The 288358-nt window shown below is 41.5% G+C and overlaps 9 protein-coding genes, 1 long non-coding RNA gene and 1 pseudogene across 12 annotated transcripts; 10 read left to right on the top strand and 1 right to left on the bottom strand.

The window, feature by feature from the left end:
- The first annotated feature begins 20175 nt into the window (after window positions 1-20175).
- On the top strand, window positions 20176-29264 carry LOC120891812 (uncharacterized). Its single transcript, XR_013435463.1, has 3 exons — window positions 20176-20371; window positions 21079-22421; window positions 28281-29264. It is a non-coding gene; the product is annotated as an uncharacterized LOC120891812 (long non-coding RNA).
- A 32216-nt stretch (window positions 29265-61480) lies between these two features.
- On the top strand, window positions 61481-84654 carry LOC101968889 (cationic trypsin-3-like; annotated as a pseudogene).
- A 15452-nt stretch (window positions 84655-100106) lies between these two features.
- LOC101966592 (cationic trypsin-3) lies at window positions 100107-106018 on the top strand. The gene is made up of 6 exons (XM_078027897.1): window positions 100107-100220; window positions 101490-101499; window positions 103426-103588; window positions 104287-104540; window positions 105010-105146; window positions 105775-106018. The coding sequence occupies exons 1-6, from the start codon at window positions 100107-100109 to the stop codon at window positions 105922-105924; spliced, it is 828 nt and encodes a 275-aa protein (XP_077884023.1). The 3' UTR covers window positions 105925-106018.
- A 10300-nt stretch (window positions 106019-116318) lies between these two features.
- LOC144370375 (trypsin-like) lies at window positions 116319-120309 on the top strand. Of its 3 annotated transcripts, XM_078031118.1 has the most exons (6): window positions 116319-116358; window positions 117785-117944; window positions 118401-118413; window positions 118657-118954; window positions 119498-119634; window positions 120160-120309. In XM_078031118.1, the coding sequence occupies exons 1-6, from the start codon at window positions 116319-116321 to the stop codon at window positions 120307-120309; spliced, it is 798 nt and encodes a 265-aa protein (XP_077887244.1). The 3 variants fall into 3 exon arrangements, with proteins under 3 accessions (XP_077887244.1, XP_077887259.1, XP_077887255.1); XM_078031133.1 differs by lacking the exon at window positions 118401-118413 and having other exon boundaries at window positions 117785-117941; window positions 118701-118954; XM_078031129.1 differs by lacking the exon at window positions 118401-118413 and having other exon boundaries at window positions 118701-118954.
- Window positions 120310-127099: 6790 nt separating this feature from the next.
- Window positions 127100-130538, top strand: LOC101968603 (cationic trypsin-3). Its single transcript, XM_078040679.1, has 5 exons — window positions 127100-127284; window positions 127936-128095; window positions 128812-129065; window positions 129591-129727; window positions 130260-130538. Exons 1-5 carry the CDS (start codon window positions 127245-127247, stop codon window positions 130407-130409), a joined length of 741 nt encoding a protein of 246 aa, XP_077896805.1. The 5' UTR covers window positions 127100-127244; the 3' UTR covers window positions 130410-130538.
- Window positions 130539-138890: 8352 nt separating this feature from the next.
- Window positions 138891-142130, top strand: LOC101966300 (cationic trypsin-3). Its single transcript, XM_005342157.4, has 5 exons — window positions 138891-138930; window positions 139594-139753; window positions 140468-140721; window positions 141250-141386; window positions 141933-142130. Exons 1-5 carry the CDS (start codon window positions 138891-138893, stop codon window positions 142080-142082), a joined length of 741 nt encoding a protein of 246 aa, XP_005342214.2. The 3' UTR covers window positions 142083-142130.
- Window positions 142131-150064: 7934 nt separating this feature from the next.
- Window positions 150065-152966, top strand: LOC101966003 (cationic trypsin-3). The gene is made up of 4 exons (XM_005342156.4): window positions 150065-150267; window positions 151129-151382; window positions 151899-152035; window positions 152581-152966. The coding sequence occupies exons 1-4, from the start codon at window positions 150065-150067 to the stop codon at window positions 152728-152730; spliced, it is 744 nt and encodes a 247-aa protein (XP_005342213.2). The 3' UTR covers window positions 152731-152966.
- Window positions 152967-162489: 9523 nt separating this feature from the next.
- On the top strand, window positions 162490-168501 carry LOC101968019 (putative inactive serine protease 58). The gene is made up of 5 exons (XM_078027886.1): window positions 162490-162748; window positions 163409-163562; window positions 165059-165309; window positions 167844-167992; window positions 168290-168501. The coding sequence occupies exons 1-5, from the start codon at window positions 162490-162492 to the stop codon at window positions 168437-168439; spliced, it is 963 nt and encodes a 320-aa protein (XP_077884012.1). The 3' UTR covers window positions 168440-168501.
- Window positions 168502-172188: 3687 nt separating this feature from the next.
- LOC101965707 (serine protease 58) lies at window positions 172189-174903 on the top strand. The gene is made up of 5 exons (XM_040291143.2): window positions 172189-172297; window positions 173011-173149; window positions 173345-173601; window positions 174460-174599; window positions 174685-174903. Exons 1-5 carry the CDS (start codon window positions 172222-172224, stop codon window positions 174832-174834), a joined length of 762 nt encoding a protein of 253 aa, XP_040147077.2. The 5' UTR covers window positions 172189-172221; the 3' UTR covers window positions 174835-174903.
- Window positions 174904-188172: 13269 nt separating this feature from the next.
- Window positions 188173-196117, top strand: LOC101967457 (putative DBH-like monooxygenase protein 2). Its single transcript, XM_005342160.3, has 13 exons — window positions 188173-188460; window positions 188945-189091; window positions 189587-189748; window positions 189975-190058; window positions 191263-191430; window positions 191615-191717; window positions 191881-192047; window positions 192329-192420; window positions 192676-192772; window positions 192912-192971; window positions 194323-194453; window positions 195186-195300; window positions 195588-196117. Exons 1-13 carry the CDS (start codon window positions 188173-188175, stop codon window positions 195828-195830), a joined length of 1857 nt encoding a protein of 618 aa, XP_005342217.1. The 3' UTR covers window positions 195831-196117.
- Window positions 196118-207866: 11749 nt separating this feature from the next.
- Window positions 207867-287830, bottom strand: Mgam2 (maltase-glucoamylase 2 (putative)). The gene is made up of 50 exons (XM_078027885.1): window positions 287725-287830; window positions 284631-284710; window positions 278650-278773; window positions 278433-278542; window positions 277950-278104; window positions 276936-277107; window positions 274068-274167; window positions 273207-273319; window positions 271687-271812; window positions 270608-270739; window positions 270417-270515; window positions 268644-268760; window positions 267645-267729; window positions 264766-264883; window positions 260641-260812; window positions 259981-260097; window positions 254561-254715; window positions 254332-254416; window positions 253459-253515; window positions 252231-252355; window positions 251278-251366; window positions 250471-250520; window positions 247266-247433; window positions 246692-246847; window positions 245306-245554; window positions 243560-243714; window positions 242363-242531; window positions 241505-241601; window positions 240944-241056; window positions 240274-240399; window positions 238618-238746; window positions 237055-237162; window positions 235432-235494; window positions 234455-234589; window positions 232887-232971; window positions 231080-231218; window positions 227602-227735; window positions 227312-227346; window positions 227087-227203; window positions 226359-226507; window positions 226166-226250; window positions 225694-225750; window positions 224800-224924; window positions 223594-223682; window positions 220597-220646; window positions 217013-217186; window positions 215486-215690; window positions 210294-214624; window positions 210032-210089; window positions 207867-209898 (listed from the first exon to the last, which is right to left on the bottom strand). Exons 1-50 carry the CDS (start codon window positions 287828-287830, stop codon window positions 208718-208720), a joined length of 11169 nt encoding a protein of 3722 aa, XP_077884011.1. The 3' UTR covers window positions 207867-208717.
- Window positions 287831-288358: the final 528 nt, after the last annotated feature.

Here is a 288358-nt window from a genome sequence, read left to right as displayed (position 1 = left end):
TTTCTAATCTGCTGCTCCTTATGTCCAAGGTATTATTTTTTTTCATCACACACTCTGTGATTTGTACTTCTAGAAGTTTGATTTGGATCTTCTTCTATCTCCCCATCTCGGAAAATCTTGCACTATTGGCTACAGATACAGTAATAATTTTGGTTTTTATTCTGAAGATCGTCACTGCTGAATTGGTTTACATTGATTGATTTTTCTCCCCACTAGAGTTTATATTTTCCTCCTGTGTATGGTTGGAATTTTTCATGAGATATCAAATGGTGCATATTTTATACTCTTTGGTGCTAGATATATTAATATGGTTAATGGTCTTGTTAATATTCTTAGAGTTATTCTATGATGCACTCTAGGCACTTAAGAAAACAAAGATAATTGTCAGCAGGCATATTGTTCTTGAAGACTTTTGTGAGACATTATAAAATATGTATGAAAAATAAAAGGAATCAATAGTCATCACGAGTCCTTAGCAAAAAGGAACAAAACATCAGGAAATAAGACAGTGTGTCATTAGTGCAAGAACTCATGAAGCAGATGAATTAAACAGAGACCCAGAAAAGAGACCAGAGCTTTTCCAGGGCAGTGAGGAAAGATAAGACCAGTGGACTCTAGTGTTCTAGGCCTGAGGTGAGTCAGACAAAAGGGTTGAAGTATAATAAAACATAATCATTTGAAAGTAGACAGCAATTTTCTAATCTGAATATCAAAACACAAAGTGATAACTACACAGAGTCCTGAGGTGTGTTGGATAGAAGGCGTCACATAGAAGAGTCCGGGGTTCATGCAGGTCCCCATGGAAAGGAGCTCTCCCAGCTGATGCTGTGACCACAGGATGACAGCTGGGGCTCTGAGGCTGCTCTCCAGGCACCTGAGAGGTGGGGCCCTCATGCTGCTCCTCCACACCCTGTGGGCTCTCCCTGGCCCAGGGGCCTCCCCACTGGCTCAGGCAAGTCAACCACTCCACTCATGGCTGCTGCTGCTTAGCAAGAACCCGGGGACGGTGGGTGTGGCAGCAGTGCATGAGTTGGGGCTCCCCCACCTGTGGTTTCCCTTTTCCCCCAGGGCAGCTTGTGCTCCATCTGTAGCTGCCCTGACTCCTGCAGCTGTCCTGCCCACATTCTTCAACTGTGCATCTCAGCTTAGAGGGACCTCCTACCCCTCCCAGCGATTAGGTAGCCGAATAATAACTGAAAACGTCTCTCACCAGCCTGATGTGGGACCCAAGTCCAGGCTGTTCTTAACCCTTCTCTTCCTGGGCTGCGCTCTCAGACTCTCCCTGGAGATCACTGGAGCCCAATGGCCTCACAGTGCCATCTTGTGGCCAGGCAGTGATAAAGCCTCCACTCCAAAATTAGGATAGAATTCCAGATGTAGTAATGAAAGTTTTAGGGCCAACTTCCTTAAACCCTAATCCCAACACTAATACTAATTCTGACTATTTCTTTCAGTTGCCATGCTTCATAAAACACCATCAGTCTTCACTCACAGGCATGGAAGTTTTGATCTGAGATCTTCACCCTTCAAATTGTCTTCTAAATGCAGAGAAATAAAATGAGAGGAATGACAGGAAATAATATATAGTGTAAAACGTAAAACTATTAGTAAGAAAACACAGGAATTGAATTGGAAGTTTCTGTACTCTATTACTCAAGATAAGTAAAAAATGCCAATAAATCCAAACCACCACAACCAAAAGACTATCATTGTTAATTCAAAAATATATAGGAGCAAAGACCTGGGCATGTAATGAGGTCATCTTCAAGACAAAGTTAAATGGGTGAATGAAAAGTAGAATTATAATGTAAGAAAATGTGGGCTAACCTTAAGGCAACAATCATGTATGGAGCAGTATCTCATGGGGAAGGCAGAGGTGGGCAGAGGGAAGGGGGACCAAGGGCATCCTACACCAAGAAGGACTTGGACAATGCACACCTGCTGATGTGAGCAGCTGGGAGGGAGAGATGGTTCTGAAAGAAGAAGAGGAAGGGAGGGAGATAAAGGCATGTTGGTGCAGTGCCAGGAGCCTCTGTGCTGGATTATAGAGCTCATTCCAGGTCTTATATGTCACCCAAAGGACTGTCTCCAGTTCCAAGCATCTGCTCCTGCAACCCTGGCTCCACCCTGAGTTAGAATCCCTCCAAGTCCTTGGTTGTCCTGGGGTTTCCCTGACACACTCCTGTTCCACTCGTGTTGAGAACCATCCTGAGGAGAATGATTTTCCCCATCTTTGAAATCAGCTCATAATGACAGAGACCTCTCATATGCGACATCACGTGATCTTTGATCATGCAGCTTTTAAACTGGACTAAAAGAGTTAGGTGTGGACAACTGCCCTTCGATGACACCTCATTCTACGATGCCTAACGTGATGCTCTGAAAGCTGCACAAGCTCTGCTGTGTCTCACTGTCCTGGGCGGCCTGTGGGCAGGAGAGCTGAGCAATTGAAATGACTGACTTCTGGATCCAAGGGAACCACAGAAACCTCCCCAAGAGCCGTAAGCAACACAAATCCAGAGGCATTGCCCTCCAGATGGATGAGAACGCAGGATGAGACAGAAGGCAAAGCAAATGCTACAAAATGAAAGGAATCTCAGAAACCCACATCCTGCCCAATCTTTGGAAGTCCTTCTGTGATCTCTTTCTACTCAAAGGCAGCTGACGCCCTAGTCCACCACCTTCCCTTGAAGGTTGAAGAGCAAAAAAAGAACACTAGGTGTCTCAGAGCTGCAAAGAGAGAGAAGGATGAGGTTTGTGAGCAGGAAGGAGGAGCTTGTGCTACACTGCAGCTGAGCTGCTGGCACAGAGGTACACAGCAGAGTCCCCAGGCTCTGTGAGCTTGATTTTCAGAGTGGATAAGGATCCCTGTGGCCTCTCAGCAGAGAACCGCTCACTGGGAATCCCTGACTTATTTGCTGCTCATTCATACTGGAAAGACATCCAGGGTCTGTTGGTACCAGTAAAGGCCACTGTGTCCAGAAATTGGATCACACCTGAGAACTACATTCTTTCCTCTCTTTGTGACCCTGTGCCTGGGGGACTGGGAGACTCCAGCAGGGGCGTGCTCTGTGGAGAAAGGAGATGGGAAGAGAATGAGGCATGCATCATAGTCAACACACCCACACCCACACATGCACATACACCCACATCAAGGCCCACATGAGCACCCTCATGTATACAGTCAAACTGCTTGGTGTCCTAAGGACTCACCTGCTCCCAGGAGCCAGAAGCCCACATAAAAAAGGAACCTGGTGCCCATGGGAGTCCAGGATGGATGGAGACTCACCAAAGCGGGTATTATAAGCAGCTACAGAGGAGGAGGGCAGTCCCTTGTTATCACAGTGACATCATTTCCTCTATCTATCACCACAACCTGAAAACACGTGATGTACATTAGAGCATACTTGGATGACATGTTTAAATATTGATATACGCCTAGTTAACAAAACCAAAGCATGGGTCAGGGCTTTCTGCCTCAGTGCTACAGGCTACCGAGGTCTCATATTGTGTGACCTCTCCGAAAGTCAAGAACAGGGGCTTTCTATTCATTTGTCTTTTAATATGTCTTTCATATTTTAATATAAAAACTTAAATATGAAAATTTCTATATCTGTAGATATTCACAGTGACAGAATTATATATGTAGACTGTACACTCATTACAGATAAAGATAATCTATATTTTAGAATGGAAAATCCTGTGCCAAAGAATAAATTGTCTGCACAAATAAAAGTTAGGCTTTTGCTTGTTCTACAAGTTGCACTATTCCTAAACCCACAGCAGACAACTTCGCACACCCAGACTCACTAACTCTCATGTATTCTGAGCCCTGGGAACTGAAATGTGAAAACCACTAGGACCCCAAGTCTTAATATCAAAGATTTGTTCTACCATTTGGGCAATTTAAGACAATTAAGCAGCGTAAGTACTCATTCCGTTATTGGTCCATCCATCCATTAGTTCCAACTAATTCAGAGACATGGCAGTTGAGTCCACAGTCCACGTGGAGCAGGTATATTCAGAAGAGGAGGAGCTTGGAGACCACCGCAGGAGTGAGATGGGTGTGCCACCAGAGAAGCTTTCCTCATCTGGAAACATCTTTCCAGAATGGTCTGGGTGAGAGCTGGTCAAGGAGGCCTTTATGTAGAATTTAGAAGACAGAAACAAAACACCCACCACCACATGTGGAAGGTTGATGTGGTTAGGGAGACAAGGTGACAGTTACAAAAGTGTGCACAGACCACAAGGTCCCCTTACTTCTGTACTCTGTGTCTAGCTTTCCTCCCAGTGTCCACTCAGTCAGGCTATGGAGCCCCACACAGAGGCACTGCTTCCCCAGAAGCAGGTTTCCATGCACTTCCGCTCCTGGGTGAGTCCCACCAGGCGCCTGGGTGTGCTCTGAGCCCTCTTCCCTGCAACCCCAGGCCCAGCTCCTATACCAGAATTCCAAGAGCACTGACTGCTGGCCATCCCTTGACCTTTGACTTCTCCCTTCCAGACCTGCTCTGCCTCAGCTCTGCCCACATGTGTGTTAGGCCTAATTTCTCTGATAAACCTCTTCCCACAGTGCTTTTCGCAAGTCTGTTGCACTGAAGGAAACTTGTTGGTACCAGAAGTGGTTCAAGGAAAGCAGACTTTAAGGGCAGAATTCTGAAAATGTCTTTTAGATCTGATTAAATTGTTTGTGGACAAAGATGTTGAAGAAGAGAACAAGGATCTGGAGGAATCTGTCACTGAAGCCACACAAGGAAACCTTGAGCCAGGAGGGGTGTCTAGGGGCAGAGACTGCTCATCAGCTGCATGCCCTCTGTGACTCAGCCTCAAAGGGTGTGACTTCTCACAGTTAACACTGGACCTCTGCCAGGACAGAGTGTGACCCAGGGTGCCTCCGTTATTGGTCCATCCATCCATTCAGTGGATCATTCACTCATCTCTTCTCAAGGAAATGGGAGTTCACTGTGGACAGGGCACCTCGGGATAAATGGAGCAGCCCCTAACACTATTCTCGTGGAGGTTAAAAATGGAATTGTGGAATGAAATAATTAATCAGGGATCTAGAAAATTCCAATTGCACTAAATTCTACGGATTGGCACATTATTTCTTGAAAATTTACACAAGGGGAATTGTGCTAAAGAGGGTGATGAGGACGTCGTGCCCTCAGGAAGGTGATGGTGATATCTTGAGCCCAGGTAGGGCTACTCCTCTGCCCAAGGCTGAGGAGGCCCCTTGAAGTGTCTTCAGGGGGAAGAACCAGGCCTGGATGAGGACTGGCAGCCTGGGTGGAGCAAAGAACAGGGAGGTGGGAACACCAAGACCTGATGGCACAGAGGGGATTAACAGTCCTTATGGGAAAGATGGGCTGGTGCAGAGGGAACAGGAGGGATGGGATTGTGGGAGATCCCTAGAGAGAGAGGCAGTGGGTGCCAGGGACCCGGGAGTCTAGGTGGATCTACATTACAAACCACACTCCATCCTGCAAGGCTCACACTCCAGCCTGAGGGTAAAATGTCCCTGTGATGCAGAGAGCAGAACAGGAACCTCCAGGGTGTCACTCTGAGTCCTCACTCTCCCTGCCTGGGCCCAGAGCCTCCCTGTCACGAGGGGCCATACGCCTTCCCCAGAAGGTCAGATCCAAAATGAGTGGCCAAGTGAGTGGCTTAGAATGGAACCCGTTTTTCTGAAATGCCACCTTCTCTTGAGCATTTTGTGAGACAGTCTGTAACCCCGTGGATACTATGTTCCAGTGACACTGTCACTCCTTCTTACTACTTTGGCTCAGTCATCTAACACTTCTGGAGCCCAGAATCTTAGGGTAAGTCCTTATGGCTGCCTGGTGACTCTTGATCCGTGTGTCCCAAATTGTCCTTCAAGTATGATTTTCAAATTTGCTCAACTGCTCACTGTGCTGATCAAGCCCTTGGCCTGCAATGAATGATGCTCCTGGGGATCCATATTCAAATCCCAGGAGGGGCTTATGAGCATCTGAGGAAGGTTTTGGTCTGTTTTTTGTAGATTTCTTGGCAGGTGGGACACCTGGCTAAGGTTCCTAAGGCCCCTTCTCATCCACTCGGAGCATTTGTTCCTGCGCCCAGGTGAGGCCTCACTGCAGAAGTGACTCCCCTTCCCTTGTGGAGATTGGGGACCATTCAGCCCTGTAGGTGGCCTGTTGGCACAGAGAGGAAGTATGTGGGGGACTTGGGGAAAGGTGGTCCCAAAGGTGAGAAAAAATGCTATTCTTCTTTGGGATGTTATAACACATAGGGAACAGCCCCTTGTTCATGTGCCTGTCATTATTAAGTGCTAAAAACAGGGAGCTAAGAAACTGTATCCAGTTACACAGAGCTCCTAAGGGAGAAGGTCCTCATCCTTGGTTTAATAATCTTTTGTTATGATCTAAAATATTCCCAACAATATTTGAGCAAAGATCCAGCAACAAGTGTGAAGCTGGTTTATAGCACATGATTTTGTGTTTCAGATTCTTCCTGCTCTCCCTGGTGATTTTTTTCTCTTTGGCACAAGCTCTTTCTGGGGTCAAGGTCACTCAGAATCTGTGGGGCTCAGAAGAGAAGGACACAGAAATCAAATCCAGAGACACTGCCAGGAGAGTTAAGTTAGACGTTCATCTAGATCTCTCTTTGATGGTAGTTTGGATGAGATTCATATTTAAGTTAGGAGAGTTTCACATGGGAGTGAATTGACATTTTCATCAGGAGAGGAAATTACGGGGAGATGGGTGTTGTGCCCCTAACTGAGAATGTAAGGTGGCAAACTCACCAGAAGGCTCAGTGTCTGTGCCCAGGAGTTGTCTGTGAGGAGACAGAGGGACACACTGCATAGCAGCCTGGTCTCCAGGTCACAGCCAGAAGTAGCTCAACGTTCCTGTTCAATTGGTGAAATACTCAAGGTCAACACAAAGAGAGCTCTCTCCTGGTGTGGTACCATCCCTCAGTGCAGTCACCACTGCCTGGTGTGCTCAGCTCCAGAACATTCAGTGTGTATAAAGGGAGTCCAGGCACAAGCTCTCTGATGAAATCTCAAATAACATCCTGGGAAATGATTCATTTGTCAAAGTATAAATATAAGAGAATTTGAGTGAGTGAAGAGATGAGAAATGAATGTAAGTGAGTAGAATCTGCCTGTGCAGGCTGGGAAGACCTTCTGAAAATCATTTACCTCGTCCTCTATCTGGAGATGGGCTCGTCCCAATTGTGGGTCAGGTATTCACTTGGTTTCAAACATACTGAATACACAGGACTTTCCAGGAGCACCTTCATCTCTTGTCTGTTTAATGAGGTATTGAAGAGGAAGTGCTTTAATGAGTAGAGATTTTAAATTTCTGTTAAAAAGATGCATGAGGAAAGACTATTCTATGGTGATAGAAGTCACATTATGGATTAACAAAGATGAAGAGATGCATTGGAAAGGGGCATGAGGGAATTTACCTGGTGTGGAAATATCCTATGCCTTTATGTGGAAGGTTACATGGCTGCATATATATTGCTCAAAAATCATGGACTAATTTATTTAAAATGTGTAATGTTTATTACCTGTGGCTTATATATCAATAAGGTTGATTTTTCCAATGTCTGCCTTGGAATGTAGTTCCAATGTTAGTTAATTTCATGTAGTGAAAAGGCATATATATTTGCATTTTTGTGGTTTTTGAGTTTTTCAACTCTAAGACAATTAGGCAAAATGTGTGGTTATTTGCATTTTCACAGAAGGAGTGATGGAGGAGACTCTAATATAAGCCAAGGAAATCAAGATATCTGCATTCTACTATGTGCAGTGGACTTTATATTTATTACCTTTGCATACATCCCTGAGGATGGCCAGTTGTCAACTTCACTGGGCCAATTCCAGGAAAGTTAAGTTAGACATTAATCTAGATCTCTCTTTGATGGTAGTTTGGATGAGATTAATATTTAATTCAGGAGAGTTTCACATGCCAGTAAATTAACATTTTTATCAGGAGAGGAAATTATATTGTCCTCCATAATGTGAGGGGGCTTCATTGAATCAGTTGAAGATGTGACTAGAATGAATAGACAGTCCATTTTCCAGATCACAGAATTGTCATTGACTGCCTTTGAACCACAGCATCTGCTCTCCCTGAATCTCCAGCCCACTGTGCAGATTTCAGATTTAATTGCATTAGCCAATAACCTATAATGAACATAGGTAGATGATAGATAGATCAATCGATCTTAGTAGTCTGTTTCTCTGGAGAACTCTGAGCCTTATAGATAGAGATTCTTAGAGGAATACACTCAGCCAAACATGTCAAGAGACTGGCCCCAATCTTGGGGAGCTCATGTTGGAGCAGCAGGTGTATGTGGCGCTCCCTGGATCTTTGTGTCTACTCTCTCCCAAAGAATGGATTTCTATTAATGAAATTCAACAGGTCTGAGAGGACAAAGAGGATGACACAGTGATTGTGAACGTAGGGATCTCCCTCATTGAATGTTCATTGCTGCAAAGAGTCACAAACATAGGACTTAAACCAGAGGTTGAGTTCCAGGTCTGCATCCTAATAGCTATTGGATTTGGTCAAGTTGTTTTATTTATAGGTCAATGACTGCAAATGAAAATGAGGATAATCATAGCATTTTTTTCTTAAGTTTTTCATATGATAACTGCATTTGTGATTCAATGAAACGTTCCAAATGCTGGCTTTTATTTGCTATATAGCAAATTGTTAATAACTGATGCCATTGTTATTTTTTCTGAATCTTCAATACATAGTAGAATTGAGTGGTGAGTGTGCAATTGAGTGTGGGCTTATGGCTCTGCCACTGACCCTTATGCTAGGGTGACATGTGGTTTCCATAGGAAAGCCAGTGTACAATGTGAAAAATGTCCACTTAAATATGGTATGCACACATGATGGAGTAGTACGAAGCCTTCAGAATGAAGCAAGTCCTGCCCTATTATACAACAGCCACACCCAGGGAGGACATGTATATTGAAGTAAGCCAGTCACAGCTAGACAAGTACTGCATGATTCACCTTATAGGAGGCGTCTAAAATAGACTCCTGGAAGCAGAGACCTGAATAGTGGTTACCAATACTGGCAGGTGGGGATGAGGAGTCCTTGTCAAAGTGTAAGACGTTTCAGTTATGCAAGATGCACAAGTTCTGGAGACCTGCTCTACAACACTGTGCCCTAATAAATCAATACTTCTCAAAACTAGATAAGGAATTAGATCTCATTTAAAAGTTCTTGGCACAATTAAGTATCTTTTTAAGCTTGTAAAATGGGCATTTAGGTAATGAGAAAATTTGCCTAATTCAGAAATTGAGTAAACTATACAGTAAATGTGTATTCAAAGGCACAGAACACAGGTTGTTTTAAAATTTTCTTTCTGTTTTCCTAATTCCCCCCATTTTCACTTTCCCCTCGTGTTTTGTCTTCAGTAAACAAAGTGTGTACCCTAACATGTTTGTTGAATAAAACATAAAGGAAATGAGTGAGTAACATTAATCCTCTTCCTTTCCCTTAGGTCTAACTGTGTCACCCTCAGGAGATGGGAGTTCTCTTGATAATGCCCCTGCTCTTGAACCCCAGCAGGGGATGCTCACTATTCTCATGGCCCCATGAAAGAGACAAAGATGACCTGGCCTGGTCCATACCAGAGCAAGAGGACCACAGTGCAGAAAATGGCACCTTTTATTTTTCTTCACAGAGGAGGACCCATTGGGATATGCTTTTCCTTGAAGTCACCTGTTCCTTGGACAAGTCACACAGGAGGTCAAGATGCATGTTGCATGACCTTCTCAACTTGCTAGTGGGGACCTGGGAGAGGGAAGCCAGTGGAGGGGGCAGATTTGCAGAGTGAGGGGTGGGGAACACCTGGGTTGAGCAGCTGACTTCTGCAAATAACCACATGAGACCAGGAAGCTGCGTCCCCTCGGGGATGGGAACAGGTGAATGACACTGCCCTGCACCAATGTTGTGGCACTAGAGCAGCTGAATGCACTCCACAACAGGTGTCTGGGACAGGTTGGCATCTTCCCAGGCCTGAACCAGCCTGGCTGAGGCTCCACCCTCCGGGCCACTTCCTGACACAGGCAGGAATGATTTTGTACTGAAGGCTGATGCTCATGGGCGGCTGTGCCAGGCTGCTGGCACAGAGGAACAGAGCCGAGTCGCCCAGCGCCAAGGAGCTCAGGTTGAGTTCAGAGCTGGAGTCAGGGAACTGCTGCGCTGAGAATCGACTGGGGATGTTCTTCCCTTTCTCTCTCTTCCCCATTGTAATACTGAAAGAGAAACTGAGGCCCCTGGCCCGGGGTCTGCTGGTACCAGTACACAGAGAGGTGTTCAGGGAGAGGGGAGCATCTCAGTGTCACTTACTGTCCTTTTGCTTTGATGAGATGTTTTGGGGTTTGCTTGACTCCAGAGTCCACTGGGCCTGTGGGAGGAGATGGACCTCAGAGCAGAGCCCAGGAGCAAGGGTCCCACTGAGCCATCCTGGGCTGACATGTGCAACAGGAACGATGAACACAGAGGAGAAGCTGTACCCAGGACTCACCTGCTCCCAGCAGAGAAAGGGCCACCCAGCAGAGGAGCCTGGAGCCCATGGCAGCATCGGGAACCCAAGGTCTCCTGGCTGAGGGGTGGGCCTCCTGGGCTCAGCATTTAAACCTCTGAAGCTCTAGTCTCCCCAAGAGTGTCATATGCCATGCTCTCCCATGACCCTCCGTGCAGGCCACCTGGCCCACTGCACCCAGTGACAAGACCCAGGCTGTACCCCTGCTCTCCTCCTGCCTTGCACAGCCCCTGGTCTGAAGGTGGCTCCTCCTGGGCCAGTTCCATGTCCCACCTCCTTCCATGCTGGTTCCTCCCAGCTGTTCCCACTGCTGCCTTAACTAATCCCCCGCTCTCCTCTCTCCACTCTCTTCCCCTCCCCAGGCCATAGAGGAACACAGAAACTCTCTCAATCCCATGCTCTCTTCTCTGCACTGAACAGTGACGACTCTGTGTTTATATCCAAGTGTTCAGGACCCACTCAGAGAATTCAATCTGCCTCTCTGTTCCAAACAAGCAGCCAGCATCCCCTCAGCCTGCACTCCTGGGCCACTTTGGAAGGCCTCTCAAGTGCCCTGCAGCTCTATGAAACCACAGTGCCCCCAAGTGGTCCATGGCCCACAGTGTCACAGAGTCACCACTCACCATTAACTGAACCATTTTTTAGCAGTTTTTGTTCCATCCTTGGGTTAACTCCTCTGATGCCTATGGGCATTCCCTAGTGCCCTAGACCTGACACCCCCATTGGTATTAAGCTTCTGTTACAGTGACTTTAACCTCCACTGGACCCCTGCTGTCCCACCCAGTGCCCACCCTCCTGAGGCAGCAAGGGCTGCTGAGAGCTGGGGCAGAAGCCCTGGAGTTTCTGCAAGGGCAGGGAGTGTCTCTGAGGGGCTGCTGCAGAGATAGGTGGCCGAGTCCCCCAGCTGTGTGGGCTGGATCTTCAGGGTGGACAAGGGTCCCTCAGGCCTCTCAGCTGAGAATCGATCCCTGAAAAAGTTGGCCTTCCCTGAAGGCTGCTTGTTATAGAAAGAAACCAGGAACTCCAGTCCCTTTCCTGGAGTCTGTCGGTACCAATAGAGAGAAGCCTGACCAGCAACAGGGTCACAACTCAGAGCCACATCCTGTCCTGCCTCTGTGACAGCGTGCCTGGGGGCTTGTCTGACTCCAGGCTCCAGATGTGCTGTGGAGGGGGCAGAGGGCAAGGAGAGAATGAAGGGCAAGTTTGGGATTGCCCTCAGGTCAAGGTAAGAGGGGAATTGCCCAAGCCCTCCCAGGACTCACCTGTGCCCAGGAGACCAAACATCACCCAGCAGAGGAGGCTGCTGTCCATGGCAGGGTTGGGCAGGTTGAGGCCTCAACCAGCTGGGGCTGTGGGGCTCAGCAGTCCCAGGAGGAAATTCAGTGACATCTCAGCCTGTGTTGCACCCACTGACTCAAGGACGCCCCCAAGAGAGCAGAAACTTGAGTAGCATTGTGACCTGAGATGCCCCATGTCACACCTGAGCATCCTGAATTGTGCATTAAGTAGCGTGGCTGACAGGGGCCCTTTGGTACGCTGGGTCAGGACAGTGAGGTAGAGCATAAGATCCGAATACAACAGCAGGACCCACTTTCCTCCCCACGGGTCTATGCAAAGTCCACTGACCCTGAGGGCTTCCATTGGTGGAAAAATAAAAAAGGATAAAGGATGGAGAAGGTGATGCTCTAAATGTCTTTGAAGGGAGGCAATCTAGAGAGAAACTGACAAGGACACTTCAGAGCGAGGGAAGAGGAATGGGGGAACAGCAAGCTCCAAGCTGAGTGGGTCATGGGCCATGTTTCCTGCTAGGAGCCACTGCAAAGTATTACATTCATATGGAAATTGGGCTCCTACTGTTCACTTAGGCCCATTTGGGGACTCAAGTTACAAGACTCCTGGAGAGTTCCCATTGGTTGGGGAAGGATGGTAGGAGGGGGTTCCGGGGGAAGTGGAGCCCCCCGTGTCCGGTAGGGACACACGTGTGTGGGTGTGTGTGGACCGGCTTGTTAGGGGGACGCACACGGCCTCTCACAAAATAAAACTTTGTTTCAGTTCCATCTGGCTTGTGTTTTTGTGCTCAGCCGGATTGCAGCATCGCAAGCCGGCGTGCACTGACAGCGACCCGCGAAAGCGCCCAGCAGGAAGGCAGCAGGTGAAAACAGCAGCGGGCAGAAGCGGAGCCAAGGCTCACGCGGCCCCCGCCGTCCAGCCTGCAGCATTTTGGTGGCCCGTACGGGGATCGAACCCGCGACCTTGGCGTTATCAGCACCAAGCTCTTAAACTTAAAATAACCCTTTTTACTCTAAACTTTCTAAATTTGGATTCATCAGGACTTAGTGCTGCGGAAAGACATATGTATCCGAAAAATGTACATAAGCCTAAGGTACTTTGGAAAGATATTCTAACAGGACAATGGAAAGGTCCGGACCCAGTAATAGTCTGGAGTCGGGGCTCCGTCTGTGTTTTTCCACAGGAGGAACAGCAACCAATTTGGATTCCAGAGAGATTAACTAAAACAATTTCTACAGAAAAAGAAGATGATTTGACTCAAATCCATAACAGCTGATATCCAGAGCTCCAGCTTGGCTATTCTTACATCTACAACAGTGATTTACCACGGTGCCTTTTTCAATATCTATTTTATTATTACATTTTTCCCACATCATAAGGTTCTATTTTATTTATTTATTTATTTTCTCTTTCTTTTTGAGCTCATACAAACCTAGGTTAATGTTTTTCTGATCAGTTTTATTTTTTGACTGTGTTTTATTTTTTTTTTAACTGTAAAGTTTTTAAACATTGCAATGGAGATTTCACCTAGGTATAGCTACAAGGCCTTTATTTACTATTGTCTTATATGTTCTATGTTATGTATGCACTGTTTTGTGTTGTATGTCTGTATGTGTGTATGTCCATATTTCATTTATAAGGAGCGCTCATGTATAAATAGATATAAATGGATCCAAAAAAAAAAAAAAAAAAAAAAAAAAAAAAAAAAAAATCACGTGACTTATATGGTTTAATTTAAATTAGGTAAACAGCTGTTATAAATTTTGCTTTTAAAGGTGGTTAACAGATCTGTTTGTTTACTTTCACCTTTCCTTTTCATTATATTTAACAATTCTGTTCAAGATAATGTCTCTTTAGCACCATGGCCAGAATTCCCATCTCCATCCCAATGCCGGTGAAGACTAAGATAAAACCAAACTACAACTTCTATGATAGCTATCACAGTAAACTATATAAACTGATACATCAATCAATATAACTCAATAAGTATCCTCAATCAAGGACTTAATTTACTTTGGGAGAAAATGGACATATTGACAGACTCCTCCACTTTGAACTGCTTACACAACTTGCCTGGACTATGTATCACCTGTATGCATTGTGCTCTATTTGTTGATACAGTGAATTATGGTAGTGCTGAAATATCTTAGCTGCTGTGTCACCAGTGTTACTGTTCTTCCTAAGGAGCCGTCAATTGGCTTGGTGTCGTGGCATTTCTGTATCTTCCTCCCTTCTACTAGTGATGGTCTAAAACTTGGGGGCCAACAGAGGTGAGGCAAGAACCTCACCCCCCCACTGGCACCAAGGTTAAATTTGGGGGCCAACAGAGGTGAGGCAAGAACCTCACCCCCCCACTGGTGCTTAGGCCTATCCACAAGCATGGCTATGCTAGACCGGTAGTCAGTGACGGGTTGATCTGATTACAGTGGATTCAACCTAAGACAGGAAACTGACGTGTAAAAGTCAGTTCTCCCATGACGGGTAAGAACCACATGTTAAATTGGACAACCTACCAGGCACGGTCCCTAGCCACATTGCCATTGCTTAATTAAACAGAAGGGGGCAGATGCTAGGAGCCACTGCAAAGTATTACATTCATATGGAAATTGGGCTCCTACTGTTCACTTAGGCCCATTTGGGGACTCAAGTTACAAGACTCCTGGAGAGTTCCCATTGGTTGGGGAAGGATGGTAGGAGGGGGTTCCGGGGGAAGTGGAGCCCCCCGTGTCCGGTAGGGACACACGTGTGTGGGTGTGTGTGGACCGGCTTGTTAGGGGGACGCACACGGCCTCTCACAAAATAAAACTTTGTTTCAGTTCCATCTGGCTTGTGTTTTTGTGCTCAGCCGGATTGCAGCATCGCAAGCCGGCGTGCACTGACAGCGACCCGCGAAAGCGCCCAGCAGGAAGGCAGCAGGTGAAAACAGCAGCGGGCAGAAGCGGAGCCAAGGCTCACGCGGCCCCCGCCGTCCAGCCTGCAGCAGTTTCCTGCCTGAGGTTTCAGAGAAAGGGAGCATGCAGATGTGGAGCATCCATCAGGGGAAGAATTCAGAGTGCAGCTTGAAAGTGAAGTAGAAATTCAATTAGAGACAAGGTGAAACAAAGGAGAATAGAATTGGAAAAGACTGTGTGTGTGTGTGTGTGTGTGTATACACACAAACACATATGTATGTATTTGTGTATCTCTATTAATACATACATTTATACATATTTTTTGAAAAGATAATTCCCAAAGGTGGTATCTCCTATTCTCCTTTGGAGCTGGCTCTATCTTGGGACCCATTTTGGAAAACCCACCTCCTTTTCCCTGATCTTGATGATGCTAACCCTGGGTGGCAGCAATCCTGAGGGTAGGGAATTCTTGGTGGTGAGAAGAAGCTTGGAAGTGGTAGATCTGAACCTTAGAGAGCAGGACACCTGGGCAGATAGCTTGTTCCCTCTGGCCCTGTACAATAGGTGACTGAGGCAGCACAGGTACTTGTTTGGAGGACCTAAGTGAACTCAATAAAAAGATCCACTGTACAGCAGTATTGTTTATTTCATGCTAGAAAATGAATACAAAAAGCTGGACTAGATTGATCATGATTATAATCCCAGTGATTCTAGAGGATGAGGCAGGAGGACTGGGAGTTCAAAGCCAACATCAGCAACTAAGCAAGGCCCTAAGCAATTCAAGCAAGACTGTCTCTCTAAATAAAGTTATTTTTAAAAGGGGCTGGTGATGTGGCTCAGTGGTTAACTGACCCTGCGTTCAAACACCAGTACCAGAAAGTAAAACTGAAATATAACAATCTAGACCCAACATGTTCATCTTTTCATCAGTTGACAGAGCAGAGTCACAGCAGTGCAAGAAACCCCCTGATATAGATGTCATCAAATATAGGGCTGCCAGTGGGCAGAGATGGCAGGGACTTTTATGGTTTGCAGCTTCTGTCTGGGGTCCTACGGGGAATGATCTAATCCCTCAGCTTCCCCAGCTTCCAAGATGTCGCCACAGGTTTCTGTACAGGGGGTGGGTGACTCTGGAGCTGTGTCTCAGCTGCTGGCACAGAGGGACACAGCTGAGTGCTGGGACTCCAGGGATAGCGAGAGTGTCAGGCACTCAGGTGAGACGCACCTGGGCACAGTCTGGTTTTCAACCAGTCCCTGTGATTGCAGAGGACATGAGCTCAGGGGCTTGTGCCAACACATGGCATTATGTCCCAGAGGTTGCTCACGTTCTAGGGACTTCTTATGTGTTGTCTCCATGATGAGGTGTCCTGGTCTCTGGCTAATACTGGTGTCCATGGAGACTATGGGGAGAAAAGGACAAAATTCAGACTGAGCCCAGGAGGAAGGTTCTTACTGTAGCCCCAAGAAACAGGCTTGAAGTCCCAGGACGGCCCCTGGGAGCCCCTCCACCCTTCGTCCCAGGACACCTCTCAAGGCAGAACACTTTCCCCTTCTCCTTTGCTCAGTTACAGCTCAGGGACAGCACTTTGGAAAGATTTCTCCTTCTATGTCTAACTCTGATGCCCTGGCATTGAGGAGGGAGGATGATTAGATGACTCTGGAGCCCTTCTCGACCACTTAAGGAGCATTTAAGGTGCATGACTGTGACTCCATCCAGGAGCCAGGCCCCGAGGATGTGCTGAGAGTAGTAACCTCTGTCTCTGTCCCTGTCTTTGAGACTGTGGGGTTTGGCAGTGCTTATTACAGACATATCTGGCACACAAGATTCAGAAAGAGAATGCCATAGCAAAAGTGCTACAAGTCAAGGGGAGTCACTTTGGAATTGACTCGATGACTTGTGCAAAGAAAAGCTCCCAGCAGAGAGAATGCAGTCAGATGGACTTGCCCTCCTCTCCACTCTCCCCTCCCTCTACTCCCCTCAGCCCTGCCCCTCATGCTTCCACACAGCACAGCGCCACCCTGTGGCCAAAGCTAAGTTTCTCCAGACCTCAGGCCTCTACCCCTCCAGCCAGCACTCCCTAGGAGGGCTGGAACTGCCAGGGGAGAAAGAGAAAGAGAAAAGCATCTAAAACAACAGAAAGAGTTGGCCCAGCACCAGGCGCCACACACCCAGGACACTGCCCGTTTTACAATCCAGAGACTGACATGTCAGGACTCCTAGCAGTGAGCTGAGCAGATACTGACTACCCAGCCCTGATTTTTGACCAGCGTGCCTTGCTCAACAGATGTGCACAGAACAAAAGCTAGGAACAAGCAGAAGAAACACAGATTTTTTTTCCCATGGAGTTCCATTTTAGTGAAGCAAGATAATGATAATAAATAAAAATAAGAGTACAAAGTAGAATAATAAAATAAACTAAAATAAGCATAACTATATAAATGGAAAACAATATAATACTTGATGATAAATAGAAAAATTCTTATATGACTGCAAAACAGAGGAAGTTAGGGCATAGATAATTGAAAAGGAGCTCAAGAACATGTATAATGATATCTCTCTCTCTCTCTCTCTCTCTCTCTCTCTCTCTCTCTCTTCCTTGGAAAATTCTTAAGTTCCATGGGCAGAAGGTGAGACAACAGAAGGGTAAACAGAAAAGAAGTTCTGGAAGGAAGGATGGAGACCTAAGGAGATATTTCAGAAGATACACAACTTGGAGGACTTTGTCATTCTGATTCAGAGTGAGAGTCCTTTGTGAAACTGCTGTGAATTGCTCTGAGACCCCAAAAGTTCATGTTTAAGGAATGATGACCCCATGCCAAGACAGCCCAATGGAAGGGCAAAGTTGAAGATCTTATGTCCAATCTACTAGAATAAACTTAACACAGTTTAGAAGGATATAACATGATACAGAGCCTGTACCCTCTGTTTTCCCCAGCACACTACACAAACTGCTTTATAATCTTTCACATGAAATATTTTAGAAGATTCTTAGTTGTCCTTTCTCCCTAAAATCTGTCAGCCTTCTATACCACACTGCTGCCCATGTTCTTCACACAAAGGCAAATCTGATCATGCCTTCTCCATCAGGTGGGACCAACAGTAGAGATTTGCCTAGAGATTTGTGTCCCAGTCCTTCCCAAGCTCCCAGCATGGCGCATCATCTAGCTGCTTCCTGCTTGTGAGGAAGGTTCCAAGACCACAGTCAGTGGGAATGGGGACAGGATCCTGCTGCACATTTCCTGAGGGCTGCAGTGTCCAAAGCATAAGCAGCTTGGATTCACTTCTCTGCCACCCTTGATTTCAGGTTCACCTGGAGCCAATGATGGACATGTTTCTTCAAAGAAAATGTATGTAATTATTATTATTGTCATCATTATTATTTATAGATATGATTATAGATAAAATAATATTTAGATTACATTGTAATGTATATTTATATATATTATTGAATATTTATATATTTATTTATCACATACATATTCATATTATATATTAAATTTTTTTGGGGGGGTGATGAAGCCATTGATAATCTGAATTCCTTTTGATCATAGAAAGATTCACCCTGGCCTCTCTTCAGGCTTGTGCTTCTCAAACATTGTTAACAACTGTGTCTTTACTGATAATATAATGGGCAAGGTGTGGCCATATGCACAGCAGAAGAGGACAAGGAACAGCTGCTCCATGTCAAGATCTTCAGTCCCCCATTATTGGTGGATTTGGATGGCCGGTTGAGGATAGTGGAGTCCCTGCTCAGCTGACTAGAGGAATTCTGCAGGGCTCTGTGCATAGAGAACTCAGCTGCCCACCATTCACCCTGGAGGCTGCTGCACACTGACACTCCAGGGGGCCCACAGGAATGGAGAGCAGAGCCTCAGGCACAGGGAACTCATTGTCACCACAGCTTCCTGGCTGCCTGGCAGGTTTGTGCACAGGCAGCTGGTGACTCTGCAGGGCTGTGTCTCGGCTGCTGGCACAGAGATACAAGGCAGAATCCTCTGGCTCCAGGGACTTGACATGAAGATTTAAATGAGCGTTGTCTGGAGATTCAGGTGAGAAGTGACTTGGAACCGTTTCATTTACAGTCATTTCCTTATTATAGTAGCTAAACATCATCTTCAGTGATTGCTTGGAGTCCTGCTTATACCAGTACATAGCATTGTGACCCAGATTTTGCTCACATTTAAGGAAGTACTTCTTTCCTGTCTGTGCAAGGAGATATTTTGGACTCTGGGAAACATCAGAGTACAAGGAACCTGTGAAAAAAAGAAGCAAAATTCAGGAAAATCCCAGGAGCTAGTCCTGAATCTAGGCAAGGTCAACAGTACCATGTCCCATCGGCCCAGGACTCACCTGATCCCAGGAGACAGAGGGCCACACAGCAGAGCAACCTGGAGCCCATGGTAAGTCAGCCAGGTCAGGACAGACTCCAGCTCAGGATTCCAATCTGCAGAGTTAGAGCAGCTGCAGCCTCCACAGCTCTGCCAGGGGCCTTGCTGGTGACATCACAGCTGTGACACTTTCCTTGTTCTCAAGATCTCCATGAACTCAGTCTCCTCCTGTTCCTGTCTTGAGCTTGCTCCTGTCCCAGGTGAGTATGGAACTTCTGGAGGAGGTGTAGTGGGCTGGGCCTGCTGCCTCCAGGCTGGTGTGACAGCCATTCCTGCACCAGCAGCTCCCTCCCTCCCTCAGAGCCTCAGGAGGAGCCCCCTCTGCCCCTCGCCTCCTTTTCAGGGCAGTGTGAGAATGAGCCTGGTTTCCCTGCTCTGGACCCTTCCTTTGCCTTTCCAGTAATGCTGGACGACCCCACTCGCATCATGGCTCCCTTCAATGTCTGCTGATACTCAGTGGCCCCTGGACCACTTTAGGCGTGGGCAGGAGATTGCCCTGAGTTCACACCCAACCACCAGCTGCAGCCATTTACGTTGTGTGCATGTGATGACTGTCTCTGTTGATGTGACTTGAGGGGACTAAGCTGCAATCTTGCTGCCTGCAATGTTCTCTTTAGAGAGGCAGAGCTGAGTGGTGCTCTGCTTGAAGAGAAGACACTCAAATGCAAATTATGAACATTGGTCATGATTTTGCTGTCCAATATTTAAACCTCTTTCTACATCTGTGCTGAAGTTTCCGTCTCTGGGGGATAGGTGTGTGCCAACTCTTCATTCTAGAAATGGAACGGAAGAGGCGCATGACTGCCTCTGCTCTGGTGACTTCTAGGAGACCAAGGCTGCAGCTAGCACAGCAGTTTCCTTCCACTGGCTCCCTAGGAACTCAGGAGGCTGCTGTGCTGGGTTGACTGGCAGAACAGGTGGAGGGAGGATCTCGCCTTCCCAGTCACATCAAGTGTGGTCACCATGGTACAGAATCCCAGGAAGAGCCTGGCGTCACAAGATTCTGTCTCTCCTCACTGGGGCTCAAAGTGAGCTTCTAGGTCTGCAGGGGGCCAAAGGCCAGGCATCCTGTCCATTCTGCCCAGATGTCTGATGAGTCCTCTGCCTCTGACCCTGAAAACAATCTGTTTTCTTGCAGTCAACATATGAAAATCAATATACACAGCAATTCATGCAATCATTTGTCTGCAGTTGGACCTGCAGCTACAGAAATTCAGATCTAAGCCCAAAGGAGCATCCTGTTACAGGTTTGTACTTCACCTTTATAAATATTCAGGTTAAGTTATTGACCTATTGAAAATACATCTAGCCACATAAAATCTTTACATTTATCATTTCTACTGTCTTATGGATCATAAATGTTTAATCTACAGTTCACTGAAAACAACACCACAAATTCAATACTCTAATACGATGCATAGCCATTATTTATTAAGTTTGAAAATAACTATAAGTTATTTTTTTTTGTTATTGGGATTGAGGTATAGATGATTGGTAGAGGAGGGAGTAAGAAAAATCCAGGAGAACTCTGAATTCCCAAACCTTGAGTTAAAGTTACTCAATTTTAATATTTAATTGCCTGATGTTCCTGCTGGGAACAGTGATGCACATCTGTAGGCCCAGAGACTTGGAAGGCTGGAGAGGAAGGATGGCAAGTTTGAGGCTAGTCTCAGCAATGTAATGAGACCCTGTCAAAAATATCTTTAAAAAGTATATATTTATAAAAGGCTGGGGACATAGTCATGTAGTCGGTGGTAAAGCTCTTCTGGGTTCAATCCCCAGAACTAAAAAAAAAAAAAAAATAAAAAAATAAAAGTTTTTTTTCTGCATTTTCTGGTGTTTAATAACTTCTAACAGATTTTGAAAATGTCACAAAAACACAAAAAAGTTAGTAAAATTTGATTTTGGTGTACAAACATGAGCCTTCTTAATGGATTCCTCTGCTCATTTCAAGGTGACCTGCAAGATCAACCTTCACAAGTGGGATCTGTTTTCCTGTTCAACAGTTTTCCTGGACTTTTATTTCAGGCTTGTGGTTGAATAAACAGGGGAGCTAGAGAAACATTTGGAAGCTCCCTTCTCCTGCAGGACCATTAGAGCCATCATAGAATATAACTTTGTTGCATTCTTAGATTACAAAGAAGAGAGGGAAGTTCCAGAATTTTTTTAAAATGAAACACCTGCCTTGAGACAAAGTGAAAAGTCCCAGCTCTGATCTTCATGGTGGATGGAGCTTAGAACCAACTTGTTCTATCTTTAGATGACTTGGAATTATCTGGTGTTTTGTCAGTTGGACAATTCTAGATTTCATGGGTCTTTCGAGGTGGAGACAGGGGTGAGATGTAGGGTTCAGAGGGGAGAGATTGCTGCTATTTTAAGGAACCCTTTCTTATCCAGAAAGGAACTGACCTGCCATTACTAGAACAGCCTGTTCTAGATCACAAAGGACCACCCAGTAAGTGAAGAAGAGGAACACCATTTCTAGTTCAATTTCCTGGTATCTGGAGTAAGGGGACACTGGCCTTTCAAGATCACTGCCACAGGGCTGGGTTGGATAGGGCTGAACTGAGCTGAGACTGCTCCCCACAGCCTCTCTAACTTCCCTCAGGCACAGGTCCCCCATCTGCACCTGCCTGAGTCTCCAGACCTCCTCAGCTCAAACCCTCCTCCTTCAGGTCCCAGGCTGCTCCCTTGCAACCATCTGACAGTCCAGGCTGCTGGCTGACACAGCAACACCTGCTCTTCACTGCACAGGGCAGAGCTGGGCCCTTAACAGCCCACACCACAGCACTGAGCTCAGCTCCTCTTAACCCTCTCCCATCCAGGGCCCTCTCTCAGGCCCTGCTCAGAGTTTGCTAGATCTCTACAGGGTCACACCTCCCCCTTGTGGCTGCAGGGTCAGGAGTGCAAGGACTTGGTCTGCAGCACACCAAGAGCAGCATGGTGGTAAGGGTCTTAGAAATAGAGACCACATGGGAGGGGAGAGGATGGTAATAAGTCCCTGCCCTTCTCAACCCAGACATATTTCTCAAAATGCCCCCTTTTGAAGAATCCCGTGTCCCTGTGTGAGCAAAGCAGGCAGGGAGTTCCCCAAGGTCAGCTTCAGGCCATCAGATAGAAAAGGGCCACTGCAGGCTACTGGAACAGTGATAGCATTGTCTTTGAGGCACCTCAGCCTTAGAAGTAACTTCCACAGGAAGAGAAGGAGCCTCCACCCCAGGAGGACACCAGTCTGACCAGGACTCCCTCTGCCTCTCAGAGAGAGGCCAAGCATATGGTCCAGGCCCACACCAGAAGGTAAGCCATGTGGCAGAGGCACCTCCAAGGGACTTCAGAACCTGGGAAGATAAGCCCAGAGATGGGGACTGGGAGAGGACTGTGGAATAGCTTCTCAGTGGTGATAATTTGGTGATTTGGGGGGAAATATCAGAACCCAAGATTCTACATAGAATAGCATGTTCTAACTGTTGTCTATTGGAGACTGTATGCTTTGTGTCTCTTGGGGACGTTTGTAAATGTGTAAGGGCATCTTGATTCCCAAAATTATCAGATAGTTTTCTTTTTTTATTAGTTAAACATGACAGTACAATGATCTTGACATATCATACATTTGCATCAGATGGGGTATAATTTTTAATTTTTCTGAGTGTACAGGTTGCAGAATCATATTGGTCATGCAGTCATATATATATATATATATATATATATATATATATATATATATAGCAGTAATAATGTCTATTTTATTCTGCTGCCATTCCTACCCCACTTCCCCTCCCCTCCCCTTCCATCACTTCTCTCTACCCAATCTAATGTGACACACTTCTTTTTTTTTTCCACTCACACTGTCATATATGTATTCTGTATAATGATGAGGGTCTCCTTCCATCTTCTGTGCAATTCCCCTTCTCCCTCCCTTTCCCTCCCACCTCTCTGCCCTATTTAGTGGTAATCTTCCTCTCATGCTCTTCCTCCCTACTCCATTTTGAGGCACCCCCCTTATATCAGAGAAGACATTCGGCATTTGTTTTTTAGGGATTGGCTAACTTCATTTAGCATAATCTGCTCTAATGCCAATCATTTGCCTGCAAATGCCATGATCTTGTTATTTTCTAGTGTGAGTAATATTCCATTGTGTATAAATGCCACATTTTTTTATCCATTCATCCACTGAAGGGCATCTAGTTTGGTTCCACAGTCTAGCTATTGTGAATTGTGCTGCTCTAAAAATTGATGTGGCTGTGCCCGTGTAGTATGCTGTTTTTAGGCCTTTTGGGTATAGTCCGAGAAGAGGAATAGCTGGGTCAAATGGTGGTTCCATTCCCAGCTTTCCAAGGAATCTCCATACTACTTTCCTAATTGGCTGTACCAATTTGCAGTCCCACCAGCAATATATGAGTGTACCTATTTCCCCGAGTCCTCGCCTGCACTTGTTTTTCTTTGACTTTATAATGGCTGACATTCTTACCAGATAATTTTCAATCAAAATGGAAGTGTTCCATCCCAAATATCAGCTGAACCCTTTGATAAACATTGACAGAGTGAAGACATAAAATAACAGAAATTTGTGGTAGTAGAAGCAAATATGACTCCATTTTGTTTTATGACTTCATCCTGTAAAACAACCATGCCAAGTAGAAGAGTCATGACTAGGGCAAAATGTTCTTTTCCTTTTGCTATAGAAACTTTTAAGAACAAAAAACTACCTAACGGGGCATTGTTTCTGTAACTAGGGTAACGGGGCTCTCTTTCTGTAATTGGGGTGACTGGGCTAACTGTGATTGGTTAGGCTTCCCTCCACTTGACTGCACTGTCCTGCTTCTGAACCTGGCTTGCTTGCATTGGCTAGACCCCCTGAACATCCCTTTTGCGGTTTTCAGGCTTATAAGGAGTGCCCTTGCAATTGTTCAGGGGTCATCAGGGGAACAGCTTTATGTTCTGGTCAGCCTCCAGCGGTGTGCTTCAATAAAGGCTTGATTCGATTATACGTGAGTGGTCTGGAAGTCAGTTTATGAAACCCTGGGATGAAGCTTTAACTATAACAAATTAACAAGCCCCATATTTTTAAAGAATCTGGAGAGGCCTGTTTTCTAGGAGTTATTTTCTAGTAAGATATTTCACAGATGGGTAACACCAATATTTAGAGATAATAGATGAAGTGATGATATTTAACATGAGGTTTCTAGAACAAGTGATAGGCTCCTTCCCTCTTTCCTCTCTTCAGGCTACTTCCACCCCAAATGCAAACAGACTCAAATGCACCCCAACTTTAAAGCACATAAAACTGGGTTTTAGTGGTAGTACATTAGGTTGTTTCAGAAAAATACTCCTAGTCATTTAGAAAATATAATATTTTATATTTAAAATATAAAAGGTTCACATTGGACAGCATTTAGTGCTAATGGAGGTACTAAGGACACGATAGACTAATGTTTCAAGGAGAAAAGATAAATCTGATGAACCATTTTGTCCTTTTAAGCCATTTTCCAATTTAATATCCTCAGACAAACAGCTGATGCAGGAGGATACTGAGGGCATGTGAGGCTGAGAGGAGTGTCCATCAACTTTCTGGTTCATAGCATAACCATTATGTTCAGTGTCTGCAGGAGAACACCCTGGTAAAGATCCCAGGTCTTGGCCTGGGTTCAGGAGCACGGGTTCACCTAAAAGGAGCACAAATATAATTTGAAGGTGTGGGGTTAAAAATGGTTTCAAACTGGGTCCTGGTGATAGTTTACAACTCCCCAAATGTATTAAAACATATTCAGTTGCAAACTTGAAATGGGTCAATATTAAGTTTTGTGAGTTTCACTGCAGTGAAGCTGTTAAAAATCTCCCAGACATTATGTTTGGAACTTAAATAGGTACACCCTTGGAGCAAGAATGGAAAGTCACCACAAAGGCAGAAACCAGCTTCAATCCATTTCAAACATGAACTAAATTAAGGTGACCTGTGCCCCCTACATGTCCTTGCTATAATTTCTGAACAAAAGCGAAAAATATATCTTTTCTGAAGATGAAATAATTTGGAGTCTCACTGCATCTACAGTTTTCAAATGCAATATATTGCATTCCAATAAATTACCTGGTGTAGGAGGAAATATGATCATGTGATCAAAAAAACCCAAGAAAACAGACAAAAGGAATGGACTATGGGAATTCCCCTTCACAGTTTGATACTCCTGAAAGAACATTCATAAATGGGTTTTTTTTAAACTACCTCTTAACTTCTTTGAGCATAAGAAGTGAAGCACAGGCACACATCAATGAGAATAGATTATCCCATTTGTATGCACAATTTTAATGTTTTTATTATTGTCAAAAATTTAAACATAGCCAGGAATGGTGGTGTACCCCTGCAATCCTTGTTGCTTTAGATGTTGAGTCAGGAGGATTTAAAGTTCATATCCAGCCTTAGCACACTTGTGAGACCCTATGCAATTGAGGGAGACCCTGTGTCTAACTGAAATAATAATCCTAATAAAAAAAATGGCTTGCCATGTGTCACAGTGATTAAGCAACCCTGGGTTCAATCGCTGATAACCATTCTCCCACCAAGAAAAAAGCTTGAATAAGCTTGAAGGATTCAAACAATCCAAAATAGCAAGCTCATGAAATTCCAATGCATAGACAGATGATCTTACAGACCTAAGGACACTCACCCCTCTTAGAATATGCTTTATGAGCATAAGGATCTTTATGGTTCATTGCACCATGCAAAAGGGCACAGAAAGGGTGCCATTTTCTTTCCAGGTAGAAAACAGAAAAGGAATGCAATTTAAAAATATATAAAAGATTTCATCATTTTATTATGGACTCTAGTAGAATAAGGAAGGAAGTGAGTACATAAGCAGGTGAAACCCAGTGCCATTTGCAGAAGATGCATATTAACGGTCCTAATGGGGTGTGGCACTGCTGCTCAGGTAGCATTAGAGAGGAGATGAGAAGACTCTGGAAGGCAAATATGAGATTTAAGAGGGCTGTTTTGCAGGCTGTCCAAATCATGTCTCCATTCTAAGTTTAAAATATGAGAATGGAAGTGAATAACTGAGATGGGTTGGAGGAAGTGATCATTGGAATTGAACAAGCAAAGAAACTGAGAAGACAAAGCATCAACTAGATATTGGAAGCTGTCAAGGAAGCTGGGAGCTGTAAGGTAGAAGAGTCAAGAAACAGTACAGAAGACATAATGAAAAGCAAAAATGGGTGATAAGGACTGCGTTCTCTGGCTGCAGAATGTTAGGTTTACCTAACCACACAGAAGCATCGTCTTTGACAATGTATTGGACACAGTGGCTCTTGTGAAAAAGTTTTGAAGCATCAGGAGCCAACTCCCAGTGTCCAAAAGCTTCCTGATGTGATGCATGAATGTCATCTCCCTTACTTGCCCAGGTCGGATACACCACCAAACCCTACTCTTCTGGAGATAGGATAGCAGCTTAGGACGACTGCTGAGAGGCTGGGAGACACAGAAGGGAAGCACCACGGTTTCTGCATCTGTCCAGGGTGATTCTGCAGCACTGTGGCTAAGCTGGTGGCACAGAGGTACACAGTTGAGTCCCCACGTGCTGTGGGCTGGATCTTGAGGGTGGAAAAGGTCTCTGGCATGGCAGCTGAGAATCGATCCTTGGGCATTCCACCATTATCATTAAGACATCTGCTATGGAAGTAAGTCAGCAACTCCAGCTTCTGCCCCACGGTCTGTCTGTACCGGAAAAGGTTGTCATGGTCTGAAATTGGGTCATATCTCAGAGTTACTGCTTATCTTTTTTGTGCCACTCATGCCTGGGTGTCTGGGTAACTCCAGGATCCATAGATTCTGAAGAGACACAGAAGTGGGAAACAGATTACAGATCCAAACTGCAGTCATATCTAAAAATGTCCAGAAATTCAGGTTCATTATATCTGGGGTCTCACCTGCTCTTAGGAAACAATGAACCACAGAGTAAAGAATCCTGGTGACCATGACAAGGTGTGGAAGGAGGAGGCTTCACCCACAGAAAACCTTGTGAGCATGAAGAGTGCAGTCGAGGATTCTAGGACCTCTTTGCTCACCAGCATAGAATGTGGCCTGGCAGTGACTCTGTCAGGACTGTGAGGACTTCCCTCCAAAGATGAGCATTGATCCTCTACAGAAGATTGACCAAAATAAATTATAGTCACTCTGGGATGTGGTGGGCTCTTTCAAACTCCAAGCATCTCCACCAGATGCTACCTCTCCTAGCCCTGTGCTGCAGTGACTATCACATGTCACATCTTCCACTCTACCTGATGGGTCCTCTTGGATACCTCCACCTGCATGTGCCTGTAGCAGCTCATGATCAGGACATCAATAAATTACCTTTTGAATTTCAAGAACTTGATTTTTCCTCTTCCTCGAAAATGCTATCTCTCACACAATATCAAAATGATAAACTTTTTTACGTAGGAACTTCCCAAGACTTGCCCTTAAGCCTTTGGCTTTAGTCATCATGAAGAAGACAGAGCAGATACCCTGGGAGCTGGGACTATGCAGGTTTTATTCTTAGTGAAGGCTAAAGACTGGTACTCGTGTGCTGCAGGGCCTACTACAGCCCAGAGCACAGGGCAGACTATAAATACTGTTAATACTTTAGGCCCTATTGTGAATTGAACAGAATAATTGGGCTTTTAACTTTTCCTAAAGCACCTCAATAAAGCACTCTGCAGTTGTGTCTAATCTTCTTACAACTAGCAAAGGTTTTCAATGATTAACATCTGACATTGAACAGTGAGATACCAAAATTAACTCTTTCAGGTGGGGAGAAGGAAATATGAGAGATGGCCAGGTGTTTACATTACGGATTATACAGTTTCTGTTCATAGAGGTGACAGAGCATACTAGGCCTGTGTCTTTGATGTTGGCACAGAGATACAGCCATCCTATGCCCCAAACTGGGCCATATGTCCTACAAAAGAGAAGACATGTGATCAACTCTCTTAGGAGTCAGACAGTGAAACTGTCAAGATGTAGAGAATCAGCTGTGTTCATGTCTTCTTGGCCTAGAGGATATTTGTGCCAATGTGTGTGAGAGTGTGTGTGTGTGTGTGTGTGTGTGTGTGTGTGTGCGTGAGCGCGCGCCCAAGATCCTGCACATGTATACATTCTGTTCTCTCTTGTCCTGTCTCCCTGGCCAGGTGTCTTGAGGCTCTGCAGTATCCAGGGACCCTGGGATGAAGAAGGCAGAAGCTGGATCCAGGGCTTGGGGAGAAGATGGTTCCCCTAACACATAGACATCACTTAGCATCAGGACCCAGTATTCCAGGATGGGTAAACTCTACCTGCACCCAGGGCTGATGTCTAGGGTATGAGGAGCACGAAAGAGGAACGGTGAGCAAATAAGAAGTTCAGCCCATGACTGGGGCATTTCTTTTCTTGGTACTTTGATCCGTATTAGGGGAAAGCAGACTATGGCCAACCTGGGCCCTTAATTTTTTTTTTCTGGGGATTCAGTAGACTTAGTTTTCTGAATTTGAAGTCCCCTCTGACTCAGAACAACTGCAGTGCCTGTCTCTGGGCCCTGACTTGAAATCTCAGAGCATCACAGCAGGATGGACCCGGCCTGTGTTACAGGAAAGCCCTTTCCATCAGCTCTGATGAGAACCCTCTGCGGGCTGCTTTTCCTACACTGGGGCACACAGCTGTCCCACCAGCTCCTTTTCCCTGGTGTCCTATGCAAGCCTGGAGGTGGCCTGTGAAGCATGCACAGAGGGCCCTGGAGGTGCCTTTCCACACCTCATTCAGTCACCAGCTCACAGCTGCCTCAGTGGTCCCCCTTCAATTACAGAACAAGGTCCTCCTTGTCATCAGGGCACTCCTACAGCAGGAGGAGACTTTTGTGGTTACAGAGTCACAGAGATGTGTGCTGCCCTCCTGTCTCCATGGCTATGTGGAGGGGTTCAGGACAGGGTCCTTGTCTACTACAGCTCTGCCCCTCAGCAAACACCTCTGTGGGTTCATGAGACTGCGGCAGGAGGTCAGGAGAGATGGGAATCATTGCTCCTCCCCTTTTCCATATGTGTGCATCTCCACCAAAGAAAGACCTCTGTTAATCTTACTTTATTGTGCTGCTGCAATACTACTGGCTGCTTTGTCTGACAACCATTCCAAATTGCCTAAAAATCCCAGGTTCACTATTAGTTTTAATTAATTTGCACAAGAATAGAAGGCTTTGTGTCCCACCTTTCTTTTTCCAGTGTTTGCCTGGCAGCCACAAATATGGTTTATGGTGCAGTAACCAGGCCTGAGCCTTCCATTAACTCCCCCTGCCAGACACTTCTCAGCTTCTCTGAAGTCACTGAGTGATGGAAGAACCAGTGTCCCGTAGTGGCCAACGGGCAGGCTTCCTGGAGTAGCCCTTGGCTAAGACCATGGATGAATGATGCTGTGTTCCCCTGGTTCAGGGGTAATGGTGGTAGAGTCGCTGGTGTTTTAGGGCACAAGAGCACCGCCATTCTTTCTTGTCCAAAATCAAAAACACTTGAGAGAGGAATGCTGAGCTCAGAGAAAATGAAGTCCAAACATCTGCCTTGGTGCTGGGATGGGAGGGGCTCACCTATGCAGCTGTGGCTGGCCAGTGTCCCTCTGAATTGAGCGGGCCAACCCTTGATCCTCCTGTCCTAGAGTGGCCAACTCTCCTCCTGAGTGAAGAGTCTGCTGCTAGTTGTGCTGTCATTCTGTGCAGGAGACTGGAAAGCATCTTCCTCACAGGTGGTAAAACAGGGCCTGAGCTGAGCATGCCCAGTTCCTTCCTTCAACATCCCAATCAGATCACTGGGTTTTCCCACTAGAGAGAGGAGGGAGGGGAAGAAACACTGCTCCAGAGGATCCCACCCCTCCCATCCAGGGCAGCTCTCCAGGAAATTATCATTTCCCTAAGATGCTCAAGGCTTGCATGGCCCTCACACCTTGGACTCAGCCATTACAGGGTGGGCCAGGAGAGGGGCAGGCTGTGAGGAAGACGCTGCTACCACCTCCTGGAGGTGTCTCCTTCAGAATCAACTGCTGCTCCCCTGAATACAGCTCTGGCCGCAGAACAGGTGAAATGGATCATGACAGTGTGGCAATTCAGTAACTCCAAGGCCATCTGGTTGAAAGGCTCAGAATTAATTTTCTAGTCACCTTTTCTTCCCTAATCTGCCTTGCTATATTTCTCATTTTGATGAAACAAAGATCCTTTGAGAAGCTTAAAGGACGCCTACTGAATCACCAATGATCAAAACCCAACACCAGAGCTGCCTGGAATTGGACTATGTACCCCTTCTCCCAAAAATTCCTTTCAAAGACCAAAGGGAGGCCAATCTAATCCTCGACTCTATCTCTTCTCAATCTCATTTTTCCAGGCATTGAACAGTGTTTGTTTGCATTGCAGTTCTTTTTAAAATTTCTACTAGAATGATACACTTTAATCAGCTCTCCCTCTACTATAAAAAAGATTGAGCTGAATTTCTTAATTTTTAAAATGTTTTTAAAATTTCTTTTTTTTTTCCTGCTCAGACAAATAGTGTTAGCAATCTTCAGAGGCATTGAGCAGCTTCTTTGATTTTATGTTTTCTTTCTGATCCACATCATTAGCTTCCTAATATATTCTGTAGGCTTGAACTCGGTGTTATTATCTGAGATGTGAAATTATCGAGGTCTGGGTCTTCATAAACAAGCACTGTAGGAAAAGGGCACAGTGAGACTGGACAGGTGTGTGTGTGATCTGGGAATTTCCAGTGTGGCTCCACTTGGATTGTTCCAGAGTAGGCTGTTCCCATCAGAGAATGTTCCTCAGCATTCTATGTGCAAGGGACCCTTCAGCTGGCATTGGCTCTGCTCATGCAGGACAAAGAGACCCTCAGACACAGGGGTGGCATCTCCCAGATCAAATGTTAAAATGCCTGCTTTACCTGGATTGGAGATACTCTCTAAGTTTCTTGAAATATCCCCAAGGAAATGTTAATTCAAAATTTAAAATAAGAAAGTAATGTTCAAAATCACAGTAAAGAACCTTCTTTTAAAGTCATTTGACTCAGGGGAGAGGAGACCTGTTACACTTGGGATGTGAAGGAATGAAGAGGAGGAGAAAGGTAGCAGGCTCAGCCCTTTCTAGCGCCTCCCACAGTCCCACAGGATTCAAATGCAGGAATGAGTTGGTCCACCCTGTGAGTACTTAAAGTTTCTCTGATAATGAGCTCTGAGCCCACAGATAATTTGTAAGGAATCCTTTCAACCAGTCCCAAATTTATTTCCTGCTCCAGATTTCCTGCCTTGATACTTTATCATTTTCAGTCTTTGTGATACCCCAAGCTGATTTAATTCTGCAGTGAGGGAGGATCAGGGAGACTTCACTTAGGACTGACAGGGCTGGAGGGCCAAGAGGAAGCACTAGGGTTTCTGCACCTGCACAGGGGATTCTGCAGGGTTGAGGCTAAGCTGCTGGCACAGAGATACACAGCTGTGTCCCTGGGCTCTGTGGGATGGATCTTCAAGGTAGAGAAGGAGGCCTTAGGCATGGCAGCTGAGAAGCAATCCTTGGGTATTCCTCCATCACCAATAAGAGATCAGCTACAGACATCAGTTAGCAACAACAGACCCTGTACCACACGATGTTTATATCAGAAAAGGTACTGTGGCCTGGTATGGGCTGTGTCACCTCATGCCTGGGTGTCTGGGTGACCCAATAACAATGAGCTCTGTAAAGAAAAGGAGGATTGGGACCCAGAATAAGGAAAATATAGGGATTGATCATTAGGGAAGTCCATCATGATGATTTAAAATATTCTGAGGTCTCACTTGCTACAAGGACACACAGGAAAGACCACGCAGCACAGCTTCTGGCTGCCCACAGCAGGGTGAGAGCTGATGTAGAAGATCTGGAGGGTCTTTCTGAACAGGAACAAGAAAGGAATCTTAGGACATTTTATTCTCACAAGATGCATCTGTCAGTGACATCATCAAGTGAGCCCCCTGCCCCACCTTGAACATATGCATCTGTTAGTGACATCATCCAGTGAGCCACTGTCCCCAACTTGAAAGCTCCCTTCAGAGGCAGGACAGCTGGGTGATGAATTGGTCAGGACTGGACTCAGTTTTAAAAGACCTGAGGTACAGATCTACACTTAGGCCCTCTGCTGTTTGTTTAACATTATCATCTCTCAATGACTCCTCTCCAGATCCCCTCCCCTCAGAGCCTGCCCATTCCTTCTGTCCGCACCTCAAACTCCAAGCACTGAAAAACAAATCCCCTATCTCATTGCAACCGGCTTCTGCCCTCACTGATGGCACAAGACCCCATCACACACCCACAACCACATCACCCTCTGCTAGGTACCAGCTGATCTGTGGCTCCCCAGGAGGAGGAAGAGGTCAACTCACTGTGAATCTATGGGGACTGCACTGATGTCATGAGCTCCTGCCTCTTCCCTATAGAAAGGACCTGTCTCCAGCACACCTCCTCTCAGGGTGGCGTTATGGAGAGCTGAAGCCTGCTCTGTTTCTTGGGGTGGTCAATTATGTTATCTGCTTACAAAGAAGGAACAGAGTCCACATGTGCTGGGGACACCCAGACAGCCTTCTGAGTCCCCTGCACCTGAGAGAACCTGACAACTTTAGATAACCCACAGTGACAGGCAGGCTGGAGGCCTCTGACGTGCCTGTTCCCTTGAAGGCACTGTCCTCTTGCAGGGTGTCTCGAAGCCAGAGTGTAAGACCATGCTCCTCACTGCTTTCTAACCACCAGCATTGTTTGTTCCTTCTATTTCCAGGTGCCTACATGTGGCAGGCCAAATTATGTTCCTCCGCAGATAGGTGTGACTAGTCCCTGGAGCCTGGGAATGTGTTACACTGCATGGCCAGGGGGACTTAAAGTTTCTAATGGGGTTAGGGTGGCTCATCAGGGGACACTGATAACAAGGAGGTTACCCTGGAATGTCCCCCCACCCAAGGCTGTTGTAATCATAAAGGTCTTAAGATGTGGAAGGAAAAGGAGGAAGAGCCAGAGTAACACAGCCCAAGGGAAGGCTCAAGTGGTCACTGTTGGCTTTGAAGGTGAAAAGGGCCAAGAGGCAAGGTGCTGGCGGCCTCTAGTGACTGAAAAGACAAGGGAACAGGTCCCCTTCTGGACCCCTAAAAGGTGTGATTTAATATTGGTTTAATTTCATACAACTGCCATGATGACAAAATTGTTTTTATAGCATGTTTTCTTCTGTGTCTCAAATAAAATAAAATCCTCCCTCAAGGAAATGAGAAAAGTATTTCCTTCATCTTTTCTAATAAATTTAAAGTTTTGCATGTCACAATTAAGGATCAGTGTACCTGAAATACACTGTCATGTAGGAATAAAGTACTCCCAGGAATGAGAGGAGGGACATATGTTTAGAAACACCCTGTGAGGACAAGTCCTCATGGGGAAATAGCACACAGAGGGGAGTGTGGCAGGAGCTGACAGCCAGGGGCCAGGTGCAGGGAGGATGGAGAGACAGGAAGGCACATGACACAGACCCCTAGGGCTTCCCCCAGGATGGAGGCAGCCAGGAGCAGAGGTCATGGGGGAGGAGACTCAGGGCTGAGGTTGAAGAGCCTCTAGGAGGATGAGGAAGACACTGGAGCCCTGGGGGGAGAAGGTGGTGGCCCTGAGACTGGCAAGGCCTTCCACAGGAGCCTCCACTGAGATGCACTTTCCCTGTGCAGGTAGAAGGAGAGGGCTGCTGGAGGGAGCAGCAGCAAGCTAAGGGGGCAGGGAGGTCAGAGGTCAGGCTGAGACTGGCAGGGGAGGACCTCAGCACTGAGGGCATGTTGTCCAGGCTGTGAGGGCCCCAGGCTGGCAAGGGCTCTGCTTCCTGGGGTGGCCAGGGCTCCTGAGCACAGGCAGCCACAGTCTTCCTATTTATGTGCAGCCAGGAGGCGGCCCTGGAGCACTGTGTAGTCACTGGTGGCACAGAAGTACACAGATGTCTGGGAGCGGGTGGCCGACTCCAGAGTGAGGGGGAAGTCCTCTGTGTTTGATCTGGAGACACTGTACCCGTCAGACACGTCTCCTTTTTCAGTGTTGTCCACACCGTATGAGTAATGGATCAGCTGCAGCCCTTGCCCTGGGTCTTGGCGATACCAGTACATATTGTCATAGTTGTAGGTCTGATGGCATCTCAAAGTCACCTTTTCTCCTGTCTCTGTGATGACGTGTCTTGGGCTCTGGGTGATTCTAGCCTCCATGGGTCCTGCAGTAGAGAAGGACACAAGTTTATGTCACCTCAAGGGAAAGACTTGGATTGAGGCCTTGGAATTCCCCAGAAGGAAGCCCCCATGGCCAGCACTCACCTGCCCACAGGAGACAGCAGGCCACACAGAGGAAGAGCTTGGGGCCCATTTTCGGGCCAAGGGGAATTCTGTGTTTTCTAACCCTGTTTGGGGGAAATAGAACTTCCATGAGTGGCTGAGTAATGACAGGCTTCTCTACAAATGCATGAGCTGTACAAACAACCTTCCACACCTCTTGCCTATGGAATAAGTCAACTTCCAATTACATATATATGTTTATATAGTATTAGGAAATATGATAATTTATAGTGTATATATACAATTCAACAGCTCTGAGTGGAAAGAATTTGTAGTCTGTTTCAAATTATTAGGGTGGATACTCTTTTTTTTTCTGATTTTAGGAAGGATGTTTGTTTCTCTAGGCATTTTTTATTCTCTGAACTATACACTTTCTTATTTGTGTACTGTTTTAACTTTTCCCCATATTTCTTCAATTTAAGAATACACTAATGGCAGTCATAGTGCCTTCTATAACTTTGCTGCTCCAAAGTCATTTCAGATTCCTTGTACTAGTTCTTTTGTTTGCCCAAATTCTCGGAATTGGATGTCGGTCTGCAATGCTCTTCATGACTACATGAGTCATCTGACTGACCCCCCAAAAGGTTTAAGAGCAGGAAGATCAAGGTCATTTCTACTTGAAAAAAAATTTTAATCTAGTCTCACAAAAAGTCAGGAATCCCTTCCAAACAGTCTCACGCCTCAGTGTGTCTTTATATGTGGATTCTCCCTCAGCTTCAGGTGAGGCCAGGATTCCTGGCTTCCTAGATCTCTATGAAAATACTCCCAATCAAAACAAGAGATGGATCCTTAGTGTTGTGGATGAGATATTGGCATATGACTTGTGCCTCCACTGTCACAGGGAAATGCTCTGTCCTCGTTCATATGATCTTGTATCCACCAAATAGGAGAAGATTCATTGAATCATGTTGGCGGTCATGCAATAGCACTGAGTGCTGTTCTTTCCCGTACAGCCCATAACTCACTGTGAGGCCTCTTTTGGTGTCTCCACACCTCAGTGGAGTCTTGATAGGCACTCTTTACAAGATGTCTAGTGAGAAAGTCCACAAAATCAGACAGAGATCAGGAGGAGGTAAGAGCAGCATCCACAGCAGAGGGTGTGGCAGGACCTGGCCAACCTAGGAAGGGCTCTCCCATCTGTGGTCACAGCTCAGCTGGTTCCAAGGTCACTAAAAGAGGACTTCTGGAATTCCCTGGCTCTGAGGATCATTTCCAAAATATAGTCTGATTTATCAATAATACTCAAACTTCTTTGGGGAAATCTACATCCCCCAGGAATATCGTCTTTTCATTGAATTTGTAATTACTTATCAAGTCACACATTTTCTGTTGTTGGAAAGGTACACTTGACTTGGATCTATGACAGACAAACATGCCCTTAATTGCATGTGTGTTTGAAGTTGAAAGGCAATAAACTATGTAACCCTGTCCCATAATGTGACATCCCCTGCTGACCAGCTTGTTTTGAATGGAAGAGACTCTGCTCTGAAACACATTCTTGACAAAGACCAGGGCGAAATAATGGATTCCAGTAGAACTCTTGATTTTGGAAATGTAGGTTTCCATTCTGCTATTGATACTTGTAAATGTGAAATACTAGGAGAGTCTGTGGGCTTTGTGCAACTTCCTCTAAATAAAGTGATATGCGGTGATGATCTATAAAGTGGATACAAGTGTTGATCCTTACATCAAAATTCATCATGAATACCCACACTCTCCACCAAGTAGTGTTCCTGCCACTTGGAAGGTGCCTTGTTAGATGTAAGAACACCTAGAAGGTCTGGGCCCTGAATGACCAGGAGCACTCTGGCTGAGCTCAGCAGGGCAGACCGAGGGTTAACAAAGAGCTAGAAGCATCCATGGGCCTTTGATAAGTCTGGGTAGCAACCCACAGCTCCTCTGCCTAAAACACCGTCAGCTGGGACAGGAAGGTTAGGGTACAGAGAGCCAGGGGCTCTGCAGGGCTGTGCAAGCTGCTGGCACACAGATACGTGGCTGAGTCTCCCAGCTCCAAGGAGCTCATGTTCAGCTCAGAGTGATAGTCATCAAACTGCTGAGCTGAGAATCGATCAGGGAGGTTTCCTTTGTCTCTCTGCATCTTTTCATAATACTCAACAAGGAACTGAGGCCCCTGACCAGGAGCCTGCTGGTACCAGGACACGCTGGTGTGTCCAGACATGGGATAGCACTTCAGAGTGCCCCTTCCTCCCTTTGCTCTGATTAGGTGTCTCGGGGACAGGATGACTTCAGCATCCACTGAACCTGGGGAGGAAGGAGACAGGAGTGAACACCTCACCCAAGGAGGAGTTTGTTCCAAAGCAACAAGAAAGGGCTGTGGCTCCAGGGGCTGTCCCCTGTGCTCAGGACTCACCTGCTCCCAGGAGACAAAGGGTGAAGCAGCAGAGGAGCCTGGGTCCCCAGGCAGGGTCAGGAAGGACAGGTCTAAGCATCTTTGCACTCAGGGTGCTGGTCTCCTGGGCTGAGAGCAGGCTCTTGGCTCCTCCCTTTTCTCTGTTTGGAGGATTTGTGGTGACATCAGTGATGTCGCTTGTCTGATGCCAGTGTGCCTGTGGGCTCAGCAGGTCTCCTGTAGCCCCTGGACATGCTCAGTTGATGCAGTCCTTCCCCATTCTGTGGAGCTTCTGTGGGACAGGGGCAGCTGGCTGTGCTGAGCAAGGCAGGCCAGGGTGTGGGGTGGAAGTCCATGCCCACACTCTCCAGCTTTCCTGGGAGCCAGGGGCTTCTCTCTCTCCACCTGGATTGTGGTGTGGGCTGCCCCCTGGAGTCCAACCATATCCCCTGTCAAAGGGGCTCCCAGAGAGTCTTGATTCACCAAGGTGCAGTTCATGGTTCCCTACCCTGAGTCATTCACAAGCACATCATGGGAGTGTGGAGAACAGGATTCACCTGTGCTGGCTCATCAGATGTTATCTCTAATGCAGTCTCCCAGCAAAGACCCCTGAGCCATCCCTCTCCCAGAAGCACTGGCTGCAGCTCAGTCAGTGGACCCACAGTGCCCTCTAGTGGCCACTGTGCAGTGTTTCAGATGCAGCTGTAGGCATGCTAAGTAGGCTGTGGCTTTTTAATGAAGCCTCAGGAACTGCAGGACCCAGCAGAGCAATCACAGATTTGAGATTAACCTGCTATGGTCTCTGCCGTCATCTAGGAGTGAGAGAGAATAAAGCAAATTCCTTTATTTTTCTGAGAAATTGAATAAAATTCTAAATCTTACCAATCAGTGTTGTAAGAAGGGAGAACCCTCCACTCATTAGATGCCAATTTCTCTGGGAGTGGAAGGGACTTGGGCAAACCCAGGCAGTTCCTGGAGGGTGACAGTGGACTTCTATGCCCAGTGAGCCCCTAAGCAGCTGGGACATAAGCCAACCAGCCCCAGGAACAAGTTTGAATATTCTGTTCCAATCTCTTTAACTTTGTTTTTCTTAAGATTGAGTTGATATTTTTCTTTATGATTGATGTGTAGGAATTCTTTATATTACCTCTATAATTTGTCCATTTTGTGTAGATATAGATGTGCAAATAACTCATAACTATTAAGTATACACAGATATGTACTAAATGATCTCTTTTGAAGAATATCATTTTGATTTTGGTAAAGAATAAAGTAATCCTGAGGGCTAGCCCATTTTCTGCCTCTGTTAGGAATTTTGGCCGACCCATGATCAGTAGGAAAACAAGAGAAACTTTCTTCCAGAACCTTTAGGCCCGAGTTCTCTCATCACTGAGGACTTTGAAACACCTGATATTAACTTTTATTTATGGTGAGGATCAGCAACCTTCTGTGGAGGCTCATATTTTATGTGTTGTGCACCATGGAGTCTTGGCTACTGACTACTCAATTTTCATTATAGTGCAAAAGCAAACGCACAATATAAAGGAATAATTGTGGCCTTTTTCCAGTAAACCTTTATTGGTATTGAAATTGGTATTTTGCATAATTTTCATAGGTCACACCATATTACTTTTAAAATGTTTTCAACAATTTAAATTGTAAAACAATCACTGTGTGCCTGTGGGCCATGTGAAAGCAAGCACAGGTCATATTTTGTCCCGAGTCATAGTTTGCCTGTGTCTGTCCTCCAGAATGAGATAAGAGCTGAGGTTCATTATATCTGCATGTCAAGATGCAGTCTGTCCAGTACTGTTTGTTGGAAAGACTGTTTTTTTTAATCTTCTTTTTGGGTACTTTTAGTGATTAATTAGGGACTAACATATGCATCTGTGACTTACTACAGTCTACCTGTAAAACTATTCTCTTTAACCATACATTTTACATAAATTTCCTTTATTTAGTGAAGGAAGTTTTGTATTATGGAGAGTTTGTTATAGTTTTTGTTTTTTCAGAATAGATATTGAATTTAAATGAATGCTTCCTGAACATCTATAGATGGGATTATATGGCTATCTTTCTTTATTTTTTTTCTTCTTTAGTTGAATGTAAATCAGTGCATTATTAAAGTCATGCCACTTGGCGGTGACATTTTATCCTTTTTATATATTGTTGTACTCAACACACTGTCACTTTGAATGAATAATTGAAACTGTGTTGAATATGGCTATTTCACATTTTTTTTTACTTGTTTAGTACCTCTGACTTTGATGTCAGAGGAATGCTCATCTCAGAGGGATAAGAAATTATTACCTCTTCCTCAGTTTCCCTTATTTCTGCTTTTGTGGCACCCTACCATCTTCAAGACATTTTCATTTTTATCCAGTATAACACACTTTCTACTTTTGATTTATTTTTGCCCTAGGAACATTTTTTTTAAATGTTGTTTAATTTTGAAATATTTGGGATTTTTCCAGACACAGTTATTTGTGTAATTGAGTTCTAATGTAGTCCCACTGGAGTCAAAGAATGCTTTACCTTCCTGGTAGGAGACATAGTTTGACAGTTTTTTTTTTTTTGTTGTTGTTGTTGTTGTTTTGCTGTTTTGTTCAAAGTGACAGTTGATGCTTTTATTTAGAGCATTGAGACTATTTAGATTTGATGGGATTGTTTATTTGGTTAAATTCCTGTCTGCCATCTTGTATTTGTTTCCTATCCCTTCTTTGTTCTTTTTATTTTATATTGTGTATTAATTGAGCATTTACATAATTTACTTCTTGTTTTCTGGCTCATTAGCTCTAACTCTGGGCGTTGTCATTAATGTCATTAATGACCATGTTAGTGCTCATTCCTGAGTTTGCAGTGTACATCTCTGTCTCAACAGTCTGTCCTCCAGTGACTGCACATGGGTTAGGAAAACCTTACAATGGAATGGCATATAGTCATTAGCCCTCTTCCTTTCTTTATATCATTGATTTAAATTTCAACATATATTGCAAGACTTGTGCTGTGTTAGAATTGTTTTGGTAGATAGGAAATCATCCATTCACACATTTCAAATTAAACTATGGACATTTGGGATCTCCTATTGCATACTAGGCTACTTCAAGTTATTCCCAGCTCACTTCTTATACCCTTATTTATTTTGTCTTTCATTTTGAATTTCTTATTGTTGTATCTCCTAATCCATTCTCTGTCCTTCTGTGATGTCTAATCTGCTGTTCATTCCTCCAAGGTATTTTTCATCACTGACATTTATTTTTACTGCTTGATTTGGATCTTTTTTTTTCTCCATTACCACAAAGCCTTGAGCCTTGTTGGAAAGACTGTTTTTTTTAATCTTCTTTTTGGGTACTTTTAGTGATTAATTATTTATTCTGCCAGTTTGTCACTGTTGGGTTGGTTTCTATTGATTGATTTTTCTCCCCATTAAAGATCATATTTGCTCCTTCTTTGTGTGACTAGAATCTCTTTTTTTCCATATTTGGGATTGAATCCAGGGCACTTAACCAAATCCTAGCTTTTAAAATATTTTATTTAGAGACAGGGTCTTGCTAAGTTTTTTAAGGCCTCTTCAAGTTGGTGAAGCTGGATTTGAACTCACCATCCTCCGGCCTCAGCCTCCTGAGCCATTGTGATTACAGACATGTCACCACAAGGTGCTCCAGAATCTTTGATTAGATGCCAAATGTTGTATATTTTATACATTTGGGTAATAGGTATCTCAGTATTGTTGTTAATATATTAGCTTTGTTCTATGAGGTTATTTATTCACTTAGAAAAATATTTTAAAAGAAAAAAAATAATCAGTGAACATGTTTTTCTTGAAGACTTTAGTACGCCAATTCTAGAATATATATGAAAAATTTAAAAAGTAATAGTCATCTAGAACCACTGAGAATAAATGAACAAATAAATGCAACATTGTGCTATTAGTGCAATAACTAAATAGGCAGACAAATATAACAGATACCCAGAAAGCAGACCAGCACATACATAATGACTGATTTGTGACAAAAGTATTATTACAGGAAAGTGAGCAAAGTATTATCCTTTAATAAGCCACATTGCTGAACAAGGGACTAACCACTGGATAACTATGTGGAAAAATATAACCTGATCCCTTCTTCACATATGAAGAATTAATTGAAGCTGGATTACAGATTTCAATTAAAGGACTGACAATTTAAAGACTTTAGGATGAAAAATAAGACAATATCATTTGAAAGTAGGCAACAATTTCCTAATCTTAATACGAAGTGATGACCAAAATACAAAGTGATTATAAGAAATAGGTAAATATGAAAAGATTATGGCTTAAGACCTTATACTTATCAAAATATACACCATAAATAGACATATACACCAGCCCAGTTATCTTTTGGATGTGAGATAGCTCCAAAATACCCTTGTGTTAGGCAATGAAGGAATGTTCAGAGGTGAAATGATTAGACTGTGTCACTAGATCACTCTATTTGAAGGATTAATAATTTGAATGGATTACTGGGTGGTAACCACAAGCAGGTGGGGCATGCCTGGAGGAAGTAAGTCAGTGGGAGTTTGCTTTGGGGTATTATATTCTGTCCCTGGATCTTCTGTAACTCTCTGCTTCCCATCTTCCATGAGCTGAGCAGCTCTCCTCTACCACACACTTCTGCCATAATATTCTGACTCACTCAGGTCCAGAGAAACGTAATCAGTTGACCATGGACTGAACCTCTAAACTGCAAGTCCAAGATAAGTTCTCCTCCTCTACGATGTTTGTGCCATGCATTTTGATCATAGCAATGAAAAGCGAATTAACACAATCCCATGAACATATACAGTTAGCATAGTAACACAGAGTTAAAATTTTAAAATGTGGGGCTGGAGTTGTAACTCAGTGATCCAGCACTTGCCTAACATGTGCGAGGCACTGGGTTCAATTCTCAGCACTGCATGTAAATAAATAAAATAAAGGTTCACTGACAACTAAAAAAATTTTTTAAAATAATTATAAAATGTTTAATGAGATATAAATGCCAACTCTTGTGATCACTATACGATGTATTTGAATTATTTAACTGCACCCTGTTAGTATTTACAACTAAACTACTAAGAAAAATCAGGTGAGTAACACAGAGTCAAAAGACTGGAAAAATAATCTACAGAAAGGGAGGGAGAAAGCCCCAGAGCAACAACTGAAACTCTTGTGCCCCTGCTGGGAGTGTAAATTGTTATAACCACTTTGAAAACCTCCAGGAGTCCCCCTTGGTGGATGCTACTGCTGATTGTGTCTTTGAATCACTTCCCTTTGACACCTTCTCAACTGGGGTTATGTTTTATGAAATACAGCTGAATTTTGGTTCTATTTTGAAAGAAAGTTAGACTGAAGAAGAAGAGAATTAAACTGAAAGAAATAGAATGGCACTGAATGGGCATGGGTTAGTGGGCATGCCTGTGGGGACAGTGCCTTCTGGGTAATTGAGGATGACAATTCTTACTGAGGATTCAAGTTCCTCTTTTTAAGGCTGGTGTTGCCAATGGCTTAACATGGCTTTGTTCTGTTGGCTCACTCCTGGGTTTAGAGAGGTCTGAGTTAGACACTCAGCATAGGAATTTATCAATAATGTACTGAAATTGTGTAGTTGTCACTGTCCCTGAGACTAAGCTCTGGTGTTCAAAGTCAGTTGTTGAACCTTGACTGAAGCTGAGAAACACCAGAAAGCAATTAGCCACAATTTTCTCTCCCCAACATTATCCATCCTAGTGATTCAAGGTCATTTCCTGACCTCCTCCTGTTGGAAGAACCCCTGAAGGTACAGATGCCTTCCTTCCCTTCCATGGGGAAGAGACTGGCCCCTGCCTCCTGCAGGGCTTCTGAGAACTTGAGGAGGGCTGAGTACAGGGGTATGTGATCAGGAAGGAGGAGCCTGTGCCACACTGTGGCTGAGCTGCTGGCACAGAGGTACACAGCTGAGTCCCCCGCACTGTGAGCTGATCTCCAGAGTGGAGAAGGATCCCTGTGGCCTCTCAGCAGAGAACCGCTCCCTGGGCATCCCTGACTTGTCTGCTGCACGTTCATTCAGGAAAGACATCAGGAACGCTGGGCCTTGCCCCGGGGTCTGCCTGTACCAGTAAAGGCCACTGTGTCCAGAAATTGGGTCACACCTGAGAACTACATTCTGTCCTCTCCTTGTGACTCTGTGCCTAGGGCACTAGGGAATCCAGAATGGGCGTGGTCTGTGGAGACAGAAGATGGGAAAAGAATCAGGAAAATATTAGTCAACACACACCCGCCCCCCCACACACACACACTGAATTTTAGTTCTCTTTTGAATACACACATGTGCACACACACACACATGTGCACACACACACACACACACAGAAACTGCTTGGTGTTCTGAGGACTCACCTGTTCCTAGGAGACAGAAGCCCACCCAGAGTCTCCAGAGTGACTCCAGAGTCCACTGGGCCTGTGGGAGGAGATGGAGCTAAGAGCAGAGCCCAGGAGCAAGGGTCCCACTGAGCCATCCTGGACTGACATGTGCTCCAGGAATGATGAACACAGAGCAGAAGTTGTACCTAGCACTCACCTGCCGTACCCGGGACTCACCTGTTCCCAGCAGAGTTAGGGCCACCCAGCAGAGAAGCCTGGAGCCCATGGCAGCATCAGGAACCCAGGGTCTCCTAGTTGAGTGGTGGGCCTTCCAGGCTGAGCATTCAAAGCTTCTGAAGTTCTAGTCTCCCATCAGCATCATGTGTCATGCTCTGACATGTCCCTCCCTGCAGGCCACCTGGCCCACTGCACCCAATGACAAGACTCAGGCTGTACCCAAAGCACCCTTCCTGCCATGCACAGCCCCTGATCTGAAGGAGGGTCAGTTTGAGCACCCCCCTCCTGGGCCAGGTCCACGTCCTACTTCCTCCCATGCTAGTTCCATCTCTGCAGTGAGCTCTTGGCCTGACTCTGATTCCCTGTCCTGGCGTCTCTAGCCTTCTCTGTCCACTGCCCCAGTGCGAGCAGAGAAAACCCTTTCTTTGTGTCTGCAGAGTCTCAAGGCAGCCCTTCCTCCCCTGGACAGTTACAAGACTGTGTTTAGCTGTGTGTCCAGGACCCACTCCAGGAGTTCCAACTACCTCCCTGTTATGAGCAGCAGCCAGCATCCCTTCAGCTCTGCTCTCCTGGGCCATCTTCCAAGGCCTCCCAGGGACCCTGCAGCACTGTGGAGCCACAGTGCCCCCACGTGGCCCTTGGCCCACAGTATCATGGACTCCACCTTCTGAGCTCATGTCATGATTGACTAAATCAGCAGAACAGATCCCACCCGGTGTCCCCTCTCATCCACACCCCTTCTGCTGCTTTCCCATATGGACAATTTGGTGTTGATCTTCAAGTCCAAGTGGAGGATTTCAAAGCCTGTGGGGGCAAATAAATTGTATGAACCCACTTTATGGTTAAAAAGGAACTAATATTATACCAGTGCAGTCAGTATGCTAAAATGAAAGAGGCAAGCAGAGTAACACCACCTCAAGAAGATCCATGTGGGAAGCCTGTATTCCATGGCTCACTTCATTAATCAGACAGGTGACTTTTTACATTTGATTTTTTATTTAATCATAACCTAGTTAAATAGTGTAATTTATAAAGATGATTTCTATATATTAAACATATATTCCCAGGCTTATATAATATTGAAATAGGCAACTTTATCAGCTATATTTAAGGCTGACTTGGTTGGGTATGAATTTGCTGTCACTACTTTGAAGAGCTATGAGCTCTTGCCAGTGACCTGGCACCTCTTAGTAAATGCCACCAGAGATAAACTGTGTGAGGGTGGAAGAATCCCCACAAGAAAACACACATGTGTACCCACAGAGACACACAAGGCAAACTCACATTCGTGCATAGCACTCACACACAGTGTCCTAGATGTCAAGAGAGATAGATTTCCTTCCTGAGTACACCCAGCTTTCTCTGTCACTGTAGAGTTAACTTCTGAGAAGTCTGATGTTTCAAGCTGCACTAAGTCCCTAAGGCGGGGCTGGAGAGAAGGGTATTGTAGTGGGAATTCCTTTGTTATAGGGTCATGATACTGGGAGAAATATCATATGATTTTCTCTTTTGCAGAAAAACACTTGCAAATTTTCTTTTAGACATAGTTTGGGACTTCACAGGATGGGCTTCAGTGTTGACTGTGACAACATAATTGCTCAGGACCTTTCAGATGTTGTTTAGAAAATCAAGGTAACCGTAAAAGACAGTTCATTGCATTCATTGATGGGAAAATCATAATAAATAAACCTTCAAGGTAATGATGGAGTGGCATTTTTTTAATTTAATAAACATAAACAGGGCCAGCTATAAAATGTGGCTTTTCCTTGGAAAGGAAAGTCAAGACAGCAACACTACAGCCTAGTGCTGGGGACATCAGAGTGGGAAGGAAGAGAATCAGGTGAGCGGCACCCATGGGTGGGAGAAGGGGTCCTCCCAGACATGGAAAGATGGAGCAGAGACATAGGATGCTAAAGCCTGCTGAGTGTTCACAGTGTGGAGAAGAGACTTTTGGACACAGAAGGTACCTGGGCAGCCTGGAGGCAGAGCACCATCCCTGGGGAGCAGAATAGATCTGGGGAAACTGGACAATCCTTGTCCTCGATGACCCCAGTGGACATGACCTCTGCTGTGTTTGGGAAGCACATGACTGTGTGCTGAGGGGGCAAGGGGGGCAGAGGTGAAGAAGGAAGACAGTGTCATCAGCTGCAGGATCCTCACAATTAGCTACTTGGCCAAGTCCCCAACTGGGACGGCCTGCCAGGTGACACTAGTAGCTACAAGGCTTGCTTTATATTTCCCATGTATGGAGGACTTCCGGAGAGTGACAAGAGAGCTCATGCTGCAGAGGACACCACTTTAAGTCACTTTGCAGATCTTCGTATGTCAACCATTTTTATCACTTTCCTTCTCCTGGACTTTCCTCACACTCACTTTCTTCCTCAGTTACATGAAGCAGACCTCCGTGATTTTGCTCTGTACACCACAATACTGCCAAACAAAGCAGATTGCAAGATGAAATGTATTGCTATGAAAGTGAGAGCCAGCAATTCGATCACAGATTCCTCCTCTGCCCTAAGCTATGCAGCATCCAGTCAAGAGGGACATTACAGTGAACTTACTGAACTTGCCCTCTGGAAAGCATCTCTTGGCCTTGATCGGCTCCCCCAAATGGCAGGAAAGCCCCATGCTACACTATCCAGAGGCCTAAAACCACATTTTTCCCCGTGCACTCCCTGGGATCTCACAGATGCATACTGTAGGTGCTCCTGTCTGGGCAGGAGGTTTGTGCACAGAATGCTGGTGACTCTGTAGGCCTGGACCATGCTGCTGGCACAGAGATAGAGCACTGAGTCTCCAAGATCCAAGGCAGCCAAGCTCATCTCTGAGCCACAGTCACAGAACTGCTGAGTGGAGAACTGGTCAGCGACATTTTCTTTTGATGTCTGTAAATGCTTTCAAACAAGAACTGGGGGCCCTGGCCCAGCATCTGTAGGTACTAGTACACACTGGTGTGCCCAGAGACAGGGAACACTTCAGTGTCACTTGCTGTCCTCATGTTTTGATTAGGTATTTTGGAATCTGGGTGACTCTGGACTCCACTGGGCGTGTGGAAAAGTGGATGGAGAATGAGCCCAGGAGACAGCCTGGGCCACATCCGCAGGGGAAAGTGGAGGACTCCAGGTCGGCAAGTTCAGAGTGAGGATGTTCTCCTTGTCTGTAGGACTCTCCTGTTCCCAGGAAGGAAATGGCCACACAGCAGAGGAGCCTGCAGCCCATGGCAGGGTGGGACAGAGCTGAGCACATGCTCCTCCTGCTCAGGGCTCTTGTCCTTTGAACGCTGGAGTTCTAGACACCACTTCTCTGGATGTCACTGCTCCCATGTCATGGTCTCTGCAGATTGCCATTCACCTCGACTCCCTTGACATAAACGGGGCTCAGCTGATCCAGGAGGCTGGCTTCCATCTTGCGAAGGCTCTCACCTGGCTTCAAGGCTACTGGGCTGCTCTAGCGTGGGCCAGGCACAGGCCATGTGACAATCCCACAGCTCCTTCCTTCTCCTTGGAGGCTGTTGTTCTTCTGCCTGTCCTTATGCAGGGCTTTCAGGCTGTCCCAGTGCAGCACCAAACCCTCCAACCTCTCCTTCAACCTCAGAGAGACTCTCTAAGTAATGCTGGGCCCACATTCATGGCTCCCAGCTGGGGCAGCTCATCTGCAAATTCATAGATATGGCACCAAACATTCTAAGAGATGACAGCATCAAACAAGACTGCTCCCTAAGCCCCCATGTCCCTAGTGGCTGCTCTGTGGACTTCCATCCACCTGAAGTCCTGAAGCCCCAGGGTGCCGTAGTCCCCCATGCACAGGGAAAAACATATGGTTCATTGCACAGCAACCAAGATTTTCCTTAGTTAGGGTTGGAATGTATCAAGTTCCCCCAAAATTCATATGTTGAAGTTCAACCACAAGGTGGCTACTTTTGAAGCGAGGGCCTTTATGAAGGTAAAAATGTCAAATGTACTCACCAGGGTGGAGCCTCAGTACAATAAGAATAATGTCCTTGAAAGAAAAGACTGGAAGCTCTTGCTGTCTGTCCTGTGAGGACACAGCAAGAAAGTGGCTGTTGGGAACCCAGGAAGAGTGTCCTTTCCATACCCCAACCATGGTGGCACCTGACCTCAGACTTCAGCCTCCAGAATTATGAGAACTAAATGTGTTGCTTCAGGCAATTGGTGGTTGGTATTTTGCTGTCAGTCCATGTTGACATACAGCCTTTCCAGACATGGCTCATGGATGTAAATGCATTTAAATAAGGAACTATTTTACCATCTTGCCCAGTGCAAAGTTTTCCTACACACACACACACACACACACACCACACACCAAACCACACACAAATCCTAACAAATTTGGGATTTATCTTTGTTAAGGTGAATTTTTGCTTTGTAACAATTAAAAGGGTAATGGAGAATTTTTTTTCTTAATTTGAGAAAATCTGATTGAGCTGAGGTAGAGGTGATATTGGGAGAGATATACAGAGACAGCCTGTCTCCCTCCCTAGAAGAGCCTCTGAGGATTTTTGGATGATTAAAACTAACTTAAGCTTTTTTTTTTTAATATGATCACATTTTATTCAAGAGATAAAATCTTTTCTTTTTAACTCAGATATTAATTTTATTAAAATACTTTCAGTCTTAGGTTTGTTTACATGACTGCATAGAATACATTACAAACTTTTTTTAAAAATTTTGTTTTTAAAGAGAGAGGAGAGAGAGAGAGAGAGAGAGAGAGAGAGAGAGAGAGAGAGAGAGAGAGAGAGAATTTTTAATATTTATTTTTTAGTTCTCGGCGGACACAACATCTTTGTTTGTATGTGGTGCTGAGGATCGCACGCATGCCAGGCGAGCACGCTACCGCTTGAGCCATGCCCAGCCCTGTTTGTTTTTTCATTCCACCATCATTAATAACCCCATGCCACCTCCCTTCCCCTCCAACCCCTCTGCCCTGACTAGAGTTCGTCTTCCTCCTATGTTCCCGCTCCCTATCCCACTATGAATCAGCCTCCTTATATCAAAGAAAACATTCGGCATTTGGTTTTGGGGGGATTGGCTAACTTCACTTATAAGTTTTTCTTTTTCCTTTGCTGACCCTATCCAGCTTTCTAGAGACCTCTCAGTGTATCAAGTACCTCCTAATCAACTCACCTGATAATGAAAAAAATGATTAATCACCTTTCCCTCATTGCTGGGTGATTAGTTTATTTGCCCTCTCTCTCTCTCTCTCTCTCTCTCTCTCTCTCTCTCTCTCTCTCTCTCTCTCTCTTTTAGAAATCTGCTTCTGGCTTCAATTAGATGACACTATCCAATTCCCATTTCCCCATGTGTGACTAATATGTTTGCAGATCAACTATTAAATTACCCCATGGTTTCATTTCATGCACAAGAACCAAAAGAACAATTCTAATCCTCTAAGCATAGTATAATAGGAAGGACAGCCCTGCTCAGATCAATGTGGTTAAAGAGTGAAACGGGGAACTGGGAAAACAGAAGTTTAGAAGGATTTAATTTTTAATTCATTATCTTACACATATTATTTTTTAATTAGCTCAATTCCAACCCAAATTTCTGGAAATACTCTTGACTTGCTCCCTACTCAAATTTAAACAATGACTTATAAGGAAAGGATATAGCTGTCCAGATACAGTCTATTTCTCAACTTTCTATATATATAATTGAAAAATCCCAAGAGTTACAACTGAAATCATTTCCCTGAGTGAGCTCGCCCAGCCAGGTGTGGTCACTACAGCAGTGGTTAGGAACCAACCCCTCTTACCAGATGCCACCTGGATTAGTTAAGCTCCACCCCAAGTGAGACTCTATGACTACAAACCACATACAATTCTCTCAAGCCCAGATTACCTTAATGATTTTTTATAAGCTTTGTGCACAAAGAACTCATTAAATTCTCTCATAATAGAATCTGATATGTCTGATAGAATTTATGATGGTGGCTAAGTGAACATTCTTACGCAAAATCAAGAAGTATAACTTACCAGTTTAAATCACATCAACATTTTTTTTCGTTTTAATATCTAGCAAATTTTGGATTCAATTAGGTAGAATTTATAGAATATAAATCAGGTTTCCACTGGCCTCTTAAACATAGCAGTCTTTAAATTTCCTTTAGAGATTCATCATACCCAAAGGTAAATAAAAATCATAATATTTGAGATGAGAGAAGGAGCCGATAATATCCCAAAGATGTGAAATAAAAGCCTTTTTCTGACTCATTATAAATTTGCAAATTAGCATCATTTTCTGGCAATTTCCCCAGATGCAGCTGAGGAGGCCAGAAGAAAACATATGAAAACCAGATACAAACAAAACCATGGGATTCTTGGGAACTGAAGCTAGTTGGGCCGGAGCATGAGGGGATGAGGGGTGAGCTTAGAATGGCACCCAGAAACCCAAATGGTGGAGGTCATTTAAGTCCTGCTCTTGCCTGAGAACCTCCTTGCATGAAGACAATCTGGCATTTTCATTCCAGAAATCAGTAGTAGAGGAGTTGATACCCCTAAGCAAGGACTTGAGAAGACAAGTAACTGCGGTGGCTGAATATCTGTGCCCCCAGACACATGCTGGCCATGGTCCCTGCGTTGGCCTTTGGGAGGTGATGAGCTCATGAAGGCAGAACTCTCCTGATTGGGATGGTCTCCCTTATAAAGACAGAGCCAGGTATTCCTCCTACCATGGGAGGACACAGTCACAAACTGTCATCTGTGAACCAGAGGTCAGGCTCTCATGACATATTGAATCAGCAGTGCCTTGGCCATGGGCTTCCAGGCTCCAGACTATGAGAAATAAATGTGAGTTGCTCATAACCTGCCTGGTTGTGGTATTTTGTTGTGGTCGCCCAAATGGAACAAGACAATGGCCAACTGCTCAATATAGGTGGCTACGACATGCAAATTATTGAACTAGAAGAACTAAAAATTTTCAAAAACATGATAAATATACTTTATGAAGATACTCAATGTAAATGAGAGTGAAAAAGATGTCCCACACCTAGACTATGTAAGGTTAATTCATAGCAGATCAGACTTAGCACACCTCACATATAGGGCATTATAACATCTAGGGGTTTTGTTATGGAGAAAATGTTATTGGATTCACTAAGAGAAGGCAATGCTTGGTGTAAACACTGAGAGTTTTGTTCCAGAATAAACAAATATGTATTATTAATTTCACAAAATAATGGCTCCTATCATCAGTTTCTCTCTTAGCTTTTTTCATTTGTGTCAAAAATAAGTTTTTGATCCAGAAAATACTTGTGAAGTTCTCTCTCTTTTTTTAAGGTCTACAGGAGATATCCTAGACCACAAACAATACAATCCCACAGCCTTTCCCAAGATTTCTGGTCATTCCTATGGATGTTTATGTTCCCCTGGTCTCCTCCAACCCAGTCATGACCTGGCTAGAAAGCTAAGACTGTCCTTGATTAGCTCAGAAAACCCAACACACCAAATATGGTGAATTTAGCACTTTGGTGAAGACTTTGGGAATCCTGCCTGGGACTCATATGATGCAGAGCATAGCTTTTCCCCATTTCCCTCTTACCCCTTCCCCTTACATCTTCAAGTCTTCCCAGTATCTCCAGTCTATCCCATCTTCCTTTTTCTTACAGTATTTACTTTAGAAGTCTTGTATTTCTAAATTCTTTGTGACTTTGAAATGTGTGAGTCCTTTTAAAATTTAAATAACCCTAAACTAAACTGCCACATTTAATACCCAGGTTTGTCTTTATCAAAGACATGCAAACCAACTCTTTGAAATGTAATCATGAAAGGGGGGCATACTATCCGGTGTCTATGGAAAGGTCAGCTCCTAACATAAGGAGTCCACCTTAACTCAGATAAGGATCTTCTTCAACTCAATTTGGAGTCTACCCAAATTCAGGTTTCTTTCCCCTCCACTTTCTTGAGAACTTGTTGATGTTCATCTTAAGAACATTTATGCAAACTTAGCATGGATTTGGCATTATGAATATCTATCTGTTTTTCTATATATCCAAATTCTTACAACAATACTCTAAGATAGGACCTGTCATCTGTATAGGACCAATAATAGAATCAAGGCAACAGTTATCCAATCCCTGAGGCCAAACACGAGAAGGCAGCATAACAGGGGATGGGCATGGTCAGTGGTATGAGGTGAGGTTGCAATCAGAACCCAGAAGAAAGAAGAGCATGGGGCAAGGGAAGGAGCAGAGAAAAACTACTGAGGTACAATGAGAGCTGTACTCAGTGACACCCTGCCTCTTCATAGAGAAAAGGGAGAACAGTTCTCCCCAAAGGGCAGAATCAAGGGAACCTTGAAGAAAGCTGGATGGGAAACCGGGGGTTGAGGAGGAGATGCTGGGGATGGATCACAGCCTGGTGGTTTCTGCAGAGAGATCCCTGTGCTGTGTGGCTGAGGCTGGCATAGGTGAACGTGCCAGTCTCCAATTAGTGGAGAACTAATTGGGCTGTTCTGTAAGGGAAGGACACAGAGCCCTGCAAGGAGCTGCCTCTGACTATCTCTAGCAGCTGGTGCCATCCAATCAGCTAAGAGAGGTGGAAGGCCATTCACTAAGAGCATTAGCCAGAATGAACTAGTAGATAAAAAAAAAAAAACAATATGAAGCATCAACTGGCCTAGAGCACCATGTCCCCCACACACACAGGTAGCCCTGGTCCCCAAAGAAACCTCCCTGACCTGGGTACAGGGTGCTTAGGGGCCGGAACATTCCTCCTTACCAGAACTTAGACTTTATTGTTCAGATCCTCCATCTTCTAGAAAGTTTCCAGTGAGGCTCGACATAAAAATCCATCTCCTCTCTGGAAGGCTTGTTTCTACTCAAATATAGAAAGTATATTTTGCAAACTATGAAAAAAAATACCCAAGACTCAAGAGGATGCAGAGCTCCCTGGAGAGGTTCACAGACTCCCTCCTGTGGCTGTATCTGTTCCACTCTTGGGTCCTCAGTCAACTTCTCTGATGTCCAGAAGCATCCCCAAATACCCTAGACCTAACGCCCCCATTTCTATCTACTCTCCTCTTAGAACTGAGTTTGACTTATACTGGACCCCTGCAGTCCCACCCAGTGCCCACCCTCCTGAGGCAGGAAGGGCTGCTGAGAGCTGGGGCAGAAGCCCTGGAGTTTCTGCAAGGGCAGGGAGTGTCTCTGAGGGGCTGCTGCAGAGATAGGTGGCCAAGTCCCCCAGCTGTTTGGGCTGGATCTTCAGGGTGGACAAGGATCCCTCAGGCCTCTCAGCTGAGAATCGATCCTTGAAAAAGTCGGCCTTCCCTGCAGGCAGCTTGTTATAGAAAGAACCCAGGAACTCCAGTCCCTTTCCTGGAGTCTGTCGGAACCAATAGAGAGAAGCCTGACCAGCAACAGGGTCACAACTCAGAGCCACATCCTGTCCTGCCTCTGTGACAGCGTGCCTGGGGGCTTGTCTGACTCCAGGCTCCATATGTGCTGTGGAGGAGGCAGAGGACAAGGAGAGAATGAAGGGCGAGTTTGGGATTGCCCTCAGGTAAAGGTAAGAGGGGAATTGCCCACGCCCTCCCAGGACTCACCTGTGCCCAGGAGACCAAACATCACCCAGCAGAGGAGGCTGCTGTCCATGGCAGGGTTGGGCAGACTGAGGCCTCAACCAGCTGGGGCTGTGGGGCTCAGCAGTCCCAGGAGGAAATTCAGTGGCATCTCAGCCTGTGGTACACCCACTGACTCAAGGACACCCCAGAAGAGCAGAGACTTGAGTAGCATTGTGGAAACAGATGCTCCAAGGCAGCGCCTGAGCATCCTGAAGTGTGTGGCTGGGGTTAAATAGCATGGCTGAAGTCAAGCGTGGTGGCACATGCCTGTAATCTGGAAGCCCAGGCAGGAGGATTGTGAGTTCAAAGCCAGACTGAGCAAAATTAAGGTGTTAAGCAACTCAGTGAGACCCTGTCTCTAAAATAAAAATAAAATTAATTTGGAAAAAAAAAAAAGAGACTCAGATGGGGCAATCCCTGAGTGTAGAAAGCAGAACATCTGGAAAGACAGGACCTTGCCCTCTGGTTCTGTGTAGGGCATGATTGAGGTGGCCCAGTCTGAATTTTGTCTGAATTTTTTTTTATTATTTTGTTTATTTACAGGACCCCTGTGAACTCTTAAGTCAAATGAACCACTTTATGGCAGGCTTCTTTTATTTCATGTTAGAAAATGCATTGGACACTAGACCTAAAAGTGTTCATCTTTGCATAAGTTGATAGAGCCTCAGGAGTGCAAGAAACCTCCCTGCTCCAGATGCTGTAGAATATAGAGCTGCCAAATTGGTGGAATTGCCAGAGGCTTTTATGGTTTGCAGTTTCTGTTTGGGTTCCAACAGGAAATATTCAAAGCCTTTAGTTGCCCCCACAGCTTCTAGTCTATCCCCACAGGTTTGGGTACAGTGACAGGGTGACTCTGCAGGGCTGTGTCTCAGCTACTGGCACTCATGGCTGAGTCCCGGGGTCCAGGGAGGCCAAGGGAATGAATAAGCAAGAGCTGTCAGGCACTCAGGTGACAAGTGCCTGGGCACAGTCTAGTTTCCACCAGTTCCTTATAATCATGGGGAAATCTGAGCTCAGGGGTTTCTTATCATCTGCTTGTAAAAATTCTTGGCGTTATATCCCAGAGGTGTTTACATTCCAGGGACATCTATGCATTGTTCCCATGTTGAGGTGTCTTGGTATCTGGCTAATGCTGGTATCCAAAGGGGAAAAGACAAAATTCAGCCTAAGCCCAGGAGGAAGGTTCTTACTATAGCCTTAAGGAATAAGCTTGGAGTCCATGGACAGTCCCTTGGAACCCAGAACTCATAATTTAGAGTACAGAGAATTGAAAAGGAGCCCAAGAATATGTATAAGGAAATCTCATTTTTTTTGGTGCCATTCACATATTGTGTATTCAGAGAGCAAGATCCCAGAAGGCTAGGCAAAGAACAAGTTCTGGAAGGCAGGAGAGCTGAGTAGAGATTTCAGGAGACATAACCTTGGCACTGGACTGAATTGCACTGGACTCCAAAAAGACCATGCTTGAGAAGTAATGACCCCAAGCTAGGGCTGTCCAATGAGAGGGCAAATCTGAAAACCCTACAATCAATCTAGTAGAATAAAATTGTTTAGGAGAATATAACATAATCCAGAGTCCCTATCATCCATCTTCCACAGTGCCTCACATAACATGTGTTATAATCTTTCAGGTAGAATATTTGAGAAGTTTCCTAGATGTTCAGTTCCCCTAAAATCTATCAGCCATCTATTCCACACTGCTGCCCCTGTTCTTCACCCAAATGCAAATCTGATCATGCCTTTTCCTGTCAGATGGGACCAGTGGTAACTGCTGCCAAGAGATTTGTGCCCCAGTCCTTCCCAAGTTCCCAGGATCCTATCATCCTCTTGCTGCTTAATGGGAATAGGGTGCTATGACACATTTTCCAGAAGGGCTGCAGTGTCCAAAGCACAAGCAGCTTGGATTCACTTCTCTGCCACCCTTAATTTCTAGTTCACCTATTGCTAAGGTTGGACATGTTCCTCCCTACCCCACAAAATACAAATATATATTTATATAAATTTAAACATATAAAACATATATATATTCATCTATTTATTTATTTATTATGTATCATATTACATATTTTATATTTATCTATAGATATTTACATATGTATGGTTTTTTTTTTTTTTGCTAAATGAGGAACTCATTAAATTTCTGTTGATCATGGGAAGATTAACCTTGGCCTCTTTTCAGTCTTGTGCTCATCAAACATTTTTAAAATTTGTGTCTCCATGGACAACATAATGGACAAGATGTGGCCATATGCACAGCAGAAGAGGACAAGGAACAGCTGCTCCATGTCAAGATCTTCAGTCGCCAATCTTTGGTGGATTTGGATGGGCAGGTGATGCTAGTGGAGTCCTTGCTCAGCTGACCAGAGGGATTCTGCAGGGCTCTGTATGTGGAGAAGTCAGCTGCCCACCATTCACCCTGGAGGCTGCTGCACACTGACACTCCACGGGGCCCACAGGAATGGAGAGCAGAGCCTCAGGCACAGGGAACTCATTGTCACCACAGCTTCCTGCTGGTTTGTGCACAGGCAGCTGGTGACTCTGAAGGGCTGTGCCTTGGCTGCTGGCACAGAGATACAAGGCAGAATCCTCTGGCTCCAGGGAATTGACATGAAGGTTTAAATGATCTTTGTCTGGAGATTCAGGTGAGAAGCGACCTGAAACCGTTTCATTTGCAATCATTTCCTTATTATAGTAGTGAAACATCATCTTCAGTGATTGCTTGGAATCCTGCTTATACCAGTACATTGTATCATGGCCCAGATTTTGCTCACATTTAAAGGACTGCTTTTTTCCAGCCTGTGCGAGGAGATATTTTGGATTCTGGGAAACACCTGAGTGCAAGGGGCCTGTGAAAGAAAGAAGCAGAATTCAGGAGAATCCCAGGAGAAAGCTGCAGCTCCAGGCATGGAGAAGACTCAAGCAGAGTTTCTAACAGGGCCACGCCACCTGGACTGGGAGACTCACCTGCTCCCAGGAGGCAGAGGGCCACACAGCAGAGCAGCCTGGATCCCATGGTAGGAGGCAGGCCAGGCTAGGCTGCAGCTCAGGATTCTAGCCTGCAGAGTCAGAGCAGCTGCACCCCCAAGGCTCTGCCACAAGCTCTGCTGGTGACATCACAGCTGTGCTATTCTTCCTTTTCTAGGGTTTGTGATCACAGTTTCCTCCTTATTCATGTCCTGATCCAGCTCCGTTCGTTCGCCAGTGTGTTTGGGATTTCTGGAGTAGGTGTGAATGGGGTGGGTGTGCAGCCTCCAGTACACTCTGCCCCTACCCCTTCCCTGGCCCAGAAGTTGCCTGTGTTCCTTTCCTCTCCTCTTTAGGCCTCCTCTCAGAGCAAGTCTGGTTTTCCCTCCTGGGTCTTTTCTTCCTTCTCACACTAATGCTGCGTGATCCCACTTACCCCTTGGCTCCCTTGAATGTCTTTTATGCCCAGTGCCCCCCTGGCCACTTCAGGCTTGGGCAGGAGATTGACTTCAGTTCTCCCCAAACACCAGCTGCAGCCATTTAAGATGCAGGAATGTGCTGACTGTCTGGTGAACACTCTTAGGTGACCTTGATGGGACTGAGCTGCAGGACTGGTCCCTGTGATGTTCTCATGAGAGACAGGGCTTTCCAATGCTCTGGTCTTAGCAGGCTTCCAGAGATCAAGAAGTCACCATGTGTTGGGAACAAAGTTAGGGACACACACAGCATGGAAATTGGGGAGATCTACAAGGAACAATTTCTCTATCCTTGAATTGTCTACAGATCCCCCTTCCTTTTGGATACATAGTATCCACTCAGAGCCTGCCCAGCATTGGTCAACCTCAGCATTATTTACACATTGCATTGGATGATCCTTAGTTGAGAGGCAGCCCTGTGCCCTGCATTGTGTTCAGTAGCATCACTGGCCTATGCCCACCTGATGCCAATAGTATCCCCTACCATACTCATGAAAACCAAAATGTCTTCCACAATATTAATCTCCACGATTAAGAGCCACCTTTCCTATCACTTCCAATAGCTCCCACCTTTCTCATCCTATGTGGCTCTGCCCCCAGCCTCAAGGGCTTAGTATGGCCACAGCACTTGCTAGTGATGGATATGTTCAGTGTTAACATTTGGTAATCTCTGTCAGTGGACCAGGGTCGGCAACCACCATCAAAAAGTCATCTGATTCATTCTCTCTCTCTCTCTCTCTCTCTCTCTCTCTCTCTCTCTCTCTCTCTCACACACACACACACACACACACACACACACACGCACACACACACACACACACACACAAACACACACACACACATGTGCTTACTTACATTCTGGTAAAATTACCAAATACAGGTGAAATCCCCAGGTGGTTCAGTTGTGTTTGCTGGGCACAGACACAGCACCAGGGATTTTCCCCTTTTGAAAATTTTCAGCATATTTTATTTGTCCAAGTCATGGGAAGGACAATGTTTGCACTCTTGGGATGTTTTATACTATAACAGGAGCAAAAAAAAAATGCACAGATTACCTGTGGGATTAGGATATAAAGTACATGTTACATGAAAGTCAGAAATGTAACCCAGTTTTTACATTTAAATATTTTATACTGTATTTCTTCTACTCATCTATAAAGCAATGGTCCCAAATCAATAATTTTCAACACTCTGTCCAGCTCCAAAACTATGGACATTACCAGATGCACACGTATGTACAGGCTTATTTATCCAGCGTCCCCAGCACCTACCATCATGCACCACACAGAGTACACGTGAAGACTTTCCAAAAAGGAGAGAAGGGAAGCAGGAAGGACTGAGACAGGAAGAAAGAAAGGAAAGGAGTGAGAGAAGAGATCACTTTATTGACAAGAGTCAATATAAGATGGAGCTTATAGCCATATAAAGAAGCAAACATTCTTAAAGTGTAGGTTTCAAATAATTACTTATCTTGCTATTTTATGCAAATGTTCATGACCAAATCAGGTGGACAGTCTCTAGAAAAGAAGCTAATATAAAACTGTTATTAAGAAACTCATTTGCACATGAGGTAATGCCAGTTCTGATTATTGTTTTAAATAATTTAAAAGTACATATTACTAGAAATTAATGTCTAACTAAAAATTAGAGAACATAATTTTTATTATCTCTCAAGAACAGCCCATAGTATGCAAGAAAGCAAATAAATGATTCTTTGCACCTTTTTTTCTGATTGGGATGGCTGAACTGGAGAAGGGGATTCCTGTACAGAACAGGAGTCAGGACCACTGATGCAGGGACCCCTGACAAGAGCCATACCTCAACTGACAAAGCAAACAAGGAAAGAAACATGAAATAACTTATCAAGGACAAAGTTTAGTTTTCCAAAAGGTGGAGAGCTTAGGACCAGTGGGAATGAGGCAGAAAGCAAGAGAACTAGAACTAATGAGAAGTGGACTGAATGTCACACAGAGGCACATTGTCATGATTCTGTCTTTCCAACATCTAAAAACCCTTCTTATAATTTGGTCATTTGCCAAAGTTTGGGAACAGCACGTTGCTGTTATGTTTATATGCAAAATCTTCCATTCTAGAAACAACACCTGTTTGAACAGTTCTCTTTGAGATCACATAGGACCATCCATCAGATGTAGAAGAGTAAAGACTTTTCTAGTTTAATTCCCTGATAGTCTGGAAGGAAGAGGGAGGTTATATGTATGCTTAGGCCTGATGAACAGCTTTCCTCCAGTTATTATTATCTCTGCAGGCTCCCTAAGAACCTTAGACGGTCAAGATCATTGCTAGGACCAGGAGCTGACATCACCACGAGGTTTGTTTGGCCTTGACTGAGCTGAGCTGAGACAGACCCCAGATCCTCTCTTACCTCCCTTAGAAACAGGTCCCCCACCTGCACCTGCCTAACTCTCCCAACCTCCTCAGCTCAAACTCTCCTCTCAGGAAGCTCCTATGCAACAATATGACATTCCAGGCTGTTGACAGGGACAGCAACACCTGTACATCACTGCAAAAGGCGTAGCCTGGTGTATAACAGCCCACACCACAGCACTGACCTCAGCTCCTGCAGACCACATTTCCCCAGATGTAGAAACCCAAACTTCCTCTTAACTCTCTCTCATCCAGAGCCTTCTCTTAGTCCTTGCTCAGAGTTTCCTGGATCTCAACAGAGTCACAGCTCCTCCTTGTGGTCCCAGGTTCTAAAGCACTAGGACTCCATCTTTCTGCTGTTGAACAAGGGCAGCATGGTGGCAGATGTCTTAGAAACAGGGACCTCCTGGGAGGGAAGAGGGTGATGATCAGTCCCTGCCCTTCTCACACCAGACCTGTTTCTCAACAGGCCCCCTTCTGAAGAACCTGGTGCCCCTGTGTGAGTAAGGCAGGCATGAGGTGCCCAAGGTCAGGGTTCCAAACATCAGGAAGGAAAAGGCTCCTGAAGGACTGTTGGAATCGTGATTTCATTGTCTTTGAGGATTCTCAGCCTTTAGCAGAAACTTCCAGAGGAGAAGAGAAATAGCCTTCACCCCAGGAAAACACAATTCTGATCAGGACTTTCTGTGTCCCTTAGCCAGTGAGGTGGACAAGCATGCAGTGAGATCCATACCAAGAGATAAGGTTCAGGTGCCAGAGGCACTGCCAAGGGACCTCAGCACCTGGCGTTAATAAACCCAGGGATGGGGACTAAGTTACAGGACTATTGAATAGTTTCTCAGTATTAATGATTTTGGCAGAAAATTTTAGACTCACTGATTCGGCAAAGAATGACATTTTTTAGTCGTTCTCAACCAAAGATTGTGTACACCATACATTTTTTGGGAGAAATTTGTATATGTATTGAGGTGTTCAAAATTTTTGAACAGTTCCCAAATTTGATTCAATGTTTAGGAAGCCCTCATTCAAAACAGAAGTGTTCCATCTCATATATCAAATGAGCCTCTGTTGACAAATACTGACAGAGTAACAATTCAAAAAGATAGAAATTAATTAGTTCTACATTTTGGAGAAGTTCTCCTTCCTCATGTAGAGTGACATGGAAGATATCTCTGACGTCAATAGAACCAAAATTTTGAAGGAAAGAGTATAAGATATGAGATTAGACATGAGGTTAATAGAAAAAGTGACAGGTGCCCTTACTCCTCCCTTTACTTGGGCTATTTTCACCCAAAAGATAAGCATTTTCAAGTGTACTTCATCTTTCAAAAATACAAAAACTAGCTCGCAGGGGTAGTAGGTTGGATTGTTACATAACAGTATTCACACCAGAAACAACTAGAAAATTTTATCAAAACATAAAAGGTTATTAGAAGCCATTTAGAGCTACAGAGGAAATAAGAACTCAAAAGACCAACATTTGGAGGAGAAAAGATGAATCTAACAAATCACTTTAACCTTAAATCAGATGAAAATTTTCCAATGTAATATCATCAGCCAAGTAGCCAAAGAAAGAGGAAACTGAGAAAGTGAGATGCTTAGAGGAGTGTCCATTACCTTTCTGGTCTTATGTTCACTGATTGCTGAATAAGAGGACATTTGGTAAAGACCCCAGGCCTTAGGAGTAGGGGTAGGAGCAGGCATTTACTGAAAATGAGCACTGATGAATTTTTCAGGGGGCTGAAAATATTTTCGAACTGGGTCATGTTGAGAATTATACAACTCCAAGATCTACTGAAACTCACTGAATTGTATACTTGGAGTAAGTAAATGTTATGTTTTGTCAATTTTACTCAATAAAGCTATTAAAAATTCTCCAGATATTAAGTTTGAAAATTCAACGTCTATACCATCACAAAGGCTGAAGCCCCACTTCAGTCCATCTAGATTATCAAATAAACTAATGTGACTTACTCCTGTTAAAATTTTGTAGTGGAAGTAAAAAACTTGCTCCTTTCTGGAATAATATGAAATCATTCAGAGCCTCAAGTTATCTCCTTAGATTTTTATATATACAAAAAAAGCATGTGAGAAAAAAAAGGTAATATGTATATAAACCAAGAATAGAAAACAGACAAAAGAAAGATTCAAATTCAGATATTGGAGTTATCAGAAACTTGTTTTAAAATAATTGATATTCATATATTCAAAATAGTATATAAAAAAGGGAGAGTTTTAGCAGACAACTGGAAACTATAGTCAAGATTTAAATAAGAATTCTAGAACTGCAATATACAAAATACCTAAAATTAAGAATTCAATGTACATATGTAGAAATCTTCTAAAAAGAATGGATAACCTAGTAAGTCAGTCAGATAAAAACACCCAGAGCAAATCACAAAAAGAAAAAGGATAAAAAGACAAAGGAAAGCATTAATTGGGCCTTTACCATAGAAAAAATGATCAATTTTGGACCCTCTAGGGAGACTGAGACTAATTCAAAACCTTTTATCTATCAATCCTCACTCCTCAATGGCTGAGGATTGCTCTGTAGGGGATTATATTCCTCACATTTCTGAGTTGAACATGCATAATTTCCATGAAGCCCTACGATGTTTGTTGCCATAGCAATGGAATAAGAACATTTGGCACACTCTTAAAATGAGGGGCAATGATTGTAGATTGGGTCAATGTCTATCTGAAAATGTTCGTCATGGCTGTGGCTGGAATCAAAGGTGAGGCCAAGAGGATATGAGGTGGTACATAGAGGCATCTGGCACAGTCAGTTCTTATACTAAGTCCAAACAATCAGATCTTCAAGGTAGCAGTCAGCTGCAATCTGTACAAATACAGATTTAGGAAAATAAGCTGTAGATCAGTTGCACCACTTCCACTAGTCTATCAAGCCATAGAAGCTATCCATCATCTCCTTTCACCACCAATTTCAGATTTCCCTCAATCTTTCTCAGCACTTACCCTTCTGATTTCCAAGTAAGAGGAGACCAAAATGACCATAGTCATAGTTTAGGTTCAGTGGAATCCTTATTATGTCCTGTGGTAGAAGAATCCATCCCTTTCTCCCCTCTTCCCTCACAAATAAGGATCTCTTATCTGTCAGACACCCCCAAAATAAAACAAAACAAAACACAGGGACAAGGAGATACAAATGTGCAACTGCAACTGGTCACCAGAGTGATATGTGCAGGGTGATGATCTTACTTCCACCCTTGGCTTCTGGATTCATGCATTGGGCATAACACATCAGATCCCAGCCATAGAGTCAATGTATTTGCTGTGCAGGGGAATAGCACTCAGCCCCATGATGCTGTCTCTGAGCCGGCACCATAGATAAACCTTCAATAAATCACCCTATCATTTTTTGAAGCCAGATGTTTCTGTGTTATGGAGTACATTAGAGAAGAAAAAAATAAATTCCACGGTCATGAATCCACCATTTCAAATGGTGATGGAGGTGACAGGAGTGTAAGGGAATCAATGAATTCAGGTGTTTATGACTGATATGATCTGTTCACACTTGTTTGTTTCATGCATTGCTTGAACTCATTCTGGTTTATCATGAGTAAATCCTTTCTTTTCCTTTTGAAGTCATCCTTCCACCTTCTCTGATCCAGTTTTTTAAGACCGCTGGATATTACTTGAAATGCAGGAAGTTAATCTGGCTGGCCCAATGTCCAGACAAAAGTGACAAATTCACTTCTGCCTGTGCCTATAGATTCCGCTTGACCTTGCTGCAGAGTATGTTCTTGTGAGGCCCAGCTTTACACTAGTGATTCTCTTACTGGTGCAGACCTCTGTTAACCTTGAAGTGATTACCTAATATTGAACCTCACAGTTACTTATTCTCATGTGAGCTAAAATCATTGCACCAAATGCAGATTGACGGGGTCATCAAGTACTTCTGATCTTGACTACAATCTGGCCAAGACTCACCTATCTTTAGGTCCTGTACTGATCTTCTTGTTCATCTGAAGATTTCCACTGTCCCTCTATGCTACAATGTAAATACCTGAGTCCCTACTCAGTAACCATTTCTTCATTTTGAGGGTTAAAATATTTTCCCTAAAAACTAAAACAAGCAAACAAAAATCCAACAATACAGAATAAAGAGAAGACATATTTCATTTGGACTTCCAGAGCAACTAATGTTTGTAGCCCAGAGTCACACTCTGGAGCATCTTTGGAAGAAAATCTGTACACCCCATGGCTTTTAGACATTCCTGCCAGACATATCTATCTTGGTAATTTAATTTCAGATATTCATCTATTTGGGGACAGCTGCAACAACAGACACAACCAGACTTCCTCCTCTTGGGCTGGTAGCTGGGAGAGAGGAAGACACATAAGTGTTTGTGCACGGGCTGGAGGTGTGTTTGCAAGGCTGTGGTTAAACTGCTCGCACAGAGGTACATGGCTGAGTCCTCCAGCTTTGTGAGATGGATCTTCAGGGTGAAGTAGGATTTATCAGGCTTTTCAACTGAGAATCGATCCTTCAATATTTCAGATTTCTCCAAGGTTTTACCATTATAGAAGGAAACCAGAAACTCCAGCCTCTGCTCCAAGATTTGTTGGAACCAATAGAAGAATGAGTGACCAAAAATGGGGTCACATCTCAGGATCACCATCTGTCCCATTTTTGTGACTTGATGGCTGGGGATCTGTACGACTCCAGATTCCATATGTACTGTGGGAAGAGAAAAAACATTAAGAGAATGGTTTAGGACCGTCTTGGGGAAGTCTGAGATGACAATTTCCTAGAGTCTTATGACTCCACCTGCTTTCAGGAGATTAAAAATTGTCCAACAAAAGAGCCAGGTATCCATAGTAGGGCCACAGAAGGAAGATCCTCTCTTGGCCCAGGTCATCAGAAACTGAAGAGGAGCAGGCTGATCCCTGTGGTTCCACAGAGCAGGTCTGGCAGGGATTTTAAAGTGTCTCTGGTCCACACCTGTCACCCCTTCAGTGCCCTCTACAGGACAGAGATCCCTCCTGCAGGTGATCCACATCAGCCATGCCAGAGAGAGGGACTCTGTTCCCAGGGTGGGTGCAGGGCAGAGGGCATTACTGTGAAGAATGTGGAGCTCAGCTAAAATTACCCCAACTGTAAAGTCTAGTGTGGAAATGTCAAGAAATTTTCCTGTCATAGAGCAGGGTGTGAAGGTGCACACCTATAATCCCAGCTATTTTAGGGACTGAGGCAGGAGAATCGAAAGTTCAAGGCTGATCTGGTGACTTAAGAAGACACTGCCTCAGAATAAAAAAGCCTGGGGATGTAGCTCAGTAGTAGAGCATCTGTCTAGCTGTAAAGAAGCCCTGGGTTCAATTCCCAGCATCACACACAAGACGAGGGGGGAGACTTCCCTTTGTCATTATCTATTGTGAGCAATATTATCCAGGGTCCCAGACTCTAGTAAAGAACAACATAATTTAGTACTAGGATTAAAAGACAGAGGGAAAAGAATCAAGAGTGAAAGTGCTAAAGTCGCAGTGAAAGAGGGAAGACAACCCTGAACCTGAATGTTCTGCAAGGGAGAGAATCAGAGACCTGTGAAGGATGCAAACAGACTGGGAAATTATTCTCTTTGGTGACAGGAACTGACAGAGCCACTTGGGGAAGATATGGGGTATTGTGGAAAAAGTCAGTGCCTTTAATCCCAGCAACGCAGGAGACTGGGAAAGAAGACTGTGAGTTCAAGGCCAGACTCAGCAACTTAGTGATTCTGTCTTTTAAATAAAAAAATAAAAATTAAAAGGCCTTGGATAATAGCACAGTGGTAAAATGCCTTGGGTTGAGTTCTCAGTATCAAAAAGGAAGAAAGAATGAATGAAAGAAAGAAAGAAATAAAGAAAGAAAGGAAGGAAGGAAGGAAGGAAGGAAGGAAGAAAGAAAGAAAGAAAGAAAGAAAGAAAGAAAGAAAGAAAGAAAGAAAAGAAAAGAAAAGAAAGAAAGAAAAAGAAAAAGGTACAAGTGTATTTGGAGTTAGGATGAGGACCAAAATAGAAGTTTTAAAAAAAATGATGCATATTAGAATGAAGATTGGTGGACTGGGCTGTAGCTCAGTGGTAGAGCGCTTGACTAGCACACGTGAGGCACTGGGTTCAATCTTCAGTACCACAAACAAATCAATCAATAAAATAAAATTATATATTTAAAAAAGGAAGATTGGTGCAGCCTGTGTTAAGTGACTGACAAGAGTTTTCCAGTTTTTGGGGTGTGACACAAGTCAACTGGGAGATACTTGAAGCAACTTAAACTTGAGTCTTTGTCCTGCAAGGCAGGCATCTTGTTCAAGTCGAAGCCAGACCACAGACTGCTGAGGTCTGGATGTGAATATAGCATTGCCATATCCAGTGAATTGGCACTTATCATCCCTGCAGTGCCCTCTACAGGACAGAGAACCCTCATGCAGGTGATCCAGTGAGGTCTGAGGTTTCTGAGACCTGGGGATACCCAACTAGTCTCAGGGCTCAGGTGGACACAATGTCCCCACAACCTCCTGTGCAGGCTTTTGTGCATGGGGAGGCAGTCACTCTGCAGGGCTATCTCAGCTGCTGGCACAGAGGTACACAGCTGAATCCTTTATCTCCAGGTCATCCATTGTGGAGGAATAAGTGAGGGCTGTCTAGATTGTCACATGTGAAGTGACCTGGAACAGGCTCATTTTGAAGGAGTTCTTTATAGGTGTAGGAAAACATGAGTTCTGGACCTTTCTTAGCATTCTGTCTATACCAGAGGAATGTGTCCCTGACACTGTTCACATTTCAGGGTCCTTTAATTCTCCATCATTGTCATCAGGTGTTTTGGTATCTGGGTACTTCCGGGGTTCACAGGACTTAGAGCAATAAGAAACCAAATCTCGGCTAAGCCAGAGACCATTATATGAAAAAGTTCCCTGAATAAGCTACAAGAGCTAAGACAGTAATGCCCCACTGTGTCCAGAACTCACCTGCTCCCAGGACCACACAGCAGAGGAGCCTGGAGTCCACTGTAACATCACAGGATGGGGCCTGGGTCTCCCCTCAGGGTCCCCACCTGCAGGAGGGTTTGCTTGGAAGTCCCTACTCCTGTGAGTTGCTACAGCTCACACTGCTTTGCCCTTCATGCTTGGCAGGACTGCGCATGCCTGGGAAGGGCCCAAGAGACCCCTCCCAGGTGCTTCCAGAGGTTGCTGAGGAAGTTGCTGTAGCCACTGCCACCCCACAAGGCGGAACTAGGCATCTCTGTCTTCTTCCTGCTTCCTGCACAGATTCCCTCCCTTGGGATGGGTGCCCTTCACTGCTTCCCACAGACCCAGGAAAAGCCCCCTGGAGCTTGTTCTCCCTCGTCCTGATTAATTCAGACACTGCCTTGCCCGGTGCATGGATCCTGCCCTAGAGCCAGCTGTGCCTCCTTTTAACACAGTTATTCAATGCTCATTACTAGGTAGCCCCCCTCAGTGCATGCTGAGGGGATCCCAGAGGAAGAAGCTGCAGCCCCCGCCCCAGGGAGCATCTCCCCATTCTAGACCTGGAGCTTATTCCTACAGCCCAAGACCAACAAAAGGCCCACGGCACTGAGCTAAAGGGACTGCAGAGACAATGCCATGCAGGCTGGTGAAGTCCAGTGCAGGAGGGACTTTAATGTCTTCACGTTGGGCTCCTGCTCTCTCCCAACCAGAACAAGGAGCAAACCCTGATGCCAGAGTCCTGCTTCCTCCCTTCCCTCCCTTCTCCCCAGGCTCTCTCCCACCCACCTCAGGAGTTTCAGCGAGGGCACAGTGCCACCTAGAGGTCACAGAGCACATTGCCCTCATCTCCATGTCACTCTAGGCCTCTGATAGTGCCCATGAGGAGCACAGAGGTATGGACAAAGGGGTAGAGCAGGGACATTTAAGGCAGGGCAATCCATAGTCCAAGGAGGCATTTAGCAACTCTAACTATCACCTACTGGTAAAGCAGTAGGGACCATCACCATGTGAACATTGGATGTTCTTTTTAAAAACTTATTCAGTAAGTATTTGTTGAGCATGTGCTATGTCAGGCATTGCTCCAGGACCAGGAAGAGACATGAGTAAAACAGACTCTCACAGGTATAGAGGCTATTTTAACTTGTTCAACAGGCATCTGTGAATAATGGGAATGATATCCTCAAAATATTCATAGACTTGGAGGAGCAGTGAGACATATTTTCAGATAATGTCCAATCTGTAAGGTTATAAAATGCATGCTATGGAAAGCTTAAATATAATTGGCTTTTAAGTGCCTGAATCATTTCATCTACTCACATTCTCATTTTCTCATTCATGAAACCTAGATATGGGAAAAGGCTGAAATAATTATCTGTCACCCTCTGACCAATTCTAAAGCATTGTGAGTTAATCTGGGTAAACTTCTCTCCAGATGTCCACTAGTCTGCTGTTCCACGGGGTCCAGGATTCCCCCAACCCATCACAATACTCCATATGGTATAGGCATTTAATATGTGCTTATTTAATGAATGAAGGAACAGTTAGGTGGCATAGGACATAGTAAGAGACCACCTGTAAAATATAAGTTTGACCATTAAAAATTGTGTTTCTAATGAGGCTTTGTTGGCATTGGCTTATTTGTATTGATGGCTTTGCAAAATTCAGGAGCATGGTCTCAGGATTTAAGGCTGAAATGTAACTAATGAAAGTTAATGTGTCTGGCATGAGCTCAACTTGCTGTGTTAATTTTCATTTAAATGGGAGTTTAAATAACCTTTCAACAGTTTGATAACTTTTCAAAGTGGGTCAGGCATTGTGCAGAGGAGGTATAGGAGCAAAGGAATCACCTCCCTTCTTAGATCCTCTTCCCTTGCTTTAGGGCACATTAAGATATTCTAGGCTTTCAGTGCTGGTATCTGATCTTCTTCCAAAAACATCTGGTTCCTTTTAGTAGAAAAGGTATTCAGAAAAACAGGAGATGGGTACTAGATCTGTGATTCTGGGGTAACACCACTCCCAAGTTATCACTGTGGTCAGAGCTATGGAATATGCACTTGTACATGCACATACAAATGTACACACATGTGCGTGTGTCTCTAATCCCATATCCATCCATATTGAGAAACCAGTTTACACGACAGTTCCAATCCAGTATAATAAGGCTTATTCTAACATTCTCCCTTTCCATATTTGCAACTCCCTCATGTAATGCCAAGAAGCTTGGCTTCTGCTGTCCTTAATAGGCTTATATATTTGATTACTCTCCTCACTTGTAAATAATCATCTGTAGTACTTTCCACCCTCCTCACTCTGCTGAATTTATAACTCCCTGTGCTGGGGAGAGCACCTCAATACAGTTTCCGACACTTCACACAGGGATGCCCTTCTCAATCTTCTGAGGCTTCTGCAGCGTGCACAAGGCTGCTTTCAAACCCCACTTGGATTCCAACACCCTACTCCATCTGGATTGTCTCCTCACTTGGCTTGGTGTCTATCACCTTCCACTGGGCCTGGGCCTCCTTTCTACATAGAAACAAATAAATACATTTGTTTAGTCCTCTGACCACAAAGGAATTTCCCTTCACTGTATGCTTGTTGCATAATTTGAGGCACCCGGGATGGTGATGGGAAGGGAAGGACTCAAGATCTGTCTGCCCCCACATGCACGAGACCCATCTTCCCAGTGTTTAGAGTGCAGCTGTGACCATTGGACATACATCTAACTCACTTGGGCTCTCTGAGCCCTTGTATCTCTCAATTCTTTTTTCAACCTGTTTTCCAGGAAACAATGTCAGGTTCTTTATTCTAGAAGCCCTAGATTTTCTCTGGCTTCCCTTTCATCCTAACACATTATTTTTGCATCTTTGTCTTTTCTCTGGATTTGACCTTCAAAGGTCACAGATTGGACCTTCATTTCTTTTTTCCTCCTCCCTAGCACAATCCCCCTCTTCACCTGCCAGTATTTGCATAGCACCTCAAGAGTGCATCTCCTTGCTGGAAACAGCAGCTGTTCCTGGTCACAAGCTTTTGTTCCTACTACCTGTTCTTCACCATTTCCTACCTTGAAAGTGGGAGCTGGGAGATGCCTTCCAGTATTCCCAGGTGTGCAAACACACTAATCACCACTCACACGTCTTGCTAGGACCTCAGGCCTCAGAATCACAACCAGATGGTTTCTTCTCAGCATTGGAAGATCTGCACTGAAGTCTAGGTTCCTCAAGGGCCCATCCCAAGCTATGTTCTAGCCACCAAATGTCCACTGACTGTGAATCTATAAAGGACCCTTATTATAATGGGTACTATGAAAAAGGAAGAAGCAAAACAGTAATTTTTAAAAAAGTTATAGGGTATATAGCTTTGTTTTGATCATTTGTAAATGTTGTATATGGGGATGGAGCCAATACTGAGATGAAACAAATTTTTAAAAATCACTATGAATCAGGCTTGGTGATGCAGGACTGTAATCCCAGCTACTGAGGAGACTGATGCAGGAAGATCCCAAGTTCAAGGCCAGTCTCATTTAATGAGACACTAGTGGTAGAGTGTCCCTGAGTTCAATCCCAGTACTGCAAACAAACAAACAAAAAAATTACTCTATGATTTTTGACTAATTGTAAAATAATGGATAGACACTGTTTTCATCAGCATGGAAAGTTCATGTAGAAAAACAATGATCAATACCCAGTACCATGAGGGAAGAAAAACAATAATCATTTGAGAACTACAACAGTTGGTGAAGTCTGTCTGGAGGAAATGAATTTAAGTCATAGTTTAGATTGTTATTCTAACCAGTCCAGTACCAACTTGTCATTTCTAAGAACTTTTCTGCCAGATTATCCATGAAGAGGTCAGTATCTAGCATCAATTAATACTATTTAGCATGCCATTTTTCAGTAGCGTGAAGCAACTTTAAGGATGCATTTTGAGGTTTGTAATTGCCATAGAAAGAGACAAAAACGTCTCTGCATGGTTGAAATTTTGACTTCTCTTGAATCACTCAAATAATTTTGAACCCACAATCCTCTGTTGGCTCTGGTCCCTGCTCACCACTTCTTTTTACCAGTGCTTCTCTGACCCTGAGTCCTCTAAGGGTAGGACTAAGAACAAATGGTTATGGGATCCAAGGAGACAGTTTCCTCATTCATCATCAGGAAGCATTTTCCATCTGGATGATTAAGAAGGCATTGTGGTCTCCAGCACAAAGCCTGGATGACCTTTGATGGGAAGGTTGTAGATGAGGCTCGAATGTCCAGGGGTGCAAGGAACATCTGTCAAAGACAGTGTTTCAGAATGGGGAGTTAAACATGAAAACATTTGCTCTGGGAGCTTATACTCAAGTTGAAGAAGTAGACAAATAAATCAAAACTATGAACAAAAGTCAAAAGCTATACTAGCAACATATGGGATTCTAACAAGGAACAGAAGAGTTCGGGCATGTCACAAATTAGGGAGCCATGGGGGTGGAGTTAGGGGTTGACCCAGGTAAATGTCATTCTAAGAATGATAATTTAGGATGAACTTTAATGGATGAGTAAGAGTTCACTAGCAGTTCACCAGCAAAAAGGGAAGAAAGTAAGCCCATTCATTCAGCAAGCATTTACTGAGGAATCACTGTCCCTGGTTCTTATTGATTTTGAGGCATAATATTTAGCAAATAGGAAACTTTTGTGCCCTTGGAACTAGCAGCATTAAGCAGATAGTCACAGGCACAATATGAATGGGAGTAAATGTAATAAAAGTATAGGATTATGGGAAACCTCAGGAAGGCCTAGTTTTAACTGGAGAATGCAGGTTAGAGACTTGAGGACTGAGGACCAGGTGAGGTGCATGGCATGGGAGGGGGCGGGGTGGGCAGTGGTATAAAACCACAGGCAATGTCCAGGAGCATAAACCTCAGTGCTGTGCCCTGGGACTTACAGCCGTGCTGATGTGGATGTGGAGCCACCTAAGGATTTTAAGCAAGACAAATACATGCCTGTGTCTACTTTAGAAAGCGTGCTTGAGTGTAGAGGGTGGATTGAAGGAGAATGTGTCCAGAAACAAGAAGGTGCTCATAGCACTGTTCCACTGTCAGGAGAGAATGTGGTCCAGAACTAAGGCACAGGTGGGTGACTTGACAGATGAGCCCAGGATCTTTGAGACCAACAAAATCTCCAAGACTTGGTATTTGAGTAAAGTGAATGGAGAAGTTAAAGGTGACTTCCACATTCAAGTGTGACTGAACTACGAGTGAATTTGCTTTGCACGGGCAGGAAACAGGAAGCTGTGACCAATCAAGTTACCTGGAGGAGCTTGGGCAGATGTGCTTAGGTAGAAGCTGCACCCAAAGAAAGCTCAGGGAGAAGATGGCATTGCGGTGACGGGGGGAGGGGGGATAGATTCTAAATGCTAAGGAAATCCAAGTAAGAGAATGTGTACATTGAAAAAAGAATTCTTTTCATCGCTTGTATTGGAAATATTTAATTCTTCAAGAGATGCAGAGTTCTGTTTAGCAGGGCTCTCAGTGTCTGGAAGTAAATACTTACTAAACCAAGAAGGCCATGAGAGGCCTCTCAGATGAAGATCCAAACCTCATGCTGCATCTATTTGCCAGAGGTCTTGACCACAGGAAAGGTGACTAGACTGGGGTCCTGGGGACCATTCCCTCTTCTTCTGCATCACTCTGAGTGCATTTAGAAAATTGCCATGAACTTTCCATTTCCATCATGAACTCGTAAGCCTTTTTTCCCTCCAATTTTGAAGTAAGAGAGAGTGATATAGAGACTTAATTGCCAGTTTCCATGGTCTCCCGTGTAGGTGAGAGACCAAGAACAAAATTTGTGGTGTTTCCACTCCACCTGAAACAGCATGGAGTACTGGAACATGGGAACATGAATGTCTGAGGGGTCAGAAGGACAGCAGCAGTGAAACTAAGGGACAGCTGAGTTTGAGGGTTGTTCTGACAGAATGCCTGGGTTTAGACAACTCAACGATTTTGGAGGAATTTATTGGGAATTACTTAATTTGGTTTCCACCTCTATAACAGGGGGATGATAATCAGAATATCATAATCATAATTCCCAGGTCATAAGTTGAGTTTAAGCATTAAAGGAGATAGCATATGGAAGGAGCTTTGAGAATCAAGTGCTCAAGAAATGTCAATGTTGTTACTATTATTTCTACAGGTTGACCACCCCAAAGTCAAAACTCTAAAATCTGAATTGCTCCAAATTCCAAAACTTTTTGAACACCAACATGCCACAGTGGAAAACTACACACCTGACCCCATGTAAGAGGTCACAGCCAAAATGCAGACACACATGAAAATACCGTATAAAATTACTTTCAGGCTAAGTATATAAGATGTGTATAAAATGTAGATGAATTGCATGTGTCCACTTGAGTCTCATCCCTGAGATAGATCATTATGTATATGAGAGTATTCCAAAATCTGATAATATTAAATCTCAAACACTTCTCATTGTAAGCATGTTTTATATAGAGTAATCAGTCTATATTGGCTTATTGCTGCCCTTCAGGGATCCTGACCCTTGAGGAGATTGGAGAAAGGGCACTGCACAGGTGGATGTTAGTGTCTATAGATAACAATTATTGTCACGACTTTGTTCAAGAATGTGGTGTACAGAGAGTGTGTGGAGGGGGGAGCCTGGATCCAAGTTCCCTGCCGTGTCTGGAAGTACCTGTACTCTCCAACAGCACCTGCCCCAAAGCCTACCCAGTCCAATCAACAGCAGCATGAGCTGCCTGGGTAGGAAGGTGGCCTGGAAGATGTACTTGAAACATCCTTTCCCTGGCCTCTGCATCTACTGAGGAGGTGGGCATACTTCTGATAATCTCTTCTCTGCCCTCAGGATGAATCAGGTGGCCCTGTGGTCTGCAAAGCAGCACTTTGAGGCATTCTTTCCTGGGTAGGGTCTGTGCCCTCAAAGGTAAAGTTGCAGACTTTGTCTAATCCCAAAGTCTGCAACTAAGTGATGGGTCCAGGACACCAAGATGGCCAACTGGGGAATTTCCACCCTCCCAGGGTTCCGTTCCAGGGCATGGGACCCCCAGTCACCCGTTTGAATGGGATCATATTTCTCAGGTAAAGGAGGAAATAAAATTGTTTCACTAAAACTCTTGCTCATCCTTCAAGGTTAGTCTAGCTTTCAAGGAAAAGAGTTAGAGTAATGGTTCACCAAATGGAGTCCCCAAACCACCTAAATCCAAATCATTCCAAGGAGCTTTTTAAAACTACATGCTATTGGGCTCTACCAATATTCAAAAGTCCTCTGCATTTCTAACCACCACTTTCTTTCAGACCATATGCACTTCATATTAGAGACCTCTGGCCCAGGGAAGATCTCCCTTCCTCTGAGAGCTTTGTCTCACTCAGCTTGCTACAAGTAAGGTGTTAGTACAAGCTGCCACCCTAATGTTCCTTCAATCTTTACAGCTGAAAGCTACAGATAGTTTGTTTCGTAGTATCTCAAGTATCAAAATATGCTTGTTTGTGTGAAAAGAAGTAAATGCTTTGGTTGATAAAGGCCAAGATAAAACAAAATCTGTCAGAGAATATCAAAATCTTCCCTTAGAACAGCCACAAGATAGAGGAGGTCCTTACTTCTACTCAGACAGGTTGCCATCCATTGCTAGAAAGTTTTGTTACACTGGTATGCTCTTTCTTGGTTCCTGTCCTCTCATCTGGAAACTTGAGGCATAATTCTGTGTTTCCTAGCATAGCAGTGCTCCAGATAGTTGGCACTAGTTATCACACCCCTTGGGAATCTTTTCTCTAGGCCAAGGTCTCCTTAACTATCCCTCAGTGAGAAGATCCTCACTACTCTCACCAGGCAGCTTGTACTCCTAGAGACAGAGTCCATTTCTGGCTTTCTCTGTGTATCATGGCAGCTGAAACATACTCTCCACAGGCCTCAGGAGTAGGCAGTTGGAAGCAAGCTGACGGACACAAAGCGGGGATTCTAGATCAGAGAAATGGAGGAAGCCCAGGGAGATAACTGTCAACCTCAGAGGAAATGGAGGAAGGCACTATGTTGAGCTCAGAGGTTGACAATTTGGTTACACAGACCAGTAAGAACAAGAGACTCCATGCTGTGTCTAAGGAATTGAGATAACATATGGATTTTAACATAAAAAAAAATGAGAACTGGAGATGGTGTTAAATGAGGACTTTGTTGTAGGGACCGTTGCAAAGGCTGAGAAGCCTGACAAACAGATGACTCTGTGTCAAGATGGTGACCAGTTCATGCTACATCATTGGCCTCAGTGTCCTTGGAGTCCACTTATTAGGAATGGCATTAAATCTAATTCACGGGTGAATGCTGAGCCTGATACTGTATAAATGAGACCACATGATTGGAGAGCTAGGATTATAAGCCAGCCATGTTTTAATTTTGAAGGATGTTTTTGTGTACCTCGATTCAGTTATCTGTGGCATTTATTCTCTTAATTCCTAGAGCTGTCAGGTTTCCTCACTGCACCTTACATGGGCTCTGAGCAGCACATAAGGGGACATGTGTTAACCAAATGGGCATCTTCTTTAAAGTGTTACATAATGAGCATTTTTCAATCCCTTAATTGCAAAAATACCATGGGAATATTACCTAGCCCTTTACTGAAGAAAGGTCTTTGAGGTTCCAGATTTTCTGCTAATTCCTGATCCTGATAAGCTCACCAGAAAGAAAAAAAGAATGAAATTAGTCTGATATGATTTGCTGTCAGTGAATCTGTGTTCTCTACTGAATTTGCTAAATATTTCTAGTCTGATTTCTATCACTCAAGAGGAGTCGAGTAGCAGAATGACAGTGACTTCAGGGCTCCAGAGGCCACCATATTTGTGAATGGTTTTCTCACTACTTTGTGTCTCACCGGGTGTACACATTCTTTCTAGAGCAGAAATCAAAATACCTGTAAGTTTTCTTTTTCTACTTCCCAATAGGAGTTTCCAAATCAGACTAGAAGAATATTTCTTAACTAAGTAATATTTCTCTTTGGGTATCAATTTATTATGATATAAGAAAATTCATCCCATAAAATTAAGGTGAGTCTATTGAAAGGAGTTGGAATGATGAATCTAGAAGACATTAATGAAAAAAATATGTTTCCTAAGTTCCTACTATGTGTTCAACATTATTTTGGAGACATAAATATTTTCAATAGAAAATTGTCATTAAAAATCAATATGGAATTGAGGGTGTACCTTAGTGGTGAAGCACATGCTTAATGTATAAGACACCAAGACACCTTAGGTTTAATCCCTAGAATCATCAAAATGAAATGAATATGAAGTGTGTATTATATGTTCTTTCCCTATTTTTATCTTTTCCACTTCTGATGCTCTATTTTGACCTTCAACCTCACTTTTCAGTCTCCATCTGTTTCTCTTCTTAATCTTATTTCCTTCCAATTTAATGGGATTCTTTTTATCCATAAGTCCCTAACTCAACATGTTTAGAAGTGGCATGTTTTCAAGTTCTTTTATGATGGCATTTGTACCTCTTGTTTTGACAAGTGTGGATTTCTGATACGCACATCTGTCTACTTCTACAATAAAATCTAATCCATTTTTTGTTAGGTCCTCTTTGCTGTCTAATCTTGTGGGACTGAGTTGGATCTGGCCACAAACAGGAGACAGAGTGATTTAAAGTGAGCACATAGAGTTTTAACAGACATCGTTCTGTTGCCATCTGTGTTCGTCAACTTTGCGTGTTGTGACCAGAGTCCCTGACAAGAACGACTTTGAGGAGGAAAGCTTTATCGTGGCTCATGATTTCAGAGAATTCAGCACACGTTGGCTGACTCCAGGTGGAAACATTACGGAGGGAAGAGCGTAGCAGAGGAAAGCTGCTCAGTTCGTGGTAGCCAAAAAGTACAGAGAGAAAGAGAGAAGTGCTGGGGAGAAGATAAACACTTCCTGGCACAAATTCACTTTCAGTGACCTACTTCCTCCAAGTAGGTCCCACCTCCCAGGAGCCCATTTAGCTATCTATGGGTTAATCCATCAGGTGAATTAATCCACTGATGAGGTCAAAATCCTCATGAAAGTCATTGTCTAAAAGCTACACTTCTGACTCTTGCTGCATTGAGGACCATACTTTCAACACATGAGCTTTTGGGGAACATTCCAGATCCAAACCATGAGAGCACCCTAACAAAACTATTAAATGCGGATCAAATATTGTGTTAATGTGACTTATTTGCCCATTATTCTCTGTGGTGTCCATTTTATTCATGGGGATATTTTCCAGAGAAGAAAAAAATATATTGGTAATGGAATAAAGTCCAGAAGCTGGGCACCAAATTTAAATGTCCTTTCTCAATATTTTGTTTCTTGTACTTTAATGTGCATACTCTGTTTCTGTCAAACTTTCTCTTATGCTGGTCTCCATCACTCTTATCTCCCCACTCTTACGTCCTCAATCTTGTTCTCATTCTTTATTTCTAAACAACTATTTGAAGTAAAAAAGAAGATGTTTATCTTTATTTTATACTAATGTTTATACTAATTTTATTTCAAGTCATCTTGGGTCATTAAAACTGAATCACCATGCAATTTTAAGTCTGGATATAAGACATTTAATTGGTTTTTCTCCTACTCTCTATAGCACAGTCAACAAACTTGTGAAACAAGCTTGGGAAAAAAAAATCTGGTCTTCAGTCTATTTTAATAAATAAAGTTTCTTTAAACACAGCCACATGCATTCATTTCCATAGCCTTTATAGCTGCATTCACGTGCAATGGCAGAATAGTTGGAACAGAGACTGTATCACCTGGCATGCCTAAAGCATTTGCTTTAGCTTTTAGACAATGACTTTCATAATCCTTATAGAAAAGTTTTTCTGCAAACAATTTTATGAAGAGAGTCACATGTACCTAGAGTAGAAATGCACCCCAAACCTATAGCATTCTTGAGTAGGTTCTGAGACCTGTTCTTTTCCTTTCCCAAGAAAGAGCATCCTATTCACCTGATATGACTTTCTGTTGTTGATGTCAAGTAAACCCTCAGGTTAGCATCAAGAGTATTTAGGAAGTATTTAGTTTGTACCTTGCTTCTTTCACACATTGGTTACTTTGACTGCTCACATCATATTTTAAGCATCTTGGGACATCTGTTTTCAATGAAAGGAGTTTTATTGAAATTTTCTCTACTCACTAGAGTGATTAAAAGCCAGCATAACCCCAGTGGCTTGAGATGTATTAGCCAGGAAAGTGGCTGGAGAAGCTAAGAAAAATGAAGAAACAGCATCTTTAGATGAAAAGAGAATGAAATTGCCTTCAGAGGTTGCTGTCTCATGTTCCTATAAAAATAAATGCCACTATATTTGCTGGAGCTCAGCCAGCTCCCAATTTAGGCATAAGATTAAATAGTCTTCCAAGGTCACTAAGTCACATGTATGGGAAAGAAAGGGATCAATACAGACTAATTAAATATAGGCACCGGCCTCTGGGCCACCATGTGTTTGAAATGAGAAAATGAAGTACAGACACCAAGGCACTCTGTTGGCAGAAGGGAAAGGAACATTCCCCGTGGCTCATGGCTCTTATTTGGAGGCAACCCCTCCAAATGGTGGTGTGATCAGTGCTATCTGCAATTGAGAATTCCTTGGTGCCACAGAGAACAGAAATGTTACATAAAGTGAGAAAAGAATACATTATTTATCAAGTCTGGGAACTTTGAATTCAATTCTACACTATCAAGCATCACAGAATGATTCACAGTGTCTCGGAAGTACAGAGTATCTTATAGGTCTAAGAACCTACACAGTACGTAAGGAAAACTCTTTCAGGTTTATTTATAAACTTTAAGTAAATGACAGATGCACATTCATACATACAGAGACACCTCATGCTGAGCCCCTACTCACCAGACCTCTTCAGTAGAACATTCTAATTATACCACTGAATATCCTGACCTACTCTGCTCCATCCATTCCCTTCCACTGAGGAACTGACTCTGACAACACCCCAGTGACCACCATCCATGATCTTGGGCCTTTCCCACATTTGCTTCTCTGAGCCCCTCTGCTATCACCACGTTTCCCAAAATGTAGTATATTCATCACTGTTAGTCTGCAACGTGACTTTACATAATTTGAAGATGACCATTTTTATTTTAAAATTATGTATTCATTTTAATGTATATTAGATAAAAAGTTGCCAACAGACAAAAGTCAATGTTATTAAGAAGAAAAAAAGTAAAGTCTAAAAACCAATAAAGCTGAGTAATGGCAGCTAAGGCAGGGGGTGGCCATTTGTTGATCCTAAAGATTCAAAAATATGGGTGAGTACAGGCTCAGCATGAGGTGTCTCTGTATATATGAATGTACATCTTTCATTTATTTAAAGTGGATAAATAAACCTAAAAAGTTTTCCTTACAAACTGTATAGGTTCTTAGACCTATAAGATACCCTGTGCTTCTGAGACACTGTGAATCATTCTGTGATGTTTGACAGTAATTGAAAAAACAAAAGTCCATGTAAAGATCAAAATATAACAACGTGATAGGTACTGTGCTAAGTGGATCATGTGTAAAACACTGTGAGAATGGTTTGGGGATAACTCATATTTGGAAACTGTCACTCATGTTTTACCCCTGTGCCTAAGGCTGCTTTAGATGCTAAAGACCTATCACACCAACCAGATGGGAAGCACTTTCCTTTATCTTGGGGGAAATTGCAATTATCCTAGCTAACTGCTCCACCTATACCCACTATCAGGCAACCTCACTCTTTCCCTCCTGGAAGAAATCACAGTACTAAAAATCCAGATTAGAGCACAGAGGGAGTACTCCAGGACATAACAGTGTAAGAACAAATCATTATCAAAAGTTCTGCTCTGAGATGTGTTTTTCCTACATATTTCTAAAATCTCTGATAGGGCTCAAGGGAGGTTTTGGGGATGGCATAGAATCAGACAACTTCCAATACCTTGTAGGATGAGAGGTCACCAGTGAAAGTTAATGGAACAGGATGAGAAAATCCCTCCTTCTTTTTATAGACAGTATTCCTTTGCTTACTCCTTAGTATTTTTTATCCTTGGGATCAATTGATGGCAGCTCCTTGCCTTAGCTGCCATTACTCACTAGGTACTATGTGCCCACTTATGTTGTCCAAAGCTCAAGGTGTTCTCTATGAATAAAAAAGCTTTCTGCCCATTTTCACCCCTTAGAACTGTGTTTCTCAAATGAGGATGATTCTGCCTCTCAGGGGACATTGGCTATATATGTACACATTTTTGGTTGTTACAACAGCAGGAAGAAGATAGTGCCATTTGCATCTAGTGGTGAGAGTTGCGGATAAACATCTTACAACAAACAAGACATTTGCCCCAAAGAAAGAATCATCTGGCCCCAAAAGTCATTAATGGCAAGATTGAGAAACTCTGCCTTTGACTAAACTGTCTTCACAGCAGAAAAATTTCAAATGAAAATCAAACAAATTTAAAAAAACCAGAAACAACAGCAGGGGTGATAATTTGCTGAAATAATGTTGTGTTATGCTATTTGAGATTAATTGTGTAGGTATGAATTCTGGATGATGCATCCAGTTAGACCTCCCTTCTCCTTGAGATTCACTCGTTCTGGGTACTTGCATCATTCCTAATGAATTCTGAAAGTTCCTGCTCCAAGAACCAATTTCTTGTGTTTTCCCCAATTCCATATACTTCTTCAAGTTAGCCCTGAGTATGACAAAATTCAGATGATATCCTTTATTATATGTGCCCCTTACCACAGTTAAGGACATGGACCTTGAAGTAGGGCTGCATGACTCTGAACAACCATTTTATAAATGCATAACTTTGAAAAAAAATTGAGTTCTCTAAGCACCCCCACCAACTCTTAAATGATGAAAATTATCACACAACATTTATAGTGTGGCCTGTGAGGACTGAGTCGATGCATAGACCCCTCTTCCACAGAGCCTGTCACGTGGGAAATACTCCACACACTCCACTTACACTCTCATACACCAAGAATTTGATATTTCCTGGGTAGGAGCACAGAGTCTGAAGCTGGATTTCCCTTGTTGGAATCTCGATTCTTCCAAGTGCTTCCTGTGTGCTTTTGGCCAGTCCCCTATGATGGTGTTGCCTTAGATTTTCCATCAGGGAAATAGGAGGTCTGGTCTATGTTGTTGTGAGAATACTGCATCAACACAGGCAAAGTATTTAGAATAGAGTCATCCTGGCTTATCTAACAGAGTACATCACAAGTCCTGCTGGATGCTCAAAACTGCAAATAATACCAAATTCTATATGTAACATTTTCCCTATACACATACACATATGATGAAGTTTAATTTATAAATTAGGCACAGTAAGAGATTAGTAAAAAATAACCAATAATAAAATAGAATGTGCATGATAATACCCCTTAATAGCTATTTTAAAATTGTGTATTACTTATTTCTAGAACTTTTCATTTGATAGTTTTGGGACTTACTTGACTGTGGGTAACTGAAACTATGGAAAAATGAGACCACCATAAAGGGGGACTACTGTATCTCTGATACATAATAAGCTATAGATGATCATTCATATTATCTCCTTTTATCAATGAAATTTCAAAAAGAATAACTTTTCATTTCTCAGGAGGACAAGTTGTTAATAATGCAAAGTTAATCTGGATTTACAAAATCAGAACTACCATGAGACCAATTATACACACACACACACACACACACACACACACACACACGACCCAATGTCAATTAAATACCAATTGTGCAGGTTCCAGATTTTCCTCAGAACAAATATTCACACTTGAGACAACCAAGAACCTAAGATTTTGTCTGGGAATGCAAAAACCCTTAGCTCTGCCCTATGACCTATGACCTCACTCCCAGTTATTTTTTTCCCTGTTGTGAGCAACAATTCCCACCAGGTGGGTCTGTGACTTCTTTCCTATAAACTTCTAGAAAAATGAAAAAATGTTGGTGTTTAAATTTTGTGCTAAGTCATCTTCCATAGATCATAGAATCTCATATAAATTTAGATTTTTGAGTTTCCAGTGAAATCACTTTCCTGGTACCTGTGGCCACGGTGTCAATGACAACTCTGTAGGTTCAAATACCTGTGGATGAAAAATCTTCATTTGATTCTACAATCCAGATCCAGTGAGCAGTCATGAAGACCTTCATCTTCCTTACTCTCCTGGGAGACGCTGGGGGGTATTTTTATGATCAGTCAGCAGGTGTCAACCCTCAGTGTAAGTTTTCATGATATACCTGGGAAACAGTGACAAACAGTGAATATGGGCTCTATACCCAAGAAGCTTAAAATGTCAAAACAAGAGGGTCTACTACAAAGGTCTGAGAAAACTACAGCTCACTTGTGTAAGGAAGATCATGGTGACCAGGAGTCATTCCAAATAGAAGGCATAGAGACATATTTGTTCTAAAATCCTGGGTTAGTTGTATGATAAGAGAAAAGGAAAAGATCATCTACATGAAAGAAGTTCTTTCTTCAACCAAAGAATTAGAGTTAATACTTTAAATTACTTTGTGCTCTTTGAAGGCACTTTGAACACCTGTGTATCCTGAACACTAAAGGGCTATTTACCAAGGGTCTTAAATATCAAAGATAGTGTTTTACAAAGACAAAAATCACTGGCTTGTTTTTGTGATGTCTTTACTAATGATATTTCTCTGTTACAAACTCACAGGTCATTAAATCTTGGAAACACAGAGAAATGACAATTTCTATTTTCATACTAGTATTTTTTTACAGTATTAGAATATTAATACATTTAACCAAATTGGATAGGTATAAATTTAATACATCTGCTTAAATGTCTGATTTCCCCCTTAAATTATTTTAAAATATGGGAAAAACAGTGCTCATATAATACAATCAGCAACTGTTGAAGCTGTAAGAAATCTTGATATAATCAGTAGGCCATACTTCACAATGCCAAATGCACTCAAAACAATGTAGGGAAATAATTGGTATAAGTTTATAAAGGTTGAGCAGGGAAATCTTTGGACTGAAAATGATTTAAACAAAACTTTTTACTAGAACCAATGAAAGAAACTGGTAAAAACAAAAGCACAAAACAAGACATTTTCTGCTAGTCCAGAATATTCTCCAGGGGTTCCAAAAGGCTTCCTTTCGGTTACCATATGAAGACAGCAGCCCTGCACCACCAACACCACATACCACCACATGCTCATACCAGCAGGATTATTGAAAAGCTTTCAACATATTTCATGTCTGCAGAGCAGGGTGTTGTGCTAAAATGACCTTCTTTTTATATCCTTGCATTGGTCATAAGGCATTTATGGTATAGAGAGTCTCCAACCTTTGTATGTTTGGGGTTTTATTTGAGTTTGTTCATATATGCCCATGTATTTATGTGAACGAGTAGTACATATGTAAGCACACAATAAATACATTGATCAAATTTAAAGTGTTTTTCAAAAATTTGGATGCTTCTTAATAGTGATAGAAGGAAGGTATGTGTTAAAGGTATGGAATAATATTTTTTCAAAAATATTTAAAATTGCTGTTTCCTCCTTATATGAGATAAGAGAATTTAGTAATCTCTTTTTTTCTGGAATTTGCAAAATTGTCAAGGATGAATAGGGATTCTAATGTGGATCTATTTAACAGAGAATTCCCAACTTTTCCTTGTCCGTTGCTTTCCCCACTGATGATAATGATGACAAGATCACAGGGGGTTACACTTGTGAGAAGAATTCCCTGCCCTACCAGGTGTTGCTGAAGGTTGTCTACCACACCCAGTGGGTGGGGTCTGCAGCTCATTTCTACAATCCATAAGTGTCCTTCATTCACAGTCTTTTAAGTACCAATCAATCTCTCTTTTCATCTCCAGTTGCTTTATAGGGTCATTTGCTTCACATTCCTATTTACTGTTCTCACAAGGTGGTGTGCTGTGAGTCTCTAATAGCACTGATTCTTCTTTGGAGATCCTCTAATCTGCACCATGTTTGGGAGCTGAAATGCTTCCCTAACTGTATAACTACTTGCATGACAGCATGCTGGAAGAGAATAGAGTTCTGCTTATGAATAATTGGGGCCTGGGGGAAGGGAGAAAGCCTCAAGTTGGAAACTTAGAACACTTTCCACCTTAGCTTCTGATGAATAAAGGTGCATCGGGGAGAACATGACACTCATGTCATTGAGAAAGTTAAGCAATTCGTTGATGCAGCCAAGTTCATCCTACACTCCAACTACAATGAAGTAAACTTGGAATTCGACATCAGACATCATGCTGATTAAAATGATCTCACTGGCCACCATCAGCTCTTGAGTGTCCACTGTCTTTGCCAAGATCCTCTCTCTGCTGGAACTCAGTGTCTCGTGTCCAGCTGGGAAAACACCCTGAGCTTTGGAAGTGTTACCAGGAACACAAGTAACAGGTTTGAGAACAGTGGAAGTGAATGGCACATTCATTGAAGGGATGGTTGCTAGAGGGTAGCTTTCAGTATTACAGTGTTAGAAAATAATAACTGAAGTGAGGAAGATTCCTTTGCTGAGACCATGAAGGATTCACAAAAATTAAAAAAAATGAGCTTATTATAAAGAGACAGGTCATAGAACTGAAGGGTGATTGGTGATGTACAGAGATCCAGAAACAGGAAGTAAAGGAACATAGGCTAAACGGTTCTGTGCTGCCTGAAGTATGCAACTGCTTGAGAAATCATCTCTGCACTTCTGATCTGTGGTCACTAATGCTGATATCAGAGAAAGAAGGGCTCTTTCATTTTTCAGTTGGGAAATTTCCTGGATAAAAAAAATCACCCAAATTTCACTCATTGCAAAATTGAGTGAAAGAGCAGGAGACAGAACGTGTCAAAAAATTTACATGATTGCTGTGGGTAATAATTTTCTTCCATTTCCTCTTTGCACAGCAGGCTGATGACATTCCCTTCTGCAGTTTTTGGATGCCCCTGTGCTCCCTGACACTGCTTGCCACGATGCCCACCCGGCAGGATCGCTAGCAACATGTTCTGCCTGGGCTTCCTGGAGGCCATCCTCTAGGAAAGGACTCCTGCCAGGTGAGGTTTTTACTCCTCCTCCATCCAGATTGGTCTCTCTTCTCCACCATATTTCTCCTTCTGTGCAACACAAAGAACTGTAAAACTGTCCATTCAATCCATCATGATGTATGAAGAAAGCTTTGAGATAGGTCACACATTTTCTGTTTGTGATAAGGAAGGTTAGTGTTCAGGGTAAACAGATAGACCACAGAAGGTATCTGATGTACTTATGCACTCTCCTGAGAAGGGTATTGTGCAGTGGGACCTGTGAGAGGAGCACAGCTGCTGGGACGGCAGCGTTCCCAGTGTCCTGCAGATCCTGTGACACATGCCCTTCATTGTGTGAGGCTAGAAAAGGGAAAACTCTGGAATTCTTTAGTGTCTCTAATCCTCACACGTTCTTGTCCCAAGGGGTCCACTAGGAAATAGGAGGGGCAGTAAGAAAGGAGGAAGAACAATAGGGATATAGAAAGAAGAGTGAGGGTGGGGTTTACGGGGGGAGAGAAGGTGCTTCGTGGAGGATCAGTGGTCCCTGAGAATAGCCCCTGTAATGTAGAGGATTATCCAGGAACCCATTCTCCCATGTGTACATAACCCATGGTCTCACTGTTTCTCCTTCCACCCCAGGGTGACGCTGGTGGCCCCGTGGTCTGCAGTGGCAAACTCCAGGGGCTTGTGTCCTGGGGCTCTGGCTGTGCTCTGAAGGGCAAACCCGGTGTCTACACCAAGGTCTGCAAGTTCATGAATTGGATTCAGCAGACAATTGCAGTCCTGCTATCAACTTTACCTTCCTGTAACAGCCCAAATCCTTCTCTAAATAAAAATACTTTGTTCTGCATCGAATCTTTCCAAGAGTACTCTTTGCTTGGAGCTAATTAACTTTCTCTTAAAACATGTTGCTAGGTAGGAAAGAGAGCTGAACTATTGTATGGAGAGAATTTGAAGGTTGTTTAGTCATTCAACAATAATCAATATAACTAAATATAAACTTATTGATTGCCTACTCTAGAGCATGCTCTATGTTCAACATTGGTGTATATAAAGGCAAATAAATTCATTATTACCACCACATTTATCGCATATAGTAGAAACTTTATTAATATATGAGCTACATTTTGCAATGATTTTGCCTTAGGACACATTTGGTCATGTATTGTTTATGATAGATCATGTGTTCATAACCTAACAATAGATAATGACACTAGATTACAAAGAATAAAAATCAGTTGCCAAGAGAAAAGTAATGCAGGAGGCATAACTAAAAATTATTCTACAGAGTAATAGTAACAAAAATAACATGGTATTAGCACCAAAATAGAATTGAAGACCAATTGAACAGAATAAAGGACACAGAGATATACCCACATAAATACAGTCATCTCATACTAGACAAAGACACCATAAACATACATTGGAGAAAAGATAGCCTCTTCAACAAATAGGGCTGGAAAACTGGAAATCCATAGGTAGTAGATTAAAATTAAACCCCTATCTCTCACCACAACTCAAAACACAACTCAAAGTGGATCAAGAACCTTGGTGTTAGACCAGACTCTGTGAATACTGGAAGAAAAAGTAGGTTCAACTCTCCATTGAATCGGCTCAGGAACAGACTTCCTCAATAAGACTCCTAAAGCACAAGAAATAAAATTAAAAAATCAATAAATGGAATGACATCACACTATAAAGTTTCTTCACAGCAGAGGAAAAAATAAAGAACGTGAACAGAGAATCTATATAATGGGAGAAAATCTTTACCACTTCCACCTCAGATAGAGCATTAATCTCCAGGATATAAAAAGAACACATATAAAAAACTTAATACCCAAAAATAAAATCAAAAAAATCCAAAAAAACAAATAACCCAATCAAGAAATAGGTAAAGGAACTGAACAGGCACTGCACAGAAGAATAAATATGAATCATAAACAAACTTATAAAAATGTTCAACATCTCTAATGGTTAGAGAAATGCAAATTAAAAGTGCACTGAGATTCCATCTCACTCCAGTGAGTATGACAATTATCAAGAATAAAAGTAACAATAAATGTTGACAAGAATGTGGGGGGAAAGGTTCACTCATACACTGCTGGTGGGACTGCAAATTGGTGCAACTACTCTGTAAAGCAGTATGGAGATTCCTTAGAAAATGGAATCACCATTTAACCCAGTTATCCCACTCCTCAATTTATACTCAAAGTACTTAAAATTAGCATACTACAGTGACACAGCCACATCAATGTTTATAGCACCTTAATTCACAATAGTCAAGATATGGAACCAACCTAGATGTGCTTCAACAGATGAATGGATAAAGAAAAAGTGATGAGTGTGTGTGTGCATATATACATGAGTTTTTGTGTTTTTGTGTGTGTGTGTGTGCACAATGGAATATTACTCATCTCTAAAGAAGAATAAAATTATGGCTTTTGCTGGTAAATGGGTGGAACTGAAGACTATCATGCTGAGTCAGGTAAGCAAGTTCCAAAAAGCCATAGGTTGAACATTCTCTCTAATAAGTGGATGCTAACCCATAACAAGAGAAGGTAGGGAATGGAAGTGGATTAGATAAAGGGAATGAAGGAAAGGTAGGGGAGATGGGAATAGGAGACAGTAGAATGAGTCAGACGTAACTTTTCTATGCTCATATATGAACACGTGACCAGTGTAACTCCATATCACATTCAGCCTCAAGAATGAGTTCAAAATTGCAATGGGTGGCACCCCATGTATGTATAATAAAATATGTCCAAATACACTCTACTGACATATATATCTAAAACAACAAATAAAGAACTCAGCCGCCAAAATCATTGAAATAGTCCATGGATAACTACAATGAAGCCCCTGCTGTCCTTGTTCCCAATACAGTTATACTTCTGTGACAGGTGTTTTCTCTTCCTTTCATTCAGGAAGTTCTAGATTTAGATTTTCTTTTTGACTGAATATAAACTTTGAATCCAGATCACTTCACACTGATCCCAAGTCCTTTTAATGTTTTAGTCAGGTTATGCCTAAATTTCTGATCTGGCCTCAATCTTGTAATTCTCTTGAGTCTGTCTAATGAATGGGATTACAGGCCTGTCCACCAGAAAAAAACGATATTACGTCACTATTTTCCAGAATTTGGTATCAAAAGCTTGGTCCGAGTCCCAGATGCTGATGCAGTTTTGAGGGCAAGGTTTTGAGACAAAGGAAAAAAAAACCCAAATATATGAGCTACAGTTTTCAATAACTTTGCCTTATTGCTTTGCAAAAAGAATACTCAGTGGACTCCTATCTCAGAAGATGTGATTCTAACCTCCAGGAGAAGGTGGGCTTTGCTTTTCTTTCTTTCTTGTTTTTTTTTTCTTGTACCAGGGATTGAATTTAGTGGCACTTGACCAGCCACATCCCCAGCCCTATTTTGTATTTTATTTAGAGACGGGATCTCACTGAGTTGCTTAGGGCCTTACTTTTGCTGAGGCTGACTTTGAACATGGGATCCTCCTGCCTCAGCCTCCTGAACCACTGAAATTACAGGCCTGCAGCACCGCACCCAGTGGGGAGTTGGGCTTTCAAGACAGGACACAAAGTCTACACTCCTGCTGTGCCTCTTTGAGAGTCATAATTCATCGGTAGACTTAAGAAATAGTGGCTTCTTAGTTTCCAAGTATGGATGCCTTTGTTCCTGTGGTTGATGAGTCAAGGGAAAGATAACTCAGTTTTATAGGAAGAAGGGTAATTTTATTTTCCCCTGGTTAGAGAAGGGTAGAGGGAAAAGAAGAAATTAAAAAAAAAAGTCAGTTTTAAAATAAGCTGCTGGGGCAGTGCAGCATGGGTTATATCCACAGCCCTGAAGGGGACCCCTGTTGCATGTTCACCTACAAATATGTTCTAGTTCTTCAATATCTTTCTGGAAAATTATTGCTACAGCAGGCATGTAGCAATATCCTGGAGACCCCAAGTCCCCCCCACCAAGTGCAGTTTAGGTACTAATTAGAACTAGAGGCCAAAGACTGTAGATACATTTGCAGAAAATAGAGTCATTACCCTGCGGTTCCAAAGGTCTAGACCCTCGAGATGTGATCTGTGCCCTTCAGCCTCCCTGAGAGGACACCCCACAGACTCTGCCTTAGTTTCCCCTCCATCTGTCCCCTCTAAACTTCATCTCCCGTGGCATCCAGAGAAGGTTTGCAGTGAAAGCCCCTACACGGGATTCCCATGCAGCTCTGTTATGAGCCTGTGGAAAGACACACTGGGCTCTGAGCACAGGCAGAGTGGAGTAGACGGAGCAGGACTAGATGAGGGCAATGCAGCCTTAGAGACAGGTGGAGACCCGGGTCTCAGCTCAGGCTGTGGTAACAACACCAGTCAGGTGCTCACACAGCACACACAGAGTCTGGTGAGGAACAGCCAAGCCACCAGCAGGCCTGATGTCTGGGGAGCGCTGGCCTCCTTGTTTGCTATGTACCAACTGCCTCCTGTCATTGTGTCCCCGCTGTGGCCAAGAGGGCGAGCTCTAGTCTCTTCCCCTTCTTATAATGAATCCCCTCCTGGTGGCTTCATCCTCTGGATCTCATCTAAACCTCTCCAAGTCTTCCCTTCTGATAAAATTTCATGAGAGATTAAGGCTTCAACATAAGGACTTCAGGGAGACAACTGTACAGTCTGTACTTGGCATTTCAGGAAAGGGGACTACAGGAAGAAACCTGTGCTCACGACCCACACTCTAGCCTTTTGTAACTCTGGATGACGTACTGGGAAATAAAATCCCTGTGTTCTTAATATGGCCTACACCTGTCTCTAGGCTGAAGGGAAATATCCTCAGTTGCATTCAAGGCTTTTGAGTATTTGTTCATAACTAAACTTTTATGTTTTTACCTTCTTAGTTTTCCCTGAATTATGTTTATCTTTGTGTGTGTTCTACACTGATTGTTAACAAAACTTTTATCTAAACAAGTCTCTTCAGATCTATAGTAACTAAACATTTCAGTATTCTCTCAGGAACAAGTGAGTTTGATGTCTCCCTTTATCTCCCATCTCTACCACCTGTTCACATTTACTCTCCTTATGCCTCAGGTGACAGGAGAATTGATGTTCGTTAAAGAGGAGACATGAGGCAAGTCCACAGAAAATGTGGCAGGGGCAGACAGATCTTAATGCCATCCAGTAGCCCCTTTTCAATACGTCTTCCTGTCCATTTTCAGTCTCTCCTTTAAAATCTATCTTCACAATTTATAAATTTCTATTAAAGTATACGTTTTTTTTTTACGATCTTTTTCATGACAAACTATCCCTTAGAGCCTACTCAAGTATACACATGTGCAAAAGTGTGTGAAATCATACCTGACTCTGAGAAGGAATGGAGTTGCGAGAGGGCCCAGGTCATAATGTCTTTAAAAATGCACAAACGGAAACCTAGGAGTGGGAGTGATTCAAGGATGCTTCCATTAAAAAGTGTCATCACCTTATTTCTGCCTCTGTCCTCTGCTTTCATCACTGTCACCTTTAGCCTAAGTTTAAAACAGTGGGATCACAAATGGCTCTTTGGTCTAGACTCTCTCTTGTCTATAAATCAATGGAAACGGATAAAGTTTTCCTCAGAACATTTATGTTAATACTAATTTTTCCTAAGAAGCCCCCAGTAAACATTTTATAGTTGCTTCTTCATTGAAAGCAGTCACTACTTGCCGTTAACCAGTAAGTAAATGGAAGTATGCTAATTCTTTTTACTACTAAGTTACATGACATGCATAATTTTTTTTAAAAAAGTGTACTTTTAATTCTGCAAGTCTGAGCCTAACCCACTCCATACTTTCATCCCTTGTGAACTGTGAGGAACTGTCCCAGGACTCTGCATGGATGCCAAATCTGTAGTTACTTGGGTCCTTTTTATGAAAGAGGGTAGTATCTGTACATCCTCTGGTAAAGCTGAAATACTTTCTAAATTACTTATGTACCCAATACAATGGAAATATATGCCTCAGTACACAGACAAAATGAGACAAATTCTTTGCCAAGATGTAATAGAAATGGCCTGCATTTTAATTCCAAATAGAGGGTTTTTTAAATCCCATCTGTAAACTTGTAAGCTCAACCTTTACTATTCACATTCCCATCAGCATTCCGTCCTGAGATACTACCAGATGCCCATTAACCTCTACTTAGAACTTTTAAGGTTTCTCAAGCTTGCATTTCCAAATTTTTCAAACTCCTACCTCATGCCAGTTCCAAAGGCTTTGGAACCCCTGGTCATGTTACTCACAGTAATGAGCCTACTTCTGGGTACCAATTTCCTTGTTAGTCAGCTTTTGTCTCTGTGATGAAAATACCTGACAAGAATTACTTAAAGAAGGGAAAGTTTAGTTTGGTTCACAGTTTCAGAAGTCTCATTTCGTGGTATTGTGACTCCATTGCCCCAGAGCATGGCCAACGAAAGCCACTCAGCTCGTGGCTGCTGAGAAGCAGAGAAAGAGAGGGAGAGGGAAAGTCCAGAGACAAAATATCAAAGTCCCCAAAGGCACAACCCTAGTGAGCTACTTCCTCCAGCCATTTCCAGCTTCCAACAATTACCATCACACGTTTGAATTATTAATTTATAAAATGGATTAATCCACTGAAATGGCCACAGTTCTCACGATCCAATATTTTTTACTATCCCTAACCCTGACCTCTCTAAGAATTTGAGTTAATAAATAAATTAATCTGTGCTACTTGAAGGGGCTTTAGACATCAAAGCCTGGATGTCCTGAATACTAAAAGACTAAAAGACTGTTGTTTCAGTCAGCTTTTCTGTTGCTATGACCAAAAACATGTCAAAAATAATGCAGAGGAGGATAAGTTTGAGGCTCACGGTTTCCGAGGTCTCAGTCCGTAGATGTCCAACTCCATTGAACTGTGCCCAAAGTGAGGCAGAATATCACGGCAGAAGGGCATGGTGGAGGAAAGTAGCTCAGGACAAGGCAAAAGGAAGTGGAGAGAGAGTTCTACTCACTAAGAACAAAATACAAACCCCAAAGCCACACCCTCAGTGCCCCATCTCCTCAAGGCACCCCCCTACCTGCCTATAGTTAAATCCAGTTAATCTATATCAGTGGATTAATTCACTAATTGGGTTATGACTCTCATAATTCAATCATTTCATCTCTAAATGTTCTTACATTATCCCACACATGGACTTTTGGGGGACACCACATATCCAAAACCTAATATTTCACCCCTGGCCCCCCATAACTCATATTCACCTCACAAAGCAAAATAAGAGACCCTATAGTCTTATGCAGTTCCAGAATCCAAGTCTAAAGTCTCCTGAGACTCGAGATAAATTCTTGGCATAAGCCTTTGTAAAAATCAAAAGCAAGTTACATATATCCAATATATAATTGTACAAAGTAAACATTTTCACTCCACAAGGGAGAAATAGGGGTATAGAAAGAAGAGATGGGACCAAAGCAAGACCAAAATCAAGCTAGGCAAAGAAGTCCTGTAGCTCCACATCCAGCATCAGGGACAAATGACACCATGATGTTCTCTCCAAAGGTCTTGCATAGCTCCTCCCCTTTGGTCCGACTGGTTGCAGCCCACATGGAATCTCTCTTGGCTTTTCTCTGCTCAGTGCTTCAGCTTTCCTCAGCAGACATTCCACAATACTATCATCCAGTAATGTCAGGTGTCTCCACTGTAGTTTTGGCTTCCTTCTCACTTCTTTATTTATCACCCTCTCAGGGACAGCCCAATGGGACTCCAACCCTGCTACACTTTGCCTGGCCTCCAGACCGTCCTTTGACATCACAGTGGAAGCCTCCATGACTCCCTAATTCCAGTATCTTTCATTCCTGCAGAACAGGAACCATATGGTTGCTACCAAGGTCTGCCACCATCTTGAGCAGTAGCCAAGCCTCCTGGGACCATGGCTGCAGCAGCCTCTGAGTGCCTGGGTGTCTGAGCATGGTGACAGAACTTCCTTGCCCCCCTGCCATGTATAAGCAGGGTACACCCATGGCCCTTTCTCAAATAAATTTTTACTTTCACACCACTAATACTGAGAAGTGTGTGGTCTTGCCAATTTCTGAGATGTCTTCCATCCATCTTTCCTATTGTTTCTGGGTAAAGTTCAATGTAGTTCTTTACTGGCAATAATCTCTTTAATAAGCAAATCTTCCTTTGTCCCTGTTTTACTCAGAGTTTTGTGGACACACTGTTAGCTTTTCAAATTTTTCTGCTCTGATTTATGCTCCTAATTATCACAGTAAATTTGTCTAAAAGCTGCCAGGATTATCTATGCCGCTGCCTTGAAATTTCTTCTGCCAGTTTAATTAGTCAGCCCATTGCCTTTAAATTCAGTTTCACAGAAAGTCTCAGGACATGAGCAAAATGGAGACAATGTATTTGCCAGAACATATCATGAATGGCCTCTGGTCCAATTTCCAATAGAGCCCTACTTCCCCTCTGAAACCTTGTGAGCCCAATCTTTACTGTACAGAGTCATATTGGTATTCTGGTCTTCTGAGCTCCAACTACAATCACTCATTAAGCAACAATTACAACATTCTAAACTTCGCATCAAAATTTCTAAAATTCCTCCCATAAACTCCAAAAAGTTCCAATAGCTTCAGACTGTTGACAGGGTCAGGTTCGGCACAACAACCCCACTTCTCCAGCAATGAATTCTGTTTCAGTCAACTTTTCTATTACTGTGAACAAAAGAACTGATAAGAATAATGTAGAAGAGGAAAGTTTATTTGGGTGGACTCAGTCCATAGATGGAGGACTCTATTGCTGTCATCTCAAATGTATCAGAATATCATGTAAGAAGGGCATGGTGGAGGAACGTAGCTCAAAGTAGTTCAGGATGTGGCAATAAGAAAGCAGAAAGAGAGCTCTGCTCACCAGGAATAAAATAAAAACCCAAAGCAGGCCCACAGTGACCCATCTCTTTTAGTCACATCCTACCTGCCTACAGTTACTACCCAGTTAATCCATATCAGTGCATTAATCCACTGTGTAGGTTATAGCTCTCATATTCCAATCACTTTCTGTGTGTTCTTGCTATATCCCATATATGAGCTTTTGGAGACCACCACATATCAAGGTAATAAGAGCTCATTTTTTACCAAGTGGCCTTAACTGGCAAAGATAATTTCTTTTTCCTCAAGGACAAAATCCATTGACTTGCTTCTGTAACAACTTTCCTAATGAAGTCTCTTTGGTACAAAATCACACATTATTAAATCATGGAAACAAAGAGAAGTAACTATTTCTATTATAATTCTCGTAATCTTATGATAGTAAATTTAATATTAAATTTTCTAAAATTGAACATACATAAAGTTTTATATCTATCTAAATGCCTGGAAATTTTCTTCCTAAAATCATATATTGGAAAAACATATATTGGAAAATAGGGCTCATAATGTATATAATCACCTACTTTTTGAGATGCAAGAAATCTTGAGAATTCAGTGGACAATGTTTCACAATGATTAATACACTCAAAAGGTTGAAAAGAAAATTGGTATAAATTTAAAGGTTGAACAGGAAAATCTTATTATGGACTGAAATGATTTAATCAGAATTTTAGGCTAGAAGCAATGAGAGAAATTGGTAGAACAAAAGTATGAAACAGATAACTCCAAGCCAAAATACTTTCCTGTGGCTTCCCAGAGTTTCTTGGTGTTATCTTATGAAGACACTAGTTGTGCGACACCAATACTACATACCACAATAACACATACCAGCAAGATTATTGAAAAACTTCCAACCAATTTGCATGCCTGAGAGCAAGTTTATGAGTAAAAAAGATATTTTATATCCTCAGTATTGGTGGGCAAGCATTTGTTGTATGAAGAATCTAAACAAATTATTTTGTTCTGCACCACATACATCAAAGGATGGTGTTTTCTTGGTATTCAAGAACTTTCTCTTGAACCTTGTTACTATTTTGAAGGTGGACAGAGCATTAGACTGTCATATGAAAAGAATTTAAAAGGTTATTTAGGGATTCATAAAGCCTGGTGAATATAAATATAAATTCTCTGTATTCCCTTGAGAATATTAAGGTGGAAAATGTTAATCTTAACCACCACATTCTTTGCAAGACAATAAGTATGTACCTTATTAACATATCAAAGTCTCTTATAAGATTTTGATCTGATACACATTTGATCATGCATCATTTACATTATATCATGTATTTATAACATATAACAGTCGCCATTCTATAATGTGGAGGGTTAAAATGATTTTCCCTAAGTCACTGAAATGATTTATAGTAAAATTATCTTACAGCCCAGTGCATATCACTATTTCTGAGATAGACAGATGTTCTCTCTCCCTTTACTACTCAATTCATCTAAACTTTGCAAAAAGAGATACAGTAAAATACCTTCCAATGCAGAGAAGTTTACAGAAAATTGATGCATTGCCCTGAGGTCATAAAGGTCTCGGCGCTAGAGGTGTGATCTGAACTCTTGCTCTCCCTGATAGTGCACCCCTCCTCACACTCTACCTTAGCTCCTCTCTAGCTCTCTCCTCTAATCTTCATCTTCCCATGGATCATACAGAGAAGGTTTGCAGTGGAAACTCCTACCCAGTATTCCTTTGCAGATCTGGTATGGGACATACTGGGTTCTGAGCACAGGCATTTTGGAATTCATGCAGCAGAAGTAAATGGGGGAAACACAGCCTCAGAGACAAGTGAAGAAGCACAGTGTCTCAACTCAGGTTCCTGGGACAATACCAGAGCTGAGTGCCTTAAACAACACATATTTATTTCTCTTTCATTTCTGAAGGCTGGTTAAGTAATGGCCACCAAAGCACCGGCAGGCCCGGTGTTGGGGAGGACCGGCTTTCTCCTATCATTATGTCTCCAATCATTGTGTCCAAGAGGGCCATCTCTGTTCTCTTTCTCTTCTTAACAGTAGCCTCAGTCAGTACCACCCTGAAAAACAAAATTGTACAAAGGGATCTTAACTCACAGATAGCTTTGCCACCAAAACCCTGGTGTGTGCCTTACCCATTGTTTTAGTCAACTTTCTCACTGCTGTGACCAAAAGGCCTGACAAGAACAATTTTAGAGGAGGAAAAGTTTATTTGGGGGCTCACGGTTTCAGAGGTCTCAATCCATAGCCAATTGGCTCCATTCCTCAGGTTCCAGGTGAGGCAGAACATCATGGCTGAAGAGTGTGGCAGAGGGAAGCAGCTCATATGATGATCAGGAAGCAGAAAGAAAAACAAAATATATAACCACCCCCAGATACAAAATATATAGCCCAAAGTCACACCCCCGATGAACCTCCTCCAGCCACACTCTACATGTCTTCAGTTACCATTCAATTAATCCCACCAGGGGATTTTTTTTGGATCTCATAACCCAATCATTATTCCTCTAAACCTTCTTACATTGTCTCATACATGAGCTTTTGGGGGACACCTCACATCCAAACCGTAGCACCCCTCTACCCTCAAATAGCCTTATTAGCTACAGAAACCAGGTGTGTCATTAGGGCCAGGATGCTCTTACCATGACTCTCCAAGGACAAACAACGCAAAGGATACAGCTATGAAAACAACAAGTTCCCAAGACCCCTTCAATTTGTTCTTGCCATGATTTGTGTTCTTCACCATTTCCCATGTAGGGGTTCTCCTCACAGCTACAGCAATTCATCCTTAACAAAGAAAGCCAGGTCAACACTCTGTCAGCCAGTCCTGTGTCCCCATCTACTGGAGAAAAAGGCCCAATAAAGTGTCTTTTCCTCTAGTTGTGCCTTTATCTGATTCTTCTGATGGAAGACAAAAGAGTCCATCTGGCTGAAAACACACTGGCCTCATCATTAGGCACCATCCAAAGGACTTCATTTAAACTTAATGATGGCCCAAAGTTTCTATCCTGTGTTAGCAACTCCTCGGAGGATGGGGTCGGTGTAGGAATTTTACAGAGACACAACATGCAGTTCATAATAGATATCTCAGGAGGGAGAGTATAGGATGATACATGTGGTCATGACTTACTCTCTGTGTTTTGTTTTTAAACTCTGGATGACATTTAAGGACAGAGTTCTGAGTTCTTAATATGGCCTCATTACTGCCCTAAGGATGAGATCAAAGTCCCTTAATCTTGCATTCAAGTCTCTCAAATATTTGGTCAAACTATCAAACTAACATTTTCTCTTCTTTTTTCTAGCTGAATTACTTTTATGACTGTGTATGACCTGAGCTGTTTTTATATATAACTTTTGTCTGTTTACATAAATAGGTTCAGATCTACCTTAACTACACATCTCGGGAATCTCCTTAGAAATAAATGACATCAAGATGCCCCTGTTCCCTGCCGTCACTACCACCAAGACACTCTTACTCACCTTACTCTGGTAAAGGGGAGGTTCAGAGCCCAGACAAGGGAAGTGAGGTCCATAAATGCTGAGACCTCTGGGCAGGCCAAGAAAGGTGCAGCAAGGCCAGACAAATCATTTGTTCTTGACAGCATTCGGTAGCACCTTGCAATACATCTCCTTGTCCTTTTCAGTCTCTTATTTAATGACTAACTCTTCACAGTTTGTGAATTTCTGTTAGAACATAAATTATTTATGCACTTTCTCATAGTAACTTGGGCTTTAGAAATTCACCTTATTCAAATATACATATAAATACCAAAACTGCATAAACATGAACATGACACTTAGGAGGCAGGCGGTTCAATGTTATTCACCTGAAAACATCTATAAAAATTCACAAAGGGAAGCCTAGGAGTAGGAGGGCTTCAAGGATGGCTGGATTCAGCAACTTAAAAGATGTCATCACTTTATTTCCATCTCTGCCTTCTGCTTTCATTGCTGTCAGCTTTAGCATCTATGCAACTAGGAAAAGAGACAAAGTTGTTCCCAGAAATTTTATTTGAAGTCCTCCTTCCTGGAAGTCTACAGAGGACACTTCATAGTGTCTCCTTAACTTAAAGCAGTCATTACACACTGCTGGACCAGTAATCAAATCAAATTATGCTGATTACTTTATAATTAAGCTATATGACAGAGCCCCAGAGTAAGGGGTAGAGTTCTCATTGTGCAAAAAGGATGACATTCTCTCTTCCCTTGGTAGCCATGAGGAGTTACTTCAAGGACTCCCCATGGACACTAAAATCTGCATATACTCAAGTCCTTTGCATAAACTGGGGAGGTATTTGCATATAACCTGCGAATGTTCTTCTATAAACTTTAAAGTCTACCTATAGTAATTATGGTCCCTAATTCCATACCTAATAAGTAATGGAAACACTATGTGAACAGTTGTTTTTCATTTAAACTTAATGATGGCCCATACGTGTAGCTATAAATATATTTCTAATTCATGATTGAATTCTAATGCCTTATTGCATAAGGAATAATGATAAGAAAGATAAAACTGTACCTATTCAGTACAGATGCCATATTTTAAAAATATCTCTGATATGTGGCTTCTTGAATATGAGGTCCCCCAACAGAGTTGAGGCACCAGCTTTTTAAATTTAGTTAACTAAATGATGATAGAACTGTTGCCAAGAGAAGGAGCAGATGTCAAGAAGCAAAAGCAATTTCTATTAGAGTAGTCATCTATGTTCATGAATGCTTTACATAGCTAGCCCAGAAACAACCCAAACAGCCATTGATACAGGATTGACTAAATATATATGACATTATCTTCAGTGGAGAAAATGTAAGCATTCTCCTAATTTATCCAATAAGTAGTACTTGTCAAGTACCTTATTGAGGGTATGTGGTATTCCTGAGTCTGTTTTATGCACCAAGGATGTAATAGTGAAACAAATATTGCAAACCCTGCCCAATCAAATATATTCTGATTGGTAATTAGACAAAGAACAAATAGAATATAATGCTGATCTATGTGTTAGTTGTAAAGAAAAAGAAACTAGATAAAGTGTCGGGTGCTTGGAAAGCATGGACCTCCTTCTAATGTAAAACCAAAAAAGATTTATCAAGGCCCTATCAAAATGTACTTCTGTTTAAAATAGTCACTATAAAGAGTCAGAGGAGATCAATTCATACATGTAGCTATAAATATATTTCTAATGCATGATTAAATGAGATCCAGGGAAGCATGGCATCTCTATGGCAGATATAAGGACATGTAAAGAGGTAGCCATCTGAGGTAGAGGGTAACTGCATAGGGACAAGGTTTTATACTTGCTGTGTCTAATTATAGTACAGATAATGGAAACTTGAGGAAGATAAACTGTAACTGTTAACCTCATGGTTATAACATTATAACTTTTTAAAATGAAGTGCTATCTCTACTTAGAAGCTTAGCTACCTATGAAAATACATTTATTTTTTTTATTTTAGAGTGTATCAGCTGGGAAAAACTTACTTTATTTCAACTGGGTACACTCCATAATCTAGTTGTTAGTTCTCCCATAATCAAGCAGTAACCTCAATATGTGCTCAAGAACAGTTTATCTAAGAAAATTTGCTTTAATAAGACAAGCTCAAGCCTTTCTTCCCCTGGAAATCTTACATAACTCATTATTTAAATGGAAAATATGAGCATATTTTATGGCAAATCACTAGTACTTTTTTTTCTTTGCAGTACTTTGAATAGAACCCAGAAGTTTTCTAACACTGCTCTACATTTCCAACCCATTTTAAAATTTCTTTCTTTTTTTATTTAAATTTTTATTGCATTACTGGGAATTGAACCCAAGTTGTTCCATCATTGAGCTACATCTCCAGCCATTTTTAATTTTTATTTTGAGACAGGGTATCCCTAAGTAGCTCAGGCAGACCTTAAATTTTCAATCCTCCTACATCAGTCTCCCAAGTCACTGGAATTTCAGATGTGCACACAAAGTAACTAGTATTTTAAATGGATTTTAAAATAAAAATATTTATTGTGTTAGTATTATTTTAGTCTTACTTTTAAAACTCAATTTAGAAAGTCAAACTCTTTAAAAGGATACAAATTCCAAAGCCTTCAGTATTAGAGATACTCATTTGTTCCAAATATCCCAGTCACACACCATCTTTTTCAATCCTACATAGACTATTGGTATTTCCAGATCCCAGTAGGGATTTAGGGTTTCAAAGATTCCTTTGTTTCTCCATTTTTTTTTCACAAGTTCAAACTTTTGTAGAACAAGACAACTGTGCTTTAGTCTTTTCATATTGAGGCACAAAAATTCCTTCACAAAAAATAACCTGCTGCTATTATATGACCTCTAATATTATACCGATCATCCATGGTGATTTTACATATACATTTATAATAAAATTCACAGATGAAATCTTAATTTGTTATCAAAGCTTTATATGAAGGTTGCTATAAATCGAATATGTATAGAGTCTGACCCCAAATGTCAAGAATGTCCCAATTGAGAATCTCCTTCTTTGACTAAGTTGTCTTCAAAGCTACAAAATTTCGAATGAAAATAAATCTCACCCAAACAGTAAAAAAAAAAAAAAACAGCATCCAGAGTGATAATTTGCTTGAGTAGAAATAATATCTTGGCTGGAGATTTCAGATTTATTGTAGAGATGTGGAATCTGACAGTTGTGTCTAGTGAGAAGTTCCTTCTTGAAATTCACTCACTCTAGATACTTGTGCCATGTCATTAAGTTTCTTATAATTCCAGCTCCAAGAACCTATCCATGGATTTTCCAGAATTTGCTTTAGCCCTCAATTTGATAGAGCTCAGATTGTAGCCCTTATTAGGTCTATGGCATCATAGCTGAGAACATGAATACTGAAATGAGTTTCCTGGCACTTGAAGCCTGGATTGACATAATAACTATGAGACTTTGCAAAAACATTTGATTTCTCTAAGCCTCTCCCCACAGTCTTCTAAATGGTGAAAATTATAGCACAACAGTTACCCCCAACCTCAGGTGGTTACCTCTTTATAGCGTTATCTGTGAGTGTCACAGGGGTCCCTTTCATGTAACAGGGGCCCACTTTATGTTGGAATCTAAACCTTGTTGCTCAACCACTGGCAGCTTATTTTAAAACTGATTTTTTTCTTTCCTTTTCTTTCCTTTTCTCCTTCACTTCAGGGGAAAAGAGATGAACGTTTGTCCTGTGTTAAGTGGAGTTATCTGTCCTTCCTTTTTTTTTTTTCCCACCTGAACAAAGAAACTCCAGACCTGGAAATGGGAAAAGTTGAATATTAATCCCGTCTGCAGGTACAATTGGGAAGCCAGCCCTGCGTTCCCCTTGTTAAAGCCCTCCATCTCCCTGGCACTTAGAATGCAGCCTCAGTGCCATGAGCCTTTTGGCTTTCTCTTTGGCCAGCAAAGCAATAAAAGTTCTTTTTCTTTTTTTCTCAATGCCCTGTCCTGGGGGACAGGGACAGAGCTTTTGATATCATGAGGACTGAAAGAGTCGATGCATGGACACTTTGTCCCCAATGCCTGAGACATCGGAAACTCTCCATGCACTTCACATCCATCCTCGTCTACCAAGAGCTCCCCATCACCTTGGTAAGAGAGCGTCTGAAAGCACATTGCAGGGTTGGAACGCTGATCCTGTAAGGTGCTTGCTGTGTGGTGTTGGTTAAGTCTCCATACCTTTGATACCTTTCCCATCAGAGGGAATAAGTGGGGTTGACAATAGATACCTGTAGAAAGTTCCCCCTTATCCATGAGGAAAACATTTCAAGTCTTCAGGGGATGCCTAAACCTGCAGATAGTACCAAATCCTATAGGTTATATTTTTCTATACCTATATATCTAAGATAGAGCTTAATTTAGTACCAAATCCTATATGTAATTTTTTCTATACCTATATCTAAGAGCTTAATTTATGAATGAGGCATAGTGTATGTTTAACACTAATATCTATTAATAAAATAAAACAGATACAGCAATATAATAATTTTTTTTTAAATTTGTGAACTCTTATTTCTAGAATTTTCCTTTTAATGTTTTTTGTTCCCTGATTGAAACCAATCTTCACATTTGGGGGTAGCGCTGTATCTTGGACATACAGCAAGTTTCAGGTTTTTCATTTTTTCTACCATTTTTAATTTATCAAAATTTTCCTATTCTCAGCATAACATTTGTGGGGCCAGGTGCATGGAGTACTGCATACATGGCATACATTAAGGGCGCCTGAGAGGCAATCCACTCCACTCGTGGGAGGTGTGTGAGCAACAGGCCGCTTACCCCATAGACACAGCACCCTGAGCATGAGCCCACTCGATTGGTCGCTACAAGGGCAGTTGGCCAGAAATTGTATTGGTGGCTGCCTATAGTCTGCTTAGCTACTGCCTGAGTATATATACATGGTAACTACACAGTAAAATCAGACCTGCTTCCAGCTTGGTCCCCGGAGGTCCACAGCCACACTGTCCTCTACCCTGTTCCGTGGACCTCCTCACTGGACAAGAGAGAGTCCACACAAACATTAAATCCTCAAAATGAATATGAATAATTACCATGAATATACAAGATCAGAACTAATATAAGACTAAGTAAGGACTGGGGACATAGCCCCATGTTAAATGCTTGCCTAATATTCCCAAGTACCTGCATTCAATCTTCAGCAGGAAAAAAAAAAAAAAGACAACTATCTAAGTGTGCAAGAGCCAATGTTAATTACACACCTTGGGTGCAGGATTCCAGATATTCCTTACTACAAACGTTCACACTTGAGACAACCAAGGACCTAAGATTTTTCTGTGGGAATGCAGAAACCTGGAGCTCTCCCCGTGACCTTATTCTAACATGTTTACCTGTTATGGGGAACAGGCTCCAGCAGGTGAGTTTGTGACCTCCATTCCCATAACCTTTGGGAAAAATGGAAAATTTTTGATGTTTAAGTTTGGTGCAAAATCACCTTTCATGTGCCTCAGAAGTGAATCTAAATTTAGATATGTGAGTTTCCAGTGAAATCACTTTCCTGGCTCCTGTGGCCATGGGTGTCAATGACAAACTGTAGGTATAAATACCTGTGGGTGGAAAGCCTCCATCCCATTCCCAGTCCAGACTCAGTGAGCAGCCATGAAGACCTTCATTCTCCTTGCTCTCCTGGGAGCTGCTGGTGAGTCTTTTTAATGAACAATCAGCAGGTGTTGATCCTCTGTGTGAGATTGCCTTGTGCTCAGGAAAACAACCATGAATGCTGGATGCAGGCTCTGTACTCTGGGAAGGGTGAAATGTCAAAACAGGAGGGTCAGGCACAGGGGTTTAGGATAATGAGATACTTGTCTGAGGAGGGTCATCGAGGTTATGAGGGGCTCAGAGCAGAAGGCATAGGCAGGCCAAACTTGTCCTGAACTTCCAGGCAAATTCTGTGAAGGAGGAGAGAAAGGGAAAGGAGAGTCTACGTGAAAAGAGTGCTCGTCTTGACCTCTAAGAATTTGGAGTTAACATCTGAAACTAATCCGTGCTTCTTGAAAAGGCTGTGAACATCAGAGGTTGGGTCAGCTGTATACTAAAGAGCTATTTATACCCAACATCTAACAGCAAAGGTATATCATTTCAGAATAAAACCTTTGATTTGATTTTATGACAGGTTTCCTAATGTCATCTCAGGTATAAAGTCATATGTTATTAAACTGAGAGAAAATAGAGATGACTACTTCTATTTTGATAGTAATTAAACTATTTTGATATTAATTAAACTCAATTACTCTACCCAAATAGAACAGGTATAAATCCAATACACCTGTATATATGCCTGGAACATTCTATTATAAACTTATTTTCAACTGAGAAAACAGGACTCCTGTGATAGAACAACAGAATTTTGAAGCTGTGAGAAATCTTGACAGATCAGTGGGCCATGTCGGTGCTGAATACGTTGATAGACATTGTAAAGATAAATGGGATAGTGGAGAACTTGTGGAAAGTGATTTATGGATAGACTAAAGACAGAAAACAAGTGAATAAAGATACAAACAAGTGGACATTTCCTTCCAGGCCAGGTTCATCTCAGGATGGCTCCTAAAAGCCTGCATTCTGCTTCTTTACAGAGAAAGCTATGCATCAGAAACACCCCATTAAACACCACGAATGCACACCAGCAAGATTATAGCAATGTTTTCTTCTTATTTGCATGGGTACAAAGCAGGGTTCTGTGTAAAAACAGTTCTCATATCCTCAATAGTAGTGGTCAGGCATTTATTGTGTTAAAAACCTCTTCATGAGTGTTTGGAGGGTGTGACTGTATGTGTGTGTGTGTGTGTGTGTGTGTGTGTGTGTGTGTGTGTGTGTGTGTGTAAGGCACACATGTAAGAACATATTTATCACAAGTGAATCACACAATACAAACCTAGCAATTGGGGAGGCATTAAATTCAGAGCCACTCGACCACTGAGCCACATCCTCAGCCTTATTTTGCTTTTTTACTTAGAGACAGGGTCTCACTGAGTTGCTTTGCACCCCACTTTTGCTGAGTCTGGCTTTGAATTCACAATCCTCAAGCCTCAGCCTCCTGAGTCGCTGAGGTTACAGGTATGCACCACCAGGCTCAGCTACTAGATGTTTTTTAATAGTGATGTAAGAAGGGTATGTTAGAGTATGAAAAATAAATTTTAAAAAAAATCCCATATAATACACTTTCCTAATCATGACAGATAGGAGAACATTGTCATCTCTTTTCTGGTTGGTTTGCAAAATCTTTGCGGTGGAGTAGAAATTGCAAGATGGATATTTTTAACAGACTTTAACTTTCCCTTGTCAGTTGCTTTTCCCACTAACGATGACGATGACAAGATTGTTGGGGGCTACACCTGTGGGAAGAACTCCCTGCCCTACCAGGTGTCGCTGAATGTTGGCTACCACATCTGTGGTGGCTCCCTCATCAGTTCCCAGTGGGTGGTCTCTGCGGCTCACTGCTACAAGTCGTAAGTGACCTGTGTTACATTCCTAATATCAGTTTATCCTCTATCCCAGGGAAGCACAAATAGATTGACTAGTTATACCTGATGAACAAAGCATTCAGACCCAGAGAGCTGATTATTCACTCAGAATTATACAATGTGTTAAAGGGCTTTTACATGGAGTGGTATCCTAGGGTTTCCTGGTATGTTTCTAAATGATGGTAAAGAAGTGGAGGGGACACAGTGGCTGGTGAAGCATAATGAATGAGCACATGGTCCTCACCATCACAGCCCAAGGAAGCTATGGCACCTGGGGGTGATGAAAGCACCACATTTCGAGTACAGCATAAAATAAGCACATCCTGCTGTCATTGTATCCTGCCTTATCGTGACTCCTGCCTCATCTTCCTATGATACTTGATAATACCAAACAGAGGAGGATTCCCTTTTCAGTACCATCCTTCTTTGGGCCCATTCGTCTCGTGCCTGTCCCTCACGGTTCTAAAGTGATGGGGGACTGTGAGGCGCTAGTTGGGATGACACTGGCCTAGGGACCTCTCTAACCTGCACCGTGTGGGGTGGTACATAATGCTGCCTTCGGTACACAATTACCCGTGGGGTCAAATGCTTGATGAGAATGCTGTTTGTGTTCATGGTCATCATTTGGGGGTTGAAATAAGAGGGAGAAGCTCAAGCTGAACACTTTGAATCCTTGAATCCAGCCGGATACAGGTGCGTCTGGGAGAACACAACATTGACGTCGTCGAGGGGGGTGAGCAGTTCATTCAGGCAGCCAAGATCATCCAGCACCCCAGCTATAATAAGAACACCCAGGATAACGACATCATGCTGATCAAACTGAGCTCCCCCGCCACCATCAACTCTCGAGTGTCTGCTATCTCCCTGCCGAGATCCTGTCCATCTGCTGGGACTCAGTGCCTTGTGTCTGGCTGGGGCAACACTTTGAGCAGTGGAAGTAAGTGTTGGAGCACCAGCACCAGGGTTGAGGACAGAAGAGTTAAAGACATGTTGGGAGTACATAGTATGGATTTTGATTCAAGGCAAGGTTGAAGAGGATAGGATGCATGCAGCCTTACAATGTATTACATAAAATACGGAAGATTCCTTTTTCTGAGAACATGGACAAGATAAAAACAACTATAAAATGTCAAGACATTTATCTGAAGTGTGATTAGTGATGTTCAGAGAGCCAGAGATAGAGGAGATAATGGGAACAGAGGCTATAGGTTCTGTGCTGCCTGAAGTATACACCTGCTTGAGCAAACACGCTCTGCACTTGAGGTCTGTGGCCTCTGATGCCAGAGAAAAAGTCACTCAAATTACAAGTCTTTGGAATATTGGGGGGGAAAAAGTATGAGAAGAGACAGTGGCAAAGAAATTTACAGTGTGTAATCTTCTTCCATTTTCACTCTTGCATTCCACAGCCAAGTATCCCTCCCTCCTGCAGTGTCTGAACGCCCCTGTGCTCTCTGACACTTCTTGCCGCAATGCCTACCCAGGACAGATCACTAGCAACATGTTCTGCCTGGGCTTCCTGGAGGGGGGAAAGGACTCCTGCCAGGTGAGTGTCTCCTGCTCCTGCTTCATCCAGATCAGTCTCTCTTCTCCACCATGTTTCTCCTTCTCTGAAACTCAGAGGATTGTAAAACTGTCCACTCAAAATCGGTCATGATATATGAAGAAAGCTTTGAGATAAGTTATACATTTTCTGTTTGTGATAATGAAGGTTGGTGTTCAGAGTAAAAGGATACACAAAAGTAGGTGTTCGCTGCTTTTCCGGCACTCTTCTGAGGAGGTGTATCTGCCGTGGACCCTGTGAGAGGAGCAGGCTGCTGGGATGCCAATGTTCCCAGTGCCGGATGGCTTCTTCTGGCTTGATTCAATCTATCTGAAACCCTGTGATGCTAGAAAAGGGAACACTCTGTGCGTCAAACTTGTTTATACTTCCAGTGCCCACATGTTCTTGGAGCAATGGATCCACAAAGAAAGACAAGGAGCAGGCAGTAAAGAAGGAGGAAGAAGAATAGGGATATAGATAGAAGAGTGAGGGTGGAGTCTTCATGGGGAGAGAAGGTGCTTCCTGGGAGATCAGCAGCCCCTGAAAATAGCCCCTATATTATGGAGGATTATCCGGGAGCCCATTCTCCCATGTGTATATAACCAGAATTCTGCTTCTCCTTCTACTCCAGGGTGACTCTGGTGGCCCCGTGGTCTGCAATGGTGAACTCCAGGGTGTTGTGTCCTGGGGATATGGCTGTGCTCTGAAGGGCAAACCCGGTGTCTACACCAAGGTCTGCAAATACGTGAATTGGATTCAGCAGACAATTGCTGCCAACTAAACACCTTTATCTCTTCATAATGCACTCCTGCTATATACTCCACCTTCCTTCAGCACCAAAAATCCTTATCTGAATTAAAACACTTTGTTCCACATTTCATCTTTCCAAGAATTTTCCTTGTTTGAAATTGATTAGCTTTCTTTTAAAACTTTTTACTAGGTAGGAAAGTGGGCAAAGAGCTGAACTATTGTATGGCAAGAATTTGAAGGTTGTAACTCATTCAATAATAACCAATATAACCTACAAATATATATTTACTGATCACCTACTGTACAGCATACTCTGTTTGATATCAATCCTATAAAGATAAATAAATTCATTATTACCATCACATTTATTACAAATAATTATTAACAACTTTATTAGTATATCAGCTACATGTTTATTATGATTTTGCAATGATACACACTAGGGCATGGATTATTTATGATAGATCATATGTTCATAACTTAACAAACAATAATACTAAGCCACAGGGTTTTAAAATCAATTGCCCAAAGACACTGGAACAGGTCACAGTAAAGCCGCAGTGGAGCTCATGCCTTAACCCAGTGCATTGCTGCTGTGTGGCAGAGGCTGGGTCTTCCTTTTATCCTTCAATCCTTCTGACACATGGTGAATCTAGAAAAAGTAGTCTTCTAGGTGTAGTATTTGTTTTGTTTTGTTTTGTTTTGGCACTGGAGATTGAACCCAGGATGCTCTCCTACTGAGCTATATTCCAAGCCCTTGTTATCTTTTATTTTGAGACAAGGTCTTGCTAAATTGCATAGCCTGACCTGGAACTTGTGATCTCCCTACCACAGCCTCCTGAGTACTTAGAATTTCAGGCCTGTACCACCACACATGGCAGAGTTTTTTTAACATTTTTTTTTTTTTTTAGTTGTCAGTGGACACAATACCTTTTTTTTTAAACTCTCAGTTTTCTTGCATCTTTTTCATGATTCACCCACATATAAGTTCCAATTCTCTAAGATCCACTTGTTTTCCAACTGGAAGATGATTGCTATAGGAGACATGGCCTATGGGGACAATTGGAGTCCCCCTCCTTCCCCAAGACCTCCAATTCCCAGCCTGATTTAGATATTAATTAGAACTAGAGGCCAAAGAATGTACAAATGTGGATAGGTGTTCAGAAAATAGAGATATTACAATGAAGTTCCAGAGGTTCTGTTCTTAAAGGTGTGATTTGTCCCCTTCCGTACTCCGAGTACACCCCATACCCTCTGCCTTAGTTCCTCTCTAGCTATCCTCTCCAATCTTGATCTTCCATAAATCATCCAAAGACGGTTTGCAGTGGGAGTCCCTACACAGGATTCCCATGCAGATCTGTTATGGAACAATTGGGAAGACTGACTGGGCTCTGAGCACAGGCACATTGGAGTACATGGAGCAGGACTAAATGACAGAAATGCAGCCTCAGAGGCAGGTGAAGAGAACACAGTGTCTCAGCTCAGGCTGCTGCAACAATACCAAAGTCGGGTGCCTTACAGAGCACCTTACACAGTTTCTCACAGTTTCAGAGTCTGTAAAGTAACACCAAGTCACCAGCAGGCCTGATGCCCCTGAAGACTGGTTTCCTGGTTTGTCCTGAGTTTTTAATATGGCCACACAGCTGTTTCTAGGTTGAAGGGAAATATCATTAGCCTTGTTTTCAAGGCTTTATTTATTTATTTAATTGATTTTATTTTTTTAATATACAACTTTGGAATGCATTCCAATTCTTATTACACATATAGAGCACAATTTTGTCATATCTTTGTATATAAAGTATGTTCACGCCAATTCATGTCTTTATACATGTACTTTTTTTGCATTACAGTTCTTATTACACATATATACCACAATTTTTCACATCTCTGTTTGTATATAAAGTAGGTTGACACCCAATTCAAGTCTTCATACATGTACTTTGAATAATGATATCCATCACATTCCACCATCTTTGCTAATCCCCTACCTCCTCCCGTTCCCTCCTTCCCCTCTTCCCTATCTAAAATTCATCTAATTCCCTCATGCTCCCCTCCGTACCCCACTAAGAATCAGCCTCCTTATATCAGACAAAATATTCAGCATTTGTTTTTTGGGGGGATTGGCTAACTTCACTTAGCATTATCTTCTCCAACTCCATCCATTTACCTGAAAATGCCATAATTTTTTTCCTCTTTTATTGCTGAGTAAAATTCCACTGTGTATATATGCCACTTTTTTTAATCCATTCATCCACTGAAAGGCATCTAGGTTGGCTCCATAGTTTAGCTATTGTGAATCGTGCTGCCATAAACATTGATGTGGCTGTGTCCCTGTAGTATGCTGTTTTTAAGTCCTTTGGGTATCTTCCAAGGAGAGGAATAGCTGGGTCAAATGGTGGTTCCATTCCCAGTTTTCCAAGGAATCTCCATACTGCTTTCCTATTGGCTGCACCAACTTGCAGTCCCACCAGCAATGTGTGAGTGTACCCTTTTCCCCACATCCTCCCCAATACTCATTATTGTTTGTCTTCAGCTATTAGCTGCCATTCTGACTGGAGTGAGATGATCTTAGAGTAGTTTTGATTTGCATTTCTCTGATCCCCATTTTGTGGTGGGCGTGGCTATCCAATAGGTTTTCCAGTCATGGTATTCTTTTCTGTTTTTTCCCCTCAGTTGTCACTGACTTATCTTCATGTTGTATTATCACAAAGCTTCTCTCTGTCGAAATAAGTGGCTTCCCATCTACTTTAACTAAACATCCCAAGATTTTAAGGTTCCCTGCTACCCTGCTATCACCTCTACTAATCCACATTTACTCATCTTACTGCCCCAGGTAAAGGTGATACTGAAAATTCAGTCCCTGTCCTTGATATCAATCAAATAATGAGGTCAGGGCTTTGAGAAACAGGAAAGTTGTATTGCTTTTCCAGTAAAGGAGTAAGGCGAGGGGCTCCTGCCACCCAGGCTGCAGCTCTAGTTGCCATGGGGAACAGGGAGGTTTAAACAGGGGAGTGCAAGGACTGTTTTCCAGATATTATCAGTAGTTGGAATTCATGAACTCTCTCCTGAAGAGAGCTGTTTCCCATTTCCGGGTCTGGAGTTTCTTGTTCAGGTGGGTAATAAGTGGAGGACAGAAAACTCCATTTAGGAAATGAAGAATGTCCATCTCATTTTCCTAGCAGCTAAGGGGGGAGAAGAGAACAAAATTAAAAAATGAAAAAAATAATGGCAGCTTGAAAGTAAGATGCCAGTGGTTTGGCAGCAAGGTTTATAATCAAATCATGATGTGGACCCCTTTATGTGAAGTAGACCCCACTTACATTTTCCCCTCTATTAATTTGTACCCTCCATTTTTATGGAAAAATGGGCAATGCCATCTCGAAGCTGCTTCTTTCTGGGAAAAAAAAGAACGGATAGGGGATTTGAAACTTGGTGGGGACCTGAAAGAAGCACAATTCATGCACAGCAGTCCACATTTAACTGTCTTACAGTTTTAATCTAGTTTTTTCCTGCTATAGTCACATTCATGCTCTTCCCCAAGATACCAGGTAGGGTTTTACAATGATGTAAGGACTCAATTTCAGCCTATTTCTGGGGTTACCTGTATGTACAGAGCAGTTGATCACACCTTATGCCATTGAAGGTGGGTTTGTTGACAGAATTTTATCATCTTTATTTTAAAAGTATGATTTATTTTATTCCATTTTTTCCTGTAAATTGAGCTCTCTAGATTATACATAGCTTTGTTTCTCCCCTGCTGTGGCCTCAGGCTACAGTCAGGGGCCAGGGGTCTCTGGATCCTGGATGCGGAAGCCACAGCCGGGCTCCCACAGAAGTGACGCCTCTTTGTTTGGATGGAAGCCTCCTCTGTTGCTCCAGCAGAAGCAGTGGCAGTCCCTGCTGCTTTTGACTCCTACTTTTGCCCCAGAGCCTCAAAGTCTGACCGAAGCCACTGTGGGTTTTGTGTTTCAGGCATCGGTCTTCCAACCACTGCCAGGTGTGGTTGTCTCTCTCATGTGATTGTTGGTCTACCTGTGCATTTATGTCTGTGAGGTATTGCTCTAGTGGGACGTGTCTGGCCTTAGCAACAGGTGCTTTCCTGGCCCAATGAAGTATCCTGTTGGGTTTTAAAAAGGGAGACCATTCCTATCCCCAGATCCTTACCTCTCATTGACAGCTGCCTCCATGTTCTATGAGGGCAGAGGAGAGTCTGCTGGAGCCAGAGGCAGGCTGGAAGGGGTTCCCCCTCCTCCACTTGCCAAAATATTTTTAGGGCCCAGAGAGCATTTCATGATTTTTTTTTTTTTTTAGCCTGAGCAGCATCCCCAACCCTCAGTGACCCTTTGCTCTTGGTGCAATGATCTGCAGCCCCTGGGACTGAGGTGAGAGCTGGAGGTAGGACAACAGGCAGCACAGCTGCAGCACTGGGTTGAAAGAGCTGAATCTCCCTCGACCAGTTTTTCTCCCAATGCTCTGCTATCTTTGCACACTGGAGGGGGTGCCTCTTTTTGCACCATCAACTTACTTCCTGGCTCTTTAGACTCCTTATCATGTAACTGTATTAGTGCCTGCACATATAAAATCTTTATTTATCTGACCTCTGACAAACCAACTCCAACTGCATCATATCACAATTGTAAAATAATTCAGAAGGTCATAGAGTGGCCGCCTTTCCTCACCTTTCAAATCATTCATGGACCAGACTGTGCTAAGGTAAAAACACCACCTTGTTACTTAGTCAAAGACTATGTGTCATCCCTTTAACAAAGATCTTTCCCAAGAGACTGCTGGCACCAACTGACACAGTGTTGCCCATGTCTTAAAAGGCCAGTAACAAATATCAAGAATGAATCCGAGACCGATAAACCTATGAGAAACTTTTAAAAACATCAGAGGGCTGGGGATACAGTTCAGTGATAGAGCTCTTGCCTAGTAGCCTACCCTGTGGAAGGCCCTCAGTTCAAACCCACGTGGTGGGGGTGGGGAACAGATCAGACAGCCATTATACCCCCATGTTCCTGAGTCCCACTGAACCAGGATTCATACAACAGTGGTGACACAGATGTCCCCAAGAGGGGGAGCCAAGTGTTAACTTGGAGGAAAACCACATGCATGGATGGAGGATCTTAGCATATACACTGGGAGACTTACCAAGCAGCCAAGGTGTCATCATCTTATGGCACTTAGTTTTCTTTTTCTCAAATACACCAGATGCAGGACCAGAACACACCCTCACCCATTTAGGGAGAGAAAGCAGGAGATTCCCAAAGCAGAAGCATCCTTGGCAGCTGGTGGGGCAGTCTCTCAGTCCCTCCCTTCACCTACAGGAACAGCCCCTCCTGTTCAACATGAGGGAAATCTAACCATGTCCCAAATCTCCAGTGGTCAGCTCTCAAGAAGCGCTCACGTGGAGCACCAAGCTGCCCAAGACGTCCAGAATGGCAGCCACTCTAGGTTCCACCTGAGGGGTCAGGTTTGATACTGAAAGCTTGGCTCCTGTCCCCAGGGTCGATCCAATAATGAGGCTTTGAGAAAAGGGAGAAAGAAGTTTTGCTGCTCTGCTAGCAGAGGAGTAAGGTGACAAACCCAGGCCACAGAAGTTGCCGTTTTAACTGGCAGGGGACAGAGGGCTTTCAACAGGGGCACACAAGGGCTGCTTTCCAAATAGTCTCAGTAGATAGAAATGATGTTTCACTTAATCCTTAAGAGCACTCTTCTCTCATTCCCAGAGTTTCTTGTTCAGGTGGGCAGTAAGTGGAAGAACAGATGAACAGCTCAGAAAATGAGGAAGGTTAACCTTGTTTTCTCTGAGTTAGGGAGGAAAGAAAAGGAGAAGAGAAAAGGGAAAAAGAGTCTTTTAAACAATAAGCTGCCAGCAGTTGAGTGGCAAGAAAGTGAACCCCAGCTATGTGCAAGGACCCTGGCTACAAAGAGAAGGTTCAGAGACCTGAAAACAGGAGTGAGGCTCACTAAAGCCATCAGACCAACCCCACAGATGAGTGATGAAGAAAAGACATAATGTTTGTCCTTGATTCCATCCCATAACCCCTTTTTAATACATCTCACTGTCATTTGCAGCTCTTGTTTAAAAACAAACTATGTAGTTAGTTTTGCCTCTTGTGAATTTCTAAAACATGTAAATTCTTTACTCTTCTTAATAGCCATTTAGACATTAGAACTTTATCTTACTAAAAATAAGTCCTGAAATACAAAATATGTGTACATAAAACATATAGGGGGCATTCGGCTCCAGCATTACCTGACTCATAAGGTCTTTGAACTGTACAAACGGCTGCCCTCAGTGGGGCACACCAGCAATCTCAGCTGCTCAGGAGGCTGAGCCAGATAGATCACAGGTTCAAGGCCAACCTGAGCAACTTAGTGAGATCCTGTCTCAAAATAAAACAGGTTACAAACTGGGGGTGTAGCTCAGTGGTAGAGCACTCCGGGGTTTAATCCCTAGTAACCTGAAAAAGAAAAGAAAAAGATCAAAATGCACAAGGAGTAGGAGGGCCTCAAGGATGGTTGGATTCAGCAACTTAAAAAGTCTCTTACCTTATCTCTGCCTCTGCCCTCTGCTTTCATTACTGTGAGCTCTATCCTAAGGACCAAGTTTTGAGGTCACAAAATGTCTCTCAGAACTCACTCTCCCTTCCACCTATATCTAGGTAAAAGGATGAAGTTGTATCCCCAAAGCTTATTACACAGCATCTTTGCCACCAGAAGCATGCTGAGACATTGTGTAAGTATCTCATTATCTGAAAGCAGTTACTACATACCCTTGAACCAGTAACCAAGTGAAATTGTTCCAATATCTTTACAATTAAGTTACATAGCCAAGCATTGGAACAAGGGGTGGGTTGTTCATTCTGCAGAATAACTTGGTGGCACAGTGGTCTCATGGTAACCATGAAGAGTTGAAAATAGGATTCTCAAGAGATACCAAAATCTGGAGCTATTGAAGTCCTCTATAAAATGAGGTGTGACTTACATATAACTTTTGCATATCTCGATTATCTTCAGATCATCTCTCTATTAATTATTGTACCTAATACAGTGGAAATGCTTTGCAAAGAGTTGTTTTACTGTATTTCTTAGGAAAAAATGACGATTTAGTTAGTTAACCATAGTAAACACATGCCCTGTTTTTAAAATATCTTTGATCTATGGTTCTTGGAATCCAAGTGTGTGGAAACTTGGGTTCAGAGGATCTATTTGGTGTAAGTTTGATTAACTAAATTGAGCTGGGAGAGTAACAAAGAGAAAAAGGAGAAGACCAAGAGACAAGAACAGTCTCCACTACTGACATATGTCTATTGATGAATTCTCTACCTGTGCTATGAAAGGGAAAGAACACAAATAAACATTAACAGAGGATAGACTAAATAAACATGGCATTTCCTTCAATGGAGGAAATTTAAGTTTTTTATTCATTTATCCCATCAGTTACAAACTCTGAGGGTCTGTGATATTCCTGGTTCTGGTCTATGCACTAAGGATAAAATGATGAAACAAACACCTATAAACCCTGACTTCCTCACATATGGGTTCTGATTGGTAAATAGATTGCAAATAAGTAGAATATGATGCTGATCAGGGGGCAAACGATATAAGGAATGGGGACCTGACTAAAGGGAAGATAGACCTTCTGCTTAAAGTAAAATCCAAGAAAAGTATGAAAGACTCACTCAAACACACTGGAGTTCAGCATGAAGAGCCACTTGGAAAATTCAGAGGAGATTGCTGAAACATCTGGAGTATAATAAATATCTAATTTGTAGTTCAGGAAGGGGTGCATTGTGTACAAGTAGGAGGGAATGTGAAGGGGCAAAAATCTGAGGTGACGGGTAACTGACTGGAGGTTGGGTTTTTCACTTGCTATAACTAAGTATTTGAATACATAAATGTATTTATCTTTTGCTACTGAAAACTTAGAGAAAATAATTCTCAACTGTCAACCTCATTGTTATGAAATTTCATATAAATTTCAGTGAAATATTATCTCTACTTAGAAGCTTAGATACTTATGTAAATACATTTATTTATTCTTATCGGGTATATGGTCTGGGAAATAATTACTTCACTTCGCAGAGGAAATTTTATAATCAAGTTTCCATTTTGCCATGAAAAACAATAAAATTTAACACATGCCCAGTTTCCTTTTATTAAGGAAATTGTCTTAAAATAAGACCATTACAAATATCTTTTTGCCTTCTAATCATATTGATTTTCATTATTTTATGGAAAGGCCAACCTGAGTAACTCACAGAGAGTAACTAGTACTTTAAAGATCTTTCAAAAATAAAAATATCAACTGTCTTAGTATTATTTTCGTCTTGCTTTCAAAATTCAATTTAGAATGCCAATCTCTTGAACAGGCACAGGCAAATATCCTCAGTCTTAGAGATGCTCATTGGTTCTAATGTATTCAGACCATTCCCTCCAGTTTCTCTCCCACGTTGGCCTTGAGATTTCTGGAACATTACCAGGAAGCAGTTTTTTAAATGATTCCTGTCATTTCTCCATTTTTCTTTTCACCAGACCACTACTCATTTTCTCTTCCATTAATTACTCTCTTCTTTTACCCTGAGCAACAAATTCTTTCAACAAAACAAACCCATTGATCATACATGTCTTTTAACACTATCTCAACCGTCTAAGGATTATGTATATGCATATACAAATATATACATATGCAATTTGCCTATTAAACAACAGTCAGTCATTACAACTTATTTTTCAGTAGGCTATACAGTTGTATTTGGATAGTGTCTGTACCCAAATCTTAATAACGTGGAGGTTGGAGGAACTGTGCATTTCCATCAGTGTCCTTAAGGCCACAACAATAACAACAACAACAGAGTCAAATGGAAACACAATAAACCATAAACAACTTCAACAGTGACAATTTGCCTTAGCAAAAATAATGTCCTGGTAGGCAACTTCAGATACATTGTATAGGTGTAGAAACTGGCTATTTTATGCAGCTAGAGGTTATTTCTCCTTCCCATTGACTCCCATTGGCTACTTGTGTCATTCTCCATTAATTTTGGTAATTTTTGCTACAAAACCACTTTTTTTGCAGTTACAGAATATGTTTCTCTCTTATTATGTGAATTTGGCACTTGAAGAAATGGACTTTGAAAAGAGCTGTTGCACAGACCCTTCTTCAACAGAGCAGGTCACATGAGAAACGCTCCACAGAGTCTGCTTGCATGAGCATCTACCAAGAATTTGATATTACCTGGGTAATATCAAAAGAGCACAGAGTCTGGGAATCCCAATTCTTCCAGGTGCTTCCTGGGTGCATTTGTGGCCAGTCCCCTATAACCATGTTGCCTTAGTTTTCACATCAGTGAAGTGGGATGATAGGAAGTATCTTCTATGGTTGTCATGAGAATACTGTATTAATATAGGCAAAGTACTTAGAACACAGTACTCCTGGCTTATCTGTCAGAATGTGTTCAAGTCTCAGTGGATTCCTGATATTGCAGATAGTACAAAATCCTATGGATAATGTTTTTCTTATACATATATACGTATGACAAAGTTTAGTTAATAAAATGGGCACAGTAAAAGATTAACAACAAAGGCTGCGGACATAGCTTACTGGCACTTGCTTAGCATAGGCAAGACCCTGAGTTCAATCCCCAACACTACCCAAACAACAACAACAATGATAACATCTAATAACAAAATAAAACAAATAGGATAATGTAGTATAATGAAATTAATTAAAACTTTAGTTACTTATTTCTAGAGTTGTCCATTTAGTATTTCTGGGGATTGTTAGTTACTGAAATCCCATATCATGAAACAAATTCTCTCTGACATACAGCAAACTCTAGATAAGTGCTACTTATTGTCATTCTTCTACTTTTACTTTTTTACCATTTTCAAATTAAACCTACTTTCCATTTTTGGGCAGAACTAGTTGTTCCTGATAATCTAGAAAAGTTAACTTGGATATACAAGATGAGGACTAGCATAAGACCAGGTATATAATTGTTAACAGACACTTGAAATTAAACTTAAGGGTGCAGAACTCCAGACGTTTTTTAGCTTAAAACTTCACTATCAGAGCAACCAAGGATCTAAGACTTTTGTCTAGGAATGTAGAAACCTGGAGCTTTGCTGTGTGACCTTACTAAACTTATTTTCCTATTATAGGGAGGAGTTTCTACCTGGTGGGTCTGGGAATTTTATTCCCATAACTTTCTGGAAAAGTGGAAAATTGTGGGTGTTAAAATTATATGCTGAGTCACTTTGCATGTGTTAAGGAATTAATCTAAACTTAGATATATGAGTTTCCAGTGAAACCTTTTCTGGCTCCTGTGGCTATGGGTGACAAGGACAAACTGGAGGTTTAAATACCTCCAGTGGAAAGCCTTCGTCTCATTCCCATTCCTGATCCAGTGAGCAACCATGAAGATCTTCATCTTCCTTGCTTTCCTGGGAGCTGCAGGTGAGTCTTTCTAATGATCCAATCAGCAGGTGTCTATCCTCTATGTAAGTCTGCATGCTGGGCTGAGGGAAACACCACAGATGTTAGTATAGGCTCTGTACCCAAGAAGCTTAAAATGTTGAAGCTACAGGGTTAGAGATGATTAGCGCTCACTAATCCAAGGAAGGTCATGGTGACAGGGGACATTCAGAGCAGAAGACCTAGAAAAGTCCAACTTGCCCTAAACTTCCAGGTGAATTCTATGAAGAAGGAAAGTAAAGGAGAGGACAGTCCACATTAAATAAGTGTTGTCTTGACATCTGTAAGAATTTGGAATTTATAACTGAGACTACTCAGTGCTTCTTGGTGGGCTGTGAACATGAAAACCTGAGACTCCTGAATATCAAAGGGATGGTTATTTACCCAAGGAGTCATGCTATTTTCCTCCCACTCCTCTTATTTTTTCTGTGACAACTTTTCTAATGAAAATTTTCTGGAATAAAATCAATCATCATTCACTCATGAAGGAAAATAGACAAATGTGAATTTCTATTTAGATACTACTACACCTCAATGCTGCTGATTGCAAAATTGGACAGCTATAAATTTAATACATTTAAACACATGCCTGGACACTTTTTTATTAAATATATGTCCAAATATTGGAAATAAAAGAAGTTATGTAATAAAGTCACAGAATTCTGGAGCAGTAGAAAATCTTGTGAAATCAGGGGACCATACTTCACAAGGCTGAATGCATGGACAGACATTTGAGAGATAATTGGAGATAATTTGAGAGATAATTGGGATCTATGGAAAGGTTGAGGAGAGGAATCCTATAATCCTAAAATCTCATCATGACATAGTGAAAATTTTAGGCTAGGATTGGGGAGAGAAATAAAGAGAATAAAAGTACAAAACTCACACCTCATTCAAGGAAAGAATAATACAAAATCTGATGGAGACTGCTGTACAGAACAACACTCCATTAGTCACCACAAACACACACCAGTCAGAGGACTCCAAAATGTCTGGTGGGTTTGTATAGCTACAGAGCAATGTGCTGTATAAAAGGACTCTTTAAAACCTTGCTAGTGGTGGCCAGCCATTCATTGTGTAAAGAGCTTCTGTTTTTGTTGAGTTCATGGGTGTGTGGGTGCCTGATTCTCTCTGCATGACACATAAGGTGCATGTGTAAAAACACAACATAGAACATTTTAAACAATTTAAAAATTAGATGCTTATTCATAGGGATACAAGAATGGTTCAGGTTAAAGTGATGGAATAATACTTTTTCCAAAAAAATGCCATAAACTACCATTTTCTGATTCTATGAAACAAGAGAACATTTTCATCCCTTTACTGGTTCTTCTGCAAAATTTTCATGGTGGAGTCGGGAATGCAAAATGGATTTGTTTCATGGAAGTTACCCAATCCTCTCTGTCAGTTGCGCTCCCCACTGATGATGATGACAAGATCATTGGAGGCTACACCTGTGCAAAGAATTCGGTGCCCTACCATGTGTCACTGAACGCTGGCCACCATTTTTGTGGAGGCTCCCTCATCAGTGACCAGTGGGTGCTGTCTGCAGCTCACTGCTACAAGTCGTAAGTGACCTGCATTCACATTCCTGAATTCTAAGATGATTTTATCCTCTCACCTGGGCAAAAACACAAATAGTATATACTGGAATTATGCTTAATAAGTAAAGCATTCAGATCCTAAGAGACTAACTATGCATTCAAAAATTGTAAAATGCATTGAGAGGTTTTAAAATGGAGCAGAACCCATAAATGTTCCTGATGTCTTCCAAAACTTTGGTAAAAATTTAGTGGAGGAAAAACAGTGATGGATGAAGTACCCCTAGCAATGGCAAATGAACATGGATCAGTATACAGCCCTAATCATCACAGCTTAATCAGAAAAGAAAATAGCTAATGAAATGCATCCTATTATCAATAATACCTTACACAAAAGCATAATTCATCCTGCTCCTTTAATTTTCTGCTATCTCTACGATTCTTGTATCATCTCCTTTTGGTATTCAGTGATCCCAACAGAAGAGAAATATCAGCTGTCACCAATCTCCTTTTTGATACCAACTTTTTCCTTGGTACCTATACCTATGCCTTATTTATCTAACAAAATGTGGGAGTGAGTCTATGTGTGCAGTGATTTTTGCCTGAAAACTTCCATAAGCTTCACCTTGTTTGGTAGAACACACTCTTCCCTTACATGCACCATTACCTGTGTAACTGAGTAGTGGAAAAGAATGGAGTTTGTGTTTCTACTGTAAGTGAGGGATAGGGGAAGGGGAAGAAGCTCAAGTGGGACATCATGGAACACTTAATCCTTGAATCCAGCCGGATACAGGTGCGTCTGGGAGAACACAACATTGACGTCCTTGAGGGAGATGAGCAGTTCATTCAGGCAGCCAAGATCATCCAGCACCCCAACTTTGATAAAGACACCTTAAATAACGACATCATGCTGATCAAACTGGCTTCCCCGGCCACCATCAGCTCTCGAGTGACTACTCTCTCTCTGCCGAGATCCTGTCCATCTGCTTGGACTCAATGCCTTGTGTCTGGCTGGGGCAACACTGTGAGCAGTGGCAGTAAGTGTCACCTGGAACACAAGCACCAGGTTTAAGAACATGGAGGTGAAAGACACGTGGAGGGTCAGTTACAAATTTTCACTCAAGGCAAGGTTGACAGAGGGTAGTTTTGACGAGATGCAATGTTAGAATATATTAATTAAAATGTATGAGACTTCTTTCCTGAGATCCTGGAGAAGACCAAGAAAAATTACCTTCAAAAATCATCAAGGTATCTATCTGGAAGCTTCTTAGAGTTGTGCAGAGAACAAGATACACAGGAAGGGAGTAGAACAGAGGCTAAAGTGTTCTGTACAGTCTGAGTTACAAGCTGCTTGAGAAAGCAGTCTCTGTCTTTGAGATCTTTGGCAGCTGATGCTCCTGTCACAGAAACACCTGATTAGAACTTTTCAGAAATTCTTCTAGAAATTAAATTTCCCTGAAATTACAAGCATTGGAAAGTGGAAAGAAAAGAGTGGGAATATTATGAAAGAGAGGAGATGAATGGACATGAAGCTGGGAATCCAGTGGATAATCTTCCATTTTCACTCTTGCATCCCACAGAAGTGTATCCCTCCCTCCTGCAGTGTCTGGACGCTCCTGTGCTCTCTGACACTGCTTGCCACAAGGCCTACCCAGGACAGATCACTAACAATATGTTCTGCCTGGGCTTCCTGGAGGGGGGAAAGGACTCCTGCCAGGTATGTTTCTCATACTCCTGCTTCATCCAGATCAGTCTCTCTTCTCCACTGTATTTCTCCTTCTCTGAAACTCAGAGGACTGTGGAGTCCATGGGACTGTTTGTGAGAGGGAAGCAGCAGCTTTGAGATAAATTACAAGTTTTCTCTCTGTGGTAAGGATGAGTAGAGTAAAGCAGGGTTAAAAAGAGATCTCTCACTTCATGTTCCAACAGGTCACCAAGGTGCCCTTCTGAGGAGGCATAGGGTCGAATGGAACCCTTGAAAGAGGGACAGGACAAGTGGCATGACATTCGATGGGTACAGTTCTCAAAATTTCTTGGAAATATGGTGCTACTGAAGAAAGAAGAGGGGCACATGACTAAAAGGAGGAAGAACAATAGGAATATAGGGGAGATTGAGGGCTGCATTTTCAGGACGAGAAAGTTATATTATATGGGATAAGAGACTGGATAAAAAATATACTACCTGGATCATGGAGAAATGTTCTGGGCATGAACAAGACTCTGTCTTTTCCCTCTTGCCCAGGGTGACTCTGGTGGTCCCGTGGTCTGCAATGGTGAGCTCCAGGGTATTGTCTCTCGGGGCTTGGGCTGTGCTCTGAAAGGCAAACCCGGTGTCTACACCAAGATCTGCAACTACCTGGACTGGATTCAAGAGACCATTGCTGCCAACTAAACACCTTTCTCTCTTCATTATCCACTCCTTGGTATCAACTTATATTAGCCACAGAAGACATATCTGTGTCTCTTTCTGATCAATATACTGATCCCATCACTAACCCTTCTATGCAAAAAATAAACATCTCAATAAAAGCATTTAATTCTATACCTAGTCTGTTCAAGTATGCCCCTTGATTTGTGTTTATAAACATTCCATTGAGTCTTGCCACTAGTTATGTATCTTGAGAGACAGGTGAGCTTTCTGTGATAGAGAGAATTTGAAAGGTTATTTAGTGACTCATTCAAAGTAATAAATGTACCCTCACCTTCTCTATGGCAGATCTGTGTGTCACATTGTGCATATAATGATGAAGTCACCAATTTTTTTTTTGCAAGTAAGGACAAAATACTTTGAATATTTGCGAAAAAAATATTTTTTAATATGACTCTGCTAAAATAAATATTTGCTAGTCCCTCTTTTGGGGTAGATTATGTGTTCATAACAACAGACACTAAAGCAAAAAATAAATTGCCCAAATTCATTGAGACAGTTCACTGTATAGCTACAAAAAAAGGGCACAGGTATTATCTCAAGTGCTTTTAAACTTCTGTGACAGGTATTCTCTCTTTGCCTTTCTTCAATTTTCTGAAAATCTATGATGATAAGGGAAAACTCTGGCTGTTGAATTTTTTAAATTAGTAGATTCTGTGTTTTCCAAGGATACATATGCATATATATGTTCCAGTTCTCTGAGATCTTGTTTTCCAACTGGAAGATTAATGCCAGACAGGCATGGCCTCTGGAGACAATCTGAGCCCCCGTCCCCCCAACAGTCTCCTTGTTTTAGTTAGCCTTTTCACTGCTATGACAAAAAGACCCATCCAACACAACTCTAGATGAAGAGAAGATTGTTTAGGTGTTCACAGTTTCAGAGGTTTCAGTCTATAGACAGTAGGCTCCATTCATAGGGGCTGGAGGTAAGGTAAAACATCATGGCAGAAGAGTATGGTGGAGGGAAGCAGCTCACATGAAGTTCAGAATTCAGGGAAAGAAATCTCCACTTTCCAGATACAAATTCAAAGCCCAAAGCTGTACCCCCAATTCCCTACCTCCTCCAGCCACACCCCACCTGCCTCCAGTTAGTTATCATTGAATTAATCCATCAGGGTATTAATTCACTGATTGTATTAAGGCTCTCACAGCCCAATCATTTCTGCTCTGAACCCTCTTGCATTTTCGCACATGATTTTGGGAGACACCTCACCTCCAAACTATAATACCTCTCAAGTCATGGTTCAGTTTCAGCTATAGACAAAGCAATGTTACAAATGTGGATAAGTTTGCAGAAAATAGATGTATTATTACCCTGTGGTCCCAAAGGTCTTGGTCCTACAGGTGTGATGTCCCCTTGCGCCCTCCTTGAGAGCCCACGCCCCACACTCTGCCTTGGTTCCTCTCATGCTGTCCCCCAAATCTTTATCTTCCCATGGATCATGCAGAGAAGATCTGCAGTACAAACTTCTACACAGAATTCCCAGGCAGATATATTGAATAACTCATTAAGCTTTTCATCCCAAGTACATTGGAGTAGGTGGAGCAGGACTGAATGGGCGAATGGAGCCTCAGAGAGAGGTGAAGAGAGCAGTGTGTCAGCTCTGCATGTGGTAACAATTCCAGAGTTGGTGCAGGACACACAATGTTTCTGAGAGTTCTGGGAGCTGGGAAGTAACAGCCAAGACACCTGCATGCCTGATGTCTGCAGAGGCCTGGCTTCCTGGCTTGTTATGCACCCTCAGCCTCCTGTCATTGTGTCCTCTCAGGGCCAAGAAGGCCAGCTCTAGTCTCCTCTCTGCCTATAAACCCAGGAATCCCCTCCCAGTGGCTCCACCCTCTGGATCTCCTCTAAAGCTAATTACCTCTCCAAGCCTCCACTTCCTAATACCACCTAATCAGAGGTGAAGGCCTCAACATGTGGACTTCAGGGGAACACAACGTACAGTCTGTCCTAGGCATCTCAGGATAGGGGAGTCCAGGGAGAAACACCAAGACAGAGTGGGACCTGACCCACCTTCCAGCCTTTTCCAACTCTGGAAAGCTCTGAAGAGATAAGCTCTAAGTTCTCAACTGAGCCTTATGGCTCTCTCCAGGATGAAGTCAAAGTCCCTGAGATGGACATTCAATACTCTTGTCCACAGGCATACCACCTGAACACACCTGATTTCCTCTGAAATTTAGTGCTCTTAAATATTTAGTCACAACTCACCTCTTTTTTTTTTTTTCTGCTCCTCCTTCCTTTCACACTCATGGAGATTGAACCCAGAGACATGCTATCACTGCACTATATCCCCCGTCCTCTTCATGTTGAGACAGGGTCTCACTAAACTGATAAATTCACCTAGATCTTGTGATCCTCCTGTTCAACCTCTGGAGTCACTGGGATTACAGGCTTGAACCACCGTACCTAGCATCTTTTCTGTCTTGTATCTTTAGAGTTTTTCTGAATTACTTTTACATATTTGCATGATTTAAATGTGATGTGTGTGAACATACATGTACATGCAAAAATATATATGTCTATTTAAACAAGTACACTCAGCTCTCTCTTAACCAACCACTCAGGATTCTCCTTATGCAAATGAGTTCAAGGTTTCACTGTTGTCTCTGAAACATTTTGCCCACCCCGACCACTCCACACTTACCTTGTAAGGGGCTTCACTTCATGCTTTGAACATGTCCCTGCTGCCTGCCACTGCAGCTTATTTTAAAGCTGACATGAGTTTTGGGTGTTTTTTTTTTTTCCATTTCTCTTTTCCTTCACCCCCTCTAACCTTAAGAGAAACAAGATTATCCTTCTTCCCATCCTAGCCTGAGTGTTCTGTCTTGAGCGCTCAAACACAACTCAGGGAAAAAGCAATTCTGACCTTGGGGATAGCTCCAGAGACCTCAGAAATAGCTACAAATGAGTTATGACCCTGACTGGGCATAGGAGCCCTTTACTCATCTCTTTAAATCCCTCTATTCCCCTGATGGTCAGAATCAGTCTCTAGGGCAGGAGTGCCCTGCACTTCTCCTTTGATGGAGAAGCAATGAAATGTCTTTTTCTTTCTTCTGAAAGCCTTGTCCTTGTTTGGGGAATGGCATCAGGGACAAGGGCCCAGCTTTTGGTAACAGATAAAGGAGAGGTTTAGAGACCTCACAGGGAAGTCGGGTGTTAAAGATGACTCATCAGAGCAGGCCTACAGAGACAAGAGGCAAGGCAAACAGGTTTGTTTTTGTTTTGTTTTGTTTAATTAAATTTTCAAATATTTTATTATGTGATAACTTCTTGAGAAGAAAGTAGAATTTTAAATAGAAGATGTAATATTAATTTTAATATAAAGGTGATCATTTTTTCTTTCTTTCTCAATTAATTCTTTATTCCAATTAGGTGTACATGACAGCAGAATGCATTTTGATCATTGTACACAATTGCTGCACAAGTTTTCATGTCTCTGTACACGATGTAGTGTCACACCATACGTGCAGTCATACATGTTCCCAGGGTAAGGATGTCCTTCTCATTCCACCCTCTTTCCTGCACCCCTGTACCCCTTTCACCCCTTCCTCCCCTTTGCTTCGTCAGAGTTCCTCCAATATTCCCAGGCCTCCTCCACCCCCATTAGGGGTCAGAATCCACTTATCAGAGAGAACACTTGGCCTTTGATTTTTGGCAATTGGTTACTTCACTTAGTGCGGTATTCTCCAACTCTATCCATTTACCTGCAAATGGCATAATTCTATTCTCATTTAATGCTGAGGAATATTCCATTGTGTATTTATACCATAGTTTCTTTATTCATTTATCTATTGAAGGACCCCTAGTTTGTTTCCACAGTTTAGCTATTATGAATTGAGCTGTTATAAACATTGGTGTGGCTGCTTTAATATAGTAGGCTGATTTTAAGTTTTTGAGTATAGAACAAGGAGTGGGATAATTGGGTCAAATGGTGGTTCCATTCCAAGATTTCTAAGGAATCTCCTACTGCTTTCTAGATCGGTTGTCCCAATCTGCAGTCTCACCTGCAGTGTATAAGAGTGCCTTTTTCCCCACATCTGCACCAACACTGATTGTTGTTTGTATTCTTGATAACTGCCATTCTGAAGGATGATTTATAATCAATCAACAAATATACGAAAAAATGTTCAACTTCTCTAGTAATTAGAGAAATGTAAATCAAAACTTCTCTAAGATTTCACCTCATGCCAGTCAGGTTTTTTTTTTTTTTTTTTTTTTGTACCAGGGATTGATGTCAGGGGCACTGAACCACTGAACCACATCCCCAGTCTTTTTTCTTTATTTTGAGGCAGAGACTTGTTAAGTTGCTTAGGGATTCACTGAGTTGTGGAGGCCAGGTTTGAACTTGTGATCCCCTTGCCTCAGTCTCCTGAGTTGCTGAAGATCATTGGCTCTTGATATAATTCAGTAGCACATTTCAATTCATCTTCCTGTCATTTTCAGTCTCTTTTGATTAAAGACTAACTCTTCACAATTTGTGAATTTCTGTTATAATGTAAATTCTTTGCACCTTTTTAAATAGCAACTCGATCCTTCGCTAATCATCCCATTCAAATAGATACTCAAGATAAAAAAAAAATGTGTAGACCCAAACATAACCCTTACAAGATATTTGGTCGTAGGAAATTCATCTTGTAAGATCTTTTAAAATGCATAAATGGAAGCCTATAATTAGGAGTAATTCAAGAATGGTTTGATCCAGCCACTTAAAAAATGTCATCACCTTATTTCTGTCTATGCCCTCTGCTTTCATTACTTTCAGCAATAGCCTAAGTTTCAAGCCTCAAGATCACAAATGGCTCTCAGATACACACTCACACTTGTCTGTGCAACAAAAGAAAGGAATAGAGACATTCCAAAAGTTATTTTAAAACATCTTTCCCCAACTCTCAAAGGATATTTTATAGTGTCTCCTTTGCAGAAAACAGTCACAACACACTCTGAACCAATAATCAAATGAAATTATATGCCTTACTTTACCTTTGGCCTACATAGAAAAGCACTGGAGCAAGTGGTGGACTTTTCATTCTTCAACAAGCATAAATTTCGAGGTACTTGATTCCATGGTGACCATAAAGAGCTGGTTCACAAACTCCCCCTGGAGACCAAAATCTGCATATCCTCAATTCCTTGATATAAAATGGTGTTGTAATTGCAAGCAACCTATGAAAAACTTCCTGTATCATTAAATCATCTCTAAATTGCTTATGATATCTAATATAACAGAAATGCTATACAAACAAATGTTATCCTATTTTCATTAGCAAATAATGAGGGAAAAATAAGACAGTATGTGTTTAGTACACATGCAATGTTGTTGTTTTTTTTAATATCTCTGATTCAAGTTTACTCGAACCCAAGGCTTAGGAGGGTTAATTATTTATGTTTGGTTAACTGAGTTGTTATAAATGTTTTAACTAGAAGGAGAGGTTAAAAGGCCAGAACATCCTCCACTAGAGTTATCATGTATGTTTATTGATCCATTCCTTATCTACCTTGAAAAATCAGAAATATTCTGAATAACTTTAATAGACAAATGACTAAATAAATATGGTACATCCTTCAATGAAGTAAAGGAAAGCATTCTATTCATTTATTCAATCACTTACTCATATACTTGTTGAGGATTGGTGATACTTCTGGCTGTGTTCTATGCACTAAGAATACAACAGTGTATGTTTCACTAGAGAGTGTGCCAGATGTACCAGTGGGTAGTACCTCAACTTAGATTGCAGCATTCCTTGACATACATGATAGAAAAAAATCCAGTATGCATTAGAAATTGAGACTTAGAATTTTATTGAGAAATATAGAGAATCCATTCAAGGAAAAATGTAGGTTATCTTGAGAGTAAGATGCGCTTTTTGAATCTTGGATTCCTCTTTTAAAAGGAAATTTTGTAAGAGGTGGGCATGGGAAGGTATGTAAAGACGACATCAGTATGGTGATCAGAAGCTGGTTTATACTGATTGATTATACTGAAGATCTTAATGTCAGTGTGTTCCATGCTATGTGATTAATAGATAATACTGAAAACTTTCCCTCTGTTATAGATTTCTGTATGTTTCTTTGTTTGACCAACTTTAAAAATAAATGCATTAGTGAACTCGTTAGTGCTACACAGAGTAATAAGTACAAGAGGGTGACTTTTCCGTGACTTTAAGATTCTAAAAGAAGATTGGTACATTCCCCAGAATTTGAAGAGTGGTAGATCTAGGAGAGAGAACTGACTTGGAAAGGAATTTAGTGCAAGGCTTTTCAATGAAAGTTATAGTTTCCTTTTTTCTTCCATTGGTCTCCTTTTTACGTATATTTTTAATTTGTTTTTGTCCAAAATCAAAATGAACAGTGCAAATCCTGTCTTACTAGCACATATATTCTGATTGAAAAAATAGAAAAAAATAGAATATGATGTGAACAGTTGTGTAAAGTAAAGGAAAGCAGAGAGGGAAGATGGCAGAATACATGGGTCACATCCACAGGGGATCTGTTGCATGAAGAAAGAGAAGACGGGTTTAGGGTACCAAAAAGTCCTTAGGAAAAAGTACATATTTAAAACAACAAATTACCTAAGATTTTAGTCTGAAAATGGGGAAACCTGGCGAGCTGATCTATGACTTCACTCCAATTGATTTTCCTACTATGGAAAATGGTTCCTCCCAGGTGGGTCTATCACTTTGATTCCCATAACCTTCTGGGAAAATGAGGTTGTTTAACATTGATGCTGAGTCACATTTCATGTTTCACACAGGTGGATCCAAATTTAGATAGTGAGTTTCCAGTGAAATCACTTCCTGGCACTTGTGGCCATGTGTGTCAATGACAAGCTGGAGGTATAAATATCTGAGGATGAAAAGCCTTCGTCCCATTCCCACTCCTGACCTAGTGAGAAACCATGAAGACCTTCATCTTCCTTGTCATCCTGGGAGCTGCTGGTGAGTCTTTCTAATGAACCAATCCGTAGGTGTCTGTCCTCTATATAAATACAGACACTATCTAAAATGACTTAATAGAAAGTTTAGTTAGATCCAAGGGAAAAATTGGAAAAATCAAAGTACAATGTTCTAGGGATATTCTCAGTTGACTTCTGGAAGATTTTATTATTATCATGTTATCTAATTGAGACACCTATGCAAAAACCAACATCCTATTGAACAAATACACAATAGGGATATTACTGCAAAGATTTCTATCTATTTACATAAAACACATGATTTTATGACTTCAACCTTGGTGCTCAAACACTAATTGGGAAGAGTGACTAATCTCTCTTGAATTTCAACGTGACCCTAGGTGAAGCTGTGTTTTGGGGGAGGGGGAGGTTGATCATTTATAAAAACACAGCACATCATGTTTAATGCATTTATGAAAACATACAGGCTTAACGATACTGAACAGTAGGGTGTGCCTAATGTATAGACAAATACAGATTTTTTTTACAAGTCCTTAAACTTCTTTCTCGCAATTGTGTGAGAAAAAAGAACTCTGTCATCTCTTTTCTGGTTAGTCTAAAACAAATCTTCCTGTTGGAGCAGAAATTTCAGGATGGATCTGTTTAACTGAGTTTCCAACTTTTTTATTATCAGTTGCTCTCCCCACTCCTGATGATGACAAGATTGTGGGAGGCTACACCTGTGCAAAGAATTCCCTGCCCTACCAGGTGTCACTGAACGTGGGCTACCATTTATGTGGAGGCTCCCTCATCAGTGACCAGTGGGTGCTGACGGCAGCTCACTGCTACAAGTCGTAAGTGACCTGACTTCACATTCCCAAGAGCTAAGATGAGTTTATCCTCAATCAATGAAGCATACTGTAGGTATTTTTGATGGATACAGGATTCAGATTCTGAGGCCAGATGGCCCACTCAACTTGTACAACAGGCTGAGGGTCTCCTGTGGACCAGCACTCTAGAGTTTCCTGGTGTATTTCTAACTGATGGTACTAAAAATGTGGAGGGGACAGAGTGGCTGGTAAAGTGCCATGGTCCGACATGATCCTCACCATCACAGCTTAGCCGATGAACATGGGGGCGATGAGAGGCATTATAATTCTGGTACAGCATAAAGACAAGCACAACTCAATTTATTCCCTTAACATCCTGCTGTCTTTGAATCTTCCAGCTTCCGCTCTCTGTGACCCTCAGTGATGCCAAAGGGGGTAAAATGGCAGGTGCCACAAATCCCATTACCTTATCCAACGTTTTTCTTGGGGTCATGTTACCCATTTTTAGACCTTCTTGTTTTAACACAATGGACGGCATGGTCTGTACAAGCTACAACACTGACATAAGGACCTTGCTCACCTGCAGCATGTGTGGTGGTCCACATGCTGCCTTAAGGGCACAATCCCCTGTATGAACAAATGCTTCATGAGAAAACTTCTGTGTTTGTGGTCACCTTGGGGGATTTGGGGAAAGAGAAGCTCTGATTGGATACTTAGGTCACTTCTAATGCTTAATGCAGCCGACTCCAAGTGCGTCTGGGAGAACATGACATTGACGTCCTTGAGGGAGATGAGCAGTTCATTCAGGCAGCCAAGATCATCCAGCACCCCAACTTTCATAAAGACACCTTAAATAACGACATCATGCTGATCAAACTGGCATCCCCCGCCACCTTCAGTGCTCGAGTGTCCACAGTCTCTCTGCCCACATCCTGTCCATCCACTGGGACTCAGTGCCTCGTGTCTGGCTGGGGCAACACCCTGAGCTTTGGAGGTAAATGATAACTGGAAACAAGCACCAGGCTTGAGGTCACTGGAGGGTCAGTTAGTCTAAATCTTCACTCAAGGCAAGGTTGCCTAAGCATAGCTTTGGATATAGGTACTCCTGTATGATGCTAAATGAAATCTGTAAAACTTCTTTCCTGAGAACATGGAGAAGATGGAGAAAGATTACTTGATAACAAAAAAGTCAAGGTATTCATTTAAATCATGATTTGAGTGGTGCAGAGATTTAAAAAAGAAGGTAGAAATAAAACAGAGGCATTCATAATTTCTTACTGCCTAAAGTATACACCTCCTCCAGAAAACAGTCTCTGTACTTGACATCTGTGGCCAGTGATGCTCCTGTCAAAGAAACATTTGATTAGAACTTTTTGGACAACCTATGTCAAATGTTCACGCATAATACATGTCCCTGGCTTCTTGGAACACTGAAGAGTAATATTGTGAAAGAGAGGAAATAGAATGGAATCAGGGAATCCTATGAATAATTGTCCATTTTCACTCTTGCTTTCCACAGTCAAATATCCTTCCCTCCTGCAGTGTCTGGACGCCCCTGTGCTCTCTGACACTGCTTGCCACAATTCCTACCCAGGCAAGGTCACTGACAACATGTTCTGCCTGGGCTTCCTGGAGGGGGGAAAGGACTCCTGCCAGGTGAGTGTCTCCTGCTCCTGCTTCATCCAAATCATATTTCTTCTCCACCATGTTTCTCCTTCTCTGAAACTCAGAGGACTGTGGAGCCCATGGGACTGATTGTGACAGGGGAGCAGCATTGGGATAAATCACAAGATTTGTCTTTGTGGTAGTGATGAGTAGAGTAAAAGAGGGTAAAACTGATACTTAGAAACTGGTGTGCAAACAGTTCATCAAGTGCCCTTCTCAGGAGGCATAGGTGGAATGCAACCTTGTAAGAGAAGCAGGACCAGTGGCACCACATTAGATCTGTATAGTCCTCAAGATTTCTTGGCCCTGTGCTAAGAATGAGGAGGGGCTGTGGGTAAGGAGGAAGAACAGAAGGGATATAGGAATAGAATCGGGGTTGCATTTTCAGGAGGAGAAAAGGTATATCACCTAGGATGGGAGGTTGGATCAAAGTATAGCACCTGGATCATGGAGTAATGTTCTGAATCCCATTCTCCCCTCTGAACATGAACAAGAGCTCTGACTGTCTTTTCCTCTTGCCCAGGGTGACTCTGGTGGCCCCGTGGTCTGCAATGGTGAGCTCCAGGGTATTGTGTCCTGGGGCTTGGGCTGTGCTCTAAAAGGCAAACCCGGTGTCTACACCAAGGTCTGCAACTACCTGGACTGGATTCAAGAGACCATTGCTGCCAACTAAACACCTTTCTCTCTTCATAATCCACCCCTAGGTCTCAACTTTACCTTTAATCTATGTTACCTCCGAGGATATCACCATGGCTCTTTCTAATTAGTACACCAATCGCATCCCCTATCCTTCTATGCAAAAATAAACATCTCAATGAAATCATTTTTTCCTGTGACATTTATGTCCTTGTATGATCCTTACTTAGTATTTATACATACTGTATTCTGTCTTCATAATATGTGTTGACTGACAGTTGAGCTTTGTTTTATATGTAGAATATTAAAGGTTATTTAGTTACTCACCCATCCTAACAAATTTACTAATCTCGTACTCTGTGGTAGATGTGTGTGGACATTTTGGATACAAAGATAATGTCAACTGAATTTTTTTCTATACATACAAGTAAGTTTATTAATGCTCAGAAAAATTGTGTCTGTTTATGTGTGTGTGTGTGTGAGAGAGAGAGAGAGAGATAGATTAGAGAGAGAGAGAGAGAGAGAGAGAGAGAGAGAGAGAGAGAGAGAGAGAGATTTGTTTAAAATTAACCTTTCTTCCTACTTTTTTTTGTGGGTAGATTGTGTGTTCATCACAACAGACACTTATGAACAGAGGTAAAGTAATTTCCAAAATTCATGAGACAGGTTGCAGTACAGCCACAATGAAGGACACAGTCAGTATCCCAAGCGCCTTGGGATGGTCTCTCTACCCTTTTCTTCAACCTTCTGGAAATCTATGTTGAGAAGGGAAAACTATAGAGGTAGAAATGTGTTAATTTATAGTTTTCCAAGGGGTCACCTGCACATATGTTCCAGTTCTCCAAGATGTACTTGTATTCCACCTGGAAGCTGATTGCTACAGGAGGCATGGCCTGGGAACATGATCTGAGCCCCACTCCCACCACCTGTCTCCTCCACCCCTGGCTCAGTTTAGGTACTAATTTAAGCTAGTTGTCTAAAAAAAAGTACAAATATGGATATGTTTGCCCAAAATAGATGTGTTACCTGTGATCTTCAAGGTCTTCACCCTAGAGATGTGATCTGTTCTCTTCCACCCCCAATGACTAGACATCACACACTCTGCCTTGGTTCCTCCAGCTCTGCCACAATCATTCATCTGCCCATGGATGATCCAGAGCAGGCTTGCAGGGAGAGTCCCTACACAGGATTCCCATGCAAGTCTGTTATGAGTCCTCTGGAAAGACCAGTGGGCTCTGGGCACAGGCACTTTGGAGTAGAGAGAGCAGGGCCGTATGCTGGAAATGCAGCCTCGAGACAGGTGAAGAGGACACAGTGTCTCAGCTCAGGCTGCTGTCACAATCCCAGAGCCATGTGCCCTACACAACATACTATTTCTCACAGTTCTGGAGGCTAATGAGGAACACTCCAATCACTTGCAGTCCTTATACCCCTTGAGGGCTGCCTCTTGGTTTGCTAGGTGAACTCTTCCTCTTGCCATTGTCTTCCTGTGTCCAATGGAGAGCTCTATTTCTTTATCAATTCCCATCCCGGTGGCTCCATATTCTTGTAGTCATCTAAATCTAATTACCTCTATGAGGCCCCATGCTGTAATACACTGTAATCAGAGGTGGAGTTTTCAACAGAAGGCCTTCAGTGGACACAGCATACAGTCTATACTAGGCATCTCAGGACAGGGGAGTCCAGAGAGAAATATCAATGAAACTTCTTTTTTTTATGTACTCAAAATTTAGTCCTTGTTTTTGGAATGACATCAGGGACAAAGACCAAGCTTTTGGTAACAAACTTACCACCACAGATAAGGGGACATTTTAGAGACCTTATAAGAGAAGTGAGTTTTTAAAGATGACTCATCAGATGGAGGAGCAGGGTGAGACCTAGGGCACCTGCATCTTGAACTCAGGAAGTAGGGGGAGGGGCCATGACAACATGCCGCCTCGAGGTAGGAGGGCATGAACCTGCCACGTGGAGATGATGTCCACTCTGTAGCTCCCAGCACCAAGGAGTTGCTCCTTCCACAGCACCTCCATCTGCAGCCACTGCCATGGTCCTTACCAAGTGGCAGTCCCCACCATGGAACCACAAACAGATAGGGGCTGGAGGCAATGCCTGCTGCAGCACTGCACACCACAGTGGTTCATCCGTGAACAGGCAGCCCAATGCCATCGCACAGCCCACCCTCCCAGCCCCATCTCTAAAAGCAGTTATCTCCATCTTGGATTACCTCTGCTGCTGCCTCTGTCGTCTTTAGTTGGGACAAATTCCATCTTGTGCAACTGAGAAGGTACTCTGAAGTGGACTTCCAGGTTTCACACTAGTGCTGCCCTAACTAGGTATATGGATGCTTTCAACTAGGGACAACAACCAGGACCCGTGGGTCTGGTTACACCAGAGATATCCCTAATGCGTATGCTAATAGACACCATCTTGATGCATGTGGTCACTTCTTTCCCAATTTCCTAATGCTAAGAGCTAACTCCTTTTGATTCCCCTTTCAAATTTCCTATGAACTAATACCTCTAACTTCTCAATCCTACCTCATTCCACACCTTCTGGTCTATCTCTGAATAGCATTAGAAACTGCAAACCCTTATGCAAATCTACTGTCTGTTTGGCAAATGATAATCAAACACATCATTTATGTTTACAGTGACAAATTCTGTCATTTGATTTATATTGGCACATTTTTTTTTGTACTGGATGTTGTAAACATTGATCTCCCCCTTAAAAGTAAGGTATTGATAACCTGCAGGAACACTAAAAGATTATAGGGTGGAAATTGTAGTACCTCAAAACCACACTGCAAGAGAGAAAGACACAAAAACAACATGAAAAAAACAAGAAAGAAAAGTGTGCCAAACAAACCAAGACGCTATAATAAAAGTTTCTAATGACAGAGTAGTAGATGAAATATCAGAAAAAGAGTTGAAACTGTACATAATTAACATAGTCTGCCAATCAAAGAATGATATAAGAGGGCAAATATGGGCGCTGATTGATCACTCCAACAAGGAGACAAGAGGTCAATAAAGATAGGGATATTCTGAAAAAAAAAGCACAAAGAAACATAAATCTTCAAAATGAAGGAAACAATAAACAGATAAACCCTTAGCCACCCTAATGAAAAGGAGGGAGAAAATGCAAATTATTAAAATATATAAAGAAAAGGATAATATTAAGGCAGACACACTGTAATACAAAGAACAATTAAAAACTATTTTGACAATTTATACCCCAGTAAAATTGAAAAAACTGTCAAATTTCTAGAGGCATATGATCTGCCCAAACTGAATCAGCAGCATATACAAAATTTAAGATCAATTTCACCCAAGAAATAGAAGACACCATCAAAAACCTACCAACCAAGAAAAGCCTAGGTCCAGATGGATTATGTGCTGAGTTCTGTAAGACATTTAAAGAAGAATTAGCATCAGCACTTCTTAAATTATTCCATGCAATAGAACAGGAAGGTCCCTTACAAGCTTATTTTATGAGATTAGTGTCACCCTGATAACAGATCCAGACAAAGACACATCAAGAAAAGACAACTTTGACCATTATCCTGAATGAACATAGATGCAAAAGTTATCAATAAAATTCTGGAAAATTTCATATGAAAACATTTAAAATACAGTGTAACACAATCAAGTGGGGTTCATTACAGGGATGCAAATTTGATTCAACACACAGAAATGAATAAATATAATTCATCGCATCAATAGGCTACAAGGTATGAATCGTATGATCATCTCAATAGATGTAGAAAAAGCATTTCACAAAATACAGCAACCCTTCATGTTCAAAACATAGAACACCTAGGGAAGATAGGAACATATCACACCATTGTAAATGCTCTTTATGCTAAGCCCAAGGCCAACATCACTCTAAACAAAGAAAAATTGAAAACATTCCCTTTCAAAACTGAAACAAGGTAGGAATGCCCTCTTTCACCACTTCTATTTAACATTATCATTGAAATGCTTGACAGAGCAATTAGATGGACAAAGAAATTAAAGTGATATGAATAGGAAAAGAAGAACCTCAACTATCACTGTTTGCCAACAACATGATTCTACAATTTTAGACAATCAAAACTTTCTACCAGAAAACTTCAAGAACTAATAAATAAATTCAGCAAAGTAGCAGTATATAAAATCAACACTCACAAATCAAATGCCTTTCTATTCATCAGTGATGAACCCTATAAAAGAGACATTAAACAAATTACTCCATTTACAAAACCCTCAAAAGACAAAATACTTGAACATCAACCTAACAAAAAAGGTGAAAAAAAAATCTACAACAAAAACCACAGAAAACTAAATAAAGGAATTAGAAAAAGACCTTAGAAGATGGAAAGATCTCCTTTGTTCTAGGATAGGCAGAATTACTACTGTCAAAATGACCATACTACCAAAGGTGTGTTATACAGATTTAATGCAATTCCAATCAAAATCTCAATGGCATTCCTCCTAGAAATATAAAAATCAATCATCAAATTCATCTGCAAAATAAGAGACCCAGAATATCCAAAGCAATCCTTAGCAAGGAGAGGGAAGCAGGTGGCATCACAATACCAGAACTTACACTTCACTACAGAGCCATAGTAACAAAAATGGCATGGTATTGGCACCAAAATAGAGTTGTAGACCAATGTTACAGAATAGAGAACACGGACACAAACCCACATAAATGTGTTATCTCATACTAGTCAAAGGTGACAAAAATGTTCAATGGAGAAAAGAGAGCCTTTTCAACAAATGTTGCTGGAGAAACTAGAAATTCATAATTGGTAAAATAAAATTACACCCCCATCCTCTTACCACACACAAAACTCCACTCTAAGTGGATCAAGGACCTAGGAATTAGACCAAAGACCATGCACCTACTAGAAGAAAAAGTAGGCCCAAGTCTTCATCCTGTTGGGCTAGGATCTGATTTTTTTCAACAAGACCCCAAAAGAGCAAGAAGGAAAACCAAGAATCAATAACTGGGATGAGTTCATACTAAAAAGCTTCTTCTCAAAAAAATAAACAAATAATTATTTGAAGAGAGAGTCTATGTATTGGTGAAAATATTTACCACAAACATCAGATAGAGCACTAATCACCAGGATAAATAAAGAACTCAAAATTTAATACCAAAAAAACCCAAATAATCCAATAAATAAATGAGCTAAGGAACTAAGCAGACCTTTCTCAAAGAAGATATACAATCAATCAACAAGTACATAAAAAATGTTCAACATCTCTAGTAATTAGAGTAATGCAAATCAAAACTACTCTTAGATTTCATCTCACTCTAGTCAGAATGGTGGTTATCTAGGATACAAGCAACAAAAAGTGTTGGCAAGAATGTGGGGAAAAGGCAAATTCTTGCATTGCAGTTGAGACAGAAAATTGGTGCAAACAATCTAGAAATCAGTATGGAGATTCCTTAGAAATCTTGGAATGGAGCCACCATTTGACCCAGCTATTCCACTCCTGGGTCTATACGCAAAGGACTTAAAAACAGCATACTGCAGACACACCAAAATTTATAGCAGCTTAATTCACAATGGCTAAACTGTGGAAGCAACCTAGATGCCCTTCAATAGATGAATAGATAAAGAAATTGTGATATATATGAAAAAGTGAATATTACTCAGCATTAAAAGAATAAAATTATGGCATTTGCAGATAAATGGATGGAGGTGGAGAATATCACAGGAAGCGAAATAAGCCAATCCCCCCAAAATAAGGGCCAAATGCTTTTTCTGATAAATACATGCTGATCCATAATGGGGTGGGGATGAAAGTAGGAACTTTGAATTAGGCAAAGGGGAGAGAGAGGTTGGGAGGGGCCAACTGATGGGAGGGGGCAACGGGATAGAAAAGACGATGGAATTAGATGGTATTATTAACCTTGGTACATGTATAATTGCATCCATGGTGTGACTCTAGTTCATTTAAAACCAGAGTTATGAAAAATTGTGCTTCATTTGTGTACTATGAATCATAGTGCATTCAACTGTCATGTATAACTAATTAGAAAAAATAATATTTTTAACCCAAAAAAAATCTGGATAAAGGGATACTTGATGGGGAATCAGACTTTAACTAATACATAGTCAAAGAAAGTTATCCCAGACCTATCAATCAAAGCCTACTGCAGTTTAAAATGAAGAGCCATTTGAAAGAGTCAGAGGGGTTCATGGAAGCATATTGACTATAATTAAGTCTCGAATTCATTATTCAGTAAGATACAGTGAGAGGCAGATGGTATTCATAGAGAATGTAAGGAAATTCAAAAAGGCCACAATCTGAGAGTAGGGGCAACCGCATAAAGTTTTCAACTTATCTAATTACAGCAAAAGATATGTATTCATCTCTTCATCCTGGGGATTTGGAGTAGTTGACTCTTTATTTAGAGACTTATAGCTATATATGTTGAAGTCATAGCTATCCTCAGAAGTTTAGCTACTCGTGGCTGGAAAATATTCTATGAATTTCCCACTAACTTGGCTGTAGATAACCTCTCTGGTATGTGGATTATGATGACAGCAGTTGCCTAGGTTAACTTTCAGGAATGTGCAGGCTGTTTTTGCAAAAACTCACTCTTCACCAGGGCTGAAACTGTCCTCTGGGGACAATAGCAGCATGAAATTGCCTGGCATCTGTCTTCATTTTGTGTCTGTTATCTTTAATGTTTTAACCTGTTAGATCAGATTCTCCTCAGCTCTGCATGTAAACATTTTGATCACTTGGGAAACATTTTGTCCAAAATTAAAGTACAAGGGTAATTTGCCTTTGCATTATTCAGATCCATCTCTTTCTCTCCTTCCTCAAGGTTAAAGAGTTAAGGCTAAGAAACCGTGCCTTTGACTATGATGTCCTCACACAGATAGTATCAAATGAAAATAAAACAAACATATACAGAAATAACCTCAAGAGTGATAATTTACTCAAGCAGAAATACTGTCCTGGTAGGTGGTTTTATATTTCTGTAGAGGTGTAGAATCTGACTACTGTGCCCAGCTAGATGTGGCATTATGGCATTACCACTGAGGAAATTGGTCCTGAGATGAGACTGATTGACTCTCTCTCTACTTTAAATTTACAACAAGAGCTATGAAATTACGGAATAAGTGTTTGGCTTCTCTAAGACTCCCATTTCAGTTTCCAAAATGATGAGAATTATAGTACAACATTCATAATGGTATCTCTGATAGAGTTGGCACATGGACACCCCTTCAGTGCCCCCCCCCACAGGAAACATTCCCTGCACTGGCATTAAACTAAGCCAAGATTCCTTGTCTTGAAAGAACACAAACTTAGAAGCCAGATTTCCTCTGGTATCATTCTACTGAGGGCTTGCTGTGTGATTTTATGAAAGTTCCTTATATCTATGATGCCTTTACTGATCCATCTGTAAATGGGGTCTGTTAACAGATATTGCATATGGTTGTTATGAAGATTATTAAATTAGAATACAGTGGTGCCCTCTTAACAGGAGGAGCATATTCCAAGTCTTGAAACTACTTGTAGTACCAAATTCATATATAATGTTTTCACACACATATTTACTCATGATAAAGGTTAATTTATAAACTAGGTGCACTAAGAGATAAACAACTACCTGTATTGAAAAAATAAAGAAATATGCAATATAATGAACTGAATGTTACTTAAAATTTATTAGAACATTTTTTTCTAGAATATCCCACTGAGCATGTTTAGGTTACGGTTGACCCTGAGTAACTTAAACCTGAAAAGATAAGCCACAGATATGGGGGATGAGTATATCCTTGAAATATAGTAATTTGTTATCATGTTTTACTTTTCCTTTTTTTCCAATTACTTTTTCAAAGATGAACAAATTACCTGATCTAAAGTAACTCTATTCATCCCTAACTGCGCCCCCCCAAAATTAATTGTGAATGAACATCTATATATCAGAGAAAATATTCAGCCTTTGGTTTTGGAGGATTAGTTTATTTTACTTGGAATTAAAAAAAAATTCCATTTCTCAGAGAACTCATTGTTCCTTCTAATAATGAAAAGTTAACATGGATATACAAGATGAGAACTAATATAAGACAAAATGTGAGTGTGTGCAAGAGCCAATATGAATTAAGCAACAAAGGTTCAAGGCTCCAGATAGTCCTTAGGAAAAAGTACATATTTAAAACGACCAATTACCTTAGATTTTTGTGTGGGAATGCAGAAACCTGGAGCTCTGACCTATGACTTCACTCCAGCTTATTTTCCTATTATGGAGAACGGTTCCTACCAGGTGGGTCTATGACTTCCATTCCCATAAATGTCTGGAAAATTGATGTTGTTTAACATTGATGCTTAATCACCTTCCATGTTTCACAGAGTCAATCTAAAATGAGATATGTGAGTTTCCAGTGAAATCATTTTTTTTTCCCAGTGAAATCACCTGTGGCCATGTCTGTCAATGACAAACTGGAGGTATAAATACCTGAGGATGAAAAGCCTTCATCCCATTCCCAGTCCAGACCCAGTGAGGAACCATGAAGATCTTCATCTTCCTTGCCATTTTGGGAGCTGCTGGTGAGTCTTTTTAACAAACCAATCAGTAGGTGTCTATCCTCTATATAAATGTGCTTGCTATCTAAAATGATTTAATAGAATATTAATTAGATCCAAGGCAACAAATTGGGAGAAGCAAAGTACAATGTTCTAGGAATATTCTCACTTGACTTCTAAAAGTTTTTTTCCTTTTTTTATGTTACCCGATTGAGAGAGCTATGCAAAACCAACATCCTATTGACCAACTCACAACAGTAATATTACTGCAAAGATTTCTATCAATTTACATGGCTCAAAATACAGTTTTATGTAAACATGATTTTATAACTTCAACCCTGGTGATCAAGTACTTATTGTGAAAACGGAAAGATCTCTCTTGAATTCACAAGTGCCCATGTGTGAAGTTGTGGGTGTGTGTTGGGGGAAGATGAATATTTTGAAAACACAGCATATCACATTTAATGCACTTATGAAAACTTCTATGCTTCATGGTAGTGAACAAGAAGGGTGTGTGTCAAAAGTACAGAATAATATATATAAATCCTTAAACCTCCTTCTCTCAATTGTGTGAGAAAAGAGAACTCTGTCATCTCTTTTCTGGTTAATCTAAAAAATCTTCCTGGTGGAGTAGGAATTGCAAGATGGATCTGTTTGACTGTGAGTTTCCAACTTTTTTATTATCAGTTGCTCTCCCCACTCCTGATGATGACAAGATTGTGGGAGGCTACACCTGTGCAAAGAATTCCTTGCCCTACCAGGTGTCACTGAACGTGGGCTACCATTTATGTGGAGGCTCCCTCATCAGTGACCAGTGGGTGCTGACGGCAGCTCACTGCTACAAGTCGTAAGTGACCTGACTTCACATTCCCAAGTGCTAAGACGAGTTTATCCTCCACCCTGGAAGCATAACAGTAGTTATTCTTGTTAAATACAGGATTCAGGTTCTGAGTCCTGATGACCCACTCAGCATTGTACAACAGGTTGAGGGTCTCCTATGGAGCAGTACTCTGGAGTTTCCTGATGTATTTCTAACTGCTGGTACAAAAGATGTGGAGGGGACAGAATGGCTGGTGAAGTACCAGGAGTCAATCCTGATCCTCTCCATCACAGCTTAACCAGGAAGCAATGGCACATGGAGGTGATGAGAGGCATCATAATTCCAGTACAGGATACAAACAAGCATAACACAATCTATTCCCTTAAAATGCTGCTGTCTTTGAGTCCTCCAGCCTCTTCTCTCTGTGTTACTCAGTGATTCCAAAGTGGGTAAATATGGAAGGTGCCACCAATCTCATTACCATATCCAACTCTTTACTTGGGGTCATATTTCCAATTACTAGACCTTCCTATTGTAACACAATGTACAAGCCATGATACTGGCATAAAAACCTCTCTAACCTGCAGCATGTGTGGTGGTCCACAATGCTGCCTTAAGGGCACAATCCCCTGTGTGAACAAATGCTTGATGAGAATGCTTTTGTGTTGGTGGTCACGATTGGGGATTGGGGAAAGAGAAGCTCTGATTGGATACTTAGGTCACTTCTAATGCTTAATGCAGCCGACTCCAAGTGCGTCTGGGAGAACATGACATTGACGTCCTTGAGGGAGATGAGCAGTTCATTCAGGCAGCCAAGATCATCCGGCACCCCAACTTTCATAAAGACACCTTAAATAACGACATCATGCTGATCAAACTGGCATCCCCCGCCACCTTCAGTGCTCGAGTGTCCACAGTCTCTCTGCCCACATCCTGTCCATCCACTGGGACTCAGTGCCTCGTGTCTGGCTGGGGCAACACCCTGAGCTTTGGAGGTAAATGATAACTGGAAACAAGCACCAGGCTTGAGGTCACTGGAGGGTCAGTTAGTCTAAATCTTCACTCAAGGCAAGGTTGCCTAAGCATAGCTTTGGGTATAGGTACTCCTGTATGATGCTAAATGAAATCTGTAAAACTTCTTTCCTGAGAACATGGAGAAGATGGAGAAAGATTACTTGATAACAAAAAAGTCAAGGTATTCATTTAAATCATGATTAGAGTGGTGCAGAGATTAAGAAAAGAAGATAGAAATAAAACAGACATTCATAATTTCTTACTGCCAAAAGTATAGGCTTCCTGGAGAAAAACAGTCTCTGTACTTGGCATCTGTGGCCAGTGATGCTCCTGTCAAAGAAAGAAACACTTGATTAGAACTTTGTGGACAACCTATGTAAAATGTTCACGGGTAATACATGTCCCTGGCTTCTTGGAACACTGAAGAGTAATATTGTGAAAGAGAGGAAATAGAATGGAATCAGGGAATCCTATGAATAATTGTCCATTTTCACTCTTGCTTTCCACAGTCAAATATCCTTCCCTCCTGCAGTGTCTGGACGCCCCTGTGCTCTCTGACACTGCTTGCCACAATTCCTACCCAGGCAAGGTCACTGACAACATGTTCTGCCTGGGCTTCCTGGAGGGGGGAAAGGACTCCTGCCAGGTGAGTGTCTCCTGCTCCTGCTTCATCCAGATCATATTTCTTCTCCACCATGTTTCTCCTTCTCTGAAACTCAGAGGACTGTGGAGTCCATAGGACGAATTGTGAGATGGGAACAGCAGCTTTGAGATAAATTACAGTTTTCTTTTTGTGGTAGTGATGAGTAGAGTAAAAGAGGGTAAAACTGATACCTAGAAACTTGTGTGCAAACAGGTCATCAAGTGCCCTTCTCAGGAGGCCCATGGTGGAATGCAACCTTTGTAAAAAGGAGCAAGACAAGTGGTACCACATTTGATCTGTATAGTCCTCAAGATTTCTTGGCCCTATGGTGCTACCTAGGAAAGAGGAGGGGCTATGAGTAAGGAGGAAGAATAATAGGGATATAGGAGGAGATTGAGGGTTGCATTTTCAGGAGGAGAAAAGGTATATCATATAGAATATTAGGGGTTGGATAAAAGTATACCACCTGGATCATGGAGAAATGTTTCGGAGCCCATTGTTGCCTCTGGGCATGAACAAGAACTCTGACTGTCTTTTCCTCTTGCCCAGGGTGACTCTGGTGGCCCCGTGGTCTGCAATGGTGAGCTCCAGGGTATTGTGTCCTGGGGCCTGGGCTGTGCTCTGAAAGGCAAACCCGGTGTCTACACCAAGGTCTGCAACTACCTGGACTGGATTCAAGAGACCATTGCTGCCAACTAAACACCTTTCTCTCTTCATGATCCACCTGCCATTCTAAATTTCAAGTTTCTTAAGTGTCTGGAACCAGTAACTAAATAAAACATATTATTCTGCATCTTAACTGTCTATGAATGATCCTTCTTGGTATTAATGAATTTTTTCTTAAACTTGCCTCAAAGTAAAAAGGTGAATAGACACTGGAGCTTCCTTCATGGAGAGATACGGAAAGTTTATTTATTCATTCATCAATTTAATGAAACTAAATGTACTGGGCACCTACTCTATTGAAGGATCTATATGAGACACTCTGGATATAAATATAAACAAATTCACTGTTACCATCAAACTTTTAGTAAATAACTATAAGAATACTTATCAATATTTCAGAAAATGTTGGTTTAAGATTTAAGGATATACCTTTGTTCTTGCCTTATTTTTTTATTTAATCGTTTTCAAACTCAGATAAAATAACACTAATATGCACAAAATTAATATCTATTGCCCTAAGTCATCTAAACAGCTCTCAGTAATGCCACCGTGAAGCCCCACTGTGTCCATGCATTGCTGCTGCAGTGACACAAGTTTTCTCTTTGTTTCTTCTACATTGCAAATGAAGATTTGTAAGCCTACCTAGGGAAGTTCTACATGCAAAATACTAAAAATATCTTCATTTTTTTATATTTTCCAAGTATTCACCTACATAAATGTTTTTATTCCCCAAGATCTTTTACTCCAACTGGATGTTTATTACTATATCAAGCATGGCCTCTGAAGACTATCTGAGCCCCACTCCTACCACCTATCCCTCAAGTCTCAACCCAGTTTAGGTATTAATTTCAACTCTAGACAAAAAAAGTACAAATGCAGCGAAGTTTTCAGAAAATACATGTATTCCCCTGAGATAAAGGTCTTAGGACTAGAAGTTGATCCCTCCTCTTCCCCCCTCCCTGTGAGCACACCCTAGACACACTGCCTTAGTTCCCCACCAGCTCTCCCCTGCATCTTTATTTGCCCACGGATCATCCAGAGAAGGTTTCCAATGGAAGTCTCTGCAGAGGAATCTCATGCAGATCTGTTCTGGGACAACTGAAAAGACATAATGGGCTCTGAGCATAGGCACTTGGAGTGCACAGAGCAGGACTGAATGGAGAAAATGCAGATTTAGAGAGAGGTGAAAAAGCAGTGTCTCAGCTCAGAACAAAGATTCCCTGCTGAACAAAAATACCACAGCCCACGTGCCTTACACACTGCACTATTCCTTACCATTCTGGACGCTGGTAACAGCCAAGCCACGAACAGGCTGATATCTGGGGAGGGCTGGCCCCCTGGTTTGCTGATGTACCTTCAGCCTCCCGTTAAATCCATAAATCACCTCCTGGTGGTTCTACCCTCCTGTTGTCTTCTAACAGCCCCACCGTCTAGTGCCATCTCATCAGAGGTGAAGGCTTCAACATGTGAACTTCACGGGGACACAAACAGGCAGTCTGCACTAGGCCTCTCAGGAGAGGGGACTACACGAAGAAATCTGTGCTCATGACCTGCTTTCCAAACTTTTATAACTCTGTATGATAAAATTGAGGGGATAGTCCCTAAGTTCTCAATATTGCCTTGTGACAACCACTAGAATGACATGAAATGCCTTCCACATGATGTGGAATTATATTGGTCTTGTATTCATATATGAACATAAGGAAGTTATGTCCAATTCATTCTACTATCTTTCCTATTCCTGTTCTCCCTCCCTTCCCTTCACTCCCCTTTGTCTAATACAGTGAATTTCTATTCTTCCTTCCCCGACCCTTATTGTGAGTTAGCATCTGCAAACCAGAGAGAAATTGAGAAATTTGGCCTTTGTTTTTTTGGGGAGATTGGTTTATTTCACTTTGCATAGATAGTCTCCAGATCCATCCATTTACTGGCAAATGCCATGATTTAATTTTTCTTTATAGCTGACTAATATTCCATTGTGTATATATACCACATTTTCTTCATCCATTCATTTGTTGAAGGACACTTAGGCATAAAACTCCCCTTTAAATAAGCAGCTTTAGATGGACCTTCACTAAATATCTCAGGATTCTCTCTAGAAACAAATGAGTGTAAGATTCCCCGGTCCTTCCCATCACCACCACCAAGCCACTATTACCTTACAGCTCAGGTAAAGGAGGTTCAGACACCTCACAAGAAAGGTGAGGTGCATTAATGAGGGGGACTCAGGGCAGGCCCAAGAAAGGTGAGGCAAGGCCAGACAAATCATTGGTTCTCGAGGTCATTCAGTAGCACATTTCCATACCTCTGCTTGTCACTTTCAGTCTCTTGCTTTGTTTAAAAACTAACTCTTCACAATTTGTGAATTTCTACCCAAATGTGGATTCTTACGCTCTTTCTCATGGACTTACATCTTAGCAATTCTTTCTATTAAAATACACACTTGGTACAGAATTTATAATGTGATCTTACCACACAGGAAGCATGCAGTTCCAGTATTATCCCCTTCAAAATTTCTTTAGAAATGCACAAAGGAAGCCCAGGAGCAGGAGCGCCTCATGGGTGGCTGAATTCAGCAACTTAAAAAAAAAATGCCATTACCTTATTTCCATCTCTGCCCTGTGCTTTCATCGCCGTCAGCTTTTTCGCCTAAGGATAAAAACTTCTCATCACAAAATGCCTCTAGATGTGCAATCTCCCTTATCTTTACATCTAGGGAGAAGGATAAAGTTGTTTGCAGAAAGTTTATTTGAAATATTCCCTCCTGTAATCCACTGAGGACATTTTACAGTGACTCATTAACTGAACCATGGATCAAATAAAACAATAAAACTATAATAAGTTACATGACAGAGCCTCAGAGCAAGGGGTGGACTTTTCCTTCTGCAACAAACATAACCTTCTTGGTTCGGTCATCCCTTGGCAACTGTGAGGAATCAGTTCTTGGTCTCCGCCAACTCCACAGCTCTGTGCCTGAGGTGAGGCAGAACATCATGGTGGAAGACGGTGGTGGAAGAGTGTGACTCAGTTCAAGACAGCAAGAAAGCAGAGAGAGTGAGGCACCAGGACAAATATGAACCCCCCGAAGGCACACCCCAGTGACCTACTCTGAAATCATACTCTACCTACAGTCACCACCCAATGAATCCATTCAATTGGATTAATCCACTGATTAGAATACAACTCTCATAATTCACCTCTGAACATTCTTGTATGTCTCACACATGGACTTTGAGGGGTCACCTCATATCCAAACTATAACTCAAGCACAATGGAAATGTAAACAGTCGTATTTATATCTTGTTAGGGAATAATGACAAGAAGGATATATTTGTACATGTTCAGTACAGAGGTAATATTCTTTAAAAATCTAATTTGTGGATCCTGAGTCCCAGTGTTTACAAAGCTCAGATTTGGTGGGCCTATTCTTTGGTTAATCAGATTGAGTTAAGAGAGTGACAGAGAGAAAGTCAGGTTAAAAAAAAAAAAAAAACTAAGTACAATATGCACTGGAGTAATCACATATTTACTGATGCATTATCTACCTAACCCTGGAAAATCAGAAACTCCAATAAACATAGAGGACTGGATAAATATGGTGTATGCTTCAGTGGAGAAAATATAAGTATTATATTCATTAATCAGTCATGTGCCCATTAAATACTTATTGGGGACCTGTGAGATTCTTGGCTCTTTTGTATGCACTAAGGATATAATAGTGATACATAGAGTGCCAACCTGTCCTCCTGGAAGATTCATGCTAAGTAAGCAGACAAGCTGCCAACAGAATGTGAGGCTAATCAGGACACATAAGTGAGCAGAAGGACACTGGAAAAGGGATGCATGATTGGAACGCCTACTTCTGCTAAAGCCTAATGAAATAAAGTATATTTTCAAAGTATTTTTTAAAACCCTGCACTTTAAAGAGCCACATGGAATAGTCCATGGAAACCACTTACATATAAAAGCCTAATTCATGATTCAGTGAGATCCAAGGAGGCATAGTGTCTTTTTAGCACATAGAAAAATGCAGAGAGGTAGCAAACTGAGATTAGGGGCAACTGCACAGGAACAAAGGTTTTTATTTGCTGAGCCTGATTCCAGTAACGGATATATATTTTATCTTGGAGAAGATAATTCTTATCTCTCAACTTTACAGTTGTAATAGATTATAGCTACTTTAAATGAAGTAATATCTCTACTTAGAAGCTTAGCTATTCATGTCAATATACATATTGTATATAAATATGAACATATATTTATTTTCTTCTAGAATATACAGATTGGGAAGATGTTACTTTATTTCAACCAGGTATACTTCATAATCTAATTGTTATTTTCCCCTTGAATCATAAACCTCAATAAGTATTTAAGATTAGTTCATCTAAGAAAATTTGCTTTATTAAAACAAATACATGACTTTTTTTCCTAGAAAACTTATTCAATTCATTATTTAAAAACCATTCTCATCTTTTCTGGCAAGTAAGATTTTAAATTTTTTATGTACAAATATTTACTGTCAGTTTTATTTCAGTTTTACTTCAAAATTCATTTTACAATGTCAATCTGTTAAAGGGATACATATAAATAAGTCTGGTTTTAGAGATATTGATTTGTTGTGAATAGCTCTGTCTATTCACCTTTAGTTTCTATTCTGTGAATGGGATTTCCAGATACTGGTAGGGAATCACTGTACTCAATGATCCCTTTGTTTCTCAATATATTTTTTACGACTTCCCAAATCCTAAGATAATTCACACTCTTTCCCATTAATTGATGTAGTCTTCTAACCTTGAGGCACAAATTCTTTCCACAAGAATAACTATGTTTACATAATCCCTCTAACATTATCCCGACAATCCAGAGAGACCAATATGTACATACAATTATAGATACATATGTAATCATATATGACCATATATGTAAATATGTATGTGACTTCACATGGAACCTTAGTCACTTCTCAAAGCTTATTTTTAAGGATGCTATAGTTTGGATACAGATAATATCTGGCCCAAAATGTGAACAGTGTCAGGGCTGGGAAACTGCTTTTGACTATGTTGTTTTTATAGTAGCAAAATTTCAAACAAAAAAAAAAAACAAACAAAAAGATGAGAAGCAACTTCAAGAGTGATAATTTGCTCAAATGGAAAAATGTCCTGGTAGGCAACTTGAGACTTATGCTATAGGTGTACAATCCAGGTACTTTCTACAACTAGAGGCTATTTTGCCTTGAGAATCTAGTAACTCTTGGTACTTGTGTCCTTCCACCATCAGTTCTAGTCATTCTTGTTCCAAGAACTTATTTCTTGTAATTTTCAAAATTCTGTATACTCCTGGAAGTTAGTCTGAGTTTGATAGAGTTCAAACTGTCTCCCCTATATATTTATGTTTAAGGGGTCCCCAGTAGATATCTGAAATCACACACCTACTACCAACACCTACGTAGGATGATCTTGCTATGCATACATACCTATGAAGTGTTCAAATTATTTATAAGTGTTCAAATTGTTTATAAGCAAGAGCTTATAAACAATGCCTAATAATAAAATACAACAAATGGAACAATGTACTATAATTAAAGTTATTTAAAACTTGTGAGTTATTGGTTTCTAGAATTTTCCACTTAATATTTTTGGGTCCTGGTTGATCGGGTGTCTGAAACCACAAAACATGAAACCACAAATATAAGGGAACTGTTATATACCCAACTTAGAGAAAAATTTAGGTAATTTAAACACAAGTTATTATTTTTGTTTTTACTTTACTCTTTTTATTATAATTTAAAATCAGAACAATTTCATCATTTCTTAGGAGAAAATATAGATTTGTGCAAGAGCCAAACAATTAACACCAAGGGTGCAAGTTCCAGATATACTTTAGGACAAACATTCACACTTGAGAAAACAAAGAACCTTAGGTTTTTGTCTAGGAATGCATAAACCTGGAGCTTTGTGATCTGTGACCTATGACCTCAATCCAAATTATTTTCCTATTGTGGGGAATACTTCCCACCAGGTGCCTCTTTGATTTCCATTCTCACAACCTTCAAGAAAAATGGAAAAATGTAGATGTTTAAATTTGGTGCTGAGTCACCTTCTGTATCAGAGAAGTGAATCTAAATTTAGATATGTGAGTTTCCAGTGAAATCATTTTCCTGGCTCCTGTGGCCATGGGTGTCAATGACAAACTGTAGGTATAAATACCTGTGGGTGGAAAGCCTCCATCCCATTCCCAGTCCAGACTCAGTGAGCAGCCATGAAGACCTTCATTCTCCTTGCTCTCCTGGGAGCTGCTGGTGAGTCTTTTTAATGAACAATCAGCAGGTGTTGATCCTCTGTGTGAGATTGCCTTGTGCTCAAGAAAGCAACCATGAATGCTGGATGCAGGCTCTGTACTCAGGAAGGGTGAAATATCTAAACAGCAGGGTCAGGCATACAGGTTTAGGGATATTGACATTTTATTTTCCCTACAAAGGTTATAGTCATCAGGACAGGTTCAAATAAACAGCATAGAAAAGCTAAACTTGTCCTGGAAATCCTGGCAAATTCTATGAAGAATGAAAGATAGGGAAAGAAGAGTCTACGTGAAAGGAGTACACATCTTGACCTAAGAATTTGGAATTAACAACTGAAACTAATTTATGCCTCTTGAAAAGGTTGTGAATGTCAAAGGTTGGGTCTCCTGGATACTAAAGAGCTAGTTGTTACCCAAGAGCTAACAGGCAAAGGTATTTATTTATTATTTTCAAGAATAAAAGCTTTAGGTATTTTTTGTTACAACTTTCCTAATGATATTTCCACATGTCCTTAAATCATGAAAAAAAAAATAAACAAATGACTGTTTCTATTTTGATACCAGTAATTTTTATTTTTTTATTTTTTTTTTAAATGTCAAGATTTTATTTTTTTTATTTTTTTTGTAGGTAATGAAAAGTTTTCTTTTTTTTTTTTTAAATTTTTTATTTTTTTTTATTGGTTGTTCACAACATTACAAAGCTCTTGACATATCATATTTCATACATTAGATTGAAGTGGGTTATGAACTCCCAATTTTACCCCAAATGCAGATTGCAGAATCACGTTGGTTATACATCCACAATTTTACATAATGCCCAATTAGTAATTGTTGTATTCTGCTAACTTTCCTATCCCCTACTATCCCCCCTCCCCTCTACCAGTAATTTTTATACTACTAAAAAGTAATACTATTTTTTTCCTAAATTGGGTTGATTTAAATTTGATACTTGTAGTTTCATGTTTGGAAACTTCTCTCCTAACCTCATTTTAAAATATTGGAAAAATAGAGCTCATATAATAGAATCACAGACATTTGGAATAGTAAGAAATCTTGACAAATCAGTGTGCCACACTAGAATATGCCAGAGACATTGGCAAATATTACAAAGATGAATGAGTTAAGGGCAGTGTGGGGGAGGGGAAACATAATGTTCTGGTCAGACGATTTAATGGAAATTTAGACTTGAACCAAGGAGACAAATTGAAAGAATAAAAGTACAGAACTCTTTATTTCCTTCCAGAACATAATATTCTCAGGTGGCTTCTAAAAGTGTCTTTCTGTTACTTTATGGAGAAAGCTATCCAATACCAATACCTCATCCACCAGCACAGACATATACCAACAAAATTCCTAGAGAGATTTCTACCTATTTCCATGGCTGGGATGCAGGGTTTTGAGTAAAAAGCATTCCTTATGGTAGTCAGGCATGTACTGTGTAAAAAGTGTGTGTGTGTGTGTGTGTGTGTGTGTGTGTGTGTGTGTGTGTGTGTGAAAGCAACACATAAGAACATGAAATGTCAAATTTAAAGCATAAATTAAAACACTAGATGCTAATTAGCAGTAATATTACTGTAAAGATAGGAAATATTTTTAAAATATTTTTTAAATATTACATACCTTAAATTGCCTTATTCTGTTTCATTGTGACAATAAAAAATTGCCATCTCTTTTCTGGTTAATCTGCAAAAACTTCATGGTGGCGTAGAAATTGCAAGATGAATCTGTTTAACAAAGTTCTCAACTTTTTCCTGTCAGTTGCACTTCCCATTGATGGCGATGATGACAAGATTGTGGGGGGCTACACCTGTGACAAGAATTCCCTGCCCTACCAGGTGTCCCTCAACATTGGCTTCCACAACTGTGGTGGCTCCCTCATCAGTGACCAGTGGGTACTGTCGGCAGCTCACTGCTACAGGCCGTAAGTGACCAATGCTCAAATGCTGTTCTCTAAGATCAATTCATTCTATGGGACCACTAGAGCACAATGGGGCAAACCACAGTGTGATGTCTGGGGGGCAAAGCTTTCAGATGCAGTTCAGTTTCAGAAGCATGATGTCATTATCCACATTAGATTTCAAATAGTTGGGGTGTGGGATGATCTTGGCTGCATCAATGAATAGCTCATCACCCTCATTGACATTGACTCCAATTATTCCCTCAAGTATTGTGTGATGCAATACTTGTGAGAGACAGTTTCATGCTGCAATGCCCTTATTGTCTTTGATGAGGGGAAACAGTGGCAGATGAATTATCCCCAGAATTAGCTTAAGAATATGAATCAATACAGTCCTACCCATCATCACTTAACAAAAGACAATGGTATGTGGAGATAATAAAATGCATGTATGCACAGAGAAACATTAAAATTGCATAATTCTTTCCACTCTCTAAGTATTCTGTTATAATTCTCACTCTTGTCTCATCACCCTACAATACTCAGTGACACTAACTGGTGGAGAAGTGGCAGGTGTTGGTTAATCTCCACCAATCTCCTTTTCATCTCCAAATATGTTATTGGATCGTTTGGTTTCTATTCCTATACCTTACTGTTTTAACAAGATGATGGGTTGTGATTAGTTATTAGCAGTGAAACTTACCTAAGGAATTCTCTGGCCTGCTCCACATTTGGTAGTGCACAATAATACCTTAAGTACAAGATTGCCCATGGGACTGAGAGTTTTTGAGGAGAATGGTACCTGGGTTTGGGCTCATGATTAGGGGATCAGAAGAAGGAGAAGTTCTTGTTCATACTTAGGAAACTTTTAACTCTTAACACCAGGAACATTCAAGTGCGTCTGGGAGAACACAACATCAATGTCATTGAGGGTGATGAGCAATTCATTGATGCCGCCAAGATCATCCCGCACCCCAACTATTCAAAGGATACTGCGGATAATGACATCATGCTTCTGAAACTGAAATCACCTGCTACCATCAGCTCTCGTGTATCCACTATCTCTCTGCCAAGATCCTGTCCAACTGCGGGGACTGAGTGTCTTGTGTCTGGCTGGGGCAACACACTGAGCTCTGGAGGTAAATGTCACCATGAAAACAGGTACAAAGTTTCAGAACCTAAGAGGCAAATACACATAGGATTACTAATCCAAATTTTAACAGAAGTTATTATTGGAAATAAGCAGTCTTAGAGTACACTATTTAAGTGGGGAAGATTTATTTCCTGAGGGCATGCAGAGCACACAACAGACATGAACTTGTTGTAAGAGGTAACTGTATTTAATTAAGTGTGTGTAGTGATACACAGAGAACTAGGCCTGTGGAGGGAAACAGGGGCTGAGGGGTTTGCTACTGCCTGAAGTGTACACCCACTTTACAAAACAGTCTCTGGACTTGAGATCTTGCCCACCAATTTTATGGTTAGAGCAGGAAGAACTTATTGATTATAACTAAAAAAATTCTCCCAAATTAGAAGTCATTGGCAACTGGGATAACAAGGGGATCATCCTGAAAGACAGGATGTGCGGTGGGAAAAAAAATTTTTTTTCAGCCACGTTGTGAGTAATCTTCCATTTGCACTGTTTCACTCAACAGTCAAATATCCTGATCTTCTGCAGTGCCTGGACGCTCCAGTGCTCTCTGACCCTACTTGCCATAAGGCCTACCCTGGCATGATCACTAGCAACATGTTCTGCCTGGGCTTCCTGGAGGGAGGAAAGGACTCCTGCCAGGTGAGTGTCTGCTTCTCTGCCTCTGTCCAGCTCTGTCTCACTCTCCTTCTCCATCATATTTCTTTTCCCTTTTCTGAAATATAGAATACTGTAAAACTGACCCCCAGAATGATTGTGAGAAGTGAGCAATATCATTGAGACAACGACAAGTTTCCTTTCTGTGATATTGATGATGAATATTAAGGACAAATAGATGAAAAGAAGATGATGCATAAGCCCTGATATCCAGGCACCCTTCTGAGTGGTATCTGGTGGAATGGAATAGCTGTTAAGAGGAGCAGGGCTGGCGGGATGGCATTCAATCTCTTCAGTCCTCACCTTTGCTTGAGCCTATGGAGCTATTACAGAAATAGGAGGGGCTACAGAAAAAGAGGAATAATAGGTATAATGAGATTGAGGGCTGGATTTCCAGGGGTAGAGAAGGTGTCCCATGGAGGATCGGCAGTCTGCAACAATGGCCCAAGGATAAGGACAGAAGCCTGTGCAGCCCATTCTGCCCCCTGGACATGGACATGAGCTCTGATTTTCTTTTCCTTCTTCTTCAGTGTGACTCTGGTGGCCCTGTGGCCTGCAATGGAGAGCTCCAGGGCATTGTCTCCTGGGGCGCGGGCTGTGCTCTGAAGGGCAAACCTGGAGTCTACACCAAGGTCTGCAAATACTTGGACTGGATTCAGGAGACCATTGCTGCCAACTAAACGCCTTTATGTCTTCATGATCCAGTGCTGCTAATGAACTTCTCCCTCCTTCTATGCCTGAAATCAACATCTCAATAAAGCCATTTTGCTGCATACTACATCTGCCCAAGAATGTTTTGATGAGCTTTCTCCTGACAGTTGCTACCAAGTAAGAAGGTTAATAGACCACTTGCTTTTTTATGGACCCAATTTGAAGTTGTTTTAGTCCTTCATCAAACCTAATCAGTTTTAACTTATCAATCACCTACTATGCAGCAGACTCTGTGGGTAGCATCGCAGATAAGCAAGTAAAGAAGATCATTGCTAATACTTTATTTTTTTTTCAAAATAATTACCAGTTTTATTATTAACATATTACATGTATTTTGTTTGGAAATTCAACTATAGTATGCATTTGGTTATGCATTGATCTTGATAGATCAAGAGTTCATAGATGACAACACTAAAGTACCAAGAGTTAAAATCAATTGCCAAAGTCATCAAAATACTTCAGAGTAAAGTTTCAATGAAACCCAAACGGTCCCTATTCAGAGTGCATCACTGATTCTGTGACAGGTGTTCTGCATTTTATTCTTCAAACCATCTAAACCTCAGGATAAAGGACATCTCTAGCTGCAGATTTTTTTAATTACAGTTTTTTTATTTTACATCTTCCAAGGATCCACCTACATATATGTTCCCATTCTCCAAGATCAGCCCTCCCTGAGAGTGTACCCACACACTCTGCCTTGGTTCCTTCTCCAGCTCTTCCCCAGATCTTCCTCTTCCCATGGATCATCCAGATTCACAGTGGAAGCTTCCCCACAGGATTCCCATGCAGATGTATTGGAAGGACTCACTAAGCCCTGAGCACAAGCACCTTGGAGTACATGGAGCAGGACTGAATGGGAACCTGCAGCCTCCGAGAGAGGTGAAGAGAGCACTGGGTCTCAGTATGCTGTGACAATACCAGAGTCGGGTGCCTTACACACCACGTGCTGTTGCTCACACTCCTGAGGGCTGGTGAGGAACGCCCAAGGCACGTCTGGGGGGAGCCAGCCTCCTCGTTTGCTGATGTACTGTTTTAGGCAGGTTTTTTACTGAGGACCAGAACAGAACAACTGTAGAGGAGGATAGGTTTATTTAAGGGCTCATATTTCAGAGGTCTTAGTTTATAGAAGGCTGGCTCCACTCCTTGGGGCTCGAGGTGAACCTAACATCATAGTGGAAAAGTGTAGCAGAGGGAAGCTGCTCACATGATGACCAGGAAGCAGAGAGACAGGTCTCCACTTGGCAAGTACAAAAATATACCCTAAAGCCACTTCACCAATTCCCACCTCCTCCTCCAGCACACCCCACCGCCTCCATTACCACTCAGTTAATTCCTGTTAGGAGATTAATTTACTGATTGGGTTAAGACCCTCACAACCCAATTATTTCTCCTCGGAATCTGCTTACAGAATCTCACACATGAGCTTTTGAGGGACACCTCACATCCAAACCTAACTATGTCCTCAGCCTCCTGTCAAATCCATGAACCCTTCCTGGCTTCATCCCCTGAACCTTATCTAAACCTTATTACTTCCCAAGAGTTCCACCCTCCAGTGCTAACTATTTGGAGGCTAAAATCAACCTAGGAATTCAGGACGACACAAACAAGTAGTCTATAATAGACATCTCAAGAGAGGTAGTACAGGAAGAAACCTGTGCTCTTCAGTGCACATCAGAGCAGACGCCCTTCTTTTTAGCATATTGTTGATCCTTGCTTCATTGAATCCAAGTACTTGATGGCCAAATGTTTATGACTGTTTAACTGAATTAAGATAGGATTGCTGCCAAAAAATAAGGGAATATTTAAATGGCGAGAACAATCTTCACCAGAATAATCAGATATGTTTATGAAAAGTCAGAAACAACTGAAATAAAGTTTAATAGCATGTTGACCAAATAAATATGCCTTTTGTTTCCATGTGAAAATGTATAGGTATTCTGTTCATTAATCAAGCATGTACTCTTCAAATACTTCCTAGGTGCCTATAAATTACTGGCTTTGATTTATACACTGTATGTATAAATACGTAGAGTGCAGACACATCCACTGCCTTCCTGGTGGATACAGGCTGATGGGTAAGCAGACAGGAAGTCAGTAGAATGTGAGGGTGATCCCGGCAGGTGCTGTGAGGAGGACCCTGGATAACGGGACATGTGACTGGAAAGTACAGGCCTTCTTCAAAAGCAAAATCAAAGGAAAACACCAAAGACCCATCAAAATGTACTGCAATTTAACCTAAGGAGCAATTCAGCGGTGTAGAGGAGATTACTGAAACATACTGATGGCAAATAAATGGCTAATTCATGATTCAGTAATATCCAGAGAGGCGTGGTGTCTTTGTAGCACATAATGAGAAAAGTGAAGAGGTCAAAATCTGAGACTGGGGGCAACTGGCTGTGGACTAGGCTTTTTATTGCTGTATCTAATTATTTTAAGAGAAGAATTCTTTTATCTCTTGCTTCTGGAAATTTGGAGAGTATAAATCAAATCTCAACTTCATGCTTATAACATTTTATAGCTATGTAAATTAGTGTCCTACTAGTACTTCAAAGCTTATTGTGTAAAAATTTCATATATATATATATATGAATAATACACACACACACACACACACACACACACACACAAATATATCTCCATTGGACAAAGTTACTTTGCTTCAACTGGGTATTTTCTAAAATCTAGTTGTTAGTTCTCTCATTACCAAGCAATAATCCTCAACATGTTCTAACAATCAGTTGAACCAAGAAAATTTATTTTAATTAGACAAACATAAGCCTCTTTTCCCTGAGATCTTACTGAAGTTATCATTTTAATGCAACCATTGCTAACTTTTGAGAAGTAACTTATATTTAAAATGTGTTTTTAAATGTAAATACTATTTTCGTATTATTTTAGTTTCTTGTTTTAAATTCAATAAAGAATATCAATCTGTTGAAAGTAAAAGAATTCAAAATTCTTTAGTCTTAGAGATACTCATTAGTTCTTAATAGCACCACTCATTCACATCAATATCTATCCTATCTAAGGCTATGGGGTTATCAAAGCTCTTGAAATAATCTGTTTTCAATGGTCCCTTTGTTTCTCCATTTTTTTAATGAGTTCTAAGCTTCTACAGAATAAGCAACTCATTTTTTTTCTCCACTAACTGATGTAGTATTCTCACTTGATGCACAACAGATGCCTTCAAGAAAACTAATCTGTTGGTTATGTATACCCGCTAACACTAACACTATTCCAGTAGTCCATGGTTATATATACGTGTGTGTGTGTGTGTGTGTGTGTATTTCCACACATGAAAATAACCAACTTACAGAGCTGATTGTATTAGAGTTTGAATACAAATAGTTTTGTGTTGTGATTATTTCTCATAACATTCATGCTCTGTATCTATAGGAAGAAATAAAAGGTTATAAAACAAAAGACCATGCACTCTAGGAATCGCAGGAGGTGCCGTGCTGGTGTGTGCCCTTATCATCTGACTTCACGTCCTTGTGGACAGGCTGAGCTGACTTCTGAGGAACTGCTCATCCAGGTTCTGCACTTGCGCTGTGCTTGGCCACTTCTCCCCTGGGAGGAAAAGCTCACACATGATGGAAGACAATTGCTCCAACAGGACCCCATCAGCTGTGTAGTCACCAGAATTTTCATTGTCCTCCTCACACGTTTCATCTCTTAACGATCAAACTTTTGAACTTAAAAACTGCAGTTTTAAAATCATAACCTTTGTGGGGACTGTGGCCCTCCCCCATCATCCCAGCTACTCAGAAAGCTGATGAAGGCAGGAGGATCCTGATTCTGGCCAGCCCTGGCAGCATAGTGAGATCCTGTCTCAAAATGAAAAATAAAAAGCACGGGAATACAGCTCAGTGGTGGAGCATCTCTGGGCTTTATCCCCAGGACCACCAAAAATAAAGATAATAAAATCAATAACCCTCTCCTTAATCTCCTAAAGTTCTTTTTGATTTATTGTTCTTGTTTCCCTGTTAAGATTGTTCATCCTTAGAAAGGACAGGTGCCAAATAGTGCCATATCTAGGAAAAATAAATTGGATGTAGTGTAGTTTAATCAATTTCCTTTTTTTTATAATTGCTTTACATATATTTTTTAAATCCTCATTTCAAGATTTAATTTTTTTTGTTATTATCTGAGTAATTTGACCCCCTTCCTCCAATCATAATCATCAACATTTTTGTTGAATCTACACTTTCATAAGCTACTGGTATAGAAGACTTTCACCCTCCCAAGTGAGAGCTAATTGTATGTGTTTTCCTGTGTGGGCTGTGCAATCTGAAGGTGAGATCTAATTGGTGAGAACAGTGATTCTAAGAGGAAAGTAGATATATAAAGGAGAAAAAGAGGTTAGAAAGGATAAGACTAAGGAAGACACTTTTTAAAAAATCATAAAGACAGGGGCTAGGGTTGTGGCTCAGTGGTAGAGCACTTGCCTCACATGTGTGAGGCACTGGGTTCAATTCTCAGCATCACGTATAAATACCAATTGCAATAATACCAATTGCAATGGTACCGACCTAAAACAGGAGGCTGACGCCTTGATGTTAGCTCATCCGATGACCGGTATGGACCATATGTAGTACTGGACAACCTAAGGCAGGCAAGATTCCTAAGCCATATGCTTGTTGTTTAAACAGAGAGGGGGAGATGTTGAGAGCCACAGTCGAAGGGGCTCCAGCAAACTTCCAGCTGATTGGCTCACAGTGGCCCCAGCAAACTTCTAGCTGCCAGCTGATTGGCTCCTCTGTGGTGATTCTCATTGAGCTGTTTCCTTGCCCTTTCAGACCACAGAGCTGCTCATTGCAGGACTCTTTTGGCTCCGTCCATGCAACCCAGCCAATCGGCCTCAAGAGCAGGAGGAGTGGGGGATTGAGAGGCTCCCCGGAAGCCAGTGGTGGCAGTTGGGCTCTGAGGGAATTCCTGAAGAACTCATGTGGTGCGGCATGTGTGTTCTAAAAATAAAGTTGAAATGCTTGACAAGTAGCTTGTGAATTGTGCCCAGCCAGACTGTGGCATTATGAATAAAATAAAGGTCCATCAACATTAGAAAATTTTTAAAAAATCATAAAGATGCATCTTTATAAACATCCAGCTGTATGATATACAACATGAATTCTCTTCTTCAATTTCCCAAGGACTGTCCAGAATAATTTTTTCTACTTTGTTTCAAAGTTAAATCTGGTTTGGAAAATGAGATAGAATAATGTGTAGATGAGCCCCAAGACCGACATGGGATGAAAGGTGAGGTTTTCCATAAGAAGCCGGCCATGTGCAGGGTAAGGAGGACCAGCAGGCTGGTAGGAGCACAGTTGCTACAGGACACCAAAACAAGGCCTTTGTTCAACTGAAAACTAGTTTTCTGTAGCTCTGGGTGACTCCAAAATATCTTCTTTTAAATACCATATCATTCAACATCCAGACAAGAAATAAAAACTACATCAGCAGGATAAAGAAGAAACATTTTAATATAAAGAACTATTGATATATATTTTTTTTTTTTTGGTGAGGGAGGGAAATCACATAAACTGAGACAAAGCAAACAAAAAACCAGCTTTGGAATGCCTGACATGTGAAGAGTAGACAACTCTAAATGAAATTCTGGTGTTTTATTATTGTTGCTTCATTTTGGAGTTCTTTTTTTGTGAATTTTTCCCAATGAACAGGTGTTAGGTTTTATGAAAGATAATACTGGTTGTCAGTGAAATTTCCAGGATGTTTAGTTCACAAAGTCATCTCTATTTTATAAACAAACCCCTTGACACTAATCTCTAGGGATAAAGCCAACTGACCATGAGCAGAGCACACAGCAGCTCTGGAGGCTTCCTGGGCTCACCTGTCCCATCCTTATCCTCCTGTAATTTCTCATAGTCTTACGTTGGTCACAGGATGTCCCAAGTGAAACAGAATTGCAGGGAGTAATGCACTTTCCCCCCAAGAGCAGCACAGTGGGCTGGGGAGACCATAAATCCACAAAGGCTCAAGGATTCTCAATTCCTGACCTCAGGATAAATATTAAAATAATATTTATATCACAGGAGGAGCCAAGTTTTAGGACAGTGCTGAAACCAAAGCAAACAACTCTAAGAACTGGAAACATATTGAAGGTTTTTGTTTGTTTGTTTGCCTTCTTGTTACAGTACTCAAGAATAATTTCTCCCTTTTGCAGAGGTGAAAAATGGAATAGTAACAATTGGTAACAAATAGTAAGTATGTTCTAGGTACTACACACTATGCTTAAGAAATTAAAATAATATTTATTCTCACAGTGATTGTGTGAAAATATACACTAATATTCTTCCCATTAAAATATTGAAGCTTAACAAGATTAAATGTTTTTCTCAGGATAAGACAGCTAGTAAGTCCATAGGAACTGAACCCCAGTTGGACTCCGGAGCCCATGTTTCTCATTGTTATGTAAAGACACATTGAACTCTGAGAAATATTTAGGGATAGCCCAACACTATTTTAGGCATTAAAAAAGTGACATCCAGAAGGTCTTGAAAATATGGAGATCCTAAAGTAACACTTATTTCACTTAACCAACATTTGTTTATAGGACATTTACTATTTAATTCCAGGCACCCTGGCAATCCTTCTCCAGATGACCTTGAGATTCCCCCACCCCCGCCACTCGCCATCATATCACCACTTCCTAGAATTGCCCCTCCAATGTGGAATGGAGAAAACACAAAGATGATGAAAAATGGATAGTAGGACTAAATACCATAATATCTTAGGCAGTGAAATTTCTTTTGAGACCCTCTAGATCGAGGGGGACTTTTTATAGGAAACCTCCTCACTCAAGCAGAATCACCACCTTTAAGAAAACCCGCTTTGGTCCCCACCATTAAAAATGGAGTAGAGTTGGAAGTGATTTGCCACATGTTCTGATTATTGATGTCTGCTTTATAAAGGACCTCAGATTTATGAGTAAAGTAACAGCCATCATTGATTATTATTGTAGTTTCTGACTCGAAGATCTGACCAGGCTTAACTCCACAGTTCTTGCTTGGGATCACTCATTTATAGTCAGTTGGTGGCTGGGCATGGAGCCACCTCAAAGGCTTCCTCACTCACATCTGGTAGTTGATGCTGCCTGTTGGTTGGCCAGAGCACTTATGCCTGCCTCTCCAGGAGGCTTCCATATGGGACATTCTAGGCTTCCTTATAGTGTAGTGTCTGGAGTCTAAGAATATGTTCCTCAAAATAAGATAGTCAGATAGACACGAAATAGTGTAAAAAATGATGCCAGTCTACATTCCAGGGGGAAAGAATTATACTTTACCTTTTTTAGGGAAAAGGTGCACCACATCATCTGATACCCAAAAATAAATCTCTTGGAGATTTAGTTGTGCTAGTTGAGGTCACAATTGAGTGACTCTGAATGAAATGTTATATGGGGACTCATGAATAAGATGGTGATTACAGGACCTCATGTCCCTTAAGTGTATGTGCCCTCTTCTCCACACAGTGAATCATTGTTCTCTAGCCTGTTTTTTCTCTTAGAAAAGTAAGAAAACATATTTTAAAAGTGAGAAAATTGACTGAAGTTGCCCTCATATTTTCATCGATGAGGACTTGAGAGAGAGGACCAGATTGAGAACAGGTAGAGAGATGGGTTTCACAGTGTAAGATATTAACAAAAATGCTCAGTTCTCCTGTGGTGGCTTAAAAACAGACAAAGGTATCTGTCTTACTATTGGGGCTTATTGGGAACAGGAATGGTAGCTGGCCAAGACAGAAGGAAAACAAAAAAATAAGGACCCAAGGCAGGTCCCAACAATGTAGCAGGAACCAGGCTCTGGTAGGAGAGTCCATGTGCTTCAGGTAATTAAAAACACTCACAGTGTGATTTCTAATGTTTTATGAAAGTGTGTTCTGAAGTCTGAGTCAGAGTTTCCCTTAATATATCCAAATCCTCAACGAATCTGAAACCCACTCCAGCACGAGGTTAGTGGTAAATTGATAAATGAAGTTGAGCTAGATGCTTTCATGTATTGGGACAAACCAGAATGAAGATAACTAAAAAAATTGATAGAAATAAGTTCCAGTCCTATCAAATAAATCTTTGGAAAGAGCAGAGAGGTTCTGGGCTTCTTAAAATGTCATGAATGGAGGGCTTAAGCTGCGTGATTATGAGCAAGATTTTTAAACTTAGAGCTAAAGCATATTTGTAGAAAATGAGTATCAATGACACTTATAGGCCATTATAAAGGATAAGTGAGTTTACACATATAGGACATGTGACACATGGTAAAAACTCAATAAATGGGGACCTTATTATTATAAATCATGTTTTAAAGATTTGGATACTAAAGAAATGGAATCCCCAAAGTGGAACACTTAGGAATATCCAGATGACATATTTTAAATTAAAAATTAAATTTCACAAGAACTAAGTTTGTATATATTTTTTTACAGATAGAGGAATGCTATTTTTATAGTCTCTCATAACTGATCAGTTCTTCATTTACTATGGCAAAGGTCAGTCCAGGGCTGCCTGTTTTGCATTTGTTCAATCTCTGTAAAATCTGGGGTTAAACCCATGATTTATTACTTACCTCTGGGAGACAGGAAAGTATCATGGTAAGATTATCTTACAAAATGGAGTGTGGTACATCTAGAAAAAGCAGTGGGTATAAAGTTTGGTTTTATTCACTATTCCATAGGAAAGCATCCCAGTTCTGAAGATCTAGAGCATGTTGGCAGGGTACTTTTGTCCTACACCTTCAGAGGGAGGGGTAAATAAGTTTAAGTAGTGGGATTTAGATTCTGGGTTATTTTGCAAACAGTGGGGAAGCTCTGTCCATTGGATTAACAGAAAAACGTTACTTGAGTGTAGCTAGTTTCAAGGAAATGTACTATTTGATATTAGCTCATCATTCATGAAATGAAAGAGGAGGACTTGGAGGATTGTTGTCTGCCTTCATCAGCAGGTACAAGAAAAGGGGGACAGATCTGATTGACCTGCAACAGGTCAACAGGGGGTGACTCAAAAAATGTCTTCATGGAGCCACGAGGAAAGAACAAGTGCATGGAAAGTCTGATCCAAGTCTGGTGGGAAGGAGGTTCTTGGTGGTAATTCATCTTCTAGAACACAGAGGGTGAGGGAATTTCTTACCTTTCCCTGTTTTCTGGAAGCACACAGGGTCCAAGCAGAGCTCAACTTTGCCACAGGGCATCTTGAGACCTCGTTCCGAGTTTCCACTTTGCCACTAACTTCTGTGAGAATCGCAACTTCCTCATCGCCAAACTGAGGAGAAAAGAAAGAGAAAAGGTTTATCCAATGCATTTTATACCCCAGTGTTCTGTGAGTCAGTGGAGACAGCAGAGGGATTTTGGAAAAAAAAAAAAAAAGGAAACGACAGGGAAAGGCAGGGAGAGAGGTTTAAAGTCACAAAGGAAGGAGGGGACCACAAAGAAAGGCTATGTCACAGAGAGGGAGGGAAGAGGGGATCAGGTTATATAATGACGCCTTGGGAGACTTCAGGGATCAGAGAGGAGGCACCAGAGCTTGCTTGGGTCTGTCCCTTCCTCTCCTTCACCCACATCTGAGTTGGCTCCTGAGACAACGGGTCTTGATAAGAACTAGTTTGAAGACTTCCGTAAGACCTTCATTTCTCTCCGTACCTCTTACTTCCCCAGCTGCTCTTGTCAAGGATTTGGGACTCATTTCGGATCAACTTTCTGCTATAGAGGGATCGCAGTCTGCCATGAAGGATTTTCTCATTCTCGTGCTCTTGAGTGCAACTGGTGAGAGTTTGGGCCTGGTTCCTGCCTCGGGCAATATGCAGGGGTTGGAAGGGCAACGAAAGAGAGCAGCAACTGCTGCAGGAGATGAAAGAAAGCACCTGGATGCACAGCTGGTCCTCTGGACCTGCTCTCTGAGTCCCTATGATGCCTGTGAGCTACTCAGGACATACCCACTGCCATGCCCTGTTCAGTCCTGGGACCTGCTCTTTGAGCTCGTGGGCATGTGATTTTCTCCTGCACAGCCTGGTGGTTTCCTTTCCCAGAGCAGATGGTTATTTGAGGATGTGGGCCTAGAAAGGGAGGACAGGCAGGTCAGGGGTTCAGGAAGCCCCCCGTTATCCCACTTCTTTTCAAGTCAGGCAATCTTTTGTTTTGTTAGCCCCATTCTTGTCAAAAGTTAATTCTTTAAAATATTTTTTTTAGTTGTAGATGGACACAATATCTTTATTTTTGTTTATTTGTATGTACTGCTGAAGGCCGAACCCGGGGCCTCATGAATGTGAGGCAAGCACTCTACCACTGAGCTACAATCCCAGCCCAAAAGTTAATTTTTAAAATAATGTATTTAGGGTGTTCATTTAATTTTTTTCAGTTTTATAACACCCAGTACAGTCAATGGGCATTTCTCATCAACACGAGATGAGCACATAAGTTAGTGTCACCAAACTTTAATATAATTTCATCTCAAGCAAAAATACATGTCAAATTCCTTAATGTGTAGAGCTCAGGTGGCATGGATGGTTTTCTCTTATTTTTTAAAATGTCGAGAATAAATTAAAGAACTCTATACTATCCTTGAAAACTTTTCGTTAGAGAACACCTGCATAGTCAGTCATAGTCTCTTTTCTTCTTTGTCTCTACGACCCCTTTATTCTACAGGACTTATTGTGGAAAATGTTTCTAACGAAAAGAAAAAAGCACAAGATGATTTTACTATTCCTTACATGGTCTATCTGAAATCCACCCCAGAGCCCTGTGTTGGGTGTCTCATCCACCCCCAGTGGGTATTGACAGCTGCCCACTGCCCCTTACCGTAAGTAGCCCTTTGCTTATGGAATCAGGGGGAGATTATTCAAATAGATGTAAGTCTGGTAAAATAGCCCAGCAAGTTTTTGATGAAATTGGAAGATCCATGAAGATAGAGGAGCTTGTTTTCAATAGAATACACAGTCGGGTGTTTTAAGTAGAGATCCAGAGGAAGATATCGTAAGATTTTCATGGGAAGTAAATAATATTCTCTCATCATTAGTCTATAGCAACAGCTGTTTCATGCACTGAGAAGACAGTGAGGAAACAGGATGGAAATCAGTTTTCCCATTTGGAGCTTACATCTGGTAGAGGAAGTAAGCCAAAATAACAAATAGCCGAAAATAAAGCATGAAACAGAACATCAAGTTGCAATATAAAGGAGCAGTGTATAGGGTGACCTGTCAGGCCTCTCTGAAGGCATGAGAGCAATAGGAAGAGGAAGCAGTCAGACAAATAAAGTGGGAAGGGTATTCCAGACCCAGGAATCACTATGTTTATAGTCACTGAGGTAGAAAAGATAGTAGGGTATTTGGCCAAATGGTATTGGTCAGGGGATGTTCATAGGATAAGAATTGCCCCTGCCTCTTAAGCAGAGTCTCACCATGCAGCTAACAGAAGGGCAGGAGGGCGTCATGCACAATAATGATGCACAATAATGTCACATCTGCACTTTTGTTGGGCATGCAAATGTGTCATGCGAATGGAGTCCTACTCAGTTGCAGGAGTATAAAGGGCCATTTCAAACTTACAACTCTCAGCCACCTGATTGTCAAGACAGTTTATTCCAACACAGATTGAAAGCCTGGCCTCTGTATCAGGAGGAACAGAAAGGAAATAAGTCAGTTCTCATCCTCCTGGACTTAGAGTTGGAAAATCAGACATTCTTTCTATCACCCATATCTAACATGTGAACTGCTTTGGGCAGGTTATTAGGAGCCCAGGAATGATTAGATATGTTGTATGATTAGACTGCTGAAAATGGAAGTAGGTGAGTCTAAATGGGGATTCTAAGGGATTATAAGCAAAAAGGCTTCTAGCAGTCTCAACAAACTACTAGTAGAATCCCATGAGTCTTTGATCAATCTAGACAAGACATGGTAAGTATAGTGATATGGGCCTGGGAAAACCATCAAAACACCTAGGAATATCCAGAAACAGTGTGTCCCATGTCCCATGTACGGGTCAAGACAGTGTAGAGTAGACAAAGCACTGTGGAATCACTGATCGAGGTACCATCCCACCACTTACTAATTCAGATTATCCAAATCTTAACAACTGACTCTTGAGTGCATTACAGGTCAGGCTTCATAAAAGCATGTCTGTAATACAATGGTCCTGTCAACAGTTATTATTCTACAGACAAAGATACATCACTGCAGCTTTCAGGTTAATAAATGAAATTAAGATGATAGGAGAAGGTGACTTCTGACCTTTTTTGCAGGATGACATTCTTGACTCTCCTCTTTCCCATTTCCTTGCCTTTTTTTTTTCCTTCCAAAGCATCAAAATTCGACTTGGAGTTTATCAACCCAGCATCAACAATAAAAAAGAGCAGGTACGAAATTATTCATTGACTATGATTCACCCTGACTTTGATACAAACTCTCTGGAAAATGACCTGATGATGATAAAACTCTCCAAACCTGTGGCACTCAACAAGTATGTGGGGACTATTGCCATAGCGTTGGAGCCCATCTCATCTAACGAGTCCTGCTTCATCCCCACCTGGACTTGGAATGACTACAAAAACTGTGAGTGCTCTTCATCCTGGGGAGGTTGGAGCTGGGAAAAGGAGGTCAGATACACTTGATGGAAAGAGCTGGTATGAGGCAATGTTCTTGCTCCTGGAGGGATTCCTGCTAAGCTTTATGTGGCCAGGATTGGAGGTCAAAGATAAAATTTGGAGACTGGCTATGGGGCAGCTAATCTGACACCAACAAATGGAGCAGGCACTAATTGTTGTATATGTAGAACAATTTAAAGCCAGAGTCCAGGGAATTCTGAACTTTAAAAATATAGGGGGATCAGTTTTCCCACTTGGAGCTTACATTCCTGGTAGAGGAAGCCACCGAAAATAAGTAAATGGCCAAAAATAAAGCACAAAACCGAATATCAAGCTGCAATATAAGGGAACAGTATATAGGGTGACCTGTCAGGCCTCTCTGAAGACATGGGAGCAACAGGAATAGGAAGAGGTCAGACAAATACAGTGTGGAGGGTATTAGTAATCTCATCCCTCCTGATACATCTGAGATCTCCCTGTAGAGGCAGAAGACTTGGGTGGTTTGTAGAGAGTTGATTATTATGATATTCTGAAGGTGTCTTTCTGGCCACACATACCTTATGGTCACCACCCATGTTGTAGGCACACATCCTCCTCTGTGAGCCCAAATTTGGATGAGCAGAGAGATTTGATGTCTATGGGAGATGTCTGTCTTATCATGGGTACTTTGTAAAGAAAGTTAGTGAATCTGTTGGTCCCTGTTGGCAGATAACTTCATGTGGCTGCTAATAACCACTTATGTTCTCTTTAAGTATTGTCAAAACCTGTTGAATCAGGTTTAAACCCTGCATCTGGCACCCACAGCTGGTCTGTTTGTTCTGTGAAGACAAATAATGTGGGACTTTTAAAATAATTGTTATTTAAAAGCAAAAAAAAAAAGAAAAGAAATGAGAATTTTTATATTTTCAGTGTGTTGCAATTTCACATTTCAATTTAAAAGCAAAGTACCTGGGAATCTTAAGTGAATATATTTTCTGAACAAAAAATTACAACGTGATTTTTGTCCTTAACTTAAGTCTTATTCAAAGCAATTTGGATCCCACCTTACAAAAGCATTCCTTTATATACCATTTGTAAATAAAATAAAACCACACAAAGGTTTTTATGGTGTGGGCTCTACATGTCAATTATAGTGAGGGACCACTCCTCTCCTGATATAATAAATATCAGGGTTTCTGATATTTATTAAGAATTTTTTTATTTATTTTTTAAATTTTAATATTTATTTTTTAGTTCTCGGCGGACACAACATCTTTGTTTTTTGCATGTGGTGCTGAGGATCGAACCCGGGCCGCACGCATGCTAGGCAAGCGCGCTACCGCTTGAGTCACATCCCCAGCCCCAAGAATTTTTTTATTTCAAGTAATTTATTTCATCTAGCTTGTTAAACATATCTTAATTAGACATATAAAACTAAACATAACTTCTCTCTGTTTTGTTTTGTTTTGTTTTTTCTGTTCTGAGACTTTTTGGCTTAATCTGCTTTGGGGCATTTTTTTGGATATACTCTATCAGAAAAATCCTGCTCCTTAAGAGCCACCAGGCTTAATATGATCAGTCTCTGATCACTTTTTGTTTCTTTTCTTCTTCCTTCATACTCTCTACCAGAGATTAAAATTATACAACCCTGTAGCTAGAGTCCCTGCATCTTGAAATTGACAGTGTAAAAAAACAATTGCTATGAAAGAGATGAACAAAATGACTTCTGAAGGAGAAATATGTCTTTACATACAGATAGCACGCTTCTAAGTGATCAGTTTATAAATAATCTATTTGAAATCATGTACCATATGCTTCAGTGATGGAAGACATACAACACTGGTCCCTTAAAATTATAATGAAGCTGAAAAATTCCTATTGCCTCGTGTTTTTCACTTTATCTTTTCAGATATATTTACATACTTTAATCCTTACTATTGTGGTACAATCTACCTGCACTGTCCAGTACAGTGACTTGCCATATGTGTTTGTAGCCTAGGAGCAGTGGCTATCCCCCAAAGCCCAGGTGTGGAGTGGACTGTCCCATCTAGGTCTGTGAAATATATTCTATGACGTTCTTACAGCAAAATAACCTGATGTGGCATTTCTCAATCATTGGCAACCCATGACTTCAATTTGAAAAGCAGTTCTACACCATAAACATAGTTACCAATGTAAAGAAAATGAAGTAGATGCTAAAAGGAAAAGATGTTGTGTAGACCACAGAGACATGGCCTTTTTACTATCTTTCTTCTAGTGGCCACTCATCGTCTTTACACGGTTGTTTCAAAGGTCTATACATTATTCACAGTCGAGAGAAAATTAAAGATGTGGTGACTGGTGGAAGGGGACTTATGAATCTGCTTCTCCCACACAGATTCTGAACCAAGAACCTCAAGAAGGGTGGAATGTGGGTTGAGATATTCTCAGGGATGAATTTGTCTCCAACATAGGGGTTGATCATAAGGGCACTTGGGATAAGGAGCTAAACTCTGGAGTCCACTTGCCTTCTCGTTCCCACAGTCAGTGACCCAGATATCCTCACATGGATAAGCCAACATCCTCTTTCTGCCAGTGATTGCCAGGATGTGCTCCAACAAGAAGAAGAACCAAAACCAAAATTAAACATCATGTGTGTGGGACAACCTCTAAGCCTCATAACTAAAGTAAAGGTATGTTCCATATGGTAAGACAGTGTGGGCTCCATGGGGCAGAGAGATGACAATAGGGTGCTAATCCCCAAAGCCTGGGGTCACCATCTATCTGTCCTTTCCCTTTCTTACACTCAGGTTGGATTAAGCTTAAACTGAGAAGGGTGAGACTTCTCTGCATGTGAAGAGAGGCTTGTCACTTCTCAAGCAGTAGAAATCCATTCCCTTAGACGATTTTGCTACTATAGTGCATTACTTCATAGTGTTTACTCTTGTGTGACAACAAAGTTACATCAATGTGTTCCTTCTCCCTGGCAGGAAGTTTCCGCTGCTCCAGCCATCTGCAGTGGGAGGTTGCATGGAATCTTGACCTGGGCAAAAGCAGGTTATACTCTGGGAAATGAGGGATTCTTTACGGAAATTTATGCCTATTCAAGATGGATCATGAAAATCATGGAATCCTATTGAGGTGCCTGTCCCCCATCCCCTCAGTCTGATCTCTTCATGTTTTCTACACTGGATCTACAATTCTTCATCTTTTCTCTTCATGAACATGGTTCAAGGGGAATATATTCAATAAAAACAAAAAGGCACCAGAAATTTGTCATGACTGCTGCTTTCTTTATCATGTGAACTTTGAAATGATGAGAAATTTAGCAACACCCCAACTCTTTGTTCATTCATACAAAAATCATGGTACCACCAATCATTTAGTACACACTGCATTCGCTGGAGGTACATGCAAGGGTATGGAATGACCTTTGTCATTGGTTAGTCCATTCTTGTAGCAACTGTGATCATGGAGTTGAACAATAATCTCTAAGGGCATAAATCTAAGCATTTAGATGGAATCACAGGAGGAACTATCAAGGAGGCAGACCATTGGGGGGAGGTATCAGAAAAGCAAATAAAAGTGTGAAAGTGTGATATGTTCTGGAAAAATACACGGAAATGAGTAGCACCTGAAGGTAGAAAATAAATGATAGAGGAAGAGAAAGAATGTAGTAAGATTCCATGAATCCTATAACCGCTGGCCCCATTCAAAATGTGAGTCTCTCTCAACCTGCTTTCTTTCCCAGCTTTGTTCCTGTGTCCCCCACTTCTGGTGCTAATTCCTTGCCCCCTTAATGAATCACATCTGTATTTTTGACCCCATGATTTAAAAAAATAAATAAAGCCCTCAACTGAGCATGTCTTGAAATGTCTATAGCAGTTAATTCTGTATTTTTCAAGTCAATTGTCAATTGTTTGCCTAACTTCACAGCACCATTTCAGAGCATCTCCTCTCTTCTCACACCTTGGATGCAATGCTCAATTTTAGCAGATGCCTTCTGGCTTGGGAGCAGGGGAGACATCTTCTACGACAGCTGCCACCATCAAATCTGCAAACATACCCATCTCCCCTAACTTCCTTACAGACTTGCTTTATTGATGAATATCTTCTTTTTGGCTTGGATTTATTTATGCATGTATTTGTATGCATATATTTGCATGCATAGAATTTATTTATGCATGTATTTGAGTGTTTATTATTTCTATATGTAGGGAAACTTCAAGACCCTTCTAGTTATTTTGAAATAGATCATAAGATACCATGTTCTACACTATTCACTGCTGTAGAATATAAGAACAAATTTCTCCTGTGTGTTTTGGTACCTCCTATCTGACCTTTCCTCTCTGAAGACTTCTTCCTGCCATCACTTAAGCCAGATAAATCCTCTCAAAGACATGCTTCCTAGACCCACTCCCTGACTGCTCTCTCTTCAGTTGTAGGTTTTCTGAAATATCTGTTCTGTGACTCTGGTCTGTCTCTCCTTGCTGGTGTCTCTGCTCATACTCTGCTCTTTTGACCTACTTTCCAGAGACTTCTCCTCATCTGTTCAGTTGTCTAGTTTCTACTGATCCTTCAAGTCTCAGAAATCACTTCCCAAAGGGCATCTTCTTTTAAATGTTTCTCTGCCCCACTTCACTTCCCACACCATGACATTCATGATGATGATTCTTATGACATCTGTCTCCTTAATTAGACTATGATGAGCACAAGATCCTCATCTCCCTTACCATTAAATCATTGATATCTGAGAAAACACCAGCCCACAGGATACATTTGTATTAACTTTCCAATGCTGCATTAAAATCCTCACCGGAGACAGCACGGCTTCAAACATCATCACACATTTCTCATCTTTCAGTTTTAGTCCAGGCCAGACTTAGCTGCATTGTCTTAACAAGCCTGCAGGGGAAGAATTTGCTTCTGTGCTTATGCAAATGGAAGAATTCATTTTCTTATGTTTATATGACACAGGACCTTGACTCTCTGCTGGCTGTCAGCTGAAAGCCAGACTCAGATCCTTGTGCTGTCCCTTAGTTGACAAAGGTTCCCAACCATTGTGTATCCTCAAAATGGCTTCTTAAACAGCTACTACTTCATCAAACCAGCATTAAGATCCTGTATTTCTACACTAGCTACACACACATACACACACACACACACACACACACACATACACACACACACACATACACACTTTGTTACATAATAACAATCATTTGGGTGACACCCCATCACCTTGACTACATTCTTAAATGTGGTGCTCACATTCAAGGGAAGGGGTTGTATAGGGCATAAACATGGGGCTTGGATCCATACCCCAAAAGATTCAATAATTTTTTGTCAAATCATGAATTTCTTGGCTCCTTGTCTCCTATAAAGAATTAGGTGAGTCTTATGCTACACAGGTGAGGCTTTTGTAAAAAAACTTTCATTATGTGATTCTCACTTATCTATCTTCCTGAGAACTCTTTCTTCAACACTTGATTATAGTTCCACAAACATGCCATATAGTTGTAGGTCTTCACATCTTTGCTAAAGTTTTTCCCTCTCCATGGGCTGGTTTTTCTCTTCTGTTTATACTATATGAGCTCTCAACCTTTCTGTAAGACCCAAGTAAAGTGTAATACCTGGGGACCCCTTTCTAACACACCATGTAGACTAGAAAGTACCTTGAATTTTTTACACTAAGACACATACCGGGATTTTAAAAAACCTTCTCTCCAGCATTTTACGAAAATTTCCAAGCATACAAAAACACTAGAAGAATTACAGTATGCCCTCCAAGACTCTACCACTGAGTGATCTGTTCTTATTAACATCTTTCACTGTGGTACACTTGCTGCAATCAATGAACCAATATTGATGTATAATTATTAAATAATTTCCTCAAATTGTACAGGTATGTGGGTATTGTCAAATGTATAATGTTGTGTATAGCATTCCTGTATTATACAAAATAACTGCACTGCCCTAAAATTCCCCTATGATCAACCTATTCATCCATCTTTCTCCCCAAGCCCTGGCAACCCTTGATCTGTCTCTGTAATTTTGCCTTTTTTAGAATGTCACTAATTGGAGTCATAACTTTTATATTCTTTTCAGACTGCCTTCTTCTCTTAACAATACATGTTTAAAAATTTTTCACAATATTTCACTTTGCGTCCGCACCGACCTGTTTATCCACTTAACTATGCAGCACATTTGGTTTTCTTCCAAGATTGGTGATTTTGAATAAAGTTTCCATAAACATCCATGTGCAGACTTATTTGTGGACAGAAGTTTTCAACTCTTTTGGGTAATAATGAGTGTCACTGGTGGATTCTACGTCAAGGCCATGTTTAGATTTGTAAGTAAATGGTCACTATTTTCTTTAATGGCTCTATCATTTTGCACTTAGCAGCAATAGATTCCCACATCAGTTCAAGAGGCACAGAAAGAAAAGGACTAAGGTATCTCAAAGAGGAATTTAGTATTAGGCAGAGGGAGCTATGTCAGTGCCAGGGGCCTGAGCATATCCAGCCAGTGTCACACAAATGGGGCTCAGCATCACAGAGACAGGAGGGGTCAGTGTAGTTCAGACAGAAAACAGCTTGCAGAAACCCGACAGGACACGGCTGTGGAGACACTGCGAACTGAAACTTTGTCAGGTTATGTAATTTCTTGCCTGAAAGGAGCAGCTGGGGGGACCCAGGATTCCAGAAATACTTCCTGCTGGGTCAGGGACAGAGTCACCAACCTTGTTTCCTTTCCCTCCAACAGCAGAAACCAACCCCCTCGTTTGACAGATGAACACCATTTTGGTAACTGAATCCTGACCCTGAAAGAGTTTGGATAAGACTTTTATTTCAACCCTAGAGCTCCTTATGTGATTTAATATTTCCCCATCCTCCTCTCCTTGTTTCCCAGAGACTCTGAGATGAAACGTATCCTGGCAAAAGGCTCTCCCTCTGTCATGAAGCTCATCCTCATCTGGGCTCTCTCACACCTGTCTCGTGAGTATCTGCCCAGCTGGCTTTGTGTTCACCAAAGAGAAATCCTGGGGGAAAAGTGAAAGATGGGTCAAGACAGGAGACACCATGGCAGACTTGAGACAGAGGACTGATTCTCCAGTCCCCACCAAAGCTCTCCTGTAACAGTGCCTGCCTGCCTGACCTGAGGTGGTTGGTTTGTATGCTTCTGGGGAGGCCAGGACTTTGACACCCCAACCAGAACCACTCCTAAGAAAGAGCTGACTCTGGACCTTTCTGGACCAGGATTAATGTTGGGGTGAGAGAATGGGAGTGAGGCAAGGATTTCCCAATTCATGAGCACCGCAGAGCATGAAACAGTCCTTTGTATTGGTGCGTAGGTCATTCTGCTTGCATTATTTTTTTTGGAGAAAAGAAATAAGACTTGTGAAAGTATTCTAAAATTGGCAAAGAAAAAAAGTTGACTTAATATTACATACACTGGATTTAGAAAGTATTTAAGAAAGCTTATTTGAAGAATATTTATTGTCACTTAAAAGGGCAAACCCCTTTTTATTTTTTAAACATATGTTTCTATCATTATTTTCTTCATGTTTAGAACAAAATCAATTTATAGGTTTAGTTTATACTTAAAGATATCAAGAGAAGGTTGGAGAAGCCTATTAAATAATGCTCCTTTGGTTTTTCAGTGACTATTGAGAAACCTCAGAATTTCTTGTTGATGTCTCTCTTTCCAGTTGCCTTTGCCTATAATCCAGAGTACACAGGTGCCATTACCCCCTCTTACTTGGTCTACTTGAAATCCGATTACTTGCCCTGCGTAGGAGCCCTGATCCATCCACTTTGGGTAATCACAGCTGCACATTGCAACTTGCCGTGAGTAAAAAGCCACACTACTGTTTGGGTTTTCAGGTCGGACACTGCCCAGAACTATCTCCCAATTAAATGGGGTTAGAAAGATCTTTGAGGGGCATTCAGTGGCAGAGGAAAACATCTGTGGGCTAGTGAAGGCCCATAGGATGGAGAAGCCACCTATGTTAAGTACTGTTGTGAACATCTATATCATTCCAGGAAGCTCCAAGTGGTGTTGGGGATCACAAACCCTTCAGATAGCAGGGAACGTTATGTGCAGGTGGTCGGCTATGAGAAGATGATTTATCACCCTTACTTCTCAGTCTCATCTATCCAAAATGACGTCATGTTGATCAAGCTGAAAAAAGTGATTAATCTCAATAACTATGTGAAACTGGTCAAACTCCCCAACCATCCTGTCCGTGTGAATACCATGTGCATGGTCACCACCTGGGGCTACAACATTTGTGATGTCTGTGAGTCTGTAATATGTGTGATGTCTGCTGAATTCAATGGCATTCTCTTGAAATTAGCCATGCTTCTGAACGCTCTCATCTCAGCTTCTGCAATTCTGCTAAATGTAGCTTTTCCCAGGCCTCCAAATTCATCCCTTTCAGATCATTCCCTTTCCCTTTCCATTACTCAAGGGATCCTTTAAGCCATTTTCCTGCTGTATCTTTTTATCATCTCTGCTTTCATGTATGATAGAAGTGGTTTCAGTGGAAAGAAGCAATAAAGAAACTTAGAGCCTTGAAATACGAAAAAATAAATAAACAAATAAAAATAAAATATAAGCACAAGAAATATACCTAATCCTGTGCTAAATCGGAACTCCCTTATGCAAGACGCAGGAGATGACCTAGTTTAACTTACAAAGTATTTTAAACTGAGAACATTCTAGATAGTATTCATTTCTTCAGAAAACTGTCAAAGGGTACCATCATTTTTATCAATGAATTTTGAAACTAAATATTCTAACCTAAGCTTTCTTCTATGTCTTAAAATTAAAATTTCCCGAAAAAAAAGTCAAGTTAACATAGCTTTCTGTTACCTGTCTGCCAGCTAGCTTAGCCCAAAATTTTCATGCAAATCCTAATAGACTGTCAGTAGCTATTCATTTAAACACAATCATAAAGAGAAAGGCACTTGTATCATAAGAAATTGTTAATGTGGTAACCTGTATCCAGGTCATCCTGACTACCACAGTTGTCCTATTCACACAATATTTCCTTTCTTACAATAGAAGGAGAAATAAGTTGAAAAAGAGAGAAAGTAAAGCTGATTCAGTATGTAGGAAAACTGTTGAGGAAGTCCAACTTCTCTCTTTTCTGTAGCCAAGGAACCTGACTCACTGCAGAATGTGAACATCTCTGTAATCTCTGAGAAAGATTGTCAAGGAGGCTACAGAACCCAAACCATCAAGCAGAATATGTTCTGTGTGGGCATCGTGCCAGGAAGGAGAGTGCCTTGCAGGGTAAATGTTCTAATTACTTCTGCCTTAACTTCCCCCTTCCTTGTGGAAACTGTGGAACGTAACCTGGTTTTCTTTCTGCTGGCAGGAAGTCTCAGCAGCCCCCGCAGTCTGCAATGGAGTACTCTACGGAATCCTGTCTTTTGCAGATGGATGTGTCTTGAGGGCCGATGTTGGCATCTATGCTAGTATTTTTCACTACTTGTCCTGGATTCAAAGTACAATCCAAAACAACTGAGGGTTCCACAGCATGTGACACAGCGTCTCCCACGTCCAACCTCAGACTTAATTAAATGGATTCCTGGGATGGTGCCATGTATAACTCTTACTTGTTCACTCATATACAGCAACCCTTTCCTCCCACATAAATGAAGATGGAAAACTTAAAACTTCTTAGACCATTTGGGTTGTTGAAGTGGACATGGTATTCTCTCCAAACAGACAAAAGGGCCACTCCATCCTCACGTGGGGTATCCCACTTTCTATTACTTCCTGAGTTACACAACATGTGTTTTTGGAATCTTAACACAACGATTGGAAAGAGGCATTCTAACAAGGAGTGGGCTAAATAGAAGAATGGGTGGGGAGAAGTGTTCAAACATGGGGACTGTGAGGGCATTGCACTTCATTTCTGTGTGTGCACCTAGGATTCTACACCAGGCATGGATAGATTTCACCCAGTCTTTTTACAGGATTCTGGGTGTCTACTTGAGACAAATGAGGTTGCTATAAAAGTTACTTGGGGTTTGTGATGTGGCAGACAAACAGAATCCAGGCCCAATTTTCTTAATGCAAGCTTGCCTCTTATATTACAGCATTTGGCCTAGAAGCTCTACTTTCTCCTGGCTGTCACTTTGGCTTCTTTCTTTCCTCTTTACTTTTCTTTTCATCTCAACTCTGCAGCTCTGGTAACCACCAGAGCATTTTAATGTGTAGGTTTACAGGAGAGAGTTCTGTGGCTATTTGACTGAGGGTTAACAAAGCAGAAGCTAAAAACAGGTTCCAGTGAGTTCAGCCTATGGCCGCTAGCTTTTCAGTACAGCTGGGACAGAAGAGAACCTGTCTCAGGAAACCTAAGTTTCAAAATACATTGTCCTCTCAAAGGTTCTAAAACTACTGAATCAGTTATGCCTAGCTTGGGATGCTTAGAAAAAGAGTTTGGTGTATGAATTATTAAGCACAATTATGAGAGCTTCACATTCATATATTTCATTAACTAAAATTTTAGTTAATGGAGAAATAAGTGGCATTGAAACAATTTTGCAAGAGACCACCTCAACCTCTGAGGATGTTTATCAGCTTGAACTGGTGCAAAGATTTCAACAGGTCACATTAATGCTGTATAAGACCAGTTGATTCTGGGTAGCAACAAATGTGAGGTCCCTGAATTCCACAGACCTGTGTGCCATCCCCAGGTTTCACCATGAGAACTAGGAGGGGACTTCCTCAGTTGCTGAATATATTCCTTTTTTGTGGAATGCATAAGATATTCACGAAATTTGAGAATGAGGATGCTAGGGCACTGGTGATAGTGAAGACAAATAGCTACTATGCTGAGACAGAAAGGCCCCCCTTACCTCCATGTGGCAGATGGGAAACATGGGATACAGTGGTAAACTGATGTTGATAACTGATGTAGGTTGTTGACTGTAGGTCTACAAGAGTAGTGGTGTCGGGGTCAGACTTACAAGAAGTCTTTGATACTCAGCCATGCACGTGGCCCACTTGTCTCTATTGTTCACTGTTCATGAAGCTCTTTCACAAGCATTTGGAAGCATATGGAGGAAGTTGAGAACAGATTGTCCTGTCCATTGGATCACCAAAATCTTCTGAAGAGGAGTACTTAATGTGAGAGTTCTCAGGGGACACAATTATTATCCTGCTCCAAGTTGACCTTGAAAAATTCTACTACAATACGTAAATCTTCCACAAAGAATTTGTTCCCATTCCTCCCATCTTGCTCCTTCTGAGTGCCTATAAGGACAGAGCCCTAGCAACTCCCCAGAAATTCATATCAATCTTAATCTCAGGAAAGAGAACAACTGGATATGTTAATTGAACTTCTGTCTCCTAAGAATTCATTTTCCTCAAGCATCCCTGGAAGGGGCGGTCCTGTCACAGTAGCACACATGTAATTGATACCAATATATCAAGCGAAACCAAAGTCTCAACATCACTAATCATCAGGTGAATAGAAATCACAAATACAAGGAGATATCACCTCACATTTGCTAAATGGCTATTCTCAAAACCAAGAAGGATAACAAGTGGTGGCAGGGATGCAGAGAAAGAAGAACATTTATTCATTGTCAGTGCATCATTATGTAAAATATTACGGAGGGCCCTAAGAATTAAAAATAGTTACCATAGGACATAATAACCCACTTTTGGACATATATTCAAAAGTCTGCACTGCTGCGCCCCTTCCCTGACTCAGGCAATGGCAAGGCCCTACTGAGGTGGATGGAGCAAGGCGTCCATCCTCTGGAGGAGTGCAGTATGTTTCTGGGAATGGGCTGATTTGTTTTTGTATTCCTTTAATAAGTATAGTTGCAATTTCTCATATGACCATTAAGTATAAAGGAAAAAACATGACTTTCCCAATTAATGCAACTACTTCTAAAGCATAGATCTGTTTGCCCTAAATGCAATGATTCAGCTGTGGAGTGTAAATTGTTAATGTCTAATGAAAAACTCCCTGTATTCCTGTCAAGGAAGTTTTTGAGAAATTAAATTAAAATCTAGAGAAGAAAAATTAATGTTAAGAAGATAGATTAGTGCTTAGTACTGGGCAACTTGTTCTTGTTCCTGTGCACAATGGTTTGTGCTCTTACTTTTGTTTGATTAAAATTAATAACAAGTCAACTACTTGCCGTAACCATGGCACCAGTTCCAGTCAGTAAGTCAAGAAAGAATAGTCAAGGTATAGGCCAATAGTTTGGGACATTTGTAACTATTATTAAAAGTTAACTAAGCAGAAACAGCTCAAAGCAAAACTCAAACTGAAAGTACAAATGCTTGCTTATGCATAAGCCAAGATACATTCTTCTATTCTAATTGTAACTATGTAATATTTTGTTTCTTTGAATAATGATTTCTGTTTTGTAACCACAAAGCACTGTGAGCCTGCCAAAATGAAAAGTATATATGATCAACTTCACAAGATTGGGATCAACACCTTCACTTTGGTGTCTGTGTTGTTTCTCCACCCCCTCTTTCGCTGACTCCTCACCATCCATTAGTCTCCTGAGACCCCCTGTTGGAGCTGGTCTCCAACACTGTACCTTGAGGGGAATATCTGTATTTCCGTGTTCATTGATGCATTATTCACAATGGCCAAGACATGGAGACAACCTAAATGTGCACCACCAGATGAATAGATAAAGGAAATATTATCCTTAAACGAATATTATCCTTGAAACAGGAGATATTTCCATTCACAATAATGAAGCCAGATTTCAAGATAGGTAGTTAGTGTAGCTAGGTTAAATCAGGTCTGATATACAGTTTAATAGAGAAAAATAGATTCCCATCTGAGTCTGGGAAATCAGAAACTACACCTGGGAGATTGAAATGTTAATGTCCCCAAGCCCTCCCCCCCCCCAACACACACACACAAAGAACTGTTAATGAGGCAGCTCCCAGCAGATAGGGAGATGCTAATCAATTCCACCTGCCTTTCCACCTGCCTCCCCCGTCATATGCAGGATAAAGGAAAATAAGCAAGATAAAGGACAGGAATAAAGACCTCAGATATAAAAAAGGGATGAGACCTCCTCAACCCAGGGATTCTGCCTTTCAGTTCCCTTTCTTCCTGGGTGGGCGGTGGGGGGGCAGGGGTGGGGGTTCTTCTCTGCTGTCCTTTAGTAAAGCCTTTTCCTTTCCACTCTGCACTTGCCTTGGGGTGCTTCTCTGCACTTGTCTCAGTGTGCTTCTCGGGTGTTATACTTCAACATTCGGGAAGCAAGGACTTGTCAAGGTAAGTATCAATAACATGGATCAGCCTGAAGAGCGTTAGGCTAAGAAAACATTATGTTAAGAACCTGGCGAATATTACGTTAAGGCACAGAAAGACAACTGCCGCATGTTCTCATGTACATAGGGGAACTAAAACAGTCAAACTCTTAGAAGCATGGAGTGGTTCTAGGGCCTCAGGGGTGGGAAAAGTGTTAGTCAATGGTACAAAAAGTTTCATATATATCAGATTAATGAGCTTGGAGGTTTAATATTCACGGTGACTATAATTAACAATGTTGCGTTGCACCGTTCCTTGACATTTCTAAGGTGGTACATCTCAAGTGTCCTTGCCAGGCACACACAAAAGATAACTGTGAGATGAGGAGTATGTTAGTAAGCTTGAGTGTGATGGTCATTTCATCATCAAATCACACACTTGAAATATATGCAATTTCTAGCCCAGCCACTATGGAAATCAGTGTGGAAGCTCCTCAAAAGACTAGGTATGGAGTCACCAGGTGACCCAGTTAATGCCACTTCTCAATTTTTTCCTGAAGAATTGAAGTCATCTTAATACAGTGAAACATGCATACCTATTTTTAAAACAGCACAATTCACAACAGCCAAACGACAGAACCAGCCTAGGTCCCTCAATGGATGAATAAATAAAGAAATGTGGCATATATACACATTGGAGTTTAGTTCAGCCATAAAGAAAAATGAAATCATGGCATTTGCAGGAAAATGCATATAACTAGAGACCATTAGGTTAAGTAATATAAATCAAACTCAGAAGGTTAAGGATTGTATGTTTTCTTTCATGCAGAAGCTAGAGAGGAAAAGGGAAAACAAAGTTGATGTATATATACTAAAAATCAAAGAGAGATCAGTAAAGGAAAGGGACTTCAAGTGAGGGGGCGCAGGGAGTGTTATGCTCGAATTCAGGACCCCCAAAGACCACCAGAGACCCAAGATTGATGTAAGCAGCAAAGAGGTGTTTATTGCGAGCTAGCTCGGTCCTCCACGTGCACACACAGCAACTGGTGACGCTGAGAGGCCTCGAGCCCAGGGTTTGCAGCATTTTTATACATTTTCTTGGAGAGGGCAGGGACTTCACATACATCATAGCAAATCATCACACACCACGGGAAAATCAAATAACAACTCTAAAACATAATTAGCACATTCACTGGCGGGAACAAGTTGGGTAGGGGTGATTGGTCAGAACAAAAGGGGTATTGGTTTGAACTGATTGGTTTGAGCCAAGAGGGGTGTACGTGCTGAACTACATGGTTTCCCAACATGTTATCAACCACCATAAACCACTGGGAGGGTCATCGGGCATCCCAGGTATTTCCCTGTCTCATGCTGATTGGTGGCTGCTAGGGGGTTGCTATGGATCTCCACCTAGCCTGACCGAGTCAGGGACACCTGACGGGGACACCTGAGGAAGCAGATCTCTCCTGTTATTTGTAGATAAACAACTTAGCAGGGTGGGAATGTGCCTAGGAGTGCTCTGTGGGTTTTTCCAAGGACAAAGGTCATGTCCCTTTTTTGGACAGGCTTTGCTCTGAGATAGAGGCTGGTTTTTCAGGAGCAAGTGCTGGGGAATAATACTGACCAAATTATACTGATGATCTATTGTTTGTGTATATGAATATGTAACAACCTGTCACAATCAATATGTACAACTGCAGTGCACCAATAAAAAATATAGAGAAAAAAAAACAAAATTCTATCCTTTGGGGAAAACATATATAAAATAAATTTTATTTTTGGATTTCTGTTGTTTTGAACAAAATCAAATGCATTTATCATGAAAACAAATGTCTTTTCTTTGTCTCTCTTTCCCAGTCTTTTGATTTGTTTTTCAAAATAATTATTAAGTTGTTAAAAATCACAGGTAGGATTTGCTTTGACTACAAAGTGCACATGAAAATTTGCTTTTGCCTTTTTCCCCCTTTATACCCCTAAATCCCTATGTTTATTCATCTATTTGGCACATCTGTAGTCTCTTGAGCCCCATGTCAGCATCTCAAAACAGGGGGCCAGTCCTATTTTAGTTGAGAGAATTCAAACATCCTCCTGGGTCCAGTGACTTGTCACCAAGCCATGCTTGCTGTTACCCCTTCCCAGTAAAACAATGGGACTTCTGTTCATTCAACCATGCAACGAAGTCCCCTTTTCATCCCAGTTCTATTACTACTACCTTTGTCTTGACAATCTTGTTTTGACTGTCCCACTTTTACAAGCCCAAGACTCTGCCTTATCTCCCCGATGATTCTGAAATCCCCTGCGGGGCCCCAGCATCCACTGCCAGCCTTCCCAAGGAATCACAGCTAGTTTCTTCCTCTCCACGCAGCCTCTCCTCAACCTGCAGTGCCCTTGCTCACCACGTGGCCTGGACTCTGCCAGCTTGCCCTTTCTACCTCATTCCAATAGGCTTTGGTGAATGGATTCCCTTCTATAATTTCCATCCTCCCCACTCTTTGATCTCTGCCATCAGCACCTCCACAGAGAGCACATCCAATTCTTAGATCATCTATTACCTCTGTTTTCACCAAGACCAAAAGACTCAAGTCCATTATAATAAGAGTTTTAAAAAGAGCACTCTCTTCTACCTTTAGCTAACTTAGCCTCTTTGGTCCTGCTTTCTTTATCTATAAAGTGGGACAAATCATATGTCTCTGGATCGTTGAGAAGGAAAAAGAGGACTTACCAAAGTTATGTGCCATGGTATTTAGTACACAGCTGGCATTCAATAAGCAGGAGGATTGGGGAATCTGTTACCATTTCTTTATAGCTACTGTCTTAGTACATTTGTGCTGCTATTACAAAATACCTGAGACTAGATAGTTTAAAAACAACTGAAATTTATTTCTTTATATCTTACAGCTTTGGAGACTGACAACTCCAAGATCATGACATTGTGTTGGTGTCTGGTGAGGGCCTTCTTTCTGTATCCTCACGTGGCAGAAAGCAAAAAGGCAAGAAACAAAACAAAACAAAAACATCAGTTCTCTCCTTGGAGCACATTGACAAGGCACTGTTCCTGTCCATGAAAATAGATCCCTCAGGTGCTAGTCATCTCCTAAGGGCTCCTACTGCACTGGGGATTGAATCTCATCATACATTTTGGAGGGCACACAAACATTTCAATGTAGCACCTGTCTTTATCTTTCTCCAACCAGAGGAGAAACTATGTAAAATAAATTAATCAGAATCAGAGAGCCAAAGAACATTCTGATATGTAACTTCCTCCTACTCAGGGCCTTATACAGCCTGACTGAGAGAGAGAATTTTAAACATAAAACATACAGCAGATATTTTTCTGCAACCTCTCATGGCTGGGTCATGACAGGTTGAAATTGCAAAGCAGGGTAGCAGTCCAAGCCTGTCTAGAGGCCGTTCCTCATGCTCTCGTTTTTCCTCCTCCTGCAAACATGTCCCACCCTCTCCAGTTCCCAGTGGGTATCTGTGACCCTCACCAAGGTTCTCTCCAGCCAGTGAGAAGCCTTTTCAAATTATCTGTTTCTCCAACTTCTCTACATCTCCATCTAGACTTTGAAGTTCTGTTTTCCACTCGGACAAGGTGATTGTGCCTTCAAGTAGTGACGGGGGAATCATGTTCCAGTGTTAAAAACTATTTGAGGGAACCCTCAGATTTACTTCTTCTGGTCTGTTTCTAATCTAATTATCGACAGAACTGTAATCCAAAGAAATACTAATGAGATTCTAGCTGTTATGGTCAGGAAGGTAGGAGAATTATTTGAAGTTAAGAATGGATGTCTCAGAATGTCCCTTGGGTCATGAGAAGAAAGCCTGTTTGTCCTCTGTCCCCACTTTGTCACACAACAAAGCCATCTTTTTCAACAGCACATAATGTTTTAGGAAAGATCAGGAACATGCAAACCTGGACAAGGGTGGTGGCACCCAAGCTGGCCTGCCCAGCCCCAGGCTGCACCAATGCAATATTGCCGCCAGATGACACCCATCTGGAGATCTTTCTGTGGGAAGAGAGCGTGGGGGTGACACACAGGAGGCTGAGGGAAGGAAGGGAAGAATACAGGAGGCCCCTTCCAGTGTGCTAGGCCTCCCAACCAACACCACACACATCATGGAGAACAGTGGGTGAATGGTGACCCCTAATGGAAAAACTCCTCAATCACAGGGGCTTAGGAAACAGCCTACCACACAACCCACAGCACCATTAGTGATCGGGTACTTTGGATCTGCCTTTGCAGCTGTTCATTGCCACCTGCATCCTGGTTGTGTGCCCACGTGGTCTACACCCCTGGGATACAGACATTCAATCTAGAAGCAGAGTGGCTCTCTCTCTCTCTCTCTCTCTCTCTCTCTCTCTCTCTCTCTCTCTCTCTCTCTCTCCTTCCCTCCCTCCCTCCATCCCTCTTCATTCTGCACTTCCAAGCTTCCAAGGTACTACCCAACCCTTAGCCTGGAGCTTGTGCCTCCTCATTCCACTCCTTGCTCTAAGAATGACCTCAGAGCCAGTTCTGACTCGTGGCTTTATGGGACAATATTCAGGAATCCCTCCCCTGCAGATCCAGACCTTGCTCTTTGGGGAGGTCTTACTGTCTTAAAGATAAGCTTGAGTCTGAGGTGTAAGGAGTTAAGTATGAGTAATGAGAATGGAGATGTCATCAGAAAAATAAAATAGGAGTTTATTCTAGGGGTGTGAAGGGGAGGCTACACACTCAGCAATTCCGCCCATGCCTTTATTGTGCTTCCAGAGTTTCTCCAGGTTTCTCCCCTTTGGGATTGATACCACATTATCATGCAATATGCTTTTTATGTATGCAAACTATGGAAAGAACAACTATTGCTAGTTGATTGAGGTTTAGGTGGGATAAGAGCCTTCCCCAACACACACAAGTGTTCACACTCAAGCCCTCTAGCAGCTGGGATGAGATTGCTGTGCTGTTTAAGCAGAGAAAATCAAATGGTAAATCAGCAGGAGATTCCACTTGTGGTTAGAGCAAGAAGGGAGGGTGAAGGTGAGGAGAAAGCAGGCAGAAGAGATCCTAGAAACCAGGGTGTCTGTGTGTATGTGGTTTTTATTCAAAGGCCCCAGGAGGGTTTCTCACTGTGTCTTTGCTGCAAGTACAGAACAGGACTCTTCCCTGGGTGACATTGGCCACGTGCAGCCTCAGCTCAGTGTCACTGACTCGTGTGGCCAGGTAATTGGCTCCTGGAAGGGATATAGCCTCCTTGTCCCCAGGGCTTCCCAGAGTGGCCAGCCACTGAAACTGCTGCTGGAGATCCTGTTGGTACCAGCTCATCCAGGGGTACTGGGAATTCCTCAGGATGCAGCGCAGAGTCTCAGCCTGTCCACGTGGTACGAGAACCCACCTGGGCCTTTGCTCCACCAGGCTTGCAGAGGGGTCTGGAACACAAAGGCTGGTGGAAGCGAAGGCACAGACAGTGGTTGCAGGGGGGTAACAAACTGAGCTAATTTCTGGGGAGGGAGTCCATGAGTGACACTGACAGGAGGCTGCAGGGAGCAGAAGGGACACTTGCCAGGGTAGAGGCTGTCCCTGGGGCATTGTCCAAGACTGGGATTAGGGAGCACCTTCTCTGCCCATGGTGCTCTAGTGCTTCATCTCTCTCTTCCTCCCTCCACCCACCGAGTGGCCTCCCCCACTGGTCATCAGACCTGCACTCAGGTCTGCAGCCAGGAGCACCCAGACGCACACAATGGAAAATGGCCCCATCCCCTGGCCCCTCTGGCTCTCTCCTGAAGCGCTGTGAGACAAGGCAGGATCTCGCCTATAAGACAGCAATCAGAGGCTGGGTCTCCTGGCCTGAGGTGCCAAGGGGCGTGGCTTCTTCAGGAAACCAAATATGTTGTCTCATTTCTCTGAAGCACAAAGTTCAAACAAAAAGGCTTCTGTGACTTCCTGCTTCCTGAGCTTCCCCATGCACTCCCACTCTCAGACTGCACTCCCCATATTCCTGAAGACCTCTTTGAAGGGAGGCCTGGCACCCTCTCCTGCACCCCAAGATACCTGGAGGTAGTCGGAATCCAAGCCTCAGATCGTTGCAAGGGATCAAAATATCTCAATGCAACCAAGTGAGGCTTATAGAACTGAGCCGTGATCCCTGGCTTACATGCTCCACTTACGCTGGAGGCTGTTACGGGGCCACACTGAGGCATGACCATGTATGGCAGGTGTATGATAATGGTCACCCATCTCCAATGATCTGCGTCTGACTCTGTGAGGACCAATACGAATTCCGTGGAGAAAAATGGGAAGATTCCTTCCTTACCCTCCCTTTTCTTTTTTTGAATTCTTTTTAGATGTTGACGGACCTTTATTTTATTCATTTATTTATGTGTGGTGCTGAGAATCGCACCCAGTGCCTCACACATGCTAGGCAAGCGCTCTACCACTGAGCCACAACCCCAGCCCCATTATCCTCCCTTTCCTTGAAGCATTTTTATTAGAGAACTTGGAATGATAAATTCCTCCTGTCTGTTTGGAATGTTTGAAAATCTTTTGAAAAGCTCCGTTAAACCCCTTGCTAGCTTTAAAACCCAAGAATGACATCTTCTCAAGGACCTTTTCTTTGAAATTTAATCCTCAGGGTTAAGGTTGGCGCCCCTATCTCCCAGGTCCCAAGGAAGTAGCAGCCTTCTATTGGGAACCTGGCTTAACTCAGGTAGAAGCCTATCTTAACTTAGCAAAGAGCCTAGTGCAGAAGTCCAAATTAAGTAAAAACCTTATTTCAAGTTGCAAAACTACTTTCTGTTGTAAAGATACAGGAAGTTTTTTATTTGGGGGGGTGGGGGGCAACATGGATGTACTCCAGTTGCCAAGTGAGTCTAAGATGAAGGGTGTCTGACAAATGGGTCTGTGAGGCCCTCCAAGTTCATCTTAAGAACACACTCATGGTGGGTTATATCTGTCTTTGCAACTGTTTAGTCAATTAAGATTCATGCACCTTCCTTTCCTGTGTAATGCTTATTTACTAATAAAGTTATTTTCTTTTTCTTTTACCTCGTGGGGATTTTTCTCACTTATTTTAAATAATATTTAATTATTAAACATACATTTATTCATTTACTAAATATATTTAATCATAGGTGATTGATTTATAGTAACTTATGTATATAAATATAACTAATTACATTTTTCCCAACTGCTCACTTTGCTGTCTCTCCTGCCTAGTGGCCCTCAGTTTCTTCATCTACAGAAGGGAGATAATATTGAAAACTATTTTGTAAGAGTGAATGCATTGGTACATGAAAATATTCTTAAAATAGAGCTTGGCACAGGCTAAGCATTCAGTAATAACTGCATTTTATTATTGCAGTGTTAAATTTTAAATCCAATTAAAATATGGTAGGGTTAATGGTAACTTCTGTCTTCAATTTTTTATCATTTAGTAATCAGTTGGAATTGGAAGCACAAGTTCTCTTGACTGTGTATCACTGATAAGAGGCCTCCTTGTTTCCAGTTTGAAAACCAACAGCCTGTAAAATGCCACTGAAAAGGCCCTGTGTCTGCCCTCTCTCCAGCCTCAGCAACTGGTGGATGACAGTATAGAGACACGGGCCAGTTTAGCCACTGAACTTTACCTTTCAAGACCTGCAACTGCACTGGGCTTTACTCAGTGCCAGCCCCATCACAGACACTGGGGTGACCCAGACACCAGGCCCATCTCCCTGGGGACCCTCCAAAATGTGCAGCAATGGCCTAGTGTCAGACAGACAAGGGTCCAGAAGAAGGGATTTCCTGGGTCCATAATGGCCGGCTTCCTGCTCTTTCATGAGAACCCTGCCTCTTCCCTGAGAACGGTGCTTCGGCTGGCAGGACAGATTGCAGGATAAGGGATCCTAGGCCCTTCTCCATTTACAGGACCGGCTGTCCTGTCCCCCGTCTTCAGCCTAATCCTCAGATGAGATTGGGATCAGAGTGTCTCCAGTACTCCTGATATCTCCTCCCTGCTGTTCCTACTCCCCAAGGTCAGGGCCTCCCAAGTACGACTTTGTCTTCAGTCCTGGCCACTCTGTTCCCAGCCACACTAAGCCGCTGGCTTCCAGATGGCTGCCTGGATCCCCACTTTCTCTGCCAGGTCCAAAGATGGAGATTGTAGCTGCCCCTTGGGGACATTTGTTTTTCTCCCCCACAGCACCTCAGTTGCAAACGGCCTCACCAGCTTTTGAGCTTAATGTGTGATTCAAAGACTATGCGGGCACTGAATGAAGGCACACGCAGCTCACGCCAGGGTTCTCCACTCACCGCACACACTCCATGAGCTGCACTCCTGTGTGGGGATGCATGGGCCAGAGTGAGTTGGGCAAGCCCATGAGCACATGTCCTGTCCATTTCCAAGTAGAGAACAGGCAAAGGGGTCACGTGAGGTGAACCACAGCCCTTGGGTGGCTGTGTCAATAACCAGAAGGAAATAAGTCTGGAACTAGAGTGAGACTTTGGTCCCTGCCTACGAAGCAGCTAACAAATGACACCAACTCCCTCCATCAGGATGAACCATGGAGGAAGAACATTCAGGGCTCTGCTGTCCTGTGGGGGTCAAGGACCTAAGAAAATAAAGAAAAGAGCAAACCCAGGGCATGCCCCTTGGTGCTCCCGTTTCCTTATCTAAAAGTAAATGGATTGGAACTTTTGGAAAATTAAGTGGGTCTGAAGTTTCTTTCCACTCTGTTATTCTAATATTCCCTTTGTGCTGTTATTGTTTGTGTAATAAAACAACAAAACCAATGTGCTCGCACCTGGAGAAATCGGGCCAAGCCTCCCAGGAGAGTCAGTAAAATGTGGCTCTGTTGAGAGGCAGCTCCTGGGTGGCAGTCCGAAGGCACGTGCATGTCTGTTTCTCATTTTCTCCCTCTTCTCCCCTCACTCCTTCTCCTTCTTGTTCCTCCCCAGGAATGTGATGAAAATCAAAGCTGCCCTGGACTCGGACTTGCCCACCTGGGAAGCTGATTGTGGTTCTTTCACCTCTAGGTGTCCTTCCTGGGATTAGCAGCAAGGATTCCTGCAGCAGATGCCCAGCAGAGCCCGCCCACCCCTCCCAACAACTTCCCTCCTCCCTACATGGTACCAAGGACTGAGAGACTAGGTTTACACCCACCCCCACCAGTGCCTTAGTCTGCACAGACAAAATGGAAAAACCCATCTAAACTGGGGGTGGAGGGAACATGGCAGAGACAGAGGCTTAGTAAGGATATCTAAGGATCCGGGATGGGGGAGCGAACCAAGGCAAGGAGAGACAGAGAGGCAGAGAGAGAGAGACAGGAGGGGAAGAAGAGCAGGGAGATGCCGAATCCTCCATGACTCTGCAGGGTCTCCACGGGCAGGAGACTGACCTGCAGTTGGGGTGGGAAACCTGAGTGATTTACTCAGGAGAATTTCACGCTAGGTCCCCTCCAGGGTGAGAGAAACCTGCCCTGTGCCCTCTCTGGACATCTGAACTCCAGTTATGCAAGTGGCACCACTCAGAACCCAGAGGATAATCAGATCAGAAGATCCCAGCCTGACCCTCCCTCATGGCATGGTGCCTGGCACAGGTACAGACATATAAGTCCAGAGTTCTTGAGTCTTCATCTGCAGGAGAGATGCTCCAGGTCGCAGGAGCCATGACCTGTGTACTTCTCTTTAAACTTTTTCTACTTCTGGTCCTGTCAGACACCTGCCCAGGCAGCCACCTCGGCCCCACATCCCGCCTGCGCTATTCCAGGTTCCTTGACCCTTCCAATGTCATTTTCCTGCTCTGGGACTTTGACTTTGAGGCTGAGATCATCACTTTTGAGCTCCAGGTCCGGACAGCTGGCTGGGTGGGCTTGGGCATCAGCCACCGCCACACTGTGGTGGGAAGTGACCTGGTTGTTGGAGGAGTCCTGCCTAATGGCCATGTCTATTTCTCGGTAAGTCTAAGGGTGACTCCTGTCCAGGGATGAGCGCCTTCGTTAGGTTGAAGATGGCTTTGTGTCCTGAAAACACACATATTCTCCAAACATAACCAAACACACTGTCAGAACTCCTGCCGACTGCTGGTCTCTCCCTACAAGAATGATCTGGCCTAGAGTTTGCAGCCTAGGTCTTCCAGAGTGCATGTCTTCAAGGCTGCTAAGAGAACCCAATCATTAGACTGTGAGAGACTCTTGCACCCCCTCTTTGCTAACAGCCTACTAAATACAGGTCACTGGGAAAAGATCAAAGCTGTTGAAACACAGGCTCTGAGAACCCAACCCTTGAAGCTGTGCTCTACCCTAGGAGGAAATTCCATAATAAAGCAGACCTGGGTTCGGTGGTGCCGGTGCCCTGTGGGAGATAAATGGACACCTGCTGCCCCAAAGCATGATGATTTGAGCTTCTAGTTCTTACTCCTCAACTTTCCCTGGACCCTAGGATCAGCACCTTGTGGATGAAAACACCCTGGAGGAGGACGGGAGCCAGGATGCCGAGCTGCTGGGGCTCACAGAAGACGCTGTCTACACAACCATGCGCTTTTCCAGGCCCTTCCGCTCCTGTGATCCTCACGATCAAGACATCACGGTAACATAGGGGAGGGAGAAAAGCACCATCCACACACAACTCTGGCTTCTGGGGAGGTACATTGCCTCCAGTCACACAATTCCTAGGGCATCTGTCCCTCCCAGGCTTCCCAGGGACTACCTCCATTGTGCCATCTCTGGAAATGCACAAGCTCTCCACAGACTGCCCTGCCCCCCGCCAATGACTCTGCACCCACCCCTCCTTGAAGAACCCACTGTCCCTGAGCCTGAGAATGTTAGAATTCCTGTGCTCGGCTCTACTCTTTCATTTTGAGGCTGTGGACACAGGCACAGAGAGGGAACGTGAGGGTGCTCTGATTGTTCAAGGTGACCCGAAAGTTCACCTCCGAGTGGAACTAGATCCAGACTAGTCTCCAGCCCAAACTCCTTTCCCTTCCACTGTGTAAACACGCCAGGCTTGATTAGGGTCTTGGGTGCACATCTATGTGAAGTGCTTCCCGTGGGGGCAGCCCCTCAGTGCTCACGGCCCCCCCAGAGTGACACCATCAGGGTGCTGGCTGCCTACGGCCTGGATGACACACTGAAGCTGGATCCCGAGCGTACTTTCGTTAAGTCCATCTTCCTGCTACAAATGTTCCACCCTGACGATCTGGAGGTCCCCGAGGAGATCATCATCCATGACCTGGAGATCACTGACGTAAGCCCCTCCACCCCACCGCCTGCATCCTGCTCCCTTTCCATCTCTCCACCCAACCCAGACCCCTCCTCTCGCATCCCATGTCCAGCACATTCCTTGGGGTGAGGTTACTCCCAAAGACTGCCCACGTGGCCCTCAAGTGGACCCCCTCCCTGGCCCATCCTTCCCCTGGCGTCTTTGATAACCCCACCCTCACCCTGCTTGCCTTCTGGGTCCCCTTCCCCAGTTCCTCATTCCAGAAGATGATACCACATATGCCTGTACCTTTCTTCCTCTACCCATCGTCAGCAAGAAGCATCACATTTACAAGGTATGTGAACAGACTGGGGAGGCCGCCAAGTGGGGAAGGCACTCACACAGAGTCTCCAGAAGAAGCCATAGGGAGGCAGCTGGGAGAATGGAACCAGCTGGGGCTTGGTGGGGGTGGTATAGAACTCTACCTACCTGCACTATTTCACTCAAGCCTTACAATGCAGTGGAGATTTTTGACAGAGGTTACTAATTAATAGCATTTGCAAAGAGTAAGCCCTAGAATTGTGCTCTGATAGCCCAGGAGGAGGTAAAAATCAGGAAGGGGAAGTGGCTTTGGGCTGTCAGGAAGTCAACAAAGCTGGAGTGAACTCAAACTTGGTCATCTAAGTTTGCATATGAAGGGTTTAATCTTATCAAGCACCTGAAAATAGGATCTTATAGTAAGGGCCAAGTTTTGTAGGGGAGCCACTTTTTGTTTTTTAGAAAATCGAGTGTGGATACATTCTCAGAGATCATGCACCAATTGAGGTTAGAGTGTGTTACTCACCTGTCCATTACTGTAACGAATACTTGAGAAAAACCACTTAGAGGAGGAAAGATTTCTTTGGGCTGATCGCTTTGGAGGTCCACAAGTCAGCTGATGCCATTGCTTTGGGCCTGAGGTGAGGCAGAGCATTCTGACAGAAGGGTGCAACAGAGAGACGTTTCTCTGCTCATGGCAGCCAGAGTAGGGAGCAAGGATAACCAAGGACAAGAAATATACTTCCAAGGCACAGCCTCAGAGACCTACTTCTTCCAATCACGCCCCATTACCTACAATTTCCACCACCTCCCTTAGTCCATTCACCTATCAGTGGGTTAATCCATCAATGAGGTCAGAGCCCTTATGATCCAATCATTTCCAACTCTGAACATTGCTGCACGGGTGGCCAGGCCTGCAACACATGAGCCTTTGGTAGATATTCCAGACCCAAGCCTAACACTAAAGAGAGTCAGAGGCCTTGGGATGTCCCTAGCTGGATGTAGAACCATGTGCTGTGGTTCCAGGAAAGAGGTTTAAAGCCTTGCCAGGAGAGTCAGGCAGAGTTGGGAAAAATATCGCTTGGGGAAAAGAAACAGAGAAAGGAAATAGAAAATAAACAGAGGCAGAGAACTGGACAGAAGTGGAGAATGCCATAGTTGTAGCTGGGAAAAGGAGTGGGGAGAATAAGGATTGAAGGCAGGGACACTTGACCCCATTCTGCCCTCCTTTCTCGGTGTAGTTCGAGCCCAAGCTGGTGGAGCACAATGAGACTATGGTGCATCACATCCTGGTGTATGCCTGTGGCAATGCCAGCGTGCTCCCCAAGGGCATCAACGACTGCTACGGGGCCGACCCTGACTTCTCCCTCTGCTCCCAGGTCATCGTGGGCTGGGCTGTCGGGGGCACTGTGAGTCCTGCAGTGGGGGTGACGCATGGCTTATGGGGAGCATGCTGTTGAGCAGGGAACATTGCTGGCTAATGGAAGATGGGGATGGGGAAGGTTAGGGTGAAGGTTAGAAAACCAGGCAGGAACCTTGGATTGGCACCTAGTTCCAGTCCTTCTTGCTGCCAAATCTCCATCCCTCCAACAGAGTTACCAGTTTCCAGACAACGTGGGCATCTCTCTTGGGACCCCCTTGGACCCTCAGTGGATTCGTCTAGAGATTCACTACAGCAATTTCCACAACCTTCCCGGTGAGCCTGCAGAGGACCTGGAGGAGGGCAGTTGATGAGGTCGGCTGGTTCCTCAAGGTGTTGGGAATGCGTTGCATGCCGACTCTGTGGGTCTCAGCCCACCCAGCTTTCCTACACCTCTTCCTCTACACACGGTGACCCACTGTCCTGCCTTCTGCACCAGGTGTATATGACACATCAGGGATCCGACTCTACTACACCTCTCACCTGCGCGAATACGACATGGGAGTCCTCCAGCTGGGTGTCTTCACATTCCCTATACACTTCATTCCCCCGGGTGCTGAGTCCTTTATGTCCTACGGGCTGTGTAAGACGGAGAAGTTTGAAGAGGTAAAGCTGGGAGACAAGCCTTTCCCGGGGTCCCCTGTTCCCCATCACAGATCTGGTCTGATCACCAAGCTGAAGAGCCTGAGCCTCAGACTTTTATAATGATCATAACCTGGTGCTCAGGAAAATAAATAGCATGAATCATACAAGGGAGAAAAGGTGTCAGGGTTTGGGGGTTCGGGGAGCAGGGTGTCAATTACAAGAGGAAGGTGTCAATTACCAAGGGAAGACAGGAGCAAGGTCAGGGTTCTCAACAAACCAGGTGTGCCTCCCTCCTGCTGCAGATGAACGGCACCCCAGTGGCTGACATCCAGGTGTTTGGCTACCTGCTCCACACCCACTTGGCTGGGCAGGCGCTGCAGGCTGTGCAATACAGGTAAGGGAAGACCTTGATTTGACTTGCCCTTCTGTATAAGGGAAAAGATTCTTCAGCATAAGGTTTTGCTCGGTTGAGAATAAGGGGGAGCTCATGCTGTCCCCAGAATAGAGGTGACCACATAAGGCAGTGGAAAGAGGGGCTTCTTATTTATTTTAATGGACAATTTGTGTCTCCAGAAGGTCCCCGCATGCTGCATCTTTACGGCAGACCCCTTCATCTTTTTATTTCTGTCTTCTCTCCTTCTCTCTGTAGAAATGGAACACAGCTCCAAACAATCTGTAAAGATGACTCCTATGACTTCAATCTTCAGGAGACACGAGACTTACCACACCGGGTGGTGATCAAGCCGGTGGGAGCCCGCGGCGGGGAGGCCCTGGCTGGAGCCTGTGGAAAGCAGGATCAGAGCTCGCTGTTGCCAGCCCAGAAAGTGCCAAGACCACACCATCCCTCTGTGACTTATCTCAGCTTTCATGTTTCACCCTGAACAGGGAGATGAACTGCTCATAGAGTGTCGCTACCAGACGCTGGACCGTGACTCTGTGATTTTTGTAAGTGTCTTTCTTCACTACGGCCACAATAACCACAGCCCCAGAAAGAAAGCTCTGCCCCTGGCTTTGGTAATCCAGTGACTCTGACTGTGCCTCCTCCCAGTGGCATTATCCATTCATGTTCTCAGTGCCCCACGCCTCCAGGATGGGTACAGGGACTCCCTGTCGATGACCCTCTATAGGCCATGGAAAGTTAGAGTGATTGATAGGAACAAGAACTCAGGCTCCTTGTGACCTGTGTTCGAAAATCAGCTCCATCATTTAGCAGCTTTCTAACCTTAGGCAAGTGATCTAGCCTCGTTGTGCCTCAGTTTCCCAGTTAATAAAGAGTACTACAACCTAGCCCCTCAGACCGTATGAGAACGCATGGACTCACGGGGAACTTTCAGAATGCTGCCTGTCTTGCAGCAGATACCTGTCGCAGTTACCATGGTCCCAGGGGACCACACCTAAGTCATGTGTAGGGAATGGCTGGTGGGTCCAGTGCGTTTGAGAAAGAAAACACCTCCAGCCTTACAAATGATCCTGATCGGAGGTAGAAAGGAATACACCCAGTAAGAGAAGATCAGGGATAATGCTAGGGAAATTCACAGGGAAAAAAAATCCCGAGACAGTGAGCTGATCACGTGACACAAGTGAGCGTGTCCTGCTTTGGACCCGCAGAGACGGGGAGATCTGGAGAAAGACAAGTGTGAGAAAACCTCTGAGAAGGGAATCATGGGGTGTGCGTAGGAAGCATCGCGCCCGTGTGGAGGGTGGGGAACAGGGCAGGTGACTGGACGAGTGGGATGAGGGCAAGGAGACGTGGCTGGCAGGGATGACACTGTCCTATCTATGTCTCCCAGAGGGCAGCCTCTAACTCTGCCACAGCATAACTACCTGCCAGGTAAGGGAAAGCAATTGAAAAATGCATTGGAATTATTATCTATAATCCAAGAATTTCTTTAATGAAAATGGAGAATTCTTAATAGGTTTGCTAGAAGCTGCAGAAGATGACTGAAGAGGCAGGTGACGGGAGGCAGGAAATGTGATGAACAAATGGTCACATGACTCTAAGGTCAGGTTGCCATCAGGACAGATGGGTGACTGATACTAGTTGAGAGGCAGTGGCAAAGGAAATGCAGAGCACAGGGCAGAAGTGTGTGATATTTCTTTGAAAATATTATCAACAATTGTCCACCGATTGGACATGGAAAAGCAGAAAGGAAGAGTCCCCAACATGCCGGCCCTAAGCTAAGGGAAAAGAGGAGGGCGTCTCTGGAAGGGTGACCACCGAGAAGGCTCTCGGCCTGCCTCGTCCCTCTCTGTCGGCTTTACATCTCTGTCTCTCCATCTCCCTCCTCTTCTCCAGGGAGGTCCCAGCACTCTCAACGAGATGTGTCTTGTGTTTCTCTTCTACTACCCACGAAATAACATCTCCAGCTGCCAGGGCTACCCTGACATCATCTCTGTGGCCCGTGAGCTGGGGGAGGAGGTATCAGAGTGAGTCACCTGGGAAATAAAACCCACGCCTGTGCGGGGAGGGATCTGGGGAGGGCTGGGGAAGGAGGAAGAGGAGACCCACCCACCCCCTCCCAGGCTGGTGCCCCAGGAGTCCTGGGTGGGCGGCCTGTCCAGCCCCTCCCCTCCTCACCCCTGCTCCTGCCAGTGTCTGACACTTAGAGCTCTGATACACACAGGATTGTGTGGGAGGTTCTCCATATCAGCAAGGTCATTCAGTGGAACAGATGAGAACCCACTGCTGCAAGCCGGATCACTTATATATACATTCTGGGTGCCTTTCTCATGAGCACTGTTTGGCTCAAAGACTGTATTTCTTTTCAAATGATTTGGTGGTAAGGGTCCTCTCTGGGACTCTCATGCATCCCTGAAACTTCTATGATGCACATCTGCACAGACTCTTCATTTCACCTAAGGCTCCGGCAACGGCAGCCTGCAGTCCCCTCTCTCGATCCTCCTGGACTCCTATGTGAAAAAGCCATGTCCTTAAAGATAATCTTCTTTTCTCAGTTTCTGAAACTCTCCACTCTGATGATCTTCCTCCTCCTGTCAACTCATTATTATTGTTTCATTCGCTTCTAAGACGTTCTGACAGTTCCCGCTGTCATGAACTCAGGCTGCTAACAAGCATGCTTTATACACGTTGTGGGAAAGCACTAAGTCGGCCCTAAATGGCTCTCTCTCCCCCTGCCCTGCTCCTGCTGCCCATGGCAGTCCCATGGAGGGTACCATGGTCATGAGCAGCATTGAGTGGACTCCAGAGAGCATCAAGAAGGCCGAGAGAGCCTGCAAGGAGTCCCAGCAGATTGTGGTCATCAAGACTATCGATGTGAGTGTCCCAGAAGCACCCACCCTCTAGGGCAGGGTGAGGGGTATGGGAGGGTATGGGGCCAAGGCAGGGAAAAGAAGGACAAAGGAAGCCAGTGCAGTGGTGGGCACGTGGGTTGGGGAAGGAGGGTTGGAAGTGGGATGCTGCTGCCGAAGCTGTGTATGTGGTGGGAGCCTCCTAGTTAAGCTGTGACTTCTGTAAGGACAGGCAAGGCCCAGTAAGGTTTCAAGGACATGAATATGGTAGGGAGGCTTCTGGAGTTACCATTTTTCTTCCCTGACCTGCAGGAGCTGGTAGAAAACACAACAGGCTGGATTCCTGACATCATCCCCACTCCTCGGGGGCCCTGCTTGGAATCCTCCGGAGGCAAAGTGGAGCCCCAGGACCACACCCCTGCGGGCTTCAGGGCTGCACCGGTGGCCCTCTCGGGGTCCTCCACTGCTGCCCTGAACCACCTGCCGCTGGCTGCCCTCTTGTTCATGCAGGGCACCCTCTCGTGGCTCCTTGCCATGCTACAGCCTGAAGTCTGACTCCTCCTCCTCAGGCCACACGCCCAGAGTCCTCTCTGCTGGGTCCTCCCCTTATCAGCAAACACAGAACTCCCTGCTCTGGCCCCAACGTGTTCCCCATCTGTGCCTTACCATAGCCCAAGCCATGACTCTGCAGGCCCTGGGCACGGCCCATGTCCCTGAACCCTTCTCCATGACATGTTTCCCAAGGCCTGCTTCCGAGGCTGGCTCTGAAGTGGTGGAGCTGCTCTCTGAGGACTCTGGTGTCCCAGCCCTGCCAGGAGGATGCCGTGAGCCAGAGGGTCTGAAGTCAGGGGCAGAGTCCTGCCATGCCCCGGCCCACTCTCGGCCCTGATGGTGGTTCCTATTTCTCTTTTCTAGTGATATTTGCCTCTAGCCCTCCCTGTGAGGCAGCCACAGGGAGAGTGGAGAGAGAGAGCAATTTGTGATAAAGGGAGGGACCCCGTGTGTGAGGGACAGAGCTCAAGACATCCCATTAAATAGAACTGGACTTGCTTCCTGTTGCCATCTCTTTCCTTTGAGCCCTTGGTTTGGGAGCTGAGCAGTCTATTGAATTCTTCAGTGTGAGGCACCCAGAGGTGTATGAGTTCCCGGCTGCACCAAAGGCAGCATTCAAAAGCACAGCCCTTGCCTCCGACCCTGGGTCTCTTTTGTTGGATGATCTTTGTTTATCTCACCAAGTGTCACATAATCACACTCAGAGCCCCAGGTGTCAGGAGCCTAACTGGGCAAGGAACTGAATTGAGCTCAGAGAACAGGTGCAGAGGGGGCATCCTTAGCCTTGGAGTCCAGGGCTTGTAAAAATTTCACAGGGACAGAGCAGCCACTAGATGTAAATGCTTTGTAGAGCCAAGCTGCAGCTCGCACCCTGGTTCTTAGGAGAGGGCACTGGAGGTGGCTTCCTGGAGATCTTCTAGGGTGTGTCTATATGCCTGGCTTGAAAAGCTCAGCACCTTGAGGATTTAATGTCACCATGCTGGTCTATGAATTGTCCTGCTCATTGTCCTCTAGAAGGCACACCTTCCCTGGATTTTTCAAGATGTTTAGAAAGATCTTCAGCCCCTGGAGACCAAGGACATAGTCCTAGCAAACTCCGGGTCATTGTCTAAGGGCCAAGGATGGGTCTAACAGAATAGCCCTGCTTCCTAACAGAGCAACATCCCTCTCTGGAATGTGTGAGGTGCACCTGAGACATGGGGGACAAAGGCTCATTACTCTTATATTCTTCCTAGAAAACTGGATGTTTCACTCTGAGATTCTTCAAAATCCTCAGTGTTCAAATTTAGCTCCTGCAGTCTCTGTTTCTTATCTTAATTATTGGAACCACTTCTGAGCCTCATGACATGGGAATAGAGAGGCTTTCCCTCCTAACATTGAAGATGCTTTCCAAAGCTCATGATTAGGGACAAAACAGGCCCACCTTAATCGACTGCTGGTCTTCTCTATTGGAAGCATGCAAGGGAATGAAGGTTTTCTTTTTGAGTAATAATCCTAAGGCATCTTCCACATAGTCCAGTATCTTCTACAACCCCAGGAGAACACAGAGATAAAAATGGGATCTACTTAGAGCATCCAGAACAGATCACTTCTCCCCCTTTGCTTTGTCTGATTCTTGAGCAAGGCTGACATGTCTGTTCTAACACATTACTCCACAAGTCTTCCCAAGCAAATTCTTCCAGCCTCAGTCTTTAAGGTATAGGGTACTTTATGGCTGGGTTTCAAATGCTAGTCCTCAGGCTATGCCACAGCCTTGCCCTCAGGTTGCTTCTATAGAGTTCAAGTGCCCCCAGGTGCTGCAGCCAGAACCCCCAGGGCCCTCTCTGCCCAGGTCCTGGCCCAGCAATCCCCAGACACTGTTTCTCCTTTCCTTCAACTTCATGTTCCTCCTTGGCTTGCTTTTGTTCATTTCATTTCCCTCCCTCTTCTGATCTCAGCATTTGCTCATCATGCACATATTTATCAAGCAATATCTGTGCACTTCCAGAAGCAGGCGCTACTGAAATGAACAGGAAATAGGACAAGCACCCTTCTTCCCTTGTGGGGCTACAGTTAAGTGTCCACAAGCCCTTTAGTAGCTATTTTCCCCTTAGACTTGCACTGTCCATCTTGAAGGCTGACTGCCTCAAGAAAGAAATTATATGTATGCAGCCAATAATTTGTTAAAGGGTCACATTCATATCACACGTATGTGGACAGAAAGCGAAGGTGAACACTGCTGAGAAAATGTTTCAAAATACTCCCACAGAGGTTGAGTGCCTAAACCAGATGGCTTCAAGATCCCTCTCAGCCACAGTTCTGTGACTGCAGTCTCCTGATCACCTAATAGCACACGACACCAGGAAGATGCCAAGTTGAAATGGAAACAGGTGACCCCAACTTTCTCCAAGAATGTGCTGTCACTTGGCCTGCATGTCATCCTTCATCTTGCAAGGGTCTCCAAGCTCACTTTGCCCCTGACTTAATTTTCTCCTCTTACTAAAACTCCATATTAAATGTGGAGGATAAATAAAAGATTCATTCCCTCTTATAACTCTATGGTTCCCTGAGGTCAAAAGGAATCACAGGTTAATGTTTACAGTGACTCTGTCTTATGTGGAATAAGGATATTTGATACAAATTCAAATTTATAGAACAATTGCAAGAATTCTCTGTGTCCTTCATCTAGATCTTTACCCAGATCTATCCATGATACGCATCCGTCCCATTTTTGGGTCTCTTCTTGTCTCTTCTGTAGGGGGCCACCCTGAGCTACTTGAAAAGCCTCTAGTTGGCCTTGGAACCAAGGAGATTTGGGGTCTGGCATTGCAGGTCATTTTGTGACTTCTCCCACTCAATGGATTACACAAAGCATGTGACCTCAGTCTTTGCTTGGCTAGAGTGGCTGCTCTGTAGCTCCAGACTTGGGCGTTACCTGGTGGGCTTGGACAGCCCTCCTCCTACCTTACTTGGCAAAAGAGCATTCCATGAAAATCCTCTGAAGCCCTCTTGTATAAATAAAGCAAACACGTGGCTCTTCTCAATCTCCTTCCAGTGTGGAAGCAGGATTCCTAAGGTCACAGAGCTGTCCCACCCTGCTTTTTGAAAACTACTTTCTGTGTCCTATGATTTTTTCACTGTATGGGAATAAAGGTGTGTGGCATCCATAATACAGTTCACCAATGACCAATATTATTCATTTTCTAATTAATCATATATTTAAGTAATTTTATAAAAGACCAGATTTTTCTCAAGTGAATTTAGAAAAATCTGAATAAGATCATAGAAATTGATATTATCATAAATTATAAAATGCCAAGAAGAAAAATATAAGCTCCAGTCTAGTTTGAAATTAGAGTATCTTATATTACTATTTTTTTTAGTTTTATTGATTTTATTTTTTTTAATACACAACAGTGGAATGCATTACAGTTCTTATTACACATATAGACTACAGTTTTTCATATCTTTGTATATAGAGTATGTTCATGCCAATTCATGCCTTTATAATGTACTTTTTGCATTACAATTTTTATTACTCATTCATACCACAATTTACCTCTATTTGTATATAAAGTATGTTATAGTTATCATATGGTAAAACTTCTAGACTTGGGTGAAAGCAGCTCTTCTGAAGAGACTTTGAATATCTTATGTTTAAATGAGTCAGCCATCTCTGGTTCAATGTGTCCATCAAAAGTTTGTGTGTTAGGAACTTAATCCCTGCATTCATGTGTCAGTAGAACTTGGAGGTGAGGTCCTCCACTTACAGCCCCCTTCTCTCACTCACTAACTACATCAGCCTCTGGGTAACTCCCATGATCCACATAATGCCCCACACAGCCCCAGCCTAGCCTCACTCACACCATTCTCTCTCAAACTTCTCCACAAAGAACTTTTTAAAATGTTTTTGTGAGTGCATTGTAGTTATATATAATAGTTGGGTTCATTTTGACATAATCAGACATGCATACAATTCACAGAGACCTTTTGAAAACAACAAACTCCCAGTTGGGCCTCAGACAGCACGTACCAGCTCCTTACAATAAGAGAGGGAGGTGGGTTATACACTGGCTTTTCAAACTGCTTTCATTTTTCTTTCAAACCCCAGCTCCTTTGCAAAACTTGTGACAAGAACTTTATTGCCCATTGTGGCTACTGGTACTGCCATGGCTTCTCCACTCACCTCCCACCCACGCAGACAATTATAGCCATCTCTGTCTACGTCACCTTTTACTTCCAGCAAGGTCAGCCCTCCATGTGAGCAAGCCGCCCTACCCCACCCCACCTGCCTGCTGCCCCTGTTCCTGTGCACTCACTCTATTTAAGTCCTGTCCCTCCTCTCCATGGCTGGATCCATATCCAGAATCAGAACTGCTTCCTTACAAACACCCCTGCCTTTTTTCATCCTCTTTCCATCCTATATGCACACCAGCGTCTCCTTCAGGATCTGGCTTTCTGTTTGCTTGCTTTCCCCGACTCGTCTGTGTAGTGCCACTGGAGAAGCAGCAGCCCTCCGGTGTGCTCACATCAAATTCACTTACAACACAGCCGTCCATCCTAATGTGAGTCCCTGTCCTTTTGTGGTCCTGCTCCCCTCTCCGGCATGACTGTTACACCTTTCTCAAGCTTCCAACAACCGCTCCCTATCCTCTGATTCCCAGCCGATGGCCTCATCAAACACTTCAGAGAAACAACAGATCATCAAACAAGGAGAAACACCTCACCCTGCCCACACCAATTTCACTACCCTGCCTGCACTGCACTCGCGTATTTTTCTTGCTCTCCTGTGGGAATGCAAAACAATTTTTTTCTGCTTCAAAGGCAAACCTGTTCAATAGGACCTGGGCACCATCTCCTCTGTTTCTCAGTGATTTTGCTCCTATAAAAATACTCCATGGACCATTTCCACTTGTTGGAACACTTGGCTTCTCACCTCTTGGTATACTCCCTGCACCCAGCACGCACCTAGTTTTCTTTGTACCTGCTATTCCCTCTCATCATTGGTTTCCTTTGCTGGCCTCTCTTCCTCTTCTAGATCTCTAAATGTTGGCATAGCCCAGGGCACTAATCTCAATCTCGTGTGTGTGTGTGTGTGTGTGTGTGTGTGTGTGTGTGTGTGTGTGTGCAAGCCCGCATGTGTGCTTTGATGTACATGTGCCTTAAGTGTGTCCCCTACAGGTGCTGCAAGCTTAGTTCCCAGGGTGGTGATATGGAAGGTAATGGTACCTTTAACCGATGGCACCATAATAAGAGGTATTTAAGTCATTGGGGGATTCTTCCCTGAAAAAGATTAATTCTGTTCACAGGGAGTTTATTCCCATAAGAATGGGTTGTTAAGAGCAAGACTGGCACCTCCCAGGTTTCCAGCTTCCTCTCTTGCCATGTGATCTCCTCTTGATGCTATTGATCATGATGTGATATGGATAAGGGAGCTTCACCAGAGCCAAACAGCTGGGGCTGCCTGATCTTGAATTCTTGGTCTCCAAATCTGTGAGCTAAAATAAGCTTCAAATACTGTGTTACAATGACAGGAAATGGATTGATACCATATATGAAAATTTATATACATTTATCCCTCAAGTTAATATAATTGAGTCCCACCGCTCAAATACTAGCTCTATACTAATGATCCCAAATTTATCTCCAGCCAGGATTCCCCAGCTTCGGAGTTATAGCTCAGCAGTAAAGCACTTGCCTAGCATGTGCTCAATCCTCAGCCCCACCCCCACATAAAGATAAATAAAATAAAGATATCGTGTCCATCTACAACTAAAAAAAATGTTAAAAATGAATTCCCCAGTTTTGAACTCTGTTCATAATCTTACAATCTACTTAATACCTACCTTTAGATATCTGAAAGTCATATTACATTTAGCATGGCCAAAAGTGATCTCTCAGATCCTCATCCTAACCCTCCAATTTCAGGTCACCCACTTTGTGCCCTGATAAGAACTGCAGAGAAGCTCGTATTGTACCCTAACAGGTGGCTTGCCATGGTTTCATAGATGTTGGTGTGATGCTCCTGAGTCAGACAAAGGACTTTCTGACACCACAGGCAGCCTGAGCTTCCTGCTTCTATCAGTCCCATTTGCCTCTGAGACACATGAGCTCATGCAAATGTGGGCCAAGATGGATATAGCTCACAGAATGGTTTTGTGTCACATTTGAGGTACCCTGAATTTAGGAAATCCCAACCTTTTAAAAGGACTTCTAGTAAATATGCCCTATTTTTGTCTTAGAGGGAGCCTTAATGATTTATTCCAAAACATGTTTTACTATTTATATCATATGTTGGGAAAACATAAATAAGTAGGAAAAAAAATATGTTCAGGTTAGTGAGAAGCAAGAGTGTCCTGTACACACCTTAGTGCTGGCCACAGTCAGCTTTGGAAAAGCTTTGGTAACCTTCTCTGCCAGGGCAGGAGGCAGGCCAAAGCTCACTGAGCATTGGGACTCACATTAGTGAGTGGATTGCCTCAGGTTATAATATAATTAGGAGAATACAGTGAAACACTGGTTCGTTCAGTGTCATTGCACAAACCAAAGAACATTTTACTGGCAGAAATATGTTTGCCATAGGAAATGATCCTAATAAATACAGACATATTCAATAGTCAGTATGAACCCTGTTAACCTTTTCAAAGCCCTTCTTTTCTGTTGTTCATGCATGTAATTCTCAACTAGAGCTCTGTGTTAGCTTTTTTTCTGTGTGACACCTTTGGACCTGAAGATTATTTTACACCATGATTTTTTCAGCTCACAGTCAGCTGGATCCGTTGCTTTGGACCTAAGATGAGGCATGAGGGAAGAAAATTGTCTGCCCCATGGCAGCAGAGAGGCAGACACAGAAAGAGAGAGGAAGGAGCTGGGCACAATAAATACCCTTCCAGTAGCTGGTTCTGGAAGACTCAGAAGTAGCCAGATCCTGCTTGGTATGGTGACACAGGTCTGTGATCCCAGCTACTCAGGAGGCTGAGGCAGGAGGATCATAAGTTTGAGGATAGTCTGAGGAACTTAGCAAGAGTGTCTCAAAATAAAAGTTAAACGCCAAGAAAAGGGGGTGTGGCTCAGTTTTTGCCAGGGACCAAAAGGGAGTTCTCCTTCAAAGAATAGCCTGACAGTTACAAGAAACAGCCCCCTAGGAGACATCTCGCCTGGGAGACACCCTGCAGCCATCCATCTCCCTGAGACATCCTGCGGCCATCTGTCTTCCTGAAACATCCTGCGCTATCTCACCTTGTGAAGACTTCCAGCAACTGCCTATAAGAGAGCTCCCCCCATCCCCAGCCCATAAATACCCCTGTGTGAACAATAAAAGTTTGCAGCTTGATCAGAACTTTTCTCTTGCTGTCACCCTTCGTGTCCCTTGTCCCTTCATTCCTCCCCATCTAGGTTCACTGCCCACGTTGATGTGTCCTGCAGGACGGGACAAATGTTGGAGACATTGTCCAGCATGTGCAAGGCCCTGAGTTCAATCCTCAGTACTGAGGGAAGTAAACAGCAAGCTAATATTTGTTTTGACTCCTTCCCTCTGTAGTTGCATGAAGATGGTCCATCCCCTGCTCCAGACTTTGGGCAGCATCTTTACCTTTTAGTGACACCCCTCCCCCCCCCGCCGCCATGGATGCTGAGTTGGAGTCCTTTTCCTTAACAGTATCTCATCAGACTCCATCACTTAGTGATGGGACAGGGGATCATGGTCTGTGCTTCCACACTCCCGACTCTCAGTTCTCCTCTATAGATGGGAATTACAGGAAAAGACAAAGTAGTCTCAGTGATTAATACTGTGGCAAAGCATCTGTATCCTTGGTGTGACAAGCTCCCAGTGTTATTTTCTTCCTTTAGGCATATTCTGTGAGTTTTTCAAAACTCCCTTTTGCAGCAACTAGTACAGGGTGGGATGCAAGAGACCTGACCTGTTTTGATCTCTTCCACTCCCAATCTTAGTTTCTACTTTGGCTGGTCTATCCCATAGACTCTTATCACTGGGATCCCCTGGCTTATAGGGCATGCTTCTTTGTGACAGCTATGGCCCAGCCACATTCCACCACACCACCTAAGGATCTCATTTCCTGGCTACATTGAACACTGTGAGAGTCTAGGCTGCAGGAAAGCTGCCCTGGCTCTACATCCACCATCAGAGAGACTTCGATCCTTGCCACCTCCAGAATTCTCATACAATGTGTAGGACCCACCTCAATTTCCCCTATTCCTCAAATGTTCCTTAGTCCCTCTAGCCTCTAGTAAAAATCTTGTTAATGCAAAATTTTCCATCATCTATATTTCCATTGGAAAACTAATCATGCGCATTACAATGGCTTGAACACCCTGGGAGATGCAGAAATTCTGGTGACCTTTGCCCATATTCCATACTCCACTATGTTACTTAAGGAGGCTAGGACTTTCTGCAGTTCAGTAAGTGCCCAGATGTAAGTCAGAAGCCAGTTTCAGCTTTCCACAGACTCTCAATCTCTGTAAGCGCTTATTCTATGCCTTTCATGCAGTGTACACTCCATGACCCCAAATACGCTGGGGTCTCCCTCTGTAAAGGTACAAGTGAGGGAGTTCATGACCAAGCCCATAGAGGGAATATGAAATCAAAGCATGCTTTTAGCTCTGTGGACTCTGCTTGAATAAACACCCTTCCAATCCTCACTCAAACGTCATTTATCAAATGATTGGCTGTGGACATTAAACTTGAACCTTTTCTCCCACTATAATTCTCTGCTATAAAAAGAGTAGCCTATTTTTTAAATCAGCTAATTATACTATATGAAGTTGCTTTCTTTGTCTAATTCACTCCCCACCAGAAATGCTTTCTCACGATCTTTTTTTTTTTACATTTTTATTTATTTTTACATGAGCTCTCTTATTATTATTATTATTATTATCTTTTGCATTACAATTCTTAATACACCTTTATACCACAATTTATCATATCTCTGTATATTAGATATGTTGACACCAAATTCACTTCTTCATACATGTATTTTGTACAACGATGAAGATCTCCTTCCACCATCCATGCAATTCCCCTTCTCCCTCTCTTTCCCTCCCATCCCTCTTCCCTATCTAGAGGTAATCTTCTTCCCATGCTCTTCCTCCCTACCTCATTTTGTGTTGCTCCCCTTATATCAGAGAAGATATTTTGCATTTGTTTTTTTGGGGGGATTGGCACACAATCTTTTCTGTACCATTGAACACATCCCAAATTCCCCTATTCCTTAAATTGTTTCTTAGTCCCTCTAGCCTCTAGTGAATATCTTGTTAATCCAAAACATCCATCATCTATATTTTTCACTGAAAAATTAATCATACACTATGAATACAATAATTCTCACATGGTTGATAAGAATAGTGTTTGCATAGTGACAAAATAAAGTTTAAGTGAATAATATAATGTAACATATTACATTATATTATATTAGAGTATCAATTGTAATACTGACAATAACTGTGCACAGGGATAATTGTGTGGGTGGAAACATCTAAATATCAGAAGTGTAGAAAAATAAATGTATTTATATTTAGAACATGATTTGCAATACACAGTGCAGAATTAAAATCACCTACGTGAGTGGCCCAGTGAGGTAACAGACTAATAAATAAAGTTTTCAAGTCATTGTAGGTCACAGAAGTTTCCTTGGATCTTATAAATTAGGGTCCATGCATAAGTTTTACCGTGTTGCCACTGTGTGATAGTTTGGAACTGGGATGTCCCCAAAAGCTCAAGTTAAAAGGCTTGTTCCCACTGTTGGTGCTACTGGGAGGTGCTGGAAACTTGAGGGGGTGGTCACAGAGGACTTGCTCTTGAAGGTTATTTTTCCCTTGCCTCTGGCCCTGTTTCCTTGCCACCATGAAGTAGCAGCTTTTCTCTGATATTCCATCCCTGCCCTGATGTCTCTCTCATCACAAACCCAGAACCTGCTGAGCCAAGTGACCATGGACTGAATGGAACCTCTGACACCATGAGCCAAAATGAATCTTTCCTTATCTGATTTAGTTTCCTCAGGTGTCTTGTCACAGTGATAGAAAGCTATCTCACACACAGTGGTAAGTAAGCATTGTCCCCGTGTTTTCCAAACCTGGTTTGGGAACCACTCCCCTTGCACTGACTCAAATGTATTCAGATATTTGACCAAGTCCAGGATTTTGTTTGAATTGTTTTATTTTTCAGAGTACTTCTTCCATTCTTGTAATTATGGTCCACTTACATGTACAAAGGGGTTGGGTTTCAGCAACTTCGGTGCTGTTTATTAGAGCAAACGCATCCGGTTTTCCAAATCTCAAGTACTTATAGGGAGGCCTTTGGCCAAGATTCAGCTGGAAGCAGCATCTTCTGGGGCCTTAGGACACTGAGCACTTTATTTTGTCTGAGTTTGGTACCAACAAGACAAGTACACTGGGGTCTCCCTCTGTAAAGGTACAAGGGAGGGAGTTCATGACCAATCCCTTAGAGTTATATAAGTTTTGTTTGGAGGTGGAAAGTCAAGTTGAGGGCCATGTATACTCCAGCATATGGTCTCTTGGCCTTGTAACTTGTGTGCCAAAACCACAAGGCAAATGTAGCTAACTGATGATCCTGTGGCCCTCATGTAGAGCACCACAAAAATGTCCTGACCACAGCACAGCTGTGATGGCCATTCAGAAAACTGGGAAGAAGTGTTTGTAGAAGGTGGTGGATAATCATGAGGAATAAGTCACAGATGCTGGAGATCCTCTGTGCTGTTCAGTAGAGTACCTGGCAGGGACCTGAGAGTGTGAATGTGGTCACCCTAAAGAAGTGGTTCTCAAACTCTGTTCTCAGGCCTTCTTTACATCCAATTCAGTAAAGACACCATGTTTCCTTTATGTGTGTTATATCTGTTAGTATCAACTGCATTCAAATTTAAAATTGAGTCACTCATAAAATATTTTTGTCCTTATTTATTTTTTCATTCATTAAAAATAACAATATATTCCCACATGTTAACATAAATAACATACTTTGTGGAAAAATAACTGTATTTTTCAAAGCACAAAAAAAAACAGTAAAAGGAATGGCACTGTTTTACATTTTGCAAATCCGAATAATATGAGTATCTTGCATAACAGAATAAAACTATATTCTAGCATCTGTCTCTATATTTATCTATTGTGATACAACACAGAATAGAATCTCTGGGAAAAATCTACCATATACTAATGAGAGAATAAGAGTAAGAATAAGAAATAGGCAAATAACAGCTTATTAGAGTGACAATAGTTTTGATCCCAGAGAGTATTGTGGGGCACTGCACAGATTCTGTAACTGCACTTGGAGAAAGCTTTTCTAGAGTTAAACCTTCAACAGCACAAAAGTGGCTGGATTTGGCAATGACCCTGAGTCTACTGAGGGGCCTCTGGGTGATCTGAGGAAGTAATAGGTTGGAGATAAAGTGATGAATTTGTATATAAAAGACCAAGAACATACAAAAGCCTTTTCACACTGAAGGGAGTGTCAAATATCAGTCAAAGGGAAAGCAGGCAGATAAAAGAAAAATAAACAAGATTATGAACTCTGATTCCAGGGTCGACCGCTTCCCATGGGCTGTGTCTTTTCTCTGGGTGATTTCTGGAGAGTCAGAGCTAGTCACTGGTGGTACCAGTAAGGGCCTAGATTCAAAAATAAGATGAATGTGAATGTGCTGGAAGGACTTGAGTGTCCCACACTACAGTAGTGCATGTTGGGCATCCCTAATATGTAAGTCTGAAATTGAAACATTTTGAGCACCAACATGATGCAGCCAGTGAGAAATTTCATACATAAAACCTTGTTCAGGAAAAAAGTAATTAAACATATTATATAAAATGAACTTCGGGCTATATGTATAAGGTATCTATGAAAAATAAAGCATGCTTAGATTCGGATCACATCCCCAAGGTAAGCTTATTCTGTATATACAAATGTTTCGAACTCTGAAAAATACATGAAATCCAAAACACTTCTGGTCCCAAGCATTTCAGAAAAGGGATATTCAACCTATAGTTATCAAATCTGTAGTATCAATAATGCCCATGGAAATAAGGACTGCAAAATTGGGGGAACTGCTTTTTTATTATGTAGAGTCATTTTTATTTTCTGTGATAGCAAAAGGTTTAATATTCATAATTTAATGACTTCAGTGCCTGAAGTCAAGGCATATACAATATCTACAATGATAGCATTTTCCATATATACAGCAACAATGAGAATTTTATGAAAAGCAATATGACTTTTGGCATGTGTGATAGCAAATTTCTATATTGGTAGCCCTGGTACTTAGAAAAGTCCTCAGGAAAATAAAGTGCTATTTTTGCATCATTAATCAAATAATTTGCAATATTAATAACTGTTTTTGGAAAGGTCAATTGAGTGTCATGTGTATCACTACTGCATTTAGTGATACTGTTGTATCATGTCCTGTTACCCAAGAAACAATTTGAGCTATTTCAATAACTACATCTACAAGAACTCGAGTTTTGGGTACTAGTATTCATAGCACCTAATGTCTATAAATATATTATCTGAAAACACCAAGATTGTGTGTGAAGTCTGTAGCAAGGATATAAATATTTAAAGTTTAATTAATAGGGCTATGGAAATAATAACTATGATTAAAAGAATCATGGTACACCATTTGGCTTCTTTGGTGAAAACTTTGTAATGGATGCATTCTTAAACCTGCCTGCAATGTTGACAGTGTTGGAATACCCATATCTGCTCTGGTTAGAGTAAAAATAATGGTGAAAACAGAAAGCATAAGATTGGGTATCCACTGATTGTCTACATATGCAATAGTTGTTTCAAAGGGTTATCTGTAGTAATGACCCGGCTTCAACAGCATTCATGGAGCTAGAGCAGCATTTATGGCACTTGTGATTTCTGTAGATGCAATAACAGAAGCATCCTATGTTATTCTATGAGGAGTGGAAGTATCCAAAGTATATATTGAAATATACAGGATATCTGTGGCACTTGGGATGTAAGAATTTGAAAGGACTGTATAAGTAGTAATTGAATTTGTGGTTTTTGTGTTGAAAATATGTGTAGCCATGGTAGAACTACATACTGTAATGGCATTTCCAGTAGCTTTAGCAGCACATGTGCTGTCTTCAGTGTTTGTGTATGAGAAGTGGCAGATTCTTGAGTACCATGTGGGGTAGTAGAGAAAGTATTCAGTAGAAACACTTGTGGTGCCAAGGTTAAGAGTAGTTGAGTAGTTGGGGCACCTCTGGTGGGAGTATCTACAGTACCTGTGGTGCCTGGTGCTACACAGCATTGTGAGCATTGGTGGTGGTTGGTGTCGGGTATCCCCAGTGCCTGTGGAAGTGGTATTTAAAGCACGAGTGGGGCTATTTTGAGGATAAGTAGCAGTGACTTTTCTGGTATGTTCTATCAGAGATTCATCATCTCTGGTGGCACCAGGGTCACCTATAGGAGGCAGAGCTGACATGCCTTGGTCTGTAGTTTTTACAGAAGTATCATTGGCAGACATAGTAACCATGGCGACTCCTCTGGCTGCATTTGTGTTTCCTGCAATGGTGAGATGTGTAGCATTTGTAGTAAGTGAAACCATAGTCGTGGCTGTAGTGCTTGTGGGAGAAGTTTCAATGGTGCCCTGATTAGGAACATGAGTGGGGATTAATGTTGTGTGACTTAAGACTGGTGTCACAGTAACAGCAGAGCTGGGAGCAGTGAACTCTGTGATTTCAGAGGAGGCAGCTGTAACCTTTGCAGGAGTAGATGCGAAGGAACTCGAGTCTTGGGTACTAGATGGATGTGTGTCAGTAGCAGTTGCTACATCAAAAGTGGTATCTGTGGTGCCAGAGGTTGTACCCTCTGTAGCGGGGCTTTTTTCTAAGTTTGTTGTGACAGGGGAGGTTCCTGGGCCTAGGTCTGAAGATGGTGGCACTGCAGTATCAGTGGGATTAAGAGAGGTGGCAATTGTTCCTTCTGGGGAGAAGGTCGAAACAGAAAGAAGATGACTAGAAGCAACAGTATTTGTAGAAAGAGTACTCACTTCAGGAAGAGTCTTACCCCTGTTGAAACCCCAGGCACTGTAGCGGGAAAAGGATGTGCAACAGGAGACTCACTGCCAGTGCCAGCAACCTTCCTACCTACGGGTGTAGTTCCCGTACAACAGTGGTGTTCAAAGCATCAGTACTATTTTCAGAGAAAGAAGGAGTCAAAAGAGGAAAGCTATTGCTCATGGAGTCAGCACCAGTGTGTGTGAGAGGAGTGGACGCAACTGGAAGCCCATCGTGAGGACTGGTGTCATCCTTATTGGCACGAGAGGAGGTGGTCACCAGAGAAGCACTAGCACCAGCATTGGATGTGGGAGGGGTTGCAGGGGAAGGGGTGGCGCCAGGAGGGGAGGGGGTGGCGCCAGGAGGGGAGGGGGTGGCGCCAGGAGGGGAGGGGGTGGCGCCAGGAGGGGAGGGGGTGGCGCCAGGAGGGGAGGGGGTGGCGCCAGGAGGGGAGGGGGGGGCGCCAGGAGGGGAGGGGGGGGCGCCAGGAGGGGAAGGGGTGGCGCCAGGAGGAACCACAGTGCTCCTGCCCACATTACTGGTACTGGTTAGGGGGGAAGTAGATGAGGCCAGTAACGCAGAACTGGTTTCAGCAGCAGCAGTACTGGCCTGGGAGGCCACGGCTGCAGGAGGCACCACATCACTCGGGCTGGCAGCAGTGGCACCGGGAGGACGAGTTGTATCCTGAGCAGCTGTGTTTTCTGTGGCACCAACAGTGCTTATGGGGAAAGTGGCTTGGACAGACACAGTGGCACTGGTGTCAGTGACAATACTCGTGAAGGAAGCATTGGTGGCAGTGGTGACATTAGTAGTGCCTATGATAAAAGGAGTAGTTGGGAAAGAGACAGTGGCATTGGTGACAGTGGCACTACTGGTGGTAAAATGAGAATTGGTGGCATTAGTAGTGCCTATGGTGAAAGGAGTGGTTGGGACAGGGACAGTGACACTGGTGTCAGTGACAATACTCATGGTGAAGGAAGCATTGGTGGCAGTGGTGACATTGGTAGTGCCCATGGTAAAAGGAGTGGTGGGGACAGGGACAGGGGCACTGGTGTCTGTGACAATTCTCGTGGTGAAAGACACATTGGTGGCAGTGGTGACATTAGTAGTGCCTGTGGTGAAAGGAGTGGTGGGGACAGGGACAGTGGCACTGGTGTCAGTGGCACTACTGAAAGGAGCACTGGTGGCAGTTTTGACATTAGTAGTGGCTATGCTGAAAGAAGTGGTTGGGACAGGAACAGTGGCACTGGTGTCAGTGGCACTACTGAAAGGAGCATTGGTGGCAGTGGTGACATTAGTAGTGCCTGTGGCGAAAGGAGTAGTTGGGACAGGGACAGGGGCACTGGTGTCAGTGATAATACTGGTGGTGAAGGAAGCATTGGTGGCAGTGGTGACATTAGTAGTGCCTGTGGTAAAAAGAGTGGTTGGGACAGGGACAGTGGCACTGGTGTCAGTGGCACTACTGAAAGGAGCACTGGTGGCAGTTTTGACATTAGTAGTGCCTGTGGTGAAAGGAGTGGTTGGGACAGGAACAGTGGCACTGGTGTCAGTGGCACTACTGAAAGGAGCATTGGTGGCAGTGGTGACATTAGTAGTGCCTGTGGCGAAAGGAGTAGTTGGGACAGGGACAGGGGCACTGGTGTCAGTGATAATACTGGTGGTGAAGGAAGCATTGGTGGCAGTGGTGACATTAGTAGTGCCTGTGGTAAAAAGAGTGGTTGGGACAGGGACAGTGGCACTGGTGTCAGTGGCACTACTGAAAGGAGCACTGGTGGCAGTTTTGACATTAGTAGTGCCTGTGGTGAAAGGAGTGGTTGGGACAGGAACAGTGGCACTGGTGTCAGTGGCACTACTGAAAGGAGCATTGGTGGCAGTGGTGACATTAGTAGTGCCTGTGGCGAAAGGAGTAGTTGGGACAGGGACAGGGGCACTGGTGTCAGTGATAATACTGGTGGTGAAGGAAGCATTGGTGGCAGTGGTGACATTATTAGTGCCTGTGGTAAAAAGAGTGGTGGGGACAGGGACAGTGGCACTGGTGTCTGTGACAATTCTTGTGGTGAAAGACACATTGGTGGCAGTGGTGACATTAGTAGTGCCTGTGGTGAAAGGAGTGGTGGGGACAGGGACAGTGGCACTGGTGTCAGTGGCACTACTGAAAGGACCACTGGTGGCAGTGATGGCATTAGTAGTACCTATGGTGAAAGGAGTAGTTGGGACAGGGACAGGGGCACTGGTGTCAGTGATAATACTGGTGGTGAAGGAAGCATTGGTGGCAGTGGTGACATTATTAGTGCCTGTGGTAAAAAGAGTGGTTGGGACAGGGACAGTGGCACTGGTGTCAGTGGCATTACTGAAAGGAGCATTGGAGGCAGTGGTGACATTAGTAGTGCCTGTGGTGAAAGGAGTGGTTGGGACAGGAACAGTGGCACTGGTGTCAGTGGCACTACTGAAAGGAGCATTGGTGGCAGTGGTGACATTAGTAGTGCCTGTGGTGAAAGGAGTGGTGGGGACAGGGACAATGGCACTTGTGTCAGTGACAATTCTCGTGGTGAAGGACACATTGGTGGCAGTGGTGACATTAGTAGTGCCTGTGGTGAAAGGAGTGGTGGGGACAGGGACAGGGGTACTGGTGTCAGTGACAATACTCATGAAAGGAGCACTGGTGGCAGTGGTGACATTAGTAGTGCCTATGGTGAAAGGAGTGGTGGGGACAGGGACAGTGACAATACTGGTGGTGAAGGAAGCATTGGTGGCAATGGTGACATTAGTAGTGCCTGTGGTGAAAGGAGTGGTGGGGACAGGAACAGGGGCACTGGTGTCAGTGACAATACTGGTGGTGAAGGAAGCATTGGTGGCAGTGGTGACATTAGTAGTGCCTGTGGTAAAAGGAGTAGTGGGGACAGGGACAGGGGTACTGGTGTCAGTGACAATACTCGTGAAAGGAGCACTGGTGGCAGTGGTGACATTATTAGTGCCTGTGGTAAAAAGAGTGGTGGGGACAGGGACAGTGGCACTGGTGTCTGTGACAATTCTCGTGGTGAAAGACACATTGGTGGCAGTGGTGACATTAGTAGTGCCTGTGGTGAAAGGAGCGGTGGGGACAGGGACAGTGGCACTGGTGTCAGTGGCACTACTGAAAGGAGCACTGGTGGCAGTGGTGACATTAGTAGTGCCTGTGGTGAAAGGAGTGGTGGGGATAGGGACAGGGGCACTAGTGTCAGTGACAATACTCGTGGTGAAAGGAGCACTGGTGTCAGTGGCACTACTGAAAGGAGCACTGGTGGCAGTGGTGACATTAGTAGTACCTGTGGTGAAAGGAGTAGTTGGGACAGGGACAGTGGGACTAGTGTCAGTGACAATAATGGTGGTGAAGGAAGCATTGGTGGCAGTGGTGACATTATTAGTGCCTGTGGTAAAAGGAGTGGTGGGAACAGGGACAGTGGCACTGGTGTCAGTGGCACTACTGAAAGGAGCACTGGTGGCAGTTTTGACATTAGTAGTGTCTGTGGTGAAAGGAGTGGTGGGGACAGGGATAGTGGCACTGGTGTCAGTGGCATTACTGAAAGGAGCATTGGTGGCAGTGGTGACATTAGTAGTGCCTGTGGTGAAAGGAGTGGTGGAGAAAGGGACAATGGCACTTGTGTCAGTGACAATTCTCGTGGTGAAGGACACATTGGTGGCAGTGGTGACATTAGTAGTGCCTGTGGTGAAAGGAGTGGTGGGGACAGGGACAGGGGTACTGGTGTCAGTGACAATACTCATGAAAGGAGCACTGGTGGCAGTGGTGACATTAGTAGTGCCTATGGTGAAAGGAGTGGTGGGGACAGGGACAGTGACAATACTGGTGGTGAAGGAAGCATTGGTGGCAATGGTGACATTAGTAGTGCCTGTGGTAAAAGGAGTAGTGGGTACAGGGACAGGGGTACTTGTGTCAGTGACAATACTCGTGAAAGGAGCACTGGTGGCAGTGGTGACATTATTAGTGCCTGTGGTAAAAAGAGTGGTGGGGACAGGGACAGTGGTACTGGTGTCTGTGACAATTCTTGTGGTGAAAGACACATTGGTGGCAGTGGTGACATTAGTAGTGCCTGTGGTGAAAGGAGTGGTGGGGACAGGGACAGTGGCACTGGTGTCAGTGGCACTACTGAAAGGACCACTGGTGGCAGTGATGGCATTAGTAGTACCTATGGTGAAAGGAGTGGTGGAGACAGGGACAGTGACACTGGTGTCAGTGACAATACTCGTGGTGAAGGAAGCATTGGTGGCAGTGGTGACATTAGTAGTGCCTGTGGTGAAAGGAGTGGTGGGGACAGGGACAGTGGGACTAGTGTCAGTGACAATACTCGTGGTGAAGGAAGCATTGGTGGCAGTGGTGACATTAGTAGTGCCTATGGTGAAAGGAGTGGTGGGGACAGGGACAGTGGGACTAGTGTCAGTGACAATACTCGTGGTGAAGGAAGCATTGGTGGCAGTGGTGACATTGGTAGTGCCCATGGTAAAAGGAGTGGTGGGGACAGGGACAGGGGTACTTGTGTCAGTGACAATACTCGTGAAAGGAGCACTGGTGGCAGTGGTGACATTATTAGTGCCTGTGGTAAAAAGAGTGGTTGGGACAGGGACAGTGGCACTGGTGTCTGTGACAATTCTTGTGGTGAAAGACACATTGGTGGCAGTGGTGACATTAGTAGTGCCTGTGGTGAAAGGAGTGGTGGGGACAGGGACAGTGGCACTGGTGTCAGTGGCACTACTGAAAGGACCACTGGTGGCAGTGATGGCATTAGTAGTACCTATGGTGAAAGGAGTGGTGGAGACAGGGACAGTGACACTGGTGTCAGTGACAATACTCGTGGTGAAGGAAGCATTGGTGGCAGTGGTGACATTAGTAGTGCCTGTGGTGAAAGGAGTGGTGGGGACAGGGACAGTGACACTGGTGTCAGTGACAATACTCGTGGTGAAGGAAGCATTGGTGGCAGTGGTGACATTAGTAGTGCCTGTGGTGAAAGGAGTGGTGGGGACAGGGACAGTGGGACTAGTGTCAGTGACAATACTCGTGGTGAAGGAAGCATTGGTGGCAGTGGTGACATTGGTAGTGCCCATGGTAAAAGGAGTGGTGGGGACAGGGACAGGGGCACTGGTGTCAGTGACAAAACTGGTGGTAAAAGGAGCACTGGTGGCAGTGGTGACATTAGTAGTGCCTGTGGTGAAAGGAGTGGTTGGGACAGGGGTAGTGGGACTAGTGTCAGTGGCACTACTAGTGGTGATAGGAGCACTGGTGGCAGTGATGACATTAGTAGTACCTATGGTGAAAGGAGTGGTTGGGACAGGGACAGTGGCACTGGTGTCAGTGGCAGTACTGGTGGTAAAAGGAGCATTTGTGGCAGTGGTGACATTAGTAGTGTCTGTGGTAAAAGGAGTAGTTGGGAAAGGGACAGTGGCACTGGTAACAGTGGCAATACTGGTGGTGAAGGAAGCATTCGTGGCAGTGGTGACATTGGTACTGCTTGTTGTGAGCATTGTGGTGAGGACAGGTACAGTGGCACTTGTGCTAGCACCAGTGGCCACGGAGTAAGGCGTAGTGTCAGGACCAGCTGCACTAGTTGTGACTGCTGTAGAGCTGGTTGGAGGAGTGGTTATGGCAGAGGGTTCACTAGTGCCAGCAGCAGGACTTGCACTAGCAGAGCTAGTGAGAATCTCAGTAGCAGCAGCTGTTGTAGAAGATGTAGAAGGCTCAGGACTCATGGGGAAGGCACTTGTCACAGGTGGAGTCGTAAATGAAGGATCCCCATGAATCCAGAATACCTCAGTTAATTTTTCCAGACTAACACTCTTGTCAGTCAACTGAATAGTTAGTGTCTGCCAAAAAAATAAAAATAAAATAAAATAAAGTGGGTATATTAAAACTTCTTTACCATATTTTAGTCCCATCTGAAATTTCATTTAACAACAATAATAAAACCCACAATGTGCTCATTCTTTGCCAAGACAGTGACAGTATACAAACACTTTTTTTTTTTTTTAGATCACATGCATTCCTGACAGTTTAATTTGGAGAAATGCTCTGTGTGCAGAATCCTATGATGGCAGTCTCTTCCTACTCACTTCATTCAGTCAGAACCACATTGGTCACAAATGTTACAGCTGCAATTAAAGCCAGTGTTTATTAAAACCTCCTTGCCTTGCCATTGGCCTTACTCTTCCTGGCAGCAGGCTAGTTTCACACCTTCACTATGTTCAACACCTAGAATGGTAACTGGCATCTACTGGTATCTGATGTGCTATGGAAATGTCCAAAAAAGAGGGTATTCAAGGACTTTCTGTATTTGTCTTAATTAGAAACAGTTACTTGGTAAAAGTGGTTCTGAACTCCATAGTCCAGGGAAAATGTTGCAAACAACTAGAAGAGACTGTAGAAAAAGGAATTATTTGGCCTGTATTCAGAAGGGCCTTTTTCTAAAATTAAAATATCAACAGGGCACCCTTTTCACCTTTTAGAAGCTGGAACTAGAGTTATTCATTTTCACTTTTTTACACTCTACACTATGACTTGCTGAACTCATATTTCTGATTAGTGTCATGTGCTAAAGTAGAGTGCTTTTTCCTCTGATTGCCCTAGGTGTTACTATTGTTAATACAACTTCCAAAATGCTAATTTACGTGGCTCTAACAACAAAAACAGATCCTCTGATAGGTTCTTCTATTTTTGTCACTTTGTTTTATTTAACCAAATAAAACATCAAAGGTTAGATATAGTCATTGAATGGTCACCACAATTTACTGCCAATTTTCAACCTAAAAGATCCATAAAAATTTGACCAGGGATGTGATTGCTGCAGGAAGCAGCAGGGAACCTTTGCAACTTTAAGGAATCATTCTTTTCTTTGTTTTAGCCTCTGAGCAGAAAAGTAAGTTCTATGATGCAGCTGGGAAACTGACCTATTCAAACAGCACAATTTCATTTGTAAATGTACAGAAGGTATCACCAAACCACTGACCACTGGACCTGGGACAACATACTATGCATTTCACAGCATAATCCAACACTGAACTTTTCGGGAACATACCTGTTGCAAACATTTATAGCATTTGAAATATATGTACATATAAGGCTGATAATAGTGTTGATAATTTTGCAGAATAATAAAATTAGCTCATGATAGTATTCCTTTCAGACATACCTTAGTATAAGGGTCACTCTTGAAATTGGTCGTCATGAATTCCCAGTTGTCATATGTGAAACCGACTTGTGTCACATAAGTAGAGTTCACTCCCCAGATTTTAATATAACCAACTTTCAATGAATTTGAGTCGCTCAAATACTTATTGTGTATGACCTGAATTTTCAAGGTGTTCTAAAAAACATTCATAAAAAGAATAATGCAAAATACATTATTAATGACCTATGCCTTGCATCAGATGCTTAGAAACCTCAAGTTGCCTTTGTTGTACTGGTTTGCTATTTTTATTCTTAGTTGAACATTTTATAAAGACATTTCCTGAACACTTGCTGCAAAAAATTTGATGATGTCAAAAAATAGGCCTATGTACCAGCATACCTTGCGTGTATCTTTTGCTAATTCTTATAATAATTTTGAAAAGAAACTCTGTTTTAAAGATGAGAAAACTGAGGTTCTAGGAGATGAAGTGAGTAGCTGAAGGACAATGTGCCTATATGCACAGCATTAGAAGAATTAATACAGGTGAATAAAGAAAAAGCCCTAGAGTAAGGATGGTTGACAAGAAATGCAGGAACTTATCTCAACTGTGAGCTCATTAAGCATCAATGCAAGGATTAAAATAATATTAAATAAATCATGCGATGCCATGTAACTAAGGCCAAAAGAAACACATAGTGAAAATTTGTTACTATAGGAACAATGTAGTCAAGGAAGATTTGGTAAGGACACAGAACTTCAGAAGCCCTGGGAAGATGGATAGGATGTATAAAGGTGACATGAATGGGGCAGGGAAAAGAGACAGAGATAATTTGAACAAGGGCACACTCATTGAGTTAGGACAAGGGCTACTGTAGGTGGTGCTAAGAAAAAAGGAAAATGAGACTGGATTTGCATGTAAGTATGTCAAATAAGGTTGTGAACTATGCAGTAAATTGGAATAGTTGCAGTAGACTAGAATTGTGAATATCTTGATTCTGGTGGTAGTAGTAGAAAGAGAAAGAAGCATACAATTGGCATTATCAAGATAGGGAAGAAGGGTGGGAGGGAAAGGGAGCAGGTAGGGGAGTAACAAGGATGGTGGAATGTGATGGACATCATTATACAAAGTACATGTGTGAAGACTTGAATTGGGTGTCAACATACTTTATTATATACAAACAGAAATACAAAAAGTGTGGTATTTGTGTGTATTAAGAATTGTAATGCAAAAAAAATAATGTTACCTTAGATTAGGTAGAGGGAAGTGAAAGGAGGGGAAGGCAAGGGATATGGGGATAAGAAAAATAGTAGAATGAAACACATTATTACTGTATGTATATAGGTGACTGTTTGACCAACGTGATTCTACAATATGTATACTCAGAAAAATGAAAAATTATATCCCATCTATGTATGATACATCAAAGTATTTAAGTGCATTCTACTGTCATGTATAACTAATTAAAACAAAATTTAAAAAAAAAATTAACAGGATTTTTTGGCTGAATCAAAGGAAAAATGGGCAGGCCGAATCAAAGGAAAGATCAAGGAAAAGGTATACACTTGAAGCAAGTAGATGTATTAGGGCTAGATCTTACTGATTTGAGAGAGCAGATGGTTCAATTTCCTGAAATTGTGCATAGTAGTTGTAGTTAGAAATTGGTTAAGATGGTGGATGTTTTTATACTACAGAAGTCAGTAAATACTATAGATCAGCTCCTACCCCACAAGTTGGCTCACTAGCCAGGCAACACTGATAATAATTAACCCAGAGAACACTAGCAGCTTTTTTTCACTTCAGGCCACTGGTCTCTAGGGGGGGAAATTTATTAAACATCCCACAAGTAAGAATCCTCTTATCACTACTGTGGAATAACAAAAGAATGGAAATTTAGACTTAAAAGTAATTTAAGGGCCATCTTATGTTTTATAAGAAATAGATTTAACAAGAAAAGTGCCTCTTAGTAGTAGAAAGAGAACTAAAATCCAGAATTTCTAGATCAACAGCTTCATTTACAAACAATATTTTGAGAGGAAAAATAAAGTTTTCCACTCCAATATTCTTTCGTTAAAAACAGGGAATGTACAGATTTAATGAGAATACAAACTCTTGCATTTAGTTTCATGTCTATATACTCATGTCTATGAAAATAAAATGTAGTTGACCATGAGATTTTTATGTGCCAAACATCTGATACATGTGCTTAAAAATTAACACAATGCAACATCAGTAAAAGACAGTCTGGCTAAAAAGTGGTAGTAGGCAATATAAAAATCAATTCTCTCCTGTAGGAATATAGTGCAAACCATATATGTAATTTTAAATTTTCTAATAGCCACATTTTCAAAAAGTAAAAGGAAAAATTGATTTTAAAAGATATTTTACTTAGTATCAAGGTTTATAAAATATTATTTCAACATGTATTCAATATAAAACACTCTGGGATATTATACAATCTTTCTTCAAACTTAGTTATTAAATATTTCAAATTAGGCTGGCCATACTTGCAAGGGCTTAACAGTCACATGTATTTTGGATAGTGAAGGTCTAAATTGTGCTCTTAATCCTGAGAACCAGGTTTTAGGGGAAATCTAGGATAACTGGAGTCCAAACAGAATAATCACATCTAGAAACCAATAATGTTAGTCCAGAGATGCATAAAGACAGAAGGGATATATATATACATAAAAGACATCTCAAGTATTTGAAGTACTTAAGGAAAAGAGAATAGATTTGTGCCTCAATTATTCTTATTTGAAGTCAATAGATAAAACTTACAGAGAAGCAAATTCTAACTTGAAAATGAAATGAACCTTTTTTTCTCTAATTAGAATTACAGATTATTCATGGAATTACTTAACATAATACATTGATTGTAATGTTGTCTCCAACTATTCATTCCTCACTTTTCTATGTAATTTTAGTAATTTTGCCTGACTTAATGCAATATGCTGTCCCACGTGCGCATCTGACTTAGCTTTGCTAGTGGGAGATTAGTCAACTCCATGCATGAAGTGATTTTAGGCACTTCCATGTCAATTTGCACCTTCTTCCATAATCATAAAAACATCATGCTCAGACCATCCTATAGGTCATGTTAGATCATCTGTAGGTCAGCTGATATGTCAGGTATGTGAGAAAGTGAAGCCAAGATCACTCAAGCAGCCTAGAACCAGTGGCCAAATGCAGTCACTTTTGAGCCAGCCAGTATCAGCCAAATTCAGTCCAGGTCATCTGAGTTTTGCAGTCTAATAACCAAGTGCTTATAGTTGCATGCCACTGAGGGTTTGAGGTTGTCTGTAGTGCAGCATTATTGCATAACCGCTTATTAAATTCCTTATTCCTGAAAACATTTTACACATTTAGGAATCCATTTTTCCCTGGATCAATGTGAGTTCCAAATTTCTTTATCTATAATAATGCTATTGGATAATTATCAAAATAAGGATTTCTTTTCTTCCCTATTTTAATGTTAACAAATCTGAATTGGTAAAGGCAGTAAAGATCTCCTATTAAAATGTGAGATATTATAAACATTAACTGATAATGTTTAATCTGTAACTAACTGGAAAAGCATTTATAAAGTTCAACAAAATAGCATTACCTGAGCTGCAATAAAGTTTGCCAAGAAATAGTTTCCATTTTCATAGGTGTCTGAAAGCAAGAGGAAGAAGAAAATAAGCAATTGCTCAATGCTTCTATTGCAGCAGATAATCAAGTCAGAAAATATCTTAATGTGTATATGATACACTTTAATTTATAAATTAGGCATAGTAAGAGATTAACAATAACTAATAATAATATATAGCAATTGTAACATAATTTTGTAGGCTTGAGCTTTGGGCCATTATTAAGTAAAATATAAGCATTGAAATAGTGCAACGGTTGACCTAATAACAAAAATGCCTTCTCAGTGACTAATTGGAGGGTAGCATATACAGCATGGATACACTGGAAAAACTGATGGTTCACATCCTAAGTGAGATGGACTAATATTGCATAAATTTTCATACACTCTACCCACTGCATCAATTACTTATTTCTGGAATTTTCCATTTAATACTTTTGGACTGTTGCTGACCATAGGTAATTAAAACCACAAAATGTGAAAACTCAAAAAAAGAGGAATACTTTTTTTCTTAGTTGGTATCTACTTTATTCATTCTCCTCATGGTACTTTCATACCTCCTCCTATTTCTTAAAAGTCAGTTTTACATCATGATCTTTTCTTGACCTTTGTCAACATTTCAATGTCTTGCCAATAGTCCAAAAAAATTATCTCCTTTAACTGACTGACTTTCTTCTAAGTCTTCAACATTACTTCATAGGGAAGTAAACAATTACAAAATCCATATGGTATTTTAAATTTAGCCTTAAAATGAATGCAACTTAAGCAAACACTATAGCCACTTTTATCAGTTAATGAAGAGTTTTCAAGAATGAGATTTGGCTCACAGAATTTTTAAAGATTATAAGATTATCCTTGAAGTAGCCTTTATATTACTTTATGTAAACAAGGAAAATCTGCTAACAGAAAATTTAAATTAAATCTACTTGTTCCATATTTTAGTATTTAGTAATTTAAATTTTAATTTCTAAGTCTATTAATTTGTTTAAATAAGGGCAAAAAAGAGCATTATTAAAAAGAGTAACTTTTAATATTTCAAGGACTGTAAATTTTTAGTCTTTAAACCAAACATATTTTTATAGAAACTTAAATTATTCTGAGAAACATACAAACTAAATCCAAAATGTAATGTGCTGTATGCCTGCAAGAATGGTTGATGTTTTAAAAACTGATAATACCAGGTATTAGCGAGGATGAGAAAAGTTGGATTCTTAATCATTGCTGTTAATAATAGGAAATAGTACAGCCAATTAGAATATAATTTTGGCAATTTCTTTGAACATTAAACATGTATTTATCCAATATGGCCCAGCAATTCCACTCCCAGGTTTTTAGGCAAGAGAGATGAACAGATAAGATCACAAAATGTTTTATACCCAAATAATGGTTCCAAAAATGAAGCAACTTAAATATTTATCAGTAAATCCATGGGCAAATTGTGGTATATCCACAAAATGGAATGTTATTCAGGACTAAAAAGTAATTAGCTCCTTTTACAAGCAACAACATGGGTGAATTTAAAAAACATTCTGATAAGTGAAAATCTAAAGACACATAAAGGGTCTACACTACCTGATTCTACTCATATAAAACCTAGGAGACAGGGCTCTGTCTGCAGTTGGAGAAAGCAGAATAAATACTTGTCTTGGAAGTAGCAGGTGGAAGTGGGGAAAGCTGACTGGAAAAAATAAGGCGCTCTTGGGTCATGAAAAGATCCTGTATCTTGATATGATGGTGGTTATCTCACTGTGTGTATCTGCCAACTATTCAAGAGCTCTATTTAAAAATGAAGACATTTTACTTATGTAAATTACAACTCTTTGATTAAAGGAAAATAATTATCTTCAAGGAATATACTTTATGGAAATAATTTAAAATGCAAACACAGGCTAACACTACAAAATGTGATTCATAAAAATGAAAACTGAAAACATCCTATACAAAGAACAATTACACAGTTACATAAATTACAGCATAGCTTCTTGATAGAATCTATGTCATAATGGCGCTTATAAGGAGAATATAATACATCTAGAATTGTGTCTTTCATTATGTTAAGTGAAAATAAGCAGGCTTCACAAATTAAATTTGTAGTATGTTTCCAGCTACAAAAAATCACACATTTTATTAAGTAATGTAAAGGCAAAGGTAATACAGCAAAAATATTAAAAGTGGTCATATTTTTTCTAATTTTCCATCTTAAAGACTTTTTGAAGGGAACACTTCATGCTTTAATGAGAGTATCTTATCTTCATAATGAAGAAAACTAAAAAGAAGGAAGCCTTTAGAAATAGCAGTAGTGAGAAACAGATTAATGTTTCAGAAAATGTGGCAAGCTGCAAGACAAAATGTTCTGTTCCACAGTATTTAAGTAGTGAAAAGTAACTGGTTGGAGCAGTGTGACAGTATTTCCATAGAAATGTCTGAGAAAGAGGCTGCTCTGATTACAATGGTAGGTTCCAATCCAAGGCAGAATGAGCTTGTCCCTGGATTGGGGAGTGAAAGCACATAAGGTGTGAAGTATCCTTTAGGTGATACTTAATTCCCAATTTATGAGTTACCAAGAAATTTTCTAACTCTATTTTTTTTTCCTGAGTGGGCCAACATATGAGGAAAAAGATGCCTGGTGTGACCAGCTGGCCCAATAATAGAGCCCAGTCCTTGTCCCATTGAGAATGAATTTAACTGTCAGCCTGATATTTGTATCCACACTATTTTATCAGAGTAAGAGAGTTCAATAGGGATAGATCATCCCTGGCTGGATAAATATACCTGGTCTATAGCATCATATACCTGATCTATAATAATTTGTAGCATAACATGAGCAGGGAAAAGTTGCAAAAGTTCTTCACATACCACGGTCATATTGACAGTAGCAGACACAGAGAGATTTTAAGTTCCTATGATTCACTGATCCTCTAGGATACTGCTTTTCTGAATGATGTTCAAGGATTCTGGGAAGTTCACACTCACCAATGCTTTGTCCATCATCCCAGAACAGCTGACCTTCGGCCTTCCCATCATCATCCAAAGCAACAGTTAACCCCATAAAACATTGTCGACTATCAAAAAAAAAGGAGGGGGGTATTATTTTTCACTAGCTTGTAGGTTTTAAGAATGAAGAACAGCTCATGTTGAAAATATTACTTATCCAGAAATAAAAGTAGCATATTAAATATGCACGTAAAGTTCTAAAAAGAGGTAAAATGTGATAAAATATGATACTTAAAAGTTAATGGAAACACATTTAACGTTTAATGAAACATTTGATTTAATTTCAACTTTCAAAAACTAAATATACATACTTTATAAATATACATATTCAAGTAATTTAATGAGGTCTGAAGTCCTCAGGAAGAAACCCCAAGAAAAAAGAACTTTTAATAGCTTTCAGGTTTCTCTAAATTACTTATTCAAGTTGCTATAAATTACTTAGACATTCATATCCCTCCATGATCTGCTCTGTTCCTGCTTGAATTTAATTTATGTGACCCCTTCCCTTATCTATGCTCCAATTAAACTAAATGGCTTGCTATTCCCCAAATCCAATCTACTCTTTAGTTCTTTCATCCTCCCAGAATATCTTTTTCTCTTGCACTCATCTATTCAAATCCTATTCATGATTTAAGAGCCAGCTCAAAGCCCTCTTTCATGTAAATCTGGACTTTACACCACAGGCTGTAAGTTGACCTCTCTCCTTCAGGGTTGTTATCTCTGTTTGCAGATGCCTTTCTTAACAGAATATATTCTCCTTAATGAGTGAGTTCATACATATAAACAGAGAGAGAGAGAGAGAGAGAGAGAGAGAGAGAAAGGAATATCTTCTTGCATTGACCAAAGTCACCCTGGAATTAGAACTACATCCCTGGGTAGCCATCACAAGGCAAGAAGGTCATTAGAGCTCATTAATACTCCTATATTTTTAATTGCGTGGGAAGAGAAACATGCTTCCACCCTCAGGAAAGCATTTCACCATCACACAGCATTAGAATAAAAGATCTTCCCAAGACTGACTTTATGAAGTCATTCTCCAGATCCTATTCAGAAGGCACTCAGAATCCAACCAGGAAGACCCATCTGCAATTTGATTGATTTATCCACATAGCCCTGGTAAATATGGAACAGCCTTAAGGTGCCTCACATGGCCAAGCAAGGCCATCAAATCCCACCTCTTCTTACCTGTAGTAAGTGTTAATGGAAGGCTCTTGCCAAGGCAGGATGTAGCCTCCTCTGACATGAAGGTTGATGTGGTCTAGGGGAGCCTTCAGTATTACCAACTCACCTGTGGATCTGTAGGCAGATTCCTAGGAAGGATCATACAGGCAAGATATGGGAACAGATGAACTGTTGAGAGCCACAGCTGAAGGGGCCCCAGCAAACTTCCAGCTGCCAGCAAACTGCCAGCTGCCAGCTGATGATTGGCTCACAGCGGCCCCAGCAAACTTCTAGCTGCCAACTGATTGGCTCTTCTGGGGTGATGCTCATTGGGCTGTTTTCCCGCCCTTTCAGACCACAGAGCTGCTCATTGGGGGACTTTTTTTGGCTCTGCCTATGCAACCCAGCCAATCAGCCTCAAGAGCAGGAGGAATGGGGGGAGTTGAGAGGCTTGTGGGAAGCCGGTGGTGGCAGTTGGGCTCTGAGGGTTTTTCCTAAAGAGCTGTGTGGTGCGGTGTGTGTGTTCTAAAAATAAAGTTCGTTTCTTTTGACAAGTGGCTCCTGAATTGTGCCCAGCCAGACTGCAGCAATGAACTGATTAATTGAATGCATGTTCCATTACAAGTCCTTCTTTTCAAAGAAGTTAGCAACATATTGCAAATTGGAAGAGAAAACTTTATTTTTTTCATTTTGCTCAAGACTCTGAAAACCTAGTCTTTTCTCTGTCTTTCCTGGTAGACATCAGTGGGATCCAGAATCTCAGATTTTATCTATTTATGCTTTAATGCATCCCTTCATTTAAACAAATCTTGCAACAGCTGAAAAGGCTTGAAGTTACTGCCATAGAAAATACATGTTCAGAAGTCAGAAGCAAGCTCTAACCACTTCTCTAACCTGCACAGATACATTTGTTCTTACCGTGCTATAGTCATACCACTGGGCTCTGGGAAAATAAGCACTGATCTCAAATGTGTTCTGAAACACAAAATGAACATGTCATTATTGAGTATTGCAATAAGGAAATAATTTTAACTTTTAAATCATTTTCTGAAGAATTAATATTAAAAGTAGAATTCTATTAGGATGTCAAGAATTTGAGATTTTTTTAAAGAAATAGTCTGAGAAATTCTTCTTCAAATACACAGAAAATAATTTTTTATAAAGAGTAAGTTGGAAAAGGGCAAAAGATGACAAAAATTTATAATGAGAAGTTAATTGTTACTGTGAAGCTTTCATTAATGGGAATCTTGGAAAAAAACAAAAAGATCTCCTTGAGACGTTCTAGAAAGTAAACAGTGATTGTGACAAGACAAGGGAATATTGAAAATGCTTTTCCTGTGACTTTGCACTGTGTGATAAGAGGCTTTCTGATCTACAATGAAAAACTCACACTTTCCAGCACAGGGCTGATCAAGATGGCAGGTCCCAACATAAACTGACGGTCTATATCCCACGTTGTCTTGTCATCTGTAAACCTTAAATGATAAATATGAAAATTCATGCACACTGTTACAGAGGGTGATTTACAAGACCTGTCCAGATCTGCAGGCCACCCACAGGCGAGGGACACAGGCTATACTCACTCATGGAAAAGGGGTCGGATGACGGTTCTGCCCTCTGCGTGAGCATTATGCATCAGAGTGTAGAGGTAGGGCAGCAGGGTATATCTGAGCTGCAGGGCTTTCCTTGAGAAGTTCGCAAAGGTTGAATTCCAGGCCACAGGATCTTGTCTCTAAAGGGATAAGAGAGCACATCACAGATCACCAATTTTTGTAGCATCAGAAAGGGGTTATCCAATGTGTACACTGGATATATATACTTCATTCCAGCCTACTCTTTACCCTGCCCTGCCACGTGAAAAACTAGAAAGTGTGAAAGTGTTGCTCTTTCTTTTTACACTGATCCCTAAGGACCACACCCAGGTCCAGCTTTGCCCTTGCACATGTGAAGAGAAGTAGTTCTCTATTCAGTGCTAATATGTCTCAGGTGAATCTGAATGCAACACAAATTCAATATTCTTAAAAGCAAAAGGTGCTTCTTATATTTCAGTCCTATGCAGGAACTATAAAAACTTCTTTCCCCATAGGTACTAATCCTCCAGAACATGATGAATAATGTATTCTTAAAAATTATTGATAACTCTGAAGTTTTGAATTTTGTAGATATTCCAAGAAGAGGAGTTTTTGTGCTGTGTGTGTGTGTGTGTGTGTGTGTGCTTTTTCTTGGAAAATAGGTATGATACTCTTGTGAATTAAAAAGAAGGCTTGGCTGAGGGTACAAACGCCTGCATCGTGAACGATGGCTGCCTCACCCTTGTCCCTTTGGTGTTGTGGTTCCTGGAGAAGGGATAGAAGGCTCCCAGCTGCATCCAGCGAATACACATCTCATATTCAGCATCTCCAGAGAAACCACAGATATCTGCTCCTGTCTGAGAAAATGAAAAAATCAGAGCATGAGAGTTTTTGTGGGATTTTTTGAAGTTGCTGACGACATTGGAATCTGACAAGGCATTACTAATGACTCCAAGATGACTTACATAAGATATTCCAAAGAGACTGAACTCCATCATGCCTGCAATGAGATAATATGGCTGTGTTAGCAGAAGAGGTCCTTTTGGAAGAGAAAATGTTTGAACAATTTTTCCCTACCATTCAAGACCCTGGGCCATTCATAATGAAAATATTGAAAAAAAAATGATTGTAAATTAAAACCCACAACCACAAAGAACTCAATTCTTAACTTTGCTGCCTGCCTACATGATAATCTATACATACCCAGTACCCCACCCCCCAAAACCAGCAGAGGCTCCAGGAACAAGCCACACACCAATGATAGATTTCCCCAGCTGGTCCCACGCAGCAGTGTTGTCTCCCAGCCAGTGTCCTCCCCAGCGGCCAGAGGAGGGGAATGTGGAGCGGGTGATGACAGTCCCTCGCTGTCCAGTCACCTCCTGCACAGCTCTGGTAGGAGGGGAACAAGATTGAGTTAACTGTTCCATGACCTGAGTTCTTTCACTCATCCTTAACTTGTTAACTGATCAGTCTTTAAAAATGTAGTTTAAAAATGTCCCTCCCATCCTAGCCAAGGTCTGACATTCAATAATGACCTCCTGTTGCTGATTTTCTGACCCCGATTGCATTTTCTACAAATTTCTGCCTATGTGAACACAGCATTGGGAACAAATGTGGTAAATTTTACAAAAGACAATGGACTTTGTTTAGAAGAACTGTTTCATCCTCTCTCTCTCATTCTTCACTGTGTAAAACTAGTCTCCTATTCTCTTTAATTTGTGCATATCAATTAGACAGAACGGGGGGGGGGGTGTTGTGCCACATTTGTGCATATCTAAAAAAAAAATTTGATCCATTTTACTCCCCAATACCTTCTCCACCCTCCCCCTAATCTTCTTCCTATCCCCTACTGGATCCCCTCTAATTTCATGAAGTACTTTTGTGTTTGATTTGGTTTTTTTCTTCCAACTTCAATATATGAGAGAAAACATATACTTTTTCTCTCAGTCTGTTTTATTTTACTCAAAAGTATGGTCTCCAGCTCCATCCATTTTCCTGCAATAATATAATTCTGTGGGTTTTTTTAAATGGCTGAATAAAACTCTACTGTATGCATGTGTATGTATGGGTGGGTATATGTATGTGTGGAATATATATATAATATATACATATATAATACTTATACATAAAATTTTCTTTCTTTATTTATTTTCTAATGAATACATAGGCTGATTCCATAATGTTATAATTCATGAGTAAGTCAATGCAAGAATGTTCATAAAATAATCGAGACCCTTAACCCAATCAGTACATAAAGAACAAGGGAAAAAAAAAAAGGAACAAGATTGAGGAAGCACAGCCATGGGATTCCGTGCAGCTGGAGCATGAGGTAGCAGTATTGTTCCCTTTGGAGTCAGAGAACTTCTCCCTAAAAGGAATTTGCTATCTGAAAGTGATGCTAAGAATCCTAACCAACTTCACATCAGGACCAGCCCCTAGAGTATGGATTTCATTTCTTAAAAAAAAAGATCTATTAAAATAGTTCTCTATGTGGATGGAAGAGGAGGGATGGGGTGAGGGCTTGACAACTATTTGTGGATCTGTTGCTGTATCCCAGCAGCACATGGTGCATCTTTGAAGCACATGAGGAAGGTCTCCCTGCATTCTTTTTACTGTTAGGAAATTGAAGTTCAGCTAAGTTTCAAAACTTGTTAAATATTATTTATAGAGCAAGGAGGCAAATCTGGGATCCAAATAACAATATATATGACTATAGCTTATTGGTACAATGCATTCTGTTATGCCATGCTTCAAAAAGCAGGTCATAGACAAGGTTTAGTGGTACATGCCTGTCCCAGTGACTTGGGAAGCTGAGGCAGGAGGATTGTAAGTTCAAAGCCATCCTCATCAACTTAGAGAATCCCTAAGCAACTCAGCAACCCTGTCTCAAAATAAAAAGGGCTGGGATTGTGGATCAGTGGTCAGGCACTACAGGAGTTCAATTCCTGGTACCAAAAGAGAAAAGAAAGAAAGAAAAGAAAAGAAACAGCAAGTTATGTTTCCTCATGCACAAACATACATAAAGGATCTCCAAACAGCTCTTGAAAGAAAATGAATCTTCTGTGTACATATGTAGTCAGAAAATAAAACAACTATGTGAGATTAAAAAAAAATCAATAGAACAAAAAAGGCATTATCAAGTGTACAGATACACATTTGTATGTGTATTTGAAGAAATACATTTGAAGAGACAATGGTCAAAAATATATATACTGAAAACTAAAATTATTGTTGAAAGAAATTGAAGAAGTGGAAATATATTCTATATTAATGAATCAGAAGATTTAATATTAGTAAAGAAGTAACACTTCCCTAATTGATCTGCAGGCTCAATGTAATACCTATTGCTGTCTTGTAGAAATTGCCAAGCTGATCCTAAAATTCAAATCAAATGCAAGGAAGCCAGAATATCCAAATAATCTTGAAAAAGAACAAAATTGAAAGATTCATAACTTGTTAAATAAGACAGCATAGTACTATTAAAAGGTTGATATAGAGATCAATGAAATAGAGTTGAGAGGTCATAAGTAATCACTCTCATTTACTGTTGGTTGATTTTTTAGAAGGTGCCAAGATGATTAAATGGGGGGGAGGAAAAATTAAACCTCTACTTCGTATGGGCATTCTGTGAAAAGACAATTTACAGAATGAGAGAAAATATTTGCAGACCATATATATAACAATCACTTGTATCCAGAATATATAAAGTGTTTTTACAATCCAATCCTAAAAACAAATAACTTAAAAATAGACAAAGAATTCCAATAGACATTTCTGCTAAAGTGATACATAAATTGCCAATAGGTATATGAAACAATATTCAACAGAACTTAATTAGGGAAATGAAGACAAAAATTGATGTACTTTACGTCCATTAAAATATCTATAATAAAAAGGGTAAAAATAGCTTGTGTTGGTATGGATACAAAGTAACTTAAAACCCATTATAATGTCTATAATAAAAAGGGTAAAAATAACTTGTGTTGGTATGGATACAAAGTAACTTCAACCCTCATCCATTGCTGGTGAGAATGTCAAATGGTATTTTTTCAAGGCCAAACTCTTTAGACAGTTCTTAGAAAGTTAATATCTCTAAGATATTAAATATACGGTTACCATACAATCTGAAAATTCTACTCCTAGATATATATTAAAGAGAAAATAAACACATTTCGATTCAAAATCTTGCAGTAAATGTTTATACATGTCTATTCATAATAGCCAAGATCTGAAAACCACTCAAATGTCTGCTAGCTGATAGACACACGAAATGTGCTCCATCTTGACGGTAGAATATTATTCATCAATAAAAGGAATGGAGTACTGGTACATCCTGCAACGTAGATGAACCTTGAAAACACATACCAGGGAAAGAAGCCAGACACAAAAAATATTATGCAATTTCATCTACTTGAAATACACAGAATGGATAATGTTAATGACAGAAAGTAGCTTAGTATTGGCTGGAGCTCAGGAAGTGGGGACAGGGAGGAATGACTGCTAACAGATCAAGGTTTTTCTTTTGAAATGATGAAAATATTCTAAAATTTTATTTTAGTGTTGGATGTACAACTCTGTGAATGTACTCTGGGTTGTTTGGGCAACCAGGCGTGATCTGTTTGACATTGCTCTATTTAGCTGGCATCATGTAAGTACAAACGCAATACAAATATGAAACAACAAATACAGGAATGCAGAAAATTATCTGCGCCGCAATTGACAAAAGCACTCACTCATATGTGGGTCTGGTCTGGGACCACCCGTACAGGCTGTGTACGTCATAGTGTCGCACCCGGGAGCCATCTGGCAGGATCTGCTCACTCTCCATGCACAGGGTCTTACTGCTCAGGCCTTTGTCCCTAGATTCCAAATCTGAGGGGAAATGTTGAGTTATTTCCCAAATGACTTGTACATTCATTCTGACATTTCTCTATTTCAATCAGCACTTTTGTTACTAGTAACAGGTTCAATGGGTTTTTTTTTTAAATGTACAAAAGCAACATCTTATGACTTAATAAAATTTGTAAAAGGTAAGAATGGGGTATGGCAGGGGAAAAGTACCCTTGGCTGTGTTCCAACTCTAACTTAAGGAATGCTGTCACCACTGGTTTTACAAGTTGACAAACTCCTTGGGTGAAAGGATTGGGTTTTCCACTAGATGGTAATGTTCTCAAGGGAATAGATCTTGTTTTTCTCAATCTCACCAGCGTTTGCCTGTCATATACATGTGGGAGGAAGGAAAAACTGAATGAAAGAATAATTGAGTTAACAGACACAGCTCTGCACGGCAGTGATCTAGACACAAAGAAACCTGTGTCCCAGATTCTGCTTCATGAATTTCTGGTACACTGCTCATAGGAACTTACTTCCTTTTGGGGCCTCTGTAAGATGAGAGGATTCAATCATTTGAGAAGTGTTTGATCCCAACATCATATTTCAGTTTGCACCTGGAACTACCAAACTACTATCTTTCATGAACTATCTGCAAACACAGGCTGAAAGTTCAGGACTAGATTTTCATTTAAAAATCGAGAGAGAGAGAGAGAGAGAGAGAGAGAGAGAGAGAGAGAGAGAGAGAGAGATAGATATAGAGAGAGAGAAGGGGTTTATTGAAAAGTTTAGCATTTGGGGCAATTATCAAGAGTACAAGTAACAATGAATGTTGGCAAGGATGTGGGGGGGAAAGGTATAGTCATACATTGCTGATGGGACTGCAGATTGGTGTAATCACTTTGGATAGCAATGTGGAGATTCCTCAGAAAACTTGGATTGCAACCATCATTTGATCCAGACATCTCACTCCTTAGTCTATACCCAAAGGACTTAAAATCAGCATACTACAGTGACATGGCCACATCAATGTTTATAGCAGCTCAATTCACAATAGGTAAGCTATGGAACCAACCTAAGTGCCCTTCAACAAATGAATGGATAAAGAAAATGTGGTATATATACACAATAGATTATTATTCAGATATAAAGAAGAATGAATTATGGCATTTGCTGGTAAAAGGATGGAACTGGAGGCTATCATGGTAAGCAAAATAAGCCAATCCCAATAATCCAAAGGCCACATGTTCTCTCTGATATGTGGATGCTAACACATAATGAAGGGGGGGGGCAGAGAATAGAAATTCACTGGATTAGACAAAGGGGATGAAGGAAAGGGAGGGGAAAGAAAGCCAGTGGAATGAGTCGGACTTAACTTTCCTACATTCTTATATTAGTACACATCCAGTGTAACTTCACATTATGTACAATGACAAATAAGGGAAGTTATACTCCATGTATGTATAATATGTCCAAATATCTAAAAAGAACATTTTTCTCATATATATCTAAAAAGAGCAATTTTTTAAAGTTTAGCATTCAGTTCACCATTGTCAACATAATACAACGCATTGCTTGGTTTCTTTCATACAATGTCATGTCATTATTTCTACACGCACACACACAAAATTAGGCTTTACTTTGACAGTAAGAGGGAAATCTTCAGCGTTTGAACAGGGCAATAATTTGATAAAGTAACATTTTACCTACCTGGCATATAGGGTGGGTTATTAAGAACTTCACTGCGGCAGCCCCCAACAGATCCATCCACAAAGTTTGAAGGCTCATTCATATCCTGGATTAAGTGAGCAAGAGAAGATTCCATCACGTCAGGTCCGTATGGCCTTCACCTAGAGGACTCTAGCTGCAGAAGATGCCCGGCCTGCACTGAAGCTTCGTCTCTGTAGTGGCTCAGGGGACTCTGCTTAATCCTGGCATTGACTTAAGTGGACTTAAGAGTCCACATCTGCTTCTGTGGAGTGTTAAACTCCTTCCGGCTCACTTGGCATTTTTAAATTTATGAAGTGGTAACCTAGCAGCAAAAATATTGAGACTATGCTGAATCCAGAACCTAAGGAAATATTTTGATTCATCTATACCACAGGAGAAGCACATCTTTCTTTGTCTACCCACAAATTATTCACTTTGTATCTGCAGCCAGGGGCCACTATGATCTCTCTCTCCTTTTTCTTAGCCAATAGCTTGGACTAATTCTGATATCCGCGTGCACCAAACACAAGGAGACATCTCTCCCTTTCTGCAGTAGACACATTCCTGAAAAGTTGTATATGATTCAGAAACCAGTCTGGAAATAAAATCATATTTTGGCAAAAAGTTGTCTACTTTATAAATAGAGAAGTTAAAGTTTTGTATGTTATGTTATCTTATATGGAACATACTAAAGGCAAAGACAAGTATTTGGACAACTATTCATTATTTTGAATTATGCAGCTTTCTTTCAATGGGAACAAATACTTCAGTTATCAGAATCTCTTGTTTCTCAAAGTTATCTATATCTCTTCACTGTCTGATTTGCCTGTTTGCGTTCCTTTATGCATTCCCACCTGTCTGCTCTGTGCCTATTTACCCTGAAGGTTCAAGTGGTCAGGGAGGCCCCCAGGCAGACAGTGGGCTTATAGGTTTGTCTCTTGTGAATCACAAGCTTCTTGCAGCCTGACCCAGCCTTGAGCGGCTCTTCCTAGCTGACCTGGTAACTGCTTAGGTTTTCAGGCCACTAGATAGAGGGGAAGGAAATCACGACATTGATAAGATTCCTATCCTTAGAAAAACATAAATAGAGGGGCCCTTGGACACATGTCCCAGAGACACCTCCAGAAGCCCTTCACTCAGGGCTTTTTAAGCTATTCCTTCTGGGTAAATGTCTCTTTGCTCATAGATTTATGCCTTGCCTGTCCCCAGTTCTGCCCTGGGTTGCAGGACAGGCTTCAGGGCTTCTAGGTCAGTTTAGCCAACAGGAAGCACCAGCAAGAGATGGAGGGTTGAGAGTAAGAGACAGGGCACCGCTCCCTCTCCCGCATGCCCTGGCATCTCCTGCAGTAGCACGTCTCCTCCATGGGCTCCCACTTCCTCCAGAAGACACGACCCTGGGCGGGTCCACAATAATCTCTGCTACTCCTATTCCCAGGATGTAGGTTCTGTACCGTCACCCTTCCTTTCATGCCTCTGGTTCCAGTGCCCTGCTTCTTCTAGTCTTGGAATTGCTTCCCCAAGTTTTGAATGTGAACATTCTAAAGAGTAACCACTGAGGGTGCACTTACGATCGACAGCCCATCAAACTTCAAGCTCTTCCCTGGCTCTCTGGGGTTGGCATAGAGCTCGTTTATCTCTTTCTTCCACCATGCAGCTGTGCTGTTTCGAAAGAAGTCAGGGAACGCAACGTGGGCCCTGTACATCTGTAAGAGTGACACGTATTGTCATAGTGAGGTCATGCATGTCCAAGAAGGGGAATCCTGGGAACAGGAAGGGCAGATGAGCAGGCTCTTGAGCCTGTCCAGCTCAGCATCTGATTTAACCTCAATTCTGCTGCTGTTGGTGTTTCAAAGTTTACAGTGGACACACAGTTGGGGAAAGGATGCATTCATTCTTAATTTTCTTAGAAAAGGGTTAGATATCTTTTAAACGTAGAACTTCCTTTATGACTAGAAAATTAGTCATGGCAACTAGAAAACCAATAGTCAGCATCTAAACAATGTAAATTTAGAGATGCATGACTCATTTGACTCATCAAATGAAATGCAGGAGGACCCCATAATCCAAGGAGAAGCAAGCTGCACAGTAGAGGGGTTGGTGGGTGCCAGGCTGATGTGGGAGCAAGGACTGAGACCAAGTCCTTTGCTCCTTTCAACTGGCTAGTGTTTGCTTTGGTATGTAGGTAATTCATTAACCTGCAAAGGGTATTTGTTCATAAGAGATACTCTTCCGAGAAAGCATTCTGGACTTTGGTTCCTTATTTTTCAAGCAACACTAGATTCAAATTGCAATCCATTAAAGGCATACAGGTAAGGAACTCCCTGGGTAATTTTCTTGTATACTTTTCCATTTTAGCTATTTTTTAGGTTTCTCATTTGAGGATCACCTTCTGCAAAAAAAAAAAAAAAAAAAAAAAATACCACCAGACAAGCACACTGGCATTAAAGCCACTTAACCAGAGCATAAGCTATTTATCTAACAGAATAAAACAAATAATATCCAGATATGTAGGGCAATGAAGACCAAAATCCATGCATGACTGTACCTTGACCTGAGTTTCCTGGTCAAGGGATTCATCCACATTTACATTGGGCAGCTCTGGCCAAACCTAGAGAAAAAGAGGAAATATTGAAACCTTTAAGTCATGGCAAACAGACCATGAGGTGTTTCATATGTTAGACTTTCATGACATGCATCTTCACAAATGCTGGGCATCTTGGCCATAAATTAAATTGTAAATACAAATCAATAGATGAAATCCTGCTAGGTGAAATCCTGTTAGGCTCAGATCTTTTTGTTTCATTCCATAAGTTTTCATAATGTTATTTTTAACTTAATAAGTAACCCAATTCATTTTAGATGTGTCTTCTAAGTAACATCTTTCAAATAATTACTCCGTTTTCTGGTCTGCCTTTTATTTTGTGTATAACAAAATTCCCTTTATAAAAATAAATGTTAAGGTTGACTCTAAGAATAATATTGATTTACATTTACAGCCATAAACTCTGTCTCAATAGTTCTAAGTAATACCATAACTTTTGGGCACCCACAAATGTACTTAGTGTTTAAAATAACTTTCACATATCAACCAAATTCATCTGTAATTAGTAGGACTTTATATACATTGATTAATTAATTCAACCAGGAAACAGTAACTGAGCACTTATTATGAGGATTTATATCTACTGAGATTATAGCAGTAAATACTGCCTGTTATTTCCAAGAGTTCACAGAGAGTAATATATAAGTGCTACATGGTATGCTATACTCTCTCTGGAATGACACCAAAAAGGGAAAAACAGCAATTGAAACAGTTATTGAGTACTTCTCAAGAAGTAAGATCTGGGCTGGGGATGTGGCTCAAGCAGTAGCGCGCTCGCCTGGCATGCGTGCAGCCCGGGTTCGATCCTCAGCACCACATACAAACAAAGATGTTGTGTCTGCCGAAAACTAAAAAATAAATATTAAAAACTCTCTCTCTCTATCTCCCCCTCCCCTCTCTAAAAAAAAAAAAAGTAAGATCTGAGTTCGTCTTGGGGTGCAGATATTATCTGGGGACACGGGGAAGGCTATATTCAAAGTGAGAAAGGCATGTATCCAGCACTGTAGGCAGCAGCATAGCAAAATTAAGGAACAGAGTTGGAACCTGGCAGAAGCTACTGTCATGTGGGTCATGAAGTTCACATAAAACACTGCTGCTATAAATCAGATAAATGAGGATGAGGATTGAGGCCACAGAAAAGGAATTCAAGGGGTCAAAGAAAAAAACAAGAATCTATAGGACTTGGTGATTCATTTAAATGAGAGGCTGAGTAAACATCGTAAGTCAAAGGTGATTGTGAGTTTTGAGTTTAGGTGGCTGGGAGACACAGATTTCAGAGTCTCTCTCTCTCTATGGGATTCCTAATGTTTACTACTAAATGACTAGCTGGAATACATAAAGCATGGGACATCAGAACATACCCAGGCAATAACCTGGTGTTCAATATCTAGATATTGGTCTGACCTTGGTCTTATTAATGTGTATTAAGCTAATCATCATCAGATAGATTTCTACTCATTCATAATTTATTAATTAACCAATATATTTTTGTATGATTTATTGAGAGCACCTTTTAATCAAGACATAGTGCTGTGAATTAATTATAGCCCCTTCCCCAAGCCTCACCTTTCCCCAGACAATGTCATTGGTGTCGGGCCATTTGATGAACACGTTGTCTTCCTGTCCTCTGGTGAAGGTGAGATACTGTGTCTCATTGCCAGAAATGGCTGGGTCCTGCAGTGACAGGATTTAAGACTGCAAAGGTGAGAAAAATGTCCCTAAGGAAAGTCCTCTCCCAAACTTTGACAATTTAGTGCAGAAAGAAATGATGGATCAAAATAAAATTAGATAAATAAAAAAGCATTGATAATTTGACATATCTACTGGGAATATTACATAACCAATTAAAATGGAAGTTTCCACCGGAACCCAAAAGTAAGATAGATGACCCTTATAAAGGATGACCTCTTTCAAAGGGAGCAAGAATCTTCTACATATTATAGAAAGTAAACACTCAGAGCCATAACTAAAGAAGTGAAAAAAAATCATAAAAATTGAAATATAATATGACATATGTGACTTTTCCAATAAACAGGGAAATTAATATTTTTTAAAAAAGACCTAAGAATTAAAAGAATTTGTTAATATTTCTCCATAAAATTATTGAGAAATAAAGATGTGCTAATGTTTGGAAAACAAATTCTGGAGATAAAAGCAGTTTAATAAGATATTATCCTCAATTGGAGAGAGATAATTTATAGCATTTCCAGAGTCCAACAGCAATGCTCCTTAAGAAATTGAACTTCTGCATTGTATTCTCTGGTGCGGCCATCTGAGATGGACATTGACGTTCAGCCCATCTCATACTTCCCCAGTTATATTGTGCTGTTTCCCAATTGGATGTAAATCATCATTATCTGAAATTACCTTCCTAATAGTTTTTTATTGGCTGTCTCCCTTTACTAGAATAAATGTCATTAATTCATTAATTTAAAACACACGCACTCTTTCTAAAACAGTGATTTTCAAGTAGCCAATGTTTTTGTAAATACTTAAATTTTAAAATGAACAAGAATCATGCTCTGATTTTTGGAAGCTAGAAGGAGGAAATCCTTTGTGGGTAGTTACTTCTGTATTTACCAAGATATAACTTCCAATGTAAAATAATAAGTTGGCATTCTGGATCTTACCTCCGTTGTTTGTGGGCTTAATAAAAGAGAAATGGGTCCCCTAAGACTCATGGTTGCTGAATGATGATACAGTATAAGAGATTTTTTAACCCCCTGCAGTTTCCTAAAAATGAGACTGAGCTATAGCTATTCATCCTGAAGCCTGAAATAGTGAGACCCTTTTTTCTTTCCTACATTCAGTGTTTCTGCCCACAGTTGTCCTAACTCTCTCCCCAAAAAAGTATTGATTAATTAAATCCTAGTGGCATTCAGCAATGAAAAAATAATAAATATGTCGAAGTATCACCTCTTACAACGCATTTTTTTCACCTGTTCTTTCTTTCTTTATTGGCTTTTCAAAACTTTTAAAAGATAATAATTAAAGACTCACAGGAAGAGGCCGAGATGTGTTTGTGGGGGAGGGTTTCTTTTACCTTTTTCCCAGTTCTTCCCAGGGGTTTAATTTTTGAATCGTGAACACAGAAACAGAAAGAGGCATGCAATCTGCCTTCACACCTACCAGAATGAGAATAAATCTGGTGCCATTCTTCTTCATTTGCTCTATCAGGACACCGAGGTTTTGAAAGCTGGGGCTGAGGGTGAAGTCCAGCTTCCGGTCCATGTAATCGATGTCCACATGCTGGACGTCCTACAAGAAGGAGCGGACACTCAGGCTCCTGCAGCAGTACCTGCAGGGCACACTAACTGCTCTTCCAGGCTTCAGACCCTGCTGCTTGTTCCCCCAGCCCCTGCCCTCATCATTCCCCATCTCAATACCCACTACACTGACTTTGCAATTATGTTGATTGACCTTGCTTTCTGATTCCCACTCACAATTCACCTGTCCCCACTTTCTTCTTCTGTGCCCCCAACAGGAACTTGCTTTCTCTCAATTTATGTCTTACTCACTCTTCAAATCTCAAATTTGGTGAACCTATCATACAAAAAGCCAGTTGAAGTGTTCACGAAAATAAGACTTCCCTAATAAACCAAAAAGGTTGCGTATCTAAGTTTCTTTTTTTCCTACAGTAAACCTTATCAAATTAAATCAACTTAGAATACATATTTTACTTTAAAACATATATATCACGTGTCTATTATATTATAAATAGAATATCTATATATTCAAGAAAGATTTAACATTCTCTAATATTTATTTATTGGTTGTCTCCCTTCACTGAAATAAATGTCTTTTATTCACTAATTTAATATATATTATATACATATAATTTATATACAATATACATATATATTATATATGACTTATATAATATATTGTATATAATTTCAAAGACATATAATTCATAGGATTTATATACATAAATAGCATGATTGCTTTGGTGAGGCAGATCTATGAACTTTTTAATCTTGTGATTTTCCTATATTTTAAAATTTCTGTTTAATAAGTTTATAATAAAAGTTAAGCATGGACATGTGTCAATTTAAAAAAAAAATTTGTGGTTGTAGATGGACAGAATGCCTTTATTCTATTTGTTAATTTTTATGTGATGCTGAGGATAGAACCCAGTGCCTCATGCACACTAGGCAAGTGCTTTGCTACTGAGCTATAGCCCAGCCCTCAAATTATTATTGATGGGAATATCATAGCACTTTATTCTCATCTTCCAGTTGTTAAATGCCTTTAAAAATCTCAGGAGGTGAACTGAAAGCCAATAAAGACAATGAATGGTAGAAAACTAATCAGTAGAGAAGGAGTGCACTGTTTGTGGAATCCAGTTGACCACACTTCTCAGGGCTTTCCTGGGGAGCTAGGTGGGTACTTAGGATATGTGTGTGTGTGTGTTTTAAAGAAAGCAAAGGCTTCATTTTAATCACTTCCTTGCCTATTGCCACTTCATATCCATCTCACACAGACCCCCACTTCTAAGACTGCCTTGGCCACTACATGATGTTCCAGCGAGTCAGTGGGTGCCAATACCCTCCGCTCATTCCACCAGTGGCCAAAGGATCCATGCAACTCTTAGTTTTGAACCTCGACTCAAAAGGGCAGCAGGCAAAGACTTTAAAAAACAATGTATTCACACAGAACTAGCTCCACAGCTACAGGATTTATGCTGAAGTAGCCACAGTAATAATTTCAATGAAGCTGTTTTCAATACACAATTAGTCACAGAATCCCATAGCTAAACCCAGAGGTTGAGGGAGGGTTTCATACATAGGGGATCTGGGCTGCCACCATTGCATCATGCAGATTGGCGATTTCAGAATCATTCTGGTATCCATAGCGACTCAGCTGGAATCCCAGAGCCCAATATGGAGTCATTGCTGGCCGACCAATCAACTAGAATAGAAGAAGGCTAATTACCCTGATAAGATCATTACACATTGTATACATATACCAAACCCCATAAATGTATGCAAATGTTATGTCAATTAAAAAAATAAAAAAACTAGATCCAAGTAACTTTGTAAGGAAGAAAAGATAGTTGACTTTTATTTGAAATAATTTGAAAATTTCTACTGACTACTGTCTGACCTGGGGCCTCCCTCAAAAAAAAAAAAATGTAGGGAAATCAAATACATGTGGAACAACCCTAGAGATGAAGAATGCTAGAAACATTGTAATTAACATTTCCCCATATTCTATTACACTGTGAAACCTGAGAATGTGGTGGCCATTACTGATCTGAGATTCTTAAGATAGGCTATTTAGCAAGCAATTGAGAGACGTGTAATATTCATATGCATTTAGCATCCATATTAGTAAAATCTGACTTACACCCCAGGGTAAAAAGAGAAAGACTGACCCATCTCAGTACTGAAAACATGGTAACAATACCCAATAAATATTTAGTGATATATCAATGGATAGAATGGCTTCCAACCTCAGTGTATTGCTGAGTTACCAGTTCGGGGGTTGGCCCCAAAACCAAATAAAAGTCCAAAATCCCTCCTACAGTGCGGTATGTCAGGGCAGGAGTGGGCTGCAGAGTCATATCTGTAAAAATTTTAAAATAAAGAGATAGATGAGGAGCTTGTAAGACACCCAGAGAGAGAGCTGCTCTAAAATGTGCTGTCTTCACTCTCCTTCCTTCATGTCTACCTCCTCTAGAATGTCCTCCCTTGTCCAGTGGAGTCAGAGATAGACCTGCAGTACCCCAAACTGCATCTACCCCATTATATGACATTCAATAGCTGATATCTCCTGCATTAAGGAACTGAAGTGTCACAGCAAAATAAGGGACCACAGTTAGTCAAATGGTACAATTAATGCCTGTTCTGGAACAATTTTTAAGTATTGAATAAGTGAACAAATGAATGGAAGGTCAGTTTGTCCAGGCCAATTTCCTTGCCCCTTAGCTTATTCATTTCTAGCAATCTCCCAGATAACAATGGAGTGGTCAGGTTGTTTGTGGTGGTGCCCGGGGAGCACGCCCCTGTCTTACCCATGGCATTGCTGTTCAGCAGGAGCACTCCATGGGCATTCCCATCTTCTTCCAAGGCCATGTAGTAGGGGTGAACACCATAGGAATTTTTCTTGTACTGGCAATTGAAAGTCATGAGAGTAATAGAAAGATAAAAATCCAATAGTTTCCAGATCATAATCCAAACAGCAAACTCATATTCCATGTAAAAGATTTGATTCAGCGTTATATCCTCTGTAGAACCTTCTTTGACCTTCCTTTCCACCCCAGCCTAAAACCTATGTCCTCCCCCTCTCTGTCACCTTTATTGATTATTACATAATTCTTTTTTTTTCCTTGTGGTACTGGGGATTAAACCCAAGGCCTTGCTTATGCTAAGCAAGTGCTCTGTCACTGTGCTACCTCGCCAGCCTCTTATATTTTTACTTCTGAGATGAGTCTCACTAAGTTTCCTAAACTGGCCTTGAACTTGTGACCCACCTTCCTCAGCCTTCCAAGTAAATGTTCACCAACATGTGTGGCTTATTAATACACGATTCTATCACAGCACTCACTACACTGTGCTATCATTATTTCTACACCAATCTGTCTGTCTATAAACTTCTGAAGGGCAAAGACAGTGTCTTATTAAATTTGCAGATAAGCATCTAGCAATGTGCTCAAACATTGAATATATTAAATAAAAGTTTGTGAAATAAAATTTTTAATCCATGGGAGACGGGTGGAAAAATATATGTTATGAGTTTACCTGTGGCCTCTAATAACCTTACAACCAAGAGCTAGAAAGGTGAGGCTAATAAATGGAACCTCATCTACTGGCCTAAGAATTAAAAGTAAATTTGCCGAAGGAGAAACTGCTAATTTCATTTTTGTCCTTACCGCTGGTGGCTCATCCCGAGCAAACATTCCCCAGGTTGTCCAGTTCATGTTTCTTCTGAAAGTCATGTGCTCAGTTTCCCCAAAACCATAGATGTACTGAGAAGGGAGGCGAGTAGAAATGGAAAGGAACATGTCGTTGAAGGTGAAGCCCGGGAGTTGAGAATCCCAACTGCAACACAAAGGCAAACCTCCAAGCTGAGCTGCAGATCTCAGGCAGAGCAAATGGAGCAAATGGGATGCCTAGATGATTCAGAAGCCTCTTGAATCATTGCACATCAAGATCCAGGTTCAAATGTTATAAAAGGACCAGGTCATAACAATAGCCATGACTCAGTACCAAGGTTCCACATTTGCATTTTAATTCTGTGCTTTGCAAGACTGAGAGCTCCTTCTCAGAACTATGGGCTCATTGAGGGCAAGTACCAGGTCTAATTCATCTCTTTATGTCCAGTTCTCAGTGCCTGGCATACCAGCAAATGTGAATAAATGAATGAGATCTAAAAAGTACTTTTGGATAGAAAAAATTGACACTCTTGGAATAACTTCTCTAGATTGACCAGAGAACTCACTGAAAATGAAAACAGAGAAAATCAGATACATAGTCAAAGACAGCAGAAGCCACACAAATGTGCATACAAGTGACAACCTTTGCTGGGATGAGAGGCCTCATCCTGGGCAAAGCCTGGACCTCAAGCATCAGGATAAGAGGTGAGAAATGACAATCCACATTTTCACACTTAATATCATAAAAATACTTGAAGTCTATGGTGTCTATAGAGCCAAAGATGATGAAAGTCCATTTCTCTCTTCATACTCACCTCTTTCCTCTCTCCTGCTTCTTCAATTATTATTTCTTAATGAAGCATAATACAGAACAGACATATCTGAGGTTATTTGTTATACTTACTTAACAGTTTTCTGTTCTACTTAACAAGAGTAACAAATAGGAAAGATATTTCTTTCTTTGAATTCAAACAACACTTGTGGCTTTTTAAACCTAAGGTTGATTAATCTTTCTGAGTTAATGACTAACATAAAAATAAATTCCCTAATGAAGTAAGAGGAAATTGACATGCTCTTTAACAAATACACACACACATCATGAAGAGTCTCTGAGACTAATATTTTACTTGCCTTAATTAGCAACACCATAATTACCATCAGTCACTCTGATTAAAGCCAATAAATAGCACTTACATCACAGTTTGGGAACTTCTGCGTCGAATCTGGATTCCAGGGGGATTGTTCTGAACCCTGACTTCATACAGGCAGTTTTCAGGGGAGACAAGCGGTGAACGTGGTGTGTTCAGAGGTACCGGGACCTCGTACCTTTTATTAGTGGGATCATAGATCTGGCAAAGAGAGAAAAATAAAAAACTCTTCCTGATGGAGTCTGAGACCTGATACCCCTCATGTTGGCCCACAGAATTCATTTCCAATGTTGCTTGTTTGTTTTCGACCAGTTTGAACCACATCAGGAGGCACTGAATATCCCAAAAGCAGTTGCGAGGCCTCCTTATCTACTGTGGCAGATTCTGAGCTTCCAAAATGCCTCAATAATACCCACTCGAGAGAACTTGTAATCTAAGGTTATAGAATCTTGTGGATAGAGTGTGTATATGTACTTAGGATGTGTGCTCTATGAACATACATGTGCATGTAACTTCAAGACTGCATGTGAGAGATTGCATGTGTATACTGGGAACTAGACCTCTTTACCACTTGAGCTTCCAGATGCTGCATGCCTTCTCAGTCCTTCAGGTTTCTCCTTTGTACCCTCTATTCATTCCTACTCATCTAACAGGATTGGTGTGAGAAAAAACAAGAGGACTGCGGCATGCATGCAAGATAGGGACCGTCACCATCATGGCGACCATCCCCTCCTCATGCTGCTATTAGCCCACAGCCTGGACTTCAGTAAAGCTTTTTATAAAGCCCTACTTTTCAAAACTCTGTTTCTTAAACCAAAAACAGCAGCATTGCCTGGGAGCTTGTTAGGAATTCAGACTCAGCCTCTGTCCCAGATCTGCTGGTCAGAACATTTGGTTTCACAGGATGCCCACAGTGATGGAGGACACACTCAAGTGAGAGGAGCATGTCAAGAGCAGAGCTGCTCAAGCCTGTCTCCACCAGCCATGTGTGGCTTTTGCACACCAGAAATGCATGAGTCTAAATCAAGATTCACCACAAGTGCAAACACATACCAGATTTTGATGACTTAATTAAAATGTTGTGAAATATCTCTCCACAATTAAACTTGGATTTCAAAATGAACTGATACATATTTTAGAACATTGATTAAATGAAATAGCTAATTTACTTGTATGTGTGTGTGTGTGTTTTTCAAACATGTTTTTTTAAAAAAAATACCCCTACTAGAAAACAAACTTGGTTCTCACTGTATTTCTGGTAAGTAAAGGACAAGAGTGGGTCTCAAAGTGTGGCCCTTTCACCTGAAGCATCAGTCAGCATTGCTGGAGAACTTAGAAATTCAAATACTCAGGCTGGGCCAGCCCAGAATGCTGAACTGGAAACCGTAGGGTGAGGCTGAGCAGCCTGAGTTTTAACATCTGCAGGTGATTCTGATGCATGTTAAAGTCTGAGAGCCACTATTAAAGAAATAACTAGAAATTTTGGAAGCCAGTTGGTTCCTCTCATTTGTATTAACCACAAATCAAATTCATGTTTTCAGGGCTAAGAATTTTTTGAGAATATTTATGATCTAGAGAATTCATTATTATAGGAAATTCACAAGCCTGATGGATCTAAGGTCACACCCTGCCTCTGTTATTTACTTCTGACTTTATCTCTCTAAGGCCTTCTCAGCTCTTGCATCCTTAGCAGGGAGATGTGGATTAAAAAGTCTTTTCATGACTTTCGTCTACACAGGCCTGTAGGTTAAGAACTCCCCTTGAAAACCAGAATTGGCAGCATGGGAATTACCTTTATCTGCAGCATGCTCTCTGTATGGTAGGTCACACTCAGTCTGAGGAGGCTGATCTTTTCAGAGAGACGATTAGAGACAGTGGCTGCTCCTGGTGATGGTGGAGCTGCCGCTGCCCGGGTAGATGCAGGGACCGCCAGGAGGGTAAGGTCGGTGGTGATGCCCGTGGGCAGGTACTGAATGTTACTGGCAGCATAGTTAGGGATGGTGTCATAGTAACAGGTGGGCACACCAGGAGTAGCTGTGGGCTACAACAACAGGAGATGCTCTTGGTCAGCCTCAGATACCATACTCTGAGACTCTAATTACTAAAGAAGCTGGTTAGCACAGACCAAGTCTCAGAATGCTTTGCCCTTTCTTTTCTAATGAATCATGTGCCCCCAAAGATAGACCCCAAGCCCTGGTACTATGAATGTGACCAGTTGGAAGCAGGGTCTTTGTGAATGATCCAAGTGTAGAAGAGGTCATTAGGATGGGTTCCCATTCAATATGACTGGTGATCTCAGGAGGGAAAATTCAGACACAGGTGTGAACATGAGGACAGAGATTGAGTGAAGCATGTGCAAGCTAAGAAATGCTAAATACTGCCAGCCTGACACCAGAAGCAAGGCGTAAATCATGGAACAGAACCGACATCACAGCCCACAGAAGGAGCCAACCCTGCTAACGTCTTGATCTCAGACTTCTAGAGTCCAGAACCAGGAGGAAATAAGTATGTATTGTGCTAAGCCAATCAGTTTGCATGAATTTGGTAAAGCAGCCCTACCCAATGAACACAGGTACACTCATTTCTCTCTCTCTCTCTCTCTCTCTCTCTCTCTCTCTGTCACACACACACACACACACACACACACACACACACACACACACACACACACCAGCCTTCTGTAATGAGTGAATCCTTCAAGAACAGCAGGAAGCCCAGCCTGGAGCCTGGAACCCCGAGGCAGGGTCTGCTCCCAGTGTCCTTACTGCCCTAAATCCCATCTTGAGGAATCCTTAACTCTCTCAGGCTTTCATTCTCTCCATTGTTCATATGAAAGGACCCGCCTTCCCTTAACCCTTCTTCTTTGGGTTCTCTAATAGAAGAAAAATAAATTCACTTAAAATACCCAATGAACGATACAAACCCACTGGACACTACCATATAAAATGGGGTTTTGAATGACATGCCTGGGGAAACAATCAGAATAGCCATGAGTCTCTTCTGATTCTGGATATCTGAGGAAAATACGTATCCTGAAGAGTTGACAGATGCATATGGGCACGCTGTCATGGTACTCTTCAGGCCATAAACTTTTAAAGTGTTTCCTTGGTGCTTAATGACATGTGGGGCAATTTCTCTAAGTTCCTCGTCAACATGGGAGCTTGCCTTTGCTCCATACCTCCCAAAGGCATCCCCGCTGTCTGCAACTCTCCTCAGAGGCAGTGGGATCCTCAGGGTAGCAGTTGAACTTCTCCAGATCATTGACTACAAGATCCCACTCTATAGAGAATTCTTGTCCCAGAACCAGACCCTGGAGATCAGTAATGGTCACCACCTGGGGAAGACAAAAAAGGCTCCAGTGACAAATGAGATGAGGTAGAATTGTGTGGACAGAGTCCTGCCTGGTGGTCTGGAAGCCATGTGTAAATACTCTCCAGTACTAGGCTTATGTGTGCAAAGTGTTTCCCTGGGTCTTAACCGGGCTCAGCCTGTCTAGTTCTAAATGTCTAGAAAAGAGTTCTCCTTTCTTAGGGTTCCAACTCTCATATCTTCTTCAGACCCTAATGTAAGCAAAGTGGTAGGATTTGGATTTACATGCAAAAGTTTCCCCTGCACTCTGCCTGTGATGCCGTGGCTGTCCCAAGCCAGTATCCTATCTGACTGCCCAAAGTCAAAAAAACAAAGAGGGACTATTCTTCAGAATCTCAGGCCAGGGCTTTCATCAAGGGCCTGTCGATGGAACAATCTCTCACCTTTGTTGAAGCACTGTAGACAACACTTGAAATGGAGGTGGCGACATTATTTAAAGACACAACAAAATTACTCGGCTCTTTGTCCATTCCCAAGATTCTGATATCTGTAAACATGAGGTTGTCCGGGTCCACATAACCATTATGTATGATCTTTGCCTGTAGACGGTTCTGGAGGGGAAAAGCCAGTTTGCAGTAAGTGCGTCACATTCAATATCTCTCTGGGATCTTATGTGTTTCCCTTTTCTCTGTGTCCTAAAGGCTGCTAAGTGTCATCCCCAGGGAGCCTCTGACTCAGACTCAAGATCCTAAGTCTTTCAATAGTATTTCATGTTTGCTTTGGGCCACTGGCTCTCACTGATTCAGATTATCTGACCCTGACATTAAGGATAGTCTGGTAGACAGGATAGGTTCTTGCAAGGCAAAGAGAGATATAAGCACACACAAAGACCACTGGTACACAGATATAGACACACACACACACACACACACACACACACACAGAGTAACTTTTTCTTTTAATTTTAATAAATAATAAGAGCTAAAATTTATGAATGCTTACAATGTTCAAGGCACTGTGCTAAGGTGTTTACATATATGTTGCCTCGTTTAATTCTCTCAGCAGATTATGAAGTCAAAATTATAATTATCCCCATTTTTTAGATGAGAACACTGAAACACAGAGAAATTAGATCACTAATTTAGGGAGCCAGAGTTTAAAAGCAACAGAGCTGAGTTCAACAAAGAAAGTGGGACTGAACACTAAAGAGCAAAGGATCACTTGGATACTTGCAGAGAAGTCCCACATAATGTGCCTGATACCTGACCGAGGTTCAATGGCGACACAAGAGAGAAAGGATGGCCAACTCAACAAGGGTGAGAGGGCAGCTGGGTGTGCACAGGCAAAATGTTGAACCTGGCCTAAATCAAAATGGATCAAACAGAACACGATCTTAAATGTAAAAGTTAAAATTTTAAAATCTTTAGAAAAAAATATATAGGAGGAAAATACCAAGTATATGGCCAGTAAAAGATTCTTAGAAAAAAAATTCTTAGATATTATACCAAGAATATAATCTATAAAAAATAATGAGAAATTAGACTTACCAAAAATTTTAAATTTGCTTTGTGAAAGACTACAAAGAGAAAAAGTATTGGTAAACTTCATGTTTGACAAAGGACTGATACTGAAAATATGTAAGAACTCTCAAAACTGAACAGTTAAAAAAATAATGTCAAGGGCTGTGGTTGTGGCTCAGTGATAGAGCACTTTCCTAGCACATGTGAGGCACTGGGTTCGATCCTTGGCACCACATAAAAATAAAGAAAGAAAATAAAGGTATTGGATCCATCTACAAGTAAAAATATTCTTTTTAAATGACAAAATAATTCAATTAGAAATTGGGCAAAGAATCAAACAAACATTTCATTGAAAAGAATTTACAAATGGCAAACAGACCAACATCATTAGACATCAGAGAAGAACAAATTAAAGCTGCAATGAGATATCATCACACACTTTTCAGAACAGCTAAAATGAAAAATAGCAACAACATCAAGTGCAGGTGATTATGCAGATACTAGGTCATTCATATCTTGCTGGTAGAAATGTAAAGCAGCCCTTCCACTTTGGAAAACAGTTTGGAGGTTTCTTATAAAACTGAACATGGGCCAGGCATCGTGGGGCACACCTGTAATCCCAGTGGCTTGGGAGGCTGAGGCAGGAGGATCATGAGTTCAAAGCCAGCCTCAGCAACTTAGCAAGGCTCTAAGCAGCTCAGCAAGCCCTGTCTTTAAATAAAATATAAAGAGGGCTAGGGATGTGTCTCAGTGGTTGAGTGTCCCTGAGTTTAATTCTTGGTACCAAAAACAAATAAAACAATACCAACAACAACAACAAAAACTAAACATGGACAAATAAAAGACCCAGCAACTGGACTCTTGGGTATTTGTCTCAAAGAAATAAAAAGCTCTGTTTTGTATAAAATCTGTACATGAATTTCCATAGCAGTTTTATTTAGAATAGCCCATGACATGAGATGCTCAGGTCCCAGTGCCAACCTGTACATGGGTATATTCCAGATTCCCTTTATCAAATGAATAATACCTGGAAACTACTGATATATAAAAAATATGACAACATGGAAGAATTTTGAGAAGATTTTGATAAATGAAGAAAGCAAATTTCCAAACTTACATATACTACATAATTCCATTTACATAAAATTCTTAGAAGAACAAAATTACAGAAATGGGAACAGATTATTGGTTGCCAGGGAATACAGAAGGAGGCAGGTGGGTATGGCTATAAAAGGGAAACAAGAGGGATCTTTGTAGTGATGGAGATGCTCTATGTTTTGAAAGAATCAATGCCAATAACCTGGCTGTAAAATTATTCAACAATTCTATAAGATTAAGGGAACTGTGTACAAGGTGCATGGTAGCACAGTGTTATGTATTATAACTGCATAGGGATCTTTATCTCAAAATGTAAGTTTAATTTTTTTAAAAAATGTGAATTTATAAGAAAAGAGAAAATTTATAAGAAAAGGAAAAAAAGGATAGAGATCCTTACGAGAGAAATATCTGTACACACATAATTGGACTTCCAAGAAAACCAAATTAGAATTTAGATCGTAAGATTGACTGGTGGAGGGATGCAGTGCCTGTTGGAAGTGGGTTTGCAATCACCCTAACACTTTCTGTCAGCCTGGCGGCTTTTCCCTCTCCTCAGGCCCTTGGGAAATGGAGGGAGACAAGTAATGTCCTGTACTTTCCAAACTTTCCAAGCCACTACTGGATACCTGTGTTCGAAGGCAAGTTTTAGGGGCTCAGAAGGAAAAGAGAACCTCAACAAAGCATTTCATTCATCAACCACACTGTACCCCCCACACACTTGCACCCCTCTGAAGGACACATCTTAGAAGTCCTGACTCATCACCTAAATCAAATGCAATGATATTTTCCATATATATATATATATATATATATATATAATTTCTGCACACAACTCAGAATTTTTTTCAGAGCTTATTATTCATCTGACACAGATTAAACACTTCAGTGTTATCTCAAATCCTTTCCAGGACATACAGTCAAACGTTGCTGTCCCTATTTTATGTAACCAAGCATCTATAGAACACCAAAAACTCAAACAGCAACCTCAGCAAGGAGCATCAAGTGTGTGTTTCATGAAAATAGTACTTACAGAAGTAACAGAGAAATCATACAGAATATATGTCTTATTAGTTACAGCATCTGAAAGAGAAAGATAGATGCAGGTCCATCACTGTGGGCAGCAGAGGAGTCTAGCTTTTTTCTTTACCTGAAATACCTTTGCATCTAATCTGCACATTTTTGTCAACCACCACAGAAGTTTCTTGGAGCACTTTCTATGAATTCTTATTACTCTTTGTGGTACTGTTTTGCTCAAATTAATACTGTTTGAATTGCATTATAGTTTTCCACTTGCTTAGTACCTATCCTGTTAGACTATGGCTTTCCCAAGGTACATTTTATATCACATTCTTGTGCATATGTCTTGTTTATTATATATTAATAAATAGCAAATAAATATTAACAGTTCTGACTTCATTCAGGGTGGAATTTTTATATAATCCCAGGCTAAAAACTTGTGAGGCATGCATATGAAAAGCTTAAAATTTAAAAGCACGCTATACAAATGAGATTCATCTGCCTCAAGAGCAACTGAATCTGTACTTTACAAAGATGTAACCAAAATGTATTGCTTTGTATAAATAATGATATCCAGAGAAGAGAATAAGTAAACTAAACAAACTGATGTCTGTTGCTTTGGAAGGGTCCATAACACAGAAGCTGGACATTTTGAAGTCATTTATGCACTGTGTGTGGCTAACGGAACCTATCAGTTGAGTTCTCACTCAATAATTATGAGCTACAGAAATAAACAGCAGGATAAGAGTGCCTTACTGGGCAGCCTTCAGTGATTCGCTCCCACTGAGGGCCACAGAGATGGCCCCAGGAGGAAGACTACCTTTAGTCACACCGTCGTCCCAGTACAGCTCTCCTTTGGCTTCTCTCTTATAGTCCAAGGCGACGATGAGTCCCAGGGAATTCTTCCGGCTGAGAAGAGTAGTTCCCAGTTTCAGAGAATGAAGAAGAGAGGGATCCATGTGAAACCAGACCCCTTGATGTCCCAGGGACAGATCTCCCAGAGTCCATCCCAGAAACTTAGTAGATCCTAACATTGTGTGCAAACATGGAAGTTGGGTGTAGGCAGACAGCAGAAGTTAGTAGAGTGATCGTAAGATTGACTGGTGGAGGGATGCAGTACCTGTTGGTAGTGGGTTTGCAATCACCCTAACAGTGAATATGTATTGGGTGCTTACCCTGTGACAGGCACTCTTGTAAATATCCTACACGCGTTGTCATCTGTATCAATCCAATTAACAATCACAGCCATTGTAAAAAGTCAGACTATCATCCTCCCCAGTTTACCAAGGAAAAGCATAAGTTCAGAAAAGTGAGGTGCCCAGGGTATATATATATTGCAGAGCCAGGACTTGAACTTAAACTGTCTGTCTCCAGAATCTGAGCTCCTGAACTCGAAGCTATGTTGAAGTCGCACGATCACCCTTTATCTCCTTCTGAATTTGTGTTCTCCCACACAATAGGGGATTTACCTGAGGATAATTTCTGGCCACAGGGAAATCCTCATGGGTTATTATTTTGCTTATCCCTATAATTTAATTTAATACAAGTATAAAGAACTATAGAAATGTTAAGGAACTGAGGCTACATTTGCTCCTGCCCAATGAGGACTCAGAGGACAATTTGGAGCCAACTTTGAAAGGAGGAGAGGGAGACTGCTTCCTGGCACTATTTCCCTGGCCACCTGCTCTCAGCCTCTACTGTCTACCTCATAATGCCATGTCCCACTAGGGCACCAAAGTAGTCACGTCCTAGAAGACACAAGAGCTTACTTACCTGGTTTCTGTGGTTGTGTTCGGCTGCTGGATGGGAAATATGTAGCCTCCTCGAAGGTGAAGGCCAATCCTGTCCCCTGGGAGTAGCATATCCACAAATTGCTTTCTCCACTGGATGGCATCTCCCTAAGCCACAAAAGGAAAGAGAACGTGAGGACTACGAAGAACCTTGGAGATCATCCAGTTCAATTGCCTCATTTTAAAGAAGAGAAAAATGGAGACTTCCAAAATGAAGTGACTTTCTTGAGGTATATAGCGGGTAGAGAGCAGAGTTGAGACTCCAATCCACACCCTTCCTTTACGGCATACCATACTGTACAACGCACTTGGAATCAGGATGTTCCCAAAGGTCCATGTGTTAAAGGTTTGGTTCCAGTGTGGAGCTATTAGTAGGTGGTGGAAACTTTTAGTAGGTGGGGGCTGCCTTGTGAGAGGTTTTAGGGCATTGTTGGTGTATACTTAAAGGGTCTCTACCTCTTCTTTTTCTCTCTTTCACTTTCTGGCCATGAGTTGAGAGGTGCTTCACCATAAGTTCTTGCTGTGATGTGCCATCACAGGCCCAAAGCATAAGGCCAATTAATCATGGACTAGAACCTCTGAAACTACAGCTGAAATAAACCTTTTCTCTTTATAAGGGGATCATTTGGTGTACTTGTTATAGTAACAGAAAACTGACTAACACACCACAATTCCCCCAACTGAGCTTGAGTTCTTTATATTATCACAGATAAAGGCCAATAACTGCACAGGTCCAAGAATTAAAGAGTAAATTTCCAAAAAACCTACTCCAGCTATTCAAATTATTTCACTGTACATTTTAAAAAGTCTTCTACTATAATCTTAGTGTCAATGTCCTCCTAAAACTCATATTTTGTAACCTAATACCCTATTATGGTGATATTAAGAGGTGGGGCATTTGGGTAAGTGCTTAAGTCAAGAGGGCTCAGTGAGAAGTGCCATCAGTGAAGAAGAGTGAGCCCTCACCAGACACTGCCTCTCCTATTGCCTCCATCTTGGACTTTTCAGCCTCTAGAACTTGGGTGATAGATCTTGGTTGTTTACAAATTACCCAGTGTAAGGTACTTTGTTACACCATCCTGAATGTACCCACAATCAATTAAATGTAAAACCTCGTATGATTATCCTACCCCGAGCCCTCAAGACTGCTGGCATACAATTGCTCTCTGCCAGAGGCATATTTCTGAGACAATTGGAGTCACTGCACTTACTGCCTCGTAGTCATACCAGGTGGCATCTGGAATGTACGCTCTTACTTGGTCTGCACCCTAGGGAAATGAAAAGGAAAAGCAAGGGTAGCATCCCACTTTACAGTTTACCCAACACCTCCACATCACTGCACGTCATCATTTGAACAACCCTGGGAGACAGCGGGGATCATCCACTCCACTAATAAAAACTGCAGAAATCCCGAGAGGTTGGGCAGTTTATTCAAAGCAGGGTTGTATCTAGAAATTAAGTCTGTAATGCTTGTGCATTTTCTAGGGAAAGCATAGAAAGTTCATACACTGAGTCATGCTGGGTGGAGATGATCCAGCCAGGCCCCCAAGACAAAAACCTAGCTCCTGTGTTTATAAGCAGGTGTACTCAATTCCGATCCTTCCCTGACCTTCCCCACTCAGCCCTGCCCCAAGTCACACTTCAGGAAAATGAAGGTGGTCCTCTATGCAGGGACCTCAGAGTAACTCTCCCACCTTTGACCATCCCTCTGTTTTCCCTCCCTGCTCTTCAACATATCCAAACTTTCTTCTCAGCCCAACCCCAAAGCACACCCTTCTGGTTATCGGGAAACACACATGTCAGCACACACACACACCAAGGTATTTAAAACCCATGTCAATGCCATCCTGAATGTCTAATGACACAGGTTGTGAGGCAATTTTTCAAGATGAAAATTGTTTTCCTTGGTGGGTCAATGAACCAAGAATACTCTTTTCCTATTTCTAAACCTTTATGGGCTGTCTTATTTATATACATAGTCAGATTTAAATACAATCATAGATGCTCAGGACCTGGTTCATTCAGCTGGAATGCAACAAGGACAAGTGTAATATCCCACCCTGTCGTTCAGGTTACAAACATACTTCATACAGGACAGGTGTGATGAGGAGTCCAGGCCCCCACAAAAACTGCTCATGCACTTCCCACGTGGCTGGGTCCTGGTAGAATCTAGAAAAGAGAGACTCGGTGAAGCATGCGCAATTCCCAGCACAAGACAAGAGCACATGATGTGTCCTAACTCACCTTGTTCCCATTAGCAAGACAAATGAAACGGCTATCTGAAGGGGGTTCTCTGAGGGTTTGGAAACTCACTCATGTAACAGGGGCCTTGCTACTGTCTGCCCCTGGGTGTGAGCGCGGTAGAAGAGGGTGTAGAGATAGGGCAGCAGAGTGTATCGGATGTTCAGATAATGTCTGGAGGAATTCAGCAGCAGGGACGCAGAACCGAAGGCAGCAGGATCCTGGTCCTAGAAGAAAATGGAAGCAATGACTGAGTTGTTTTTTCCATCACCATTTAAAAGTCCCCTCGTGACAGGTTTTCCCAGGTGACAGGAGCAATGTTCCCCAACTTGGAGGACGTCAAAGCATTTCCATAACTGAAAGATTCTTGACCCCACTCCTTCGTTGTGCAGCTAAGGAAGCACCATCCAAGGTCACACGACTTCCTCAATGTGGAATTGCAAGCAGGTGGCAGAACTTTCATTTGGCACTTGTCTTCTGAGGGCAGACCAGAGCAGCCCCGGTGGCCAAGAAGCCCACAGAGTTGCAATGGACATAAAGGGGCCACAGTGGGCCCTGCTCCCCCCCCAAACTGCTCTTATTTATTGAGGGTCTTTATAATATTTATTTGGAAGATAATAATAAAAAATTGTACTGAACTGAGGTGCACTACTAAAATAATTTTAAATCCATTTCCCTAGCCATACTGCTTACCGCCATGATCTATAATTCATTTTTTCTTTTCATGTATTTTAACAGATTTTCCAATTTAAAATATTATATCGTTTCATCTGTCATATTTTCGCCATCACAACTTATTTTATTTTCTCTAGCCTGAAGAGAATGACCTCTATTTGTTCTTAGATGTAAAAGGTGTGAAGAAACCACAAGGCCAGGTTTTAGCAGATTTTTTTCCAAGAGCAAGAAAGGAACCCATTAGAAGAGAAATCTACTCTTCTTACCACCCAGAGACAGAAATTTTCCATCAATGGTTGGCACTCATTTTGTGATAATTTCATTAAAATTTGGAAGATGTAAAAGTTTTGCATGTCATATTTAGACCTGTCATCTGGTAACATGACTGGTAAAGCCAGAATTACACAGGCAGATAGCCAAGGGATTGGAGGGATTAAAATGTTAATTCCTTCATAGCTCTTCCTCCATCCTTGTCAAAAAGGTGCCCCAGCGCCAACCTGTTGCTAAGGTAATCAGTCCCAGGAATTGTCCCTCCCTACAGGGAGTTGTAAAAATTGCTAATTAATTTGCCCTGGGCCCCCCTCCTGCCTGGATCACTCCTCCCAGCCTCTTCACCTTTGGCCATCCCACTGAGCATTTCCTGGGCCTAGTCACATACATACGAAGGAGAGAGATAAAGGGAAGAGAGCAGGAGAACAAAGGAAGCCTAGGACATATAAAAGTGCAAAACACCTTCACTTCTCAGTGTTGGGTGCAGAACAGGCTGAACTGTGTTGTCTGCAGGGCAGGATGAACAGATGTTGGCTGCAAGATAGCCCACCACTCAAATCCCCCTCTATCTGGTCCTTTATCACCTGTTTGTCTCAAGTCTGAACATTCAACCCTGCTCAAGGCTGAACACTTAACCCCCCCTTGGGCCAACAAGGCAGCTTGCAGACCCAGAGGCCCCATTAGATTTGGGCTATAAAAACTCCCTCCTGCCAGGCCCCCCTCTCTCTTGCTCTTTCTCTCTTGCTCCCTCTCTCTCTCTTGCTATCTCTCTTGCTTTCTCTGTCTCTCTCCTGCGTGCACTTCCTCTCTCTCTCTCTCTTTTCTTCTTCTTCTCTCTCTCTCTCTTTTCTTCTTTCTTTTCTCTTTGTTGCACTGCTGCAATAAAGATCTTTTGGTTGCTCGAGTGTTGTGGTCACTTTCCTTTCACTCAGGATACCAGGGTACCAGCTATGGCCCCCTCCTCCCTCCTGGGAGAAGTCTATGTTACCCCTTTATAAATAAACCCTGCTTTATATGCTTGCCTCGGCGTGCTTCTCTAATGCTCAAACTTCAACATGTGGGGAAGCAGGACTCCTCACCAGTAACCAGTGGTATCACTGGGAGTAAATTTTGGAGGAAATTACCTGAATTTACTGCTTTCCTTTGTTGGTGCTCTGCAAATAGAACTATTCTATGTATTCAGTATGGGGCTCATAAGGACCCTGAGGCCAAACACACACAAAAAACCAGTACTGCACAGCCTCCACCTCCTTGGTTTCCAACTGAGAAAGTCTAGAACTGTGCTGTTCACTGTGGTAGCCATGAATCACATGTCTACTGGACACTTGAAATGTGGTCAATAAGACTGAGAAACTGAACTTTTAATTTTGTTTGTTATGGCCGATTTAAATATAAATATAAACACTGAATCAATGTAACATAGTTTCCATTAAACAAAGCTTCATTGTTTTGATAGAATTGTTTTACTTCAACTGCTAAAAATTTAACTAATGCAAATTAAGATGTATACAGTTGTAAAAATATACACTGAATTTTGAAGGCTTGATAAAAAGGGATATAAAATAGCTCATTAATAATAGCTTATGTATATGGATTTCCAGTTTTCCCAGCACCATTTGTTGAAGAGACTATCTTTTCAAACCCTATCTCTCACCATGCACAAAAAAACAAATCAAAGTGGATCAAAGACCTAGGAATTTAACCAGAGACCCTGTGGCTATTAGAAGAAAAAGTAGGCCCAAACCTCCATTATGTCAGATTAGGCCCCAACTTCCTTAATAAGACTCCTATAGTGCAAGAATTAATATCAAAAATCAATAAATGAGATAAATTCAAACTAAAAAGCTTCTTCTCATCAAAAGAAACAATAAGTGAGGTGAATAGAGAGCCTACAATTTGGGAACAAATTTTTACCACACGCACATCAGATAGAGCACTAATCTCTAGGATATGTAAAGAACTCAAAAATCTTAACACCAAAATAACAAATAACCCAAGCAATAAGTGGGCCAAGGAACTGAACAGACACTTCTCAGAATATAATATATAATCAATCAACAATTATATGAAAAAATGTTCAAATCTTTAGCTATTAGAGAAATGCAAATGAAAACTACCCTAAGATTTCATGTCACTTCAGTCAGAATGGCAGAATAAAAACAATAATAAGTACTGGCGAGGATGTGTGTTGGGGGGAGGAATACTCATTCATTGCTGGTGGGACTGCAAATTGGTACAGCCAATATGTAAAGCAGTATGGAGAATCTTTGGAAAACTGGGAATGGAACCACCATTTGACCCAGCTATCCCACTTCTCAGGTCTATACCCAAAGGACTTAAAAACAACTTACTACAGGAACACAGCCACATCAATGTTTACAGCAGCACAATTTACAATGGCTAAACTGTGGAACCAAGGAACCAACCTAGGTACCCTTCAGTAGATGAATGAATAAAGAAAATGTGGTATATATACATAATGGAATTTATTGACTATTAAAAAAGAATAAAACCGTGGCATTTGCAGGTGAATGGATGGAGTTGGAGAATATAATGCTAAGTGAATTAGCCAGTCCCAAAAAACCAAATGCCGAATGTTTTCTCTGATTTCAAGATGCTAATTCATAATGTGGTTGGGGGTGCATGGGAGGATTAGATGAATTCTAGATAGGGCAAAAGGGAGGGAGGGGAAGAGAGCAGGCATGAGGGTAGGAAAGACGGTGGAATGAGATAGACATCAATACCATAAATACATGTATGAAGACACAAATGGTGTGACTCTACTTTGTGTACAACCAGAGATATAAAAAAATATGCTCTATATGTATAATACGAACTGCAATACATCTGCTGTCATATATAACAAATTAAAATTTAAAATAATAGCTATGTAAAACAGGTTGATAATGTTTTGTATGTTGCATTACATAAAATACATTTAAGATATTCCCTATTTCTTTTTACTTTCTAAATTTAAAGTTAGACTGGTATGTGTAGCTCTTATTACAATCCTATTGAAAAGAGGTAGCATATGAGAAAGCAAGCTAACATTCTAATCAGGCCACCTTGGTGAGCTGAGTGCTCTTATCTAAGTCATTTCAGTCCATCTCTTTGTGAAGAGCACCTGCCTTCTGTGCTCCCAGCCACCTTCTTGAACATTCAGAAATAATTCATCTCTCTCTAGACCACAAGCGGCTAGGAAAGCCCAGAGATAAAATGTGTTGAAGGGTTGACAGTTGTTAGAGTTTAGATATGAGGTTCCCCCAGAAAGCTCACATGTCAGACAATGCTTTTTTTGAGGGGAGTGCTCCCTGTTTCCTTGTTGCCACGTCCTGAGCTGCTCTGCTCTTCCACACCTTTCCTCCATGAAGCTTCACCTTAGGCCTAGAGCAATGGAGTCGGCTGTTTATGGACGGAAACCTCTGAAACTAGGAGCCCCAAATGAGTTTTTCCTCCTCTAATTGTTCTTGTCAGGTCTTTTGGTCACAGGGATGAAAAAGTTGACTAAAACAATGGTTAGTTCCTCCAGGTTAGAGACCGTCACTGTACAAAGTCAGGAGTTAGGGATAAAATGATTGCGGGGACATGACTGTAATGAGACTACTAATGTGAACCCACTCAACTTGAAATATTTCAGTTGCAGATTATTTCATTACAACAAAGGACGACCCACCTTGCTTATTTCTGCTGTGATTATAAACATCTCCTTAAGAGGGACTCTGAAGCCACTTCTATCTACTTGCCCATCAATAATATCATTTTGTAATCCCACTCATGGGGCTGAAGGAAGATGGCAAGTCCATTTCTAGCCTTGGCAACTTATCAAGACCCTGTCTCAAGAATAACAACTAGGGCTGGGGTTGGGGCTCCGTGGCAGATCACTTATCTCACAAGCGTGAGGCACTGGGTTCGATCCTCAGCACCACATAAAATAAATAGATAAAATAAAGGTATTGTGTCCATATACAACTAAAAAAATTAAAAAGAAAAGAATAAAACTAAAAAGGGCTGGAGATACAGCTCAGTGGTAAAGCATCCCTGGGTTCAATCCAAGAATCACCCACAAGGAAAAGGATAAAAGTTGCATGAATCATGGGAAGTAGTATAGAAGTGGTCTTCCAAACTATTCATAAAAACATACAAAGTGAAAAAGTATTTCAGATCACTGGTCTGCCTGTCCCTAAATCCTTCTCCTTTGCTCTATCATATCTATGAGTGATTTCCATTTTATTAAACAAAGTCAGATTCTAATGAACTCCAATTGTCTTAGCTCCTATAAGCAGACAACAAAGGTGACAGAAGCACTATAGAAGCTTTAACCAATTTTCTCACCTTTGTGGGTGAATTTCCAACAATAAAATCATTTAATATATATGCATGCCCCTTCCCACCCACTCTTACCCTGATACCCTGTGTTTCAGGTGTATCTTGTAAGATTTACCTATCCTTTTTCTCTAGTGAGGGTTAACTATAGACTCTCCCTCAACCCCTCTTTGAAAACAAACAAATGAAACAATCACTTCTCTGCCACTTCTCGGAGACCTTACCCTGAACCCAGGCCCATTGTGATTCCTTGATAGTGGATAAAATGCTCCAAGTTGCATCCACCTTCTGCAGAGCTCCTCTGTGACGTTTTCTTTATAACCACAGATGTTGGCACCTACCTGGAGAATCAGCACACAGACAAAAATGTTAATCATTGAGAGAGGTAAAAGCACTGACTGTGTGCTTCTATGATAAAGAAAAAGGAAATATCACATTGGCATTAGAGATTCCATAGTCCCAGGGCAGGACCACAGACAAATGAGAGAAACAAAGTGTGTATCACAGGATAGACTGAGCAGACTGACTGGTGACATTGATCATGGTCCCTATACAGAGGACTCTTCCTCAACATTCAGTTCCCAGTTTCATTCTTCCCTATTCACTGATGCTCTCCTGGTGGGATTTTTTTCTGTGATACTAATGCAGTTCACTCATGGTATCTCTTTCCCATCTCCAGAGACTCCATGGGTGACAATACAATGATCAATTTTAACGTCCTATCTTCAGAAGACAGCTTACACCACCCATAGAAATTTATTTTTTCCAATACATATCTCAAGAGACATGTGCTCCTTAGTTTTTCAAAGATACTCAAAGACTGATGATGGAAGGAGTGTCCAAGGACAAAGGGTTGAAGTTCCTTGGCTAGGAATGAGGCTCACCATGGGGATGCCAAACAGGTTGAACTCAAGGATACCAGGGATGGACCATCGGAGATCATCCCATGTAGCCGCATTGTCCCCCAGCCAATGAGCAGCAAATTTACCAGATCCCGCGAAAGTAGAACGGGATAAGATGAAGCTCCTCTTATTGGAGAAGATAGTCTCCATGGCCCTGAAAAAGAATGCATTCAGTTGAGTGTGAGGTGAGTTGTGGGCATTTAGAACCCACATTGCCCCGTGGGAAGCAACAGGCTTTCCAACCAAACTGAAATAAAACCTCAGGATATCAAAAACTGGCGTGTAAGCAGACCAGCCTTTTTAAGGGCTCCTTTCCCACTTCTTTTTTAGTACTGGTGATTGAACTCAGAGCACTCGACCACTGAGCCGCATCCCCAACCCTATTTCTTATTTAGAGACAGGATCTCACTGGATTGCCCTGCACCTTGCTCTTGCCGAGGTGGACGTTGAACTCATGATCCTCCTGCCTCAGGCTCCCAAGCCACTGGGATTACAGGTGTGCACCACTGGACCCAGCTCCTTTCCCACTTCTGAGAAAGATTTTACATCTCATATAAGACTGTGAAAACCTCTGTCTTGTAACCCCAAAAGAATTTCTCCAGGCTCCTGTCCTCCTGACTATGCTTTCTCCATCTTGTTGGATGGGGCTTTGGTCCAAGCCCCTTGATTGACCATATATTGTAAGTGTGTGTTGGGTTGTTGGACCTGTCCTGTGTCTCCAGACAGTTTTTCTAACATCCCTGGATTCCATGCCTTGCTGCCCATGCACAATCTTGCGTAGCACAATGACAGTTCAGGTTGGAACTCTGTCTTCACTTCCTCTTGGCATAGACTTGCAGACACTTCACCCTTTTTACCCCTGGCTGGAGGTTTATTGCACTCTGCAATTATTGATCATGGAAGAAACACATTCAACCCACTCAGATTGAAACTGAAACAGAGATGGACGTGGCTCAGGTTATGGTTAGAGGCAGGCCATATGGTAACCCAGATTAGATAGCAGTCAGGTTCTTCCCGGCCAAGAAAAAGCCTCTTCGAGATCCTTAAGTTTCTCTTTCCCCTCCTCCAGGTATGGCCTTTTACAATCAGGTCATATCTCTGGGAAGATCTGATATTTTAGCCTAGAGGAATGTGAATTTCACTCCCCGGTAGCCCAGTAACCACTGTCCCCAAACTATCCTTCCAGTTAAGTTTGCATGAAATCTACATCAGACCTATGACTTCTCTTCTCCTGATGTACAGATCCCATTGAATAAAAATCTTGCCTCTTTTTAAATGTAACTCTGCCTCATGTCCAAAGGCCAAGTCCCATATATCTGCACTGTTCTCAGGGAATATAGGTGATCCTGCCCAACCCGGGAAATTAGAAAAGTCCCCTCTACTTTATCAGTCACAGTTACATTTTAACTATTAGTCATAATTATTCAAGTATATTAATCCACACATTCAAGATTTTATAGCACCTTTATCACATGAAGACATGGTCAATAAAGCAATTTGAAGCTTTCCTGACTCTTTCTGACCATTTAGTCACTTGCCTTCCCACCTCCCGTTCTTAAACAGAAGCATCTAAGAGTTGGAATATATCAGAACAGGGAGGGACTATTGGGAATATCGATTCAAATCTTTCATTTTAGAGATGAGAAAATTGAGTCTTACTCACTAGTTTATGTTCCAAGAGAGGTGGTATGAGAAAGAAAAAAAGTAAGAAAGAGAACATAACAAAATCAGAAATAAGTATCCTTCTTTTTGGAACTTTGCTTTCACTGAGAATCAAATTTGTGCATTTACTGGTCAAGAACTCTCTCCCCTGGACAATCCAGGGCACTGCAAAGTCCTAAAGACAGCATGGTGTTAGGAAACGGCAGACTCAGTCTCACCTCTAATTCATCAGGTCCCCTGTGTGTGCACCCTGCTCTTCCTTTTCTCATATATGTTCCACCAAAATATCCTCAAAGCTCATACTATTCACAAAACTAAAGATACAGAGGTTGGTTGCCCGCAAGGAATTTATTCAGCAGGAAAAAAGAAATGACCATCTAAAAATTATGATATAATATTGTTGCATAATAACCATATTGCAATATGTGACAATGTAGTACAAAAGAGGAGAAACAGCATTTTCATAGAAATGTTGTACATCTGAGGTGAGATATTATAGATACGTATGTGTTCACAAAATGGATAGGACAAGGAAGGCCGTCTTGTGCTGTGCAAGCACCACATGGAAAAATGCATAGCATTCAGAGTTGGGAAAAACAAGCAGCAATATATTCCATAGCATAAAGTATGAGTGCAAAGAATGCAAAAAAAAATTAGACTATGATGGACCTTACAGGTTGTACTAGGGATTGGATTTTATCAAACAAATGGTTCGATCCTCAGCACCACATACAAACAAAGATGTTGTGCCCAACGAAAACTAAAAAATAAAAGATTAAAATTCTCTCTCTCTCTCTCTCTCTCTCTCTCTCTCTCTCTCTCTCTCTCTCTCTCTCTCTCAGAAAAAAAAAAGAAAAAAGAAAAAAACGAAGATTTTGATTCCCAAGTTCTAGCTTGAGGTCTGAGATGTGGCACATTCAGTACATCCCCGTTGATGCTGACATTGCTGGTCCTTGGATCACACTCTAGAGAGGGCAGAGGATAATTTACTAGAGATAAGGATTAAGTCAAGGAGAGTGGTCATAGGTCAAGTGGAATGATCTACATGAGAGATGATGATGACCTCAGTTAAGAAGTGGCTGTGGGATAAAATGGGACATGGTTATGGTAGTGTTTCAAAAGTAGAATAGAAAGATCAAGAGCTGATTTGATTTCTTCTGAGGGCATTAGAAAAAGGATGATGCCAAGTTTCTCACTTGAGAGTCTGGAGATAAGGATGGTGTTGCTACCAATCAAGATAGGGAATTCAAGAGTTTCAAAAATGATTAGCCAGAGTGTGGAAGAAAGCCAGGTGAATGGTGTGAGAAGTACTATAAGATATACAAGTAGAGAAGGTCAGAAGGTAGTTTTGGATATTTGTGTCTGAAAATCAAGGAGGAATCTCATAAAGAACTATAGATTGTAAAAAGTAAAGCAAAAACCATTGAAAGGTATAAATTCCCTGTGCTAGCAGAGAATGGAAAGAGAAGTCTGAGGATTGATCTCTAAGACTCATTCCTGAAAGAGTAGACAGAAAATATCCAGATAAATGCAGACACGGATGTGAGAAGGAATAGCAGGAAAGAGAGAGATGCCAGCTAGAGTTGTGTCTCAAGAACTAACACAACAGGTTCAAAGGAGAAGTTGTGACTTCAAGTGTCACAGACACAGAAAAGTTGAGTGAAGCAAATAAAGGCTGAGACATGTCCCATGAGCACATCAAAGTCCCCTCCCCTTTCTCCCCACAATAGCGTTGAGAAATACCAGACCAAGAGACAACAAGAGGAAGACTGAGACTTTAGCTTTTCCCTGAGCCACTGGAAGATCTCCAACAGCCCTTCCAGCATTTTGGTTTCCCTATCTCTGCTGAAAATCTAAAATTAAAGTTTTTTTAAGTTGAACCCCAAATTTCTTGCTGTCTGGGTATAATGATTATATTTCATCATCTTCAAAGGAGAAATTGGGTGGAGTAAAAGTGGCTATTTATCAGTTTGCAAAGTTATCCTTAATAAAATTCATGTGGCAAAGTGGGTGAAGGATGGAATGCTTTACAGAACACACCTGTCTCCTTAACAGACTTTCATAATGGGTGGTGCTGATGGTGCTGATGTGGTGGTGGTGATGGTAGTGGTTGTGGTGGTGTGGACATTATGTGTGTGTGTCTGTTCAGATAAGTTCAGGTAAGTCTGAACTTCACATAAACAATATTTCAGTATGCTCTGTAAAATCTTGTTACCCTGTATTTTTATTAGCTAAAATCAATCCCTGATCCATAAGGCAATCCAGATTAATCTGATACAGAAACCAAAGGTTTGTAGGAGAGAACTTCTTAAGTACCCAGCTAGACCAGTTTCTATATACTAATATTCAAAACAATATTTGAACAATATACTTATGGAGCACAAGAGAAATCCTCCACCTCCCACTTCCCCAAATCTGGAATGAGGGAGAAAATCGAGTTCTTACGAGTGTGTGGCTCTTGCCATGGAGTGGCCATACAAGCTGTGGACGTCATAGTGAAGACCCCAGTAAAACTCTGTGTCCATGCAGAGAGTTCTTGCAAACAGTAAGTGGTCTAGAATACCTGGGGGGAAAACACCCATCAGTAAGGCAAGTCTCCATCAATCAACTTTAACAAAATAGTCACCCAATGTTTTTCTTCCTGGTTGCTGTAACTTCCCCACCAATTTCCACCTGACAGAGTCCTGTGCAGATCTTAAATTCTATCCTAAATACCACTTTCTAATGGGAGCCTACACTGACCATCCAGAAGTCATTAAAGATAATTTGCGTTCCCCTGAGCTCATAAAGGATGGTGTTAAGTGGAGGTAGCTGGAAACCCTGCTCAGAGCAATATGCGGTTGATCTGAGATTAAACATATAGCACACGCTGTTTATCTGCAGAGACTCAGTCAAGGAGAGTTGAGTGTAAATATACTGGTATGAGTGCCCCAGTCACATTTTAAAAACAAAAAGCTAGATATGGCACTTGGGTGGTTTCATGACTAAAAGCCAAATCCTGGCTCTGAGAATCTCCATTGTTACTGTATTTTCCCTTTCCCAAGCCTAAAATGGTCAGCCTTTACTGTGTCATGGCCTGCAATCTCTATCTTCCCTTTCTTCTCCTTATGGACCCACACTTAGGACTGTGTTTATCTTCCTTTATGAAGTCTTCATCACATATAGGGCCTTAGTATGAGGTACAACTTCAGAAAGTGATGGAACAAGGAATGACTGAGGTTAAGATTTTCCCACCAACCTATCACAAGATTTTGAGTCAGATATTAAATTGGGTTATAAAATATTTTAAAAATTCATATTTCTTGCCCAGCTTGGATTGTAAAATGAGATAAACAACCACTATAGTAATAAAAAAAAGGAGACTAGAATTTTTCTAGGCTGAAATCTTGTTGCATCTGTATCTTTATCATGCCAATATGTGCTGCATAACCATGAAAAGGAAAATGACTGATCATATTGTGAGTAGACAAAATGCCAAGGGGTAGGAAGTGGGGTGCTTGCCAGAGCAAACAGAAGGTGATACTTTGAGGTTTTAAGTAAGGGAAAAACAATATCTATGGCCAAGAAGATTAAGAGGTTAGGGGGAAAAAATTAAGAAGCTGATCCACAGTGGAAAAAAAAGGTGTGTGTGTGTGTGTGTGTGTGGAGGGGTGGGCAATACAGACCAAGCAGAAAAGAGTAAAGAAGAATTTAGGGAAGCAAAGAATAGATTTTACAGTAGGTTAAATGGTTTGACATCAAGACTCTCCTCACCTCAAAATTCTTTACTCCTTCAGTGATCAAAGGGAACCAAGAAGGAGATCAGCCTATCAGCCTTGAGCTCACTTTAGTTAGTAGCTCAGAGGGTCCACCACTGTGACCAAAATATCTGATGAGAACAACTCAGAGGAGGAAAGATTTTTCCCTGGCCCATGGTGTCGTAGGTTTACATCCATGGTCAGATGGTCCCACTCCTTTGGGCCTGAGGTGAGGCATAATATCACGGTAGTAGAGTATGGTGAGGGAAAGCTCATGGCAGCCAGGAAGTGAGAGGGCAAGGGGGCTGGGGAAAAGATAAGCCCCTCCAGGGCATGCCCTCAGGAACCTACTTCTTCCAACTAGGTCCCACTTCCCACTAGTTCACGAAGTCATGGATGGATTGATCCATTTGGTGGATTAAATGGATTAATACACTGATGCTAGAGCCCACATGAACCAATTATGACCTAGAAGCTCCACCTCTGAAACCTGTTGCACTGAGGACTCTGCACTCAACCTGTGATCTTTGGGGTCATTTTAGATCCAAACCATAGCAGCAGGCATGTATGTAGGGTATTCAAAGCAAGATCAATTGGCAGAGGCTGTCCAGATGTCCACCCAGCCAATGTTTTCTTCCAGGAATGTGAGGAGATTGTACTTGAAGATTAGACCTCCCCTTGAAGTTAAGCTGAGGCTGGGAGCAGATTCTAGAAAAGGAATTTGGGTAAATAGGGTAGTCCCCATTTCCAGGTCCACCCATAATATTCCCTCCACCCTTTCTCCTCTTTGCCCTTGAACCTGGAAACAAAAGCCTCTGAGATAAGAAAAACAGACAATGGAGGAAACTAGATCTCTGAATCACCGCTTGGATCAAACCATCCATCCTCACTAGAGTATGATGTCAGTGAAAAACAAAATTTATTGATTAATACGTGGAGATAATGGGATTTCTTTGTTTTCACAGCATTCTGTATACTGCTCACCCCCACCTAAAACCCAGGTATGTGCGCACACACACACACACACACATACACACACACATTCTTTCAAAAGGATACCATGGCAGAAGAGTGTGTTGAAGGAAATGAGTCCTATAACTAGAACCTTTAGGAAACCACTGATGTCTTAAGCTGTTGCTAATGGTGTGGGGAGGGTGGAAAAAGGAAGGGAGAAAGAGATAAAGAGAGGAAGGGAGGAGGGAAGGAAAAAAAGAAAGGGGGGATATTAACAAAATTACAGCTTTACTTCAGTGTAAGGCAGTTTGTGCTTGGAGAGTTCTAAACCTCTCACAAAGCCTGAAATGGTACCAGCTAATGGATGAAAAAATCTGGAACTCTGGGGTAGAAGGATTGCCAGGGTAGGGACCAGGCTCAGACAACACTTTTCACCACCTATTACCCTTGGCTTGTGGCAGTGAAAAGGTAACTGGAGACAAAGCAATGCCACCAAGACACAAGTGGAAGAGTGGTTGGGAAGTCTGGGGATCCACTGGACCAGAGAGAATTTCTATGACCACACGGAGTGTCAATGAGGCTATTTTAAACACATTTCGTGTTTGCAGCTTTAGCAAACAGGCACACACTCACCAGGAGTAAAAGGTGGGAAGTTCAAGCTGTTTGATTCACACGTATGACCAGAATCTTGGAGAAAGCTAGTTACTTCATCCATTTCCTTCAAAGACACAAAACACACAAAATGGGCAATGTTATTGATTTAAAATTAGGTATGAGGAGATGCAGAATGAGAAACCAGGATATCTGGGGTTCTCTATGATCTGGTTCTTGGATTTTGAATAATCTCCCCAACTTTTCTTGGCCTCTGTTATATCTTTTGTGAAATTAAGTCATTGGATTAGGTCCTCTCTCAGGACAGTCCAGTTCTAATGAGATTGGCTGGATTTAGCTTTGTATTAGTTTATTTCAAACTATTGATTAAGAAATGTCATTTCAAAGGCTGTCCCTAGCCTTATAAATTGTGAAGATTTCACTATTGATGTTATGTTTTACTACGCTTAAAGAATAAAAATAGGCTAACACTTCTGTGTTATAATTTTCCCTGTTTTTTTTTACTCCACTGTGCAAGGAATAATGAGAGAATATAATTGAGCTCAAATCTATTTCTTTAAAATGAATTAAAAATAAGCAATGTCTAATATCACTATCATATCAGATGTTTTCAAGTTTCAAATAAATGTCCCCACTGTTCTTTAATAAAAAACACAGGGCCTCATTCTATTATTTTCTAGCGATTAAATTTTTATGGGCCAGTGCTACAATTCTTAGAAATCACAACCTTTAATAAAACAGTCTTTTTTAAGCTGAAAAGACAGTAAATGGAGGAAAACAACAAAGCCATGAGAAAACACTGTTTTTACCCCAATGAAGTAACCAGATAGTGGCTAATTCAGAATAAGAACAGAGTTCTGAGGAGTCTGATTCAATACGTATGTGGTCATCATCAAGTAAAAGAATCATGAACCCCAGTATGTCAAGCAAACTATTTTATTATAGATCAGGATAGAAATTCATATGAAAATTTGGTATGCCACTTTCCAAAGGAAATTTGGGTCTAAAACAATAACTTACAATCCACACTCCATCAAAGTTCAGACTTTTGTTGTGAAACTCAGTGACCTGTTGCGTCCACCACTGGGTACACACTGGATTGCTGAAGTCAGGAAAGACAGTTGGACCAGGGTATCCCTAGAGATCAAAGAGGGAGAATGGTCAATTTATGTGCTGTTCAGTGATTCATTGCTTATTGGCTACTATTTATTTTACTAGAAAACCCACATTGCCTTACTTTTAGAATTAAAATTTGTTATTTCTCCTAGTGCCCATTAAACCAAAAAATGCATACAAGTTGCCAGAGGAAGAAAAAAGGAAAGGAAAAATGACCAATTAAGTGAAAATCCATCATATGACTTTTTGTAAAAAAAAAAAAAAAAAGTAAAATTTCATGATGTCAGGCCAACTGGGAGATAAACCAATAAAAGTACTATAGGATATTTTTAAAGAGAATAATTGAATATGTTTAATGTATTATTAATTAAAGGTTATATTAAACCCTTTGTATAATTTTGTTATAAATAATATTCTAATTTTTGCATAGAAACAATATTTTATAAACAGTTGAGTAAAGTTTATGCCTCTTATTCCTGACAAATATTCCTAATCCTATCTCTGTTTTAGCTACATCTATTTGAAAGCAGCTTTAAGTGTCTTCCATGGAAGGCAAAAAGATATAACCATAGCTAAATTACTGAACATTCTGATTTAATAGGTTCCAAACTTTTTTTTGCAACATCCTTGCTGATTTTCCCACTACATTTATTTGTTGGCAATTAGGAACAATTTAAACTCACGCAGCATAATGAATATATATATAAAAGTGTAAAGAATTCTTCATACACAAGGTAGGCGATGGAAATACCCACTTTCAGTGGATTGAGCTCTTGGACTTTTGTTGCAGGTGATGGAAACCAAGTAATAATTTCAGATAATTTTGGACTCCAGGAAGCAAGTAGTTTGGCAGAGCAACAACCAACAGAAGCCTTGAGTGGAGATCAGGCCAAGTGAGCTCCATTCTAAACAAGGGCATGGGTAGCCACCTCTACCCACTTCTACCTCCACTGCCTCAGCCAACTCATGTAAATTACCAGTCAATGAAAAGAATCTAGTGAGCAGAGTGAAGAAGGGGCCATCAATAACTCTTGAGAAGACAATTTTACAAAGTCAACTACTCAGAAAAAGCAGGAACTGCCTTCACGTGAACTTTCGAGAGTTCTAACTTTAATAACTCTCAGATAATCCAATCACCTGGGGTTGACAACCACATAACTGGATAAAAGTCACATCATGATTTGACTTAAAGTACATTCTCTCAGAAAGTCAGATGTCTTTAAAATAGGCTCCTGAGGAGTCATTCTATTTCAATTCCTGCAACTACTACCTTAGAATAAAGCCTGGGCTTTATGTAGAAGCTTGGTAAAAATTAATATACTACCTGAGATAGGTTCCACATTAACCTGTAAGCACAATGATCTATTGTTGTAGTTGAATTTATTATTTTGGGAAAGAGGTAGAAATTGGAGGCAGGAAGACTTCAAGTAACTGAATTGTTTTTTGTAATGATACATTGCTTCTTAATTATCAGTGATATTTATGCATCAGCTAGCATTTTACGTCTTTCAGAATTTTAATCATTTTATTAGTACATGTATTGGTTTAAAAGTAGTGATGATGGAAACCTTTAAAGCCATTAAAAAAATAAGCAATAGTGTAGCTGGACTTTTACCCATTACCAAAAATACCAGTTCCCCAAAACTAACTATAATTTACTCTTTCATTAGAAATTACCTCCCCAACAGCAAAGTCATTGTTCTCCAAGATCCATACTCTCTTTAGTCTTCCATCTTTATATGTATTGTAGTTAGGATCTTTCAGGATACCAGGATTCTAATAAAGAAATAAGATATAAATATTATTTTTATAAATTTCCTTTGCATTTTGAAAGAAAATACTAGGCAATAGGTAAGTGTTTGACATACCATAATAATTATATATTTTTGGCCATTGTCATGTAACCTCTTGGCAAAACCTGAGAGATCAGGGTAAGCCTTTTCATCAATAGTGAAATCCTTCTTTCCATCCATGTAGTCTATATCAGAGTACTGGACATCCTGAAAGGTAACACTGGCCAATTAGAACTTAGGAAATACCACCAAGCTGATGGGAAGGAAATCAGCTCTAGTTTCCAATCATGGGAACCAAAGCTGAGGGAGATACAGAAGGGCTTAGGCAGCCAGGCAAAGATGGGGAGTGCAGAGGTCAGGGGCAGAGCCAGAACAAAGGAGCATGAGAGGGTCTTCGGATGACATCAGCTTCCTAACTTGACAAAAGTACTCATGGACCCAAGTTGGGGGACCCAATCAGACACCTCTTCACTCATGCTCTTAAGCAGGGGATCCAATGGAAAAACTAAAACAGATGTGTAGACAGAGGGGGCACTAGTCAATAATAGTGAGGAGAGCATGGACAGGAAAGGAGATAGGGAAGGAGGAAATTCCAGAGACCATAAAAGAACAGTCCAAAACTCCCCCACCTGATTCCTGTCATTTTTGCAATAAACCTACTTCTTTCTTACTACCTCTGTGTTCTGTCTTTCAATTCCCTGCTGAACAGAGACAATGAATCCAGTATCCCTAGATGGTAACAAAGCCATGTTTCTTAATAATCCTGGATCTTCCAGGTTTTGGCTAACTCCTAGAAGTGAATATGTCCTTCCAGAAAGAGGCAGCTGCTTTTAGGTTCCAGTTTTATTTTCTCATCCTGATAGAGGCATGCCATAAGGCATTGGAAGGAGTTGAAAGTAGGAACTGCATTTTGTTCAGCTCGGTAACCCATGAGCTTGAATACTTGACATGTCACAGGTGCTCTTGAAATGTTTGTTAATGAATATATTAGGAATGTTATAACCAACCGTGATGATGGATGATGCAGCATGCAAATTTCTGACAGTGGGTCTGCCTCTCTATCAGCCATTTTTATATCATTTCCTAATAGGCTGAATTTCATGCAAAAAATTAAAGATGGGGTCAAATACATGATAAGAGACGTGCCAACTTACATAGGGGATCCCAGCTTTACGAGTTCGGTCTACAACCTCTTCCAACCCATTGATGCCACCATAATCCCTGCGACTTAACTGGAACCCAAGATTCCAGTAGGAAGGCAAGAATGGTCGTCCAACAAGCTGGAAAGAGAAGTAAAGCAGTGTCTAAGCCTCACAATAAACATTTGGTAGTGCCAAGTTCAAGAACGGATGCATTAGCTCCATTTCATTTTCTCTAAAGTCCTCAGATCCTAAAATGTCAGAGCCAAGAGCAATCTCCTAATGCTAATCTGCAAAATTCCACAGCTCATATCTTTTTTCACTTAAGCATCTAAATGTATTCCCAATTATAGCAAATTCAAAAAATGATAGGATTTTCAGAAAATGTTTGCCTAATGGTGTCATCTTTGGGGGAAAGCAATTAGTAGTCCTTCAATCCATAAATATTTCATCAGAGTTTATAATGTGGTAGGGGCTAGTGTGAGCACTGAGACTATAATGTCACAAAGCAAGCCTAGTTTCTGCCCTCACAGAGTTCAAAGGAGATAAATGTGTCAGATGTGATGTCAGATAGTAGTGTATACTAAGGTAAAAAAAAAATAAGGATTGATGAGATGAGGAGCAGGTGGATGAAGAAATACTGAAATATGATTAAAATCCAACTTTCCAAGTTGTTCCAGTCAACACTGAGATTAGTAATGCCATAAATAGGAAGCATCTTTCTCTCTTCCATGGGAAAGACTAGGTCTTAGGAAGTTGCTTTTATAGAAAAGACTTCTATGTTGAGATCACTGTCTAACAGAAGCATGCTGAACTCAACAATACTTCTATTGAATGTGGAACTAGAAAATTATTAACCTGTCTCACACTATTACCTGAAAGTCCCTGCCTTCTAACATAGGTAGGCTTTCTCTCATACCTTTGAATTCCTGCACAATTTATTTGCACCTCATTCACAGAATATATTATAAGGTGCTCCTTATTATAATTATTTCAGGCTGTATGTATCATATTCTCTTATTTGATTATAAATTCAGTGGCATCTGGGAACCATATTTTCGTACCTTTACAAGCCATCCTGTGCAAATCACTTTATCTTTCCATGTCTGAGTTTTTCCATATGGATAGTATCTATAGTTCCTTCCTATCCTATAATGTGAATCAAATATGAATAGCAAGCAAAGTTTCTTTTACATATGACTTTCCACTGAATTTTTATATGTGGAATTGGATACACTTCACTTTTATCCTTTGGTCTCTGGAGTGATTGATGGCTCAACCTGGATAGACGATGAGTGCCTTGAGTGCAGGATGCTGACTTATTTTTGCATTTTTCAAGCCTAGCATAGTGCCTTTTTAACATGCAGAAAACATCCAATAAGTGTGATCAAAATAAGAAAATAAGCAATAAAAGACTGCAACCCCAGTGTTTACAATCCATCCCGTCTACTAATAACCCTTATTTTCCTCTTGATGATCTAAACCAGCATATGAGGCAATAGCAACAAATAACAACTCTAAATGCCAAGTCGTACCTCCAGGTATTCCTGAACCACTTGCTCTGGAGTGTTTCCCAGGAACACATAGAAGTCAAGAATGCCCCCAATGGTGCGGTAAGTGACTGCTGGGGCAGGCTGAAGAGCGACCTCTGAGAGAATTAAAGTGAGAGTTATTAGAATTGAGTATATACTTTTCTCTGGGGTATGAATAGCTGAGTCATCCAAAATAATCTCAATAGAAATCATATATGCTCATTTTACTAGAGGATTGTTGAAATTTATTAATCTATCAAGTTACTAAAATAGCAAGGAAGAATTAAGTTTTGTTTAAGAGAAGGAAAAACAAACTCTATTTTAATTTGGCCATATAAAAATATCAAACTTCTGGGTTTTGTGAGCGGCTCTGCTTGAAGAAAATGTTGTGAAAATCTTATTGGGTAAGTTTGACTATAATTAAAAATGTAAAAATAACCAAAATGCGTATTAATTCACCACTAATCCAGAACACAGAGGGGAAGATTATGGGTAAGTTAGGGGCAAGCTATGAGAAACCACCCTTAAAATGCAACCTGTCGCCTGCAGACAGACAGCATGGCACATGTTGAAATCTGCAAGTTTTCTTGGAATGTGTCTATCAATGGTTGTTGTTATCTACAGACAATCAAAAGGAAACATTCCATAAAGAAAATCCCTGAAGCAGTTTTCAATGAAAATGGCTTTTAAGGATGAGCTGGATTTGTAGGCAGATTAATATACTTTCAAGTCTCAGTTTCAATAGAAGTATCATTAAGATCACGATGTCTCTGTCAAACAGTGATCTCAACATACAGTCATTTTTAAAAAAGCAGCATCCTAAGACTTACTCCTACCCATAGAAGAGAGAAAGATGCTTCCTACCCATGGCATTACTGTTCATCAGAAAAACTCCAAAAGAGGAACCACTGGTGTCTTCAAGGCACAAGAAGAATGTATGTGCTCCATACAGGTTAATCATGCCCTGTCAGCAGGAAAGGGAGAGAGAAGTAATGGTATTATATGTTCAAAATGAGTACTTGCCCTACATTAAAACCAGAAGCCATGTGGACACGTGCTTGGTCAATACTTAATGCAGAGTGGTATTGTACCAAAAAGCTGTTGGAATGGCATCATCAACTAACAAATGGAGAAACAAAATATGGTATACCTGTACCATTTGTACCATACACAGTGGTAGGATGAAACACTGACACATACTGCAAAATAATGCTTAGTAAAATAGACACAAAGGACCATATTGCACAATTTTGTTGATATGAAATGTCTAGAAAAATTTAAAAAATCAAATCTGTAGCCAGCAGATTAGGGATGGCCTGGGATTAGTGTGGATGCCAGGATACGAACTGGGCTTGACTCTAAAAGGACATGAAGGATCCTGTAGGGGTGATGGAAATGTTCTAAAACTGGATCATGATGATTGTACAATTCATTAAATGTGATAAAACTTACTAACTTGTACTTTGAATAGGTAAACTTTATGGAATATAAATTAAACCTCAATCAAGATTCTTTTATATAAAATCTGCTATGATCTATACCAAATTTTAACAGGATGAAATGGTGTTATGAGCCATTACGAATTTCTTATAAATGCCCAATTGTTTTTTAATATTTCTAAAATAATATGTAATTCTGAGGTTGTAACAATTAAAAAAAATAAAAGAGACTGAGGTACTGAATCTTGACAGAAAGGGTGGTGATGAGAGCTGATATAAAAACAGATAATGTTTACATGTATAACTGTGCTATAAAAGGAATAATGTTGAGATTATAATATGCATAAAGTTTTACAGACATTCTTTGTGTGATAATGTCACAAATCTTAGCCCCTAGTATGAGGCAATAGTACTAATAATGGTAAAAAGAAAAAGAAAGAAAACCAGTATGATTTGCTAAATAGAGAGGATCAATAGGACGATGAAGGCTGATAGCATCAACATGTGGAGAGAATACAGATTACATTTTTTAAAAATTTTGAAGCAAGTAAAAAGTGATTTTTTAGAAGAAAAAAGAAAAGGAAAAAGAGAGATAGGGAAGGCTGGAAGGAGGGGGGAAAGCCAGAGGAGGGAAGAAAAGGAGAGAGAGAAATAGGAAGAGAGGGAGGCCACGAGGGAGGGAAGGAGGGGGAGTCGTGTGTAGGAAAGCACACATTTCATTTAATCTGTAACTAAATAATTTAAGAATTTCATCCGGGCACGGAGGTGCATGTCTGTAATCTCAGTGACTCGGGAAGATAAAGCAGGAGGATCACAAGCTTGAGGCTCAGCAATTCAGCAAGGCCCTAAGCAATTTAGAAAACCCTGTCTCAAAATAAAAAGTCCTAGGAATGTGGCTCAGTGGCTAAGCACCCCTGGGTTCAATCCCGTGTACAAAAAAAAAAAATAAAAAAAAAATTGCAGCTGTAGAAAGTCAAATTTGGCACAATGCTCAGGGTATCAGTGTATTTGACCAAACGTTTGAGTCGATGTGTCAAGTGTCAACCACTGATTTTTCCTCTCTGTTCAGTTCAGTAAGAGTACTGCTTCCATTGCATCACATATGGGCAGATGGTCTGCAAGTTGATGAGCTACTTGATGTGTTCATCTCTTGCAAATATAAACTGCGAAACATCAGCCCAAGCACCCTATGCCAAACTTCCACCTGCATGCAGCTCTTGCCCAGACCTCAGGACCACCATCAGCACAAGGGAGGCTTCAACACCACCTCCATTCACCACTGCTTCTCACTATTGTCCAAGCTCTGGCACCTTACCAAGATTAATACAAAAATAAAAATGAGTGTTTAGAAAGTCTTTTTCAGAGATTTAAGAGTAATTTTATGGCCAGGCTCAGTAACACATGCCTGTAATCGCAACACCTTGGAAGGCTGAGACAGGAAGATTTTGAGTTCAAAGCCAAAGAAAGGCGCTAAGCAACTCATTGAAACCTTGTCTCTAAATACAACACAAAATAGGGTAGGGTTGTGGCTCAGTGGTTGAGTGTCCCTGAGTTTAATCCCTGCCCCCCCTGCCTTCTAAAAAGAATAATTTTATGTCTGTTCAATTTAAAATTCAGGCTTATAATTTTTATATCTTTGGAAATTTTTATTCCATTTTCCAAAAATGCTTTAAATTGTGTTTTTACAAATGTGTTTCCCTTGTTGGTTTAACAACAACAAAAGAAAAAGAAAGTAAACCTTCACTCCAGGTAACTTGAGAAACACTATTTTAGAATGACCCTTCTCCCACTTCACTATGGGTGTGATTCTCCAGGGATCTTATTCACATGCCCATTCAGATTCAATGGGTCTCCTGGTCTTTATGGCCTGAAGCTCTACATTTCAAACAACCTGCAAGGTGATGCCAACACTGCTGTCTCTGGAACACACCTTCACTAGCAACACAGAAGCTGTCAAGATAGACTTTTTTAATTCACAAGTTCTTACTAAGAATGGCCCCTGCTGAAGTTCTTCTTTAGATATTAAATTTTTAAAGCTAGGCAGTTGCAAAGGTATTTTTCCATATAGGGTGAGCTCTAATACAATCATTAAATTGCATTTTCCATTAAAAGTAAAATTTTTAATTGCACTAATTTCTAATCGTGTCTTTATAACCTCATGAACAGGTATTCCTCAACACAAACACATCTAAACTGAACAAGACAAGATACAGCTGTCTCTGTAGACCATTTTTAGGGGAGGAAGGAGAACATCCCTGACTGTGAGCAATGACCAGGCAGAAGGGGACCTCACCGCGGTGGGGGCGGCATCCCGGGTGAAGATGGGCCAGGTCTTCCAGGACATGTCGTGGCGGTACTGTTGATGCACGTGCTCCCCCAGCCCATACACATTGGTGCTGGGAAGTCGGAAAGACAGCTGCAGGAACTGCTGGGCAAACTGGAGGGGCCCAATGCTTGTGTCCAACCTAGGCCATACAGGGAAAGTGAGACTCGCTGAAGCTCCCGCTTCTCTCTGCCAAGAAGCTATTTGTTCCTTTCCACATACCTCAGAGATCAGTTGCTTTAGGCGTTATCAACTCCCATGCTACCTTGAAGACCTTTCTAGGGCATTTCTATTTCTTTGAATCTAATGGAACATAGTGATGGGACACCAGGGGCTCAGGTTGGACCATTGGGCAAAGAGAAGAAATGTGACCTTACATTTCTGTGCACCTGCTGCATGACAGATGCTACTCTGGATACTTTATAAATATTATCTCATTTCCCTTAGCAAAAGTGGATATTTTGGTCCTCTTTATGGACAAGGAAACTGATGCTGATGAGATTTTCTGCCTTCTGTCAGATGGCTGACTGGTTTTCCAGTGCAAGGATTTGAATACAAGTTTTACTGACATTGGTTCTTAAATATTCTCCAGTTTAGCTGTGATGTACCCTCAAAATGTTGGTAGTTGCTTGATAATGAGATTCACAGGAAATAATACTTTGGAATGATAAACAATGAAGTTCAAGTTCCAGTATGAATAATGATCCAAAATAATAAAATTCCCTATTTCATAATACAAGTAAACCATAAACATATATATATATATATATTTATATATCATGTAACTCAGCAAACTAATGCATTGTATTTTAGTATTCTTTGCTCTATGGTCATGTTAGATTTCCATTCTTAATTAGTTAGAGTAATTCTGCAGATTTTTGAAGTTCAAGCATATTTCTAGGCCATAGTCATTTTACTATGTCAAAATAATTGATATTGGGTCACTATCTTCAAAGATGTACAAAGAGTATCAAAAAAGCTCACAGGACTCTTTTGTTGCTCTTCCTCATTATTCTGATGCTAAAGGGATTATCAGTGACTTCTACATGGTAGCTCAAACTGGAGATATCAGCAGTGTCATTAAGTAAATTGATGTTTTCAGAAGGGACTTCATAGCGGATCGCATTGAAATCAGTTATCTGTCAGAAGAAAAACAGAAAGGACAGTTCAAGGTAAGACTACTTCCTTGTAGAACTACAGAAGACATTGCCTCTCAAACAGCTCTCCATGAGAATAGCCTCTAACTCCCGACTCTATGGTTCCTGGTTTGTGAGAAGAAATCACCCAATCACACATGCCCTGTCAAATACAATTTAGCCTTCACACCCCATGCAAAGATTCCTACAGAGAGGAATGGAGGTGCCTTCTGTCTCTGCACCTTGCATGGTGTGTGATGAGGAAGGAGTGGACCCACGGTGGAGCACTGCTTTCTTCAGGAATGCGTTCAATGCTAACTCCCAAACCAACCTTAAAACGAAAACGATTGGCTGTCTGAAATTCAGCTGTGAGGATGGCATTGGTGACATCATCTCCAAACAGAGACGGGGACGGCAACTTTCTCAACTGGGCAGTAAACCCTAGGGTGGGAAATGAAGAGCAAGAAAGAGGCTTTTAGCTTTTATGTTTCGCAGTTATCTGGACCATAAAGAGTTGTTCTCTGGGGCCACATCAGGACAGTGCTTACCTGTGCTTGTATTTGTTGGGGCCCTGATGACTTCATAGCCCCAGTTTCTGGGGAAGAAGCACCTAGGGACATTGGTCTCTGCTGCAGAATTCCAGCAGCATTTATATTGCCATCTGCAAGTTTCCTGTAAAAATAACAAAGAGTTGGCATTATAAAAAATGAAAGAATGAGAGTAATATTTGCCTATTCATTTATAAAATCTCTTATTCTAAAGAGAATGTAAGATACATCATAATTCATTCACTTATTTATTCTTTATTCACTTATACAGTTATCCAATGTTGATTTCTCCTAGACAAGAAACTCTTACCAGATAAATAAGATTAAAAGTTTGTGCCTCCAGAAAACTTACAGTGTAGTGGTAACTCAAGACAATTAAAAATAGCAATGAGTTGAGTGTTCCAATAGGGTTTTATTAGGAGCTGAGCAGTAGGCTGAGAGTAGAGTGGGAATGGCTTATCAATAGTACAAAGTTAAATCCAGTCCTACAACACCAGAAGGAGTTAGACAGGCGAAGAGCAGAGTGTTACTCCAAGCAGAGAAAGCAGAAATGCATGATAGATGGAAAACCCACAAATAAATTGTACCAAGAACATTGAGTAAGAACAGTGAGTACAGGAAGATCAAGGGAAGCTAGCACACTAAACTATCAGCCTACTCCAGGAAGAGGACTTGGAGACAGAAAACATTGTGTAACCGATGTGAATCTGCAATATGTATATAGGGTAAAAATGGGAGTTCATAATCCGCTTGTATCAAATGTATGAAATATGATATGTCAAGAACTTTGTAATGTTTTGAACAACTAATAATAAAAAATAGTGAAAAAAAGTTAAAAAAAGAACTTCCCTGCTATATTCTGTCCATAAATATAATGTCTGAGTCTTTCTCAGTAAAGGAATGTATTTAGTTTAGATTGTTCTATTTAAAAAAAAAAGAGTATGTCATAACACTATTCATTTGAAAAAGGTAAACCTACACATATTTTAAATGCCAACATCTGAATTGCTCTGAAAGGCCATGATACAAATATAATTTAAATCAACACTTCACACTATTATGAAAAAGCAATCATGTTATTACCATACAATCATTTTAAGTACTTATTAATTCTCCATACATAACATTGGTATTTTTGCCTCATTCTTTTCAGTTAAAAAAATGGCTGAGGATATCAATGGAGACAAAATTTAGGGTTGGATAACTGATTCCCCTAAGACTGAGACAGATGGAACACCTTAGCCACCCAGAAACTGAAGTCTGTAAAGTACAAAAGGTTAGTTTCATTGCCATAAATTGTTTCAAGGTCTATAAACCTCATAAAAAGCAATGAACACTCAGATAATGTTTTGTGTGTAATCTGCTCTAATATCCTTCTGTCAGTCCCAGACACCAAAGGTCAAACCATGGGGACAATTATTTTCCAATCCTTCAAACTCCATATTTCTTCCTCATTTATTTGGGGAGAGAGATGGAAGCAATAGCACTCTCTTTAATTTCCATGGACACGGCATCAAGAGACTGTCATAAATTCAGCCTTCCCTACTGTGTTAGCTCAAAAGTCTCCTTGTCTCTCTATTATTGCCTTAACACCAAATATTCCTAAAGAATATTCTCCAGCTGTCTTCCAAGTAGAGGTCATGTTATATTTCAATCAGACATCATTGACTAATAGAATTTAACAATTGGAAATTGACTTGGAATTATAGAGTCCAACTTCTTTCTGATGCAAGCATTTCTTCGGGAGAGTCTCTGATAGATCCTGAAGCTATGTGAATGATGGATTGCCAACTTCTGGAATCAGGAAAGCTCACTTTTGTATTTAGTATTTTACTACAATGATATTTCTTATGTTTAGATAACAGCCTCTAGAAGTTTCTTTCTTTTTTTAGTGGAAGTTTCATTTTTTAAAACCCACAATGGTGACTTTTAGATACTATCTCAAATCATATTAGAGTTTGAAAAAGAAAAAACAAAATTTGGTGCTATGAGAAGGAAGAAAAGGGAATATACATTGGCAAAAACACTGAAATTGTTATCATTCACAGGTAACAGTACTATTTCAAAAATCATTAAAGATATGACATACCAATAAAGATAACTCATAAGCAAACTTAAGATGTCAGGTTTCAAGATGAATATTCAAAAAATCTATTTAAAATATAAACAAACTACAGATAAACAGAAATTTTAATTTAAAAATAGCATTTAACAGAATTAAATATTAAATTATTAAAAAATATGAAGGCAAAGTGAAAGATGTCTAACCCAAAAATTTCAAAATTAACACTCTGAATAAATTGAAAGCTATATCAAATTATTGGATTTTACTATTGACTTTGGTAAAAATTGCAATTCTTCCATATATGGAATCACAATCAAATTATTTTGTGATAAAATTGACAAGCTGATCCTAAAATGTATTCAGAAGTTTAAAGGCCAGAGAATGGGACAGGCACTATTGAAGAAAAATAGAAATGATTTGGAGGACTTACAAGACCACACATCAAGAGCTATTACAAAGTTTTAATAACTAAGGCAGTGTTGTATTGGCCAAAGCACAATCAAAAAATTAGCAAAGTGAATTCCAGAAGCAAGTCTACATATATAAACATAATTTACAGAAAGATGTTACTGCAATGAAAAAGAGAAGGTATGGCAGTCATTTTAGTAATTGGTGATGGATCTGTTAAAAATTCAAGAAGAGGGCTGGGGTTGTGGCTCAGGGGCAGAGTGCTTGCCTCGCATATGTGAGGAACTGGGTTCCATCTTCAGCACCACGTAAAAAATAAGTAAACAAAATAAAGATATTGTATCCATCTATAAAAAATATATATTTAAAAATAATTCAAGAAGACATTTTTTCTGGACTCTTATCTGACATACACATACACACATACACACATACACAAACACACACACAAACACATACACAAATGCTAGATTGATTAAAGATCTAAATTTGAAAAAAAAACAATAATAATGTTCTTAGAGGAAAAACAGAAAGATGTTTTCCTGACTCCCTTTGAAGCAGGAAGGAATTTTTAAATAGAATATGAAATGTACTGGCCACTGAAAAATTGACAAAATGGACTACATTAAAATTAGGAACCATTTTTTCATCAAATATTGACCATTAAGAGAGTTAAAAGACAACCCACAGAATAAAATAAGGTATATGTCTTTAAAAACAAAAGATTTGTGTCCAGAGTACATAAATAACTACAGAGCATAAGCAAAAGTAGCCCAGTAAAAAAAAAAAAACTGGACAAAAATTGAAACATTACAATATGATCATCCTTCATGATTAATGAAATTATTCATCTTTTCTCAGGCTTATTGAAGGATGTGAAAATTATAACTACAGAATTGTTACATTGATGAAGGAGAAAAACATCAAGAGTTGTTAGGACACATAGCAACTGAACTCTTACATACTGTTACAGGAAATGTAAATTGTCATAGATATTTTGAAAAGCTATTTTGCAATATCAGCTAAACCTAAACATGTACATATCCCTATGAATGGAAAATTCCATTTCTTGGTATAGAACCAATGAAATCCTTCCACATATTCACCAAAAGACACATAATATACTGTTCATTGCAGCACTATTAAAATGCTTCTCATATGCAAACTCACAAACGCCTATCAAAAGTAGACAGTATAAAAATATTGAGGTGTATTCACACAATGGAATACCATATAGCAAAAGGCATGAAAGATCTTTAACTTCTCCCAACAACAGGATGAATCTCATAAAAATAATGTTGAGCTTAAGATTTATTTAGTTCAACTCCAAATGTATAAATTTGAAAACAGATGAAGTATATAATATTTTCCATAAAAATATTAATAGTGCTACTATGAACATTCTAGTATATGTCAGTAGGAGAATGGTTAAAAGACTGTGGTATACTCATTCAATGGAACATCCCTCAACAACACAAATCATTTAATACTGTATACATAACACTATTGACAAATCTGAAAACCATGCTGGGTGAGATTTTACAAAGTATGATTTCATTTATACAAAGTTATGCAACAAGCAAAACAAAGAAAGCTATAGTGGAGATGGAGGGAATACAAGGGGGAGTAACTACTGAGGGATATCAGGAGAGAACTTTCTGTGGTGATGGTAACATCCCACATCTCGACAGATATTTGGGTTACAGGGGTGTAGTCAATGTCTCAACAAGTTGTCCTAAAAGTGTGTGAACTGTAAAACTTTTTATATTTGCATTGTATGTAAGTTTAATATCTAAAGACAAAAATTATGATCAAACATTCAGCTCTTGCTAAAGCTATGTGTGATGAGAAGTTTATAGAAACGTGAAATGGCTTCTGGAATTTACTTTCAAATGCATTAAAATAAGGTGATTGATGGATAAAGTATAAGACATACTAATATAGATGTAAAAACAAAGCAAAATATTAAGGGTGGCATGTAAGTGGGAAATTCTTTCCATTTTTTTCTGTATGTTTGAAAATTTAAATATTAGATTACTGGAAAGAAAATCCATTTTTCACTTCCTAAAGGAACTATTAAAAACAGGACTCCTAATAAAAATGAAGCAATTGTCCTAAGTTAGCAGCCAACATCATGCTCTATATTTTACATGTAAAAAATTTCCATTGAATTCAAGCATAAATAAAGGTTGCTAACCATCAGCACTTAATTTATATTACTCTGGAAGAACTGGAATGTGCAGCTGGACATATGAATGATGAGACAGACATAAGCATTAATACAAAGCAAAATCATTATTTGTCAGGGATATAATTGAAAAACTAATAAAGAACTACAATTTTTTTTTCTAGAAACAATGAAAATATTCAGTTGGTTAATTATATAATAAATATAATAGAAATATGTAAAAATGATTTAAAAATATTTAAATTTAAAGTAATACATATAAAATAACTATTAGTAAGAAAGGAAGTATCATAATAAAAGAAGCATTGGTTAGAAAATATAATAAATTATATATTTACACTAGAAGCTAAAAATATGAAATACATAAGGAAAAGTTCATTATTCATATCAAAGAAAATTTAGAGAAACATAAAATTCAATTAAGGCATACATATGTATATGTCCATATTCATATATTTATTAATATATAGAGATATATTAGATATATAATTGAAATGGAGAGATGTTCTGTTGTTAGAATAAGAAGAATCAAAACCATTAAGCTGTCAATATTATTTAATTTAACCCCCCCAATTTAGTGTGGTTTTAATTAATAATGTTATAGGATGTTCTGGGATATAGAAAGTAGAAAACAGGGTAAAGAAATAAAATTTAAATATATAAGGCCTTCTTGACAAAGTCACATTTCAACTAAGCAGGGTTCAGAGTTGATATTGTCATGGAAGCCACACACGTTCACTGACACCTCTGTTGCCAGTGTCACAGTGCCAGAAGGCTCTTGTTAAAACAGTTCACCTTGTTCTAGAAGCGGCTCCATGGTTTGTATGTGGTTGATAGTCTCATTCTCAAGGAGGATGTAGGCTAGCCTAACAACATTTATTTATTTATTTATTTTTATTTTTATTTTTTTTATTGATTATTCAAAACATTGCAAAGATTGCAGAATCACATCGGTTACACATCCACATTTTTACATGATGCCATAATAGTAACTGTTGTAGTCTGCTACCTTTCCTACATTTAACCTTTACACAAGAGTACACATTGGAACCACACTTACAAAGCATTTAACATTGGTAAATTCCCTCCACTTTGGGTTTTGGATTTTATCTCCTCCAATACTTCTCTTTTCTCTATTCTGCTTTCCTCACTTCCTCAGTGTTCCTGTAGATATCATTAAGGCAAAAAAAAAAAAAAAAAGAAAAGAAAGAACTCCAAGCAAATTGCAGACCCATAAGCCACTTCACACCACTCTCTCCACACTTAACATCTCTTTTAAATAAAACCCAATGGTCCCAGCGGGGACCTCATTTCTCTGACCTCTGTCACCGCCTGTCCAGGTGCGCAGTCTATCCTTTCCGACTGAGAGATCTCTGGGCACACTGGAATAAATGAAGAATCTGCACAGAAATTAAAGGACAAAGTTGAATATTTGTAGTCTGTTCACAGCTCCAAGAAAGGTGGCATAATTACAAACTTTCAGTCAATTCTTCCGTCAATAACGTCATTGGTAGCTGGTATCCTTGTTTACATACAATGTTTAACAATTCTCCAAGTGCTAAAAATACTTGTCTTCTTTTTTCTCTTTTGTTGTTGTTGGTTTGATTGTTAGATATATAATCATGTACCATGAAATTGTCTGTTTTAAAGCATACAATTCAATAGTCTTTTAATATCTTACAAAGTCCTGCCACCAACAAGCTCTATCTAATTATAGAACATGTTCATTGTCCTGGAGGAGTCACCCCATGAGGGATGGCTTTCCATGCCCCTTTCTCCCAGTCCCTGGAAAACACTTGCCAATTCTCTCTCTGTGGATTTGCCTATTCTGAGAATTTTACACAAAGGAAATCATAAAGCAAGGGCCTTTTGTTCTTGGCTTCTTTCATTTGGTGTAATGTTCAGAGTTCTTCCATGTTATAGCAAATAGCAGTGTTTTATTTATTTTCACAGATAAATCATACTCCACTAAGTAGATATAACACATTTCATTTTGTTTCTCTAGACATCAATTGATATGATGTTGTTGTTTCTACTTTTTTACTATATATACATGTATTTATTTCTGCTATAAATGTTCATGCAAAAGTATGTGAACATATTTCCAATTCTCTTGGTTACATACCTAAAAGTGAAGTTTGTAAATCTTATGTTTAACTCTCTCCTTAACTTTTTGAGAAACTTCCAAACTTCTATTCAAAGTGGCTCCTAAGAGTGATGTATGAGGATTACTACTTCTCTGTGACCTTAAAAGTAATTGTTATTAATTTTTTATTATAATCATCCTGGTATATGTGAAATGAAATATCATGTTTTAACTTATGTTTTCCAAATAACTGATGGTGTCAAATATTCTTTATGGTCATTTGTAGATCTTTTGTAAAATATATATATATATATATAATATATATATTAAATCTTTTGTTCATTTAACATTTTTTTCTTTTAGCTTTGAATTGTAGAATTTTTTTATGTATCCCTGATGTTAGGCCCTTATCAGATATTTCATTTGCAAATGCATCTGATTCTATAGGTTATTTTTTCATTTTCTTTATACTGTCATTTGAAGCATAAAAGTTTTCATGTATCATGAAGTCCAGTTTGCCTATTTTTTGTTTTGTTACTGTGCTTTATATATCATCTATCAAACTGTTGCCTAATCCAAGGACACAAACATTCAGACCCATGTCTTCTGTTTAAAGATTTGTAGTTTTGGGTCTTACATTTATGTCTTTGATCCATATTTAGTCAACTTTCATGTATACTATGAGGTAGAAATCCAACCTCCTATTTTAACATATGAATATACAAATGTGCTACACCTTTGTTTTTATCATTTGTTTGTTGGATTACATTTGGTTTTGTTCAACTCACTTCTAATAAACTTTGATGTAGACAGGGAAGATATTATTGGCCCCTTAAGACATATATATACAACTGCTCAAATTTACTCATATTCTAGGCTTTATCCACTTTGTTTACCCTTCTCCTACACAACAACAAGCTAAGTAGGACTGGGTCTGTGGGCTCCATGAACCAGTCAGAGCACTGGATCTCCCCTGAACCTTCAGGCCACGGAAGTTACTATGGGTGTCAACTACCTTTCCACTATCCCTATTGACTCATGCACTAGTGTGTGCATGTCTGTTTTAAAAATAGATTAAAGACAACATAAGGCCCAGAACCATAAAATTCCTTGAATAAAACATGTGGAAAGTTCCTTAACACTGTATGACCAAGAATAAAAAAGCAACAAAAGCAAAAATAGTCAACCAGGACTGAGCCAAACTAAAGCACTAATCAGCACAGTGAAGAGGTCACCCAAGCAATGGGAGAACGTATTAATAAGCCATATATCCAACGAGAAGTCAATTTCCAAATGACAAAAGAAATTCAAAAAACTCAATGGCACGAATGGCTTAGAAACTTGAACAGATATTTATCCAAAGAATACATACAAATAAATGGCCAACAGGCATGTGAAAAGATGCTCGACATTCCTAATCATCTGGTAAATGCAAATTAAACTGTAAGGAGATATTACCTCACACTTGTTAAGATGGTGATTATCAAAACAGAACAGAGGACAACAACTTTTGGTTAGCATGTGAAGATACGGAAACCCTGGTCCACCATTGCTGGGAATGCAAGGAGGTACAGTTGCTATGAAAAACAGGATGGAGATTCCTAGAAAATTAAAAACTAAAGCTACCATAGGAATCTTTATTCCCACTCCTGAGTCTTCATCCAAAAGACTTGAGTCAGGAATTTGGAGATATATCAGCACTTCCATGTTATTGCAACATTATTCACAATAGCCATCATTTGTAAACAACCTAAGTGTCCACTGAAGTACAAATGGGTAAAGAAGATGTGGCAGAATATTATTGAGCCTTAAAAGGAAATCCTGTAATATGCAACAACATGGATGAAAGTTGAGGACTTTATCTAAGGAAATAAGCCAATCACAGAAGGACAAACACTGCATTATCCTATGTGAAATATTTAAAATAGTCAAACTCATAGAAGCAAAAAATAGAATGGTGTTTGACACACATTAGGGGAAAGGAAATCACATTAATAAATATGTGTAACATTTTAGTTGTACAGGGTAAGTTTTAGAGATCAGATACAATATACTCTTTTGTAGGCTTAAAAAATTTGCTAAGAATGTAGATTGCATTTTTCATCCTTTAATTATAGCAAATGGAGCTTGGAAGACACTGAAAACCATTAACATTTAAGATTTAGTAGCCAAAAAAAAAAGACTTATCTTGGAGATTGACTTCAATTAATTGTGCCTAAGTGTTTTGAATGCTGCAATGTGGAGAAGGAATAGAAGGATCTCTTTGGTACCCAAGGGTGACCTCCTTTACCCCTCTTTCCAACCCAGGAGCCACCAGATTTCCTTTACCTGAAGGTTTCTCCAACACAAGCAGCAGCAAGAGGATATCTACAGCCAATACAATTAGGAAGAAGACGAACAGAAGGACTTCCAATGTACTGAGCTTCCTTGCCATCTAGATGGACACAGATAACTGGATTAAAGCAAAACGCAGAGCCCTGAAAGAACAGATGGGTGCTTGTGATTAGAATGTGAACTTGTCTGCGAGACAACCTTGATTACCAGCATTCAACTGTACGTACTCAGAGAAGGTTTGTTTCTGCTCTTCATGGTGTCTCCACCTAACTCTACTCTGTGCACTTTTCAGTGTAGATATTGAGGTTGTTCAGGGAAAAGTATATATCAGACATAAAGAACTAGAGAGAGAGAAAGAGAGGAGCCACATCCTGAAGATAGAGGATGAGGGGTTGCGATGGCTCACAAAGCCCTTTCAGATGTCACTTTGACCTTCGTGCGCACTCTGCACAGTACATTAGAGGGTACGCTTAGAGAGAAAGAAAATAGCAAAAGCCAAATCCACATCTTCTTCCGATCCCCATGGCATAATGCTGAGATGTTTAACTACTTAGAGGTTACTGGTCCTTTTAAGAATCTGGTGACAAAAATAAACCTGATCCCAATCTCCAACAGAATGCTCACCTGC

Source organism: Ictidomys tridecemlineatus, chromosome 2, assembly GCF_052094955.1.
Source record: "Ictidomys tridecemlineatus isolate mIctTri1 chromosome 2, mIctTri1.hap1, whole genome shotgun sequence".
Classification (NCBI taxonomy): Eukaryota; Metazoa; Chordata; class Mammalia; order Rodentia; family Sciuridae; genus Ictidomys; species Ictidomys tridecemlineatus.
The sequence above is the reverse complement of the archived record's forward strand: the minus strand, read 5'-3'. Positions and strand labels throughout refer to the sequence as shown.

Excerpts from the sequence above, each read along its gene's own strand:
- LOC101966592 (XM_078027897.1), top strand. The coding sequence starts at position 100,107 with ATGAGGACTGAAAGAGTCGATGCATGGACACTTTGTCCCCAATGCCTG. Across the intron at positions 104,541-105,009 it reads CAACACTTTGAGCAGTGGAA|CCAAGTATCCCTCCCTCCTG; the intron begins GTAAGTGTTGGA and ends TGCATTCCACAG. Across the intron at positions 105,147-105,774 it reads GGGGAAAGGACTCCTGCCAG|GGTGACTCTGGTGGCCCCGT; the intron begins GTGAGTGTCTCC and ends CTTCTACTCCAG.
- LOC144370375 (XM_078031118.1), top strand. The coding sequence starts at position 116,319 with ATGAAGATCTTCATCTTCCTTGCTTTCCTGGGAGCTGCAG. Across the intron at positions 116,359-117,784 it reads TGCTTTCCTGGGAGCTGCAG|TTGCGCTCCCCACTGATGAT; the intron begins GTGAGTCTTTCT and ends CCTCTCTGTCAG. Across the intron at positions 118,955-119,497 it reads CAACACTGTGAGCAGTGGCA|AAGTGTATCCCTCCCTCCTG; the intron begins GTAAGTGTCACC and ends TGCATCCCACAG.
- LOC101968603 (XM_078040679.1), top strand. The coding sequence starts at position 127,245 with ATGAAGACCTTCATCTTCCTTGTCATCCTGGGAGCTGCTG. Across the intron at positions 127,285-127,935 it reads TGTCATCCTGGGAGCTGCTG|TTGCTCTCCCCACTCCTGAT; the intron begins GTGAGTCTTTCT and ends TTTTATTATCAG. Across the intron at positions 129,066-129,590 it reads CAACACCCTGAGCTTTGGAG|TCAAATATCCTTCCCTCCTG; the intron begins GTAAATGATAAC and ends TGCTTTCCACAG.
- LOC101966300 (XM_005342157.4), top strand. The coding sequence starts at position 138,891 with ATGAAGATCTTCATCTTCCTTGCCATTTTGGGAGCTGCTG. Across the intron at positions 138,931-139,593 it reads TGCCATTTTGGGAGCTGCTG|TTGCTCTCCCCACTCCTGAT; the intron begins GTGAGTCTTTTT and ends TTTTATTATCAG. Across the intron at positions 140,722-141,249 it reads CAACACCCTGAGCTTTGGAG|TCAAATATCCTTCCCTCCTG; the intron begins GTAAATGATAAC and ends TGCTTTCCACAG.
- LOC101966003 (XM_005342156.4), top strand. The coding sequence starts at position 150,065 with ATGAATCTGTTTAACAAAGTTCTCAACTTTTTCCTGTCAGTTGCACTT. Across the intron at positions 150,268-151,128 it reads GCAGCTCACTGCTACAGGCC|GAACATTCAAGTGCGTCTGG; the intron begins GTAAGTGACCAA and ends TCTTAACACCAG. Across the intron at positions 151,383-151,898 it reads CAACACACTGAGCTCTGGAG|TCAAATATCCTGATCTTCTG; the intron begins GTAAATGTCACC and ends TTCACTCAACAG.
- LOC101968019 (XM_078027886.1), top strand. The coding sequence starts at position 162,490 with ATGAAGGATTTTCTCATTCTCGTGCTCTTGAGTGCAACTGGTGAGAGT. Across the intron at positions 163,563-165,058 it reads GCTGCCCACTGCCCCTTACC|CATCAAAATTCGACTTGGAG; the intron begins GTAAGTAGCCCT and ends TTCCTTCCAAAG. Across the intron at positions 165,310-167,843 it reads TTGGAATGACTACAAAAACT|TCAGTGACCCAGATATCCTC; the intron begins GTGAGTGCTCTT and ends TCGTTCCCACAG.
- LOC101965707 (XM_040291143.2), top strand. The coding sequence starts at position 172,222 with ATGAAACGTATCCTGGCAAAAGGCTCTCCCTCTGTCATGAAGCTCATC. Across the intron at positions 173,150-173,344 it reads GCTGCACATTGCAACTTGCC|GAAGCTCCAAGTGGTGTTGG; the intron begins GTGAGTAAAAAG and ends ATATCATTCCAG. Across the intron at positions 173,602-174,459 it reads CTACAACATTTGTGATGTCT|CCAAGGAACCTGACTCACTG; the intron begins GTGAGTCTGTAA and ends TCTTTTCTGTAG.
- LOC101967457 (XM_005342160.3), top strand. The coding sequence starts at position 188,173 with ATGACCTGTGTACTTCTCTTTAAACTTTTTCTACTTCTGGTCCTGTCA. Across the intron at positions 188,461-188,944 it reads ATGGCCATGTCTATTTCTCG|GATCAGCACCTTGTGGATGA; the intron begins GTAAGTCTAAGG and ends CCTGGACCCTAG. Across the intron at positions 189,749-189,974 it reads ATGACCTGGAGATCACTGAC|TTCCTCATTCCAGAAGATGA; the intron begins GTAAGCCCCTCC and ends CCCCTTCCCCAG.
- Mgam2 (XM_078027885.1), bottom strand. The coding sequence starts at position 287,830 with ATGGCAAGGAAGCTCAGTACATTGGAAGTCCTTCTGTTCGTCTTCTTC. Across the intron at positions 250,521-251,277 it reads GGACGACGGTGTGACTAAAG|ATGCTGTAACTAATAAGACA; the intron begins GTAGTCTTCCTC and ends TTTCTCTTTCAG. Across the intron at positions 220,647-223,593 it reads GGATGATGGACAAAGCATTG|ACACCTATGAAAATGGAAAC; the intron begins GTGAGTGTGAAC and ends TCTTGCTTTCAG.